Genomic DNA, 283,173 nt, shown 5'->3' with positions numbered 1-283,173 from the left:
AAGCATGATGTCCTCTTAATGAACAAACTCTCCAAAACAAATCCCACCTTAACAAGTGCTGAGTGAGGATGCACAGCAAAACAAGTCATCCCTCTACTTCACCCCACCCTTCCCCACTCGCATGGACATGAACACAGATACAGACAGGGATGCAGACCCAGTCACCCCCATGGAACTATGACACCCTTCCATGTGCCCAGTCACACGCTGCCAGGAGAGAAGAGTGAATCACTGGGGTGGGCATTAATGACAGGCAGAAAATGAAATTGAGATGTCCTCTCTCTTAGTTAAGAAACATGACTTGAGATTCTCAGACAGAAATCTAGCCTCTTACCATCACGCATAGTGGAATTAGCTTGTTCTATTTGAGTGGCATGAGTTATAGACTGTCAGTACAAACAAGCTGTTTCCTCTGGTGTTGTTTTTACTGAGCTATTTTTGTCTCTGTGTGAGATGATAGCCTGAGTCTAAACTTGATTTTCTCTCTCTGTCTCTCTCTCTCTGTCTCTCTCTCTGTCTCTCTCTCTCTGTCTCTCTCTGTCTCTGTCTCTCTCTCTGTCTCTCCTCCCATCCACCCTTGCTTTCTTGCTTTGTCTCTTTCTCTGCCACTATCTCTGTCTCTCTGTCTCTGTCTTTCTCTCTCTGTCTTTTTCTCACACACATACACACACACACACACACACACACACACACATTCCTAGTGTGTCCAACAACTCTCAACATAGACATGATTACTAAGATCTCCTCCAACTCTGAAACCTATGAACTTAGTGGACACCTCCCATGTCCAAAGCACCTGTTGCTTCCTGCTGACAAACATTCCCAGTCTTTCCTGGACTCTACTTAGCTGCCATTCCTGCTCCTGTGGGAGGAACCTCAGAAGGCATCTAGCCCGACAACCCCTCCCTGAACAAGACTCCTTTAGGATGTCTCCAGTGAGGAACCAACCAACCTTGGCTTGATGATCCCCACTGCCAATCACTTCTTATGGATGTCCATTGTACTTGGGGGCAGCTCTCACCAGTAAAAACTTTATGAGTTTTCTTAACTCCCAGCCTAAATATGCCTCTTAGTCATTCAATCAGTGCTCCTGCCCTTTGGGCCCAGACAGAACCACCGGAAGCTTCTTCTACACAAGAGTCTTCAAATACTTGAAGACAACTAGCATGTGTCCATCTCCCCTGTCTCCTCTTCTCTAGGTTGAGAAGAGAACTTGGTTCCTTCAGTTTACCCTCTGACAGAGTTGGGTGTCAAGTCACTTCATCATCAAGGTCACAACTCAACCGCTCCACATCCCTCCTAATCTCAAAGTGGCTCACATTAGCCCACACAAATGCTGTTTATTTACAAATACTGAAATTATTACTGATTTGGGATGGCTGGTAGGTTATGCATTTCCATTTTGCAATATCTGACTAGCTCAGGGATTACTTAACGCAGACAGATATGAGGCCAAACCTTTCCCCACCCCTACCCCCATTATTTGAGAATACCAGTCTGAGTGAGTGTGAAAACCCTGAAGCCACAGTGATGAAAGATCAGCAGTGGTTCTGCTGCAGTAAAAAGGATGAGTTTTTTGTAAGGGAAGGCTGCAGGGAGGAGGGCACATCTGAGTTAAGCCACTTTGTGTGAGTTTGGAGCGCCTAATCACCAGAGCCAGCTGCCAGGGCATGATGCTTTGGGGCTTAACAAACGTGATCATCTGTCATGGTGTGGAAGAGCACCCTCTCCATTCATTTACTCATTTATTCATTCCCTCAATGAATGAAGCACCTTTGATAGGCCAGGCAGAGTTTTAAGACACCACGAGGAACTGTCCCAGCCCAAAGGAACTGCACTTGATGTGTGCCCAGACAAGGCAATTCAAAGTAGGTACAGAGTGATTTCCAGAGGCCACTTGGGGATCTGAAGAAGTTTGCTGTGGGAGGCCACACTTGGTGTGAGCTCTGAATTGAGGTGGGGATTCTACAAGGTGGAGGTGAAGAAGGAGGGTATGTCAGGCAAGGAACATGGCCTGGGCAAAGCCACAAAAGCAGGAGATGGACTGTTGTGTGTGGACAGCAGCGAGTAAAGGCCCATGTGGCTGGAATGGAGTTTGCATGAAGGAGAGTAATTAATATATAAGAAGAATGGAAAGGTTGACTAGAGACAGAGTGTAAAGGGCCGAAAATGTTGTATTTTATCCAAGGGGCAACAGGGAGCTCCTGCAGATTCTTGAGCTCTAGACCAGTGAAATCAGATCTCTGAAGAGTTGGAATCAGTGAAGTGAGAGGTGCGATGATCACATCTCACAGAAGATAGTGACTCAACCTGAGTACAGAAACAGCAGCCTCTGGGGGAGTAAGGGGCCATCACATAAACTGTCAGGATCATGACCAAAAAACCCTGAGGCCCCAGGGACTGGAGGGTGGGCATTGGGAGCAGGGTTCCCATTCCAGGGCCACTGAGTTTCTTGGACAGACATTAGAGAATGTCCCATACCCTATTGAGATAAGGTTCAATACCATGTAAAGGGCCAGCACTCAGTAGACTGTCATGCATGACCCAGGGAGCTTGTAATAGTCTCCAATCTCACTTGGGCAGGGCAGGGAGGCCTTCAGCAGTATGGGACCCATAGTACAGTAGGGAGTTGGGTGGAGCACAGGGACCCAGCCCCAGACAGGGACAGAAAGAAGCTCTCCCGTGGGTGAGCCAGCCCTGAGTTTTACGGCTCTCCACCATACCAGTAGCTTAGTGTCCCTTGACACAGCCCCATAACACCTCCATGCTCTCAGTGTCACAGAAATAGAGACTTGCCAAAGCAGAAGGGACCTTGATGGCTAATGTTGTTCAGTCATTTCAGTCATGTCTGACTCTTTGTGACTCCACTTGAGGGTTTCTTGTCAGAGATCCTGGAGTGCTTTGCCATTTCCTTCTTCAGCTCATTTTACAGATGAGGAAACTGAGGCAAACAAGGTGAGGTGACTTCCCCAGGGCCACACAGCTAGTAAGTGTCTGAGGTCAAATTTGAACTCAAGACTCCAGGCTCTCTATCCACTGTGCCACCTAGCTGCCCTTGTCTAAACCATGCTCCTAAGAGAATTCCTCCTACAGTACTCCCTAAAACTGATCATGCAGACTCTGCTTGGAGACCTCCAAAGGCAGCCCATACTTTCAGTCTCTCTGTGACTTTGACCCCATCACTCCTAGTTCTGTTCTCTGGGGCCAAGCAGATCTAAACTAATCCCCCTTCCTGACTTTTCCAACATTTCCCATGAAAATTACCTATACTTCCTCACATTATAAGATGGAGCCAGCTCCCTATTTGGATTATGCATACAACCATCCTTTGGGGGTGTACCATGAAGGCACAGATGATACGCCCTGCGTGCTGGATGGGGTTTGAGAAATCCTACATATTTTTTAACCCCAGAACCAGGGCAGGAGCCTGAATCAAAAGCATGATCAGAAACATTTAAACTGGCCCCATCCAGTCTCTGCCCCCACTCCAGTCCCAACCTCCCCTTTTCCCTCTTTGGCAGAAGTGGCCTGTGGCGGGAGTGTGGGACCCATGTGGGAGAAGGTTTTCCCACAGTAGCTTATCTTATAGAATGCCTCACTTTGCAACTCTCAAGGATTTTGAAGCTAAAGAAACAGCGGCTAATGGAGAAAACGTTCTCTTTGTAACTCTCCTCTGTTACAGTCTGCTGCTGAGTTGGGTTAATTGAAGGATGTGAGATACAATGTTCCATGAGAACCAACTCTTTGCCAGATGGGAGCGGGTGAGAGAGAAGGATGGTGGAGGGATGGTTTGGGAGTAAATGGAGAAGGGAGCATCAAGGGGGGTGAGGGGAATGGGAGGTGGGAGGATGTAAGGGTCATCGGGGCTGGCTGGCCAGGGAGCTAAAGGGACCCTAGAGGAAGACCAGGCAAAACCAGGGTTATTTGTCAGCAGGAAATAAGAGTTGATGTGCATAAAGTTCAGAGGTTTTAAAGTTGGAAGAGATCAGATAGCTCATTTAAACTAATCCGTTTACAGATGAGGCCCAGACGTGCAGGCAACCTTTTAGGATCAGCCTTTTAGGGCTAAAATAGTCTTTAGAGTCCTCTGGTCCAAGCCCCTCATTCAGCAGATTGGGAAACCAAGATGGTGGCTTGCCTGAGGTCACACAAGTAGAAAATGGTAAAATCAGGATTTGAATCCAGACCCTCTGGTTCTAAGTCTAACATTTTTGTATCTTCACAAAAGTTTACTGACCTTGAAGTCAGGAAGATCAAAGTTCAAAGTCTACCCCTGATCCTGCCCTCCTGCCTTCGAACCCCTCCACTTCAGCCCTGTCTTTGCCTCTCTTTATATCCCCAGCGCCTAGCACAGCACCTGGTACATAGTGCGCCCTTAATGTGTATTGGCTGACTGACTGGCAATGAGGCTACATGGTATATTGGAAAGATCTCAGTGCTTCGAGAAGACCTGGGTTCTAATCCTGCTTCTGCCATTTCCTACCTATGTGACCTCAGACAAATCGCTTGACCTGGCAAGTTCAATGAACTCCATCATGGCCACTGCTGGACCTTGACTACTCATGTCAGCACCTTCAGGAAGTCAATCACCTGATGACACCACCCTCCCTTCCCCCCCCCCCCCCCACAAGTTCCATCCCCATACCTTTCAGCAGCAGCTGGAATTCCTTTAATAAATCCTCAGGTAGGATGAAAGACCCTGGGGGGCCCTGAGGGCCAGGGGGTCCAGGAGGCCCTGGGAGCCCAAGCTGAAAGACAAATGACAAGGAAGAAAAACATCAAGGGCCAGTGCCACCAAGACGAGTGTTTTCATAAAATCCTGCCTTTGGACTCCATTCATTTTGATCCAACAAATCCTTATGAAATATCTTAGACGTGCCAAGCCCCAGGCTGTCTATGGCTACAGATTACAGCACAATGGTCAATGTGTACTGGCAGAAGGAGCTTCCTCCTTAGGAATTCCCAGTTATAGCACCAGTGTGTACAGTCCAGACTGTGCTAGGGGATGGGGTGACAAAGACAAAAAGTGAACCAGCCTTTGCCCTCATTTGTATTCTCTTCAGAGCTAGGGTTTAGTCTCCCCTTAGCCCTTTCTATGATGCTTCATGGTGACTTTGCCTACAAAGAGTGGGATGTAGCTGGACTGTTGGGGGAAGGGAAACATTTTCATTTGGTACAGAGCCTAACACAAAGAGAAGCCACTCCTCCACCCCATGCCAAGCTTCCTAGTGATGCCTGCAAGAATGCTGGTCAGCCGAAAATAGGGTGGGCAGGGGTAGAGGGGCATCCATTACCATGGAATAATATAGTCCCCCAGGGAACATCCCCAAGAAGGCAGATTTCAGGCATCTGATCACCCAAGGTCATGCCAGGACCAGGTCCCCAGACAGTCTCTACAAAAGCTGAAATCTAGGAGGTATGTGGTTGAAGGGAAAGAATTCATAAGGAAATTCTCCCTGTGGATAAGGTTGAAGGGCTCCAACAATTTGGAAAAACCAACCAGATCTGGATGTTTTTCTTTGCTTTGTCTTTTTTATCCATGATTCCCATTCACATAAATCATTCCCTCTTGCTTTTTGGAAATCAGTTTTATGATTCATCATAGAACCTTGAAATTGAAAAGGACTTCTGGGATTATCATGTCTAACCTACCTACCCTGAGCTATAAGCCCCGTCTACAATGTCTCTAACAAGTGGTCCCCCAGCCTCCACTGGAATCCCTCCAGTGATGGGGAACTCACTATCTCACAAGACTTCATCTCATTGTTGAACAGTTCTAATTGTTAGGAACTTCTTTAAATTGAGTTGATATCTGTCTCCTGCTAACGTTTCCAAATCAGTCCTATAGATGCCTGCCCTCTGGGACCAGGATATAGGATTCTTTCCCTCACCCACATTAATGGACCCCCTGAATTTTATCTCTGAGCCCCCTACTGTAGACCTCCAGGGTTTTCAGAACAACCTTCTGTAGGGAAGGGATGGTTGTTGTCCCCATTTTACAGATAGAGCTAGTTGGCACCACTAGGCCAAAGGACTGCCCACAGTTGGCCAGCTTGGAAGCAGAAGTTTTATAATGTTAGCTACTTAAGGAGGAGGCTGTCTTTCTCTATATTCTATTTGGACTCCAGTGCCTGGCACATATTAAATACTTAATAAATTAATAAATACTTGTGGACAGACTGATGGCCAAGAGATATTAAGCAACTTCCTCTCTTGGTCCTACAGAAAGTGGTGGCTCCAGGATTCATTCATCTGAGTCCAAATTCAGCTGAAGCCCATGGGCTCTGGGAGGCCCAAGCCTCTCCATGCTCACCTTGTACTTTTTGGATTTCCCAGGGTTCCTTTTTTTGCCATTGACCCCTTTGCTGGACTGTCTGACAAAGAGCATCCAGGCATCCCTGGGATCAATGCTTCGGGGCCTCTCGGTGACAGGGGCTTCCTGCAACAGAATCCAAAAGCTGACATTGACCAAGGAGGTGACATCACATTAGAAGGTGGGAAACTGACAACAGGACTTGCTGGGCACCGGGAGCTCAGAAACAGAAAAAACTAGACTTTGCACTTTCACTTTTTTTTTTTTTTAGCACAAATGCCTATGTGTGTATGTGTACATATTTATAAATTTTGGACTAATATTAATATTTAAACATATACATGTTATAAAACGTTCACAAAAATAGAAGTTAAAAAAAGGGATCAGATAAAGGCAAAGTTATATTTGCACCAGAGGCAATAGGAATCTACTGAAATTTATTGACTAAGGGGATGGTCAGAGCTGCTCTCTAGGAAAGTCCTTTAGGAAGAGACAGGAGGCAGAAAAACAATTAGGAAGTTATTGCAATAGCTTAGTGATGAGCCCCTGGGCTACGATGTGTCACTAGAGAGAAGAACATACATATGAGAGATAGCCTGGAGGTAGAAAGAACGAGATTTGGGGATTAAGTGACTACCTAGGTTGAGGAAAAGGAAGGAGACAAGGCTGACTCGAATGTTGACAATAGGGATGATTGGGAGGATTAAGGATATCTGCCCTTGACAGAAACAGGGAAGTTCGGATGAGAGAGGATGTGTGTGTGTGTGTGTGTGTGTGTGTGTGTGTGTGGATGCTGGTGTGTGTGTGTGTGTGTGTGTGTGTGTGTGTGTGTGTGTGGATGCTGGTGTGTGTGTGTGTGTGTGTGTGTGTGTGTGTATGTGTGAAAGAGAGAGAGAGAGAGAGAGAGAGAGAGAGAGAGATAATGTGAGGAGACACAGATCAAACACATCCCTGCCTTCTCATCTATAGATGACTCATTCTGTCCCCACAATGCATGGGGTGGGGGGAGAGTGACACCCAACCTTCTTGTGGTGGTCAGCCAGGTCAGCCTCCCTTCTGCAAGGAGGAAGCATTCCTTCATGATAAGATCTGCCTATGAGCTTTCCTCTTCTCTCACCAGGAAGGAGGTGCCCATATCACCTTCCTGCCATCACACTGGGCTACATCCATGCCCCACCATCAGAGCTACCCTTTATTTAACATCTTCCTCAATTCAGATGGAATCTCTTTTAGGACTGGGGTTTTCTGACTTGCTTATGTTTGCATCTCCAGGATTTAGCACAGTGCTTGGCACACAGTAAGCACTTAATAAATGCTTCTATCTACCTGTCTGTCTATCTATCTATCTATCTATCTATCTATCTATCTATCTATCTATCTATCTATCTATCTATCATCTATCACCACACCGCTCCAGTTAATGAGTTTTCAACCACACCAGATATCTGGGATCAATCCCTCATTTTTAGAGTCAACACTAACAATTTCCTACCAAAAGAGCCTTGAACGTCAGTGTCAGAGGCCTGGTCCTGGTCCAGATGGGCCCCTAGTGTGACTGACTTGGGGCTTCTCTGACACTCTTACCAGTTTTCTGCCTCTCCCTGGATAGAGGTCACTGGAATAGAAGCCCCTGGGAAGCAGGGACTGTTCCCTTTGTCTTTGCATCCCTCCCACCTCACAGGTACCTGGCAAATATTAGGAGCCTAATAAATGATCATCGAATTAACTGTCTTGTTGTTCTCAGTTATTAGTATTGCCCCTTCACACACACACACACACACACACACACACACTCACACACACACTGAGAAGTGACTTTGCATTTACAGTTTATATATTTTCTGTTCATTTAGATGTATACATGTCCTTCCCCCCGTAGAAGGATCAGAAGTATTTTCTTTTGTTGTGTTTGTCTCTAGGATTAAGACCTGGGGAGGAGGGGGATCTTCCCTAATAGGACCACGTATTAACATAGAAGAAGCAGATATTAAATATTATGAGGGGCAGCTTGACTTGGCAAATAAGGGGGCAGGCCTGAGAGCCAAGGCAGCCAGAGTCCTGTTTCTAACGTATACTGGCTTCGAGGCTCAACCTCTTAGTGAGTTGGGGCAGCTCCTTAGACTCTAAGGGGGGGATTCATAAGTGATTGTTGCCTGGGCTAATCTATATTGTAGAAGGAGCTTCTCATACTGATGAAGTCATAGGGTGAAGGAAAAAAATGTGATTTAGTCCAACTAGACATAATCCCAAATAGTTCACATTTCTTTCATTCTTTAAGATCTTCAAAGACCTTTCCATACATTGTCTCATTTGATCCTCAGAATGACCCTGGGAAGGCAGGAGATATTCTTCTCCCCATTCCACAGATGAGAAAGCTGAGGCCCTCTGAGGATGCAACTTTCCCATGGAGAGAAGAGCCAGAGGCTCAAATTATCCTGACCCTAACTCCGGAGCTCTTCTCACTGCCAGCCTCCATCCAGTCTAACCTTTTCACTGACAGATTTGGAGCCTGATGTAGCAAGGGCTCCCACAGGGCAGCCCAGAAATCCCCCCTCCCTCCCTGCTTTCCTTCTGGAGCTTGGTTTGTAGACACTCTCTAGAAGACCCTAACAGCTGAGCTGTCCCAGGGGTAGGAAAAGAGGCAAAGCTTGAAAGCATCTCCAATCCTACTCTCCACAGGCTCCCATCGCTGATTGGCTGCAGGTCAATCCTTGCTTCCCATGAACCATTCTTAGATGCCTCTGTAGGGCTCCCTGCTCTGAACAGGAGGGAGGCACCGATGGGGATTTGGGGGGAAAATCTTGGGCTACTGAGATGGGAACAGAGTTAAGCAATCATCTTCTGGGGAAGCTGGATCTCCCATTCATTCATCCATCCCTCCATCCCTCCATCCATTCATTCATTCTTAAGGCTGGTGACCTGCACAGCCCTCCCTCACTCAAAAAAAAGTCAAATGAAAGTCATGTCATCATTTCTCTGATGGCATGGTCTTCTTCGGCAACGATGGACGAACACAATCCTATGAGTAGATGCAGCTGGCTGAATGGGATCAAGCTCCTCCTTTCCTGTCTGCCTCCCCTCCCCTTCCTTCTCCTCTCCAAAGGAAGGTAAACTTGGATGGCCAAAAGATGCCCAGTTGACTTGGGTTTTACTGGCTCCTTTCCCCTTTCCTTTCCTTTCCTTTCCTTTCCTTTCCTTTCCTTTCCTTTCCTTTCCTTTCCTTTCCTTTCCTTTCCTTTCCTTTCCTTTCCTTTCCTTTCCTTCCCTTCCCTTCCCTTCCCTTCCCTTCCTTTCCCTTCCCTTCCCTTCCCTTCCCTTCCCTTTTCTTTCCTTTCCTTTCCCCTTAAACCTACTGCACTCTGAAGCTGGGATTCCAATGGGACCCTGTCTAAAGGCTCTTCTGGACCCTCCTAGGTTTACAATGATTATCAATACTAACACTTGCTGTTTCCCTCCCAGCCCTATGTTTTTCTTTTTCTTGCTCTCATTGCATGCCCTGGCTACTTCTTAAACAGGTCTATTCAATGAATGGGCTTGCCTTACCCTAAGTGAGTACCTTCACAGACCTTGGCCTAAAGGGCCCAACGTCTCCCAGCGCATCCTGGATCATCTCCAGTCATCCTAATGAATATCTGGTCACTGGATTCAGATGGCTCAGGAGAAGAAAATGATGCTGGTGGTCTTGCACAGCCCTCCCTCACTCAAAACTAAGTCAAGTGCAAGTCACGTCATCATTTCTCTGATGGTATCGTCTTCTTCGGCAACGGAAGGACAAACACAAACAAAACATTCACTTATTTACTGTGCAGTGGGCTTAGTGCTTAGGATGAAGACAAAAAGCCTGATAGTTGTTGCCCTCAATGTGCTTAGATTCTCCTGGAGGTTGGGAGGGGGCACCACAAGTCTACTGAGAAGTAAATACAGAACATATACAAATCCCAAAACAATTCCCAAGATGGGGGAAGGGAGGGCACTGGCTCCAGGGGAAATCTGAGAGAACTTCCTCCAGGAGGCAGCATGTGAGTTAGGATTTGGGAGAAGCTAGGGATGTTTCAGTGTGGTTAGATCGCTGTGTCTAGAGTCAGGAAGCAGAGGGTTCAAATCCCACCTAAGGCCTGTACAGGGTCCTTACTAGTGACCTTGACCTCTCTCAGCTTCAGTTTCCTCATCTGTAAAATGGGTAGAATAATAGCACCTACCTCCCAGGGTTTCAGGGAGGATAGCATGAAGCAATAATTGCGAAGCACTTAACACGGTCCCTGGCATATAGTAAGCACTAGATAAACGTTAGCTATCATCTTCATCATCATTTTTTACAAATCTTCAAGCATTTTAAGGGGTGTCCCAAAAGTCTTTATTGCACTAAGATGTTTTGGGACAACTTGTATAATTGTCATCCAGGAAACAGCTAAGTGGCTCAGTAGATAGAGTTTGGGGCCTGGAACCAGGAGGAACTCGGTGCACACTCACTAGCTAGGTGACCCTGGGCCAATCCGTTAACCTCTTTTTGCTTTCAGCCACTGGAGGAGCAATTGGCAAACAAACCACTCCAATGAGAAGACCCCATGGAAAGCCTTGGCATGCCATGGTCCACAGAAGAGTCAGACATGACACTGAACAACAAAATGATGAGGGATAGGTGAAGGAGAGGAGGGGAGCATTTCAGGCATTCCAGGAGATAACCCAGGGCACAGAGTCCAGAGATGGAGTGCCATCCATGCACAGGGTAATAGCAAATGGGCCAGCTTGACTGGCCCTGCTGTATGCCATTCATTTTAAAAGAGGATCCCACTTTAAGATGTTGTTCCCTTCTCTCCTCCCCCATTCCTACTCCAAAGTGATGGAAAGAGCACAGTCTTTTAGTCAGAGGTACCAGGTTCTAAACCTGCCCCTGCTCCTTACTCCTGGAAGTCCCTGGAAGAGTGAGTGACTTCCTCTCAGTCTCCTCTATAGTCCTTGGAGGAAGAGGAAATGACACTCTCCAAGAACTCTCCCATTCCAGTTTCCCCTGAATCCACAGATTTCCCCCATCTTCCATCTGACTTTTTAAAAAACAGCCACTGTGGAGTTCATGATCATGACCCTGTAACATAACAGAGCTGCCTGCCACCTTCGAGCATTTGAACCTGGATCCAACGCAGCACACTGGATATGGAGAAGGATCAAGGGATGGCTCTGGAAGCCTGGAGGATTCCTGTACATAGGAGAGGCAGCTGGTGGGAGGCAGTGAGTCAGCCCCCTGAGCCACCCCAAACAAGGTACTTTAACTCTGCCTCAGTTTTCTCACCTGTAAACTGAGGATTCTAATGCTCAGACTACCTGAATGCTGAAAGAAAGGCCCTTTGCAAACTTTAACAGTCTCAGAGAAATGTCAGGTTTCATGCAGAAGATATGAGGGAAGTGAGGGCAGGCTGGGGTGTGTTTTCAGCTTGTGCAGTTTACTGAGCTCTTAATTACTGACTTTGCAATGGTTTGATGCAAGTAGGATGTACCTAACTAAAGCTTCTGAGTCTTGGCCCATCCTTTAAAGTAATAATAATAGTAATCCTGGCAATTATTTAAGGTTTGAAAATTACTGTACGATTGCTTTTTCACAGCAGTGATGGGAGTGAAGATATATTATTAATTCCATTTTACAGATGAAAAAACTGAGATTCCCAGAGGTCATGGGATCATGTCTAGGACTAGAAGGTCGATTAGTCAATAAACGTTTATGAAGCACTTACTGTGTGCCAAGCGCTGTGTTAAGCACAGGGGATACCAGAAGAGGCAGAAGGTGGTCTTTGCCCTAGAGGAACTCACAGTCTAATGGGGAGACAACAAACTCTAGGTGAGATAAATAGGAAATAATTAACAGGGAGAAGGCACTGGGATTGAGGGGTTGGAAAATGTCAGAGGAGAGAAGGAGGCTGCAGAGGCAAAGTGGACAGACCTGGGTGCCAGCTTGGATGGAAGAGGGGGTGAGGAGTCTAGGATGACTCCTAGGGTGTAAACCTGAGGGACTGGGAAGAGAATGCTGGGTGCCCTTGAAAGTAATGGGGAAGGTGGGAGAGGGGAGGGGACTTTAAATACCATCTAGTCCAACTCCCTCACTTCCTAGAGGAAGAAACTGTGGTTCAGGGGGGTCCTAGGATCACAAATCCAAAGCTGGGTGGAAGCTTACAGGCCACTGATCTAATCCAAACTCCTCATTTTGCAGATGGAGAAACTGAGACTCAGAGGGGAAACTGCTTTACCAGAATCACACAGGGAAACTCTATCTGAAAGCAGGATTCAAAGCCAGGTTCTCCTGGCTCCAAGCTCAGCATAAATGCACTCTATGCCTCTCAGCAGCTATGAAAAGCACACCTTTCATCAGACATTAACATTTCCCTTAGAGCTGACCATCATGTGCTTAAGGGCACATATGCACACACAGCTTTCACAGGCAAGATGTTGCTTTTAGCTTTAGAGTCACACACATGTGTGCATACATACAAGCACACACATGCACACATATGCACAGAGACACCCTACCTCCTCATTCCCTTCTCAGGCAGGGTCTCCCTAGACCCAGCAAGTCTCTCTTGTGTTTAATTTCAGGTCCTAAAATTCTTGTTCATGAGGTGCTAGTTAGAAGCCCAAAGCTGTGAGTTTTGCTTTGTCTTTTGGGGGCTGCTGTCTGCTCCACCAATCAGGGGAGTGACTCAGGAGGCTGCTGGTCATGGCTTCCTTATCTAAAGCCCTTAGAAGCACTTTCTCCCAGGACAAGCAGGGAGGGAAGTGAGCAAGTGCTGTTCAACACGTCCAGGAGCCAAATCCATTTCTGCCAGCCTAAAGACCCTCTTCCTTCTTCCCTGGATTCCCATATTAGCACCTCCACTGTGCGTGCCCTTTTTATCCAGTAAGATCAGTTGGAAAGGCAGGGTCCCTGAAAACTTAATTCAAATGATCAAGGCATTTCCCCAGATATGCTCAAATTTCTACAAAGAGCTGCCTCCATGTTCATGAGGCATGCAGTTTAGACACACTTACTTCATTTCTGCAATATGCTTCTTTTCTTCATACTGAGAAAAGGGTTTTCCTGGCTTTCCCTTACTTCTGAAAAACTTTCCGAAAGATCATTTAGGATGACAGAAAAGAGGCATGTGACATAATGCATAGGGCACTGGACTTGGAGTCAGTACAAGTTGGCAAATCCCCTACTCTTTCTGTGCCTCAGTGTCCTAACCTGTCAAATGAGGAGGTTGGGCTCCCTGATTACAGGGATGCCCTCTGCAAGTCCAGCACTTTTGTTTTATGGACCAGGAAACAGGAAGAAAGAAGCGTAGGCAGGACCTGAATCCAGATCCTCTGATAACTGATCAGTTGTTCTATCCGCTACCCCACATTGCCTCCCCTGGGCTGTCCACTTTGACCTCATTATCACAATCTGCCTCCACCACTCACTGCCCCAGCTCCCCGATTATGCTTGAGGAAGGAGATGTCTTAATGGGATCAGCGAGTCACCTGTTTTCTTCCTTTGCCTGAACCGATGGTGGGTAGCCCAAGTGATCTTACCAGATTATTAGAAGCTAGCAGAGGGCGGCTGATCACGCCTTGTTCCGTGGGAAAGTCATTCCACTGAGATTGTTTCTCCAGATCCCGTCTACTTCCGTGTCTCTCCGACACCACCGAGCCAACACAGGAGCCAGCTGCCAGCAGCCCCAGAAAGAGAAACAGGAGCCAGCAGCTGGGAAGGATAGATGTGGCCTTCCCAGAGCCCAGAGCTCTCCAGCAGGGGCCCCTCCACTTCCTCTCCAAGAACCTCAAGTCTCCACGGAGGACAAAGCATGCACCTAGGAAAAAGCCAGGAGGTTGCCCTGAGAAACAAGAGGAAAGGATCTGTGACTAGAGAAAACTGCTAGGAGGATTGAGAGGGTTGGGAGGCTGGGATGAGGATGGGGTCCTAGTTTTGGCTTCTCTGGCAACCTTCCCCCAGAGCCAGCTTGGTCATCCATCGGCTCTGTTTCCCCTGGGGGACAGTCCATTCTTACCCAGGAAAGTGGAATCCATCGGGCACTCGGCCATTGGCTCCAGATTGGGGTGGCTGCGGAGGGGCCCACCTGGCTGGTTAGGGAACATGATCCCCCTCAGGAACAGATGGACTGGACCTTCTGACCACTGGTGAGGTCCACTGGAGACCCCAATCTTTGGAGGGACAGGAGGACTGGACCCAAACCTGGCCTGCTCCACAGTGGAAGGAGGGGTTATCTCTAGGTCGAGGGGAGGGGTGGTGAAGAGAGTGTCAAGGAGGATTTGCCTTTCCTGCTTTTCTTCTCCACCTCTTTCAATGTCAGGGAAGGTTAGCTGAGTGTGGATGGCTACCAAGGGCATCTGCAGAATCCTAAGGTCTGTCCCTTCTGCCCAGTAGCATCCCTGCTGATTTTCCTCTCTCCATCCTGTCAGCAGACAGGGCTCGTGGTGAAGTATGAGGTTCCTCAGCCAAACACAAGCTTCTCCCTTTCTTCCCTCTCTCACTCATCTATTTCTCCCCTTCCTCCCTCATCTCTCTACTCTCCTGTGATCTGTCCCTCTCTGTCTCTGTCTCTGTCTCTGACTCTGTCTCTCTCTCTCTCTGTCACTGTTTCTCTGTGTGTCTCTGGTTCCCTCTTTCTCTAGGTTACTATGGCCACTGGGCTCCTACTTCAGCCAAGTCCCTATCTCTGAAGTTTGGGCTCTTATCTCCTCCTTTTAATAAGCTTGAATTCCCCGCCTCGATGCCACCCTCTTCACTGGGGGAACCACAGAGCCCCCTTCTGGCCCCGAAAGCAAGGTTCGGGAGATGGGGAGAGGGAGGGGGCAGGCTTCATCTTCAGTCTAAGAGCTCCAGAAAGCTGGCAGGGACCCAAGGCTTTCTTGCAGAAGATTCACTGGTTGTTAATACTCCTAGCCTTGTGCCAACCTAGAAACTGGTTGCTTAGAGTTCGAGGGGGCTTGTAAGGGGCTTCCCCTACAAAACCCATAAAGGGAAAAGAGCCAATGACTTCTTAGGCATCTTTGGTAGCTGGACTCTAGCTGAAGAAAGCAAACTCAGCAATGGTGAGTCAGAGCAAGAAGAGAACACAGCTCACTGGTCTTAGAATCTGAGGTCTGGAGCTGAGAGGAAGACTAGAAGCTGTCTGCTCCTACCTCTACATTTGACTGGCCCAAGGTCCCACAAGTAGTGTCCAACAGCAGCAGGACTTGAATTCAGGTCCTCTGACCTCAATCCCAGTTCCATTGTATCATGCAATGATCCAGCCCTTCTTTTGGCAGATGAGGAAACTAAAGCATGAGGAGTGACTTACCTGAGCCCACACAGTGGTTTATGAGAAAGCTGAAACTAAAAGCCCTGACTCAGTACCCATGGCTCTGTCCACCACCCAATGCTAGCTCCTTTCTTTTGGTGCCCACCCCCTAGTGCAGATTCTTCAGAAATCAGAAACATTCTGTGATATTCCAATTCACTAAGAATTTCTTCCTCTGAAAAGTCTGGGCTCAGTACAACTTCAAACAAAAGTTTGCTGAACTCATGTATTGTGCAAAGGTTGGGCTGTACAAAAGGCATAAGGGGGGAAGTGGGTGAATTCCAGGGTGAATACAATGAAGCACGCATTTATTAAGTCCCTGTTGTATGCAGAGCTCTATGTCAGACACTAAAAAAATTATAACATTAAATAATAACTTATTGATATCCTTAATTTAATTCAATTCTACAAATATATTAAGTGCTTCCAATGTGCCAAGCACTGTGCCGGGCACTAGGGATACAGTAAAAGACAGCAAGTCCCTGCCCTGAGGAAGCTTTCATTCCATAGTTGGCTATACCTTATATAATAGCAAATAAATAAAGACAGAGAGTGAGGGACGAGACAAAGTTAGAGAGAGACACAGAGACTAAAAGAGGAGAGAGACAGACAGACAGACAGACAGGCAGAGACAGAGACAGAAACACAGAGAGACAGAAAGCAGCAAAGGAGAGCCCCTCAGGAAGTGCCCCCTGAGTGATACTTTGAAGAAAGCTAGAGATTCAATGAGTCAAAGGTGGAGAGACAGCAGGAAAGAAAAGGAACTAAAAGCCATGTCTCCCTGTTCCCTATCCAGGGCTCTTTCCAGCTATGGAAGGGCATGGAGGCAAGAGATGAAATTTAGTATTCAGGGAACAACTCAAAGAGAAGCTTGTGTGAAATGGAGATTGTGTTACAGGCATAACATGAAATAAAACTGGGAAGGTAGGTGGGTCTTATTAGTTTCTTCAGGACTTTAAGTGCCAACCTCAGGAGATTGTATTTTTCCTAAAGTCAACAGAACCAATGAATCTTTATGTGAAGGTGGGGGTGATGTGCTTATGTGTGTTTTAGTAATATCGATTACTTTCTAGCACTATAATACATCTACCTCATGTGCCAGGGCCTCCACAAGACGTTAGAGTCACACAGACAAGGTCCGATTTTGGGAAGTGGTCTAGATAAGTCATTTTCTCTTTGGACTTGTTGTATCCCCACCTAATGTTTATTCCAGGAAAAGCATCCAACTATGATGCATCTAGGTTCCAACAGAGGTAGGTTAAAAGTGTCCTCTGCTCCTGTATAAGCATTCAAGGTATAAATGCATATGCATAAAGGACATCCTTTATTTCTCCTCAAAGAAAATGCAGATGACACAAAGACTTCAGAGAACACCACAAAAAGCCACAGAAAAGATGTGAGGAACCCAAAGAATACATAAGCAGTTATCAAAAACACATAAGCTCTGCTTGAGTGGGAATTGCATATTAGATTATTAAAGAAACAGCTAAAGGGTGAGAAAAAGAAAACGAAAAAGGGCTGCAAGTACTCTGTTGCTAGGTGGCATGGTAGACAGAGTGCTGGCATTGGAGTCAGGAAGACCCAAGTTCAAATCCAGCCTTGACCCTTACTGTGTCACTCTGGGCAAGTAATTTAACTTCTCAGTGCCTCAGTTTCCTCATCTGTAAAATGGAGATAATAATGGCACTTATCTCTCAGTTATTGTGAGGCTCAAATGAGGTAATACTTACAAACTACTTTGCAAACCTTAAAGTGCTATATAAACACGTTATTAGTGTTGTTATTGCTGTTAGTGGTGGTGTCCTAGCCAGAAATAGAGAGGTGACAAGAGTTCTTCCTTGGGCAGACTATAAGCCAGTCATTCTGTATCATTTTCCTCCATATTTCCCATATATATATATACATATATATATATATTTCTCCATATAGGAGCTCCCCAACATTCTAGAGTCCTTTCTCTGGCACATGCAGTATTCCATGAACACCAGTACAGAACTGTTCTCTCTCATGACAAAACCAGCCCATCCCCCTTTCCAATCATACATCCCCTGGGTAGTATCTTTTATACCGCTTCCTTCTTCCATGTTGTGAGCATTGGTAACAGGCTGCAACCAACTTATATCTACCATGCACCTCTCTGGGGGCTTTCCAGTGGTCCTTAATTTTGAACTTTCAGAGACTGTGGTGCTCCATCACTTCTAACTCCTGTAGACTTGCCAGAGTAGCAATAGATAGCGTGGACATTTGTGGCAAGAAACAGATGATTAAAAGCACCATTTCCCCAATGCAAACCGAGAGCTTCTTCTAGTAAGTCCCGGATGTGGTTTGTTGTCCATTTGCAAAGTGTGTCCTTTATCTATGTATGATGCAATAACTCAATGGGCTTTCCACTCAACTACAAGTCATAGGCTCTGCAGTAAGCATTCTTCATCCATTTGTTTTTCCAGTATGCATAATTAGGCAGATCTCTTTGTGAGTCTCTGTGGATCTCACTGCAGAAGGTCTGTAGTATTTTGGAACTTTATAAAGCACAACGTCACCTACAAAGAGAAATATGGAATGAATGGTATCACCTCCAAAAGATCCTTTCCACATTAGGTCTCTGCACAAGATACTATGACAGCTTTGGTGAGCGCGTGTCTCCCTGATTTATGCCTTGGTATTGATAATAAATTGTGATCTTATACATGTACATGGGAGACGCCTCACTGGAGGTATGCATGTATATAAATTTGGTTTTTGTTCTGCCAGACTGGTGCTTTTTATGTGTGTAGTTAATGAACCATAAGAACAGTAAACTCTTGTATTCCCAACACTTTTCAGTCTATTGTGTGGTTGTGTAAATGTGGTCTGCTGTAGAAAACCATCTGTGAAAGCTCCCTCATATTTTCATCATTGATTCTCCTCTCCCTCCCTCCCTCCCTCCCCCTCTCTCTCCTTCGATGTGTGTGTGTGCTGATAACTCTCAAAAAAGCTATTATGGAGATTAGCAAAAGGAACACAAATAATTAGTTACTAAAATTTTTGTGATTATCTTTTTTAGAGTAGCAACATTATCTGGTATTTTTGTTGTCTTTTAAATTCTTTGGCATCTCTCACTCTTTCAGACATCTTGAAAATTAATACCTTAATGCATTTAACTTTAAAACTATAAAGATGTAAATTTAATAGGGGTAAATGCACATTCTGTTACTTGTTTTCCAGAAATCAGCTGTACAAGTATATGATGAGGGAGGCACAGCTAGACAATAATTCATAACAAAAAGATCTGGAATTTTGGATAGACCACAAGCTCAATACAAGCTAACAGTGTGACACTGCTTGCCTCCATCCCAACCCAGGAAAAAAAAAAAGCTTGTATGATCCTAGGTTTCATTAAAAGGCATAGCGTCACTGTCAAGGGAGATGATAATCCCCAGACTGAGTACTGGTGAGCCACACATGGGATATTGTATTCAGCTCCAAGCAACACTTTTCAGGAAGGACACTGATAAATGGGATCATTCCAGGTGGGAGGGACTGACCTGGTAATGAAAGGACTGAAGAACATTCTATACAATAATTTATTGAAAGAGTTCTTGATGCTTAGCCAAGAAATGAGAACACTTTGGGGACACGTGATAAACATCTTCAGATATCTGAAAGAGTTGTACAGCAGCAGGAATCATTCTGTTTGATTCCCAAAAGCAGAATGATAAGCATTGGATGAAAGTTGCAGAGAAACTTAATGATGTGATTTTTTAAAAAAATGTTTTCAAGTATTTTATTTTTTCTAATTATATCTAAAAATAATTTTTAACCCTCATTTGAGTTCTTAATTCTCCCCCTTTCTCCTTCCCTCCCCTCCTCCCTCAATGAAAAGGCAACCAATTTTATATAGGTTATACATATCCAGTCACAGAAAATGTATTTCCATATTAATCACGTTGTGAAAGAAAACACAAACAAAAAAAGAAGAAAAATTTTAAAAGTCTGCTTCAATCTGCATCCAGACCCTTTTAGTCTTTCTCTGGAAATGGAAAGCATTTTTCATCAATTTTTGTCTTCGGAACTGTCTTGGATCTTTGCGTTGCTCAGAATAGCTAAGTAATGAACAACTGATCATTGTACAATGTTGCTGTTTCTATGAACAATTTTCTCCTGGTTCTGCTCTCTTCATTTTGCATCATTTTGGGTAAGTCTTTTCAGGCTTTTCTGAAAGCATCCTGATTATTGCAAAATGACCTGATTTAAGGAACCATTTCCTATACATTGGAGTGGATTACCTTGAAATGCAATGAGTTCCTTATCTATGCAAGTCCTCAAATGAATAATCACTTCTCGGGGATGCTGTAAGAACTAGATCTGTGATGAGTTTGGGGTTTTGGTTTTGTTTGCTTGTTTTGTTGGGAAATTCCCAGTGTGGAAACTCTGTAATAAATGTTTATTTACTGACTGATATGGAGGATATTTTCATATGGTTGTAGAGATTTTGCAAATCTTTTGAGAGCCATTTACTCATATTCTTTGACCACAGATCTATTGGGTAATGGGTTTTGATTTGATGTGTTCCTTTAAATTCCTTCTGTATCATGGATATTGGTCTTTAATCAGTGATTTTGTTGTTTAGTTGTTTTCAGTCATGTCCAACTCTTTGTGACCCCACTTGGGTTTTTCATGGCAAAGATACTATAATGGTTTGTCATTTCCTTCTCAAGCTCATTTTACAGATGAAAAAACTGACTACAGAAATGTGCACACCCTTTGACCCAGCAATATCGCTACTATGACTGTATCCCCAAGAGATCATAAAATGGGAAAGGGTCCCATATGTACAAAAATATTTATAGCAGCTCTCTTTGTGTTGGCCAAAAACTGGAAGTCAAAGGGATGCCCATCAATTGGGGAATGGCTGAATAAGTCGTGACATATGAATGTAATAGAGTACTACTGCGCCATAAGAAATGATGAACAAGAAGACTTCAGAGAGACCTGGAAGGACTTATATGACCTGATGCTGAGCGAAAGGAGCAGAACCAGGAGAACTTTGTGCACAGCAACGACCATAGTGTGCGAGAGTTTTTTCTGGTAGACTTGGAGCTTCATTGCAATGCAAGGACTTAAAACAAAAAATAATTCCCAATGGTTTTCTAAGGCAAAATGCCTTCCACACTCAGAGAAAGAACTATGGAATTCATTTGCAGAATGTAGCAGATCATGGTTGTGTATGTGTGTGTGTGTGTGTGTGTGTGTGTTTATTATGTTTTGATTTGTTATATGATTTCATCCATTTATTTTAGTTCATCTACACAGCATAACTATAGTGAAAATGTACTCAATAGGAAAGTATATAGATCCTATATAGAACTGTATGGCATCTTGGGGAGGGAGGGGGGTGGTGGGGGATAAGTGGGGGGGTAAAAATCTAAGTTTTTTGGTAGTGATTGTAGAACATTAAAAAATTAATTCATTAAAAAAAAAAAAGAAAACTGAGACAATCAGGGTTGAGTGACCCAATAAGGGTCATGCAGATAATAAGTGTCTGAGGTCACATTTGAACTCAGGTCTTTGCATTATGGCACCACCTAGCTGCCCTTTAATCAGTGATACTTGATCCAAACATTTGTCAGTTTGACAGTACTTCTTCTTAGTTCCTCTACAGTGATTTTTTTCTTTCAAAAATTTTAGTCTTATCTAGTCAAAATTATCTGTTTTGTAATTTAAGATCACTTACTTGTTTTAGGATCCTTCCTCTGACCATGGTTCTGAAACATATTTCCTTTTTTTTTTTTTTAAGTTGTCACCTTTTACACTTAGATCACAGTTACATTTAGCGTTTGCTGTAGTATATGGTGTAAGAAGCTGATCTAAATCTCATTTCTGCCAAATTACTTTCCAGTTTTCCCAACAGTCCCCACCCCATTCCCAACTGGAAATCTTTTCTTCAATAATTTTTGTTCCTAGTTTTCCACTGGGCTACTCTTCTGAACTGCTGTTGGTTCTTGCTTACCTAATCTGTTCCATTAATGTTCTTTCCTATTTTATTAGTGCTACACTAAGTACAAATTTCATTTAAAAAAGAGAACTTTATGATTCTGCTTTTTAATATAATTTGAGACTGGTAGTACAATATCTATTTCATCCTATGATTTTTTTCCCCATTACTTCTTTTGAGATCTCAGCTTTACATCACTTCAACTGAATTTTGTTATCTTGTCTACTTCTGAAATGTATACCATCAGTAGTTTTATGAGACTAGCATAGCACTGAATCAGTAAATTAATTTATCTTCAGATATGTGGGAGAGGTATTGAACCTGCTCATCTTAGCCCCAAAAGGCAGAACTAATAGTAATGGACGGATTAGGGTGGAGAGATGTTAAGGAGCACTTCACAAAAAACACAGATGACTGAAAGCGCAATGAGGCTGTCTTGGAAGGTAGTGAGTTTCCTGTTCTTGGAGGGCTTTAAGCGAAGGTTAAACAGACCTTTAGCTGAGAATCTGGTAAAGAAGATTCTTATGAGTTGGACTAGATATCCTCAGCACTTGCCTCCACAACACTGAAATTCTGCTGTTTCCACCAGTGGCGTAATTCCTTATTCCATGCTAATTCATTGGGCTCCATCTGCCTGCACTTTTACAGTATGGTTGTGTGTTAGTTGAAAGGGGAATGAGGGGACAACCAGTCTGGCTGAAGAGGCCTCTCAGAGCACCTGTGACATCATGAAAATCCTACCATGGAAGAGGACACTCTGTGATGTCTGAGGGACCAGTGGATGGAGATGGCAGGACCCGTTGCTGTTTTCCCAAATAGTGAACAACACAAATGATGTCATCAGAGCTGCCAGAGGGCCCACAACAAATTGGTTTGAATCCTTGGGCAAATCCACACGGAATCCCATCTGAGGGCTATGGCCAACCTGCTTGGGACTCTGGGACAAAAGAGAAGCAGGCAGGGCTGTGGCAGAGGGCTGCCCTGCAGGGGTGTCTTCCCCCTTTTAGTTCTGGGGACCTGACCTAGAACCTGCTCAGAGTCATTGATCTTACGTGGGTCAAGCATCAGCCTGAAACTGTCATCCATCTCATGCTCTATGGGGAGGGCCATGCTTATGATAGGTGAGCTCCAACATGGAAGGATAGAAGGTGCAAAGGAGGGTGGGAGGGAGAGATGGTACACGCACACACGCACACACACACACACACACACACACACGCACGCACACACGCACACACTCCTTCACGCTCTGCTGAAATGGAATCCTCATTCTTGAGTTCTCATGTCACTGCCTTGGCCTGCAGTTCCCAGTAGACTGATGTATTCAAGCTGTTCCCTCTCTCTCTCATTCTCTCATTCTGTGATTGTCTCTTTCTTCTTCCAAGGGAAAGACCCAGCTGATGAAGTCATGGGAATAAACATTCTGTCTGCTACCGAAAACAGAAGTCATCATGTGGGAAGAAAGTCTTGGTGTGGGTGGCCTTTTCCTACTCTATCCCCCACAATTTGTCAACACCTCCAGAAGCAAGTAGGAATGGGACTGTGTTTCCCCTTCCCCACCCTCCCTTGTTCCTCCATCCATCCATCCATCCATCCTTCCATCCATCCATCCATCCTTCCATCCATCCATCCGTCTATTCATCTGTCCATCAATCCCTGTGCATCCTGAGACCTCTTGCTGCCAGGTGCACCATGACCCAGTGAAAACCCAGTGAAAGCCCTCAGATTGTCCTCTCACCTGTCAGAAGACATCTTAGGAAAATGAAAGGATTTTGGGCTTAAACACAGAAGACCAAGGATCCAATATAAAATCCTCTGTTTGACCTTTAAAGCCTCCCATCACCTGGTCCTGCTTCTTCCTTGCCAGTCTTCATACACTTTACTTGTCCTCACACACCCAGTGATCCAGTGACACCTGCCTCCTGGCTGTTCTACAAACAAGACTCTCCATCTCCAGACTCTGGGCATTTGCACTGACTGTGCACCAAGCCTGGAATGCTCTTTTTCCTCATCTCTGCTTACTGACTTCCTTCAAATCCCAACTAAAATATTACCTCAATACAGGTGCCTTCCCTTTATGGATTTGCTCCCACTTACCCTGTATTTATCTTGTTGGCACGTCATTGTTTCCATGTTGTCCCACTCTCCATTAGATGGTGAACTCACCTTTCTTCATATCCCCAGTGCTTAGCACTAGTGTGCTAAGGTAGTCATGCACATAGTTGGTGTTTAAAAAATGCTTATTGACTGAGTGACAATAACTGATTGATGAAACGTGTTTTCTGCCTCCCAATGGAGAGGGAAGGGTTATAAAGAGACCCGTAGTTTGATCATAGCCACTGTGTGGATCAACGTTGCTTGACTATGATGTTTCTTATCAGGCTTCTCCCATTTTTTTTCTCCTGGAAAGGTCAAGGGGGAGGAGGAGCAATAATGATCCTACCCCCAAAATGGGTCCTTGTAATATTTGTTTAGTGTGCAGAAAAGGACCAAAAAAACTCAGCCAGAAGTACAAAGAGGACAGTCTTGAAAGTAATATGTAGAATTTATTTATTTTAAAGCAAGTCATGAAACAGAGAATCATGGATCCATCTACAATCCGCATTTTCTGTTCTGATATTTCTGTGGAATTGCTCTTTTTCTGGTGCTGAAGTTCAGAATTTAAAAAAAATAATAATAATTTAAAAATGTATTTGGAGGATAGCAACTTGCTCGAGACTTTCTGTGTGATGGCCAACCAGTGTAAAAAGAAATGAATGAAAATGGTATCGATAGCTGGCTATTCTACAGAGCTCTTAGACTGACCAAACATTTCACTTACATGATCTTATCTGAGCTACATAACAACCTTATGGGGAGACCATTATTTCATTCTCTTCATAGGTGTAGAAACTGCATCTCATGGAAAAGAAATTACTTGTGCAGGGTCACACAGCTAGTATGTGGCTCAATTCATCTAGGCCACCATCTGCTATAATGGAACTTCATAAAACCACAACCTATCTCTACTAGGTAAGCATGCTTCTTTCTTACTAAGCCTTGTCCAGTCCAATCCTAAAGCATTTATTAAGCACCTACTGTGAGCCAGGTTTTTTATGAGGCTTTAGGGAATCAACAATAATAAATAGCTACTGCTTCTCTCAATTGTAAGGAGCTGAAAACCTTTGAACCTAGAGATTATTTAGACCTGATTTGGGATGTGTCTAGACTTTTTATAAAGGGCATTACTGTAGGCAACAACCTTCTTCACTTATACTGATTCTTAGAGTTTGGGGAATCATGATCTCCAGAATCACAGAATGTTAGAGGGCAGTGGGAGAGGGAACTTAGGTAATGTGGACCAATTCCTTTTTTTACAGATGAGAACACTGAACCTTGGATACAGGAGATCACTGGCTCAATGGCCTAGAAAAAGACTCACAAGTTCTTGGATTTGGAAGAGACCTTGGAGATTGTCTTGTCCAATTTCCTTATCTGATAAGTGGGGATACTGAGCCCCAGGCTGGTAGGGTGACCATCTCATAGAATCTTGGACTGGGAAGGACATCATCTCATTTAGTCTCCTCCTGTACAGATGAGGAAACTGAGGCCCAGAGAAGTTGTAGTATTTAGGGGTGTGACTGGGCTGCAGGTGTCCTGGCCTTCTCTCTGTAGCTCCCCACCCCCATTCACTCAACGGCAAACCCAGATCTGGGGTTCTCTTTTAGCACACCATCCCCCTTTAAGGCTACCTCCTTTGTTTTGGCCCCATGACCCAATCTGCATATGTCAGAGTGGGCCTCAACAATGTAAATAGATAATATCTGCAACAACATTCAAAGCAGCCAGTGGCAGTCACATTCCATACTTCCTTGGGAGCCTTGAAGGCTTCCAGCCTTGGGAAGCAGGAAAGATCAGAAGCTTGAACACTGACAACTCAACATGGCGGCTGCTAGGAGAGCTCCCATCAAGGCCCCTGATGGCAGCTGAGCTTTAGGGAGGACAGTACAAGAAGAGGCCTGAGCCCTGAGGGCCCTTAGCTCCTCACAAAGGGCTCCGTCCACCTGGAGACATCCATGAAAATGGAGGAAGAGCTGTGATAAAGCCAGAGGCAGGGCAGGGCCCCTTCCCGTGTCCAGACATCCTTAGCACCGTCGTATACCTCCATCTCAACCCGGTAGTCTCCTTCCATCCCTTGCCAGCGGCCTCCTGTCACATAGAGCTTGTCTCCCAAGGACACCATCCCGCCATTCTCATGCAGACTGTGAAGCAGTTGAACCTGGAGCAAAGATGGTGGTGGTGAGAATGTGGCCTTTCTTTTATTCCCAGCACTTAGCCCAGTGACTGGCACACAGTGGGTGTTTAATAAATGCTTATTGACTGACCTGAGAGCTGTAACAAAGATGGGGCAGAGACAAACCATTCACTTAAAAAAGTAAAGCAGAAAAATATTTGCTCACAAAAAACTCTTGAGTGAAATTTATTTACATAAATGTCTTTCCTAGAGGCAAGGATTTAGATCCAGGAGGAATTTTAGAGATCATTTGGGTCATTTGTACAGCTGAGGAAACTGAGGTCCAGGAAGATTAGGTGCTCAAACAAAACATCTGGGATAAGGGGGTGGTGGCCTGAATTGGGGTTACACTTTGCCCTGATCTGACCACATCTAAAGACCAAGATCATAGACTTCAAACTTTAAAGGGCTTTTGAGGTCATTCATTCACTACAAAATAAGGGCATGTGAGTGTTTTGTAGGATATTTCAGAAAACTGAGGCTCAGGGAGTTAAAGAAACTTGCTCAATGTGATACAGGCAAGTGCCAGAAGCAGTATCTGAACCCATGTCCTCTGTCTCTCTAAGGTATGTCAGGTTGGGGGGGGAGGGGGTCTATCCCTGGAGTCCATGGTCCTGACCTAACCAGAAAAAACCCTCCCAGCCCAATGACATCATAAATGAAAGGGCTCCCACAGAACAAGAGAGATGGGAAGGAGCCGCCTGCCCACATTCCTGGCAGGGACAGACTAGGGGGAATCACTGCCTGACAAGCCTTGCTCTGCACCTGTCCTCCTGCCCCAGCGAGGTCAGAGTGGTCAGTTGGGTGCTGACGTCATGGGAACAGCTGCAGGGGACTTTGGGATGATCCAAGTGTAACCCTATCCCGGAACAACATTACTGGTGGACCGATGGAGCTGGCCCAAAGGTCCAGCACAGGGGCTGATGCCCTGGGAGAGGGTGGAGGGCATGTGCCCAGGCCTAGTCATCAAAGTTTCCAGGGACTGCCTTTCTACCCCACCCTCTAGGAAAGTCTGAGAGGTAGCAGGGGAGTCACGGCTGAGGATGGTCCGGGAGGAAGGATTCCTGGCTTACTCAGTTACCTGTCCCACCCTGGACAAGTCACTTCACATATTTGGGGCATATCCTCATTGATAAAAGGCAAAGGTCGAAATAGCTGGCCTCTGAGGTCCCTCCCAGCTCTATGATCTGATACCTGTGTGACTTTGGGTCAATCACATGACATCACTAGGTCTCAAAGGTTCCTTCCATATGTAGAATCCTATGGATGTGGGCTGTCACCTCATAGGAACATAGACTTAGAGTTGGAAGGGACTCATTTTATAGATGAAAAAATTGGGTCACAGAGAAGTGAGGGGATTTGCCCCATAGTCACATATCGAGTCAATGTCAGAACTGAGATTTGAACTCAGGATCTAACTTCAAATACAGCTCTCTTCCTGCTATTCTGTGTTCATCTAGTCCTCAGAGAAATTAAATAAACTTCCCAGGGCCCTGGTGGCACTAAATGACGTGTCCTTTAACTTCAGATACCACTCTTGAATCTCCATGGCCACATCTGCTAAAGGGAGCTCAGAATACTGACACAAAAGAAGGCCCTACCAGTCTCCCAGGGTTATAGGAAGAAAATGGCTTGGGAAACTTTAAAGAACTCAAAAAATGGGAGAAATATTAATCACTCTCACTTCTCTATCCCTTTACCATTTGCAACTCACTTCCTGCACATTGTCTTGTTAGACCCTCACAAACTCTCCAGTGAGGAAGGTGGTACAGGCATGATTGACCCCATCCTGCAGATGAGGAAACTGAGTCTGGGAGAGGTTCAGTAAGATTTAGTGTCAGAGGTGGGATCTGAAGAGGCATTCCTGAATTCGCCTCAGCCCTCAGCCATGCTGTGTCTCTGCAAGCAATGACTGCCCATGGACCCTGGCATCCGGTCATTTATGAAATACGGAGGCCCAGGAACTTCTTACAAGATGACCACAGGGTTGAAAAATTGAGATGAAGCCATGTACAAAGGAATCCCTCCTCTCTCATCCCTGAGAAGCAGTCATGTAACCTGTTCTTGAGACCCTCCAAGGAGGGAAACCCGTCCTGCTCTGGGACAGCACTCATCAGAAGGAAGTTTCTCTACCCAAATTTACCACCTTGCAATTTCCATCGTTTGCTCCTGTGGGACCAAACAGAACAAGCTTCATCTGACTCACAGAAGCCTTTCAGATACATGAACATGGCTCTCACGTCCTCCATAAGTCTTCTCCAAAAGACATCCTCAGGTCCTTCGGCTGATACTCATGTAATGTGACCCCAAGGCCCTTCCCCGTCCTGGTCGTCTTCCTCTGGACACTCTCCAGAGTGATCAGTGTCATTCTTAAACTGTGTTGCCTAGAGCTGAGCCCAGCTCTCAATACGTAGTCTGACCAGGGCAGAAGACAGTGTATGCCTCCCTGTTCCTTCAAGTCCTGCTCCCCTAAGGCAGCCCAATATCACTCTGGCTTTTATCTCCATGGGAACATGGAAGAGCCAAGCTCCTCTGGCCTCGTGACAATCAGTGGAGTCTGTCCACAATGTGTTCCCACCATACTGACCCCAAGGTGAAAAAAAAAAGACCAGAACAGCTCCCAGGAAAGATAAGCTTACCTTCTGCCACACATTGGCTTCAGGGTCATACATGTAAACTTTCTTGGTGTTGTCCCCAATGAGGTAGATGGCCCCATTCAGAGACGCACAACGAGGGGAGGAGAGGTACTTTGGGATGAAAGGTGAGGCAATCACACTCCAGACTTCTACAAGAAAGACATGGTGGCATTGACATAGAGACTAAAGATTCCATCTTCATCCAACCAAGGCCAGTTGCTGTGGCATACTGAATAAGGTGCTAGACGTGGAGTCAGGAAGACCCAAGTTCAAATCTGGCCTCAGATACTTACTAGCTGTATGACCCGGGGCAAGTCACTTAACCCTGTTTGCCTCAGTTTGCTCATATGTAAAATTAGACTCTATGGCCTCTATGATCCCTTCTTGCTTCCAAATCTTTGATCTTTTGACAGGAGAGACTTGAGCTGTTAGCCCGAATGGTTGATGGGGGTTGATGAAGGTCATTGATTAACCTCTGTCCTGTCCAGTTAGTATCATCCAGTGAGAAGCACCTGACTCACGGTCAAAGATTGCACTCCTAAACTTAATTGACCATCCAAAAAATGATAGGGCATGCTCATAAAAACAAGCTACATTTCAGTGAGATCACAGACTTAGGGTTGGAAGGAACCCCTTCATTTCCCACAGGAGAAGCTGATGCCCACAGTTCTGGGTAGTAATTTGCTCCATGTTTACTGGTTACTAAGTGAAAGAGTTGGGATCTGAACCCATTCATCCACTTAAGGTTTACCAAGCACCTTCCTCATGGTCAAGTCTGAATGGCCAGCAGTGCAAATATTGCTGTTCCCACTTTATGGATGAGGACGCTAAGGCTGAGAGTCCACCTAGGATGGTGACACAAGTAGTATCAGGAGCCAGACCTGTGTTTCTCCAGACCCTTATTCCAACAGTCGTTACTACAATTTTGCACTGCTGTGTTTCTAGGCATGAAAAGGCACCACATGAGTGTGGGAACTTATTCCAAGTCCCCACATTGGATCTCATCACACAGGGCAGGAGTTAATTGGAGGAACTGCGGAAATCTAAACTGGAGGAGAGCCAGGGGCATCAGCACTTTCTCCAAGGATTAACTTTATTCATCTCAACTTCAGGGTCATAGCTAGGAGCAAATAGCAAGTTGGAATGAGATTGATTCAGGCTGAATGTGAGGAAACACTTTCTAACAATCAGAGGTGATTGTTTATCACCTGCAGTGAATGAGTGAGTGGGCAACTTTCAGAGGTGGTAGGTTTCACCTCCAGCTGGAGGACTTGCCAGGTAGATTACTGTGGGGATTCTCTACCATTTTGAGCAGGTCAAGATGGCTGGTGAGGTCCTGGCTGAGTCTCAGACTCCATGCAAGACTGGAAGCTCCCATGAAGTGGGAGCTTGGCTCTCATTTCCACACACCCCCAATCTCCTCCCACCCTCAGCTTTGTGAAGGATCCCATCTCAGGTCTGGCACCACCCAACCCTCTGGTCACTGTCCCCCACAGCGACCGCTCACCTGTGAGGGGGTTATAGCACTGCAGGGTGAGCGCGTTGTACTTGCAGGCACAGGAGCCCACGAGGTAGAGCCTCCCGTGGCAGCCGATGGCAGAGAAGTTACTCACATACTTCAGTGCTGGACTGATGACCGACCAGCTGTTATTGTAGGGGTTGTAGCTTTCTACCTCCACTACGTCCATGGTAGTACCTAGGAAGCAGCCAGACATGGATGAGGCAGGTCAGCACATGACACACTCATGGGGGAAAGACCAAGAATAGGAAGGGACTGTAGAAACTATCTGACACACCCCCCCCCCTCATTTTACAGATGAGGAAACTGAGGCCCAGGCCATACAAGTAGGAAGTAGTTGAGCTGGGATTTGAACTTGAGGCCTATGACTTTTAGTTCATCACTCTTTCCAGTGAGCCTCCCTGTACCAGGCACTGGACCAGGTGCTGATGGACCTCATAGGCATGTCCTCAAGGAGCTTCCAGTCTCCACATTCTTCAACTTCTGCTCTCCTAAAGGTAGGCTAAATCAGAAGTCAGCAGCCTCTGTAAACCTGAGGATCCCCAGTGGGGCTTAGTCATTATCACAATGCCCCCAGAGCAGGCCTAAAGCACAAGAGGGAATAGCAACAGCTCGTGTTTCTATGAGACTTTAAAACTGGCCGAATCAATCAGTCAGTCAACAAGTTTGGTTCCTTTTACCAGTGAGAAAACTGAGGATCAGAGCAGGCTCTTCCACAGTGAAACAGTCAACGAAAGTCAGGACCAAGATTGGAACCTAGCTCTCTCCACGGCAAAATTCAGTTCTTTCTACTTTGCTAGGAACAGAGAAAGGTGTGGCAGAAAAAGTAAGAAGAGACAGGTGGCCATGGTGGGAAAATGTTGGTAGCCCTAGCCTCAGGGAACTCCCCATTTGGCCAAGGCCAAAGGTCCATCAAAATATCAGCTGAATGATGTATGGATTACTCTAGAGAATGACTTGATGTGTGAGACCAAATCACCTGACATCTAGAAGCTATGGATTCTTCATCTGTGAAATGAGGGAGCTGTACTCAGTGATCTCTATGGTCCCTTCCAGCCTAGACTCATGATCCTTGGAAGCTATGAGCCCATCTCTACTCATATGGCACCAGGCCATTTCAGACGAGGCAGCAGTGGGAGGCTGGTTAGACTTCCTTGGCCTTGGCTGGCTCATGCGCTGAGCTGGCTAAGTTTAGAAGAATCCTTTGAATGCTGTATGGGCTTCACTCCTCTGTCAGAAGGGCCTGTCAGAGGGCCTGAACTTGGATGGTGGGCAACATATTGGAAACATGGTGTCTGAAAGTCAACTGACATGACTTGATGGATCTCGAGGAGACAAGTCAAAGTCCACTCACTAAAACTATAGAAAGTATGGCAAAATAATGTGGAAGCAGTCTCAAAGGCCATGGCCCCAAATTCAGCCCCAAATAAACAAGGAATCCAGGTGTCCTAAGCCTGAATGAAATTGGGGTGAACCAAACTCTGTGGATAGAGTGCTGGGTCTGGATTCAGGATAACTCATCCTCCTGAGTTTATATCCAATCTCAGACACTTCCTAACTGTGTGACCCTGAGCAAGTCCCTTAACACTGTTTGCCTCAGTTTCCTCATCTGTAAAATGAACTGGAGAAGGAAATGGCAAACCACTCCAGCATCTGTGCCAAAAACAACAAAACAAAACAATCCTCCAAAAGGGGTCATAAGAGTCAGAAATGACTGAATCGACTGAACAACAAATGGAAATCAGCCAGTGGATCTGAAGGATGTCTTCTCCCTCTTGTGTCTCTTCCTTTGGACCTTGGGTTTCACTAGACTCTGCATCTTTGGGAAATTCAGAAAGCAGAAGCATTAATTTACTTATTCAAAAGACTTTTACCAAGTCCCTATTATCTGCAAAGAATATGGTATATTAGGCATCATAGGAGACACTGAGATCAATGTATCACTACCTATGCTTTTGTGTAGCTTATAGCCTCATTGGGAGTGTTCTATAAAGTGGGAATGAGAGAGGTCCAAAAGGCTCTGAGAATTCAGAGGATGTTTTGATCTCTCCCAATAGGACAAAGCTGGATGGACTTCAGTGAGCAGGTAGTATTGGGAATGGTCCCGAAAGATGTGCTCTAACCCTAGTGACGTGAGGCTTGGCAGAAGGATAAAGGGTGGGAAGAGGTAAACTTTGAAAATTTGGTCAGGACTCCCTGCAAACAGCATGGTCCACAGATAATCTTTGCAGACAAAATAATATTTGGAATCTCTGCCAAGGTGGATGTACTCAGAAGCTCTGCCCACTGTTCCCTAAATGGGGATGTTTACTAGATTAAATAGACAGAAAGGAGGAAGCCATAAAGCCAGCTGGCCCTCACCCCCAATGGCGTAGACTTCTCCGTTGAGTGCAGCGCTGGCATGGTTGGTGCGGGCTTTCAACATCGGTGCAATAAGTTTCCAGATGCCCTCTTTCTGTGAAAAGCACCAGGCCTGGGTCGTGGACCAGGTGTCTATCTTGCTACCGCGGGAACCACCTGCCAAGAAACACCTCAGTCAGGGAGAGCTGAAAGTGTAGGCAGTTGGCCTCCTGCCTTTCTCCAGCAAGGGGACGCTCCAGGGTCACCACCAGGCCTCTACCTTCATCAGTGGATATGCTCAGGACCCCATGTACAGGATGCCCTTCTCAGCAGCCTCCCTCAGCTTCCTTCAAAGAACCCCAGCAGCTCAGAGCTGGAAACAGAGTCACCTGGTTCACCCCATACCAGGACAAGATTCTTCTCACCAGCAAGCCAAGATCTCCTCTCCCTGGCAAGACCTCATCCAGTCACAGCTTCAAAGCCTCTGGGGAAAGGGAACCTACTATGTCTCAGGGTGCCCTGTTTCACCTTGAGGTGACTCCAATCACTGGCAAGTTCTTTGTAACATCTAATTCAAATGGTCCCAGGCAACTTCCACCTATGGGATGCCTGCCTGGAAAAATGAGAAGGGGCCAGAGATGGGCAAAGGGGAGCTGGAGGGGCCTCCCCCAGTTTAATCCCAGCTTCATACACAAGGTGTCCCCAAGTCAGCGGACTTCTAAGTTTCATAGCCTTGAAGCTTCAATAATTAAGTTTAGTGGCCTTGAATCTATTAAGGCTTAAATCCGTTCTAAGATTTTGGGGACCCCTGTTTTGCTGGTATCACCTCCCTGATGTCATGGTTTATAAAGCACCTTGTGTCTGTTAGCTCATCTGAATTCTGTGACAATCCTATGAGGTGAGCACTAGTGCCATCCCTGCTGTACAGATGAAGAAATGAAGCTTCAGATAGTGGGGGGACTTGCCTATGGTCATGCGGGTAAAGTGACAACGACCAGGCTTGACACTGGGGCTTTCCAACTCCATCCATTCCACCCAGAATCATCCAGACACATTCCCTGTCCTACCACTAACTAGGGACCTCCTTTTCCTCACCTGTAAAATGGGGATAACAATGTCACCAAGATCAAATGAGTGGTTTGCCCACTCATTTAGACCAACAACTGAGAAATTCCAGGAAAAGGAAATTCAATTTTTAATAAACATGGACAGTCTAGCAGCATCTTTAGCTTTCCTGTTGAAGAGCTGGAGCTGGTAGAGGATGGAAGGCCACAGACAGGGGTTAGTCATGCAAAACTGAGGCAAGGAGGCCCAGGGGCACCGAGGCAAAGGTCCAGATTCCGCTCAGTTGCAAAAGCAAGGCTCTCAGAAGACTCAAGAGTATAAGCAACCAGTTGCTGAGATGGGAGAACCACACCCAGACCCCGATGGCCTAGGTCAAGAATTCATGGCCAGGCCCCTCCTATGACAGTCAGGACCCCAAATAAACCTAGAGAGGCATCGAATTAGACAGAAGAATGTGGCATGGAATACATGATCCCCCGAGGGACTCCAGAGAGCAAGAAATAGAACTCAGAAATGAGACCTAAAGGCAAAGCCCTCATGGAGGGCCCTGAGCTGGAATGCATGGTTTCCGTCCTCCTACATACCTGTGACATAAATATCATTGTTCAGCGCCACGAGAGAAAAGCCCCATTTGTGGTAGTCAGGGAAATCAGGAAGGGCCGTCCAGCATTCTGACAAGGAAGGAGAAAAGGGGTGAGTGAATGTCAGAAGATGGAATGGGAACTAAAGGCTGAGCCATCTGATCAGGAACATCAAGTCCAAACAATGAGATATCGACCTCTGTACCATCCCACTAGGTGCCCATCTAGTCTCGTGGTTAAATTATTAATCATCTAGTTCACTTAAACTCAGATCTTCTTGACTTTAGGAATAGCACTCTACCTGCTGCACCACCTCGCTGCCATTTCCATCTTCAGCTTGTTTTACAGATGAGGAAATTGAGGCAAACAGGGTGAAGTGACTTGCCCAGGGTCATACAGCTAGTAAGCGTCTGAGGCTGGATTTGAACCTAGAAAGATTAGTCGTCCTGACTCCAGGTTCAGCGCTGTGGGTACTATGGTGCCCCCTAGCTGCCCCCAAAGGAGAACTTATTAGCCCGTAAACTTCCAGGCGACAAGGAACTCCCCTATATCTTTCCCCCTACCTACCCCTTCTCCTAAATCTAACCAGTTCCTATTAGGAAGCTGTGTGGAAGGTTAAGAATGAACTCAAAAGTTTCCGACTTAGAATGGGAAACAGGTTCATGCAGTTACGGTCATCTCCTCCCTCCACTCTTGGCCGGAGTGAATGGTTTGGGAAATGTCTCCCACAATTTAACTGATGCTCCATTTATTGAAAGAAGCTGTTCACGAAACGGATCCCTCAGCTGTGGACCCCTGCTCAGACTTGAGCATGAAACTCTCTTTGTGCAAAAAGCATATAGACTGCAGTCGCAAAGTGCCTCGTCTCAGAGTGACGCCTGAGGCATGGGGGCACTGTCAGTTTGGACATTTCTCGCTCTAAGCTGAAAAAAAATGTTTCATTGGAATAATTGCAAGTAAGAAATTGTTTCCAACAGACTTGAGCTCAGAGTACAGAGGATGGTCTTGTTCTTCCTCACTCATCCTACAGGGAGGTGCCAACAAGAGGATAGCATCCCTGTGGAGAGTTCCGCAGGAAGTTCCCCAGGTAATTTTCAGTCCTTTTCAGTGGCATAACTAGAAACGCTATCGCACTTCATGACGAATCTCTTCATAGGCTCACAGAATTAGAACTGTTCTCCTCCCTCAGAATTGTAAAATTAGAACGGCCTTGGAAGGCGTCTGGATTTACATATAAAGAACCAGAGGACCAAGCAGGGAAATAGATTTCCCAAGATTGCACTGGCAGTAAGTGCTAGACCCAGGATTCAACCCAGACGTTCCCACTGCAGACAACATGCCTGTTCTACTACATAATGCTGCCTTTCCCATCATAAGACATTTTTTGCCTCTTTTCCAAATGTAACCACAGCTCAGAAACCCAAACTCTGGGTTTTCACGGTCCAAGTCCAGTCTTGGGGGCTCCCCCTCACCTCCAGTCATATTTCTTCCTCTGAGAACCTAAGAATGTAGCTCGTGCTTAGGTTTCCAAAAATACAAATTATAGGGATGTAGGCCTGTGAAAGTACTCAAGGTAACAGAAAGCCTCAGATGTAGGACAAGCTGTTCTATACCCCACAGAAAGATTAAAAAACAACTCAGAAGACTCACTTTGGACCATAAATAATCAGGATGCACTCCTTCTTTCCAGTGAGTTCAACTTTCACTTCAGGGTTCTCTACAGACCTCCAACCTCACAGTACTACCCCCACATTTGTACTTGATGTAGGAGGGAGATTGGGAATTGATAGAGAGGAGAACTTCACTTTCAGTCCCACCTTTACCCCCAGGGATCTTTATAGATCTACATTCCTATAGTTTTACCCTAAAGGCTTGGACTATCCTTCACTTCCTTTAACTTCCTTAAAGTTTGGGTTGATAGAGATGCAATTCCATTTCCCATCAGAACTCTACCAGGTAAATAGCAGAAGAGGACACGTTCTAGGTTTTTGCTGCTGTCATACTTTTAGTCTCTTGCTGCTTCTCTATCTTGAGGATCAAGTATTCAATCCTCTCCTTCCTCAGAAACCAGCACTGTCCAGGTACTGCCCTCTCCTACATCTAAGTCCAGGAAAAACCTGTGATTCAGCACAGCCTTGCCCACCCCGTCCCCCACCCCTGCCACCACCTGGCCACCATCGGGTCTGCTCTCTCTGCTATGGTTCTTCTTTCAGACTGAATCTGGGGCCTAAGCCCCTACCTGCCCAAATTACTAATAGTAATTACAAATTACTCTAGGATGATTGAGACTTCATCTAATAGAATAATCATTTATCTTCAGTGAGATGTAAAGAGGTCAAGTACCCAAGTCTAGAAAATGTCCTGAATCCTGTCAGTGAGGGGTTAATAAGGAGATGCAGTCAAAGTCCCAGACAGTAGACTCATCCTGAGTGGAAAAGACACTGTCTCTGGAGTCAGAGGTCCTGGGTTCACATCCTGCCTGTGACAACTTACTGCCTGCTGACTTTGGGTAGAGCACTTAAATCTCTCCGGACCTCAATTTCCCTATCTGTAAAATTGGTTGGACCTCGGAGGTCCTTTCCAGAGCTATCTATGACCTATGATCCTAATAATGATGGGTAAGTTGGTCAGCTTTCCTCATATGCAAAGTAAGCCAATTTCCCAACAATTCTGAGAGCTAGACACTACCTACCCCTGCAGAAGATTAAGTTTTATTCTTTCATCTTGCTTCATTTTATCTCAACTCCCAGGGATGGGGCAAGGATCAAGTGAACAGAGGTAGCCGGGATGAATCCCATGGCCACATGGTGCCACAGGGGAGGCCTAGGTGGAAGAGGAGGAACAAGAACCCGGGTCCTCGTAGGCAGTGTCAGGATGCTCATCCATAAAAGGGAGGTAATGACTCTTGCAGTATGTAACAAAGAGGTATTAATTGTTTGGTTAAGATGAGACCATTGACCACACAGGTCCTAGGTCCTCTTCTCCAGTACATGCCCCACTGACTGCCCATTGCCTCCCAGATAAATGATAAACTCTTTAGCTTGGGCTTCAATGCTCTCCACAGAATGGCTTCCAAACATCTTTCCAGTCTCACTTCACTGGATTTTCCTTCACAGACATTATGCTTCAGTCAAACTGGTCTATGTGCTGATTTCCAAAGTCAGCATTTTATGTCCACCTCCACTCCTCTATCTTCTGGGCCCAAAGCCTGAAGTGTACTCCTTCCTTGCTCTGTTTCTTAGAATTGCTAGTCTACTTAAGAGCTATAGGAAGCCCTTCCCCACTCTCTTGGTCGCTAGAGCTGCCTATCCTCCAGTGGTCTTATCTGTAGAAGTCAAGGGAAAGGATTTCTGGTCTTTGCATGCCAGTGCTTAGCACGGGGTATTATCCCTCATAAGTTAATTAATAAGTGCTGCTTGGCTTAAATTGGTGAATAGAAATGCTCTGGATAATGTAGCTTGCCTGCTGAGTAAGGGTAGGCTATAGAGCTCTCCTAGGGTTCTTTGTTGTTCTCCCCCCCAACCCCGCCTCACCGCCTGAGGGGCTAACCAGGAGACATTTCTGACTTCTGGTGCTTTGAGATAAATTGGCTAGCTCCATGTACTGAGTTTACGCCCCCCACTTGCGTCATCTTGCCCAGATCATGTCCCCTCTGATTCATGTTTGGGTCACCCTGGGAGAGCAGAGGAAAAGGCCAGACCATTGTCTCACTGAGCTGCCTGGTGGCATGCCAGGCAGGCTCTGATCCGGGCAGGCCACAGCTGCTGGGCCCAGTGGGCCAAGAGAGCTCATCCCATTATCTCAGTCTGCAATCTCTCATGCTCCCAGAGCTCCCTTCCTCAGCCAGAACCCTAATGGGGACCAGTTTTGACAGTGCCCATGTGTGGTGTCAGGGGCTGTTGACCAAAGGAGGGCCTGCTGGCCCATTCCAGTGAGGTCCTGAAGGCAGCATCCAGATTCCAAACTGACAGTGCCAAGGGGCTTTGCTCTCTTTGTCCAGGGAGCACATGGCCTGATCACTCCCCACTCCCACCTCCCTGGGCTCCTAGAAATCCAGCCAAGTTCTCATGGAGAGAGACGTCAATGTCTGTCCAGCTGCAGATTGTTCTGGGGGACACAGGCACAGTGGTTTTGCCCCCATGGAGACGCCTTCCAGGCGCAGGATCTGTGTCCAAGTATAGCATCCTCAGCCTATGTGTCTGTACTGTTGTTGGGCTTCATCACCAAGGAACCAAAACACGTCAGCTTGGCTCCAGGCTGCCAAAGGATGGGCAAATGGGTAATAAAAGGGGCCTCAGCAAAATTACGCATTGTCTGTCAACAGAGCTTCAAGGCTCATGAGAGAATCTACATCGGCAATCTCATCAAAGCCTCCCAGCAGTCCAGTGCACCCAGCAGTACAGGCACCACCAGCCCCATTTTCCAGAAGCTCAGTCAGCAGGTCTCACAGGCAGGAGTTAAACTCAGGCATCTTGACTCACTTAACCTCTCAGTCCTCTAAGGCTAAAGGTTGCAGAGCAGGTGGAAATCTGCATGAATAAAGGGAGTTTTCTCTCCAGGAACTACACCAATGATATCATAAGTGAATGAACAAATGAATGAATCAATCAATCAATGAAAAATCTTAGGTCTGAACATGAAGGAAGGAAACAATATTTTTTTAAACAAAGTTTCCTATGTGCCAAGCGCTGTGCTATGTGCTGGGGATACGAGCACAAAAGGGACAACAGACCCTGTCTTTTAGGATCTTGCATCCTAACGATGGCAGAACCAGCATCAGGAGACGTGGTTCTCACATTTGGGTCTGGAAAGTCCCAGGGATGCTAGTGAGCAGCACCATGGGGCAGTAGATCGATAAACCCCCTCCAGCAGGAATGGCAAGGTCAATTTGAGGATGTTTCCAGAACTGGAAAGGGGAGGTGGTGGAGTGGGGGGAGGAGGGCAACTAAGGGGTGCCTGAGTGAGGCAGCTGGGAAAAAGATGGTGGTGAATGTGATGTGATGAGCCACACATAACCTTCACTGATCTCGAGATCAGGGATCTGGGGAAGAAGCTCTGGAGATGAAAACTCAAAAAAAATGCCAGGTTTGAAGCCTCATCTTCCATACCAGGAGGAATTCTAGTTACATGGTATTGAAATGGCATCTTGGAAGAGGAGGGGAAGATACGGTGTAAATCTGATGTTCGGCAGACTTAGAATCTGGTACCTCTGGGTTCAAGTCTTCCCTGACTTACAAGCCTTGTGATCATAAAGAGGTTAGTCCACCTTTCTGAGTCTCAGTTCCCGCATCTGTAAAATGGGGGTAACCATGCCTGCTGCCCGTATGTCACAGGGCTGTTGTGATTCTCCGTGACTGTCGAAGACTTCATGAGCATCAGAGAGACAAAGAAATGTCACCTATCACCATGATCATGATGTCACGTTCGAAGGAGCTGGGGTACAAAGTGTCCTCTGTTATTCTCGTTGTCATCGTCATTATAGTTACTGGATAGAGGAGGAAAAGGAGGCAGGGCTAAGTAAGAACCCTGTCCTGCTCCAAGCTCAGCAGAACTTGGTTCAAGTTGATTTGGGGCCAGGCCTTTCTCTGGAACTTAGCAGAAGAGCTGTGTCAAGCCTTGGACTTGGAGGTGGAGGCCCTGCATCCAAGGTCTGGCTTGTCCACTGACTGAGCTGTGTGACTTTGATCAAGTTGCATGACTCCCTCTAGCCTCAGTCTTCTCATCGGCAAAATGGGAGCATCAGTGATGCTTGTACTAAAGAGCAAGTGTTGAGAATCAGATGAGATCAAGCATGTGGAATAGTCCATTGTCATAAAGGCAGACTTCAACATAAGCTAACCGTGTCTCAAACCACAGGATGTGCCAGGGACAAATACACAGGAGCCATCATGAGCATCTAGGTGGTGTGATTTAAAGGGGACCCTGTCCCAAAAGGTCCCCCTTACTGACCTACGTGTTGTTTACTAAACTCCTACATTAGAGTTAGGAAATTATATATGTGAAGTGTTTTGTGAGCCTTAGAATGCTTCAGAAATGTTAGTTATCATACGCATGTTGCCATTGTAAATGTTTTTGGAGTTAAAGCACTGAGCCTCCCATAGCTGTGTGGAGCAGTGGATAGAGTGCTGGATTCAAATCCAGATTCAGACACTTGGTAGCTAAGCAAGCCTGGACAAGTCATTTAACTTCCATCTGCCTCAGTTTCTTCAGCTGTAAAATGGGGATAATAGAAGTGATTCCCCTCCCAGGGTTGTTATAAGGACAAAGGGAGTTAATATTTGTAAAGAGCTATAAGATTATTTAGCATTATTATTACTATTCTATAAGGGAGTTAGCTACCCCACCAATCATGGCAAGACAAGAGGCCAAAGGGAGCACCATCAGCTGCGTAGACCTTAATGGGCGGAGGGGGCCTTTCAGTTTTTTGTTTCTCTCTGGGATTTGGCCTAGCATGGTGTATCAAACAATAGTCAGTCAGTCTGATGAATGAGTGAATAAAAGGGTGAATGAATGAGTTTACCTGGCCAGTTACCTGCAAAATTATTGGGGGCTCAGACAACTATGAGGGGGAAGTAAGAGAGGAGGTAGAAGGCGGCAGTGATCCAGGCTAGAGGGAGAAAGTGGGGACTGGCCCTGGAGGACAGGCTCAGCTTAGGGATCACATTGGACTTTTTGTGTTAGTGTTAGACTTTTGGCAGTCTTTCTCAGGATAATGCCTTTTAAGTGTATAAAATAAAATGCATTGCATTGCACAGGAAAGATGAGTAAAAAAGGACATAATTTTTCCCACCCACGTTCATGGACTCCCTGAATCTCTTTTCAGAGTCCCTGGGGGCATGAGGAGCCCAAGCTAAACATTCCTGACATTGAGGTTGGTAATGGAGGGATGGAGGGACGAAAAGAGAGGTCTTGTCCTTCCCAACCTATGACTGCTCCTCACATACATGACCTGCTACTGCTCTTGAGAAGGAGAAAACACACGGGAGGACCCTTGACTTGTCACTACCCATGGATAGGCTTGTTTAGAGCCCCCAGCTTCTCCTCCAATGTCCTGGACAACTGGCCCCCAGAACTCTCTGAGAGCCTTGACTGCCGCCTGGTCATAGAAGGGGAAAAGAAGCCGCTCAGATTGGAGGGAGGGCGCTGAGGGCCAGCCTTCCTGGCTGCTGGACAGAGCTCGGAGGAAGGGAGAAGATCACGGGAGCCTGGAGTTTGTCAGGCCCTTCCTGGAGTCATACGTCCTTCAAGGCCTCATGTAATTACCGCTCCCATTTCACAGATGAGACAGGTAAGACCCAAAGAATGTAAATGACTTGTACAGGCCACATATCCAGTACAGGACACATTGGGGACCAGAAGCCTCAGAGGAATTTCTGTTCTCTGGGATTCGGCTCTTGCCCCAGGACAAAGCAAAAGATATCGGTCCCTATCAAAGCATATTGGGTCTAAGAAGCAATGTACAGTTTGCCAGCTGCCTCTTCAGTGGAGTTTCAAGTCTATCTTCTCATAAAATCTATAATGAAATGAGTTAGGTTATCTGTTGAGAATGCAAGAATATAAAAATAAAAATAAAAGTTCAAGGGGTTCTGTATGAGGAAGGAAAGGGAAGAGGAAGGGGAAGGAGAGAAAAGGAAAAAGAGAAGAAAGGAAATAGAAAGAAAGGAAGGAAGGAAGGAAGAAAAAGAAAGAAAGAAAAAGAAAGAAAGGAAGGAAGGAAGGAAGGAAGGAAGGAAGGAAGGAAGGAAGGAAGGAAGGAAGGAAGGAATCAAGGAATCAAGGAATCAAGGAATCAAGGAAGGAAAGGGAAAAAGAAAAAGAAAGAGAAGAAAGGAGAAAGTAAAGAAAAAAGAAAAGGAGGAAGAAAGAGAATGCATGACTCCTGGAGACCTATTTTCTAAACTCCACTCTGTCACTTATTACCCATATAACACTGGACAAGTCATTTTCCCTTTCTGTGCCTCAGTTTCCTCATCTGTAAAATGCAGAGGTTGGCCTAGATGGGTCCCTTCTTGCTCCAGAGGTCCTCCCAGCATCCTTTCTTCTCCTCAGGTACTTACTGGACTTTGTGTTATAGAAGGCACAGTTCCTGGAGATGGGTGGAGGCTCCTCATGACTTTCCTCATCTTCTGAATCTTCCAGGGCTCGCCCCCCTACTATCACCAGAACTTCCTCCAGCTTCTGCGGAACCATCATCGAAGACTGTCAGGCCAAGAGGATGAAAGATGTAGATTAGAAGAAGGAGAACAGCTGGAAGTCTTTCAACCCTGACTCTAGAACACAATCACAAAATGCTTTTCACACAAATAAAGACAAATCTAAACAACCGAAGAAATATTAATTGCTCATGGGTAGGTCAAGTCAATATAACAAAAATGACAATTCTACCTAAGTTAATATACTTATTCAGTGCTAGAACCAATTAAACTAACACAGAATTATTTTATAGAGCTAGAAAAACTGATAACAAAACTCATCTGGAAGAGCAAAAATTAAGAATATCAAGGAAATCAATGGGGAAAAAATGTTAAGTAAGACAGCCTAATAGCACCAGATTCCAAGCTATGTTACAAAGCAGTAATCATAAAAAAGAAAGAAAGAAAGAAAAAGCTAAGAGAGTGATATATCATTGGAATGGATTGGGTACACAATACACAGTAGTAAGTGACCATAATAACTTAGTGTTTAATAAACCCAAAGATCCAAACTTGGGGGGCAAGAGCTCACTATCTGACAAAAATTGTTTGGAAAACTAGAAAGCAATTTGGCAGAAACTAGGTATAGACAAATGTTTCACACAATATACCAAATGGGTAAATGTTTTAGACATAAAGGGTGATATAAACACATTAGGGGAGCATGGAAAATTTTTCCTGTTGGATGCATGGATAAAGGAAGTTTGCGAAACAAGACATAGAAAGGATCACAGGAAGTAAAATGAATAATTTCAATTGCATGAAATTAAAAGGTTTTGCACAAACAAAACCAATGAAGCCAAAATTAGAAGGAAAACAGGAAACTGGGGGGAGGGGAGGTTTCTCACAAATTTTTCTGGTAAAAGTCTCATTCCTTAAATATACAGGTAGCTGAGCCAAATTTACGAAAAGAAGAACCATTCCCCAATTGAAAAATGGTCAAAGGCTATGAATAGGTAGTTTTCAGAAGAAGAAATCAAAGCTACCAACAGTCTACATGAAAAAGTACTCTAAAGAACTATTGATTAGAAAAATGCAAATTTAAATAATTCTGGCCTATCAGATAGGCTAACATGACAGAAAAAAGGAAAATGACAAATACTAAAGAGGATGTGGAAAAATAAGGATACTAATGCACTGTTTGTGTAACTGTTGACCAGTCCAACCATTCTGGAGAACAATTTGGAACTACACCCAAAGGGGCATAAAGCTGTTACTACCCTTTGACCCAGAGATACTTCTGTGAGATCTGTATCCCAAAGAGATAGAAGAAACAGAAAAATGACCCATGTATACAAAAATATTTATAGCTTCTCTTTTTGTGGTGGCAAAGAACTGGAAATTTAGGGAATGCCCATCAATTAGGCAATTGATAAACAAGTTGTGGCATATGGTTGTGATGAAATACTATTGTGCTATAAGAAATGATGAGCAGGATGATTTCAGAAAAATCTGGGAAGACTTATATGAACTGATGCAGAGAGAAGTGAGCAGAACAAGGAGAACATTGTACACAGTAACAGCAACATTGTAACAATGATCCACTGTGAAAGACTTAGCTGCTCTGACCATAGCAATGATCCAAGACAATTCCAAAGGACCCATGATGAAAATTGCCCTCCACCTCCAGAGAGAGGACTGAGAAATCTGAGTGCAGATTGAAGCATATCGTTTTTCACTTTCTTTGTTTTTTGCTTTTTGTTTTTTTGCAACATGGCTAACTTGGAAATCTGTTTTGCATGACCTCACATGGATAATTGATATTTTGCTTGCTTTCTTAGTAGATGAGAGATGGGAGGAAAGAAGAGGGAGAATTTGAAACTCAAAATTTTTAATAAAACGAATATTCAAAATAAATAAATGGAGCACCTGATTCTAAACATCCTTACCTCCCACCACTCTTGTTCACATACTCTACGTTCCAACCTATCGGTCTCGTTCACTGCCCTCACTCTCTTTCTGCTCTCTGGTCTGGGGTCTTTGTTCATTTCTTGCTTTTCCTTGCACTCATCATTCCATCTCCTGACTCTCTGTCCCTCTTCTCTCTCTGTCCCTATGCCTGTCTCTGTTTCTCTGTCTCTGTCTCTCTCTATGTACACACACATACATGCATATATACATACAAACACACACACAACCTCCATGACTAGTTTTTCAAATGATTGAGGACCCCAGGGTGGAACAGATACAGGTAACTGGCTACCAGCCATTTGACACGGGGTTGACGGTCAGGAAGCTCCTCTGGCCCTTTTCCTCCTTAGCCCCACTCACAGTCAGGGTCCCTCTGGGTCAGGGACCCAAGCACCCACCCATACCCATCACTGACCGGGCTCTGGTGCTGGGAGATCACCGCCTTGCAGGCCTCAGAAGCCCGAGTCAGAGGTTCCGTGAAGAGTAGGTGCTGCCGGAATTGATCTGGGAGAGAAACCAGGTGCACCAAGTCCAGCAGCTCAGGCAGATAGCAGGCTCGGGCTGCCTCCTCGTACCTCACCCACCTGAGCAGGGCCTCCACTCGGCTCTTCTCCTCCCGCACCTGGAGCAGTTCATTGGCCAGGTAGGCAGCCAGCCTGTCCTTGGGCAACTGCAGGAACTCCTCTTCCTGAGATACAGCCTCAAAGTTCTCCTGCAAGAAGGACCAGGCCTTGGAGGACACTTCTGGGCAGCCGTGGCGCTCCCCAAAGTCGCAGATGCCCAGGCAGTTGGTGGCATCTATCTGTTGCTGCAGGTAGCGGCTGCACACTTTCTGCACAGCAGGGAAATGGAGCCGGTTGGACATCTGGGTCAGAGCCTCCACATTGTTCTGGTTGATGGTGAGCCTGCCAGTGTATACAAAGTCCAGCAGCATGCCCATGGTGCTGGGGTCCACATCCGGGAGCTCCACCTGGGCAGCGATGCTCTCAGCAAAGTCCCCTGCAAACATGGCATGGAAGTAGGGGCTACAGAGGGCCAGGAGACTGCGGTGGCACGGGAATGCCTGGCTGCCAACCAGCAGGGTGATATCTGACAACTTGGGGTGGGTGCGGAAGGCCTGTAGCCCTTCCAGGATGTCCTGGGGATGCGACTGCAGGCAGAAGTCCAGGTCGTCCATGTTCCTCACCATGGCTTTGGTACAAACACGTCCTCTCTGCACCCCAACCTGCCTCAAAGGGGAGAGCAGAGGGATCAATATGGTGGACCTGTGGAGGGAAAGCCATTGTCTCTGTCTCCCTGCCCCATCTAGCCTCCTTCTCAATGCATCATTTCAGGCTCTTGTGAGCAGACTCCTCTAGGTAATGAGGATGATCAAGAATTATAAATATGGTGAATGTGGAAAATGATTCCACTCCCTCGTTTTACAGATGTGGAAGCTACAGTCCAGAGAGGGGTCATAGGCCAGAGACCTAGAGCTCAGAAAGACCAGAAGGACCCCAGGAACCATCTAGTCTAACCCTCTCATTTTATAAAAGGGGAAGCTGAGGCCCAGAGAGGTTGAGTGCCAAGCCCAAGGTCACACACGTGGTCAGAGAATCATTGATGTAGTTGGAAATAACCTTTACTCGAATGAGTCCCAGACCTTAGAATAATAGATCTGAGGCTGGTAGCAGCAGTCTCTGTGGTCACAAAACCAGGGAACAAGAGGCTATTATTCCCATTTTCAAATGAGGAGCCTGAGACTTGGTAAAGTTCAATGACTCACCCTGGGTCACACAACTAATTTTGCTGTGGTGCAATTTGAACTCAGGTCATCTTGACTCCAGGTGCAACCTTTTAGCCATGACCACACCCTGGATTCACAAGTCACTCTGGCTATTTCTGTCTACATGATGTGTCCTCCTTCTGGGGGAAAGAGGACTCATCTGACCAGTCTGATTCTTTCCCGATTGATTACTTTTTCCAAGAAGACCGATGACTGGTTCTCATGAAAGATGACTCACCTGGGTTCTCCAGAGACTTTTCCAGTCCCAGCCAATAGCCCAGAGAGTTGAGGCATTATCTGTCTTCGTAGTCCAACTCACCATCAGTCCTGACCTCCCAGACCACCCTCCCCTCTCCATTGGCCCTTGGCAGCTGGAAAGAATTCCCACAGTATGGATGACATGGCTGAGACAGCCACGAGCCTCAGTTTCTCCTGACACTTGTTTGTGCTCCCAGGGAGGAAAGAGCCTAGGACTAGGACTAGGATCCAAGATTCTTGTCTCATTGTTGGCCTCCAAAGGTGTCTAGTCCAGAGCAAGCTTCGACTACACTCATCCTCAAATCCAGACCCATGTTTAGCCCATCCCTCCATCTGTATGTCTCCCACATGCTGATTCTCTCTCCTGAATCAAATCCCCTTTTATGCAGTGAGAACTCAGGACACTGAAGTTTTTTCTGTAGAGCCATACCTGACTGAAACTAGTCAGAGGGGGCCCTCCCACTTAAGATTTAGGGGGCAGAACATAGCCCTGGGAGTGAGGCACTGGGATCCTGGGGATGATAGCCACTGACAGACAGCAGAGAAAAGTGGGGAGGAAGGACCTGCCCTTCTGGGCTAGAACCCTGAGCACGTCAGCAGCCCTGATAAAGCCCAGTTCTCCCCAGGCTAGTCATGGGCTCTGGTCTTATCTTCCAATGGCAGCCCTGAACAGAAGGGGAGAAGGCTGGCCAACAAGAACCTTTGTCTGTCTTCTTCCTTTCGCCACGTGCCAACCCCACTCCACCTCTGAATTCCAGGCTTGTTTTTCATACCATCCTCCCAAGTTGCCATTAGCATCTCTGTCTGATAAACATAGGGAAAGTCTGTCTGATAAAACTGAGGGGACAAGGGGCAGAGCTAGGCCAGGACCAGACTCTCAAATGGGCCAAGGGCTGGTGGGGGTGGGAGGCTACATTTCCATGGCCCTGCTCTCTTGTCCTTGGGGGCTTTTCTGTGGGAAAACGGAGGAACAGTGGGCCAGAATGGAGTGACTTTTCTGGCCTGGGTTGTTAAGAGCAAGACATTGTCCCCTTCTCTAGCCAGAGACAAAAACTGTCCTTGGAATTCCAAGGCAGAGAGGGGGTTGATGGCCAGACACACACACACACACACACACACACACACACACACACACACACACACACACACACACACACATCCCCTTGTGTTCCAAGCAATGAACAGGTTTGAGTGGAAAACAGACAGGCCTGAGTTCTCAGCAGGCTCGTGGAAACAGTCCGTCTCTCCCTGCTCTTCCCTTTGATACTGAGCCACAGATCTCTTGCCTGAGCCCCCCAGGGTGCAGGAGCCCCTTGAAGGCTCAGTCAGCCTGATTCCCTCCTCCTTTTCTCTGGAGCTGGCTAGGCTGGCTTCCCCATGAAGTCTGACCCTGCCCAGGCCTCCCTGCTTCCAGGCCTTACCTATGAGCTTCTGGCCTTGCCTCGAAGCTTGCCCTTCTCTGCCTGGGCTCACCCAAGGAACAGGTGCTGGGCACAGTTCAGTGGGAACGACAAAGAAGAAAGGACACGAAGAAGTTTCCTCCACGGATTACCAGCCCAAGGAAGCTCAGCCCTGAGAAAACCCTGGGCAGGCAGGCCCTGGCCACAGACCAACAGGAGAGGCGTGCTGGGGCAGGCGGAGAAGGGGTATTTTTAGACCTCTGTCTGCCCCAGTGATGGGGGTGGGAGGTGGCCTGGGGAGAGAAGTGGGGGTGGGGGATATTGGACAGTGAGGGATTCTGGCTGGGCTGCTTGCTCTTAAAGTCACACACCAGTGTCACACAGAAAAACTGTGGGGGAAATGGAGCAAACACGAGCACCTACTCTGTGTGTGTGTGTGTGTGTGTGTGTGTGTGTGTGTGTGTGTGTGTGTGTGTGTGTGCAAGACACCATGTGGGACACTGCAGGTACTAAAGCATAGTCCCTGCTCTGAAAGAATTTAGGACACCTGACAAACACAGAGGGCAGTAGGTGGCAGAAATCAGAAAGACCTGAGTTCAAATCCTGCCCTTGACACTTATTAGCTATGTCACTTAATCACTCTAGGTCTGTTTCATCACCTGAGAAATGAAGGCATTCAACTCAATAGTTTCTGAAGGCCCTTCCAATCCTCTACAATCCAGTTAAGATCCATTAGAGACACCGTGAAAAAGATTCTTAGATTTGGAGTCACAAGTCCTGAGTTCAAATCTTCCAATGCTTATTACTTGTGTGACCCTGGGCAAATCATTTAACCTCCCTGAGTCTCAGTTTCCTCTTCTGTAAAATGAGATGAGATTGGGCCTCTGAGAGGGCCTCTAAGATATCTTCTCGGTCTAAATCTATGATCCATACATTCTTCTGATTTCTCTGCACCTCAGTTTCCGCATCTGTAAAATGAGAGGCTTGCACTAGGTGGCCTTAGGAGGTCCCTTCCAACTCTAAGGTACATGATCCCAAGTCACTTCGCTCCCTGTGCCTCAATTTCCTTATCTGCAAAATGCAGGAGGGGTGGATGAAAGGGACCCTGACCTCCCTTCTAGTTTCAGCTTTAGGATTATAGAATTATGACGTTGGAGGAGAACAAACATAAGTCAGTGACACCAGCAGGGAAGGTCTCAAAAAAAGGAAATGGCCCTTGATCTTAGCCTTGAAGAAGGAGAAGGATTGGGAGAGGGGCATTGAAGGGGCTGCTATGAGCAAGGCGTGGAGGTGGGGAACAAGAGAAGAAGACGGGGAAGGACAATGAGTCCAGCTGAGATGGGATGACATGGAGGTTGGGAAATGAGAGAAATGAAGGATGTAAAGGAAAGGGAAGATTTCGAGGAATTGATGCAAAGAGAAGAAAGAAGCATCAGATGGATCATATACATTGAATACTAAGCAGTCAGACAGACAGATTTGGGCTTGACATTGGGAATGTTTTCCCAATTGGAGTTATCCCAACGTGAAATGGACTGCATGTCCACTCCTCCCTACAGCCCCTTCCTCATATTGGCCACTTTCTCCTGGATCTTTCGTTTTAAGGATGATGCCCAGGCCAGGCATGTCTTTATTCCTTTCCAGACTGTTGATTCCCCAGACTATCTTGCCCTGTCAAGGGCACCTTCTCCTGCTTCCTCTTTTCAGTAATTTTCTTTGGGGAACTGAATTATATTGGATTAAATTGAAATCAATGAAATGGAATCAAAGGGAATTGAAGTAAAGTGAATTTAATCAAATGGAAACAAAATTGGGTTGGGCTCAATCAAGAAAGTCAGAAAGAGGCAAAAGATGGAAGTCTGGCCCTTTAGAGCGAAGTTTGGTTTTCTCCAAATCCTGAGCCTCCCTAACTCCCGTCCTCTTCAGTTGACCTAACATCTAATGGACTTTTTTACCAGAAAGACGCCAGCATGAAATTTATCTGCCCCTTTTGCCCTACGGGGCTACAGAGATAGAACATTATATAAATAACCTGGCTATTATAGTGATGCCTCAGTCACCTGACCTCTCTCATTCACCCTCCAGAGAAGGCTCGGTTTCAGGTGTCACCCATCGATGCAGGACCCTCTGGATTTCAGTCTTTAAAAGGAAATAGAGTCACTCTTTCTTCCATTCTCTGGGAGGAGCTGGCTTTTTTGGAGGCCCCAGGAGCATTTTCTGGGAAGATCTTACCAGCAATGTCTAGGCATTTTGCTGCTACTCACAGAACCTGAGAGGCGGGAGCAAACTCAGAGAGCGCCTGAGCAGGAATCCTTTCCAGCTTTGCCACGGAGGGGTCATCCAGCCCTCTCCAAGGAGGGCCAGCTTATAATGAAGGTCAACACTAAGGCTGGCAAAGTGCTTTGCATAGGTTAGAATGCCACTCTCTCCAGAGGCAACCCATCACACTTTGGGACAGAAGCGTCGTCTTATGGCTCCCCCTGCCTGAGACTGGCACTTTTGCAAGAGGGTTGAGGAGAAATTGGATGGAGCCAGAGACTTGTGCCCTCCGTCCCAACCCAACAAGGGCTGAAGCCCCTAAAATGTGAAAGGATGGATCAAAGTGCAGTGTGAGAGGGTTAGAGAGAAGCAGGGACTGAGGGATTCCCGGACTGGTTGATATTCAAGATAAAGCACGGCATTTTTCCTTTGTGATTTTCATCAATGGAAAAAAAAAAATCCAGGTGTGGGAATTCTCTCCACAGACACAGATCTGCAAACTTGTTGTGTGTGAGAGTTGTAGAGGGGAGGACTGAGGGGACCGCTAATCATGCAATTAGGAAATGTCTTGAACTTTAGACACCAAGACCAGTGGCTAAATGAATGTTATGGGTCAGAGACAGAGAGAGAGAGAGAGGGAGGAGAGAGAGAGAGAGAGAGAGAGAGAGAGAGAGAGAGAGAGAGAGAGAGAGAGAGAGAGAGAGAGAGAGAGATCCCATTGCTAGACACAGATCAGAGACCATATGGTTCTGATTTTATAGATGAGGAAACTGTCAAAGATAGAAAGAAAGGGCCCAAAGGTACCCAAATAATCCTTGAGACATTTGTTTTTGTGGCAGCAAAAAACTAGAAACAAAGTCGAGGTTCACTAACTGGGAAACAGCTGAGTGAGTTGTGGCATGTGAAGAGAATGGAATATGACTGCACTGTAACAAATAACATATATGAGGAATTTAGAGAAAGAAAACGCAGATGGTACAAGCGGGTAAGACTGGACCTGAGTCACAAAGACCTGAGTTCAAATCCACCCTCAGACACTAGGTGTATGACCCTGTGCAAGTCATTGAAGCTTGGTCTGTTTACTTCAGTTTCCTCATCTGTAAAACAGGTAGAATAATAGCACTTAGTATTGTAGTAAGAACTAAATGAAATAAGATGTAACGTGCTTGGCAAACTGTCAAGAGCTCTGTCAATGTCAATAATTGCTATTACTATTTAGAGTTATAGCTGAGAAATGCATCCCTCTAATGTCAAACTGGTGTTGGGTCTTCTAGTACTTGGTCTGACTGGTTCCTGGACAGTGTCACCCTGAGCTCATCCATGAAGCCTCAGGGGAGGTAAATCCAGATTAAAATGAACATCAAAAGCCAACCTGGAAGAGGAAAAGGCATCATAGAAAACCGGTGATCCATTCAGCCTCTCGGCTCCCAGATGAGGTGGAGGTCTCTGGATGCAGAATAGACAAACACTGTCAGACATGACCAGTGAATATATTGATTTGTTTCTTTAGCTAGGTTGGGATCTTGGTTAGGATTAAGAGTCTGTTGAGAGAGGGGTCAATGGGAAAGAATAACAATGCAAAGAAAAATAAACATCAATGTTTAATGTCACAGAAAAGGGACCTGAGTTCAAATCCTCCCTTTCACGCTTCCTAGTGGTGTGATTCTGGGCAAGTCTCTTCACCACGCACTATGATAGTCTCAACAATCGCAGCTACCTCACACAGTGTCTTTGTCAAGTTTGCAGGGACATCATGTGTGTAAGAAAACCCAACGGACTATAGCCATGAGCCCTCCAGTGGCTCATAGGAAGTAATACAGCTCACTCAGTGACAGAGGGACTCTGGACACTAGAATATTAAAGGGTTAACATCCAGGGAAGGAGAGAGTTAAATCTTTGCTTCTTGTTTTCCTCTCCTTTTCAATTTCAATTTCATTTCCAATGAACAAGCTTTGGAATTTGTGGTTGGTCATTAGATTGATCAGGGCTAGTGAGTTTCTGGCTGCTGGGCACTACCACAGGGCAGAGAGCACAGGACCTAGAGTCAGGAAGACAAATTCAAATTCAGTCTCAGACACTCACTAGCTGTGTGACCCTGAGCAAATCATTTATCTTCTGTCTGCCTCAGTTTTTTCATCCCTACAATGGAGGCGATAATAGTACCTACTTCCTAGGGTCATTGTGAGGATCAAATGAGATAATATATGCAAACCCTAAAGTATTTTGTAATGTTCACTACCGTTTTGTTGTTCAGTAGTTTTCAGGCAAGCCTGACTCTTCATGACCCCATTTAGGGTTTTCTTGGCAAAGATACTAGAGTGGTTGGCCGTTTTCTTCTCCAAATTGAAACCCACAGGGTTGAGTGATTTGTCCAGGGTCACACCGCCAGTAAGTGCCTGAGGCCAGATTTTAACTCAAGTCTACTTTGGCTTGGGGCCCAGCACGATATCCGCTGTACTATCTGGCTGCCATCACTATTGCTACCAGCCAACGTTTCTATAGTTTAAGGTTTTCAATGCTTTACAAATATTTCTTGATATTCAAGATGCTTCTTTTTGTGATGTTATTGTATAAATTGTTCTCTGAATTTTGCTTGCTAGTCTTCTTTCCACTGTACCACAAGCAGATAACAACATTCCAATGAGACAGATGGTCTGACCACTAACCACCCATCCCCTCCCAGGTTCCAGACACGTAGAGAAGAATCCAGATTGTCTTCTCACTACTAAACATCAAATTCTTATCCTCCACCCCTCCTCCTTCTCCTCCCCTCTCTGGCCACCAACGCATGTCCAGGACCCAGATTTAAGGATGGAGAAACTACAGGTACCACAAGGACCTCTCCTGATCTGCAGGGGCTAGGGACCCTAGCGAGGGGAAACCAAGGAGAGAAATGCCCCAGAGTTGTGGTGCAGGAAGGTGACCGATGCAGCTGGGAGGATTCAGAGAGATGCTCTGAGTCTTCCAACTACTTTTTTACATTTACAGCTGGAAAAAGCCCTGAAAGGCATCAACTCTAAATGCCCCTCCCACTGCCTCTTCCCAGGATTTTGAAGTCACACTTAAGCTACTTGGCATCCAATCTTAGATTTGAATTCGGGTCTACTTGACCCCCAGGCCCTTGCTCAATCCACTGCACCACCTATAGCTGCCTAAAATATTTCCCTAAATGCCGAAACCCGGGATTGAACCAGGGACCGTCAGATCTTCAGTCTGACGCTCTCCCAACTGAGCTATTTCGGCTTCTAGTATCTCACATGCAGGAGACCTAGAAATGAAAGCTGTTGCCCCAAAGTCTTTCTTACCGTCCGGTGATTCGACACCAGAAACTGATAGAGTTTAATTAAATGGACATGAAATTATACAAGATGCTTTACTATCTGCCTTTCTGTTGCATCCTAAGGACCCCTGGACCTTCCCCTCTAAAAGCCACTAAAGCCTCCTACATAGGGCATATTAATAATTAAAAATTATGATAACTAATGTTTCTACAACACCTTAAGGTTTCTGAAGCCAGATAGAATGTCTACACACACATATGTATATATATGTTATATATTTATACAGAAATACACACATCTAGATATTCAGATTCTCATTTAAGCTTTACAGTGCCTGTGATTGAGAAGTTGCTATTAGAAGCCATTTTACAGACAAGAAAACTGAGGCTGGAAATCATTAAGGGTGTTCCCAAGAGCACATAGCTACTAAGTGCCTGAATGTCAGTGGCCCCTCCTCCCAGTCCAGAGATCTATCCACTGTAGTGTCTAAAATAGCTCCCAAATGCCGAAACCCGGGATTGAACCGGGGACCTTCAAGATCTTCAATCTAACGCTCTTCCGACTGAGCTATTTCGGCTTCTTATGGCAGCTCTCTGGCATAAGAAGACAAGGCTGGTGATTGCCATTTTATGTGTCTCAGAGTCAGAATTTTCCCAGTGGGAAGGTTGCTCATAGCCCAATGAATCCAGCCTGTCTCTAAACTGGAATCCCCTTTGGAGTGTCTATGCCAAGTGGACATCCACCCTTGGCTTAGAGAGCTCAGGAGACAGGAAGCTCACTACCCCCAAGGCTGCTCATTCCACTTTAGAATAGCTCTCAATGTTAGGATGTATTTCCTGATTCAAAGCCTCAATTGGTCACTCTGTGACTTCCCCTCATTGCTGTTGGTTCAGCCCTCAGGGGTCAAGTGAGCAAGGCTCATCCCTCTTCCGTAAGACAGTCTGTCAAATACTTGAACATGGTAACCATGACCTAACCCTTCCCCCATTCTCTTCTTTGATATCCCTGCACAAGTGTTTTTTAACAGAAAAGGCTGACCCTTGTCCCTCCCTTTTTCTTTTACCAATATTGTTCCTTTTGAATAAGGTATCACCTTCAGAGTAAAATTTCACACATAGATCCCCATCCCAGCAAGTTCCAGTGACTGACATATTCTGTCTATATTTTATATTTACTTATCTATGCTCATGTTCTTCCTCTCCCCTTCCCCCTCCCCAGTAGGATGCAAACTCCTTGAGTGTTGAGTGATTCATTTTGGGTCTGTGCACCCCCAACCCCCAACATACTGTCCATGCATAGTAAGCGCTTAGTAAATCGAACTAAATTATATTGTTAGATCATAGACCTAGAAGGGACCACAGATATCATCTAGACAACCTATCATTTTACATAGGGAGAAACTGAGACCAACCAAAGTTAAGTGACTTACTCAGTGTCACACTACTAGAAGCTTCAGAGCCAGGATTTGAAGTTCTTCGACTTGTCAACCCTCTTTCCACTTCACCAATTGAATTAAATGCGTAAAAGCAAATATGCTTTGAAACAAGAGTACATGAGAGACAAGGAAGTCAGTAAGGAAAATGAATTGTGATGGGCCCACTGTACAGTTGGAACAAGGCAATGTTTGATCTGGCCTGTGATTTAGATCTCAATCAGACCCATGGTCTCCTAGAATCATTGAATTTGAAGATGAAAAGGGACTTCAGCAGGCATCTGGTCTAGCCTACACAGGAGGAATTCCCACTGAACCATGGCCAAGGGGTTGTCCATTGTGGATCCCAACCCTGCCCTTCCTGCCTGTCCAGTTCTGTCCTTGAGAGCCTTCTCAGCCTCCTTCATTGACTTTTCTTCAATGTCCTGCTACCACCATAGGTGCCCCCATGTTTCTGTCCTAGGCCCAACCTTTTCTCTCTCTGTTCTCACATCTTGTGACCTCTTCATCCCCCATGGGCTTCATTGTCATCTCTTTCCAAATGATTCTCACATCTGTGTATCCAGCTCTAGGCGCTCTGCTGAGTCACAGTCCCCATCAAACCCACTGCCTTTGGGATACCTTGGACTGCTTGTCCCATAGGCATCAGACTCAACAAGTCCCAAACAGAACTCAAGGCCTTTTCCACTTTCGAACTTGTGCATTTACAGCTAGCCACAGAATGGAGAGAATAGAATGTTTAGCCTAGAAAAAGAAAGGGCTGAGCTGCTAGTGTTTTTCCCTCCCCTATTTCCTGCCCTCTACTCTGTAGGTAGGTTTTATGCACCTAGTTGTTTGCATGGGGTCTCCCTCATTTGAAGGGAGGGATGGCTTTTGCTTTCTCTGTTCTTGGCAAAGTGCCTGACATGCAGTAAATGCTTGATAAATGCTTGCTGGCTAGACTGACTTAGTGGGTATGGTGCAGAAAGTGAGATCTGGGAGTAGTCAAAGAATCTGAGGGGTGTCACATAGAAGAGGCTTTAAGCTTGTGCAGAAAGCTGGGTTTCAATTCATTGTCTTCATTGGAATACCCTCATATTTACAAAGAGCTTTGAAATTTACAAAGTCCTTTCCTTATAAAAACTGCACACAAGTTTTCCCATTTTACTGATAAGGCAACTGAGGCAATGAGAGATTAGGAGATTGGTCCATGATCTCCCAGCAAGGGAGCATCTGTGGTAAGATTCAAATTCAGGTCTTCTTAGTACAAGCTCTTTCCACACTGCCTAAAGAAGATCTTGAGATGACCATTCAAGTGGACCAGAAGTGGGGCCTCTGGACATATAGGGACCCCTCCTTGCCACCCCCTTTCAAGAAGATCATTAAATGAAAGATTGAAGAAGGAATTCTTGGCCAGGAATAAGTGGGCTATATGATCTTTGTGGACTTTTCAACTCTGAGATTTTATGACTATGAAAATCATAGAGGGAGTGTATCCCTAGCAGGTAGGGAGCCATCCTGGGAGTCAGGAAGAGGAAGGGTGGAGCCCTGACTGATATGTACCAGCTATGTGACTCTGCACGAGTCCGTAGCCTCCCAACAGCCGGGCTACTGTCTGAGCCTGGGCTGGAACCGATTTGAATCCATGGAGCGAGTTCCCATGCCAGGAACTGCCCCCGACGCATGAAAACCAAAGGGGCGGAGAGGTCACAGAACGTACTCATTCATCTTCCCAATTGAGTAAATATATTTGCAAATTTGGGAGCAAATTCAACAAATGTCCGTAGGCTCTCTGTCCACAGATCCTGAAATGGACAAAGCGGTACAGGGACAGACAGACTAAGGTCGGCTGCTTCCCCATCCGCTGGTTTTTAAACACACACCCACACACACACACGCACACACAAAGCCCACTCAGGGGCACGGCCTGCCCCATTGACCTCAGTCTCCAAAGTTGAAAATCTCCGCTTCTTTCTCCTTCCAGAAGGCAAAGCTACGGTCGATGTAGCCACAGATATCTTCACTATTAAAGCTCCCGAGTTCGGGGCAGCTGCCCGGCCTTCGGCCCTTCGGCTCCAGGTGGCCAGGCGGGCCCGAGGCTCTGGGAGGCGGCTTGATGGAGGTCAGCCCTGACTTTCGCACGGGCTCCACCTCCCACACCGGCTTCTTGCTGCTGCCGAAGAAGCGGGCCTTGATGTCTTCGAAGCCGTCCTTCCAGCCCCGCCGTCCGGCTTCTATCTCGTCCGTCACGGCTTTGTGAAAGCTCCTCACCGTCTCCCAGCTGTGACCGCCCAGGTGGTCGAAGACCTCGAAGCAGAGCAGATGTCTCATTTTGCGCTCTTCGGGGGGCAGGTCCAGCTCCAGGATCTGGAAGTAGCCTAGCATGAAGAGGTCCAAGGTGAGGCTGTGGTAGTCCACAGGGGCCCCGTTGACGTGGGGCAGGAACATCTCGGGGGAGTAGGTGACCGGCTGGCGGCTCAGGCGTCGAATCTGCCGCGGGGGCACGTGAGCAATGACATCCTTCCAGTTGCCCAACAGGTGGGAGATGATGCTTCTCTGCTGGAGCAGGTGGCCAAATTTGCTGGGCCCGCGAAGAGGAAATTCTTTGGGAAGTGGGGGCGGCTCCATTCGGACCGCCACGGTGGGCTCCTGGTCAAGGCCAGCCTTGGAGGACTCCAGGGTCCTCCTGGCTGCCGTCTTCAGGGCAGGGGTGTAGGCTGACTTCTTCCAGTGACTCAGAAAGAGCATGACGATCCGTTCTTTCCTCAGGGTGGAGGAATCAGGCACAGCGACCGGGTTGGTGCCCGCCTCAGAGGAAGCCTCCTCGCAGCTGATGCCCGAGTCACTAGCCTCTTCGGGGTCACCGGACGCTTGCCTCTCATTGGCCTGAGCGTTCCTCTGCACCCTGGGGAAAGTGACAGCAGCACCAGCTTCCCAGGAGGGGACCCTCTTCTGTGAGGGGACCCTCCCTCCACAGGGCAGCCCTGGGTTCGCTTGTTTCTCAAAGTTATCCCTGAGGCTTCTCACCGACACCCCACACTCCAGGATCTCTTTCTCCGCTACGCTCCCGGAGGGGCCCACGACACCCCCTCTGACCTTGAATGAGGTTTTGGGGACGGGATTCTCCTTCAGCCTGGCCAAGCCGTTCATGTTCTTCAACAGCACAGACATGCTCTTCACCATCCCCGAGATGTGACTGCACCAATAAGGCAGCGTCTGGCCTCCCTCCCCAGCCACCAGAGGAGAAGACTCTTCCTTTTCTGGATCGCGGTTCAAGAAGCGGCTGTTGACTGTGATGTTGACAATGGGAGCCGGGAGGAGACTCTGGAGCTCCTCGGCCAGGCGCCCCAGCTCGCTCTCGTACTCCTGGTACCTCTTCCTCATCTGCAGGTTCTCGATCTGCTTCTCCAAGTACACCAGGTCGTCCTCTGTCAGCAGCTCCCCATAGGGGCCCAGGATGGCGTTGTGGGTCTGAGAGTATCTCCAGTCCCCCATGTCTATGGAGTCACCGCCGCTGCTCTGTCAGGGAAGAAAGAGGGAAGAGATGGTGGGACGGGCTTGCCATCCTACTTCTATCTCTGAGGGACTAATAACGAACAACTAACTGATAATACCTTCCAGGTCCCCCCAGGGATTCTCCCTAATTTAGAATCCAAGGGTTTCTACCAACTCCCCACCCCTGGCTCTGTTTGAGGGAATGTACTGTAACTGTCCTTCACCAAAGAAAGATGACAATTATTCTTAGGGGTTGAGAAGAATGGGGGAGGAGATATTCCTTGGGCAGGCATATGCTAACCCGGGATAGATTTCCAGTCAAAATTTCAATGGATTTGTCCTCTCAAGGTCACAGGGCCCCCTCCAGTAGGACAGAATCTACCCATTCCCACTTTCCCATTCTGGGGTCTCCTGGAACCTGCTTTGTTCCTATCCCTAGCCCTACCCTTTGGTTGCCAGCCTGGTCTTGCCTTTTCCAGTCTTGTCTTTATTCCATTGATTGTTCCAGCATGACATAGACCATCCACCCAGCCATCCCCTGTCCCCTCCTGACGGACACTGTGCAGGAGAACAGGACCTCTGTTAGCTGAAGTTTCATTCTCCCACTAAAGCTGCCTCAGGACCTGGGACACCCTCACCCTGGAACATTCATCCACCCTTGCAGCCTTCTCATCCTGAAACTTCAATTCCTCTGCCATAACTGGCCCCTTCTCCCATTAATGAGTTCCTCCTGGGATCTCCATTTTGGGGAGGAGACCAGGCCATTCAACCTTCATGACCCTCCCACCTCCACCACCTTTTCATCTACCTTTGTGTGCTGACTTTTTCCAGGCCCTCGTGGGCAGGGATGGCTCCTCTTTTGGCTTGTCTGGCTCACAGTGAGCACTAAACAAATGCCTGCCTCCATCAAACATTGACTAGCTTCTCCCAGAAGAGACCATACCTTCCATTCCATCAGCTCCTCTGACCAAAGGCGGGCCTGCAGCTTTCGCACCATAACCTGCCGCTTCCATTCTGGGATAGGGTGGCCGTTCTCATCCTCGGTGGGTACCAGAGCATCGATGTCTGATGGGTTCAGTTCATCCATCGGAAGTAAGATGAGGCCATCCTTGGTGTCCTCCTCTGCTTCCATCTTCTTCCCCTGCTCAGGGGCTTTATCCTCATTGCATATCGTGGCAACCTTGAAGGGAAACAGATTGTAATAAATGGGGAACCTGGAAAGGTTTGGGTCGACCCCCATGAACCTAAGGACCTTGGGGATTATCACAGTCTGAGGGTCAGTCCTGTGTAGATGCCTCCAAGCAGCTCCAGGATACGCTCCTGGGTGTAGAGGTGATGTTCTGGTGATATTCTACAGTGAAGGCTGAGAATATCTTGAGGGGAAGGGAGAGATATGGGAGAAGGAGAAGGTTGGCAGAGATCAGCAAAGGATCCTGGAACCAGAGCCAGCAATGGGGTAGGGATTGGAAGTAGCTCCTGGACTTCCAGCCTTCGATGGATAGGGAGACCCAGTCTGCACTGACAGATTTCATCTTTTTATTTACGTCTGGCACAGGGAACTTCTGTAAATGAAAGCGTAATTAATAAGCGAGATCCTTCATTCAGATGGAACTTAAGATCATGGAGCTTGGAGCTTGTGATTTCACAGAATCGCTCCATTTTACAGATGAGGAAATGGAAGCCTAGAAAGTTGAGTGATGTGCCCAGGATTACACACCTAGGAAGAATCTGAGGCAGGATTAGAACCCAGGTCTTCCTTCCTCCCAGCCCAACATCACTAAGTTACAAAGTGAAGGAGTGGAGGGAATCCTGGAGGAGATGGAGCTGAGACCCCTTTTCCAGATTCTGAAGGATGCTGGCATCTTTAGCAGCCCCATGAAGCCCCCAAAATAGCCCCAATTCCAGCCTCTCTGGTGACAGATGCTTTCCAATCCATGTGATGATGATGGTTCAGTGATACTCCCAGAAGCACCTGATGGCACTTAATGAAATAAAAGAGCAGTAAATTTAGAAGCAATTAAAAGGCAATCTGTTTCCATCAGCTACAGTCACCTGTGTCCTTTGATGCCCCTCAAAGCATGTCATTAAGCCAAGTAGTTTGGCTGGAGAGCAGGGTGTTCACTACACAAGTCAAAAAGCATGGATTAAGCTTTTAAGATGCAGGGTCACTAGGGAGGCTCTCTCTGGAGACACAAGGAGAGGAATGGGCATCCCAGAGGAGGAGGCAAGGGATCACCAGGGAATATGAACTCAATTCAACAAGAATTTACAAAGCATCCCGCTTATGCAGGGCACTGTGGTGGAGAAAAAAAGTGAAACAATGCCTGACCTCATTCTTGTTGATGTCTAGAACTACAGATGTGGTGCAGATGCCATATTCTAGAACTGTGCCCCTCCTTGCAGCCCTGAACCTCTCAGACCAGGAGAGGGTCAGATCCATGAGACTGGGGTCATGTCATAATATCATAGATCTAGAAGGCACCATAAATGAGGAAATCCTGGCCCTGGGAAGTTAACTGACATGTCCAGGATTTCATAGTCAGTAAGTCATAGACAAGAATTGAACTAAATTGAATTGAATTGCACTGAAGGAGTTTACATTCCACATGGGAAAACAACATAGACACAGATGAATAAATGCACAACATTTTCTTGCTCAAGCCTGTAGCTTCATCAGTCTAGGAAACTCCTTCTACCAACAAAGATGGATATCTCCCCTATAACTTATACGTAAGTGCGCTAATGCATTGGTGGTAGAGCAGTGAATTAATCGTTCCAACTATTTATGAAATGGGTTGGGAAGAACTCAAGGAAAGTGACAAAATTTCTGTAACTTTGACCCAGAGGTCCCACTGCTAGTGACCCACATCCCCCAAGGAGGTCACTGATAAAAACTATATATACATATATATATATATACACCAAAATAATCTTGATATACCAAAATATTCTCATTATGCCAAAATAGTTATTCGTGATGACAAAGAACTGAAAACAAAATAGATCTCCCCATGGACTGGGAAATGGCTAAACAAACTGTGATATCTGAACGTAATGAAATATTTTCTGTAAGAAATGAGGAACATGAGCAATATACAGAAGCATAGAAAGACCTAATATGACCTGATTCAGAGTGAAGTAAACAGAGCTAGCACCCGACATGTACGGTGACTACCACCATGGACATGGGAAGAACGATGACCGTAATACAATAAAAGCTGAGTGTTGCCACATCATAAAGAATAAGCCTGGTGTTAATGAAGAGAGAAGAGAAGACACCTCCAACCTCTCTTTGCAGGGATCATAGTCCAGGGGTCTTATTTTTTAAGACCTTTAAGAGATAGCCTGGCACAGGGTTTAACACACACACACACACACACACACACACACACACACACACACACAACTATAATACCTGAATACAAAAGAGAGGTATAAGGAAGGACCTGTGTGAAGTCCCAGGGAAAGCTTTAGGCCACATTCACTCTTAGAGCTGCCTCATCCACCTGTGTCCAAGGAAAGGGTTCCAGTTGCGAGGAGGAACCACCAAGGAAGGGGAATGCTGGAGAAAAGTGCAGAAGAAAGGCCCCCCTGGGATGGCGGTGGCAGAAGTTTGCCTGTTAATGAGAAGCATATAGTGGATAAAGGGCCGAACCTAGATTCAGGAACATACCTGTCAATTCTACTTTAGATCCCTGCATCCATGAGCAAGTCATTTAATCTCCCTGAGGCTTGACTTTTTCATCCATAAAATGGAGATCATAACACCTACCTCATGGAGTTAGGTATATATAAATGGGTTTTGTAAACTTCAAAGTCCAGGATAAATGTCAGGTTTTTTTCCACACCTGCCACTTCTTCTGTGCTGATTTCCTGCATCGTTTCAGCCCAGTAAAGGTTCACCAGCCTGTGTCAGAGCTCCTTCCCTTAGGGGCTCCTGGTTCCCGAGGGGATGTGGTACCTTGTAAAGCTCTCTGGATCTAAATTCTGAGGCCTCAGGGTCAAACCCACACCTACTTGCTACCTGTGTAACCACTGACAAGTCATCTCTCCTTCCTCATCTATAAAATGGACAGCCCTGTCCAGCTCTATAATCTGTGGTCCCCTAAAACACCAAGTGGCCTCATGTTTCCTTGTCCTCTACTTTGGACTCAGAGGCAACACAGAGACATTGAACTCATTCACATTAGGGTGGAAAAATCATGGCCAAATACAGGCTGACTATAACGTCCTCCAACGTCTGACTTTTTGAAAAGGACCCATGTTCCCGCTGACTTTTCACCACCCTGCCTCTGGGCTCCCCCGATAAGAGGGAGGAGGGAAGAAAAATATTCTTAGAACTTCAGGGCCCAACTCCCTAAGCACAAACAGCCTCTTTCCCCAACTGCAGTGGCCACTCAAATTGGCAATGGTGCCCACTTGTCCCTCTCTGCCACCATTGGTCCAAGTTGAAGTCTCTGGTGCCCCTCTTGACTATCTAACTCACCTGGTCCATCATTTTAGTGATATGCCCTATTTCTGAACCAACACTGTGGCTGTAGTTCGGTGGCTGTTAACAAACATTTTGTGAGTCAGTAGCAGGTTCAAATATCCAGAAGTGATGGAGATGATTCCGTATCTGAGGAGTGATCGAAACTGAGCTCACCCTGGAGGGTGCAGTCCCCAAAGTGGATTGCATGCTCAGGGACCCTGAAATTTAACTCCAAAGAACCTCAGGGGAGAGAGTCTGGAACTTCCACTGGTTACCAGAGCCATGAGTGGGAATTCTGATAACCAAGACAAATTCATTCAGGACTTAGGGGGAGGGGAGCCAGACCAAAAAGGGGTGGGGAGAGTGTCATTGGACTGCTCACAATTCAGAGAAGTATATCTTCTGCCCCAGACCCACCTGGCCTCTCACCCAGAGGGGTGAGAACCCTGAAGTGCCCCTTGTCCTACAGCTGAAAGTCCTGAGAGGTTCTGGAAGGGACCCCCTCACCCAGGGGTTTCCTGTATCAAACAGAGCATTGCTCCATTCCAGGAGTAGCCTCAGCCCTATGCCCAGAAGGCCAGGGGTTCCCATAGGTGGGGCCACTTCCAAGACTGATATTTTCCAATGGCCTTCCTCAGAGGTGCTCAGTGTCTCTGCCTTGGGCCCCCTGGGACTAGAACAGCATTGGAGACTGTCTTCACCCTCTCCTTAGGACTGATCCACTGAGGAAGTGGAGCCTCTCTTCCCTTTCCCAGAATGAACAACCTCTTTGGGGAGGAACACGCCCCCAACAATACTCTGAGACACACCCCCCATTGCCCCAGCCTAGTCACAACTTCATTGGAAACCCAGATGCCCAATATCCTTGTAACTCTTCACTCACAAACGCCAGAGCAGTGAGCATGCCCAGAGAAGGTCTCTGCGTATAGAGCTAGGACCTGACTCGCTCTAGGGTGCTGGTCCCAGGCTTGCCTGGGCCTCCTCCCCCAGGCCGAGCCACCCACTTTCACAAGGGCCCCTTTTCATCCCCCAGGTCTCCATGAGTTCCCTGGCTCTAAGTCTGTGGAAGATTCTTCCTACAAGAATTGTAGGCTGTTGATGCCCCGAAGCAGCGAGTGGTCTGGGGCTGAATGCTGCCTTTTCCTAGTGCAAGGATGTGATCAGGAGCCAGCAGAGTGGGGCCGGAGTCCGAGCCTCCGGAAGCATTAACTGGGCGATTACCACTGGTCTCTAGTGGTTGACATCATGTCTATTGTCCAGTCTGTTGACTGGACCCACGTCAGACTTGGGATTGTTGGTTTGAGATCTGGAAGGGACCAGAGGGTCCCTCCATCTAGTGTCATCATTTTACAGATGAGGAAACTGAAACCCAGATGAAGAAAGTGACTTGCCCAATGTCACAAAAAACCCACCTCGGAACCCTGGTCTTCTGACTCCACATATGGACAGACTGCTGCCCATGTTACATATGAGGGAACCGAGGGTGAGAGAAGTTAGCTGACTTACCCTGGGTCACACAGCCAGTATTTAAATCCAAGTATGTCCCAGTTGTGGCCCAGGGGTCTTTCCACTAGACCAGTCTTTCAGAGCCTGCTGTAAATGCAAAAGTGCTGCATCTCAACTACCTCTTCATCCCGACCTTCCAGGAGGGGAGAGAGCAGCCAATGAAACCTAACCCTCTGTGCTTCTTGGCCTCCCAAGGGACCAGAGTTAGTAGAATTCTTCCCAGGGAAGATGAGCCCTCCCCAAACCCCTAGAAGACCACCCAAGTGTGAAGCACAACAAAGGGACTGGGAGGAGGGGGGGGGGGAAGGAAAGAAGAGCCCCAGGGCAGCAGAGGAAGCCCATTTAAAGGGCCAGCCAAGATGCTGGGCATTCCAGGAAGCCACCTGACCAGGTAGCCTGGGGGGAAAGGAGCCATCCCTGGACTCTGGGTCAGAAGGTCAGGCCCCCAGCGGCTACACCCTGGGAAAGGGTCAGCCCTGGACAACTCACCATGAGGAGCAGAAGCTGGACCTCCCAGCCCACCCGCCTGGACACACCTGGACAGTCCATCACGCCGTGCAGCACCCTCCTCCGGAGAGGATGGGGGTCAGGGAGTCAGGCTTAGCAAGCATCAATATTTTAAGGCCTGTATCGGGTGACTGGCTCGCTGTGGGATAGGGCACTGGATCTCTTACTCGAAGTTGTCAGGCCTCCCTTGGGAGAAAACTGCCAATCCTGGAAGCCTGGAAGGTTTCCCAAGAGAATCTCAAAGGGAAGTGGGTGGGACCCAAGAGGTCCCGCTGAGATCGGGGACCTGAATTCCTGGGGGCTGCAGCACTGTCACTAAATCACAGGCTGGACAGGATGAACCCTCATGGTAAGAATGACGGCTCTAGACAAGGCCTGGCTTCACAGACTCCTTCTGAGACTATACTAGCCTCCTGGCTGCTCCTTCGATCTCTTGCCTCCACGTCTTTGCCCTGGCTGTGCCACATGCCCAGAAGGCTCTTCCTCCTTACCTCCACTTTCTGCCTCCTTCAGGACTCAGCTCCAAACCCACCTTATCCCACTTAATACTGGTGTCTTCCCCCTGAGGCCATCTCCTTCCCTGAAGGTAGAGACTCTTCATGTCAGCTGACTGAATGAAGTGCCCAGTAAGAGAGAGGCTTTGACATCTACAGCCTGCCCACCATCCTCCAGGTTCAAGGTCCTCCTAATTCCAAGGTCAAGTTCAGCAGCAGAGCCACCATCTCACAAGGGCCAGGGAACGGGGTGTCTGCTTAAGGGCACATTCTCATTGCTGAAGATATATTGCCAGCTGTAATCCATGCCCATGCTTTCGAAGAATTTGGGTACAAGATATGCTTTACAGGGAGTGAAACAAACATCTCTTGGCTCACTCAGAAGGTGCTTCAGTATCCCACATATCCTGTACCCCCCAGCATCCACATCATTCAGCTATTTTGTCCAAGCCTGTCACTTCATCAAATGGGGAAGATCAGGTGAAGAAACCCTTCCCTGTGTCTTCCGGCAGTGGTTCCTGACCTGGCAGCTGTGAATGTCTTTTTAAAAATAGATTTAATTACTCATCTCAATAAAATCTGTTTCCTTCAGAATCCCATGCATTTAAATCATGATTCTGCCTAGGGCCCCCTGGGTCTGCACAGACTGACAGAAAGGGAAGAACCCTTGACTGAGGGAGGAGCCCAGAGCAGTGCTGGGTCAGTGGGCTTGATCAGGGTCACACCATCAGTGTGTATCAGGAGAAGGGCTTGAACCCAGGCTACCCTGACTGGTATTGCAGTCAATCTTAGGAGCATTAAGTATCACTTTGCAGGATTTCTGTTGGAAAATCTGGTTATGAGAGCATCATGATTGTCTGCACTCTGCGTAAATGGTAGATTAGGATGCTGGATGTCCAAGATGTGGGCAGGCTGGCATCCTGTTCCTGGACAGAGGGTGTTTTCTGGCTCACTGAGAGTTTGGCCCTTCCTTCTCACTGGCCTTTTTTTCCTCTCTTCTTTCCAGTGACATTGGCACCTTGACTAGGTCTTGGCATACATTATGCAGGGGCTACCTCAGCAGTAACATAACCCGATGGCCAAAGAAAATCATGCCACACTCTATGAAAACCCTGAAATCAAACCTGGCAGCTGAGATTCCATTACAAGCCCTGAGTGACCAGACTCTTCTAGCCCTCTCCTGAGGATTCTGAGGGAGGGGATACCAGAGGCCCAGCCTAGAGACAGCAGGCCTGGGGCTGCCCCTTGTCAGTCTGCTGGCCTTGGGCTGGGCTGCAGCTTCCTTCTGAGTCAGATGAGGGGACCAGCCTAAATGAATGGAATTCTAGTACTTCTATGATACTTAGAATTTGAAGAATAAGCCTCTTGCTAACTGTCCTGCTCCCTTGGAAAGTTTCCCAGCATAGAGGGGAGTCATGGGAAAGAAGTCTGGAAATATAGGCAGGAGCCAAGCTGAATGGTTTGCATTTTACCCTAGAATCTACAAGGAGCCATCGAGAACTTTTGAGCAGCATGGTCAGATCTGCACTGTATTTAGAAAGATTCCTTTCTTTTTTTTTTTTTTTTGCCAGTTCCATAGAGGATATTTTAGAATGGAGGGAGGAATGGGGAGGAGTGGAACCAGGGAGATCAATTAGAGGGCTATTGCAATAGTCCAGGCCAGAGGTGATATTTCAGTTATAATTACTATTATCTTTCTGGGATGGTTTCCTGTTCCTCTTCCTCCTCCTCAGGCACTCTGCATTCCAGCCAAAACAGCCCACCGGCTATAGCCCATACACAATGTCACATCTCCCCATTTGAACAGATTTGCCCACCTGCCAGTATCCCTGGCCTCTCACCTTGGCTTCTCATTAGTGGTCTTTAAAGCTAAGCCCAGGTGGGGCCTACTGGAGGCCTTTCTTTCCTGATTCCTTAATTCCTCTCTTGACAAAAAAGAAGAAAATAGACCACTTTATTTGTATTTGCTCTGTATCCATTTACCTGTGTATCTATTGTTCTCCCCTCCCCTCAGTAGTCCTTGTTCCTTGGAAGCAGGGACTGCTTCATTTCTGCTTGACTGGCACATAGTAGGTACTTAAGAAATGCTGACTGAATGGAACTGGATCATTATTACCTACACATCATGTGATTGCAGACTGTTCTGGGCAGCCTTTTTTGAGTTCACACTTGGAGTACCCAAGGCCCTTCTCACTCACTTCCTTTCATTCCAAAGATGCCAATATTGGGGCCTAAAACTTCATAAAAAGTGTATTTATCCTAGCCAGGCACTGAGGAGATTGCCCCAGACACGTGTGCCAAGAGGACACAGAACAGAACAGCAAACTGGGCAGATGTTGGTCCTTCTTGGAGAAGAGACAGAAATGATATTGTTGGGGTTGGAGTTTGGGGGCTTGACATTCTAGGCAAGGTGTGCCCACCTAGGAGGAGACGTTGCCCTAAGTGGACTTTTAAAAGAGGGTAAGAATAGAAAATGGTGCCTATGAGGAAGCCTGGCATTCATCCTTTCCAGCTGCCTGGGCAGGGTACTACCACCCCCACCACCACCCCTGCCATTTACCTGATGTGAAAGGGACACCATGGTCAGCAGGAATCAGAGCTATGGTGGCCATTATTCACAGAAAAGGACTTGCAGCTCTAAAATCCCTGAGTCACCTAGATAGACTGGACACTGACCTCTGCGGTGGTTTAGCCATTGGGGGAAATCTTTGGTCATTTATCCTTTACCGGCTCTTCCTGTGAAGTTGGGAGATGACCACATCATGTGGGTAGGGTCATGTGGGCTTGTTGACCTGTTTACCTCAGTTTTCTCATTGGTGAAATGGGAATATCTTCCCGAGTTGTGAAAATGAAATAATATTTGTAAAAGGCATCGAGCCCGGTGTCTACATGTAGTAGGTACCATATAAATGCTACTATGATGATGATGAGAAGGAGGAGGAGGAAGCTTACTTGTTTTGAACTATTTCTAATATTCTCGTTGACATTTTATGACCATGAATGGACACACAGCAGAACAAGGGGTAGGGCACAAGGAAAGATGTTTTCCTGGTAGGAGGGGGGTTATGAGACAAGGTCTTATTGGCTATTCCACACCAAACTCCAGAAGGAGATGAGAATCTGGGGCACCAGGTAACAAAGGCTGGGGCCCAGGGAAGAGAGGCAGCCAGCTCCCAGAGAGCTAGCTGATGACCCGGGCACCCTCTAAGGTTGGAGGGTGTACAGAGGAGGTGGGAGGCAATGATTCTGGCCAGCACTTGGCCAGCACCTCAAGATTTGCAGAGAGAGGGAGGGAATATGCATTTGTAGAGCACCTACTACGTGTCTGATGCTGTGCTCAGCACTCATCCCATGCCATGGGCTTTGCCCACAGTATTTCATTTGAGCCTTAAAATCATATAGCTATTGTTAACCCTGTTTTGCATGTGACAAAGGTGAGGGGCAGAAAAGTTAAGTGACTTGTCCAGGGTCACCCAGCTAGTAGGTATCAGAGGCAGGATCTGAACCTGTCAAATAGCAAGGGGGCAGTACAGTGCCCAGAGTGCCAGGCCTGGAGTCAGGAGGACCTGAGTTCAAACCCAGCCTCAGATACTTCCTGTATAACCTAGGATAAGTCACATACTTTCTCTCTGCCTCAGTTTCCCCATCTTTAAGATGAGGACAGTAATGGCACCTACCTTCTAGGGTGATTGTGAGGATCAAATGAGATAAAGTTTACAAAGCACTTGGCAAAGTACAGCACTACAGAAATGCCAGTTATAGTGTAATTGTTATTCCAGTTCCAAACCCGGAACCTTGGTTTCAACCTCTTGGATGTTTTCTGAATGGACAGATGGATGCAAAAATGAATGAATGAGTCAGTGCTTTGGCACTTTCAGCACCTGTCAGTTCACCGACCAACACAAATTCAAGCCCCTCTAGAACTTAGTGGGTGGTATTCAAGAAATGCTAGGCCAGACCAGTGACAAGACTCTGAACGCAGCCAGGTGAGTCCTCAGTCAGACAGGCAGGCAGACAGACAGGTAGACAGACAGACAGACGGACAGACAGGCAGACAGACAGGAAGAAATAAAAGTGTGAACAGCAGGAGGGCATCTAGCACAAAGTCACTGGCCATGCAGTCTGCACCCCTGGATTCTGCTCTGGCTTTGCCCCCTGGCTTGCTGGAGGGACTGTGAGTTCACGCCATACCAGTCACTCTGAGCCTCAGTTTCCTCCTTGGTAAAATAAAGGGATCAGACTAAGAGCTCTCTGGTGGGAAGAGCTTCTCTCTCCCCGGCTCTAATCTCCGAGTCAGCAGGTGTGTGGGCTGGCATCCATCTGCACAGGAGGCTGCCCACCACTCCCACACCAGAGCTCAGGAGGAGATGTACAGGAGGGAAGGTAAGGACCCTGGTCTGAAATCACAGGTGACAACTGCAGGTCATTTGTCATGAGGAAAATGATCACCTCCAACACCTTCTGCCCAAGTCTGTGATGGAAGATACCCAAGCCTAGCCAAGAGGAGGCCCAATGATACTTAATCTGCCATCAATATTGCAGCAGACTTCGTCAGCACCTGTGCTTGGGGGTGGGGTGATGTGGGTCCAGCTGAGGCTGGGAAGGGGCCAGGGAGAGGGGTATGGAGAGCAAGGGATACAGCCAGGTGGAAGCCAGCAGTGGAAGGGGTTGGGAAGTTTGGGGGTGGGAGAATGGTGAATGGACCTCTCCTCCAACCAGTGGCCAGTGATTGGGGCCCCCTACTGGATCTTGTCTGATACACTAATAGCTGCTGCCTCTGGCATTTATTACAATATAACATGGACAGAGGGGTCACTCAGTAGTACAGTAGATAAGAGTGCCAACTATGGAGTCAGGAGGACCTGAGTTTAAATCCGACTTTAGCACTTATGAGCTGTGTGGCCCTGGGCAAATCACTTCACCCTGTTTGCCTCAGTTTCCTCATCTGTAAAAAGAGCTGCAGGAGGAAATAGCAAACTGTTCCATTATCTTTGCTGGGAAAACTCTAAGTGGGGTCATGGAGAGTCAGAACACAGCTGAACATCCACAACAAAATGATTCTCGATCCCACTCTCCACAGATGTTGTCCCCCCCCCCACACACACACCTTCACTTCTGACAACCTTCTTACTTTGCAGAGAAATGGAGGCCTGAGTTGTCTCTTTTTCCTTCCTCCCCAACTCTCCAAGGCCCCCTTTTCTTACTATCATCATCTCATTCCTTTCTTTATTGCAGTGTCCTCCCCTCTCTGAGCATTCTTGATCCTGTCCTCTTCCACCTTCTCCAGCAGATCCCCCCACAATTATCCCCCTTCTCCTTTATTAGCAACCTCTCCCCACCCAGTTGTCCTTTCCATACTGCATATAAATGTGCCTTCTCCTATTCTTTCAAAAATCAGCCCTCCCAGGCCATGCTATCCCCTCAAGAGATTGTCCTATATTTCTTCTCTCATCCCCTGTCAAACTCTTAGAGTTTGTTACACACACTGCCTCCACTTTCCTTTTGGATCTTTTCTGAACCCTTTGCTTGGCTTCTGGCCTCCTTACCCAACCAAATTTACCAATGACCTCACAGGGCCAAATCAAAATGGTCTTTTCTCCATTCTCACCCTTGACCCCTGCAACCTTTGACACTGCCCATCACTGTTTCTTAGAGGCTCTCTTCTCTCTGGGTTTCCATGACACTCACCTTTCTTGGCTGTCTTCCTACTTCTCATTGATTGATCCATGGTCAAAGAGGCAGCAAGTCAGTGACCCTGGATCAAAGATCAAGTCAATTCCTGCTCTGTCATGAAGCTCTACTTGATCCCCTTAGCTGCTACTGCCCCCTACTATTGTCTTCTATATATTTTCCCCATGTTTTCACATGTGCATGTGTTTTTAAAGGGAAGATATTATTAAATATGAACATGAAGGTGACTTTACTAAGTCTTTTAAATGTCCCTCCCTGAGGGAAGGACCTGTTTCATCTTTGTATTTCCAGAGCTGAGGACAAGGCCTGGCCTCTAGGAGACATTTGGTTAATGCTTGTGGATGGACTGACCCTGGTTTCAGATTCAACACTCAATTCTGATGTTCTATTACACCCAAGAATCCTCTTCAGTTCAATCTAACAAGCATTTTTGAACACTCATTGTATTTCAGGCCCTGTGTTCAGTGCTAGGAATATGCAAAGAAAAACCAACCAGTTCCTGCCTTCAGGAAGCTTACGTCCTGTTAGGGACAGACAGCGAATAGAGAGATGCTTTAGTACACAAAATGTACAAAGTAATTTTGACAAGGAGGGAAAAATGTTGACAATTAATGGATCATGAAAGGCCTGGTGAAGGAGGGGCACTGGAGCTGGAAGCCAAGGATTCTACAAGGGAGAGATGAGGATGGTGACCCAAGAACCATGAGTATCCAAAATGGCGCCGTGTCCCTTGTGGCCCTTTGTGCTTCTGAAGGGCTTGTAGCAGAATTACAGAAAATGGGGTGAGTGCTAAGACTCCTTCAGTCCTTGGACCAGCAATAAATGCTTGCAGACAAGACCAAGGTGGTGTAGTAACTTGGGTCCTGCATTGACCAAGGGATTGGCCACATGGCTAAAGTTACATGGCCACCAAAGGCTCACTGGAAGAATTTTGTCCAGATTCAAACTGAACTATGAAGTAAACACCAACAATCACTTGATAAAATCAAAACCCAAACCAATTACCAAGTTTTTTTCTCCTTGAGAGATAAATCAACCAAAGGTGGGGGGAAGGGGGAAGAAAATCACGATAACAATTCAGAATGGAGCCAAACTTGCAGCTTTTCTAAGTCTTTGAAGCAGGACATAACTCTAAGGACACCTAAATGGCATAGTGGATAGAATACCGGGCCTAGAGTCAGGAGAACCTGAGTTCAAATCTGGCCTCAGACACTTATGAGCTGTGTGATCCTGGGCAAGTCGCTTAATCCTGTTTGCCTCAGTTTACTCTTCTCTAAAATGAACTGGAGAAGGAAATGGCAAACCTCTCCAGTATCTTTGCCAAGAAAACCCCAAATGGGGTTATGGAGAGTTGGACATGATCGAAATCAGTGAGCAATAACCATTTAGTTATTTGTCAGTCCTGCTGAGGATGAGAGGTGGGCACTCCAATTCAGGCAGCCATGTAGGACACAAAGGGTAAGGCTGCCAGGTAGGTGCCTTCTCACTTCGGTGGGGATGAGGGTGGGGAGGCCAGACCGCTGATTTAATTGATACAAGGAACTTCTGGTGTGGAAACTCCCTCTACATCACAGAACAGCCCCTGCCCTGCAGCTGAGAGTGTCCAAGTGCCTGGGGTGTTGAGAAGTTAAGTGGGCCACACTGCCAGGATGTGTATGTCCAAAGCAATGTTTGCACCCGGGTCTTTCTGACTTGAAGGCTCCTGGTCTGTTCTGCGCGCTGGCCCCCACCTCCTCTCATGCCACCCTCCTGGAGCCAGTTCCAGGGAGATGCACCAATTGTGCCATCTGCAGTTGGCCTGGAGGCATTTTTATAACTTGGACAAGGTTCGAATATTGTGCCCCTGGGGGTGATCACTCCGGTGGTTTGAGGGTTCATCATAACCCACGCTATGAGACTGGCCCTAATTTTCATACTGACAGGATTGGATTTGCAGGTATCAAAGCTAAGACAATTTATAAAAATGAAGGTTACAAAGCGACCCTCATGACAAAGCCATTACTAAGAGTACCTGGGCCTTTGCTCATTCCCCTGTCCCTGTCCCTACTATCAGCCCTGTGGTTGTGCCTCAAACCTTGACTTCTTCAAAGGCCTGTCCTGGGCTTCCCTCAGTGATGCCTCAGTGATCCTGGGGCTCCTTGGGGGGGTCAGCTGGCCTCTGGGGGGACAGGAAGAGCTACCCCCTTCAAAGTCAGCTCGGCTGTGCTCTGGGATGCCACCTTCTCCCTTTCCTGATTCTTAGCTCCACTTCACTACTTCTTCCTCATACCTATGCTTCTTCTGCTCCTCTGTCTACTGTGCTCTCAAGAGCTGGTTCCTTAGCCTAAGCCTGCTCCTGCTAGCCTGCTACAGAAGGGGTGAGGGTCATTTTCTCTTTCCCTGTAAAAGCTGGTGTACTTTTTGCTCCTGAGCTACACCAAGATGAGTTTCCTCCCTTCCTCTTCAAGACTTCTTCCCTACCCTTGATTAGGAACCCTAGAAAAATGCATTAGAAACCATGCCTCAGGGAGACTCTTTCCAGCTGGGCTCAGAAAGGGATAGGGACAGGAAGCATTCACACCCACATTCCTTACCAGCTTCTGCACCTCCAGCAGGTACCGAGAACAATCATGGTGTCCATTATAGATGGCCAAGTCTAGTGCAGTGTAGCCATCACCATCCTGAAGGGCAGGATCCACCCGGTGGGAAATTAAGGTCTGACAACACTGAAATGAGACCATTGGGCAGAATGAGAAGGGTGAGGGCCTTGCCTACATCTGCATCCTTGCCCCACACCCATCTCTCTAGCCATTTTTAAGTCTGCAAGGTGATTTTTCCATAACTCTCCCATGAAGCAGATGGAATATATATTTTTGTTGTTCAGTCATCTTTCAGTCCAGTTTGACTCTTCATGACCCCATTTGCAGTTTTCTTGGCAGAGATATTAGGGTGATTTACCATTTCTTTCTTCAGCTCATTTTGTAAATGAGGAAACCAAGGCAAACAGGGTTAAGTGACTTGCCCAGGGTCACACAGCTGTAAGTCTCTGAGGTCCCATTTGAACTCAGGTCTTCCTGACTCCACATCTGAGGCTCTGTCCACTGCACCACCTAGCAGCCCAGTATATGTGTTACTGTCACCATCTAACAAGTAAATATTGGCTCTGCCAGGATCACCGAGCTAGTAATTGTGGTTATTTGGAATTCAAACCCAGGCCTCCTGACTCCAAGTATGCTTTCTGCTTTACCATCCCACATCCTAGAGACACATAGGGAAGGAATATGACTTCTTCTCTCACCCTAGCTTACCATGCATTGCTCATCCCCCTGAGGGCTGAATGTCTTGTTTCATAGAATCCTAAAATATCAGATTAGGGAATGCTGAGAAGCATCTAGTCTGACTTGGACCTGAAGGAGAATTCCTGCTCCATCCTCCCTAAATATCACCTGCTCTCACCCTCAACCCCTCCAGTAATGAGGAACTCACCACTCAACGCAGCCCCTCTAGCCTGGGAATAGATATAACTGTGGAAGCTTTTCCCCTGACATCAAACCAAAATCTGCCTCTGCCAAGAGGATGATCCAGGTCCTCACAGTGCCTGGTTCTGACTTTGGGAGACACACAAGAATCCCTGGTCCACTGACAGTGCCTGAGCACCTCCAGTTCCTCCAACAAGTTCCATTTTGTCATCTCCTGTGCCCACATCATCCTGTTCATCCTCCTCTGGATACATTCCAGTCCATCAACATCCTTGCACCAGCATCAGGTTCCCAATGCTGAAAGCTGCCATGGACATGCAAGGGCAGAGGCCAGCAGGACCAAGGACAGAGGGCAGCAGAACCATCCCCCTCCTTGTCATGGACCCTCAGCTGCTCTTCCTGCTGCCTAAGATGCCATGGGCTTTGGGGGTCACTGGGGCATACTGCCAACTCATAGAAAACCACCAGACTTTGTGCACAAGCACAATTGTCGACTCAGTCTGCCCCATCTTGTACAGAGGGAATTATTTTTTAACCCAAGTGTAAGGTTGGCCTTTTTCCTGTTAAATGTTCTTTAGTCATCCTTTTCTCATCAGCAGCAATAATAGTTGCATGTAGACAGAGAGCTTCAAGATTTGCAGAACACTTTACATCTATCCTCACAACAGCTCTGGAAGGTAGATGAGGAAATTGGGCCCTCTGCCTGGATTGAAACTAACTGCCTCTGTATCCTTGCTGCGTTGTGCAAAGCCATCCTCCCTTTGTCGTCTGTTCCATGACTCATGATCGTTTTTAAGCAAAGCCTGGACTTTGGAGGATGATGGAGAGGGGATCTTGACATTTCCTTGGTTTTTGAAGTCTCTTTAGGACTCATTGAAACTTTGCAACTCTGCTGTTCTGAGACTCCTGGGTCACCCCCAGACCAGATGGGAATTTCAACTTTGTTAAAAGCTGTTCTTCCTCAGAATGCTTACCTATGACAGAGGAAACCCTAAGCACCCTCTCCAGTTCCCAAGCTCTTAGCATGGTCTCAGCCCTTATTCACCAAAGGACACCAGGTTCATTGTTCTATTTAGGCTACCTCTAGAACTCAAGGGAAGGAGAAAAAAAATCAAGTCTTGAAGTGTCCCTGTCCTGTTGACCACCCTATTCTGCTGGTCTCCTGAAGTTACAGAGTCAAGGGAATGTATCTTCTGAAACCCTCAGTTCTAACCATTTGCTTTTCCACATGGCATCTTTGGCCAGTGGTTTCTGAGTGAGCAGGGATGTACTAGAGCCAACTCACACTGTCCTGAGAGAGAGCCAAATATTACGTGTTCAGCGGGAGCATTCACACCTTGGGAATGACCGAAGCTTGATTTGTTGTTGTGTTGCTATTCACTCTTGAGAAAATGATACAGAAAATATTAATAGATTGATCTCAAAAGTGTTGTGCATGCTCTTTCTGGTTCAACATTTACCAGCATATCACAGGCATGTGTACCTAGAGGTGTGCAAGACATTCTACTGGGACACTTGAAGAGAACATTAGACTGGGGGTGACATGTTGGCCAGCCTCCCTATTGCCATGCCCTTCTCCCCACACCCCCTGGGTTGGGAGTCTCACCCTTCAGAGCCTGTGCCCACCATTCTGACATCAGACAAATGTCAAGAAACGTGGAATTAAGGGAGAAACATGAAACAAGTCTGGAAAAGGAGGCTGGAGGCAGAATGAAGTGGCTTCACAGCCAGACTGAGTTTGGAATTTTATCCTTTGGGAAAATTATAAAGGGAAGGGAAAAAGTCCAACCTGTGCTTTATAAAGATTTTGATAGCTCTGCAGAGAGTGGATTGAAGAAGGGAGACCAGTTAGGAGACTGTTGTAACCATCCAAGTGAGAGGGGATGGAGGCCTGAGTTAAGGCAGTGCCTGCGTGGGAATGTACTCTAGAAATGTTGAGAGAACTGTCAAGACTGGGAATCTGGTTATGGAGGGGAAGAGAAAGAGATTGGCTAACTGGTTTCTATTTGGGGCATGTTAAGTTTGAGATGTCCATGGCCAATCCTGGTGAAGTTGCTCAGCAGCTATTGGTCACTTGGGACTGGATTTCAGGAAAGACATTGGCTATATTCTCCTGGATATATGGCTATACCTTCCTCACCTGTAGACACTAGATTTGGGGGATGTGTTAAAGAGGAAAGGAGCGGGAAGAAAACATCCCCTTCATAAGTTTTCTTATGAAGGACAAATATTCTAATTTCTTTCAACTTGCTTTCATATAACATGGACCCAGGCCCTTCACCATCCTAGTTATCCCATTTCAACCTGTCCAATGACTTTCCTAAAATGGGATGCCCAAAATTGTGACTCTAGGCAGGACAGAGCAAAGCAGAACAACTGCCACCCCACCCTTATTCATGGATGCTCTGAATGCCTCAATGTTCCTTAATTCATCTTAGTTTTCTTGGCTAAAATATCATACTCTTGACTCTCAGTGAGCCTAAAGCCCTCTAAAATCTACAGTTTTTTTAAAAAATAAACTGCTCTCTCTATAGCAAGTCTTCCTCCTTCTTACTCTTGTGAGGTTGACATTTTGAGCTTGTGTATAAAACATTGTATTTCTTCCTCTTCAATTTCAGCCTTTTAGATTTAGCCTATGTTCCTTCTTAAGCCTATGATGATCTTTTGGGATGAGAACTCCTTCATTTGGTGAGCCAGCTCTCCCTCCCACCTTCATGACATTGGTAGCTTTGCCAACAGCCTGATCTCACATCCTTTCCTTTTTCCAATGCAGTGTCTGACTAATCACCATGGCTACCTGGGCAATGCTCAGATCGGGACTGGAGTGGGAGAGGTTGTAAGTCTGTGCCTTACCTCCAGGTGCCCATTTTCTGCTGCGTCATGGAGAGGGGTCCCTCCCCAGTGATCTCGGATTATCTGGGTCCCCATCAGGAGAAGCCGGTCCAGAATGGGAGCATGACCACCTCTTGCTGCAAAGTGGAGCACCGAAGCTCCCTCATCATCTCGAGCCATCAGGCCAATGTCTGTGAATGTGACCTAAGAGGAAGGAGGAATGGGCATGAGCAGAAGGAATCCCTCCTCTCCTAAAGCCTACCTTGAATCCTTGGCCATGCAGCCCTTCAGCACCCCAGAGGCCCAGCCATCCAGCCCATCTAGTGACACTGAAGCCAAGGGAAGGCTTCTGTCTCGACCCACTGGATTTCACCATCAGGTCATCATTAGGGAATAACCTTCTGGGCAGCTCATATGCCCAACCCCATTACTCATGCTCGAAAATGGACTTTCTTGCAGGTCAGCCTGGAAACCTGGGCCCAGAGCTCCATCGTGCATGTAGCTCATCTGATCGCACATGACCCTTGTCATGGTGTTCCATACACAGCTTCACAGCAAACCCAGGGGCTAAAAAAGAAGGGTAATTGAGCTATGAGATTCATCCCTAGCAATGCAGGAGAGAGAGAGGATGATCTGGATTCTCTGACGCATCCTGTGATCCTGGGCTAGGCACATCCCCTGTGAGGGTCCCAGGCAGTTCCCTAAGATTATCACATAAAGGACACAAGGAGAGAGACTTTTCTCCCCAGGGAGCTCCCCATCCTGACAATATCACAGGCTGGGACCAATTTCAGATTTCCCCCAGCACCACCAGAACCTAAGTGGCCCAATCATAAGTACAGAGCATTTGAGAATATGCGCTCCTAGCGAGCCTGGACTTATGATCTTTCTTTGAATCTCCAGGGCTTAGCACAGTGCTGAACCTCCAGTAAGTGGATCCAAGTTTCGGGGAGGCAGATCCCTCTGCAAACACAGAGAGGAGACCCTCAGAGACCAAATTGGGAATTGGAGAACCAAAGAGAGAGGGATTTTTCTTCCTGACCTGGACATCAAGAGATCCTCGATGACATTTGGCATGGACACAAAGGTTTCAAGGAGAGGCTGGGAGTGCATGTCCAGAGAAAGAGACAGAGAGACAGAGACAGAGAGAGAACAGTGGAGATTTGTGTTGAATGCAGCCGGACTCCCTCTGAACACTGGTGCCTTCCTGCATGTAGGCAGGCACCGGCATACAGAAGTGTGGGCATATCTAAGTGGTGGCGAACCTCCTGCTGCCTAGAAATTCATGTAGATGAGAAAATGCCACTTATGCCCTTCCCTTTCTGTCCACTAAACACTGGACTCTAATCCAAAGTGTTTTCTGTTCTTAAAAAGTTACTCACAACTTTTGGTTTAATTGTACTTTAAGACCAGCTTGTTCTGGACCTCCCCCCAAAATGAATAAGTTCTGTCTGTTCCTGATAGTCTGATTAGTTACTGAAGCTACTAGTTAATAAATGAGAGGCCGCGAGAAAGGAGGCAGTGAATGACTTGGAGATTTTTTTTTTAAGGATCGGGCTGGATTTTCTCTTATAACACCTGAACGAGAACATCAATGATTTTTTGTTTATTAATATCTAATAAACTTTCTAAAGCAGAATGAAACAGTATCTGGGTGTCTTTCCCATCCCCTCCCTCTAGACAAAATGAGTGTGAGTGCATTTTAGGGTCAGTTTGAAGCGGAGGAAGGGAGGCTGGGTGAGTAAAAACTCCCTCTGTGTCTCAGGGAACTGACTCACTCAGTTGTTCTTTAGGAAAGCTGATCTGCTCCTGAGTGGGAGAAGAAGGGGGAGCAGAGATTTTCACTGAGGAAAAATGAACCCCAAGAATAGGGCTGGGAGGGAGGAGCTCTGACGACATTCACACTGGGGAAAGAGAGAGCAGCTAGTTTGCCTGTGATGTGAACCACCTCCAAATCCAACACCTCCTTCAAAGGCTACATAAGCAGTTGAATGTTGTTAACTGATTGGATAATTTATTTTCATTCTGGGACTCTAATATAAGTGCCATCCATAGATGGGAAAGGTAACACTGGGTTCACTCCTGGACTCTTTCCACCAGTGCAAATGGCAACCCATCCATGCCTTGTCATCCTGTGGGACTCTTCTCCCGGTAATTCTCCAGAAATGATTTCCCAGAAGCCTTAGCTCTTCCTCTGGATTTTTGCACTTGGCTTGGGAACCAGTGCAGGCTTCAGACTGTCCACTTGTTTGTTACCTGTCCACCTCTCCTCCTCCCTCCTTCTTGTCCTTCTTGGCCCCTTCTTTAACAAGCACCAAGCTGGGCTGTACAGTAGCCTGCTGGGCCCCACCCAAGAACCAATATTCAAAACTAGACAGCCTGGCCCCTGCTATGTTAACTTCCTGGGTGGGTATCTGATAGGACCTTGCTCGTTTCAGGATTATACCTCTTAAAAGTTCATGGGGAGGTTCTGTCACACACAGTGGAGAAGTGTGTTTTTGTGCACTGTTTCCCAGCAAGGAACTATAATTAATCTCCTCAAGATAAGTGGCCAAATTTATACAAGACAGAAATTCACTGACATAGAATCTTTAACTCTGGGACATCTTAGAGCTGTCCAAAAAATGGTGTGGCCTGCTTCAAGAGATGGGGGGAAGGATCCCCCTTTTTGGAGGTCTTTAAGCAGAGGCTGCTGGGCAACATGTCCTGTGAGGATGCCTTTGTATCTGTGATGGAGTAGACAACTGCCAAGGTCCCTTATAACTTGTATTCAGTGATTCTGGGTGTTGCAGGCTCTACTATAGTCTTCCTCCTCCTCCTCCTTCTCCTTCTCCTCCTCCTCCTCCTTCTTCCTCTTCTTCCTTTCTTTTCCCTCTAGCCATGCAGAGCCCACTACTTCCCAAGGCAGCCCATTCCATTGGTAGGTGGCTGTACTTATCAGTACAGTTTGTTCTCCTGACATTGAGCTGAAATCTCTCCTGCCCCCTCTACCCCACCCTTGGCACTGAGCAGAGCAGGATCTAATCCCTCTTCCACAGTTTCCCAATGTTTTCTTAACTACCAGCATATCTTTATCATAATTCTCTTTTTAAAACCTACGTCAGAGGACTTAGAGCTGGAAATGACCTTAGAAATAATTCACTCATAGATCTACTCCAATCCCTTGTTTTACAGAGGGAGAAAATGAGACCTAGCGAGGGGAAGAGACTCACCCAAGGTCTCATACTTGGTAAACAAACCGAGGGCCCCTGATTCGAATTTGAGCTCTTTTCCCACTGAGCCACTCTGCCTCTCAGATCACCCTTCTTACTTTATCTCACATGGGGATCCAGAGCTTCCCTGTCACCCTCTCCCTCCTTTCCTCAGTATCCCAAGCTGACCATTTCCTTACCAACCAGACCACAAGAGAATAGTGGCCACTTCGGGCAGCTGCATGCAGCACAGTCATGCCATCATGGGCCCACAAGTGTACATCAGCCCCACAGTCCTTCACTAGGAACTGGACAATGTGTAAGTGGCCTTCCTGGCAGGCCAGGTAGAGAGGGGAGGCTCCACTTTGAGTTTGCCTGTTTATACACCTGCATAGAGAGATGGGAGAGAGAAGGGAGAGTCATCCAAACATGTAATCCTTCCATTAGGGTTTTAGCACTCCATGAAAATAAGCCTGGTGGAGGAGTCAGTTAAAGCCAGGAATTGGCTTAGCTAGGTTTGTTTTTCCATACGAGTTGGGAACCTTGCCAATTTTCCTTTCTGTTCGATGCCTCTAAAAGGCTTAGCTGAGTGGAACCCACCCTACTATATAAATGTCATGGATATTATTGTATTATATAAAACGAAAAGTGAAGAATTCAGAGAGCCCGGGAAAACTTATATGAACTGATACAGGGTAAAGTAAGTAGAAGCAGGAAACAAAATCTATACAATGAATTCAACAATGTTTATGGTAGGAACAAAATACCAAAACTGAACCTTGTACCATTACAATGACTAAACTTGGCCCTGAAGGAAAAGATTAAAGACTCAACCTCTGTCCTTTTGCTGGAGAGATGGTGGAGTCTGAGTGTGGACAACGTCCTATACTGTCAGCCTGGGATGAGGGATGTACTGGTTAGTTTTGCTGAACTGTTCTTTTTCTTTGTCTTTCATTCTTTATTATAAGATCTGATTCTCTGGGTAGGGGTGGGAGATGGAATATACATGGAGGTGTAAATGTCATAAAAATAAAATATATCAATAAAAATTTTAAAAAGAAAAAGATGGATTTCCCCTCTCTACCCCTCCGCCCCATCAAATTAGTAAAAATGGAGATATTCAATGTTGGAGACACTAGAGAAGTTGTGAATTGGTCCAAACATTCTGGAAAACAGTTGAGGATTATCCAATCCAGTCCAAGTGTTTATTTATGTCTACTATATATATGAAGCAAGGGGCAATGTTAGTGGAGAAAAAGGCAACCAAGAAGCAGGATGATCTGTATTCAAGTCCCATTTCTGACACATACTAGCCATGTCATCATAGGCAAGTCACTTAACCTTCCAATACCCAGGGTGATTCTCTGGGAGTATAAGTTTACAGAAGAGTACAGATCTGCAGCCAAGGTGTGAGTTTGCACACCAAGAGTTTCCCTCAGGGAACTTACAGTCTGCTGGGGATGGGATGGAGTTTGTTTTATGTGGAAAAGAGTCACAAAATTGCTTACATCCTTTGACCTAGAGCTCCCATTTCTAGGACCATACTCCAAGGTCGCTAATGGCAAGAAGACTTATGTACAAAAAAAATATTTATAGCAGCAACATTTGTGATCAAAAGCAGGAAACTGAGGCTCAGAGACTGCTATTGTGGAACAAAGTGGGGTGTGGCTATAGGCTACTGAAAGTGAAGGCAGTGCCCTTGGGTTCAAGTCTTAACTCAGTCATTGATTCCCTATGGTGACCTTGGACAAGTATCTCCATTTTTCTGAACCTCAGCTCCCTCATCCGTAAAATGGGAGTGATGTTTGTTCAACCACCTTCCAAGACTTTTGTGAGGATCAAATAAGATTGTGTGTGGGAGAATTTCATGAGCTTTAAAGAGCTGCAGAAATATCGGCTGTAATTATATTTCAGAAGCCGGTACGAATGTGCACTTATGTTAATTTTCACTGCTAACTGCATTCTTCATCCTCCCTCCCTCCCTCCCTACCTTCTTCCCTCCTTCCCTCTTTTCTCTCTCCCTCTCTCCTTCCCTTTCTGCCTGCTTCCTTTCCTTCCTTCCTTCCTTCCTCCTTTCTTCCTTCCTCCCTCCCTTCCTTCCTTCCTTCCTTCCTTCCTTCCTTCCTTCCTTCCTTCCTTCCTTCCTTTCTTCCTTCCTTCCTTCCTTCCTTCCTTCCTTCCTTCCTTCCTTCCTTCCTTCCTTCCTTCCTTTCTTCCTTCCTTCCTTCCTTCCTTCCTCCCTTCCTTCCTTCCTTTCTTTCTCTTTCTTTCTTCCTTCCTTCCTTCCTTCCTTCCTTCCTTCCTTCCTTCCTTCCTTCCTCCTTTCTTCCTTCCTCCCTCCCTCCCTCCCTTCCTTCCTCCCTCCCTTCCTTCCTCCTTTCTTCCTTCCTTCCTTCCTTCCTTTCTTTCTCTTCCTTCCTTCCTTCCTTCCTTCCTTCCTTCCTTCCTTCCTTCCTTCAGACAACAGATACCCAGGACACTCTCAGGTCTACACTCAAAGCCTTTCCTTCTTGGAAAGATCCCCCAGCTTGAGTCCCATTGTCAGCCTTGGAGAATCCAATGGAGAAATAGCTTAAGATCTGTATGTCACTGGCGTACAAAGGTATGCACCATCAGCACATTGATGAACTGAAGGCGGGACATTGTAGCTCTTGGGAATGTGTACGCATGTATGTGCATATTTTACTTTTACATAATACTTTACGACAATAATGAATCATAGGAAGCATTTTATGGCGCAGAGAAAGTTGGGTTTGGAGCCAGAAGACCCAGTTTCAAAACCTGGCTCCACTATCCACACCCCGTAGTAATGGGAGCACTCATGGTCCCTCTCTGGACCTCAGTTAAAACGAAATGAGGTGATCACACTAGACGGTCTTCGAGGTCCTTCCCAACTTTAAATCTGCTGCAATGAACTTTCCATCTTCTCCTTCCTTTCAGAAAGTTGTGAAGAAGAGGGAGAGAGGGAGAAAGGGAAGGAGAGCACCGGAGAGCTATCCCCAGAGAGCTGGTGGTGGGAAGCAGAGGGGAGGAGGCATGGGAGACAAACTTCTTTCACAGCCTGGTCGCTGGATGTGGAGACTGATTCTGAGTCTTCAATCTGTTCACTTGAAAGCATTTTCCAGCGTCCCTTACTGTATGTGATGTGTGATGTGTGCATGTACGCATGTGTGCGTGTGTAATTGTGTGTGTGTGTGTTCGACCCTGTGCTGGGATGAGGTACTAGGAATGGGAAAAGCTAAGTGTAGAAGGGAGACCTGGAGGACTGGAAGCCAGGCTTCTAGGAGAGTCACTTTGGTAAAGGGGAAGGAGACCTGGGTTCAAATTACCTATGTGACCTTGAGCAAGTCACTTCCTGGCCTCAGTTTCCCCAGCTGTAAAGACAGCCTCAGAGGTCCCTTTCAGGCTTACACTTTGGATCTTATGATCAAACACCTCTAAGTAGCCAAAAAGGTTAGAATTGAGCAGGTCTAAATTTCACAATCATCTGAGAAGGTAATTTTTTTCACCTTTTATTTATTTTATTCTTCTAGAAATTGTGAATGTCAAATATAATCATTTCTAAGATAAAAGAAACATTCTAGGTACCTTTGTTGCTTGCGGGTTTGTACAGCAGCTCATTTCAGAAGTTTGGAGTTAAATGTGATGGGGCACATCCACTCTGCTCAGTACTATCAGCATCTAATGGTGTTGTCAAAAAACTAACATAGAATTTCTAAAGACTACTCCTAAAGCCCCGCAAGATGGTGGCCAGGCTTCATTTGGATAAATTCTAGGTCACTCAACTCTAGAGAAAACAGACCCGCCTGCTACTTCTTCTGTAATAATTCAGTGGCTCTGTTCTAAATACTGAAAGCCTGGAGGGAAGGAAGATATATGTCTTTTTCAGAAAGCTATTAAAGGGGAAAAACTCTTATTTTTAAAATTATATCATAGAACAAACAGCCCAAACCATGAAACCTTTCTTTTTTTGCCCATTGAAACAAGCTGATATTCTGAGAAATTAGTGGGCAGAATACAGGAATGTTACTGGGAGAAATAAGGTAATATTGGAGTGCACCAATATTCATTGACAGAGAAAGAGAAATCTACTTGAATAATTAGATGGTCATTTATTTAGAGGAAACATGGCATAGAGATGGACTGATGAACCTGAAGGTAAGAAATCTGTATTCAAAACCCAACACTAGGACTTACTGGTTGTTTGTCCTTAGGCAAGTCTTTGATTTTATTCTTTCGATTTCTGCATCTGTATAATAGGTATGATAATACCTACCTTACAGAATAGACATGAAGAAGGTGATTTTTTTTTAAGGAATCTTATTATGTCCTGAAATTTTCCTAGGAAGTTTTTCATTCTGTCAGATGCCCTCCCAAATCTCCATCCTATCCCTCCAAAGCTGCTTAAATCCTGCTCTTCCCCTCCCAGAGGATATGGGGGTCATCCATTCAAAGGAACCATCTCTCTGCTCATTTTGGATGTGCCAATCTTCAGCTAATGAAGGGTCCAATTTCTTGAAGGCCTGCCTGCTTCCCAAGTCACTCATTTTCCCACCTTGATAATATTCATCAAGAATCCCATATCTCTGGCACCTTTACATCTGATCCAGTTCTAAATCTATGACTCTGCTATGAGTCACAGTGTCTAACCTCCGGGCCATTCCAAGAAGATGAGCACAGTGATCTTGCTCTGTTTGCCCAAGAAGCATTGCATTTCTTCTGAGGCATTGAATCCCACACAGGGATTGGAGGAGGGGTTGCCTGGCAACCACTGAGGAAAGATGCTGCCTTACACCAAAGTCATAAGCCTTGCTAGGGCTTCTTCTGATCTGGTAAAGCTATACTGAAGTAGCCCAGCTTCTTTGCAGAGCCACATAGTACAGAGGATAAAAAGTCTTGGACTTTGACTTCCTTGGAGTCAGAAAGACCTGAGTTAAAATCTGTCCTTAGATATTTACTAGCTACGTGACTCTGAGCAAGTTACCTTATCTGTCTGCATCTCAAATTCCTCATCTGTAAAATGAGGGTGAGAGGATATGATTTAATGGCCTCTAAAATTCCTGTGATCCTATAAAACTAGTTTACATTGTTTTCCCTAATTCCAGGGCCCCTGGGATTCTCTCACTCCTCCCAGCTCTCCAACAAATGATGCGTACCCTTGTTAATCCTTTTACCCATCAGGTATGATCTGGCTCCCCCTTTCTGCTACTCTCCCATCCAGGGCAAGATAAAGGATCTCTCTACATAGATCTTTAGGACACAGTCCTGAGCCAAGTGGTCACCCTTCCTATGGTCCTTTGGAGTTGCTCACCTATTGTCTGCAGCGACCAGCAGCTTCAGGCAGGTCAGATTCCCCTTGACTGCAGCATAGTGTATAGGAAGTGCTCCCTCCAAGGTCTCCAGGGAGACATCACAGCCCTCCTGGACCAGCCACTCTACCAAAACGGGGTGCCCAAAGCGAGCTGCAAGGTGCAGTGGGGAGACTCCTGACACATCTTGATCCTGGAGAGAAAGAGAGAGCAAGGTGGATATCCCATATCAACACCAACTAACTTGGGTTGAGTAGCTAATATCCTCTGGACAAGTCTGGTCTTAATTTTAGTTTGTGAGTTACCTAGACAGTGTAGAAGTGATTATGAATCAGTACTGCACAGATTCCTGTGCTAATAAAAGAGCTACTCTCCATCTATCTGATCTTGATTCCCACCATTAGGAGATTCATTTGTTTGGTTTAATTCCCCTATAAATATACAAATCCTTTTGAGAGAGATTAACATTTTAAACCTTGATATTAACTAGCACTCTAGGGGCAATTTTGACTGTTGGTTGAGAGTGAAGCCCTATGTGAATAGGTCAAGGAACTGCATTTGAGAAGAGGTGAGACTCTCAGGAGAGGGAAAGGGGCTGACAAGGGATATAGGAAGGAATAGAAACCAACCTTCACCTCCTTCCCAGTTTTGTGGAGACTGGCTGGATTTTAGATGATAAAGCAATGGTTAATTTAGGCTAAGGAGACCCAGAAGAAGCATCATATGGATAATCCAAAGAAACAGAAGAAAAGTTCAACCGTCCATGAAAGACTCCTGACTCCCTGGGATGCCATCTTCCTGTCTTCCAGTCTCCTTATTGGACCTCCATTTGCACAGAGCCCATTGATTCCTAATTGCAAAGGATCACAAGATTTTAGAGTGGGAAGAGATCTTTCTTAGTCTCTCTCCAATGTGAGCAAGGATTTTCTCAGCTATATTCCCAAAAAGTGGTCTCCCAACATCTATGTGATGACCTTCAGGGATGGGAAAACTGCTAACTCTTGTGTGTGAGGCATCACACTCAACTTGAATTAGTAAACTGTCTTTCCTTTCATGAATCTCTCTCTCTGCAACTATTCCCTTCCCCTAATCCCTAATATGATTCCAAGGTCTGTCCTCTTGGGCCAAGCAGAAAAGGGCTAATCCTTCCACCTGCTGGCCATTCAAATATTTGAAGGCAGCTCTCATATCATTCATTATTCTTCTTGTCAAACTCAACATCACAACTTTCTCCAATTGATCTTTATGAGGCGTTCTGTTTGGGCCTCTCACTGTCCCAGCTTCTCTTCTCTGGGTGCTCCCCCTATCCCCAGCTCACCAATAGCTTTCCTAAAATCAGGCCTACACAACTGAACACACTACAACAATGTGGTGCACTTGGCCGCACCTGGAGAATAACGTGAAAATGCGTGAAGCCAGCCCTTCCTGATTCTGCCAGGTTTCAGGGGCCTCTCTCTTTCCTGAAACTGCTTTGTGTTCATCTATCCATTTACCTTCTGCATTCCTTCAGCAGAATGTAAGCTTCCTGAGGCCAGGGACCATTTTTCACATCTGCCTTTGTTTCCCAAGTGTATCACATGGCATGCTACACCTTTTTGGATTTTGTTGTTTTCAAGAGAAAAAACATAATTTGTTCTGAAACTTTGATTTCAATGACAGAGTTAGTTGGTCAGTAAGTATTTATTAATTACCTACTATGTGCTAGGCACCTGAATAAGTGTCAGGAAAACCAATAAATTAAAAAACAATCCCTGGTCTTAAGGAGCTTACATTTTTAATGGGCAAGAGAATGCATATATGTTATGTACACGCAAGATATATCATATACGTACAAGGCACATGCAAGATGTATCACATACGTACATGGTATGAACAAGATGTGTCACGTATATACAAGGTACATACAAGATGTATCACATACATTCTAAGTACATATAGGGTGTATTGCATTCATACTAGGTACATACAAAATGTATAGAGGAGACAGAAAGTCATCTCAGATGGGAAGGTATTAGCCAGAGAGAAAGGTGAAGCAGAGAAAAGGTGTCCTGCAGAAGGTGAGATTTGGGTTGAGTCTTGAAGAAGTAGTGGAAGATGAAGGGTGGGGGTAAGGAAGGAGAGCCTTCCAAGCATGGAAGGCAGCCAGTGTAAAGGCCCAGAGATAGGAGATGTTCTGTCTGAAGCACTACAAGTAGGCCAGTGTCTCTAGACAGCAGAGTCTCAGATAAAGTGTAAGAATACTGGAAAGGTAGGAAGGTGGTGAGTCATGAAGAGCTCAATGTCAAATAGGAGTTTGTCATTGATCCTGGAAAAAATAGAAAGCCCCTGAAGGTCCCTGAGCAGGAGGGATGACATGGCCAGACCCAGACTCTAGAAAAATCCCCTCAGTGGCTGAGCAGAGACTGAGTTGGCAGGGAGAGGGCCAGGGGCTGGGAGACTAGTTAAAAGGCTATTGCTTTAGTCCAGGGATGAAGTGATAAGGGCCTGACCTGGGGTCATGGCTGGGGAGTTGAGAAAATGGGATGTGCACAAGAAATACTGTGAAGGTAGAAATGATAAGCCTTGGTGTTGAATTAGCCTGGATTGGGTTGAACATGTGAGGTGAATGAAAGTGAAGAGTAAAGAATTAGCCCCAGGCTGTGAGCCTGGGTAGCTGAAAGAATGTAAGGCCTCAGTGGTCATAGGGAAGTTTAGAAGAGGGAAGGTTTGGATAGAAAGAGAGGGTTCTGTTTTGGACATGGTGAGACTGAGATGTCTATGGGACATCCCGTTCAAACTATCCAAGAGACAAAGGGTGATGATACTGGTAGCTCATCGGGTGAGAGACTAGAGCTGGATGTATAAATCAGTGAGTCAAGGGTATGGAAAGCATCATCGGGCCTTTTATTAGGTTATGAGATCACTAAGTGAACAAGTCAGTCACCAAGCCTTCATTTGTTAGGCATCTACTATATGTCAGGCATCATGCTAAGCACTGGAAATAGAAAGACAATCAAAAAGCAGTCCCTTCTCTCAAAAAGCTCCCGATCTAATGAGGGAGAGGCTACTGAGTCATAAGATGAGGCCCCAGGACAGAGCCTTAGGGGACATGGGAGCAGACACACCATGGGCTCAGGACCACAGGGGAGATGGAGTAGTCGGACATGCAGAAGGAGCAGCCAGCCAGAGTAGTGTATCAAGACGCAGAGAAGTGAGGGGGAGATTCCCAGAGAAAGTGGTTAGCAGACTCAAATGCTACAGAGAGAGGTCTAGAAAGGCTGAGGGAAAGGATTCAATTGAACAATGAAGAGTCACTGAGAAATTGGGAGACCGCTGTTTCAATTAAATGATGAGAGGAAGCCAGATTGGGGGCATGGGAGATTAGAAAATGGTAAGAAGAGAAAAAGGACAGTCAGAGAGCATCGGTTTTCTAAAAGAACTTAGCCAGGAATGAGAAGACAGGTCCGAGCTGATCGCTGATGGGGAGGGTTAGAACTGGAGAACTCTTGCTGTAGAAATCCCTCCATTAACCTCATCTCTAAGTCTTAGACATTTACCAAGGGCACTGAGCGGTTAAGAAGCTCTCACTTGAACATAGTCAGCTTGTGTCATAGGTGGGACTCGAACCCAAGGCCTCAGACTTCTGTAGCCCACTGTTGCACATGGTATTTTATTATTCAGTCATTTCTGCCTCTCTGTGATCTTATTTGGGATTTTCTTGACAGAATTACTGGAGTGGTTTGCCTTCTTCTCCAGCTCATTTTACAGATGAGGAAACTGAGGCAGAGTGAAGTGACTAGCCCAGGGTCCCACAGCCAGTAAGTATCAGACTAAATTTGAACTCAAGTCTTCCTGACTCCAAGTCCAGCTCTATTCAGTGTGGCACCTAGTGGCCCATAGTAAGCATAGCAAACATATAGTAGCATGTGTGCTAAATTGATTTCTTAACCAGGATGAAAGTATCTTTTCCTTCCAGGCCAAGCTTAGTCATTGTAATGATGCAAGGTTAGTTTTGGTATCTTGTTCTACCACAAACATTATTGAATTCCTTGTGTAGTGATTCTCTTGTCCTGAACACTAGGTTACATTGCCCTCAGATTTCTTTAGTTTTTTTGGCTGTCATGTCCACTAAATCCTCCCAGTTCTTTTTCCTTTTGTAGGTTTGATTGGGACTGGTACCAGTCTCCCAATTTTCCATCTAAGACAACGTTGTCAATTATCATCTGTGCCTTTGAAGGTTGGCCTCTGGAAACTAAAGTCAGGGTAGTTAGTTGGAGCTAGGAAAGTTTACTGTCCCCAAACCTGAACCCTCCTCGCCCCAGCATTCAATCCCTTTTCACCATCAGAAGGGCCTCTTGAGAACTGAGTGTTATCCCTCTCTGAACTGTCTAGGGAACCAGATCTGATCTCACCAGTATCTTGGCTTTGGAATCAAGATACACCCCGTTCTGCCAATGTCCTCTCACAGAGGCTAGAGTCTCTACTGAAAATCAATATTGCACTCTGGCTGATGCTTTCCTGGTACCCTCTCAGGGCAGAGCAGGAAGTGTATTAATCTCTACCATGAACATCCCGAAAACATGAGGTACTAGATAAATATTTCATGATTGGAGTTATCAAAATAAATTCTGAATTCCCTTCATAGAACCAAGGAACACTTCGAATGAGTAACACCAACTCCGAAAGCAGGAGGATTTCGTTCTAAACTAGAAAGTTTAGAGCATGATCCCCTTGTCTTCAGATTACCTATTTAGCCATGCATAGATAAGTTAACTAAACTCCCTCAAATGAAGGGTTACCACAATGTCATCCCACAACCACTGAGGTCCTCAGTGACCTTGGACAAATCACTTCTCTGGGATTATCACCTCCCTTTATTCCATCTACAACGTATTCATCTATTTCCCAAGAAATCTTCCCCAAAAGATTTTAAAATGATCGTAAAACTTTTTGTTTTAGGATTCTTTAGGACTCTAGTCACATAAAATGAGCCGCACACATGGCCAGTGGGATGAAGATGGAGACTAGATCAGTGCTTCTGCACCAGAAAAAGCCCTGGGCTCATTAAGCATTTAAAATCCCTTTTCTTTAGGCACCACTTTAATGGAGATATTACTTGCAGTTAATATTGACAGTATTTTAGTTTGCTCACCCTTTAAAGGGTTTCCCTTCTCGGAAGTCACTGAGACTAGGTCTGTCTTGCCATAATCATGGGATCAGAATATGAGGAGGTTACATCTTGGGTATTCTGTGGTTAAGAAATTAGGTTTTATATAGCACTTATTGTAGCATGCATAAAAACACTTAGGGAAACTGGCGCATCTTAAAATATATGTATTAGAGTCTTGACTGACTTCATTCTGTATCACTTTGTCCTAGTTTTCACAGATCTTTACAAAACCATCCCTTTCATCATTTCTTATGACATTATGTTTGCAGGCCAGAATTTGCTCAGCCAAGTGAGGCATACTCTCTTTCCTATTCCAGTTCTTTGTTCCCCTACACACACAGACACACACAGACACACACACACACACACACACACACACACACAGACAGACAGACAGACACACACACACACACACACACACACACACACACACACACCCCAGAAATAAAATGAACTAAATGGGAATTTGTTTTGCTTGACAAGGATTTTTCCCCAAAAAAACAAATGTTTATTAACTGAAAAAAAAATTAAAAATACTATAGGAAATAAGTACTCTAAAACATTAGAGACTGAACAACAGATTTTAAGTACACCTTGATCCCAAAATCTAAAGTACTATCATGAGAATTAGATCTGGAAAGGATCTTAGAATCTAACACTCCTATGAGAAGATTGAGACCTAGAGCCTTGACGGGAGTTGCTCAAGGTCACACACAGCCACTAAGTGATAGAGCTGGGATTTGTGTCTGGGTCTCTTGGATCTATATCAACACCATTTCAGATGGCTGAAGCATCCTAGATATATTTCCCATTTACTCAGATTTTTTTCTGAAATTTCAGCTAATATATTTTTGAAAGGGAAATGAGTAGGAACATCAGCCACATCCAAATGCCACCCATACCCCTCTGCCTGCTTGCCCTCTGGCCAACTGCCCCTGCCCTCTCATCTCATTCTCTCAGGTACCTGAGCACGGTAGCCCCCTTCTTGGACCAGCCAGTGCAGCTCAGTCAGGTGGCCCATGGCGGCTGCGTCATGTACTGGAGTCGCTCCGTTGTTAGCTCTCTGATTCCCTGGAACCTTGACCCGCTCTACCAGGAACTTCAGGCACTCTAGCTGGCCTGCTCTAGAGGCATGGTGCACCAACCCAGCTCCCAGAGAGTCTGTAACAGTCTGGTCCAGGACGCCATCCTCAAAGAGCTGTTTTAAAGTGGGCAAATCCCCATACTTGGCTGCCAAAAGTGCCCTTTGATCGCCCATCCTAAGATACTCGCTCACTTTCCTGCAGATACCAGTGTTCCTCTAGGGAACTACTCATGCTCACAGTCACAGGGTCCTGTTTCCTGTGTGGACAGGAGCTACCGTCTCTGGTTACCTGATAAGGCTCAGTGGAGGGCAGGCAGATGGGAGACAGCAGGCAAAGATAGGGAGGCTGCCACTGCTGGAGACTGCTGGAGTAGGGCTCCAAGAAACACCTAGGGGTATGACAGAGAGGTAATGACAAACCAAGATATCCTGAAGCTAGAAAGCTTAGTGTTTACTTGGCTCAGTGCCTGGCTGGGCTGTTCTCTTAAGATGTGGGGTCAGCCTGGAACCAGGATTGCCAGCCTCCAATAGGCAGGGAAGAATCCTTCCCTCACCTAGCACCTATGAAGCCCCTACTATGTACCAGGCACTGTGCTAAATTCTGGGCACACTCAGTCCTTACCTGAGTGGCTCCTGCACCGTTTAGCATGTCTCACACCCTGTATGGTGTCCCTCAGCTTTGCACATGGAGAAAACCTAGGGAAACTGAGACTATGCCTCATTCGCAGTAGATTTACTGCACAGGAGACTTGACATGAAATCAGAAAGATCCATGTTCAAATCCTGTGAGCTATAGATCTGTGTTCCCATGAGTCTTCAAGTCAGCTGTACAATGTGCGGCAGTTCACTTATGGATGACTCTCAAGTACAATTTTCCATCTTTGTCTCTCTCAACAATGTGTGACCCTGAGCAGGCTGTAACCCATTACCTATGAGGTATTTCAAGAGAGAAGCACCATGAAAAATGGCACCAGAGATGATTGCTCCCCAAAGATGACCCAGTCATGGAGAGAATGGGAGAGCCAAGGGACAGCTTATATGCTTCTTCCCTTGATATCCATGCAGTGGTTCCAGCACTTTGGGAGGTACTCCTGTGTAAGGAGTGTGGCAGGACTCAAATAAGACTCTCATGAGGAGGAGGAAGGGTGGCAATCTGAGCCTTTGGAAAAAGTAGTCACATCAGGGAGATCCCATATTCACACACTCAGGTGAGGACATCTAGTTGGGGAGCACATAAAGATGAGTGAAAAGAGACTCAGAAGTTTCAGCTTGTGAATTCTGAATCTGACACTGAGATCACCTGTGTGACCTTGGGAAGGCTGCCTAACCTCTCTGGGCCTTGGTTTCTTCATCTGCAAATTAGGGGTAATATGTAGTATGTACCTGGTGTGGGTTGTTTTATAAACTGAGTTCATAAAACACTTTGTAAACCACTGAGCCTTAAAGCACAGTCTAAATACCATCTTTCATCACATTAGTGATTTACAAGCCTGTGTGACATTTAAAAAGGTTTGAGAGACATAGTTTCTGGGCAATTCAATCATTTTATTAATAAAACTAGAAGATTATTAATAAAAAGATGGTCATTTGGCCCTCTCTCTTAGACCAGACAAGCATGGCTCACAGTTTATATACCCTATGCCCTTAGAGAAAATTGTCTCTACTCAGATCACCCTCACTCTGGGACTATCTAGATAAAAGGATGTCTCCACCCAAATTTGAGAACACAATGGACTTCCCCACTTGAAGATTAAATTCCTTTCTAGACTTTGTGGGGTTTAATCAAAATGGAGGACGGTTAACATAATCTCATTAACAGTAATGTTCTTCAAAAAAAAACAAAACTGCACTTAAAGTCTGGGCTTTGGAAGGGATGGAGAGCTCTGAATCTCCCCAAGATAATGGTTTTTAAGAATCTTTACTCTCACCCTGCTAATTTATCTACATTGGCTCTGATAATGTTTAATATAAAATTTTGGAATAATCTCTTTGTTCTCTCTGAAGTAAACTCAGAGAGTGCCTCTTCCTATGTCAGCAAAAGCCAGCCAAGGCCGACTCTACACTCCTTAAGGAGACCTTTAACCTAAGACACTATATCTTGAATAATGAGACTTTCCTTTGATGAATCTTCTTATCTATAGACACATACTATGTTATGAATAATGGGACTTTCCTTTGATCTATAGACATATACTATGTTATGGCGTATTAATGATAAAGAAAATATAGACATCTTAGATCGTAATTTCTATTGAACATTGTTTACCCTTTCCTATGTCAATTATCTGTTTAAGGGAGGAAGCCTCCCACTTACTAGTGGTGGGGTTTCTTTCCTTATCACCGAGACATATGCTTACCCAGCTTGGAATCTCAAGGCCTGACTAACATTGCTTTGTTAATTGTCCTGTCTTACTGAATTTATGATTTGCTTAATTAGGAGAGTTTCTTTCTCATGGCAAAATGTACTTAAGACAGATGATTTCTGTACTAGATAGTCAGAGTCACCTCTGACTCCATAGCGCTATGTAACTGTTTTCTTTATAGGGAATTGATCAATTAATTAATTAAATCATAAAATGTATGCATTTAGCCATGTTGCCTTTTCTCTAACCAAGTTTTCAGGTCAACAGCTCCCAGGTAGATGACCATCTTCCAAGTGAAGGATCAGCCTGTTGAGGAAGACTCTGGCAACCATCTTGCCAGCAATAACTAAGAGAGAAACCCACTGTGATTGTCACAGGACAGTCTATTTCCTTTTTCTTTATTTTTGTTGCATTTGTCCTTCATTCTTGAAGAGGACCATGACATCAAGACGATGACATGGCATTCACTTGCCTTGGATTTGAGTGAGGAAGGGCTGTGCAAGGTCACCAGCCTCACTATCTCCTCCAGAGCCATCTGGGTCCAGAGGCCTGATATTCATGAGGATGACTGGAAACGCGGAGACCAATCAGTATGCAAATTGAGACCTTGGCTGTTTTATGCTAAGGTCTTTTCAGATTCTCACTTTAAGTGAGATATACCCATTCAATGAATAGGCCTCTTTAAGTAGTTACTCAAGGGATGGCCCCTTTAAATAAAAGGAAAAAAAGGTAAACATCTTTATAAAGATGGACAAGGAGGTATCCTATCCTTGAACTTCTGGGGGATAACCTCCTCTTACCATAAAACCCAGAAAATTTCAGTCTTTGTATGAGCAGTGGAATCCCTGCCTTGTAAATCTCAGCTAGAATAGAACCAGCACCAGGTGGTTTGCCACATGAAAGGAGCCTAATGGCAATCAAAACCTCTTCCTCAGTTGGAAATCTGACTAGAAGGATTGACTTCAACTTGAGGTATATGGTCAATGGCTTCAGCAACGATTGACTATGGTCTGCTGAGAACGCTATTGAAGTATACAGTCCATCTCTCCAGGACCATGCCCTTATTACTAATCAATGAGGTTCTATCAGCATTGCAGTAATTGAGATGCACTATAGGTCTTTGGACCACATATCACCCTCAGGGCATCATCAAAGCAGCAAAAAACTGAATTTCATCTGCCTTCTTATTGAGCCAAGAATTCTCCATCTCTTTAAGCTTTGCTTGCACTTTATTTTCGATGGAGTTATACAGTGCCTTCTTTGGGATGGATGAAACATCCTGCTGGTAAACCTTGTGGAGTTCTTGTTTTTCACATCTTCTGAATTTCCCCATCATTTTCATCAAACCAACCTTGATGTTTGTGAGCGTTCTGGCCCAGATGAGTAAATATGATGCTGTATGCCATCTCTGAAAGACATCATCCATACCATTTAACCATTTTTACCTACCTTGAAGTCCTCTAGCAACAGGTAAATGATGAAGCAGCAGGTCTGGATACGATGGGAGCTGTAGTTACAACCCTGCACACAGGCAGTCCTGACCACAGGGTCATCTTCTCACTGGACTGAAGCAGAAGTAGGATTTGGCAGTGCCATGGGTGTCATAGCAGTGTTTTCTGCTCCACTCTTGCCAACTATGTGTTGGCTTAGCCTTCTCTCCAAGTTAGCAGCAAACTCTTCTTCTGGGAGAAGCACTCTAACAGGTTAACATTAAATCTTGCCTTGGGGTCACCACTTTTATTGAATGTGAATTTGAATGTTTAGCATAGGAAAGGATAAGTCTGTGATCAGTCCAGCACTCTGCGTGACACATTGCTTTCGTCACTCTCACATCCTACTTCTCTTTACGATGACAGTCTACTAAATACCAATGTTTGCTGTGAAGGTGTATCCATGAAGTTCGATTAAGTTTAGGTAAATGGAAGATGGTATTAGTGATGAAGTCACGAAACACACAAGTCTTTGGTAGTGACATTGCTGTTTTTATTTCCACATCCATTCCTTCCAAGGACTCCCTGCCATGTCTCATAGTCTGTGCCTACTCCAGCATTAAAGTCACTCAGAATTATAAGCTTGTCCTCTTTTAGCACATTGATGATGAGGGTCTCCAGGTCTTCATAAAATTTGTCTTTGACCTTGTCAGAATTTGTCATAGTGGGAGAAGGCGCACTGATGACGGCAGCATGGTGCTTTTCTGCAAGTGGCAATTGCATTATCCTGAGCCTGTCATTCTCTCCTTTCGGGAGGCATACAAGCTTGTTGACTAGATTAGTTCTGATTTTGAAACCTACACCAGCTTCATGGCCCTCTCCTTCACTGAACTTCACTCCACTCCAGAAAAACATGTATCCAGCTCCAACTTCAGTAAGCTAGCCTTCATTTGCTAGCCTTGTTTCACTCAGGGCTGTTATTTGGATGTGATACCTGCTGAGTTCTCTCACAAGAGCTGTTCATCTTTCAGGCTACTGAGTTTCTTGTCCATAAGTGTGAGCACATCCCATGTGGCAATGGTGAACGGAATCATTTTCACAAAAGTTTCTGTACATTTTTTGTGTGTTTTGACTGTGGGGTGGGATCCCTAGCTGCCGTGATAAGTAGGCCAGGGTAAGATACAGCAGATACTTTCTAAGGCACCTTTTCTAGCCCCTTCCTTACAGCAGAAGTTGAGCAGTGCCATCCTTTAAATAGGCTGCTCAGTCACCTGGGTGACTGCCAAATTTCACTGCCGCTTCAGTCCAGTGAGATGACCCTAAGGCCTGGGTTGCCTGTGTGCAGGGCTGTAACCACAGCTCCCAGTGTATCCAGACCTGCTGATTCATCATTTGTCTGTCACTACTGGAATTTAGGTAGGTAAAAATGCAAAATGGTAAGGGTGATGGCTTTTAATTCACACATAAATTGTACTTAAATGAGGCAGAATTCCATAAAGTTGTCAGCCTCAATCTCTCTTCCAGAGTCACTCAAGTCCAGTAGCAAGACAAAAGTCAGGAAGGTTGGTAATGGCTTGGGATGTAGTGGACGATCATGCTTTCCATGTCTGATCAAGCTCTAAGTGCTCCACAGTGCCTGCTTCGGTCACCTTCAAGACCACTGGTACAAATTGTTCTCTTCTGTCCTTTCCCCCAGGAAGTCTTCACATACTCACTGTAGACACTCCACGATGCACTGATGGATTTAAGACACCTTGGCTACCCTCAATCTGGTTTAGCCCATCTGCTGAAATGGTTTACTAGGGTGTGACCACTGCACGTGCTATAGTCTCACCCACAGGTGAGAGTTGGGTGAATCAGGTGAACACCAAAGGTGGAAAGCAACCCTGAAAATGGCTTGGAAGCCCTCACCCTGAACACCCTCTACCCCATGCTGTAGCTCCACTGGGGAATTGCATCCTGTCCAGAATCCCTACAATTGAAGCAACAGTGGGACTAAGTTGGGCATTTTCCCAAAAAACTACAAATATGGGACTCCATGTATTTTCATGGACTGTCTCCCATGCCTGGAATTTTCTCCCTCCTCCCCTCAGCCTCCTGGTTTCCCAGCCTTCCTTCAAATCTTAGCTAAAATCCTACTTCTGCAAGAAGTCCTCTGCCCTAATACTGTTAGTTTCTTCCTTCTGTGATCACCTCCAACTTACCTTGTTTATATCTTGAACATACCTAGTTGCCTTTACATTGTCTCTCCCATTAGACTGGGTTTCTTGAGGGCAGGGACCCTGGTTTTGCCTTTCGTTGTATCCCCAGTGGTTAGCCTAGCCCTGGCATACAGTGGGTACTTTTGAATGCTGGTTAACTTAGAGTCCTCTACATAAATTCCAAAAACTTGACACATCAAAGTAAAGCAGACTCTACCTAACAAAGTGTCATAGATATGCAACATTTCAGTTCTTCAAGAGGGACAATGGTAAGTGGATCAAGCACTAGAACCAGGAAACCTGCGCTCTGATCTCCTACTGGCCAGGAGTCAGCTTCTCAGAAATTGTGCCCTCTTCTGCCTTTCATCTCACAGGGCTGGGGGTGAGGACAGGTTTAAGAACTTTACAATGTTGTACAAATCTGAGTCATTCAAATAGTAATGATCTCATTGACATGGGTTCTCCTTCTGCTAACATCAACGAAAACCCTTCTCTATCCTCAGGAGGAAAAGCTGCTGAAAATTCACCCCTTCCTCTGCATCCACATGATGAGCACTCAGCTAGGCTGGGGACCAGGTGACAAACAGACCAGTCACTACTATATAATATCAGCATAAAAATATTTTATTAACTAGAAAAATCACCTAGCAATGTTTTCATCAGTATTAAGCAAAGATAGCACATTTAAAATATTAATTAACAATCTATTAGAAATGATTTCTATTTAGATGTCTCTCCCATAACACGTTAAAATGGCATCCCCAGACCTTTAGACAAATTCTTTCTTTGGCATGCAAACCAAAATCTTGCAGAAGAGACCAAGACCAAAGGCACATTTGAGAGCTGAGGTCAAGCATGAGCAAGGACAGTAGAATTAGCTCTGACATACCCTAGGGCAGAGCACCTGTTCCTTCCCCAGAAATGATGAGGAAAGACCCGATGGGGAAAGAAAGAAGAGTCTGTGTCATCTCCTTTGAAGACGACCATTACTGCCATTGGTCGTTAGTGTAGGTGATGGGTGGTGCCTTGAAACAAGTCAAGATGACACTGTAGAAGTGTCAAGTCTGGTGCAACTCAGGATTTCACAGATTTCAAGGAAAATGATTGCTTTTCTTTTTCTGGGTTCACAGACAATTCTCCTGGAGTTCACTTAGACCAAAAGTTGCCTAGAGCCTGGGCATACCAACTGAAGAATCTGGTAAGGTATCAAGTGGACCTTGAAACTCTCCAAGAGGAAAGTCAGCAAGAATACCTTCCCAAGTGCATATCACCCCACAGGACTTCCTTCCCTGTCCTAAAACAGGTATTGAGAGTGGAGGATAAAACAGATAGTTCACAAAAGCTTGCTGGAGAAAGGAAATGTGACTGAGCTTCCCTCATTGGTTCTGGTTCTTGAGAATTAACAGATATGAAGGCAAGCTTCCTAACAAGGAGTCAGATCTGGCCTCTAGACTCTGCTCTATTGGTTCAGTGTGGGGTTCTCTCTGGCCTCTGTTTTCTTGTCTATAAAATGAGGATGGATTCCAAGATTCCTTCCGGAGGTAAAAAACACTGTTTGTGACTTTGATTCAGAAACTGTTCATCATGTGTTTGGGCTGGGCCAGGCACTGGGGGAGATGAGACCAAATAGAAGATTCTCCTTTGTCCCCAAGGAATTTACAATCTGGTTGAGACATACCCATGGAATAGACCAACCATGCAAAGAAGCATGAGTTTTTGGCTTTGCTGAGTGAGGGGGGAGATTTAATGAAGAATGAATGAATGAATGATTTCATTCTTTGATCATTCAACTCGTTGATGAGCACACATTTGAGCGGTACAGACAATAAATAATGCTGACCAGGAACTGAACAGTCAGGAAGGGAAGAACAGTCTTTAGGGAAGAAAGGGAACGTGAGCAGAGCCTTTAAAGATACTGTGATTGGTTGGTCCTTGGAAGGGAAAAAGGCATTCTGAGCAGGGGTGAAAATGTAAGCTAATCCCCAGAGAGGGAATAAGCCTGTATACTGAGAAGCATCTCTTCCCCTGGGTTTAAAGCTATTTTTTTTTTAGTGAAAATTTACAAAGCCTTAAACATTGAGTTCCTGAAAATTAAGACCTTCCTACAAAAAATTACATTTGTAACTGAACATATAGAGAAATAAAACAGATAATACTCAGTTCAGAAATTAGATTTTACCATAACTAAGCATCTCTTGTTAAACTTAAGTTTTGAGTTTCATTCCAAGCTAAGATGGAAAAAAAAAGCAAGCATCTAAGTCTTCTTACTCAAACTAATGGTTTGACAATAGGTTGCAAAAGCCTTGGTTTTCTCTTTTTAATAAATGGCTGCCTCCTGTACTCCAGACAGCATGGCCTGTGAAGGACAGGGAGGCTGAGGCCACCCATCCCCACCTAAGTGATCCAGGTGGAATTTCCTTATCTGGGTGTGTTAGTTACACCTCCCTCTTTAGAAAAGCCGCCCAGGGCTTCTCTCCGTCTGAGTATCTAGACAGGGGCTGCTATGTCTCTGGTGAGATCCCACACAACAGCGACCCTTCTTGGACAACTTCAAAGAGTGGTCTCAATTACCACACCATCCTATGTCAGCGATGCAAAAATAAAAAACATACGCTGTAAAATATACATTCAGAGATACTGTTATCCTATATTTCTTCCTCCATGTTAAATAAAAGATTTCCTAAAGTCTTCCATGTTTCACTAGACCAGGACTGGCCCCCAAGGTTTCCTATGAGTCAGGGCAAGCTTTTCTTCACTGCAGTTGGACCCCCACCCTTATCCAAAGGAAAGATGGCTTCCTTCTCCATGGCTTTCCCCATGGGGAAGGCGGCTCCATAGTCTATGAGGCTGAGCTCTTTTCAAGTTGAGTGACCACCTGTCTCAGGTCCTCCACTGCAAGATCCACCTCTTCTTTGGTGGTACTCCGGCCAACACTGAGCCGGAGAGCATTTCGAGCCACCTCAGGGGGGATGCCACAACTCAGTAAGATAGGGGATGGTCTGGAAAGAAAAGAGGACAATGAACCACTTCTGAGGAAGCATTGACCCTAGGGCAGAAAGGGCATTTTTGCACATTGCCCTCAGAGGCTGGATGCTCATGAAACTCCTCAAATCATTAACTCTATTACCTTCCAGAAGGTCACCACCCCCAACCGTGGCCACAGGACCAGCCAAATGACTGGACTGAAAGATTCACTCTCTCTACCCCAGCTTGGGGAAGGGCTGGGAATTTCCAACACCACCAGCCTGAATGTGATCATCTCCTACAGCCTCAGCCCTCATAGACCTGAAGTGAAAGGGCCACTAGGTCACCTATCCTCTTCCTTTGGGATGGGATTATTTAATATATTGCACTCACCTGAATCACAGAGAAAATCAGCTAAACCCAAGAGCCCTCATGGCCTTGGTCTGGGTGAGCAGAGGGGAAAGCCCCCGAAGACAAGTTTTGTGCTTTATTAGAGGACTAGAACACAAGGCCCAACTCGCAGTATTCCATGATCCTCATTATAGTGACCCTGGAGGGGCCGTGGAGCACAGTCAGCTTCAAAATGAGGAAGTTCTGGATTCAAGTCCTTCCACTGACAGACACACACAGGTTGGGTGACCTTGGGCCAGTACTCCCAAAGGCCATTCTCTAAGGCTTTGAAGTACAGGCAATGTGCCCACACGCACCGACATAAGAGGACTTCCAGACTGGGACCAATGAAATCACAAGAAGCCCCCTCAAAAAGCCCTTTTCCAGATCAAGAAAAGCTTTCCCGATCTCAATCCTTCCTCCTCTGTGTTTCTTTATTTCTCCCACAAACTTGTCGAGAAAGAAGAATACTCACAGATCTCCGTGGTCTGAGTGACAAGCGGCCCCCACGCTGGCCAGGAGCGTCCTGCAGTGAGCCAGCACCACTCGGCCTACACAAGACAGAGCACACACACACACGCACACACACACGCACACACACACACACACACACACACAGAGTGCACCAATTTATGACTGAAAGGTAGATTTCTGGGGATTCTCTGTGCTGTGGAAAAAAGCCCTTCTTTCCACCCCAAAAACTCTTTGAGAAGCAAGAAAACTATGTCCCATTTCTCCTGTAGTGTGCATGCAGCACCCCCACACCCACAAGCTTGGCTGCCCTCAACTTTCCTATCAGGACCTCACATGCCCAAGCCTGACCACTAGGCTTCTTTCCTCTTTGGAGAGGTAGTTTCCTCTGAGGGAGGCCAAAAGCATGTCAGCCATGACATGAAGCCACAAGGGCTTTTCAGGCATAATTCACTTTAAAGTCACAAGAGCACAGAGCTTTTGAGTCTAACTAAAATGTGATTTTTGCTGTGCCCTGTAAGACCAGCTGGGGAGTAGGGTGGGGAGGAGGAAGAGGAGGATTCTCTGTGTCTGGGAGAGAATTTATTTCAAACTGTTCACAGCAGCGGAGGAAAGGGATGACAAGACCAAAAGAACTCTTTAAACTTCATTTTAACCAAGAGTTTTCATCTTTTACAGGTCCTGCTTCCATCAAGCATTTCCTAACAGTTGCTAATCTTCTGGATTTCAGGCCACTTTATTTCCTTTCCCAACTTCCGAAGCAATGCTAATGGGCCACAGGTAGGAGAACACCAGGTAAAAGCAGAATGCCCCTTCAAGACTGACAACAAAAGGCAACAACAGACAGGTAGCAGAAAAGAGAAACATGCTTTCACTGAGCCATACCACAGAGAAGCAGATAGAATGGTGTCCTCGTGGTGTCCAGGGAGAAGCAGAATATGGATTCAGGGGAGGCCTGCCTATACCCCAGCGTACTGCCAAAGCAGTAACCTGGCCAAGGGTAAGTGTGCCAGGAGAGGTCGTGACTGAGAGATGAAGGGATAGGGGTGGGAGTACCCCAAAGTCACCTTGCAGATGTGGTCCACTGATGGAAAAGTTACAGGTATTAGGGAGCCGATCAGAGCCTGGGAACAAACTGTTCAGGTGGATTCTCTTCTTTTCAAACACAGCCTAGAAAGACAGGATATATTCAGGAAATTCAGGTTCCAAGGGAACCAACCTCTCTTGGCTTAAACACAAAACACCTACGATAGGAAGTTTGCCTCAACAGCAGACATCCACTCATAAAGCAAAAGGGCCTCTTTATGGAGGCAGATCGAGTGGGAAGGAACTCACTGGCACTGGGGGGGGGGGGGGAGCGGGGGCTCTGGCCTGAGCACACACCACCCACTCCTCCAGGGCCTCTAGCTTTACCTTCCTCATTGTCTCTGTCTCTCCCTTCATTACTCTAATGGCTTCCTTAATGAGTTTCTCAGGCTGTATTTCCAATCAGGACAAGCTCTTGAGCCCAGCACAGCCCTTCCTCTCTCCTGCTCCCTCTTGGGGGCCACCCTCCTCACCCGCTCCCAGGCCAGGACTCACTTGTAACCTTTCCTCCAGGTAGTCTCGGATTTTTTTCATGTGGGCCTCATAAATGTCGCAGTTCTTATTCACCAGCTCTGCTGCCTACAAACAGAGAATACAGTGGCCAACGCTGCTCACGGAACCAAGGACCTGGTTGGTACTATGGCATATAGTCCATCAGTTTGAAATTATACGCTATTTTTTTTTTAATGAAGACGCATTAGTAATTTTTCTTTAACATGACAGCCAGCCAAGTCAGGTTTAAAGAGTAGAGGGTAAAATACATATGAATTTAAAAGTTTAAATTTATAAAGGAGAAAAAGGAAGAAAGGAAAAGAAAGAAAAGAAGAAAAAAAGGAAGGAGCGACCTTCCCTGTGGCCGTTAGATTCCAGTCCCTTCTCGGATCTTGCTTAAGCCACAGCCAGGTAAACTGAGCACCTGTCAGTCCATCCACTCCCTCCCTCACATCACATTAGCTGAGCATTTAGGAAAGTCATAGGCAAACACTCCAACAATACAGTTTCTACACTGGACACCTTAATGTTTCCCCTGCACTGAGGGCTCACACCATTGTCACTAGCCAGGGATACACATTTGCTGAATGCCCAAGGGCCTATGTGCAAAGTCATTTTTACTCAAGTGGTGATGGAGGCATGAACACTAGAGAATTAAAGGATAAGATACAAGAAGTGATTTTAAACAAGAACCACACTGTTAGTTTATAAAAAGCAACTTCACAGTCCACAAGTTTTCAAAGTGACCACTAAGTCCTTCTCAAGAATTTCTAAACAAAGTGAACATTGTTCCAAGTCACCTTGTACCTAATAGGTGCTTAATAAATGTTGGCTGAATTTTGCCAGGTTATACCTTCTGCTCTCCCAGGGCCTACAGCACCATTACATGTACTAACTGGAAATTTTCCTTCCAGAGAAGGCAAACAGAAAAGTTGCAAGTGAACAGCCAGCCCATTCTGGAGGACTCTCGAGAATCGAAACCCAGGATTTCTTCCTCATATTTGTATTTCTTATCATGATGTAGCAGCTGATAGTAGCACAAGTCATGGCAAAAACCTTAGCATTAAAAATGATGACCACAGGCAATGCCCACTGTCCCAGCAATGCACTGTGGGCTCCCGACCTTCCACTGAAATCTTTGACCATTTCCACTCTCAAGGTTACCTTGGCCACTGAGAAACGAAATTCGCTTAAATATAGGCACTTTTGGACGCAACTCTTCACTTGAAGGACTGCACACACTCTATGAAAGTGGTCTTTCTGCATCTCTAAACTGTACCTTTAGGGCAGGTATAGCCCTAAATGTACTCTGGGGAAACTGAAGAAGAGACAAATTACATAACACGCCCAGTGAAACCAAAGAAGTCAGCAACAATTCAAATCAACTTAACAAGTATTTATGAAATCACCTGGATTCCAGTAAAACTCATTTGCCATTCCCCAGACTACCCTAACTGCCCTCTTGTACTCAGGCTGTCAATCAAGAGGGGTTTTCTAGGGCCAATACACATGGTGATAGACTTCTGAAGAATCAGGGCCCTTCTTTCTCACCTTTCCAAGCCCAGCAATCATGGGAGTATTCTCAGTCCTGAAAAAAAGGATACATTCAGCATCAAGTCCCTGGTGAGAACACAAAGCAGCATTCCGGACACAGCATTTAATTCTAGGAGCAAGGCACCTTTAGATGAAGTTTACATTAAAATCAATTAATTTCATCAACAAAAGAACATTAATCACACACCACACAAAGCCGAGATTCTCCATGTGCACTGACAGAGCAAACCTGGGGCCATGCACGGTTTCCATCTGTCCCTGACAAGCCCGTCCTTGGCAGGGCTGGTCCACCTCCCCAACCTTCTTTGGCTGCTAAGTGAATCCACCTCCCTTCTCCCTCCCAGGAAGGAACACAGCAGACTGTGGCCCTCGTAAATCTGTCTGAAATTTGTTCACACTAAAACTGAATCTCAGGAAAGTTTTTCTCTCTAGTTCTAGAAGGATAGTAGCTTCCCATATGAAAGGATCTCTGGGTAGCAAGATGCAGGTGGGAAGGTGGAAGGGCTGGTGAAAGACAAACAAAACAAAAGGGAGAAGCTAGAAATCTTTCCTGGCCTTGAAGCAAAACCTGATTTAGTCTTTTTATGGACACTTGGGGGAGGAGGGGCAGGGAGAGGGTGTGGATGAACGAGCTGGGCCCACAAGTGAGTATGGGAAAGAAATGGGGTCCAAACCAAATCTGGGAAAATGAACAGTTCTTTTTTTAAATTAATTTTCAAAACATTAACAGGCATTTATTTTCTGTTCCTCCCACCTTCCCTTAACCTCACTGAAAAATAAAGGAAAAAAACCCTCTTGAAACAAATCTGCTTTGTCAAGAAAAGTCTGCTCCCCCTTGGCCATGCCATGCTCCACCCTTATCCCTCAGGAGGGGGGCAGCGGCTTCCTTCCACCTTTCTCAGTAGTCAGCTCTGTCCCAGCGTGGGAAAGAGGTCTTCAGTCTATTCAAGCTTCTTGTCTCGACGTGTTTGCTGCCCAGTGCTTCCAATGAGCCCTGATGTGTCCTTCCTGCGTATTGTGCACCAAGGGTCGGGTTATTCGACTGGAGGTCTTGGAACACAACTATGCTGAACAATTAAAATCCCCAGTCACCCAAAGGGCCAAAGAAAGGCATGCAGTGGGTGTAGGAGAACTGCAACAACCTGTGTTGTGGAAAGATGTCGAGAAGGGGCATGAACAAAAGATTCCATGGTCCAGATGTGGACCAGAGAAGGAGAGGAAGCCCCACCTACAGCCCTTAGATGACCTTAAGAGGCACAAGAGAGAGGATAGCACCATCTGGGGAGTTACTGAGAGGAGAACTGAACCTGAAGCTCAACCTCAGAGGGTGGGGGTCCAGGGACTGCCCCTGCCCATGGGCAGAAACATCAACCAGGGAGGTGGAGAGTGGGAGATGTGGTTCTACCTCACCCTCCACCTGCAGCCCAGGCGAGGTCCATCTGACAAGACCCAGAAAAGAGAGAAGGGAGCCTGAGTCTCCCTCCCCTAAAGGTGAGAAGTTCAATTCCAAAGGGACTACGGAGCTGTGAGACTGAATTCAGAGCTCTATCCAGGACCTGGCCCAGGTGGGAGCAGGGCAGCCGTGAAGGTTGGCCCTGAGCTGCCTCAGGACTGCCCTGACCAGCTGAGCACCTCCCCTCTCATCCTCAGAGAAATGAGTTCCAAGGTCCCTGGCTCTGACCTTTCACAGTCTGTAACCCAGTCTGATGGGATAAGGAACCCCCTTTCCTTCTCTCCAGGCCTCCAATTGTGCCTGGTACCAGGCTTCTCATTTCTTGGAGGCAGAATAAGGGGCTCTGCTGCCAACATTCCACAAGGACCTGCTTTGTACGCAGGCTCTTAGGAGCTAAGCCGTACACAGAGTAGCAAATAGGAAATACAAGTAAAGTGGGTTCAAGGAAGCCAGAGCAAGAGCAGTTTGAGGATGGAAACGCCTGCCCCTCCGAGTCTCCACACTCGCTTCGGACAAGAACCATCTTACTTTTTCACTCAATTAATTACCTGCCGTGAACAATCCCTGTGGCAGCTCATCATTCAGTAAACATTTACTCACTAAAAGAATACCTTTGGCATATGTTGGTAAAAAGACCCAGGTCGGTGATCAGGGCAGAAGAAAAGGCGGGACACCTGGAGAACTGGGATGAAGGCGGGGTGTTGGGGGGAAAGAGGGGCCACAGCGGGGAGGGGCGGCAGGTGGTCTGGAGGGCCCCACCCGCGGTGGAGGGCGGGGTGGCTTTGCTACCTGGTTAGAGGGAAGGGTCTCCGTTGGGGGAAGGCCGAGCTGGAGCCTGGAAGACTCGTGTTCTAACTCTAAAAGACACAAAGGCCAGCAGAGAGCCCTAGAGACGCCGAGGGGCAGCGCTGGACCGGACCTGACAGGGCTGAGCCGAGCTCGCAGCTTCCCCGGAGCCCAGGCCCGTGCTCCGGACTCGTCGGACTCGCTCGGGGTAGTGTCCGGCTGGGCACCACCATTCCCTCCGGGAGCTCCTTCCCCAAACAAAGCTCCGTGCCCAGCTTCCCCAGGAAGCAGAAACGTCCGACGAAGTTTGCTAAGGCCCCTCGCCCCAGACGGAGCGATCCCGGCCCGCCCCGTCTTCCCGTCTCACCCTGGTCGGAAGTTCCACTCCTGGCCGCCTCCAAACAGCATGGGGCGCAGCGGGGTGCAGGTGCCCAGGCCGCGCACGTACAGGGCTCCGATCCGGGGACCGTAGAACTAGGAGGAAAAGGCATCGCAAGCAGGTTAGGGGAGCGCATCCCTGCGTCCCGACGCTGGGGAAGTACAGAGGGACCCGAGCCCGGCAGACGCGCCCCTGCCCTCCAGGAGCCCACTCTCTGGCCTCACGAGGCATGTGCGGGCCCCAGAGGTCACCCCGCTCCCCATTTCCCGTGGCCCTGCCGGACCGGCGATGGAGCGATCATGCTCTCCGTCTCTGCCCAAAGCGGAGCTGTCACGAACTTCCTGCCTTGTCTTCGTGGCAAATTGTCTTGAGGATCTCAGTCTCCCTAACAAGGATACCTTGGTCACTCGAGTGGACATGATGGGAAGGGGGAATGGGGCTTCTGGGAGAGGAGGGGAGGGCTGGGTGTGCTCAGACGTGCCCCACCTCCGGCATCGTGGAAAAGTGGGTGCCAAGGGCCTCACAGGGGCCCCAAGGAGTATCCCATAGACCAAAATCACACAGGAAGGTTGTCCCCAAAGACAAAAAATGGTAAAGAACAAAATCCTATAGATACAAAGGGAACCCATTTCAATGGGAACAAAAAAAGTCCAATGATTTTGCTTCTTGTTTTTCTGCTGAAGAGAATGATCTTTGGCTTGGAAAGGAGAGAACTGATATGGCCAGCAAGGAACGGATGCCTGATAGAAATAGGAAGGTACCCAGCTGGGTCAAGTCCAAAGAGCTGGAGGAGGCAGGGCTGGCGGGGGAGCACACTAAGCCATTGTCCGTTGCTAGGGTTGGAAGCTCAATTCCATGTGGACAGTCTCGGGCGGGTAAAGGTGGGAACTTCTAAATCTTAGAGTTCTCACGAGACCCCCCCCAGGAAACGGCTGGGAATCGAGGTGAACCGAGCTATCTCGTGTATTTCCGCCTCTTCCCGTGAGAAACGTGATGGGAGAGAGCTCTCCCCGCCCTCGAGATAGTCCCGGATCTGGGCACACCTATTGTTATCTAACAGCACGGTATTCAGATGCAAACTATGTTGCTGAAGAGTTTAAGTAGGATCAGGAAAGCCTGAAAGCTCTCTTGGACGGGAGGGGCGCAGAGCGGACAGGACAACAAGGCTCCGCTTTTCCTCTCTCTTCTCTCCCCTCCCCCTCTCTCCCCGCTTATACTTCTGCTTCCAATCTCTTATTGTAAGATCTTTGCCTCCTTGGGAGATTCTCTTTCCCTCCTAAGGAAGAATTCCCCTGCACTTGTAACTAGACCCTGAAATAAAGCTCAACCCTTGTTCGACTCTGGAACGTCCTTTCTCTCATACGAGCATCCGGTTTGGCCAACCAAAGACCTCGGGATAAAGGTAAGAAGACTCGGGTAGCCCTCAGGCCTCTAGGCCTGGCAGTCCGTGGTCTAGGGAAGCCCATGAAGAATGCCGGGGAGGGTACAGGGCTGGAGGACAGGGAGGTTCCCCATTAAAAATCAGGGAAGAGAAAGTCTGCAAACCACAGGCCAGGGAAAATTCTGAATCCGGTTACTGAAGGGATGGTTAGTGGGCAGATAGGGAGGAAGGTTTAACTCATTTCCTCTTTGCAAGTCCAGATGGCAGAGAGTGTAAGTGAACCAGGGCTGGTCTTGAAGTCAGGAAGACCTGGGTGCAAATATGCCTCCAGGTGGTGCCCATCTGTGTGACACTGGACAAGCCCCAGTTTCTTCATCTGTGAAATGGGGATCATAACAGCACCTGTGGCCCCCGCCTACCGTGGAGAAAGAATGACCTTAAGGGTTTGGCATCAGTTATCATACACCTGGAGGAGCTGGACCATTGGGTCAGATCGAATGAGGGGAAGGTTGGTTATCTGGCAATTACGTCTCCCTCATCAGACTATTTCATCAGCAGAGTAAGCTTATGGTTCGACATCATTCTGCCCAGGCCCATTCACCCCCTCTGCCCACGCAGATGAGCACCATCTCTGGAGCCTCGAAAGGCCGGGCAACTTGCCCAGACTCCCACTGCAGTACAGGTCAGAGGGAGGACTAGAACCCAGAATTCCAAAGTCAGTTGGTCCATCAGTCACTTATTAAGCGCCTACTATGTGGCAAGTAAGGTTCAAGAAACTGAAGAAAAAAGAGAACTCCTTCCCCTTCTCCCAAGGAGCTCCCATTCGAATGAGGAAGAAAACAGAAAAAAAATGTACAAAACCTCTCTTCAAATGACATGAAATTTAAAAGTGAAAAATACAAATTTTTTCCCTCAGAATAAAAACCAAACCAAACCTGGGGGAGGCAATTCACCCAAAAAGGGTCTGGGGGCTTCGTCAGGCAGCAACTCAAGTCTGAGTCACTGAGTCACCAGAGGGACATGGCAGTCCAGAAAGCTGAGGAAGTTGGAAGGCAGCGGGGGGGGGGGGGGGGGGGGGGGCCCTGGCCTGGCCTAGGCAGCCTCCCTTGGAGGATTATGCGGGGTTTGAGGAAAGACAAGAAAAGCTGGATTGTTTCCAGAGAAGGCAGTGAGGCTGGACCTACCCAACCATAGAATGGGCCGCCTCCTGAGGAGGCTGTGATGGGAGCTGGGGACTCTTCCAGGGAATGGGAGGAAACAAGTTCACCTTAGCAGATTCTGTGGAGCACAGACTGTGGCTAGCTTTCAGTGGGGGCTGAGAAGGCTGGCGTTTTTCCTATTGGCAATGAGAAGTCTTGACTCAAGCTTTGACTAGAAAGTGACAGGAGAAATGTAACCCTCAAAGCAGATCAACTGGAGATGGTTCCTAGGACAGACTGGAGGCAGAGAAACAAGGTAGGAAGTAGCCCAAATCATTGTTGATTCAGTCACTATAGGTCCAAGTGGGAAAGCCAGAGGGAAATAACCAGTGTCCCAGACATGATCCATTACCAATCTCCTCCTTAAGTTACTGCTATTAGAAAACAATATACCTTTAAACCACAGTCCTAAAACAAAGTCAATTTTTTCTATGTCTAGGAATATGTTGGACACAAGAAGATGAGCAAGGAAATCACAATTTACTGATTTAACAAAATCAAACAGGTCACTGCCATGACCTGATCATCCTCAAGGGACAACTGAGCAGAGGCCCTCGCCTCTGCCTCTGTTGTGTCTCTCTCCCTCTCCCTTCTCTGTCTCTGTCTCTGCCCTCACTCCAAGTGGTGGCTGGATAACCAGGGTTTCAATAGCAGAGACCTCACCGAGACCCAGACAATGACTTGCCCAAGGTTCCTTGGTGGGCTGGGACCTGACTCTCTGTTTTGTGCCTCTCAAAGGATTCTGGCTCAGTTCAGGATTCGGCTGGGGGCCTCAGAGTCAACACTAGGATGCTGTGATTCTATGATCGTTACCCACAGGGGAAACAAAAACAAAAACACATTTTTCCATACATTAGGAACACACCACTAGCTCCCAGTCTCCTCCTCTCCTGGAAGCACCAGGCTGACCTCCATGCTTGTGGTCTTCACAATGGATACTAGAGGTCACTGGGAATAAATATCACCATTGCCTCCACATTCAGTGAGACATGGAAGGGCTTAAAAAGATATTGTAAAGGATGTTAATGTAAAATGTTCCCAAACAGGATGGAGGATCACCTTCTGAGTGCTAGACTTGGACTCACTAAAAACTGGGTTCTAATTCTTCCAGATATTCTTGGATTCTCTATTTCCTATTCTGTAGAATGGAAAGTCACAACTGTTGTACTTACCACCCCACAGCTGCTGTGAGACTCAGATGAGGATTCATGTACAAATTGTTTTAAAAAATCTTCCAGGGTTCTACAAATGTCGGTCGTACTCACCTCCCACCCTGGGGTCTGAGACTTTCAAGTTTCTTTCCACCCTAAGTCCATGCTCCCAAGACCATGACCTGTCCTGGTGCCCCTGGGACATGGGCAGGCCCAGATTCTCTCTCCTTTTTGGTGTGACCTTTGGGTTCTGCCACAAAATCTCTTACTGAGAAACAGCTTGGAGCTGTTTAGTGGCCCAATCAGCTACTAAAACAGTCAACCAAAGGTTATCACAGGCAAAAAAGCAGAAAACAAAATTGTCAGTATGGGTTTTCCCTTCCCAATCACCACATACAAAAAAGGGATAAAAAGCTGAGTGTTCTGTCAGCTCCACTTCTTTTCAAATAAGAGGGTGGAGAATGACTCTACATCTATACAATGTGTGTGATGTGGCAAAGGGTCTCAAGTTCATGAATAGCTGGCCTTACCTTGTGGCCAACAATGGTTAAATAATCCACCTCGAGCTCCTGCACATCCACACGCCTCTTCCCCAATGCCTGAGCTGCATCCGTGTGCACAAGAATGCCTGGCAGCCCAGAGGCTGCTCGTTTATGGTTCAGGGCTTTGATTCGACGACTGATCTCAGAGACAGGCTGGAATAGGAAACAAAAAGGGACTGAACTTGACATAGCTATAATCCCATCAGGACCGGATGAAAGCAATCAAAAGCAGGCTACTGGACTCATCATGTGACAAAAACTACAGGGAAAACCAGAAAGAAGACTGGCAGCAATTAGGATGAGGCACCAACTCACACCATGTAGTAAGATACATTTCAAATGTATACGTGAATTGAATCAAAAGAAGCAAACTGAAGCAAAAAAGAAAACAACTTGTGGAACTATTTACTGAGGAGGAATTCATAACCAAGCAAGTCACAGAGTACCTTGGAATTATGGTTAAAATAAGATGAAATGGAAAAGTAAAAAGGTTTTGTACAAACAAAATCAATGCAGCTAAAATTAGAAGGGAAAAAATTACCTGAGGAAAAAAGTCTTTCCAATAAATCTCTCTGATAAAGATCTTTCTAAGACTGAGGCAGCAAGGTGGCTCAGTGGATAGAGCACTGGGCCTACAGTCAGGAAGACCTGGGCTCAAATTTGACCTCAGACTCTGGGCAAGTCACTTAACCTGTTTATCTCAGTTTCCTTGTGTATAAAATGGGGAGACTAACAGCACCTACTTCACAGGGTTATGCAGAACAAACGAGGTCATCATTGTAAAGCACTTAGCACAGTACCTGGCCCACATTTATAAGAATAAGAGTCATTACCCAATAGATAAATGGTACAAGGACACAAACAGGGCCAAATCACTATTAATTAGAGAAATACAAACAATAGCAACTGTGAAGTTCCGCCTCACATCCATCAGACTGGCAAAGATCTGATTGAACAAAGGAAAATGGCCAATGTTAGAGAAATCAGGCACCTGAATTCACAACTGGTGAAGCTGTGGAAGGTTCCGTCAATAAATCGGTCATTCAACATGTATCAGGCACCTACTATGTGCCACGCACTATAAAGCAATTTGGAACTCTACCCAAAATGTTACTGACCCACACACACCCTTGTGGATAGATACCAATCCTAGGCTTATTCTCCAAAAGACAGAAGAAATAAGAAGAGGACCCAGAGATATGAAAACTACAGCAGCTCTGTCCATGGTGCCAAAGAACTGGAAACAGGGGAATGCCCATCCACTGGGGAAGAGCTGATCAAGGATGACATGCGATTGTGTTGGAAAATTGATGACAGCGGTGATTTCAGAAAAGCCTAGGAAGACTCTCTAAGCTGATGCAGAGTGAAGTGAGCCGACCCAAGAGAAGACTCACACGATAACATTGTAGAGGACAACAACTTTGAAAGAATTCAAATCTACTCAGCACGATGATGAATGAAGCATGGCATCGTCTGCCTCCTGCCGGAGAGGTGATGGACTCAAAGTGCAGAATAAGACACAGTCAGAGTCCCTTTCCCCAAATCACTCACTTCTTCTCAAATACTGTCTTACCATGATAACACCGGTCTCATTATTGGCCAGCATGATGGTCACAAGACAGGTGGTGGGTCGGACAGCTGCAAGGACATCATCAGCTTCTGCCTGACCATTCAGCTTAGACACAGGGACAAAGGTGACTTCTGTAATGAATGACACAAGGGTCAAGGTTAATGTCCTGATCATCTGGACATTCTCCTTCTCCTTCTCCATAACCCATCAGGGACAGTCTATCAGTTCTTCCTCTGAGATGTCTTTGGTGGTCATCTGCTCTCTCCAGTGCAGGCCTTCTGGCACTACATACCTCAGAGCTTTCTGCATCGTGACATCAGCCAAGCCTTCCTGGCCTCCCATGCTTCCCATGTTGGCCATTAGGGCCAGAATGACCTTTCAGTTTCATTTAATCTCTCCCTTCCCCCAAAGCTCCAAGGGTTCCCAATTTCAAAAGCACTTTAAGAAGCAAAAGCTGGATGGAACACTGAAGCTGACCTATTCTCAACCTTTATTTTACAGACAAGGATATTGAGGGCTGAGAAGGGAAGGGCCATGCCAAGCTCTAGAGCCAGCCTCCCTGGCCTAAGGGCCCATCACCTTTTCACCCTAAGATGTGCTTCTTCCTACTCCTGCCTCCCCTGCCCTCAGTGATTCCCAGCCCAAGTTCATTTCCCTCCTCCCTGACCCCCTAGGAGGGCTGTAGACTGCCATGATGGACTTGCTTTGCCTTCTCTCCAGCCTAGACCGGAAGTTCGTTGAAGGGAAGAACAAGTAGGCATGCCCTCACCTGAAGGTTGGGGCTGGGGAAAAACACCAAGGTTGTCTAGGGCCAGACTGAGGGCCAGAGGCCTCAATCCCAGGCCAGGATTTCTCCTCTCCTGCTCAGTGCACCTCAGGTAACGTGTGGTGCCAATCAACCTATCCATTAAAAACCCTTTAAAAAGTGCCTTCGATGAGCCAAGCACAGCGCCTAGCACTGGGGACTCAAAGACAATATAAAACCAGGCCCTGCTCTCCAGGGCTGACAATGTGCCAAAACATGCCATGGACACATGTAGATATAACCCAAGTAAATACAAAGTAATTTAGAGGAGAGAGAGAATCAGGGTGCATGTGCCTGAGGGGGAGTGGGGCTCAGAAGGGAACAAGGAATCCCAGCAGGAGGGGGAGGAAGGAGAGCCTATTCAAAGGCACGGACAGAAGAAAAGCCAGAAGGTCAGGGTGACTGCTGAAAAGGTTGGTTGCACCAGGCCAGGAAGGCCACGCAGTGCCAAGAGAGGAGGGCGTCCTTGGTCCTGGGGGCAACAGGGGCCGCTGAAGCTTCTGGAAGAAGAGCGGGCTTAGGAAGGTCCCTCTGGGCACCATGGAGGGCCAGACTGCAGTGCAGAGGAATGAAGCTTCAGCCTCTGTTCCAGCTCACCTGCCATGCCCTCTTTCACAAGGTGTTCCAGGGGCAGACGGACTGAATCGTGCTCCACCGTACATGTGATGAAATGAGGCTTGGCCCCACTGACCAGGCTGGGCTGCCGCTCGGCTGGCCGATCCCCTTCAGACTGCTGGCTTTCTTGAAACAGTTTCAGGATAGAATGGATCACCAAGTTGTTTGACTGCCAAAAGGTCAGAGGGCAAGAGGAGAACAAATCACAAAATGCTCCCAAGGGAAGTTTATTTGCTGTTTAAAATACCTAGGACCTTGGGCTTAGACCTCCAAGGGGCCCTGGAGGCATCTAGTCCCATTTTACAGAGGAGGAAACTGAGTCCAGGCAGAGGAGGTGACTTCAAGCCCCAGAAGGTCATCTGGTCTATGGCCCCCTTTTCCTCTTGACAGAAGAGGAAACTGAGGCACGGGCCCCCTGGCCAGTCTTCTCTCTGAACACTCAGCTCTCACCACACGACTGCTCTGTTTACTTAGCCCCGTCCCATCCTAGTGGTTTTCTTCACATTATTTCCTCACTCTCAAACAACCTCCCACATCCCCTGCCTGTTGAATTTCTCACCCTCCGGTAAAGCCCACACCTATCATAGGAAATGGTGTGGGATGGTTTCTTTTTTGTGTCTTAACTTGTTATTAGATTGTAAGTTCCATGTAGTCAGGAATTCTCTCTTTTCTAGAGCTACCTCAGCCCTAGCCCAGTGCTTGGCACACACTAGGGATTTAATAGTTATTATCTAACTCTGAACAGCACTTATTACTCGAAGAAGCAAGGCTACTTCTAAAGCTCTTACCTCTGTTCCCCCTGAAGTAAAGATTATATCCTGGGGCTTTCCATTGACCATCTTTGCCAGGTTTTCTCGGGCTGCATTGATTATATCCTTGGCCTTTCTGCCTTCAAAAAAAAAATCAATAAAAAGTCAACAATAATTGCCACAAGAAGCCAAGTCAAATGCATTTAAAGGCATCCTCAGAGGCAGAACCAGTGGGCACAACCCTCTCTACCCTCAGCGTCAATGGTGGCCTGCCCTGGCACAGGGGCACTTCACGCCAAAATGAGGTGCCAGAGGGTCCCGAGCAGATCCCATCAAATGGATGGAAAGCGAGGGGATGGCAGGCACATTTAAGGCTGCTGTCCATCCAGTGGCCTCAATGCTCCTCTGCTCACAGTGAGTGCAGAACAGCTCCAGGTGAATTACTAACAATGAAGTTATTTCATTTAGTCAAGAGTAACAAGATATATCTCAGGAGAAGAGGCTGGAACCCCCACAATCCCTTTGAGTTTGCCCTCCCCCTGCCCAGCCAAGGCTCCGGCCTGATAGAAGTTGATGCTTTACTGGTCACCCACTGGACAAATATCTGATCCTAAGTGCTGCCTCTATAGCAGGGCTGGCTTTTGGGGAATTCCCAGGTGCTGCAAGTGTAGACCCAAAGGGCCCTTTCCAAGGGAACTTCAGCCAGCACCCGCTAGTGAAGCTCAGCTGATGACAGTAATTAACAAAGAAACTAAAGCTCAGTCCGTGGAGGGAACTTCATCCTGACTCCTGCTTTAGGTGGTGAGGTGCGTAGAGCACTGACCTTAGACTCTGAGGACCTGAGTTCAAATCCTGCCTCAGATACTTGCTGGCTGTGTGACCCTGGGCCTCAGCAGCACCCCCACAGGGCCGGTAGGAGGATCAAATGAGATGACACGTGTACATCATTTTGCAAACCTTGAAAACTATATAAATGCTTGCTCCAGTCTTTTACTTTGAAGAGTGAGACTCAGGAGGTTGAGTTATAACAGTGAGGAGCCAGTGGACTCAAGAGCCAGCTCCATTAGTTATCGCCTGGGTGTAATCCATGGACATTCATATGACTTGCCAAAGTCTCAGTTTCCCTGTTTGTAAAACAGCAATAACACTTGTCTGGCTTCCCCCATCAGGAAGCACAGAAATAGAAACAGGTCATCAGGCCTCCCCTAGAGCAGCCAGTCCTGGGTTCCTAGTCCCACAGTGAAAACCCCTTTCACCAGCATTCAATTCTCTGGCTTATAAATCTGGTTACACAAAGTTCAAGGCAGTGGTGAGCCTGACTAGGTAAAATGGTGATGCGGGGGGAGGTCCAGGACTGCAGCTGGGGAAAGCTGCCGGACAGACTGAGAAGGACATTAGTGAATGACCAGCACCTGCAGACTCATGTACTTTAGGTGTTAAATCTCTAACTTTGGAAAACTTATCTTTGTTGTTCCTAACTGAAAACATTGAAATAAAGCAAGTGAATCAGGCTGATCTCTCGAACTGGGATCCAGAGGACCTTGAATTAAGTCAGCTGGCCTGATCACAGTTTCCCAAAGTCTTTCATTTTACTTAAGTTTCTATAACAACCAGATGTCTTAGAGTAAGAGTGAAATTCAACAAATAACCAGAGAGGTGATGGATCAACTATTCCCAAATGCAGAAACCGATTCAGTAATGGTGCATGTAGCTGTAACTGTGCAGTGAAAAGAACCCTGACTCTGGAGTCACAGGACCTGGGCTCAAATCCTGCCTCTGGCCCCTTTTAGCTATGTGGGCTCAGGCATGTCAGGTAAGCACCTCAGGTCTCCTTCTCCTCAGCTGTAACGTGAAGGCATTAAACTAGATACTCTGGGGCCCCTTCTGAGTCTACATATATGATTCTAGGATCCTACACTTTCCTTCCTGATACAGAGATCAAAAATGGAAATAAAACACTAACAATGACAACCAAAGGATGGGGGTGGGGTGGGGCAGAGAGAGTAGCCAAGCAGGGCCATCACGTATTCATCCCAAGATCAGGACTTTATGAGACAGGGAATGTGAGAAGTACCAAATGGTCCAAGCAGCCTTCAACAAGACCAAGGCCATCTCAGGCTGGACAGAGGCTGTAGAGCATGGGCCCAACAGGCCCTAAACAGGCTGACATCACGCCTAGGACTTGGGAGACCATCAGCTACACTAACACGAAACTAAGAGGCTGAAAACCATGAATGAGCAGTTCTAAACGAAAAAGGGACCGAAGGCATTTCACACACTGGCTTGTCTCCAGAACCGCAGTTATGGCCATGCACGGTCCTTGAGTGTTGTGCCTCACCTGCCAGGTACGGGCTGCTGGGGTTCCCCCAGGCCTCCTGCATGGCCTCAGTCACAGCCTGGATGACCTCTGGCTCCAGAGGAGTAGTCGCATTATAATCCATGTAAACTTTTCTAGAAAACAAAAGGACAAAGTGTTTAGGAGGACAAATACATTTGCCAGTCATCAATGACACCTAATTTTGGGGCACATTATGTCACAATGAAATAACCCTAAAGTTAGCAGGTGACTCCACCAAACTTGATCATCTCAGTTCCGTAGGCATACTTGCAAACTTGCCCCACCCCCCAGCCCCGGGGGGTTTTCACAAGGCAGTTTCCTTCTAAATTAAGGCCATGAATCTGGGTGGAAGGACTGGGTCCCACCTAGGCTGTGTACTGACCATGGTCCTGGACCAGGCCCCACATCGCAGGGTCTGAGCACGTCTCTCAGACTTAGGAAGTTAGAGAGGTGAAGATTTTATAGATGAGGAAACAGGGTCAGAGAAGTTCAATGGTCACCCAGCTACGAAGGGTCGGGGGCCGAATTTGAACTCAGATCTCTCCTGACTCTCGATTCGCTGTGAAATCCACAAGGGTCCATACCCCAGGCCACAGCAGGGGATCAGAGCTGCTTCCCCAAGTACTGGGGAAGGAAGCTTTGTTGCACGATGCGAGGGGCACAGGGAGAAGACCCCGGTTCCCGGCCCATGTCTGGTGACCCTCGGGCCCCGGGACCACGGAGCCACGCCAGCCCCAGCGTCTCCTAATGACGGCACCGAGAGGGAGCCTGGGCGGGGAGTTCCAAATAAGCCTGCTTCCTAAACTCGGTCCAGGGGCACGGAGCCCGGGAGCCCCAGACCGCCGGCTCCCCTAGAGAAGACCCCGCCTCACCCCGCCCCCACCGGGGCTTTTCGGGGAAGAGGCGTCCCCAGCACCGGACAGAGAGCTTGGTCCTGGTCCCGGCCCCGGGTCCGACCACAGCCTCCCCGGGCCAGGAGCCTTCAGCCCAGGCTCTCGCCTCCCTGCTCCCCCACGCGGGCGGGCAGCCCTGACCGGGCACGTGCTGCGATGCCCAGAGGGGACAGAGCGGTGCCACCGGACCCCGGCGCTGCCCATCCCCTCCGGCGGGGGGCAGGGAGGGGACCCCGGGGCGCGGTCAGCGGCGTGGCCCGAGGCAGAGGCGCCAGGCGGACATCGGACCCCCGCGGCCCGCATCTCTGCGCCCGGGCCTCCCGCCAAGGGGAGCCTGGCGTCCTCCAGGGCGCCGTGCCCCCCGTGCCCCCCCGCCCCCCCAGGTCCCGGGCTTCTCGGCTCAAAGTCCCGCTTCCCTTCTGGCCCGGTCCCAAGGCTCCTCCGCGGCCTCCGGAAACGGGCGCCAGACGGAGGGCGCCAGACGGAGGGCGCCAGACGGGTCCGGGGCCCTGGGAGCCCGCATCCCTAGGCCCGTTTCCCTCTCCCCCACCCCCAGGCCTCAGTTTCCCCGGCCGCCCCACGCACCTCTCCCTGGGGCGGGTCTCTCCGCCGCCGTTCTCCCCGGTGACAGGCAGGGTCCCCGCGCCCGTCCTCATCGCGGGGGCCGCCGCCGCTCCCTCCATGCTGGGCCCCGAAGACGCTCGGGCCGAGGCGGGAGGAAGCCCCTCAGCGCGGACCCACCAGACCTTTCCAGAGCCGGGGCTGACAGTTGGCGAGGAGGGGAGCGCTGATTGGCGGAGGATCACCGTTCCAGCCAATCATCAGGCGGCTTTCCTGCCTTCCTCCCCATCCCCCTTCTCCGGGACCGACCGCCGGCAGCCCGGCTAAGGAGGTGGGGACGGGCGGGCCTCGGTAAGAAAGATGATTGGCTGATGATCTCTCCTCCAGCCAATCATAGTTCCGCTATTGATTTTTTTTCACCCCGCCTCCCTCCGGATCTCGCCTGGCTGACGTGCAAACCTACGGTCGGAACTAGGATTGGCTGGTGACCGCCACTCTAGCCAATCACTGCCGTGCGCCTCTTGCATTGAGACAGTTAGACTGAAACTAGCAAGGGAAGAGGGAGAAGGGCGAGCATCCTCGATCCTAGAGCTGACTGGCTAGTCTCTCTACCACATTAGCCAATCACGAGCTTCTCCCCACTCTCGGGCGGAGGCAGAGGAGGGAGCTAGGGCAACAGCAGAATGATTGGTTGGCATTTAGAGCTCCACCAATCAGAACTCGCACCGAGGATTCGCCTGGCCGCCCTTCTACGCTCGCTCTAAAGAGCCCTGGAAATTCACCCGCGGCCTCGGAGTGAGCATCTGCGCAGCGCCCTGCGGCCATTGGAGGTGCGCAAGGCGCCCCCCCTCACTCACCTGGCCCTTGCGACCACCCGAGGGTGGGGGAAACTGAGATAGAAGGCAGGAACTCGGCCAGGGCCGCGCGGCTCGCTCTCCAGCCTGCCTCCAGCCTGCCTCCAGCCTCTCCGACGTCTCACACCGGGCTGCCCCTTACCCTGAGGCTGAATCCGTCCAAAGTCGCCCTGGTGCGGAGGGCATCGCTGTCCTCCCACGCCCAGCTGGCACCCCGCCTGGCATCCAGGTCCTCCACCTTCCCACCCACCTGCCTCCCTAACTCTCGGATTAAGGAGGAATATGATTTCAGACTTCTCCCTTAAGGACAACGGACGGAACGAAGGCCGAGGTCTTTTCAGGGGAATAGATGGATGATCCTCTGCTCTGGATAATGGCTGTTCTGCCCTCCCTAGGACTGGCTCACTGACAGGGGGCCCCACGTTTCATCTTTAAAGAGACTAAGAGTCACCGATCCTCTCCAATGAAAAGGATTAAGATACTGAGACTGGTTTAGCCTCGCCTGCGTGCCAGGACAGCCCAGGGAGGAGCTGTGGAGCTGTCCTTGGTATGGAAGGTTACCTCCCCACCATGCTGCAAAACTGCGGGACCTTGTCCTGATTCCAGGTTCCCATGATTCTCTTGGAAGAGACTGGCATGTCCTGAGGCCGCAGCATGTCAGTTTGTACAACAGTACAAGATCCAGTCCAAGTGGACTGCAAGTCACCTCCTCATCTCCTGAAGGTCATGGTCCTCTTCCAGGAGGAAGGACAAGCCACACATCTCCAAGACAGAAATGCTGGATGTTAGATTCATGTTAAATGAAATAAAGATTGTCTCTGGAAGATTTATGCATACAACATAGACTTCAGTATTAACTGGCTTTTACTTTTTTCTGAAAGGAAGCCATCCTCAATAAGTAATTGGTTCCCGGGGACTGGTGGCTCTAGCTGCTGAGAGAGCTTAGTGCAAAAGCCAAGGTCTGGCACCTCCCTCAGGCTGCTGATCACCATGACGAGGGGCCAGGCCAAGGAAGTTGCTGGAACTGAGTATAAGCCAGCCAGTACCATGGCCACAGCCTGCATCACCGAATGCCCCTCTAATGCCCAAGGGTTATAGGGCTTTGGGACCATGATGGGCCCCAGCCAGAAGACATACTGTGTGCAGCAGAGGCAGAAAGAGGAAGTTGAGGCCAAATGGGGTTGGGAAGCATTGGAGGAGAATCATTCACAGGATGCCAACAGGGCAAAAACATGGCCACCGCTCCTCTCTGACACTGGCAGAATGTTACTCTCCACGGAAGGAGTGCCCTGTAATTATTAACCTCAACATCTCTTATCTCCTGCTCTAGAGATCAAAGGTCTCAAGATGCCAGGTCCATCAAGAATTGTGTGTGGCACATATGGGGTGGAAATAACAGAGAACTGACTGGCTAGTCAGGGCCCAGTGGCTGTCCCAGGATTGCTGGCCACCAAAAGTTGAGTTTGGCCCCACCAGCACTGGGCAAAGTCAAACAATGATCCGGTGGGAAGCAGAGGATTTTCTTTTTGCCTAGAGCTGTTTGAGGTGCTGTCCTTGAGGGGCTTACAGAGCTTACAGTCTAGTCTGGGAGATGTATAGACACTAAAAAACTTGAGGATGAGATCTAGAGCTGCCAAAGTGTATGTTATGTACATTCTAAGAGCTGTGGGAATTGAGAGCGAGATCAGCTGGGACCAGAAGGAGGGGGTCCTAGAGGAAGTGGGGTTGGTAAATAGAGCTTTGAGTGCTGGGAAGTGTTAGGGAGAAAGAGAAAAGCCACTATCTGGATGAGAGGTCTACCATTTCCAAAAAGCAATTATCCCCCCACCCTGCAAAACAAAAAACACAACAATTATGTGTTGGAAAAAGCTAGAGATCCATCACCCCTCAAAGTGACTGCTATCAAATAACAAGCTGACACTTCAACAATATATCACAGTTCAAGGCATTTTATGTATATGCTCTCATTGGATTGAGATGGAGGGACTACAAGTACAAGATGTCCCAAAACTCTGGGTGCAGTTGTAAGCCCATGACTTCAGAAGTAGAAATTCCTCAAACTGACAAAAATAACATTTGAAAGCTGAGTTATTTAAATTTTCACATTTATTCAGTTTTGTGAATTTTGAATGATAAATTTAGGGTTAGGATTACAACCATAATGAGGTGTGGAAGATGGGGTGTCTTGTTTGGGGGAACAGCCAGGAGGCTGGTGCCACTGGATCAGAGTCAATTGCAGAGAGGAAGCTGTAAGAAGACTGGAAAGGTAGGAGGGGGCCGGGTTATGAAAGGCTCTGAGTGCCAAACAAAGGATTTTCTATTAGATACTGGAGTTTATTGAGTAAATGATTAGACACACTCATACCTATGTGTTAGGAAGAACACTGGCGGCTGGATGGAGGATGGACAGGAGTCGCGAGAGACTTGAGGCAGGCCAATCACCCAGCAGGATATTGTAATAGTGAGTTTCTGGGTGATGAGGGGCTGCACCAAGGTGAGAGCAATGTCAGAGGAGAGAAGGGGGTGTATTCAGAAGATGGTGTAAAGGTGAAATGGGAGGCATCTCCTAGGTTTTGAGCCTGAGGACCTGGGAGGATGGTAGTGCCCTTTATGATCATAGAGAAGGTCAGAGAGGGAGATGGTGTAAGGGGAAAGATAATGAATTCTGTTCTGGCCCCATTAAGTTTAAGATGTCCATTGGACATTTAGTTAGAGATATGTGGAAAGCAACTGCAAATGTGAGATTGAGGTCAATAGAGAGTTTGGGGAAGGATAGGTAGATTCGAGAACTCTAAATTCATGGGATCTAATGAGGTCACCAAGATCAGCAGTATAGAGGAAGAAGAGAAGAGTTTCCAGAACAGAAACTAGAGGGACTCCTGTGGTTAGAGGGTTTGATCTGGAGGAGGATCCAGCAAGGGAGACAGAGGAGGAACAGTCAGAGAGGGGGAGGAAAGCCAGGAGGGGGGGAGGTCCTGAAAACCCAGAGAGAGGAGAGAATTGAGGAGGACAGAGGGATCCTGTTGTCCTGAATCCAATTTGACCTGTCATCGTGAGTTGCCATATTTTCTAGACATTGAACCCAGAGTATGCACGGAACTCTGAATGTGCCAAGAACGAAGCCCCCCCAAACTGACATAATATGCTGTTGCACCCCATGCTGGATATCTTGTGTGTCCTTGGGAGGCAAGACAAGCACTAATCAGGCAGTGCCAGGCTGGGAAAATGCTTGTGTGACTGGGGTCCTTTGCAGATAAGCGGATCCTCCTATCTTCATAGGTTACCAGTTCCCAAGGCAAAAGAATGAGGCTTTCATCTAATGGGGGAAAAGGGGGACTTATCCTTTTCCCATCTTTACTGCACCTTTCTCCTCCCCTGCCACCCCCTTCCTGGTATTCCCTCCTCCCTTTGTCTCATCGCCATAAAATCAGTAAATTTCTGTAAGGACCGGGAACTCTGTTGGCTCCTGCTTTGATTTTCCATGGGTATGCTTATTCCTGTTGTAATAAACCTAGTTTTGTGAAGTGTGTGATTTCCTATGACCAGTTCACAGTGTCAATGTCAAGGAGAATAAGGCCCGAGAAAAGATTTGGCAACTAAGAGATGACTGGTAACTTTGGAGAGAGCACGTCGGTGGAATTTGGAAGCCGGACTGGAGGTGTGATGAAACTATTTTGCTATGGCCCCCACGACAAGTTAGCGTAGGAAGTATGAAAGTAGCCAGTGTAAGGTAAATAGGAAATAAGAGCCAGGAGTGTAGGGGGAACGTAGACACAACTCTCCAAAACTACCTCCTAAATTAACAGAAACCACACAGGGAGACCAGGTGCTAAATTAGGAGATGCCAATGAACAACCCTGGGTCTGCAAGTGGCAGATAAATACCAGTCATATTCAGTAAAACCAGATAAACGTGGTGCTAATAAGGCATTCTGAAGATGGGATTGATAACTTTGAGATGACATTGATATGCTAATGAGTGAACTCAAAGACCATAAGGATAAGACTTAGGCCATCCTCCCCTATCAGGATCCTACAGGAATGGTGTCCCAAACCCTGCCCCTGGAGCACTGCTACAAACCAGGTCACCTAAGTTACTCTATGTGCCTTTCTCCCTCTCCCATCTCCTCCCTGGACCATCTGCCTCCCAGGAGATTCTCCCAGCTGTCCTTACACTATCTGCCTCTGTACTCTCTGTGGGTGACTACAGAGTCTGGGTCATTGAGGGGAATCAGGTTTCAGTAAGAGTTAATAGATGGAAGAAGCAGAAGAGGAAATCATTTAAGATGAAGGGAAGCTTGTTACCTATGAAATGTGCATTTCAGAGGACACAGTGGAAGGACTGGATTTGACTGAAATGGGGGGAGGGTGTTGAGAAGGATGGTAATAAAGAAGTGGGTAATGGAAGGGTGGAGATGCTCTGTAGGAGTTGAAAGTCAGTGGGATGTGAAGGGTATGACCAGGGAGGAGAATGTTCATCAATGAATAGAGGGTGCCACTCCTTTTCCCATGGTCAAACAGCTAATAAGTGTCAGTGGTGAGATTCAAACCCAGGTCCCCTCTAACCCAAAGTCCACCATAATACAATAGTTGATTGAAACTGCTGCTTTACTCTGAAATCTTATCACACCTGAACAACAACTTTAAAATTGTTTTACTACTTGTATCTAAGAGGATAGTTTCCTTTATTCAATAATTCAATTCTCAAATACATAAATCAATCAATAAAATTAAATAAATAAATGATGAGACAAAATAAATAAATTAAATAAAGCCCTTTGCTAGGTGACCCTGAGTAAATCACTTCCCCTCTCTAGAGCCTCAGTTTCCTCATTTGAAAAAGTGCGATAATAATAACATCTACCTCACAGAGCTGGTAGGAGAATCAAGAGATAACGCACACATAGGACTTTGGAAACCTTAAAGTGCCATATAATGTTACCTATTTGTAGAGTTATCATTATTCTGCATCCAAAGAAACTTTCCACCAACAAACTGGCCTTTCTTCAGTCAACTGGCCAAGGAGCTAGTGATAAGAAGTCTAAGTAAGGTGAGAGCTGGAGATCATTCACTAATTTCATCTATTCCCAATTATCATTCCCCCCACTCCCACCCATGTTGGTTTGCAAATAAAGCCAAAGAGAAAACATCAAGCCATTTCTGGAATAAAATAAGATGAGAGACTCTAATCCCCCACCATGGTCCATGTGGACACTTAGGTCATATCTGGGCACGATTTCCTTGGCGAAAGCTACGATATCAGCGGGAGCTGTGGCTTTAGAGATAGGGGATGATTCCACCTTGATTAAGGACTAACCTGGGCACATTAATCATCTTTTTCCGTAAGTGCCCAAATCAGGGAGCAACCTGAAATACAAGATGATTAAAAGCTGCACAAGTTGGACCAAGAGTTGTCATGCAAGTTGCCACTGGGGTGGTGTCTAGAATAACCCACCCTTGCTTTGTTGAATTTATTATCCCTTGTGTGTCTCCCTTATGAACTAAGAAGGTCTACCTGGGGAGGAGTGGCTTCCCTCCTCAGTCACCCAGACCCAAGAGACCTGTTCAGCCCTGTACTGCTGTTTCCACTTCACCACAAGTTCACATACAATTTAAAAGAGTAGCATTAAAGAATACAATTACATGAGCTTCCAAATGATCTCAAATGACACCCACTGATTATTCAAAAGTGTCCTTTCTGCACTTTGGGCGGAAGAGGCCCTGCTTCCTCACAGGGCAGTGCTGCTGAATTTCACAATACCTGTCAGTGGGGCTCATCCCAAGGAATTTCCTAGACAAAGATCTCAGAGGACTTCACTATGCTTTTCTTCCAATGGTAAGTCATTTACTATTATTATTATTTTCTAGTTTTTTTTAAACACAATATACTTTAATAATCATCTAACATATATTTGTAATGTAACAGTATTCAAATTGAAAAGATGAAGAAACTTGCTTCAACAGCTTCTCTTAGCCTATACTTAAGACAGCACCAATCAGGTGATAATGATTGAGTTAAATACCTTTCGTACTTAGGAATTCATTGAAAGCTATTTCCCTTACAGCCCCTGACATTTTTAAGCTGGTCATAGTAACTTATTCATGTAGAACCTATCTCATGCCAGGCTTTTTCTATGTCTTGAAAGTTGCTTAAGGCTGTTTTTAGTGATACTTTAAAATGTTTGGTCCAGGGGTGGGCCACATGTGGCCCTCTCGGTCCTCGGGTGCAGCCTTTTGACTGAGTCCAAGTTTTATAGAACAAATTCTTTTATGAACAGGATGTGTTCTGTGAAATTTGGATTCAGTCAAAGGACTGCACTTGAGGACCTAGAAGGCCACATGTGGACTCAAGACCGAAGGTTCCTCATCCCTGGCTTAGTCTATCTTTTCTCAATTTTGTTAACATTCCTTGCCTATTAGAAAAAGCACCTGTAAATGGCATCCCTTTTTGTTCAGTTGTATACCTACAAGGTCTGAATATGACAGTGCTCATCCTTTCTATAAGCCAGCCCCTGTATTAAACAGCTCCTGGCCATGAGTTTATCCCAACAATCCTGGAAGACAGGTATAAACATTGATTATCCCCTTTGTACATACAGAGACTGATTAGATTCTTATTTACAACAAAATTTTCAACCCAATCAACTGCTGATTTATAATTATTACAGTACTTAAATCTCATTTTTTTTTTTAAAACAAGGGTCCATTGGTTTTCATTAGCTTACATTCAAAAAGTCTTGGTGACACTTTCAACTTCCCATTACTGCTTTTTATTCTTTTGCATTAACCAAAGTCCCAAACCAAGTCCTTTAAATTTTCTAAGTTACTACTCCCTTAGCAAAACTATTTATGAGCAGAGATAAGCCTTTCTCTAGCAATCAGTTAATAGTATTTGTTAATTTCTACATGTTTTATGATGTTACAGTGACTGGGGAAAGGATACATGTAGCCACTGTCAGAAGGACCCTGCTTTAAAAAAAATCCTAAATCTCTTCTGTTTAAGTGGGATTACAGCCCTCTCTGAAATCTCCTCAAAACTCCAAAACCCTTTCCTTTCAAACCCTGAATTTACACTCATGACTCCAACTTTCTTTAACTTTCTTCTCATTCTTAACTTTTCTTATGCAACACAACTCTTCCTTTTTTCTACTTGCTTCATTCCTCTGGTAAACCCCTTTTCAGTTCTTTAACAATTACAAATGCACAGCTCATACCAATTTCTTTAAGAGCTTTTGAGCCATTAGAATTAGTGACAATCGCATAGTTTTTGCAAGTGATGGGTAAATAAATTCCAAAAATGACTCACTTAGCACAAAAAGTTCCTAGAAAGAACTGGTTATTCCTCTAGACCTTTTGCCAAAGTAAATCACAGGAAGAAAAACTGAGACATCAAGAGTTCCTTTGTTCTAAGATGATTTGGGAGATTGCTCAATAAAATTTCATAACTTTCTAAGTAACCAAAAGTTCCATGCTTTGGTCAAAATGATCCCTTAAGGAAATCTTTTATATTCTCAAACCAAACTTTATCCAGTTTAATAGTTCTTTGTTTAGTCATTCTCAACAGGGAAGCCACCCTTGTCCCTATGGGGGACTTACCTCAGACACAGGGAATTTGGGTACAGACAGTAAGGAGAGTGAGTAAAGGGGATGGAAATGTCTTTGTCAGCATTCTTGTGACTTTGTAAGTTGAGCTTCAAAACTGGTAAACAAGTAGTGAACATTGTATTAAAGTTTGAGGCCCAATATAAAGGCCTATTATAAGAGCCTATTTTATCTAATTATCCCTATATAACCTATGTAAAATATCAAACTAATACGGATTGGAATAAACTAGGGGACCTAATGAATCATTTCTCACACTGGAAGTATCAGAATCTGACCTGTGTCAAAGGACCCTGAGTTCCCCTGCAAGCACTCAGGGTAACAAAAGCATTATTAAACATAGAATAAGTTTATTTAAGGCAACGATGAACACAGAAAAAACTCACATCTATGCTTCTGGAAAGCCACAATAAGCTCCATTTTTCTTGTCTAGAGGTTTTGCTCTCATGCCCCATAAACTCCCAATATCTACACAATGAAGTCCCTGCTTCCTCAGTCCATGATTCCTGAGGCCATGATGACTGGTATGTTTCTGCATGGCCCAAGTGCAGGCACATGCTTCTCAGATCTATGCATGGACCTCTATGCAGCCTTCCCAGTCCCTCTACACAATTCACACTGGACATCTGTGTGGTCCTGATCCACCCTGAATCCAAGATGTTCTCTCAGGACGATTTTGTCTCTGCTGCAAGGATGTCCTTCCTTCTCACATGAGGGCCACGATGTACCCTCTTTCATGGTCACTGACCTGGAATCTTTCTTGGTACTGGGGCCTCCAAGCTTCCTTTCAGTCCTATGCAGACCAAAGGGCCTTGGTGCCTAAACTCCTATGGATATAGGCCATGCAGCTACAAATGGTGGAAAACATCCACCAGGAGAATAATTAGAGGGGGAGAAGCCATTGAGAATCAGAAGGGTCTAGGAGCTACTGCTGAAGGGAGGATGGAAAGGGTTAAACTAAGATAAAAATTAAGAAAATAGCTGCTTGTGAGGGCACAAGATTGGGAGGAAACAGACAGGAAATGTGTGATGCTAACACACACCAAGGCTGGCAGAAAATATTTAAAGGCCATTGATAAAAAGGTAGAGAATGAGGATGCTAGCTGCTGCTGGCTTCTTCCCAGACTGGAGAAAGGAAAGCAAATTATTCTGATCCCTGGGGTCTCTGGAGGCACAGGACACGCTTTAAAGAAATGCTGGATTTTTATAACAATGACTTATCAGATTTCAGGAAAAAGAACATGAGGGGCTTCCCTCCTCTTTTCATTTCTTCTGATCCACTTTCCTAATACAATGCAGGGGGCCTCTCCTCTCTCAACATTTGGAATCTCTGTCAGGAGATGCTCCACTAATTGTCTTCATATCCGCCCCCCACCTCTCCCCACCCTACCATCCATTCCTGGTTTCCTCCCTTTCTGTGGTATTGTCCTATTAACTCTCCTCCCCCATCATTAGGTTCTGGGTGGTGTTTCTTTAAATAGCCCCCTCCTTCCCCTCCCCGGCAGTGGGGCCCTGCCAGGTTTTCTCTGTGCTAGGTAACATCCATTAGAATGCTGCAGTGCGGGGCGATGGCCATGCCCTTCCCTCTTGCTCAGCTCTGCTATAAAGCTCTCCCATTCACCTGCAGATGCTTCTCCTCGGCGGGTGAGTGGGGCGCTATCTCCAGGGTGATGGGCTTGCATTTTCACAGGCAGTGTTGGGGGAAGGGCCGAAAGGAGAGACATGCTGGGGGGAAATAAGTTTTTTTCTTTTATTTGATTTTGTCAGCAGGGGCCCTACTAGGGAACCAATGGGATGGAGCTGCTCTCACTGAAAATTCCAGCTGAGGACCTTAAGCCCAGAGCTCGAGTCAAACTGAGCAGGGCTGAAGAAAGATCAATTTTAAAAAAAAAGGCAAACTGACTCACCAAAGAAGTGACTATCACCTGAAGAGGTAGGTTGTTCCATTTTAAATAAATTTTAAATAAATCTTTGCTCCTGATGAAAACAGGCAAGTTCCAAGAAAGCTTTTTAACTGGCTTTTCATTCACTGTGCTACTGACTAAGTTTTCCTTGGGCCTCCTGGACCTGGGTTCTAATCCTCATTTGCTTTGTATTGCTGTATGACCTTGAGTGAGTCATGAAACCCTCTGGGCCTCAGTTCCATATCTGTTAAAAAACAGTCCCCTGCAACTCAAAATCCTGTGAGCCTGTCAGAATTCTGGATTTCTTATAGTCCCAGGAATCATATTATTAAAAGTTAAGCCTCGCAGAGCAGGTATTATGTTAGATAGAAAAACCTTGAGGGGCAGCAAAGTCAGATATGTTCTCTGTGCAGCAGAGAAAGGCCCCTGTCTCACCCGTATGTTAACACAATGTCTACATCTGCTGAAGTCCCAGGAGACTTGGTCTTGGAAGCCAAGGGAGGAGCAGACTCTGGGCCCACAAGAAGGGGCTTGAACTTCATGACCTCTACAGTCCCTCCCAGCTCTAAATCTTGATTCTGTGAAACTTCCAACAACTACTCATCATACCTCGCACATGCGACTGGTCAACAAATCAAGAGATCTCCCTCCTCTTCCCTCCTTCATGCTACATCCAAGGGGATCGCGGTTCTTTAAATAAAAATGGCATTTTGCCCTTCTCTCGTTCACTTTTCACACCCTAGTCTGTCACACCCACTTGCACCCATTTCATCTCAGGCCAACACCAGATGCTCTTAGTGGGGGGGTCCAATGCATATTTATTTGTGAGGGCACATGAAAGTGTGAGGGTGTAGCCTCATTCCTTTTCCTCTTGAGTCAGGGGCAGGTGATTTCAAGCAGACAGAATCAGTGAATTCAGGAATGGTTTCTGGGTTGTCTTTGATCACTAGCATAGGAGATGCTAAAAAATGTCTGTCTACATTTGGATACCAAGAATAGACATCTACTTTATGCTGCCCTTTTATGGCCTCCCTGTATGTGGCTATGAAAGAAGGACCCTCAGGAGTGGTACCAAACCACAGGGGCAGGTCTCTCCTTCTCACCCAATCAACCAGCCTCAAAGTACCCAACTGCTTTATTGTCTAGAATATATTTTCATTCTCTTGGTTTAAAAATCCAAGTGGAATAGTTTCTAAAGTCCTTCCCAGTTCCAAATTCTGTACTCTTGGTCTTTAGCTCTAGGTAATAAATGGCTAAATGGCATATGAAAACAGACTGAATATCCCCAAAGCATCGTTGGCCTTGGAAGACCTTGAATGCCATTATCAAGGCAACCCAAATGTCTCCTCATTGAGGCAGAGGAATTTATAAGGCTGGTGCAATGCTCTTGAGTTGAAATTTCTTCATTTCCCCACGGGTCTGGAGAAAACCCTGGGCCTACTTGACTAGTGAGAGCCAGGAGCTGTTGACATCAGTCAGGGCTCAATTTAGTGCCCTGTTTTTATCACGCAGCCCTGTTCTAAGACAAGCATTTTCAGCTGACTCAGCAATCATGTGTAGGCAGAGCAGACACAGGAATGAGTGTGAGTCCAGTATGTATGTGTCTCTGAAACAGGGGAAGGGATTTTGCTGTTCCCCTAAATAATGATATATTATATGAACATTGATATAACATTATACTTATAAATTATATGTAATTACAAATGCATAATAAATCATTATATATAATCATATGATCCATGACATAATTTACATTATGATAAATAATAATATCCAGCATTAGAACAGACTAGAGAAAAGCAGTTGTACTTAAAAGTAACTTTTCCATCTATTATCTAATTTGGACTGATTGCTTTTTAGAGGCAGGTCTCTAGGAGGCCTGAGCAGTCCCCTGCCTTGCCCCCCTCCTAGCCCCAGCAGTCAACAGCCAAGTCGGGGTTCCAATCCAGCTGATTCCAAATCTCGTCCTCTTGCACATTCCCACCATGGCCACGTCTATCCGCATTCCCAGGTCATGGCTTTCCCTCCCTCCAGCAGCTCTTTCTAGGACAGTGTGCAGAGTTCATGCCCATTTCTGCCATGCTGGAAGGTTTACAGAGCACTTTCCTCCCAATAGCCCTCAGAGGCAGATCGTAGAAGAATTATCCTCATTTTGGAGGATAGGAAACCCAGGCCCCCTGATGAGAGGAGACTTCATCAGGGTCATAGCTAGAAAGGCTCTCAGATTAATCAACCAACAAGTATTTGTAAAATGCTTACTATGTGCTAATATGCTTTTTATCAAATGCTTCCTCTGTGTTGAGGACTGATGTACAAGGCAGGAAATAATCCTTATGGGTAAGGATCATAGGCAAATGGGGAAATAGCATGCTCAAAACCTGTTCATTATAAATAAGAAGTACATGTAGACAAAGTAGTTACAAACAATGCTGTTTGGGGGTGGGCTCTGGAAAGACTTCTGGCAGAAGATAGTGCCTAGCTATAGCTTAAGGGAAGAAGGACCTTACCAGGGGCAGCTGAGGAGGGAGGATTATTCCAGGCATGGGAATGGCCAGGACAGAGGCCAGGAGATGGGAGATGGAAGAACAGAGAAGGTCAGCGGGCTGAATAACAGGACTCAGAGGGGCAGCTGTGCCTTTAGAGGCTTGGAAGGTAGAGTGCAGCCAGGCAGAGACGGGCTTTAAAAGCTCACCAGAGCAGCTGATACTTGATCCTAGAGCTAACAGGGACCTGCCTGATCAGAGTGTGCTTGAGGAACATGACTTTAGCACAGAGGAGAGACCTGAAATGGGAGGCCAATGCGGAGGCTACTGCAATAATGCAGGCAAGAGGGGATGAGGCCCCACCTAAGGTAGTTGCTGGATGAGTAGAAAGGAGGGATGTGGTCCACGTTGTCCTGGTAGAAATGGGAGTATGTGAGAAGTGATCAGATGTGTGGGGTGGGGTAGAGGGAAGACCCTGGGAGAACCCTGAGGTTACAGAGCTCAGAGATGGGAAGGACCATGGTGCCTTAAGCAGAAACAGGGACATGTGAAAGAGGGAGGGATTTGGGGGAAAAGATGAGTCCATTTTGGACATGCAGAGTTTAAAGCTGTCTCCAGGACATTCAGTTTGAGATGTCCAGTAGGTAGTTGATGATGTCGGGCTGAAGCTCAGGGGAGAGCTTGGGGCTGGATCTATAGATCTGGGAGTCACCTGCACAGACATGATGCCTAAACCCATGGGAGCTGAGGAGATCAGCAGGTGAGAAGAGGGACTCTGCCAGACACTTGGGGGAAACCCAGTTAGGGGCTGTGATCCGGATGATAAGCTTGCAAAGGAGAGTGAGAAGTGGTCAACGTCCCCAGGACCACAGGGTCATGCAGACCTTGTAGAGTGGGTCTGGGGGGAGGGGGGAAAAGTGTCAAATACAGCAGAGGCTGGGAAGGATGAAGACTGAGAAGTCTATCCAATTGGCAATTCAGAGAACACTGATGATTTTGGAGGGTGCAGTTTCAGTTGAAGGGCTAGGTCAGAAGAAGGCAGGCAGTAGAATCAGATTTTTCAAAGACTGTGGCTTCAAAAGGAGACATATAGGGTGATAGCTTGAGGAGATGGGTCTATCGAATATGGTTTTTTTTTAAGGTTGGGGGAGACTCGAGCCTGTTTGAAGGCAGCGGGGAATCAGGAAATTGGAAAAAGGCGGAGAACGGATGACGGAGGGGGCCCTCCGATGGAGGGGGCTGGAGGGCTGGCCCGCGCAAGGGGCAGAGGCGGTGACAGGAGAGCACAGCAGGGGGTCTGAGATGGAGGCGCTCCCGTGGCAGGGTCTTCAGGGAGCACCCAGCCTGACCCTTTCATCTCACAGATGGACATGCTGCATGGCCTGTCTGAGGTTCCGTCCAGCACGCGTGCAGACCCGCTCCAAGCGACCTTTCCCGTTTCCCTCAGGGTTCCAGCAGAGGCGGCACGGACTCCTAGGCCAAGCCTGGCCCCCGCACCCTGCTGCCACTGAGCTGACCAGGGACCCTGGGGCGTCGCCTGGGCTCGGTCCTCCGGACTCACCCGCAGAGGATGGGGACCCCGGAGATCGTCCAAGCCGACCCCCTCGTTTTATAGGTAAGTGCTCTGGCTTCCCGGTCACCTTCCCCCAGCCCTCCCCGGCCTCTCCATCACCCCGCACCTTCCGGCTGCCCGCACAGCTCTCCCCGCTGACGGGGAAACTGAGGCCCGGAGGCGTGCGCGAGGTCACAGAGCCTGCATCCTTGGGCTCTTACTGCGTGGCCCGCTTCAGTGTCCCCCCACTCTGGGAGGGCGGGCAGGGTCTGCAGGCACGAGCTCCCCGGGATGCTCGGCTCCGCCGGAGGATGCTCGGGACGCACTGCGCAGCCTCCGACGTCGGGCTCCTCTCCCTCCATCTGCCCCCACCCCGACCCTCGCGTGCACGTGCGCGCTCAGGGCTCGGGCGCTGGCGGTTTCCATGGTTACCTGCCACCCCTCCCCACAACGAGAACCGACACGTTTTCTTAACGGCCCCCTCCGCTCCTGCCCACGAGGCACCGTCGACGTGGTGGGGGCCGGGAGCTCGCAGAAGGAGGGCCGCCACCCCGCAACCTCATATTTCTGTGCAGTGGGCGGGGCAGCTCCACAGGAGGGCTGTGATTGGGCAACGGTGAGTGGTCGCCACGCCCCTCAGACCGGGCCCGCCCCTCCTCCCCTTCCTGGCGGGAGGGGCCAGGAGCCAGAAGTCGCACGAGCCTAGAACCGCCCCCGATCTGTGAGTTGGACTGGAAGCGCCCCGAAGGCCGGCCGCTGTCCGAGCAGTCCCCGGCCTAGGCCTCAACAAATGCACACGTATTGTGTGGAACCCCCAAGGAGCCGCCGCCCCCATCCCTTCCTCTTACACATGGGGAAACTGAGGCCCGGAGGGAGGGCACGCCGACCCCTGACCCTAAATGCTAGGCTTCGTCTCCGGGGAGACACCCTGCCCTGGGCGACGTCCGGGATTCCACACCAGCCCCTCGGGTGGGCGTGTCAGCGCTGGCCCCAACCCCCTCCCAACCCGCCCCGACCGGCAGAAAATGGAAGGTCTGGACCTCCCCCTCCCCCCCACTCCAGGGACCTCGACGTCAGCACGCTTCCGCTGACTGACTACTGGCTGGGGCGGAGATGGCCGCGGTGCATGATGGGAGATGACGGGAAGAGGGTGGGGCGGGGCGGCCTGACCCCCCCCAGATCACGCCGTCAGCACGCTTCCGCTGACTGACCACTGGCTGGGGCGGAGATGGCCGCGGTGCATGATGGGAGATGACGGGAAGAGGGTCGGGCGGGGCGGCCTGACCCCCAGGCCTCGCCGTGGGCACGCTTCTGCTGACTGACTACTGGCTGGGGCGGAGATGGCCGCGGTGCATGATGGGAGATGACGGGAAGAGGGTGGGGCGGGGCGGCCTGACCCCCAGGCCTCGCCGTGGGCACGCTTCCGCTGACTGACTACTGGCTGGGGCGGAGATGGCCGCGGTGCATGATGGGAGATGACGGGAGGCGAGAGGAAGGGGATGGGACAGAAGTGGGGGCGCCCTGGAGGACCCAAGGCTGTGAACTCTCGGCCTTCTCGGAGGAAGACATCGAGGCAGACAGGGCCACGTGGCTCGGCGGGCGCCCCCTAGCGGCCGGTCTCACAGTTCACCCTGGAGAGCCAGGGTGAAGCCGCTGGTTTCCCAATCCCCCAAGAGGGCCAGGGAGCCGCCAGGACCCGCGGGCTCCAGAGCCCACCTCCGAGCCGGCCCTGAGCCCGTGCGGGCGGGGCCTGCCGCCCCGAGGCCGCGTGCCTTTGGGGAAGGCTCCTGAGGCCCGGGCCTTCGTCCCCTGAGCCCGCTTCCCTCTGCAGCGAGGCCCCAGTCAGGCCCCGGCCTGACCTTGGGGTCTTCGGGAGGTGCCTCCCCGGACCCTGCCTGGGCCCCCACAGGGTGAGCCATCCCCTCCCCCAAAGGGCCCCCAGAGTTGGCCCTGGCTTCGTCTCCCAGTACGCTGCATCCAACTCCGCTGGACCGCCGCTGCTCTTGCCCCTCCTCCATGCCTTTGCCCAGGCCGTCCTTGACGCCTGACATGTCATCACTTCAGCGCCTCCCTCCCTCGGAAGCTTTCTTTTCTTTTACGGCTCAGCTCGGTAGCCACTCCCTCAGAGAAGCCCTTTCCCCTGACTCCCAGGGCTTTCTTCCTTCCCGTGGTCTGACCTCTGCCCCGCTACCTAGGACTCCACTCCTCTCTCTACACGTCCGTAGCCCAGCCCCGGTCACGGCCCTCTCCCGGATCCCTGTAGCAGGAGTTGAAGGGGTTGGGCTGGGTCTAGATCGTCACACGTGAGACACGGGGGTTCCCAAGTCGTGCCCCCCTGGGGTGTGAGCTCCAGGGTGCCCCACCCGGCTGCCATGCACGAGCGTCCGCGTTGCAAAGGGGCTGTCCTAGAGCCCTAACGACGGAAAGCTGCCCCGGGGCTTGGACGGATGCAGAGCGTGTGCGCCGGGGCAGGCTCCCTGGGAGAGGAGACGATGCGGGGTCCAGACGGGGTGCGGGGTTAACGTGTGACCGGAGGTGGGGTCTACAGGGGGGCGGCTGGGTCTGGACACGCTCTGCTATGCAGAGTCCTTCGGGTGCCATTGGCAGCGCGCAGACCCGGGGCCGAGCCCGTCCTCCTTCGGCACTGAGGGAGCCTTCTCCCCCACGGCGGACACGCGCGTGAGTCACGCAGTGAGGGCGCAGAGGGCAGCCCCCGAGGGTCAGAGGACAGCCGAGCTGTGGGGACTACGCCTCGCTCTCCTCCACCACTCGTTCTGATGCGGCTGGCAGAGGACGCGCTCTTCTTCATGGTTTAATTCTCCCTCCATCCGATCCCCAGACCCAGAGCCGGCCCGGCCTCACCTGGCCCTGCCTCACCTGGCCCTGCCTCACCTGGCCCTGCCTCACCTGGTCCTGCCTCACCTGGCTCTGCCTCACCTGGCTCTGCCTCACCCGGTCCTGCCTCACCTGGCCCGGCCTCACCTGGTCCTGCCTCACCTGGCCCGGCCTCACCTGGCCCGGCCTCACCTGGCCCTGCCTCACCTGGTCCTGCCTCACCTGGCCCTGCCTCACCTGGCCCTGCCTCACCTGGCCCGGCCTCACCTGGCCCGGCCTCACCTGGTCCTGCCTCACCTGGCCCTGCCTCACCTGGCCCGGCCTCACCTGGTCCTGCCTCACCTGGCCCTGCCTCACCTGGCCCGGCCTCACCTGGCCCTGCCTCACCTGGTCCTGCCTCACCTGGCCCGGCCTCACCTGGCCCGGCCTCACCTGGCCCTGCCTCACCTGGCCCGGCCTCACCTGGTCCTGCCTCACCTGGCCCGGCCTCACCTGGCCCGGCCTCACCTGGCCCTGCCTCACCTGGCTCTGCCTCACCTGGCTCTGCCTCACCTGGCCCTGCCCCGCACGCCCCGAGGTCCCGGAGATGGGGGCCGCCCAGGTGCTCTGGGGAAGCCTCGGCCTCCTGCGCATCGCCTGGTGCCTTCTCCCGCAGGCGGGCTACCTGCACCCGGATGAGTTCTTCCAGTCCCCTGAGGTCATGGCAGGTAAAATCCTTGTGGTAAAGTGGCTGACCATTTACTTTCTCTCTTAAAAAAAAACAAAACAGTTTTATTGATGTGTTAAAAAAAAAAAGTGATCAAGGAAGCGCACAAGGGGCATCTGTTAAGTGCTGAAGAAATTCCAGGTCCAGGACCCTCCGAGAGCCCACATTCACTCGAAACCCTCCCACTGGGGTTTCTTTGACCAGTCAGCTGGAAGGCACATGTAATCCAGAGCAAAGGAATCCACTCTCACATAGTCCCCTGCCCCCTACACCCCAGGCACACTTTGCCATAAACTCAACCACCCTCCGTGGGGAAAGCAGATGCAGATGAGGATCCTGTGTGGGAACCACACATCAGTCCGTCAGCAATCGTTTTTAAAGTGTCTGTTAGGTGCTGTGCACGCAAAGACAAAAACCAACCAAAAATCCGGTCTCTGCCCTTGGAGAGTTACAGATACGTAGATACAGGGTACATCCCAAATTACAGAGCCATTTGTAAGAGAGGAGGTGCCTTTGAACTGCGCTCTGAAGGGGGGAAGGGTGGTACTCCATGTGGTCCCATGCACAGGGCACACACATGTGGGCATGCAGGACCAGGGCTCAGACAGCCCAGCCTCTGAGCCACTTTTCAAACAGCATCCAGACAGGGTCCTGACAGTGAGGGAAGACAAGGTTGGGGTCCTCTCCTAGGCTCTCATTGGCCTGAGGAGGCCTGAGTTTGAGTCACTGACCCTTAGGCATGTCTCCTTTCCCCTGCCTGGTCCTCAGCTTTCTCATCTGTTAAATGAGATTAGACCAAGTGACCTCAAAGAACCCATCAGTCACTCAGTCAGCAAACATTTATTAGGTGTTTCACTGTATGCCAGGTACCATGTGAAGCGCTGCTACAAAGCTCCTCAGGAGCTCCCTGTCTGTGTCTGTAAGGAAAGATCAGGCCCCAGGGCAGCACCGAGCACGAGACCCTGGGCCCACAGATCACATGATCTCTGGGATAGACTTCACAGGGAAAAAGAAAGGCCGTCTTTGTCTTCACTTGCCTGTAACTGAAACGGAGCGTTTCTTTCCATTCTGAATGTAGCTGATAAAACATGATTCTGAGAAAGGTCCCAGTCTTCATCAAACTGTGGAACCAAAGGGGCCCATGGCCCAAACAACATTCAGAAAGAACCCCTGCATTCTGAACTTTGGTAATGAGGGGTCCCACCTTCAGAACACAGGGTTTAAGCTGGGTCTGGATGTAGGTGGGAGAGCCTGGGGGATTGCCAGGGCAAATGCCTGGAGACGGGAGATGATGCAGTGGTAGGTACCAATGGGGCTAATTCAGGCCCTCTGAAACCTCTGGTCTCTTTTTACAAATAAGGAAATTGCAGGCTATGGGAGGGAAAGAGTCTTATGTACACACTTTTCCAGAGTTTGGGGCCTTTGCGGCACTCTGGATATGGAAACTAACCTATTAACCCACCCATGAGAGGAAACCTCAATCCTTGGGCCTTAGCTGAGGCAGAGCTATCCAGGCACCCAAACAGACCTCCAAGCTCCCACCACTGGGGTCTGCCAGGAAGGAAGAAAACTGGTTTGTAATGAATCGTAGACATCCTTAATGAAGTCACATGGCTGTGTCCTCTGTCCTTCTGGGTGCATGGCATCCAGGATTCTTCCAGCTCTTGGTTACTAGGGAAAAAACCCCGACTCTCCAACTGATCTGAGAGCAGGGCCCCACACCCACTTGCCCAGATTGAAGGGCTGAACCTGGGTGAAGGCCAGCTGCACCCCCTGCTTTTCCCCCGAAGATTATCTCATGCTCATCTTGTCTTCCTTCTAGACACTCATGGATTGCCCTGTTTGAATGGGAGCCCCTCCGGGCAGGGGCCCAATGTGCTCCAGAGTTAGTAATATTGGTTATTATGTGTATATGCTGTTATACTAATATTTACTGTTATTCAGTTTTTATTGCCAATGGTGTGCACCAGACACCTTACCAGCTACTGGGGACCCAGGGCAGAAGTGAAAGTCTCTGCCCTGGACAAGCTTACATTCTCTCCAGGGAGGGAAAGGGGGAAGGGAACATCCATTGGTTAAGCACCTGCTGTGTGCCAGACTATGCTAAGCGTTTTACAAGTCCTGGCTCACTTGATTGAGGAAAACAACAGGTAAATGAACTAGTTTATAAAAAATCTATACCCCAGGTTATTGACATGTTCTCTGAGGTTAACTGAGGGCCTGAACAGGAGCCTGTATGCTTTGGTGGAGTGAGTTTGCTCCCTGTGAGTGCCTAAAACCAATGCCTCCCCAGGGATTGTCCCCCAGGGTCCATGAGAAGAGCTCTCCCCTCCAAGGAGGGGCTTGACAGCCTTGGCTACTGGACCCAGGATTGACTGTCTTCTGTATTTGCTCTGAGTTTCGTTTTTAGGAAACTCCTTAAAGAATACTTTATAGGGGCTTTTGTTTCCTGACTCCCTGCCCCTTCCAGTGAAACCCTCCTTATAGCAAGGAAAAAAATGAGCCAGCAAGAGTCCACCCCAGGGAGGAGGGATCTTCTAGGACCAAATTAGTCATTGAATGGGGTTTCTGAAGGCCTGGTTTGCAAGACTTAGCTGCCGTCTTAAGTGACCTGAGGGAAAGGCAGGGTTTTGTCCCCAGCCGAGCCAGCAGCCCACCAGGTCGAGGTGAAGGAGAGTCTGGAGAGGAAGGCAGGCCTCGGGGAAGGGGGTCTGGGATCACCTGGGAGTCTCCTGTCTGGGCTATTTATTACAACCCCCTCTCTTCCCCAGATCAGAGCTGGGTCTCTTGAACCCAGGTCTCCCAGGGCTTCCTCTGACTCTCCTTTGCTCCAATCACCTCTTGCCTCTCTTTCCTTTGCCAGAAGATGTCCTGGGCCTGGAGGCCTACCGTCCGTGGGAATTCCTCCCCAGCTCAGCCTGTCGGACTGTGGTGTTCCCGCTCTTGACCACCGGCTCTGTGTTCTGGCTGATGGAGCTACTGGACAAGCTGGGCCTGTGGCCGGGGGCGGTCAGCAGCTACACTCTCCTGGTGGGGCCCCGCCTGGTCTTCACGGCCCTGTCCTTTGCGCTGGACTGGGGCGTGTACCGGGTGGCCCCGCTCTGGGGAGCGGAGCCCTGGCACGCCATGGTCCTGCTGGCCGGCTCCTACGTCACCCTGGTCTTCTACACGAGGACCTTGGCCAACGCCATCGAGGGGGTCCTGTTCATGTGGCTGCTGGTGCTGGTGTCCCCGTGCCCGGGCGGGAAGCCGAGGCAGCGGCGCGGGGCTCCCGGCTGGCTCGTGGGCGCGGTGGTGGCTGCCGGCTTCTTCAACCGGCCCACGTTCCTGGGCTTCGCCCTCCTGCCCCTGCTGTTCTGGGCCAGCGGCGGCGTGGCCGTGGGGCCTCGCAGCGCCCGGGCCCTGGTGCGGAGCGCGCTGCGGCTGCTCCCCGGGGCCTCGCTGGCCGCTGCCCTCTTCGTGGCTGCCGATACGTGGTACTACTCCTCCGGGCCGGGGCCGGGCCCCCGCCTCGTGCTCACTCCCGCCCGCTTCCTCCGCTACAACCTGGACCCCCGGAACCTGGCCCAGCACGGCGTGCACCCCCGCCTCACCCACCTGGCGGTCAACGGGCCGCTGCTCTTCGGGGCTCTGCACACCTCGGCGGTGGCGGCCGCCGGCCGAGCGCTCCGGGACGGCGTGGCCTCCCTGGCCCGCCTCGGGGCCCCCCGGAGCCCGCCGGACGGCAGGACCGTGCTCCTCCTCTTCTACTTCGCGCCCCTGGCCCTGCTGTCCCTCTTCAGCCACCAGGAGCCCCGGTTCTTGGTGCCCCTGCTGGGACCCCTGACTCTGCTGAGCTGCCCCAAGGGCCGGGGGATGGCTCCGCGGACAGCCGCCTTGGCCGTGGTCTTCAACGTCGCCGGGGCGCTGTTCTTCGGCTGCCTTCACCAGGGCGGCCTGGTCCCCTGCCTGGCCCGGCTGGAGCAAAGCATCCACGCGCCGGCCCCCGAGGGGCAGCCCACCCACTACACTCTGCTGTTCACCCACACCTACATGCCGCCGCGCTACCTCCTCCACCTGCGAGGGCCGGAGCCGCCCGCGGAGGTCATCGACCTGGGCGGGGCCGAGAGCTGGGCGCTGTGCCGGACGCTGGACCGGCTGCTCCGCCGGCCCGGCTGCGACGTGGCCGGGGGCGGCCGGCTCTGCCGGACTTTTGTCGTGATCCCTGGGACAGCCAGGGAGGCTGCGGCTGCCTGCCCCTTCTCCCTGAGGAACGAGACCAGGGTGTTTCCCCACTTGACTCTGGAGGACCCGCCTGGGCTCTCTTCCCTGCTGAGCGGCCGCTGGAGGGACTCCCTTGGCCTCTACATCCTGGAAGTGGGCGATCGCAGGGAGCAGAGAACCTCCTGAAAAGGAGGCGGTGTGCCGCCCCCCCCACCCCGTGCCTCCCCGCTCTCCCCACATCTCCTGGACAAGACCCTGGAAACTGGCAGGCAGAGAAACCGCCTAGGAGACGTGGGGGACCAGTGCAGTCATAGGCCAAACCAAGCCAAAGATAACTGTTGGTCAAACTTTACCCCCAGGCCATAGACTGCACCCTGAGCCCTCTGCAGATGGCATTTTATTCTGGACACCATCATCAGGAGAGGCGTGGACCATCTGAAGTTTGATGTAAGGGGAGTGCCCAGGGTGGTGATTTGAAGCCATGAGGATAAATTGAAGAAACTTAGAATGTTAAGCCTGATAAAAGGTGGGCGCGGGGGGAGGCGAGTAGAAGGGTAAGGGAGGGCAAATGGGGGGGAGGGAAACTGAGACTTGGCTATGATTACTGTCTGGATATATTTTTAGGGCTTTCTTCATTTGGGGAAAGGAGGGAGTCAGCAGGAAGAACAAAGATCAAATAGTGGAAATTTCATGGAGGGAGATTTTACCTCAACAGAATCCCTGGATGGAAGAGGGGAAAGGGGGGCCTCAGTCCAACTAGTCCTCATTTTGCAGATGAGGAATCTGATGCCAAAGGGGTTAAGTGAACTGCCCAATAAGACCTTTCTCTTAATTAGAGGGTAGTGCCAAGTACATAGTAGTGCTTAATAAATGCTTTGTCACCTTCCTTCCTTTCTTCCTATCTGTTTATTTATCTGTGCGTCCATCCATCCATTCATCCATCCATCTATCCATTTGTCTATATGTGCAAAAATGGGGTTAGCAGCCTTGTGAGACATTTACTTTCTTGCCCCTGATGGTGAATTATATATAATCCCCAGACTCAGAGTCACTGAGAGGTCATCTAAGCCCTGCTGGATTCACAATCCCCTTTACAACATCCTAAACAAAGGGTCAGCCAAGCTCTTGTTGAACGCCTCCTTGATGGGGACTTCACTGCTTTACATGGAAGGAAGCTCACTTTGCTGTTGGACAGCCTCACTGCTGGAAAGTCCTTTCTTATACTGAGCTAAGACCTGCCTTCCTGTGACTTCCATCCTCCTTCTACCTCCTGGGGCTGAGCAGAACAAGTACAGTGCCTTTTCCATATGAAGCCCCTTCAAACATTGTAAGAATGATGGATATCTCCTATAAATCTTATGTTCTTCAGACCAGACATGCCCAGTTCTTTCAAACTTTGCTCGTGCAACATGATTTCTGGAACGCTCCCCCTCCTCAGGATGTCTGTCATTTGTAAGTGATCCTCTTAGAGAAGAGAGGTGGCCCAAATAAACTCCAAAGGAGATCCAACCATAGCACAGGAGAAGGCCTTATCTCTGTCAGACAGAGGCTGGGTAGTCTTTCGTGGGAGATGGCCCTTACAGTCTTCTCCTCTTTGCCTCCCTATGTGGAGGTGGTGTCTCTCTTGCTTCTGCCAGGCCTGCCTTTGCTTATTCCCTGGTTGGGATGGGATTGGCCTCTCAACCAAAGTCCATGGTCTGTCAACCAAAGTCAATGGCCTTTCCATTCCCTCCCCAAAGTCCCATGGCCAGCTCTCTCCCTGACCCATAGTCCAAATGCCTCTACAAAGGCTGCCCAGCTCAGAGAGGCTGATGAAGAGCTGTCCAAATGCCAAACTCCTCTGCAGACCTAAGATACATTAAGTTATCACTGGAGATGGCCTCAGAGAAGAAATGGAATGGGCCCATCTGGTTTATGGAGGGACTGCTGTGGCTCCCCAGAACTGCCACAGGAACGTCCCTCCAGGGGCAGACTTTCCATTTCCTCAGCATCTCTAGACCATGTGGCTGCTCGCTGAGCATGAGCTGGTCTGAGCTGGTTGAACTGGGAACCCAGGCTCTTCCCAGTGCTGTGTAAATGGGGCCATCCACTGGTGCTTATGTCCCAGTCTGTCACACAGCTGCCAAAATCGCCTTCCCAAGACTGCTTACTGTAGCCCTTCTCTGCTCAAACAGCTCTGGTCCCTCCTGAGACTGACTCCTGAGGCCTCTCCTGATCTGGCTTGAGCCTGTCCTTGGAGAGGTCTCAGTTCTCTTTTTCCTGCTCTCCCCATTCTAGGTGATGTGGATGCCAGCCTAGACCCTGCTTCCCCCCCAATCTTGACAAGCCATCTCCTGCTTCTATGAATGTGCCTTCCTCTCTCCCTCCCCTCCCCCCATGCCTAGCACTCCCTCCCTCTTCCAGGATGTTTCCCTTTCTTCTCTAGGGTTAGGTCTGCTGCCCCTTCTTCCATTAAACCTCCCATGCTCTGCTTTTCCTTCTTGGCAGAAATGTTCTCTTCCTCTTCCAGTTATCCAAAGCACTTTGGATTTGTCCATGTATTATAAATCCTTACTACACCCTTCCCTGTATAATGCTTCTCTTTCCCGAGGTAAGACTGAAAGTCCATGGTCCCTGTTCATTAAATGTGAACTGAATTTCTTTGGGTTATAATGAAGTCTTGTGTCACTGAAATGTAGAAGAAAATCATAATGCCCTCTCCTGTAGCTTCTCTTCAACCCAGCTTACACACCCTGGGTACCTAAACAAGACCCCAAACTCCAGGCTTTCCAGGACATGGTTGTCTGGAAATTGAAGGCAGGAGGGAATGCCAGCTCTTTGCTCTACTTGACTGGGCTGGTGAGTTTCATGGAACCGAGTGAAAGTCAAGGTTGCCAGAGCCAGCCAGGTGATGAGTGAGCTGTGTCTCCTCCCCCCAAGAGCCCCTTCTGGGGGTCTTAGGGTTTGGTTCAGGAGGAAAATGGCCACTCTCCTGGATGCCAAGTTGGGATCACATGTTCCTGGAGAGGATCCATAGATGACCAGAAGGGGTGGGAGAGGGAATTCCTCTTGTTCATCATGCTCCCTGTGCCCCACCCCTTGCCCTGGGGCTCCCAAGCCTCTTCAGGCTTTCTCAAACTTCTCTTGCCTCAAGCAGACCCCCTGAGTAGACTGCCAAGGCAAAGATTGTCAGGATCAAAGATGCAGAGCTGGAAAAAACTTAGAGTCCCACCCTATTCATTTTACAGAGCAGGAAGCTGAGGCCCCCCCAGGCTAAGTGGTCCCAGCTTTCATGGCCTCAGGGGATTCAGTTCCAGGTCCCCTGACTCCCCTCTTTCTAGTCCTCTTGGGGGAGTTTGCCTTTATATTCAAGTCTTTGTGTGACTGCCATGTGACAAGAGGTGGCCAGCCAGTCTCTGCCCCAACTTTCTTCAGTTGCTTGTTTCAGCAGGAGCTGACCTGAAAAACTTGGAAGACACAGGAGAAAAGTTGTGGCAGTGTAACCTTGGGCCAAGGCCAGAGCTTCCTCCTGGCTGCAGCCCCGTGTGACCCTCATGCCCTGCTCTGCCCAGGTGGGCCAAGTCACAGAGAGTAATCCAAGTCCTGGGACACTCATGCACTGCCATCACCACTGCTGATCTTGGGTGGGAGTCCTGCCTCAGATGGGCTCATGGGAAAGTCATGCATGGGCAGGCAGTCCTTCAGCACCACAGAGAGCAGAAGGTGGGCCTCTAGAGAGAGGTATGAAGACAGTGGGACCCTATGCAAAGGACAGCCTAGGACTGGGGAATAGTTCATGTGCCTGTGTACACACACCCATGCGTGCAAGTGCTGTGCACTCATGTGTCGTCCTGGAAGATCCTTTGGGAGTAAGAGCTGCCTCAGGGCCCCAAAGGCAGAGCCCGGTAGCCACATGCTGATTAGAGCCCAGAGGCTTCTCCTGTTGGTGCCTCAGACCCTGCCACCTGCCCAGGTTGGAGAACTAGCTTTGGCTGGTGAGCCCTAGAGCGCAATGGGGCCACAGAAATAGAGACCAGGATGGTGGTGGTGGCAGGAAGGGACAGCATTTGGGGCAGAGCACTGTCCTTCTCCTTGTGTCTGCTCTTCCACCAAGGCAGTGGGTGGGACAGCAAGCAGAGTCCTGGACTCAGAAGTCAGAGGGGAAGACCAGGGTTCAGACCCTGCAGGGACCCCCTTATTAGCAAGCCTCCTAACCTCAATTTCCTTGCTTGTAAAGCAGAAACAGTAACATCTGCCGCCCAGAGTTGTTATGAGGACCAACTGTTGTAGCACATGTCATGGCTTAGCAAACCTCAAAGCGCTATATAAATGATGGCCACGATTTTTCATTTTTACTACTTCACATTTATTGTGTTTAACTTGAGGCAGAACAGAAATCAAGGTGATTGCTGAGTATGTTTATGTGTGTGTCTTGTGTATGTATGTACTGTGTATTTCTTCACATGTGTACATGTTGGGGTGAACTGTGCACGTGTGTACATACATGTAGGTGTACTGTTTGTATGAATTGTGCAAGTGTGCACATATATCTGCGTGTGGGAGATTTCTAATGCATGGGGCTGGCCAGTCCCCTGCTCGAAGGCCTTCACCTTTCTGGACTGAACCCACATTCCTTTTCCTCACACATTCCTCATTTGAGTCTGGTTGGCCTTACTTGCTGTCTTGTACATGACAAGACGTCCTCCCACCTCCTGCCTTGGCTTACATTGTCCCAAACGTTTGCAGTGCTCCCTCACCCCCCCCCACCCCCCCAGAGCATCCATTCTCGAAAAGGAGTCTGTGCTTACACACACAAGCACCTACTCAATAAATATGGGGAACGGGGGTAGGGGAGAGGACAGGCATCATTGGTCAAGGGGGACATTAGGAAGGTGGCTCTTGAACTGTGCTTTGGAGAAATCTAGGGGCTCCAAGGGGCAAAAGGGAGGAAGGAGGGCAATCCAGCCATGGGGTAGCCTGAACAAAGGCTGACAGACTGGAGGACTGTTGTGTAACTGCCACAAGGCCCATCTGGCTGGCCCTTAGAGCCAAGGCAGAGTAGTCACACCCACAAGCCAAACAGCAGAAGTTGTGTTTGTCATTGACTGGAGGTGACAGGAAGGCCAATTGAGTTGGGGAGTGATGATGGCGGAACCTTGCTGAAGTCATAGAAACTTTCCTTAGAAGATGGCACAAATAAGTCTGAGGCCATCACTGAGTGGCTCCCATTGTTGAGACTGGTTTTTTCCAGTTGAGGCACAGTCTCTTGGGTGCTACTTGGGTAGCACAATGCAACGGCCCTCTTTGCCCAAGCCAATCCACGATCAGTCCACAAGGATTACCATCATTCAGTCGATCTGCTCCTTGGACCCAGGTGTCCACCCTGTTCTCCTGCTCTGGGTTTCATGACCCTGCTCTCCACTCAGTCTCGTTTGCTGGCCTCTCCCGTAGATCACCCTCTAACTCCAGTTCAGTTATAGGTCTTTTCTCCTCTCCTCTGTAACCTCATGAGCTCTTATGCATCTCCCAAACAGCAGGTGTCCTGTTGAGCCAGATGTACAATGCATGATGGAGATGACCTATTAAGGTCAGTTGTGAGTCTGTAGCAAGACATGAAAAACTTTTAATGCCAACCCAAGTTCGCTTTTCATCCTAAGGGAAAGGGGGAATCATGGGAGATTAATGAGGAACGATCTGGTAAAACCTGAGGTATGGGGGATTATTTTGGCAGCTGTATAGAGGAAAGAGTGAAAGGAGGCAGGCCCATAAGTGGCTGGTGCAACGTAATATGAGGAGTGATATAGGCCTGAAGTAGGGTGGTGGCCATATGAATGGAAGCAAGGGGAAAGGATGTCTGATGAGTTATGGAAAAGGCAGAATCTACAAGACCTAGCAACTGATTAGATATTGAGGGTACAGAGAAGGAGGAGCTATGACCCAACATGTATGACTCGGCAAAGGTAGCTCAGGAGTGGTCATTCATGACGACAGGACAGGGGCAGGGGCAGTGAGAGTGGGTGAGGTTCTTGGGCTCTCCTGGTCTTTTGGGAATGGTCTCAGTAGTGCAGGCAAGTGTTAAGGATGAGTGGGAGACCCAACAGATGGGAGAGAGAATGGAAAGCCTGGGATCCCTGGTCAGGGCACTAGGAAAACTGATTTCTATGACAAAGACAACGTGTGGGAATGTGAATGGGAGGTGGCGGTGGCTGCAGAAGTTCTGGCCCTTTTGTTAATATCATTTGCCTAAATTTTGAGCAATCTCCCTTGTAGGTCTGCTTTGGAAAGGCCATAAGGAGGCAGGTGCTGGGGGACCTGGGGCTGAGAAAACATTAGTATGGAGGAGACTGCAAGTCCTACTTTGGTGGGAAGTAATAAGATGAAGTTGGAAACGAAGATCCCCGATCATGAGTTTCGATCTCAGAGGGACTTTAGAAACCATCTGATTCAATTTTTTAAAATTTAATCTTTTTTCAATTATTTTTTAAAAAATATATATTTTAAAAAATTTTATATTTCTGAGACCCAGAAAATGTGATTTTCCCAAGGTCACAGAGATAGACAGACTGAATCCTGGTCATGATTCCAAATCTAGTGCTTTCCATTAGGTAAGTCTCAAATGTCAGGGTCAGATGATTTGGCTGGCAGTGAGAATATGATTTTGAGCAGTGTCACACAGTAACATAAAGACTTTCCAGTCCTTTGCTTACTCATCATCCATATCAGGCCCCTTATTCACACAAAGTATGGAAGATGGATTGCAATGGGAATAGCTGAGACAGGAAGTTGTTAGGAGGCAAGGCAGAGGATGGCTGCAACCTGACTAAGGGCGGTGGGCTGCAGAGCTGGGGGGATGTCAGAGATTTCAGAGCTGATTGGATTCATAGAGCAAGGGGAGAGGCAGCTCACAATGAATGCCAAGGTTACAAGCCTTGGATATTGGGTGATGCCTAGGATGGAATTAAGTTGGGAAGCAGGTTTCAAGGTATGAGCTCCATTTTGAGATTCTAGCAGACTATCTAAGGAAAACTATGCAGCAGATAGGTAGGAAGACACTAAAGTTCTGGTTAACTTGTGCCTGCTCATAAAGAGATTACCAAAGGTGGTAGTCTTACATGATTTAGTGTGAAGGTCGAGAGTGACACTGGCTGAGAAAGCATGTTAAGATCACACCACACTTATCCAGAGGCTAACTACAACTGGCTTCACCAGGCTGCACTGAAGAAAAACCACTCAAATCGCAAGAACCAGGGTGAGCGAGATGGCCAAAGACCATCTTGAGCTTCCCGTCCTCAGAAATCCATCAGGGTGACACAGAAGGACGAGCAAGCACCCAGAAGGGGCTTATTTCCATGTGCAGGCCAGCTTCACTTGACAGCTAAGCCAGGGAAAAATCGTGGACCCTTCAGCAGAAATAGGGCCACCTGCCGGGCGTTGACACAGGCAGCAGCCTTTACGGAGTGCTCTGCTTTTCAAAGCACTCTTCTGACACCAACCTGGGGAGGTTGAGGGTAATATGACTGTTTCCTTCATTTTACACATAAGGACACAGACTCAAAGAGAGGAAGCTTCACCCAAGGTCTTCGCCTTCCTAGCTGTGGAATTCTACAATCACGCTTTGTTGTCTGGTTGCTTTGAACACCACACCAAACCCTGGTCCCAATTCATAATTTATTGCTTATACAACCCGGGTCATTCGCTCACAAGTTGAAAAAGCGAACAGAGGGAACTCAGGTGTAAAGCCTCAAAGGAATTCCCACACGAATCCAGCAATCCACATTTTAACGCATACATGTGAGCCTCAGCCCAGCCCCTGAGCACCCTAAGCAGGCAAGGAAAGAGGCACTTTGTTCCAAGGTGAACTCACACCACACTGCAAACCCCACAGCCCGGGCAGGCAGACAGAAGGACGGATGAACAGACGGACACAATCCTCTCCTGCGCAGAACCGAGGGTCTTCCCAGCAGGCTAAAGCGCTTGGGTGGCCTTCGCCCCCAAACCCGTCCAAGGTCACGACAGCCTGCGGGGCACTTTTAAGGGGATGAGATTGACAGTTGACTTTTGTCCAGCTAAAAGAAAAAGTCTTCTGGGGTGAAAGGTGATGATGCCACAGGGAGCCCCGACCCCCTTAAGGTCAGCATGGTGTTCCTCCGTCCATCTGTGTGTCCGGGATAGGGCTGAAGGTCAGTCGTCCAGCAGAGACTCAGGCCCGAGACTCAAAGGCTATGGTGGTGATGGGGGAGGGGAGATCAGATGGTGACAGAGAGGCAGATGACGTGGGGGAGGGGAGCCCCCTCCTCTGCTCGGCAGGGGGTCAGATGACAGCGGGGGAGGGGAGACCCTCCTCTGCTCGGCGGGGGGTCAGATGACAGCGGGGGAGGGGAGACCCTCCTCTGCTCGGCGGGGGGTCAGATGACAGCGGCGGAGGGGAGCCCCCTCCTCTGCTCGGCGGGGGGTCAGGTGACGGCGGCGGAGGGGAGCCCCCTCCTCTGCTCGGCGGGGGGTCAGATGACGGCAGGGGAGGGGAGACCCTCCTCTGCTCGGCGGGGGGTCAGATGACAGCGGGGGAGGGGAGCCCCCTCCTCTGCTCGGCGGGGGGGTCAGATGATGGGGGGGAGGGGAGCCCCCTCCTCTGCTCGGCGGGGGGTCAGATGACAGCGGGGGAGGGGAGCCCCCTCCTCTGCTCGGCAGGGGGGGTCGGATGACGGGGGGGAGGGGAGACCCTCCTCTGCTCGGCGGGGGGTCAGATGACAGCGGCGGAGGGGAGCCCCCTCCTCTGCTCGGCGGGGGGTCAGATGACGGCAGGGGAGGGGAGACCCTCCTCTGCTCGGCGGGGGGTCAGATGACGTGGGGGAGGGGAGCCCCCTCCTCTGCTCGGCGGGGGGGTCGGATGACGGGGGGGAGGGGAGACCCTCCTCTGCTCGGCGGGGGGTCAGATGACAGCGGCGGAGGGGAGACCCTCCTCTGCTCGGCGGGGGGTCAGATGACGGCAGGGGAGGGGAGACCCTCCTCTGCTCGGCGGGGGGGTCGGATGACGGGGGGTCGGGGACCTCCCCGCGCCTCACCCTCGCGGCCCCCGGCCCGGGCCGTCCTTGCCCCTGGGCGGCTGCGGCCGCTCCCGGAGGCCTCGGCGGAGCTCCCGGGCGAGGGTGGCCCCGAAGCGCGCGGCGCGTGCCGCGGGCCCCCGCAGGCTCCGCGTCGCCTCCCGGGCCCCGAGCTGCGCCCGCAGCACCGCGAAGGCCGTGAGCTGCGCCGCGCGGCGGATGGGCCGTGACTCGGCCAGGCGCTCCACGAGCTGCTGCGTGTTGATGAGGGACAGCAGGAGACGCCGCAGCACCATCTTCCCTTCCCAGCCCGGCCCCGGCGCGGAGGGAGGGAGCACCGGCGCGTGCGCGGCGACGTCGTGCCGGCGCGGCCCGGTGACGTCAAGAACCGCGCGCCCCCTGATTGGCCGCGGCTGCCTCCGCTTCCGTCCTTCCCCGGAAGTCCGGCCGCCCGGCCGCCCCCAGCTACCCGGCCTCTCTTCTGGGGTTCGCCGCCGCCTCGGGCCGGCGCCCCCGCCATGTCGGGCGGGCTCCTGAGCGCGCTGGACAGCGACTCCTACGTGCAGCTGGGCCAGTACCGCGACCAGCACTTCCGGGTAGGCCGGGAGCGGGGGGCGGATGGTGATGGCCAGGGCGCAATCCCGCCCCCTCGCCGAGAGCCTCGCCCTGGCCCCCCCGTGGGGAAACTGAGGCACCAGGCCTTCTCGGCCGCAGGCGGGATCACTACTCAGGTTCCCCTTTCTTCCGCTCCCTGCTCTCCCTCCGGCCTCTGTAAAGGCTCGGAGACAGGAAATGGCGCGGCCCGAGGAACAGCCGGGAAGCTCCTAGGTGGGCCTGCAGCGGGAGAGGGTCTGGGACATTTAAAGGGATGGTGAGGTCGCCTTCCCCCACCCCCAGTGAACACTTGTTACTGATGTCCGCCAAAAGGAGCACCAGACTGAGAGTCGGAAGTCTTGGGTTTGAGTCCTGACATTGCATTCCCACTCGTGGTGACATGGTAAAGAAGCCCCCTTCCCCTTTAGGCTTTAAGAGCACCTCTTGATCAGCCCAGTACCTTTGGGGGTCCCTCAGGGCTTACACCGCCTCATTGGGGACCTCCTCGTCCCCCGTAGATTTAATGACTGGCTCAGCACCGAGGATTCCCACGTCTGCCCATCCTGCCCCAGCCTTTCTGCTGACCTCCAGTCAGGCCTCCAACAGGCTCCAGACATCTCTTGTAGCAGTCTGAAGCTACAGATGCCCGAAGCTGACCTTCCCCTTCCTCCCAGCTTCCTTGTTACTCTAAAGGGCAACCCCCTCCCCTCAGTCTCGCACAGCGAACCCCTCACTCACCCAGCCACCCCCCACCCCAGCTGTTGGCAGGGCCCAGCAGGTTCTGCAGCATCTCCTCTTGATTCTGCCCCTGAAGCTTCTCCTATCGATTTCACCTCTGCAACATCTCTGTCGATTTCACCTCTGCAACATCTCTGTCCATTTCACCTCTGCAACATCTCTGTCCATTTCACCTCTGCAACATCTCTGTCCATTTCACCTCTGCAACATCTCTGTCGATTTCACCTCTGCAGCACGTGACCTTGATTCCGTCTCTGAAACATCTCTTGATTGTCTCCTTCCTCTCCTCAGACCCTGCTGCCACTCTGGTTCATTCCCTCATCATCTCACACCTGGACTATTGCAATGACTGGGGGTGGATCAGCCTGCCTAAAGTCTCTCCTCATGGCAGTCCATCCTCCATTCAGCCACTAAAATGATTTCCTAAAATATAGGTCTGATCATATTACCACCACCCCCCTTCTCAGTAAACTCCAGGAGCTCTCCATCACCTCCAGGAAGCACATACAAAAAGTCTGTTTGACATTCAAAGCCCTTCATAACCTGGCCCCCTCTTACTTTTCCAGTCTTTCATCTCACTCCCCAACACTCACTCTTCAATCCAGTGACACTGGCCTCTTGGCTGTTTCACAAGTAAAACCGTCCCTCTCCATTCTGAGAATTCTCTCTGGCCATCCCTCATACCTTGAATGTTCTTCCTCATCTCTGCTTTCTGCTTCCCTGGCTTCCTTCCAGTCTCAGTCCTCCTAATGCCTGTTCCTTTCTTCTGTGATTATCTCCAGTTTATCCTGTATACATCTTTATTTTACAGTTTTTTGTATGCTGCCTTCTCATTAGGTTGTGAACTCCTTGAGGGCAGGGACTATTTTCAGCCTCTCTTTACATGCCCATGGCTCAGCCCAGAGCCTAGCACGTGGCATGTGCTAAGTAACCGCTGGATGATTGGACTGATTTCTGTGGGCTTTGGTGCTGATGTGTGTGAAGAGGGTCCTGGGTCCTGGAACAGTGATTCTGGTGGCCCAGGCCAGGCGTGGGATGTAGCCATGATTTCTCTGAAATTCCAGGGTGACAAGAAGGACCAAGAGAAGTTATTGAAGAAAAGCTGTACCCTGTACGTTGGGAACCTGTCTTTTTATACCACTGAGGAGCAGATCTATGAGCTCTTTGGGAAAAGTGGTGACATCAAGAAAATTATCATGGGCCTAGATAAAGTGAAGAAAACAGCATGTGGGTTCTGCTTTGTGGAGTATCCTTGAGTGGGCCCTCAAGGCTTTGGGTGCTGGATGGAGGGAGAGAGCTACTGGCGTGCCTGCATGTGTGTGCGCGTGCGTGTGTTTGTGTACGTGTGTGTGTGGGGGAACAGAGAACCCCTTCAGAGCCCCCGGTTTGGGGGGTAAAAGCCCTCCCCTCCTTTAGAGTCATGGGGTATCTTCATGGGCATGGACCTTGGATGTGATCTAGGCCAAACTCCCTAATTAGTGATTGCCAAGTTTAGAGTCCATTTTAGTGAATGGTTCTAGACTCTCTTTTGGGCCAAGCACATTTAATTTTGAAAGCTTTTCCTTCTGCCATGCCTACATTTTCCTTTCTGCAGCCAGGATTGTTTCTCATTCTGTCCCCTGGGACCAAGTCCCAGCATCTCCCTTGCCCATGATGGCTCCTGTCTTTACCCTCATCTTTAGAGCACCAACTCAAGAGTGTATGCTGTACACTCTAAGTGGAAGCCAGTCCTAAGTAACTGAAGAAGCCCATGCATGGTCCTGAACTGGTTTTCTCTGTGTTCATGCCTCTGTGCTGCTCAGCTAACTCTGGAGTGCCCAAGAAGCAGCTTAGTGTTGCTCACTCTGCAGGGTAGTGTGGTGGCTGCTGCTGAACTTGGTATCACAAGTCTGAGTTCCATTTTTTCCATAGGCAAGTCACATAACCTATCTCTGCTTGTTTCCTCATCAGAAAAGTGGGAGTTAGACTTGACTGCTAAAGCCCCTTCCAGTTTTAAATCTGTGACCCTGTTTTCAACAGAAGGCAGAAGTGGGAATAGGAGGTAGAAGGGGCAAAGCAGCAGGTTTTGATTTGGGCTCAGGAAAATACTTCCTTCCCGTTAAGGTGTCACTCAAGTAGAATGGGCCACCACAGGGGAGGAGCAAGAGAGGGGTATGCTTTGGAGGTCTTCAGGCAGAAGTGGACTAACCACTGATTGGTCACAGGAGGCGCAGAGTGCGAAGGCCCGATGACAGCTGGGCATACAGGGTGCGGTCTGAACAAGATGGGGCAGAAGGGGAAGACATGAGGGGGCGCCTGAATCCCAAGGAAGGCAGAAAGGTGGATATCCCCAACATGCAGTAGCCTTGATAGCCAGGCACAGCTGATGAGTAATGGGGAGCCATCAGGCCTTTGGAGTGAAGAGCTACATGTCGAGATTGCTGCTAGAGGAGGATTCTGACTGAGGCCTATCAGACCAGGCTGCTCCTAGTAAAGGCCTGAACTTGTGGCGAATGCCTGTTGACAGCTGGGCATGCAGCTGAAGTACTGACCAAGAGCAAGTCCTTAATTTTAGGCTATTTGACATCTCTAGTTCCTTTGGCATTTTCCACCTCAGTTTCCTGAACTGCAAAGTGGAGATACAGTACTTCCCGCACAGAATTGTGAGGATCAAATGAGATCATATTGGTAAAGCTGTTAGCCCATGGCGTGGCACATAGTAGATGCTAAAAATACGTTCCTTTCCTCGCCCTCGAGCCCTCTTTCTGTTGTCCCTTTTAGGCTAGCAAACTTCCATCAGACCTTTGTCTTAACTCACTTGGTATCTATCTGTTTGTTCTTAAGTCACTTTTAAACTCAGACCTTCCTTTTTGTGTGTTCAGCTACATTTTAAAAAGGGGTTGCTTTGGACATCCTTATAGATGTTTAGAAAAGTACAGCCTTCCTTTCCTTAACGCTTAGTGCAAGATACTACTCCAGAGCAGATGCTGAAAATGCCATGCGCTACATTAATGGGACCCGCCTGGATGATCGCATTATCCGAACAGACTGGGACGCAGGCTTCAAAGAGGGCCGACAGTATGGACGAGGACGATCTGGGGGCCAGGTAAGGTCCCTTAAGTCCAACCTCATTCTGGTATTCCCATCCGATTTTAGCTGCTTTTTCTCATTCTGAAAATAAATACACTTTCTGGGATTTGGGTTTCCGTAGAACTTTGGAACCAATGAATAACATTTGTGTCAGTGTTTTCAGTAGTTAGTACACTACCATTGGATTGTGATGATGGGAGCTCCTTGTAAATTAGTGCTTGACACAAACCAGAGCACCTGTTTTCCTGATATTGATAGATGTGTGTTACTTGAAAAGAAGTGCACACAATTTGAGTTTTGTCCCAAGGCTCTTATTTATCAAGAGGATCAGGGACCTCTGGGCTGAGAGGCAATTGCCTTAACCGTGTTGGCTGCACCACATTTGTCTGGGGTGATGCTAAATGAACCACATATTCCACAGGGGCACTTGTTAAGCACCCTTTTCCCCCTGGCCCCCATCGTTATCTAGGGGCTTCTGGGCGTGACAGCATCTTTGCTTTTTCCCTTTGAGGTACGAGATGAGTATCGAAAGGACTACGATGCTGGCAGAGGAGGCTATGGGAAAATGTGCAAAATCAACGAGTGATGGAAGCCCTCGTGTACAAACAGCAGACGTTGGCTGCTTGATGGATCAAGTCCTGAAAACAGCTGATGTAGAACAGGCTGTCTCTGGTTTCTGTGCCTCCACACAACAATTAAGCCCCAAGCCTCAACTTGGCTTTTCCACTCTGAAAATCATTAAATGCTCAAAACTAAGCAAGTGACCATGTTGGAGCCTTGAGAGGCTCTGTTCATAGATCTTAACCCAGTATAGCACAGGATTAGAAAAGTCTCATTATATGACTGTGTTACTTACTGTTCACCACTTGGGGTGGTCATTTAGGGAAAAGATCCTCATGAAATTGGTATGAAATGAATGTAATGATCTGTGCTATACTGGCAATAGCCTATAAGTGAGGAGACTAATTTCTCAGCTTTTTGAAGATATCCCTTGTTCCCAAGGTGATTTCTAGCTCATAAAGATACACAGGTTTGTAGGGAATTCCAAAAACAGTTCTGCCTCTGCATTAACAATCCAACACCTAGGAAGAGGGCTGTGCACTAGTGCTCAGAATGGATGATCTAGAAAGAAATGTGCATTTACAATGTTAAGCATATCCTTGAGTTTTCAATGGGATGCTGGTCCAAAGAATGCAGAAGGAAACAGGATTTTCTATGGGACGTACCTCCTATAGACTAGGGAAGAAATGTCAGCTGAATTCCCCAGAAGTTCATTTTAACTTGGAAACTGGCACAAGTTGATGCTGGCCCTGTTGTATTTATTTATCCTTTTTATTTTACCAGAATGGTAAGGGAATTGGCAGGGTTGAGAGGAGAGCCTGAAAATCAAGGGAACAAAAACTTTCTAATAGGAAAGATCTGATAAGCTTCACTTAGAACTGATTTCCTGGTCAGTGATTAGGGTCCTTCTATCAGCATCTGCATTGCTGATAAAATAATTGAATTCTTGTTGAATTGTGTACCTGAGATGATGACTCAGCTGGGACAGAGTAGGAGTATATTCACTCCAACCAGGCAGAGCAGTTTACCTATTGAAGAATCTTTTCCTGATAAGTCTGTTGGCTCATCTGCATCTATTGGGGAGGACAGAGTGGAGCCTCACTGCAGAAACCTCTTGTAATTCATTTAAAGAATTTTTATCAAAAGGGAAAAATCAAGAAGGGCTGAAGTCAACCAGTAACTTGCCATCTTTTCAGTGCTGTGTGGCTCAGGACATCAGGGAGGAAATCTCTTAGGGATAAACTTCCTTTATCACATTAGACTATGACCAAGTGATCAGTTGCAGAATTTACACGTTGTCTTATTTCAAGTGACCCTGACTTGTACATTTTGATGTGGGTTGAACCATATCCATGTCTTAACTATGAGCAGGGCTTTGGGTTTGCAGATGCCCTCCCAGCCTAGCAAGGACAAGTCATGTGCTGTCTAGAGATGAGGGTGCTTTTCTCACACCCAGACAAAGCTTGGCCTTTTTTCCCCCATGGTTTTCTTTACAGAATAGTTTTAGTTGTATATTTTGTTCTGTAATAAATAGAAAGGTTGCATTTCATTTCGTTTTTAAGAAGAATTTTAGAAGGGACTGTACTTTCTCTCACGAGTTACCTGGCCAGGTCCCCTTCCAATAAAGCTGTAACCATCCCTCCATCCTTTGTTGTCTCATGTGCTACTGTTCCTCTATTTCAAAACAGGTGGAAAGGAAATGGCCAAAGTGGAATGAGGAAGGGCATATTCTTCAGTTTCCAAAGTGTTTTTAGGCCTTGCTGAAGAGCTCCCTGAACCCCACTGGATGTCTGCTGCGACGATGGCTCACTCATCCACCCCAGGGAGCCTTCAGTCCCCAGATGACCAGGACCACAGCCTGGGGTGGGCGGAGCCGTTGGCCACAATGAAGAAGGAAAGAACCTTTCGTTTCTCTTTGATGCCTTAAGAAACCTCAGAAGGGCTTTGTACTTAGGAATGAGTCTAGAAAGAGAAAGTGGGTTGGACTAGGTAATGATCCCAGAGAATCAGTTTCTTTTAGGGTCCTGGGCAGACAAGGTAGCAGTAAAGAAAGTCCTGTCCTATGCCTGCAGTAAAAAGGGCTGATCAGGGTGCCAAGAGAGAAAGGTCCTTATTCTCTATGTAGCAACAAGAGCTCTACTCCCTGTCCCAATCATCTGCAGACCCCAGTGGGGAGAGTCTGTTTTCGTCCTCAGCTGTGGGAGGTGGGAGACTGGGGGAGGGGCTGGGGAAGGGTGCTTGCCAGAAATAGGGACATTTCCCCTAGAAGCATTGTTCGAAATATGTAAGTTCTGCAGTTCAGCCAGGTGGAGATGGCCTGGGAATATAACAATCATTGAAACTTCTTATGGGAAACTCTGGAGTTCCTTCTGACCAACTAGTCTGCAGACCTCAGGAATGGCAACCTGAATAAAACCTCTGGTTTATAAATGAAATCTTTGCTAAGGGTTGAAAGCTAAAGATTGAAGTGAGGGCCTCAAGTCCATAACAAGCTTCCTCCCTCTACTAATTAAGAGGGGAGTAGCTTTGGCCGCCATCCCCTGGTACTTCCCATGCTTGTTAGGTAGAGAAAATAAATGTTAGGTTATGGCTTGGTGAGATGGAGCAGCTACAATAGCCCAGATTTGTGGTTGGGAGGAGGGTCTTCCTCCATCTCCGCATTTTCTTCATGGTGTTGGGCTCTCCCTCATTTTCTTAAGACACTTTGGATTTCTCTGTGGTTCCCAACGTGTTACACCGTAAGGGTGGAAACTTGTCACTTTCCCTCTTGGAACTCAACGCTCACTGACTTGGAAATAGTAGGCACTTAATATTTTCCGAACTGAATTAATGCTTTCCCAAATCATGAAACAAACTTAGGCCAACAAGCCCCCTTATTTTACAGGTGAGGCTCAGAGAGAAGAAATTTGCCCAAGTTCACATAGATGGCTTTGCATTTCTCACATACTCTTGTGGTAGGACTGTTTAACACATCCAGGGTGGTTTCTACATGTTCCACATCTGATTTCATTAAGGATATTTGGTTTTCAGCTAGTTTTTGCCCAAACAGATTTTCTGAAGTCACTGTTAAAAATCCAAGATAGACACTCTGTCAGTCAGGAGTTCATCTAGCTGAGACTGCCAGGGTCCACTAATGTTTACGAAGTATTCATCAGTGACCCTCTTATTAAAGTGCCATTGCAAAGTTATCCCTGGACAGTGCTACTCAACACAAAAAGGACACATGTTTATAAAGTCAGTTTATTTCTCAAAAAATATTTTACTAAGTTCTCCCCCCAACATTTCACTTTTTACTACATGTTTGATAATAGAATTTTACATCATCACAGCCTTTATCTACAGTATGTATAGTTTTGTCTGATTCACTGGGTAAAATCCTTTTCTCTGAAAACCTTTCCAACGCTCCAGTCTGGGAAGCAGTTTCTTCCCGAGGGCCTTCTTTGCCTCTTCCTCTATTTATCCCCTAGGGATACTAGTGCCCATCTCACTTTGATGAAGAAGGAAGCATTTGGGAAGTTGCGTTTTTGTCCCCTCCCTGTACAAGCAGTCCAGCAGGACAAGTGCCATTCTCCTCCAGTTCAGTGAACGCCTGAACTGCCGTTCTGAAAGGACAGCCAAGCTTTCTGCTGCTGCTAGTCTAGCAATGGAGAGCAAGTCAAATACCTGGCTCCCCCTGAATCAGGTCTCCACATATGGCTTTTATCATCTTGATTCTACAGTGGCGATTCAAGGACCCCAGACTCCCCAATTTAAAATAAGGAGAAGAAACATGACAAAGTCAACAAGAAAATGTTAGGGGGATTCTTTTTACCAATGCACCCTCTCCATGGGGTTAAACAAGAATTGATTGCACAGTTTTTGTGAGCAAAACACTGAACTAGGATTGGTTGAGTTTCATATTCGGTCCTGTAGATTTATCAGAAGGCAAATTCTGGGAAAAAAAATCACTGCAGCAGAGGAGCAGCTAAGGGTAAGCTGAGGGTTAGCCTGGTTGTTCAGAACACATCTGCTTTCTCAGTCTGCACTCCAAGCAAGAAAGCACTGGAAGGCATTTCAAGGCCAGGCTCACAGTGATCCGACAGCTCTCCTACCCTTCAGAGTTGGGAGTCTATTTCAGAATGTTTTCAGAATGTTCTTGCCGGGAGGGAACAAGGATTGCTAACGCATCAGGAGGATGAAGGACACTGTTCTATTCTAGGTCGCTGACCTAGTGAGTCAATACCCACGAGGAAGCTGACAGAAAAGTGAAGGCAGAGGATCTAAGTGATGGCAAGGGCTGAACAACTAACCAAAGCCCAGCTGGACAGCCATCTGAGTACCTAACACTCTGTCCACACGTCCTTGCTCTACTTAACATTGCTCTACTTAACACTGGAATCCAAAATCTTTGGTGGCATGTGTGCTAGTTAGTCAATAGGAAAAAGTAATCTGTCAAGGTAGATTCCATTGTCAGTGGGGTCTTCAAGTTTGTCTTCTCTAGATGCGCACCTCATGAACAGTTGTGTTGGGCATTTCTCATGTAAGGGGCCAAGAACTGTTTGGCATCTGCTCCAATCATGCCAAAATGGCTCTTTGTGTTGCCCTTCTCAAGGCTGGAGCTGTGGAGAAGGCTTTTGGAGGGCTCTGGGTTGGAGGGCAAAAAAGGCCTTCTGGACTGTCCCAATGGTCATGCTTTGGTTTAGCCAACAAAGAGGCTTGGGGTACAAGAGCAAAACCTCTCACATAGAAACTCTTGAGTCCTGGAAAGCTACATGGCGGAGCTGGGGGCGGGGCAAACACAGGGGGGAAGGCTAGGGAAGGCAAACCAAGTACTCAACACAAATTGTTACACTGATTGATAAAATTTCCTTTTTTTCCCTGGTGCTGACATCACCCTCTTCGAAGTCCAGCAGCATCCATGAGGCTCTATCTGGCCTATGCCCCACACTCTGGACATGGGAACTCTCCTGGGATAAGACCTGATTGGGGACGGAACAGTTTCCAGTGTAAAACACTGGGAAGACAGTGCTTGGGACAAATGTCCCTGGTCCATGGCAGCCCTGGGTCTAAGTTGTTAGGAAAGACCTGTTCTGGCTTCCCCTTATCCCCTCTGTTGCTGGCAGACCCCTTCAGGTGCACCTTGTAGGGATGTTAAACTGCATTATTTTGTTCATTTTCAACACCCAACAAACACCTGGGGTATGAATTCAAGTATAATCTGGAATTTACTTAGCACTTCTCTATACAAGCTTCTAGGTATCTATGTACACACTGGATTTGTTTTAACCTTTCAAAACAGGCAGACAACTCAATAGGTTTAACATGCATCTAATTATTTTCCCTTTTCATGTAAAGACACATGTTACAAGAGCCAGATTAAAGATGCAAGATTTGCTTTTGTCCACATCCAAAGATGGGTTCATTCCTCTTTGTACCTGCCACCCCCAAGAATGCTAAGGTGGAGCGGGGGAGGGAAGGGATAGGGGGAGATGAGGGAGAGAGCCTGGAAATGGAGCTGCCTGCCTCAGAAGGCCCGTGCAACTTGGTGTGTCTGACAGGACCACAAACAAAAAGGAAAAGCCAAATGAAGTGCTCCAAGCCCCTCCCCCTCAGGCCAGGTCCATCCAAGGCCATCATGCTGTTTTAACATGAAAAGCAAAAATACTGCAGGTCAATTACAAGACACTTACCAGGAGATCCTTTCGTTAAAAAAAAAAAGAATGAATTTACGCTGAAGCATAAAAAAGTCTTGTGATGCTTCTGAATTTCAAAGATCTACAATAGTCTTCATTCACTATCTCCATGGAGACATGCCAGGCAATGAAGGTAAGGCAAAGGCCACCCAGAAAGGACTGACTGGCAAAGAATTCCCAACTTTCTGGGCTTATCACAAACGGTTCTGTTTTTCAAATGTAAAAAGGAGATACAAAAACAGGGACAGAGAAAAGAATGAGCAGGGAATTCATTCAGTTGATACAAGAGACCCCAGCCCAACAGAAGTCTTGGCTATTTAAGCACAAAAGGTGTCTGATCGCAACGTTTCTTGATTTCTCACTGCCTCCCCCTAAAGTGCGTCTTTGGGCATTGGTTGGCAATGACGCCCACTGCCAGGGCAGCATTCAAAAGCAGAGCTGGCCAGCATCACCCCCATCCCGCCTGTCACTCCACTGTCTGAAGCCTGGTTTTTATCACCAGGTGGATGATGCATACATACATACAGTAAGTAACAAACTCTGGAAAAAAGCTCCCCACATCCGGCTCTCAGCCACACTCAGGAAGCCTCAGGGGGGGCTTATTTCCAGCTCCTTCCTAGGGTTTCCATCCCATCTGAATGGCCTTGACTAGACTGAATTTGAAAACAGATCCTGCATCTTTAGGTTCTGAGCCTACCTATTAAATCTGTTCATTTCATTCTAGCTACGTTTAAAAGGTGCACCCAATCTACGAGTTTGTTTGTTTTTGTTTTTAATATTCTGTACTGCATGCTTGGTCTATGTGCATGCGCTCGTATAATAAATATTAAATACAAGAAAGAAATCCACAAAATTAGAAAGGAACAAAACTGGACATTAAGAAATATTACATGGTAGCTGAAGAAACAAGTCAGGGAGAAAAACCAAGCTGAGGTAAGCGGAGTGGTGGGATGCCACCATCTGAGACATCTGGGAGGAGGAGGAAGCAGTCAAGAGGTCCAGGACACGGCGGCCTCCTTCAGTTGGGCCTGGCTGGCCATGGCGGCTGCCCCGAGTCAGTCTAAGAGCCGGCGCTCGCACAGCTCCTTGTAAATCCTTCTCCTAACTCGAGGCATGTCTTCTTGGGAGAACTGGAAGGGCCGCTCAAAGGCCAGGCACTTGCAGTACTGAAAAAGTCAGCCCCACAAATGCTGAGTGAGTTCACCACCCTCCCAAGCAACCCCCAGTAGTATCTCTGCTGTGCAAAGGTCTGGACAGAGTTCTGTCTACAGCTTCCCTTGAAACATGGCTGATTTCATACCAACCGCACCAACTGCACAGCTGTCTGTCTGTATCCTGGCGTCAGGGACCACAAAGACGTTTCCTCGTGACCCCTGAGCACAAGCCTGAGCGGGGGGGACATTCACCCCTTCAGAGCTGCCCAAAGGCTGACTTGTAACCAATGATGTCTGGCAAGAAACGAACAAGCCCACTTTTTTATCCTTGTTTATGGCTAAAGGTGAAAAGTAGAAATGGAACAATTCTAGCCTGTTCAGAAATTAAATAACCCAAAGCACCAAACACCCACATCTAGAAAGGCATCTCCCACTACAGATCCTCAAACAGCCCGAAAGCCGTGGCTACGTTCTTGAAGGAAAGACCTGCTTACCTGGAGCACAAAGACTCCACAGTCACTGTCGTTCTTCTGTTGTGGAATGCACTGACAAGGGAGAAGAAAGGCCAATGTGATTTAAGCAGAACTGGCCTCCAGGGCCCCTGAGCATCCCAGGAGGACGAGAGCTGGATGCTTTTTGGGGACCCCCTCCCTGGGATGCCTGTGACTAGCTCTTTCCCAGTTCAGGTGGAGGCCACCGGACACATTGCCCGCCGAGCCTCCTTGATGGACACCTGATTAGGTCAAAACTGAAGCCCTCTGAAAATTAACCTCATTGTCAGTTCAAAGCTGCGGCCACATGCAAGTCCTTCTCAACCAAGTTCCCTGTTCTAGGGCTACTGACCTTCAACAGATAGCGTGCTTAGCAAATAAAAAAGAAAGACAAAGGCCCAGGGTGATGAGTCCACCTGTTATGCTTTAACAATCTATGGGTAGTGTGGGGATCCCCACTGGAAAGACTCCTCTTGTGCCAAGCTGCAGCCCCCTGAACCTTCTAACTCCTACAGGAACTGCTTCGAATCTGGCATGTGGGGGCTCACCTTTCCCCCCTCAGCCACAGTGAGCTAGGACTAGGCAAGTGCACAGGATCAACCATCTCCCAACGCCTGCAAAACTAAGTCAAAACTGACAGGAATCACCCTCCCCCCCTGCCACACACATACATTCTTGTTTTTTTAAACTAGCAGCTTCTTTTTGCTGACTATAAAAAATTAACTATATATGTCTATAAACGTGTGTGTGTGTGTGTGTGTGTGTGTGTGTGTCTGTGTGTGTGTGGTAACTACAAAGAACTAACAATAAAAACTGAAAATAAAGAAACACTACTTTGCCCTCCTAGGAAGGCCAAGCTATATTTCCATGTAGCCTCATCTGTTCCAGGGTCTAGAATTAGCTAGCTAATGGGTGGGGGGCCTTGGAGGTGCAGTACGGTCTGATCCCTTCTTTTCCTGCCCTGGGCCTCCCATATTTCCAGCCAAGGGGCAAAGGTGCCTTCCTGACTCAGGTAGGAGAGTCTGATCAGTCAGACTGGGTTTGATTCTACTAGAAGAAAGGCCATGCCCCACTCCTTTTAGTGCTTGGGTACTTCCCTATTTTAGGGCACCCCAAAATAGGGGCAAGTCCACCAGGGGCATAGACAAGATCCTGACCCACTCTCTGGAGAGCAGCTTGGGCCTTGAGGTATTATCTCCCTCTCTCTTCAATGCACCACATCCCCAAATCCATGATTCTGTTACAAAAATAATATTAACCTATTAATGTTATTATGTCATATTATACATTAATTACATTCTATTAATATTAGACATAAATAATATTATATGAATATGTTAAACAGTATCGGGTTCTGCATGGGGGGAATTTGGCTTTTGGTCCACCTTCCGAGTCTCTCCCCTTCCACTTTAACAACAGCTAGCTGTAGGAGTAAGACTGACCTTGTGCCATCCTGCTTGCTAATCTAGGAGGACCCGAGGCCCAGTCACTGACCATCGGGCCTTCTTGTTCCTCCTATACCCTTGCCTCACCAAGGGGGCTCCAAGCCAGAGTCTGGGGGGTGACTGAGATCCGTAAGACAAGGGAGCCATAAGGCAGGAGAGAGGCCTGACAGGGTCTGCCAAAGGAAGGACCATGCTTGAAGCCCAAGGGTGGGACCAGGGGCCAAGGGAGGGGTGGAGAGCCCCAAGGCTTCATGCACCCCACTTCCTCTATTGCTCACAGCCTATGGCACTCTCCTGTGGCTGACTGTACCCCCACTCACCTTCGTAACAGCCGTCTGCCAACCCTGAAGAAACTCAGGTCGATTTTTTTCTCTTGCTTCAGTCAACAAATACTTTCTTATATTCTGATGAAAAACAAATCAAGACACACACTGTTTGCTGACCACCAGGAGAAAACAGCGTCCGTGGGCACAAGAAGAACGGGACTCTTCCTTGGCCACAACATTCAATCCAACTCAATAAGGAAGCATTTGTTGAGGCTTCAGAACAAGGCACTCGTGTGGGCCCCATCTGTAAGAATGACACTGTGCCCGGCCTAGGAGGCGCTTACATCCTGGGCAGACTACCTTCCAAAGTCAGGAGTGAGTGAGCCACTGCACTAAGGAGCTTCCCAGGGGATTAAGAAAAAAAGGCACTGGAATCAGGGCATTAAAATAGCTTCTCTATTGTTAAGGCTTAATCACTTCTTCTAATGGAATGAGAGGAAGGAAGGCAGAAGTAAGTCAAATCTAAAAGACAAAAATATGCTCTCAAAAAAATGCTCCGACAGGTATGCTTCCTAAAGGCCTCTCTTAACCCTAGGGGCCAAGAACCAACACTGAGCAATGGCAGAGATCACTGGGAGAATCACAGAATGTGGGGATAGGACAGGGGGATGGCACAGCAGGGGGAGGCCAGGAGCCTGTCTGACACAAATATCCCATAGAAGCCCCTATGTCCCAATGCAGAGTGGGCAGCAGCTCTCCACTGGAGCAGGCCCTTCTGCCTTGAGATGGCCCCGACTACATTACTGTCTATGAGGCTCCCGAGTGGGACAAAACCCTGGCCATCATCTCCGAGGTCAATGATCTCATTTAACAAATGAAGTTACAACCCTGTCTGCCCCCCTCCCACTGTCCTCACAGTTTGACTTCTCAGAGCAGAGGTCCAACTCAGGCTGTCATGCTCAGTGGAGCAAACTGAGGCAAGAACCTCCCACAGTGATTGCCTCCAAAGGACTCCTCAACACAGTGGTAGGAGACATTGGAGAAAATGGAGAAAGCCACAAAACCGTGGTGAGCCATGGCTGGGCCTATGATGCCGTTCACGAAATTCCAAAGCCTCCTTTTTGGTAATATGGTCTAAAAATCTTGTTAATGGAACTACCTCTGGCTGAAAATGGCCAGGTGGTTCAGTGCAGAGAAGTTTACAGGTAAACGAGCCACAGATTCTCCTCAACTATCTGGAGTTAACAGGCCGACAACAAAGCCCTGGTCTCAAATATTGTCATGACTTCACTGGGAGCATGTGATCACAAAACAGACAGACTTTAGGAAGTGTGCCTTCACTTACCTCTACACAAAACTTAAAATGAATGCCTTGGGAGTCATAAAAGGAAATAATTCGATTTGAGAGGGTCACAGTAATGAGAGACCAATGGACCTCCAGGTGAATAGGAATCAAGAGAAGGCTCTTTTTGAACAAATCCACCTGACCAGGAAAGAGAAACAACGCTCATCACCACAGGATATGGGCAATCATTAATGATGCCAACTACCACAAGACACCCCTACCCCCTCCGCTGCCATATGTGTATATATGTGCACCTCAAGGCCCCCCTACATCACAGATGAAGGTGCTGCTGTGGGGAGAACACTAGCATGTGCTTGGGGGCCACTCACTGACTCTCCCTCTCAGCTGATGTCTGACTTCTGCACATGCTCCATGGTTCCAGACACCACAACCCACCAGCATCCTCCCCAGCACAGACCAAGGCTGGCCTCCGACAGTAAAGCACAGGCTGAGCTTGACTCTAAGGAAGAACTCAGTGACCAATGGAGCCTCAGGTGGTGACCAGCCAAGCCCCCAAAAGGGCTGGCCCCTGGAAGAGGAGTCTTGAGACACTACTTAGGAAGACTACCTGTCTCTCCTATGCAGTCACAGGGGGTGAGCTGCCTGCCTGTGGAAAGAGGGCCCACAGGGTTGAAAACCCAGGCCTTAAGAAGTCCTGAAAGGACTCATCCATATGCCCATGTGCCACAGTGAAGATCTCTGAGGGGGCTTCTCTTCAGCAGGTTAAGGGATGTTTTGCTGGGGGAGGAGGCATGGTTAACTGAGGGACCCCATTTTCTAAGCTGTCTTTGTTTCCATCAATCTTTTTTGACCAGACTGCTGTTAACAGGATGGGCTAAGAGCCTGCATGGAAGGGATACTGTCAGGCCTTGCATAACATGGCCTCCAGCCAAAATTACATTATTGAGTCACCTAAGAGCTATCTTCTGGTCCTCCCTCCCTGCCCCTCCCCCCAATATCTGACTATTGCTCAGTCTCCTCACTGGATCTTCATCCAGGCAGCACCTAATAACTGTGGGTGACCCCCAGGAACGATCCTAGGCACTCTTGTCTTCTCCCTCTAAGCTACTTTGTTTGGTGACCTCACCCACTCTCCAGGATCCAATTACCATCTCTGCAGAGTTCTCAGGTCTGTTTAATCAGCCTAGATCAAGTGACCCTGGTTTCTTTGCTGTTCCTGGAACAAGATGCTCTATCTCTCAGCATGGGCATTGGCCCCAGCTGGGCCCCAGGTCTGAGGTGTTCTCCCTCCTCATCTGTACCTCCTGGCTAGTCTCTGATCCTACCTTCTACAAGAAGTCTTTCCCCATCCCCCTTAATGCCGGCACCTTCCCTGTGGGGAATCTCACCAATGCACCCTGCATCAGGCTTCTTTGTATGGTTATTTGCCTATTGTCTCTCCATTAGACCAGGAGCTCCTGGCAGCAGAAAGTATCTCTGGCTTTCCTCTTTATGTCCAGTCCTTAGCACAAAGCCTGGCATACAGCAAGTGCTTAATCAATGCTTGTGGTCTGACTGTTGACCCTCTCTATCTCTTCCACCTGCTCCAACCCACCCTGCACATGATCTGATGTCCCCTGACATCCTGCTTCACAGAATGTCTTCATTGCAGGGAACCTGAATGACTTGTCTCTTGATAAGCCTCATGTTCTCCAGGGGCTTGCCCTGAAGCTGGCCTTGCTGCACTGACTCAGTCCTATGAGGAGAAGGGCTGAGCAGCCCAACAGCCCCCAGAAGTGCTCCCGCCCCGAACCCAAGTCCTTGGGAACAAAAAGGATCCTGCCTCTTACCTTTTTAGTCCATCTTTTTACTCCATTGTATCCTTTGGTTACCAGCTGTCTATGGAAAAAGCTGTTGAAGAAGTGGACCTAGAAAGACCAAAGGCGAGGGGCAGACACGTTGAAGGGGCACCCCCAGCCTCGAGCTCTCAACCAGGGATGAGCATTCCTGGCTCTTTCTCCTGTGCACCTAAGGTGCTACAGAAGGGCTTCCATCTATCCCTCACACACCAGGGCACTATCACGCTGTACAACCCCTCCAGAAGTGTTTCAGCTGTGCCTAACTCTCTAGGATCCCCTTTGGGGTTTTCTTGGCAGTTGATGAACTATTTGCCATTTCCTCCTCCAGCTCATTTGACAGATGGGGAAACTGAGGCAAACTGGGTGAAGCGACTTGCCCAGGGTTACACAGACAGTGAGTGTCTTGAAGTTGAATCTGAACTCACTGGTGCTCTATCCGCTGTATAAGCTTCCCGCCTTCCAGATGCCAGCTTGGCCCCAAACCCTGCCCTGGGTCTCTTTCTCTTGGTCAGTTCCTTCCTGTGTCTTAGGGACTTCACAGACCTCAGGTCTCTGCCAAAGACCCCCAAATCCACACTGATAAGCCCAGCCTTTCCCCAGCTCCAGGCTCCCTTTTCTAAAGGCTGCTGGATATCTCTACTTGGACCCACCCGCAGTTGGATTCATCTGCTTCCCTCTCTTCTCTTGTTTTCCTCAGGGGCTGCTGCCAACATGAGGCCCTCCCTCTACTGTGTCCATGCAGGCCTCGGGGAGGCTGCCTCGGCCTGGGCTCCACAACTTCCCCCCAGAGCAGCTTCCGCTGCCCCAGTTCTTCCCTAACTTCAATCCACCCTTTATTTACGCTTAACACAAGAGAGAATGTCTGGAAAAGCACTTTCCAATGTCAGCTGGTCTAGTCATCAGGGTCATACCTCAGAAGCACAAGCTGACATGTCCAGGCCTTTCCCAGCTGGCTGACCCTCTTGCTCCTTGCATACTGCAGCCACCTGGGGCCAGACTCCTACTCAAACAGGCCTGTGCTCCCTGCTTTTTGGCCTCAAATGACATTCTCACTACTCCTTCCTTCCTCTAGGTTCTACAGCACACCCATACCCGCTGACCCTGCTGTCTGTGTCCACCTTCTGACCAGCAGGGATCCTTCTGTCCCTGTTCATCTCCAGAAAGCTAACTTTGGGCAGCCCCTCCATGTACAGGGCAGGGGCCTTCATCTACCAAAGGCCTTCACTTACCTTGTCTGGAACAGCGTCCATTATCAGTTCACCATACATATTGATTACCTGAAAAAACCAAACAAATGTTAAATGCTACTAAACTCAGCAGATTCAGAATTCCGTTGAGCTGAGGCCTCTTCTGATGAATGACTTAGACCAGAAGAGAAGACAGCAACACTAACAAGTCTGACAGAGAGGGCTTGTACAAAGGGGCTCAGGACCACCACATGAGCTCTATCACCATTTTATAGAGGGGGAGACAGATGCAATGAGAGATGAAGCCACTGCCCCAAGGTCCCAGGGCCACCGGCATCAGAGCCGGGCCTGGAGGCACAGACACAATCTACCTAAGGAGCCACCTGAGATGGCCTGATCTACAGAACAGACTCAATATCATGTGGTCCACAGTGGCTGCACAGTGAAAGGTTATGGCCTGCAACAAAGATGGGCAGTGCCAGAGTGCAAGCTGGCTGGCCTGGAGGGCAGCCTCCCCGTCTACAGTAGGCAACCTGCTCAGACAGTCACCTCCCCTCCTCCCTACTGCCTTTTCCCTGCAGTAAAACAAAGGGGCTGGAGCAGCCATCTCAGAGGTCCCTTGAAGCTCTTGCCAGAGGACCGAGGTCTGGAAGCCACCCCAAAGTCCTCAATCACTCTCAGACCCGATAGCTGGCCCCACCCTGCAAAAGCCATCTTCTCTAACCTGGTCATTCAGCCAGTTCTGACCGTCCAGTGTCGCCAGGTCGTCCATGTCCAGCATGTGCCTGTTATAGAACACCCGAAAGTTGCAACTAGAAGATTTGGGATGCCTGGCCCGGTAGTTTGTAATTTCCCGATTGATAAATGGCTTTCTGAAACAGAGGGTGATTGAGGAAGAAACAGTAAGATGGCAGAGTTATTTATCCCTTGTCTTTCCCCATGAAGGACATTATTCTAGAACCCTGGGTTAGACAGACAAACAAGCGCACTTGATTTCCAGACACTCCAATTGATCACTCTCTACAAACCTATTGGAAAAGTCTTCATTAAAGACCTCTTTCAGTTTTCCGAGAACATCTTTTTCACAAAGGGGGACCAAGCTGCCATATTTCTTCATCACCTCATCCAGGAATCCTAAAAACAGATAAGAAAGACTTTCAAAGCCAAAAGAAAGCAACACCTTCATTGAAGTTGACCAAAGAATGTGACACTGATGTCATCCTGGACCAATGTTCTCTGACCCGTGAAAAAGGGCTTTATGAAAGCTAGTCTCTTACCTTTGCTAGAAAAGAAAAGCCAGTCACAGAACCTCAGCACCCAATTTGTGGGGAACACCCCTCAAGGCTACACCACCAGAGACCCATCAGCAGATGTGAGAGGAAGGTGGATTCCCCAGGGTCTGCACCCCAACTCTGCCACAGTTTTCACACTAGAGAGGATTCCTGCACCAAAGTCTAAAATGATTTCAAGTAATTTGCAATTAGTGTCATCTGAATGATTGTCAGAGAAAAAACTCAACCGAAACCAAGCACCGAGGAATGGAATTTCCTGCCGTGCCGTGCCCATGAAGACAAGGCTGCCAGTCACGGGAAATGCTTGAGAGCAGTGGAGGCCGGTTCACTGGAAGGCAGACTAGGGCACTCTGCTTCCCTGATCCCTTCTCTTCTCAGAGAGGCAGAGGCCTCTGCACTCCCTTCCACTGCAGGCATATGATCCTATGTTCCCAAACCCTCGGCCCTTTTCATTACCTAATGTTGCCTCAGTGACAACAAGCTAAAGTTAAAAACAAAAACAAGCCACAAGTCCCATCCACTGCATTTCATTTCCTAACCATGAGCAGTTCTGTGCTCTGCCCCTTTGGGGAAAGAGTCCTGTGTTCTTAAAAATGACTCATGTCAAATTGTGAATTTATAAGGTTCTGTGACTAGGATATAAAAATGGGAAGGGCAGCTGCCCCGAAGACATTCGGGGCTTACCCACCCTCCCAGATGAGGAGAACCTTTGCTCTCTGCCTGATTCATCGTGGAAGGACACAGGAAGCTCCCAAGGTCTTTGGCCAACACCTGAGTGGGAGAGCATGACGAAGGGGTCCAGCAATGTCAACCAATCCAAATAAAGGTTGACCCCTTAAAGAAACTCAGTCCCTTGGTCCTTGATCTTGACATTGGGACACATTCCCCAATAAGGGGGACCATCAAGGGAATCAAATGTTCTCAAAGAGCCTGTGTCCCACAAGGCATTAGGAGCCAGGAGGGATCAAGAGAAGCTGTCACTGAGGCAGAGCCATGAAGGAAGAAGGGGTTCTAATACTGTCTGGCAGCTGTGGACACAAGCTAGGCCAAGGAATGTATCCTTTTCATGGTGTCTCAGTCCCAGAACCTGGGTTACCTAGTGGGCTGGAATGAGCACTGTGGGTAGAGGCAGAGCTCCCCAAGCCTCAGGTCAGCTGCTCCTTCTGGGCACTCTGTCTGCATCTGTAAACTGGAGGTAATTTCTGCAGTATCCACCACACTGCGCTGCTGGAAGGACTCCCTAAATGCTCACTATGAACTCCACAGAGTGCCTGCCCTACTATTAGAAAGTTACTCCTTCTATTAAACCCAGCTCTCTCCCTGCTCTGGCCACAGCACCAATCCCAGCCCTGCCTTCTATTGCTCCTAAATTATGTGACTGAAAAAACAAGCTTTGCTAGACCCAGAGAAATAACCCAGGATGTTCAAGGCCTAACATCCTAATGATAACCTTACAAAGCGGCAAAAGATCCTCTCCCCGGGGGGCCATCTACCTCCTCATGACAGGGAGCTGCCCAGCTTGCCCCCCTCAAACATCCAGGGATTTGGGGTTTTGGGGACAGAAGCCTTTGGTGTCTCTTTTCAAGAAGTTACTAGAGGGGAGAGAAAATGGGGGCATCCATGACAGAGAGATGTGACCCCTAGGAAATACCTTAAGAACCCTGACTGACTACCTGGAGGGCCCTGTATCCTTGGTATGGGGGTGGATGGGTGCTGGCCAGGCAGTGCACCTACCACAGAGGCAGGAGGAGAGCTCTTCATCCTTCACAGACGATGCTTTCTGACCACTCTTTCCACCTCCCACTTGCCGGCCCCCTTTGAGTCCGATTGGTTGTGAGGGGGCCTCCAGGGGGCTTTTACAATACGGATGGTCCAGTAACTTGGCACTAAAGATGTTTCGGGGCCGTGGAGCCTTAGCCTCCATGTGGCACAGGCTCCCCACGTTCTCCACAGTCTTTGTGGATGCAGGTTCCTCCCCCGGGGCCACTTTACCACTGGCCGCCTGCTCAGGCAGGGGCAGCTTGAGCTTGTCATCCCCAACGTCCCTTGCCTGATCATCCTGCCCCACAGTTATGGTTTCTGGTTCAGTTTCGGATATGAAAAGGTCCCTGGAGTGTTGTTCCGGTGAGAGGACCTCACTGGTCAGGCCGGTGAAGTGGGATGGATCCCAACCATGGGTGACATTGCCGTTCTGCTGGCTGGGGAGGGCCTCCCCAACACATGGCTCTGGGCCTGACCCAGGGTTTTCTCTGGCCTGGCTGCCGGGTGTGCTCGAGTTCTTCCCCTTTGCTGTGGGCCCTGAGGCGCTGCAGTCCATATCTGGGAAGGGAGCCTGAGGGAGGGGAGAGGGGCTATTAGGTCCTGAGTGAGGGAATGAGCTACAAGTACCCCCCTCACAGCCTTCCTGGCGCTTCTCCCGATGGTCCCTGGCGACCTTCTGCACCCAGCTCCGCTGCTGGCCTTTCCGAAGCTTACATGTTCTGCTTCTCAATTTAAACCGGGGGGATCTCAGGATCCGGTACCGAAACCTAATCATGGACAGTTTCTTATACACCCGAAGCAATGATATCCTTTTCCCCCTACGCTGGCTGAGCTGGGGCCTTCCCGGAATTAGGGACGGCTGCTCCGGCTCCATTATGTTTGGGTCCAGCCCTTGGTAGCAGCTACAGTAACAACCATTTCCCTTATGGTTCCTCAAGGTGGCTAAGGTGGGGCTGCTCTCCACCTGGCCCTCCCTGCTGGCTGTCCTGAGCCTGCCAGGATCCTGGTGGTCAGTCCTCTGCCTGCAACCATTGGCCTGACCTAACACACTGCCCACTGGCAAGCCAGCTGCTGCCTTCCGGGGCTCTTCCTCTGGCTGGCATTCCTGGGTGGAGTTCTCAACAGATGCTGGCAGGCTTCCAACGAGGTGCCCCCGGATGTGGGGGCTCACAGTGCCAGGGACTGGGTGGCTATAGGGAGCAGCCAGGGCGGCACGGGCTTTTGCAGCCAGGACCGTTTTCTGGGCCCGCTTCCTCTGGAGCCGAAGAGCCTTCCTCCGACGCTGGAGGGATCGGCACAGCCTGTGCCAGGTGCTCCGGGTCTCCTGCCTGGCGTGTAAAAGGCAGAACTTTTTAAGGCCCTCAAACCTGGCCCCCCACTTCTCTGAAAGGGCTGGCAAGTGGCTGCTTTTGCTGAGCAGAGATCTTTGCTGGCCTTTCATTGTTCTGTGGCATTATGGGACCTGGACACAAAGCTGGGAAGAGAAAGAAAGTTACATTTTAGAACAGTCATCAGGTCAAGGTCTTGAAGAGAAGGGAGAATGAGAACAAATGAACACTGCCCAGCCCTTCCTCTGGCCTCTCTTCAAAGATGATCGAATAGTCCCACTTTCTTGAGCCTTGCCCAAGGAGAAGAAAGGCACCAGGGCACCATGACACCTGAGTCCTGGCACACACGCACCAGGCAATCAGACAAGAAATGCATCAGCCTGTGCTGTGCAGGTTATTACAGAAACACCCCAAACAGCTATGTGAAATGATCAGACTCAGACTTACTGACTGGATGTCAGGATGGAGGGAGATCTGCAGTGGAGGTTCAGGGTTAGGCTTTAGTTCACAGTTCACCACTGTGTCTGGGACTCAGACGAGGGAGGTTTGGCCTGGGGTCTGCGCAGGTGTGTTCTACGTATATGTGTATGCATGTGTACCTATGTAGGTATATGCATGTGTGCACACACACAAACTGACAACTTAATTTCAGTACGATGGGTTTCCTTTGTAAATTCCATGTATTCTCTTTTATGAATTTAACATATTATTCTGGAAGGTGTCCAGAGGCTTAATCAGTCTGTCAAAGGGTCATGCCACTAGAGAGGATGGGAACCCCAGTTTAGACTGAATTAAGTACATTCCATCCACATTTAGTAAGCACTTACTGTGTGCAGGCATTGTGCTAAGGAGTAGGGATACAAAAAGAGGCAAGAGGCAGCCCTGCCTTTAAAGAGCTCCTCTTCTAACAAGGGAGACAATATGCAAGCAAGAAACTGAGCTGTGTGCAGGAGGGCAGGTCCTGGAAGGCATCCTGGAGAAGCTGGCATTTTAGCTGGGACACAGCAGAAGACAGAGAGTTCTGGGCATGGGGGAGCTCAGAGAAAATACTCAGAGCTGGAGGGTTTTGAACAGCCAGGAGCTCAGGGTCATTGGGTCAAAGGAGAATGGAAAGGTACAAGAGGGCAGGTTATGAAGGGCTCGGAATGCCAAACAGAGCATCTTCTATTTGTGCCTGGAAGTGACAGAGAAGCATTGAGTTGAGTGAGTGTGGGTGGGTGGGTGACATGATCAGACCAGCATTTTGGGAAAATCACTCTGGTGGCTGGAGGGAGGAGGGATTGGATTAGGGAAGGACTCAGGAAAGCAGATCCACCAGCAGCTACTGCGATGGTCCGGGCATGAAGTGATGAGTCTGGACCAGGATGGAGGCAGCAGAAGAGGAGAGGAGGGAGTGTATTTGAGAGATGCTGCAAAAATGAAATCTTAGGCCATGGCACCATAGCGGATATGGGGAAGGTGAGAGATAGTGACCAGTGCAGAATGACTCTTAGTTTGTGAGCCTGAGGGACGGGGAAGATGGTGTTGCCCCCTACAGTAATAGAAACGGTGGGGTGGGGGTGGGGTACGTGTTAGGGGAAAGATAATGAGTTCTGTTTGAGATACGTTGAGTTTAAGATATCTACTGGACATCCAGTTAGAGATATCCGAAAGGCAGCTGGAGATACAAGACGGGAAGTCAGCAGACAGACTGAGGTAAGATGGGTAAATTCAGGAATAATACAAGGGAGCTGATGAGATCCTCAAGTGAAGAGGGACAATCCATGATGAGGATCCAGCAAAGGAAACAGAAGAGGAAGAAGAGGAGAAGAAGGGGAACCAGAAGTGGATCCTGAAAGTCTGGAGAGAAGACTCTCTAAGGAGAAGAGAGTGACAAAGAGTGTCCGAGGCCACAGAGAGGACTGAGAAGAAGCCACTAGAATTAGCAAGGAGAAGAATGATGGCAGAGGACAAGCTCACCAACACATCAAGAGGCATGAAATGTGATGGGAGTTTTAATAACTTACTGAATGACAGACCGACTCTAAGAGTTAATATTTAAGAGAGGTCGATATACTCAGTTTACAAAACACCTTTCCAAGTTCAGGACAGAGGTGTCATGGCTTGGTGTTGCTGTGAGCTCAGCATGAATCCTGACATGCTGCAGCAGACAACAAAAGGATGTGCTCAAGCAATGGTCAGTGGCATGGTACCCAAGATGAGGCGGCTGCCCTGTGTCTTGTCTGGTCCACAGGTCAGTGAAATACATTTTGCTTCAGGAGTCACTTCTTAAGGGCACTGACAGACTGGAGGGGGACCAGTGTGGTGAGGGAATGGACACTTGACCCATCAGGCAAGAGATGAAGGAAGTGGGATGTTTGGCATGGGGGGTATGGGAGTTGGGCTCTGGGGTGAAGGCCTGACTGTCCTTGGAAGCCAGATCAGAATTTATGCCAGCAGGCAAGGGGATAGGCAAAATTAAGAAAATCAGTTCCATAACAGTCAGAGCTGGCCCAAAATGAGCTAGGGAAATCTTCCTTCCCCTCAGGCCAAGGTGAGCCCAGCAGCGGCTGTGCTGCCTGGAGTAGATCAAGCCCAGGAGCAATATCAAGTAGTTTCAGGCAGAGGCAGAGTGTTTCCATCACTAAACCAAGCCATTTAATCCCGAGAGTCCTCATTTGTAAAATGAAGGCCCCAGACTGGCATCCCAACGTCTCTTTAGCTCTCATAATTATTCACCTCAAGGCAAATGCTTCAGCCTGAAAATTCTGAATCAGACTACATGGAAAGTCCGCCAGAGAGGTATGTGGGTCCTCCACCAACAGGGCTTGATTTATCTAAGTCAGTAGTTCTGGACCTTGTTTGTATCATGGACCCTATGGGCAGTTAAGACCACAGGTACAGAACACGAGTCTAAACCAGATTAAAATATAATTGGGAAAGATTTAACAAAGTAAAAAAAAAATGCAACAGAATATAGAGAATGTGAATATATAGTTTTCTAAGTCAATATTCCCTCCCCCCATCATCCTTGTAGATGGTTCAAAGGCTCTTGTTTCTGAGTTTGACAGTCCTAGTCTAGACCCCTTAAATATATAACATAAAACATAGGAGATTACAAAGGAAACCAATCACACTCAAATGGCTGTCAGAATGTCTTTATATTCAGGTTACCAAAGCCAGGATTACAGAGCCTCCCCTCCTGTCAATCAAGAATGGAGTGAATGCCCCCAAGGGGTCAGTAAGGTACTGGGACAGGCTGGAGCAGATGAAGCCCAGAAGCAGCCACATGTGGAGGGGGAGGGGGAGTTATTGCAGACACTAGACATCAGAACAAAGCTAGGCCAGGAGGCCTCCCAGCAGGAGCTCTTCAGGAAAGGTCACAGGCTCATACAATCAGAACTCTTCGTCTCCTACCTTTGTGTCCCCTGGGGAGGAAACTGAGACCCTCGGGTCACCCACAAGGAGAGAGACTGGAAAGAATCCAAGTCCCCCAAGTTAAATCCATTAGAATATGAGCAGAGCTGAGCACAGTGCCCTGAACAGAGTAGGTGCTTAACAAAGGTTTACGAACCGATTCTCTCTTGTGGGTGGCACTGAGGGTTCAGAGCACCTCTGCCCATCATGGGGTTCAGGCCACAGCAGTACCTTAGGGAGGATCTCAGGCCAACATCATTTTTTAGCAGCTTTCCACATTTCACTAAAAACTGGAGGGTAAAGGTATGGAGCAGATAGGGTCTGCAGATTCAAATGTGTTGAGGAGGTTTGAATAATTAAGCACTTTACCAAAAACCTTTGCTCATCGGAAAAGCTAGGCAAGTAAGGGGTTCATGAGCCAAGATCTCCACGCTGGATCTAATGGGGCTGAATGAGATACTTGAAATCCATCCTGTCCAATACTGTGTAAGAAGATTAATATAATTGCTAATCCCTCTGATGTACTAAAGAGGATTCTATCTTAAAAAGACCAATTAACATCCCACACAGCGATACTGTAAGAAGCCCCACATCATGTCAACTTCACACCTGAATTTAACAGACTAGCGGTAACAATTCTAAAAAACCAATCCCTAAATTAGAAAAAATCCTGTCCTTCATTACTTTTGGAAAGGGGTTACTATATCATGATGTAGCCCTGATAACAAGCCAGCTAGCATCAGACACAGATACTTCAATCTTCACTGAGACCTGTGTTCTAGGCCCTCTACTGACACTGGCTTGTGTGACCTTGGCCTGCCTAGAACAAGGGGTTCTGACTAGATGCTTCTCTGAGTCTCTTTCAGACCTAAAATTCAATGAAATGCTCAAATTTGCTCAGAAACGCCTGAAGCCAAACATTTCAACATTTAAAAACCATCAGATAAACACACACCCTGAGCGAAGGCTTCTTATAAGGGTACTTAATGCTCTCTGAAATGCTAAGTTACAGAGGAGTTACTGACCTGCACCAGTGAAGGGATTCTCCATACCCAGAGTACCCCCACATGAGACACTGAGGCCCTGCTGGAGGGCAGCAAACTGACCACCTCCCCTGGGGTGTGTGCTGGGGACCTGAGGAAAATCCTTGAGTTTCTTCTGGAAAGGCCCCAGGCTGATCCCATAGGCTCTGTGGGGACAGTCAGAGCGCACTCCCCTCTAACCTAACACCCTGCCTGGAGAAGGCTCCTGGTCACCCCAGAGGGTGCTGCCCATGCCTGGGTGGCCTGTCTCTGCTCTGCTGCCCCATGGCCAACATGATGTGGGGCTTCAGGTTCTGAATGCCAGGTTTCCATTCCTCCCCAAAGTCGGAATTAAGCAATTTAAATAAGCTCAGTTTAGAGACCCCCAGAGAGTGACGGACTCCAGTGGACACCAAGGAGGCTGGTGCCATTTCTGGTTCGACCACTAAACACACAGTAAGGGCTCCTTGGGGTCTTTGTACTTACTTAGCTACCTCCTGCTTCTAAGGGAAGCCTACCACGCCAGGGTGTGGAAAATAAACCAGTAAAATTCCATTACAAAACCAAAAAAAAAAAAAAAGCCTATGGCCAAAATAAGTACTGACTAAAGCCTCCCCTAATTTAAAGAACATGTGAGACTGAAATAAGTCAACAGAATCACTAGTTCCCTGCAACAGAACGCTGGGAGAACAATCATTAGTTAGGCGCTTACTGTGTGGAGATATCATGTGAATTCTTAAAAAAAAGAACAGAAAGTTCTTTTCCAAAAACCCAAACGTGACCAGAGCCCAGACCCCACCACGCTCCAGTCTGCGGACGTGCTGAAGAGAAGGAGCCTCAGAAGGTCAGGGCTGCTGGCCAGGGAGGGGGCCTTCCATGGGAGTGAGCAGATAAGGCAAAGAACAGCGGGTTCTTTCACCGTGACACAGGAGAAATGCCCCTCCTTCCTGGACTTTCTGCAAGGCGTGGGAGAGGACATTGGTAGAATATAAATACAAAGCCCACTGGAATTGCCTCTTCTCCCTACCTTGCCACATGCTGCCCCACGGTCCAGACTTGAGCCATTTGCTCCCCGGGGCCCACCAGAACCCCAGGGACCCATCAACTTTACCGTCCCCCAGCAGCAGGGATTTCACTTGGCCTGTCAAATGGGCCTTCTGAAGACTGGCACAATACTGTGGTACACTATGGCAACCCCCCAAAAAGGATTTCTGGTGACACACGAGGAAATGTCGCTGAAAGCCCACTTGAGAGTCAGCTGCTCCTCCATCCTCACAAGTCATTAGCTAAACTCAGCTACAGGAGGATCCGAACGAGGCCCGGGGCCCTCTCTCTGCCACTCTCCGCCAGCTCTGAGCCCGGGGCACCTGCCCAAGCGCACGCTCACACCTGGGTCCAGGGCTGGCTTGGAGCAGGGCTCTCCGCTGACTGCCTCACGTGGCTGCTACACTTCCCAATGGCAAGGAATCTGCTGCTTCTGAAGGAAGTCTCCCTCTAAATGATCAGGGCCGAAGGGGCAGTGCCAGGCAAGGCGGGGGCACAGGGAGGAGACAGCGCGGTCCTGCCCTCCGGGAGCCCCCGATCCACAGGTGGCAGACGCCACGGCGCACCGAGGTCAGGGGGCTGTCGGAGGGCACCGGGCGGAGCTGGGCACTGGACCCTCGGGCAGGCCAGCTAACCCCTCAGCAGCAGAGCTCCCGCGCTTCGGAAGCCGGAGCCGTGGCCCCCCGGCGCCAGGGCCGTCCGCCCACCGGGCTGGGCTGCACGCCGTGCGCCTCTCCGCCTGCACCCACCCAGCTCCCTCCGTCCGTCCGTCCGTCGGCGGCCTGGGGCAGGCTTAGCAACGCCAGCCACACAGGGGCAGCCGCCGGGCCTGGACCCCGAGGTCACGCGTCCTGGGGGGCCCCGGCCGAGATCGCCGAGCGCTCTAAAGGGCCGAAGGAGGCTCCGCGCTCAGCGCAGGCAAACCCGGGGGGCGGGGCCGCTTCTGCCCCCCCGCCCCCCCCGGGGCAGCGTCCACGGAGGCCCCGCCGCCCCTCACCGCTGACCACAGGAGGGAACCGAGGCCCGGCCTAGGGCTGGAAGGGAACCCGCCCCCTCTCGACCTCGGCCTGCCTCAGTTTCCCCCAGGGGCTCGCTCTCGGAAGAACGGAGTGAGGGGGGCCCGATCGGCGTTCCCACGCTGGAGGTCCCCGCCCGCCGGCGGGCGCTCGGGGCGGAAGCGGGGCAGGCCCCTCCGCCGCACGCTGCCGCTCGCGGGGGGCCCCCCGATGGGCCGTCCCCTCACCTACCTGCGGGCGCCGCTCGCGAGGCGCCCCGATGCTCGGCCCAGGGCCCGGCTCCGTCACCGGCCGCGGCGGCCCCAAGAGCATCCCGGCGCCGGGGTCACGTGGGCTCGCCCCACCCCGCCCCCGCCCCAGGCCCCAGGCCCCGGCCGGCCAGGAGAGCTCCCCCCAGGCGCCGCCGCCGCCGCCGCCGGCGCGCTCTGACTGCGTCACGGCCGTGAGGCCCCGCCCCGTCCGGCGCGGCCGCCTCAGCTCCCGCATCGCCGCCGGCGCGCTCTGACTACGTCACAACGGTGCGACCCCCCCCCCCCCCCCCCCGCCCTGCCAGGCAAGTTGGCTCCTACGGCCATGCCGGCGGCACGCTCCGCCTGCGTCACAGCCGCGCGACCCCCGCCTCGGCCAGCCAGGCAAGCCACCTCCCCAGGCTCCGCCCTCTGCGCGCTCTGAATGCGTCACAGCCCCGAGCCCCGCCCCCATGCCACCCCCTTCTCCCCCCGCCTTCCCTTTCCCTCGCCCCGCCCCTCGACGGGCGGGCTGAAGAGGAAGCCCCGCCCTCCGCTGGCTGGCTGCCCTCCCCCCATCCACCACCCCTCGGGGGCTCCACGAGAAGCACGCTAGGATGTTAGTTCAAGTCCCGCTTCCGGCATTTACCTCTGTGACCCTGGAACTCTGAGCCATCCCCGGCTCTCTCCAGTCATCCTGATGAATATGTGGTTACTGATCCCGACGGCTCAGGAGCAGAAAGGGAGGCGGGTGACCTCCAACAGCTCTCCTTCACTCAAATCCGAGTCCCCTCTAGGTCATGTCGTCATTTCTCTGACGTCACGGTCCTCTTAGAAAACGAAGGGCTAACACAGCCGGACCCTCCCACGAGCCCAGAACGCTGTAAAACGAGGGGCTTGCAGCAGAGGGCCCCCAGCCTGGGAGGGGCAGGCCCTGGCCACTCCACCCTCTGGGCCTCGGGGTCCTCATCTGTAAAACGGCAGGGGTGGCCTCGACCCCTCCCCACGGTGCTTCCGGAGGGGCCCCGAGACCTGCCCCCAAAGTCCCCCCAACGTGCCCCGGGGCCTCCCTGGAACCCCCTCCCCCAGAGCCCACCTCCCCTCATCAGCATAGACACGCCCCTCATTAGACTAGCCATTCTTCTCGCTGAGTGTTGACCAGCGGGAGGTGCTCGCCCCCCCCCCCCCCCCCCGCAGCGATCCTCTTTAACTTAATGGGACAACCCCAAATGACCATCCTTTTAAAAGTTATTCACTGGGCATAATTAATCCAATGATTAGCTGCTCAGAAATTCTGTTACCTTATCATTCATTCATTCATTCTCCCTTGCTGGATAATCAGCCCTCCAAGCCATGCCCTCCTGTGGCTGGGGCCAAGGGTCTGCCCTCTTGGACGACTGCCCACTCCATCTTACTGGGTGAGCTTATCAGCTGGCAGGGGCTCTCGATGGCCCTCTCTGCAGATGGCTCCTGGTTCTCTCTAAGGAACTCTCCTCTTCCCTTTGTGATCTCTGGTCCCGCATCCCCAGCCTTCTAGTGGAGACGTCCCATAGGCATCTCGAATGCATCATGTCCAAATCAGGAATGATGACCATGCCCCAACACCCCCCCTTGACTGAACTTTGGTGGTCAGGGTACCTGCCTTCTCCCAGTCACCCAGGCTCAAAACCTGGGATTGTAGAGCCAAGGTAGACTTGATGTCAGAGAAAACCTTGCAACAATTCCAGCTATGCAGCCCGTACCGTTGGACACAGGGTTCAGTGACCAAGGAGATAAAAGACAGTCAGAAAGTCCCCGTATAAACCAAAAATATTTATGGCAGCATTTTTTTTAATGAATAAAATATTGTAAAACAACTAGTTGCCCATCTATTGAACAATGGCTAAACCAAGTGTAGTATGTGACTGCAATGGAATGTTCCTGAAACGTGATGCCCAGGAAGAATTCAGAAAAGCATGAAAAGATTTATAAGAACAGATGCAGAACCAAGTCAGCAGAGCCAGGGAAACAACAACTATGATGTTGTAAATGGGAAGACCAACAAAAGAAATTGTGCACCACGTACTAATGAAGCTTTGCCCCAAGAGAGAAATGAGAAAATGTCCTTTCCTTTGAGGCAGGGGACTAGAGGCATGGATGGAGCATCACGTGTATGGTGTCTGACTCAGTTAATATGTTGCTGACTTTTGCTCAACACATTTTTTTCATCTCTTTTCTTTTGATTTTTTCTTGTTCTTGTTATAAGAGAAGGTAAAGTGAAAACCAGAAAGCAATTAAAAACAACAGCCACCTAGAGCTATTCCAAAGTGGCCTGGGCTACCTCTATAGATAGTGGGATTGTCTTCATTGGTAGTCTTCAAGCACAGGCTGGATGACTACCTGCCATAAACCCCAGCAGAAGAAAACCAGAAGAGACTTTAGAAATCATTTGCTTCCATTCTTTTGATCCCTGGGAGAGAAAGTAGGTCACTCAAGTTCACACAGAAGGAACAAACCAGAGTTCAGGACCCCTGTCCCATGGCTGCAGATCCAGTGTTCCTTCCATAGTCTATTCTTCAGGCTACCAAGGGAATGCTTGATCAGGGATTGGCTGCTCCAACAGGGAGTATGTGACATTTCCCGAGGGGTCATCCATCACCCACAGGAATAGGAAAGTTCAGGTAAGAGAGGAAGCCTGATGGTCAGGTAGCAAGGCTGAATGGTGCCTCAGTGGCTCACCATCCTCTATAGATCTCTGTGGCCCCTTTTATGGAAAGATCTACAGGCATTTTGTCAACGGTATTCTCAGAGAGCAGGCATGAAGCATTAGCAAGATGTTAAGTCTATTGAAGGGAACATGGACCTTGAGGCAACCTCTGCCACAGGGGCTCCCAAGCTGTAGGGTAGAAGGCAGATGCATCCTGGGACAGACATCCTTTATCTTCCTCTGGCCAATAGGAAAGCCCGTCCTCTAGGAGGGATTTGTCCCAGGCCTTCTGGGAAGTCAGGCTAGAAGCAGGAAACAAGGGGCAGGTCCTCAAGCTGTTGGTCTAGAAAACAGACCACAGTCCCAAAAGGAATGACAGTATTGTTTCGTAATATTTCCAGTTGAGCTAAGGAGGTTTTTGACATGTGTTTCAGGACTCAGCTTTTTCTCACTTCTGCAATAAAACGTGAAGACAAAGAGTCTTATATTCTTCCCTTTGGTCCAAGAACAGACGTGTGGATGGCAGGGTTGGTAGTGAGCAAAGGGGACTTGCAGCCATAACGCTTGAAGTTAGAGATGGGCAAGGCAGTCACTTCATATGTGATCCTGGGAAAGTCTCTTGATGAAATAAAGATTAGAGGAAGAAAACCTACCCTCTCCAAAAGCCAACCAACACTGCTTTCCACCCTCCAGGTCAAGACTAACTTGGTAAGTAGATCCCTCCCAAGAGAGATTAATTCAACAAGCATTTATTAATCACCTAATATATGCCGGGTACTGAGCTAGGATTGGGAATAAACACACACACACACACACACACACACACACACACACACACACACACACACACACACACACACACACACATGCACGCACGTACGCACGCACACACACTTCTTTGCCCTCATGGAGTTTATGTTCTATCTACCTTCTTTGAAGTTCTGATATTTTATTATTTACATGAGTTGGGGAGTGGAAATTATCTACATCCTTTTTAGATCTAGTTTTGAAAGGGGAAATTTTGGAAAAGAAGGGATCATTGAGGCTTAAAGAGAAAAGAGGGAGTACCCCCAGGAAACAAAAAGGCCAAGTTGAGAATACCCAAAGTCAAGCAATTTCCACAGATGACAGTGGAACTTAGCTCCGGTTTGGGAGTCAGAGGGGTTTAATCCTACCACTACCACCAAGCTCCTGTGTGACCTTGACTGAGTTATTTTTCTTATGTGGCTCTCATCTATAAAATGGGTTGGGTGAGCCAGGCGAACTACACATTTTTCCTAGAGTTTGCTCTGTGCATTCTTGAATTGATAAACTGGAGGGTGGCCATGCCATACTGCTGTTTGTCCTTCGTTCCCAAAGAGGACCATATCATATTAGGATCAACAGAAGAAATGAGGCATGGCTACCTTGGCTAGAGAAGACTCAGGCAGAACATGTCAGCAGCAAAGAAGCAGGGTGGTTCAGCAAAAAGAATGATGGATTCAGTCAGAGGACCTGGGCTGGAATTCTGGATCTACAATGTTATGACCATGTAGGCCCTTTTTTCCTCAAGTGTAAAACTAAGAGGTTGGCCTGGATGTCTTCTGAATTTCTTGAAGCTCCACATCATCATCTTAGGATTCTAAATATTTAATGTGCTATCCCATGGAAGGTTAGCCTGGTTCTCCTTGGCTTCTTAAGGGGAGGGAGTTGCTAGATGGGGCCTTGAAACAGAGCAGTCCACATCTAAGGGGCTGGCTCTGGAAGTGGTTGGACCTTGCTGAACCGCTGTCTTCAGACAGAGACTGGCTGCCCACTTGTCAGGTGTGGTCTAGGAGTCTTCACCATGTAGAAGGTTAGGCTGGATGGTCATCGAGTCTCCTTCCAACTCTGGGGTTCAGTGACTTGGTGAAATTGAGCAGTGACCTGCACCAAAGCTTGTCTGGCTGATGCCATGGGGTTGGTGTCACACAAGCTTGGGTCCCAGGTTCATAGGTAAGCATTAAATCCTCTTGGGCTACCTAGAAAGAGAACACAAAAACTCACGTTTCTTCTTGTAACTCTAATTCAGAGTGCCTAGCATCTCATCCATAGCAGGGCTCAAAATTCATTGAATGAATAATGGATGGATGGATGGACGGATGGACAGATGGATGGACGAATGGACAGATGGATGGATGGATGGATAGACAGATGGATGGATGGATGGATGGATGATTGTCTAAAGCTTGAGGGCAGGGACTGTTTTTATCTCTTTTTGTATCCCCAGCACTTAGCACAGTGCCTGGCACATAGTAGGTGCATAGGAAAGGCTTATTGACAGATGACTTTCTGTCTTCATCCCCTGTGCTTTTAGGAATTTGTAATTTGAAATAGACTATGGAGTTCCTGAGATGAAAGAAGGTACCCCCAGGGACCAACCTGCTGCTAGTGAGCCCCCTCCCTCAAAAAGCAGGAACAGGAAGTCACTGTGACTGGGATCACACTTGAAGTCTCACCAGCTCAAGAGAAGCACAAAGAACTTGCTCCCTACGGTGGTCTCCTTGACACATTGGGGTAGCACAGGGAGTGAGTCGAGTTCCCAGATAAACATATGGGAAGATCAGAGGATCATCGGAATAAAGCTGAGGGACCCCCTAAGTCCAACCTCCTCATTTTACAAGTGAGGAAACTGAGGTCAAATGACTTAGAATTGTAGATTTGGAGCTGAAAGGTATTTCACAGGCAAGGTACTTCAACCCTCATTGTATAGAAGAGGAAACTAAGGATGGGAGGGGGTTGTGTCTTGCTCAAAGATCACACAGGTTGTCTCATAGGTGGGATTTGAACCCATGGCTTCTGACTGCAGAGCCAGCAGACCCTGTGCATTACACTCCCCTCAAAGATAAGGGGTGCAGGCTGGGCAGGCATGGATAGGTTGGAGGAAGCCTTCTCATAGATGAGATCACAGGTCCCATCACAGCCTGGCGCTCTCCCAAGAGCCAAGCTGCTGAGAGGAATGTGGGCTAGTGGAGAGAGAGCTAGCCTTGAAATCAGGAGACCTGGCTTCAGATCCTTCCTCCCACACAGCCTGACCCTGCAATCCCAGGCAAACTGGTTAATCTCTTTGTGCCCAGGATACCCTCAAAGAAAGGTAAGGTTTAGGATAGGTGCTGACCTTCCACCAGTGAAATTCCTAGTTCTAGTGAGCTCTGTGTTGGAGGAATAAAGCTACCAAAGTCCCTCTCTTAAGGATGTTACAATTTTCAAAAAATAACCTGGGACAGAAAGATCTCAAAGCACTTTTTCAGCATTATAGAGAGAAAAATGTGGTTGGGTCTATTGGACAAGCTGAGGTAATGGAGTGTGGTCTGTCTAACAGCAAACCAATGAAGAGATCTCCTGTCTCTCGATACTGAGTCACCTTTCACACGGACTATCTGTGCCCAACCTGTGGTAGAGCATTCTGAACACGTATTGGTCTGATCAGCCACAGTCAGACACGCTGAAACTTCACGTTATCATGGTGATGTCATTTTGTTCCTCTTGGAGAACAAAGGACGACAGCCACAACTGAGTCACCTTGTATATGGCTTCCCCAGGCGAGAGTCTGACCTGGGCGCCCCCAGGTCTCAGCTTTATGGCAACCTGCCTGACTTACCTTCCACTCCCCTCCAGGGTACCTTTACTGGTGGGTCACTCTGTAGATGATACAGGCAATTCATTTGACACCTCTGGAAAAGGAAGAAATTGAATATGCAGTCTGCCCTAGAACCAGAGTCCAGAGCCCAGTTCCCTTCTGCTTCAAGTGAGCTCCCTGTCAAGAGTGAGTGGGAGAGAGCCTGGGTGTAAATGAGTAAAAGCTCACACTGAAAATTTAACAATTGGCTCTGGTCAGAGCTGGCTCGACCCTGGTTGGCCTTCCAGGTCTCTCCAGTCCAGAGATGCCAACACATGTTGGCTACCTCCTACCTTCCCAGAATTGTGCTTGGCACAACAGGGAAGGCCACAGTGTCTGAACTAGAAAGTCACATGGCTGGGGAGATGTGTGTGAAGCAGAGAACAACCGGGAGCAGGGTTGTGTGTGTCCTGTTGAGTGTCTGTTTCTCTGGGCATCTCCATGACCTGCCCTCTCGCCTGAGACTAAGTGAGATGGCCCCTGCTCTGAGGGCCTTCGGGCCTCACTGGTGGGAGCTCTCTGTAGCTAGCCAGACCCAGACCCACCACAAAGGCCATCTTCAAGCCAGGCACATTCTCCCACCCCTTTCTACCACCAACTCTGGGAACAGTAATCAAATTGACACCACCGGTCCTGCAAAGGAGGCATCCGTGGATCAGCTTATGGTTCCGTCTCTGTGGCCTCCTAGTCTGTGATGCCCTTCGCTGGCCACCACTGTCCTATGTGTGTTCTCATCTCCCACTTGAGGGCAGAGGCTGTATTTGTACCCTCAAGGCTTGGTAAAGCCTGCCACACGTAGAGTGCTAGATGGGTTTTTCATTCCTTCATTCACTCATTCCTTTGTTCATTCACACTTCATGAAAGGATCATAGGGTATTAATACTGGAAATTTTTCCTTTTCCTCCTTAATTCTGGTGCCCTCTTCTATTGATTATTGCAAATTTATCCTGGGTAGGGCTTGATTTTACAGAATTGTTTGCGTGTTGTCTCCCTGCCAAATAAACCACGTGCTCCTTGAGGGCAGGGACTGTCTTCTACCTTGCTTTGAATCTGCAGCTCTTGGCACAAGGCTTGGCACAGAGAAGGCGGTTCATAAATGTTTATTGATTGACTGATGAAGTGACTAAAACCTTATCATTGATGACCTCATCCTGTGACAACATTCATTGATGTAGGAGGAATATGTCCTTCTTTTACACTGCGAAGATGGTATGGGGGAAGGGACCTTAGGACCTAGAACACAGCCCAGACCCCTATGACATGAGCACACATGTGCTTGTGTGTACATGCCCACATGCACACACACACACACACACACACACACACACACACACACACACTCCAAGTCACACCACATTCTGGCTGATCTCAGCTCTAACTCGTCCTGAATCCCTTTCTCTGACTCACCATCTCAACCACTCCCTCTCTCCTCTTTCACTTACAGCTTCACTGTTCCTATCTTGGCACTCAAACCCCTACCCACTGTTCCTACCAAGGCCCCAGTCCTCCAGACAACCTCCTCACACACTGAGACACCTTCAAACTCCTCTCTCTTTTCTTCTCTCTCCTGGTCTTCCCGAGGATTCTGAGATTCTGACCTCAAAGCTGGCTCAGGCCATGCTTCCTCCTTGACCACACTTGGACTGGTCTCTCAGAGCAGTCAAGGCCCCTCCTCAATAGGCCCAGTCTGGTTCACAGCTGTATTCCCTTGGCTGGCTACCCTAGACTCTCAGCCTACCTCTTGGTGGCTCAACCAGGAGCATCTGGGACTTGGTGCTCTTGAGACGTTTCTGGCCCCAGAAGGTGATGGTCTGTACTCGTACTTGGTAGATGGTGCTAGCCTCAAGCCCATCCAGTCGAACTTCAGGTTTTGCCTATAAGAGACATATCAGGACATCTTCAAAATAATCTTCCTGACCCACAGGGCTGACCATGATGTTTCCCTGGGACATCTTGGATAGGTGAGGACATGTTATGAATAGTGAGCCAGCTGCAGAGCCCTGAAGACCTGGGTTCCAGACCTCCCTCTGACATATCATATAATCTCTCAGAGTCCCAGACCATGTAAGTCACAGAGTAGGTGTTTATCTGCACTTCATCACTGGGAGTTCCCTATATCAGAAATCCCAGTAACAAGCAAACACATTCCTGAGCAAACACAGTGCCTGGTGTGTAGTAGGCGATGATTTGTTGATTGTTACTAATATCTCCCTGAACCTGAGTTGCTTCATCTACAAATGGCTGAAGCCAGCCTTGCAAGGGGCTTCACAAACTTTTAAGCAGGTATAGAACTGCCCGACATTTTGTTGTTGTTCAATCGCTTTTCAGTCCTGGCCAAGCCTTGTGATCCCATTTGGGGTTTTCTTTGGAAAGATACTAGAGTGGCTTGCCATTTCCTTCTCCAGCTCATTTTATGGATGAGGAAACCAAGGGAAACAGGGTGAAATGACTTGCCCAGGGTCACACAGCTAAGTGTCTGAGACTAGATCTGAACAAAAGTTCTCCTGATTCTAGGCTCAACACTTTATCCACTGTACCACCTAGCTGCCCCTAAGAAAGCCAGTCATTCTCACATATAATTAAAGATTCTATACCCCTTCCCCCCCCCCCAGACACACACACACACACACACACACACACACACACACGCACACACACACACACATCCTCCCTAGTAGCCTGGAGCCAGACAGACCCAAACCTTGGCACTCAAACCCTTACCCCTGTGATTTTTAGGCTCCTCATCTTAGGAGAAGTCAAGTGTGCTCCTGGTGTCCAGGGCCTCCAGAGGACCCTGTAGCGGTGGACAGCTAGAGCCCCTTCAGGAGGAGGGTCCCAGGAAATGATGATGCTGTGAGTTCCATCATGGTTGGTGGTGACATTGCCTTTTCTGAGGTTCTGGGGGGATCCTGGAGGCAAAGGAGCTGTGGGGATGGTGGGGGTAGGGTGGAAGGGCAACAGGAGAGTAGGAATCAACACACAATTCCTTTCAGTCAGTCAGTCAGTCAGTCAATCAACAAGCATTTTAATTAAGTGCGTACTATGTGCCAGGTACTGTGCTGAACCATTTATTACAAGTGTGAATCCTTTAGGAGGATTCAAAAGACTCAGAGGATGAACAAATCTGGTTCTGACTCTAGCTCCAGACCCTGACGGAAGGATGAGGGTGAGGGGCCAGGATTTAGGGTGATGTAAGAATAGGTAACATGGGTAGAAGGTGTTGAGGTAATGCCAGCTCCCCTTGCAGTGTGTGATGGGAAGGTTGTCTAGTCTGATGTTGACTCTCTGAACTTGCTCTCCATCTCTGATCACCTCCCTCCCCCTCAACACTACCTGCTGCCAAGTCAGGGAAGGTCTAAAGCTGAAACAATTACTACCCTTCTAGCACCATGGTTCTCAAAGGGAGTACCTAGAACATCAACCGGCTCACTGTGAAAGTGTGCCTTGCCCAAACTTCTTTAAAACTTCACAAATAACAAGTAGCCTTGACCTCTTCCATACATTTAGCTCTTTCTGGCTTTGCAGTAAATGTGAGAAACTACCAGATCTCAACAAAACAATATGTCCTTGGGAACTTCAAGAGACTGGAAACTTTTATCTATTTGCAATTGTCACTTTTTCCTTAGCTCCCTTGAAGCCTGGGTTCTGACCTCGACATTCCACTGAAACTGCTCTCCCCTGTGTTACCCAGGATCTGGGAATGGCTAGTCAGTGATCATTTCTCAGTCCTCATCCCTCTGGCCCTTTCTGCAGTCCAGGACACCCTTGATCACCCTCTTTTTCTTGATACTTTTGGGTGACATTACCTTGTAAGGTTCAACTCCTATTTGTCTGACTGCTCCTCCATCTTCTTGGCTGCATCTTGATTAGGTCACACCTGCTCACCTTGGGTATCTCCTCGGGCTCTGTCCTGAGTCTTCTTCTCCTTCTATACTATTTTACTTGGTGGGTTTAATGACCATCTTTGTGTTAATGATTCTCAGATCTACCTCTCCTGCCCCAAACTCTCTCCTGACCTCTAATCTTGCATCTCCAACTGACTTTCAGACATCTTGAATGGATGTCCAGTAGACATCCGAAACTCAGCATGTCCAGAAAAGGAACTCATAATCTCTACCCCTACTCTGTTACTGTAGAGGTGCCACCATCCTCCCAGCACCTAGACTCATAACCTAGGTGTCATCCTGGATTCTTCTGTATTTCTCCTCCCCCATCCTCATGTCCAATATGGTTCCAAGGTCTGTCATTTCCACCTCTGCAGCATCTTTCAAATACACTCCATCCTCTCCTCTCACACTGTTCCCACCCCATCCAAGGCTTCATCTACTCACTCCTTGTTAACCTGCCACCATAACTTTACCTTTGTGGAATCCTGGGTTGTCATTCTATCAAACTCTGCTGCCATTTAAATATTTGCCTTCCTCAGTCAATCAGCTGGAAGTACCCACTTCACCTGTTTGCCTCCATTACACTGAAAACAGGAGAAAGTTTTGCCGCCTTTGGGACAAACAAAAATTCAAATCTTAAACTGGGGGCATTAAGTTAATAAAGGAATTTCAGGCACCACTGGGCAGCGGTGGTGGTGGTGGTGGTTGGCTCCCTCTCCTGGAGCAGGCTGGATCTGGCCTGGCCTTTGCTTACCTCTGGAAGACTGAAAGAGTCTGCTTGGAGGAGTGAAGCCCCGGGTGCCATGGGCATTAACTGCAGCCACTCTGAACTGGTACCATTTATTTGGCCCGAGGTTCTCCAGTTGGGTGCTTTCCTCCATGGTCTGCAATTCGTGGTTAACAAAGCAAAGTGAAGAAAAGTTGCAACTTTTGTAGCCCCCACTAAATCAGACCGACTGATGGTGTTTTTGACCAGACTGGAAACTAAGGTTTTGTTTTCTTAGGAGGAGGTTAATGAGGATGCCAATTAGAGAACTTGATAAGGAAATTATAAGATTTAGACCTGAAAAGGACTTTGAGCATCATCCAGTTCAACCATTTTATGTTACAGATGAGCAAACAGAGACTCTGTAGGGCACTGGAAAGGACACTATCTGGAGTTAGAAGAACATGTCTGGAATCCTGAATCTGCCACTTCTTGCCCATCTTACCCAGAGCAAATAATTTCTCTGGGCCTCAATTTCCTCATCTATAAAATGGGGCATGGACTATTTGACCAGAGAATCCTTTTCAGCCTTAATTTTATGATTTACCTCAATGCTTGGCACAAAATAAGATCTTAATAATCCTTCCTTCCCTCCTCTTTCTCTTTCTCTTTCTTTCCTCTCCTTCCTTCTATAAAATTGAAAATTGACTTTAATTCTATTTTGTTAAGATTTAATCAAGTCAGATTTAATATTCTCTTTTTGGTTTCTCTCTTTGTAAACTTCACCCTCCACCCACATATCACAGAAACTTGCCCAAAGGTCAAGCTTTTATCTTGTTATTCAGTCATGTCTGACTCTTCTGGACCCCATTTGGGGTTTTCTTGGCAGAGATGCTGGAGTGGTTTGCCATTTCCTTCTCCAGTTCATTTTACAGAGGAGGAAACTGAGGCAAACAGATGAAGTGACTTGCCCAGGGTCACACAGATATGTCTCTGAGGCCAAATTTTAACTGACATCTTCCTGACTCCAGGCCTGGTGCTCTACCCACTGGGTCATTCAGGAGCTCACCTTTACCTAATTACCTCCACCTTTGTAATCCGGCCCATCACTCACTTTCCTAGAGAGACTTGATTAACCTAAAAGGTCAGATATTAACAATTTAAACTACTGTAGCCACTCCCAGCACCTGGAGACTAACCTCTTTGTCTATGATCCTTTATCTTGTCGTCTGGAATCACTGGTCTGGACTATGGCTGAAGGGTTTCAGAAGTGGAGGTCCAAGTGATGTAACCTCAATTCTGACTATATCATTGATAGCTAAACAGAAGAAGAGCTGGCGGCCCCAGCTGCACCTCTGCTGCTGAAGAGATAGCTCTGCTCCCTTGTTAATCTCCATAAAAAGAAAAGACCCTAGGCCCTCACGAGAGGCCATTGACCCATTTATTGGTAATCGCTCAGAACTTTGTCTCTCACAATTTCTCATGTGCTCCTTCCTTCCTTCCTTCCTTCTTTCCTCCTTCCTTCCTTCCTTCCTTCCTTCCTTCCTTCCTTCCTTCCTTCCTTCCTTCCTTCCTTCCTTCCTTCCTTTCTTCCTTCCTTCCTTCCCTCATTCTTCCTGCTCTTCCTTCCTTCCCATCCTGGGAGGGTCAGGGTGACTCAGCTGGTCAATGGCATGTCATAGAATGTCATAAGCCAACAAAGCAGACATTTATCCTGTTCCTTTAGACTCCTCATGTCCAACTTTCCTCTAATTTCCCACACTAACAAATTTAGGCAGGTGCTATTCCTGTCCAGCCCTTCCTCCCTGGAGGCATCACAAGTGTGGGTGTTTGCCTTACAAGTGAAGGTGTGGAAATTCCCACCTGGGACCGTATCAGCAGGTTTTTGTTAGGCCCTTTGGAGAGAGTGCAGGACTTTGGATTTAGTCACCTGCTCCAAGCTGTGGCTACTGAGGCCCCTCAAGGAAAAAAAACCTTTTTGAGTTTTCTTTCTTTTAAAAGAAAAGCTCCCATCAAATTTCTCTGGACTACAAACTGAGCAAATGACTTTCCATTCTGTGCAGAAATCCAGAGCTTTTCATACTATCTTAACTTTAGAGCTACGAGAGAATTCAGAGGTCGTCCAGTCCATTTATGGATGAGGAAACAGGCCAGACTACTTCAATGACTTGCCCAGGGTCTTACAACTACTGTCTGAGTCTGGATTTGATTTCTGCTCTTCCAGACTTCAGGTCAAAAACTCTTTCCACATGGTCCCATCTCCTCTCTTTCCTATAGAGCTGCCCTCTCTGTGTTTCCTCTACTAAACCAGTCCGGTCTGCTTTCTCTGGGACATCAGCTACAAACTAGGTGTGTGTTAGGGTTGGAGAGGGCTAACAAAACTCTCTTTGCAATGCAGATTGTGGCCCCTCTACAACTTGGTAACTGGTGTCAGAAAGTGACTGAGGTGCCCAAAGTCACCGCCTTGCCTTCAGCCTAGGGAGAAGAAGGTCTGAGCCCAGCCAGGTTGGTCTTCTGATGACAAACACACAACCACATGCAGAATCAAAGCCTTTCCCCTTTGGCACAACCATGGTTTGTCCAGTGAAATAAAATCAGCTCCAGGGAAGAGCCTGGTGTCCATTTTTGTCCTCTTATCCACCACCAGAGAGGCAGCCCCAGGGCAAGGGAAGGGCCCTAGATTTGGAGCCAGAGGATGCGAGTCACATGTTTGAACTGTGCCACTTGTTCTGTGACCCTGGGCCAGTCATTTCTCTCCCACGGGCCTCAGTTCCCTCATCTGCCAAATGAGAGGTTGGACTATTGCCCCAGGGACCTGTCTAAGATACAGAGTGGGGGTGAATCTGCTTTGAGTGTGGGAGTTTCATCCCTGGTAGTCCCATAGACCGGTGAAGTCCCTGGCCCAGTCCCAAAAACTCAGTGCCCTGTATTTAGCAGGCCCTTAATAAATGTTCACTGGCATGGCCTCTGAGAAGTCTGACTGCTTCCATGCCAGTACGAGGCAATAAGGGAGGACTTTAGTCAAGGCCTGCTACACCTTTATCTCCCTGAATTTATCCCTGGCTCTCACTGTCTGTCTGTCTCTCTGCAGTGCTCTCCTCTCAGAAAGGAGTCAGAGGAATATGGGGTAATCAACTAATTCAGGCTAAAGTGGAAAAGACTCATAATAACTTGATCTGTTAATATCCCAAGATTCTTTGCATTTTAAAATAGGATGGTTCTTAATGTGAAGGAATGAATCTTAGATTGTTGCTTCAGCCCTTATGGTTGGAGGAGAGGAGAGGGGAGTAGGGGGCGGGAGAGAGAGAGAGAGAGAGAGAGAGAGAGAGAGAGAGAGAGAGAGAGAGAGAGAAAGAGAGAGAGATGGAGAGATGGAGAGATGGAGAGACAGAGACAGAGACAGAGAGGGACAGAGAGACAGAGACAGACAGAGACAGAGAGACGGAGACAGATTGGGGAGGGATCTTCCCTGACTTTCAGGGTAGAAGTCCTATCCTGTAGGCACGGGCCTTGCTCTAGGAGGCATTTAGGACATGAAGAGGGAAGGGGCCTTCCAGGGGTGGTCAGAAAGATTAGGGACAAGGTATAAACAATAGATGGGGACTCCGAAGACCTTCGTTCACTTTCTACTGCCTTGGGCCATGGTCAGGGTGTGACTGGGAAAGCCCCATTAGTTGTCCTCTGTGCCCTCAAGGAGTTTTCTAAGAGGAGAAAGTTGCTGACTAGGTGCTGAAAGCTTTGGTTTGGGCTTGTCTTCACTGGGAGTTTCCTGCCATTGAAATTCAACATGACCAGTACGTAAAGTGATGCTGAAGCTCCCAAGCCTCCCGGGGAGACATTGTTTTCTTCAGTTTTCCTCAATCTGGATAAGGAGGTGGAGAGAAAGCTGGCCTATGGGGATATTGACCTTGCTTTGGACATAGGCAAGTCTAGGAAAGAGGATGGGACACCCAAGTCAGAGCCAATGGGAGACCTACCACAGCCACCGCCTTCCATTCATTAGCTTCATCCTCACTGGGGTGAAGCCCCCAGTGCCACCTGCTCTGTAGGATGTAGAGCACGGGTTCCATGGAAACGCTGGACTTAGGTTTCCAAGAAACTTGGACTGCTCCCCTAGATCTCTCCAGAATGATGAGGCCTTTTCTAGGCTTCAGTGGGACACCTGAAAAGGAACTGACATAAGTTAGAGAAATACAGGCAAAAAGGGAAGAAAGGAAGGAAGGAAAGAGAGGAGGGAGGAAGGAAGAGAGGAAAAGGAGGAAGACAAAAGAGAGGGAGAGAGGAAAGAAAGAATGAAGTAGGTAAGAAGGAAGAAAGTAGAGAAGGAAAAAAGGAATGAAGGAAGGTGGAAGGAAAGAAGGAAACAAAAAGGAAATAAGGAAGGAAATAAGGAAGTAAGGGACAGAGGGAGAGAAGAAGGAAAGAATGGAGGAAGAAGGAGAGGGATGGAAGAAGTAAAGAAAGAAGGAAGGATGAACTGAAGGAAAGGAGGAAGAAAGGGATAAAAAAGGAATGAAGAAAAAGAGGGAGGGAGGAAGAGGGAGAGACAGGGAGAAAGGGAGGTATGTAAGAGAAAGCACAAAAGTGAAAGACAAAGGATGGAAGAAAGAGAAAGTGAAGAAAGAGAAAGGAAGGAAGGATAGAAAGAAGGAAGGGAGGGAGGACAAAGCAGTAGAAGGAAGAGAGAAGAAAACAAAGATGTGCCGACTTCATTGATATGTGGCAGGTCCCTGAGCCATTTGTGCAGAGATTCATATGGTAGCTTCTCCACGCCCCTGGGCCTCATTTCTGTGCACACATTCGAAGCAGAAAGAAAAAGAAGCCTAGGTATTTATCAGGATGTGTTCAAAGTCTCCCCAGGCTCATGACTCCCACTTTGAAGAAAGACAAAGCAGCTGCTGGAAGCTCTTCTCTTTCAGGGAATGAATTGGGAGAATCCCAGGAACAGACCAGTGCAAGAGAAAATTAAGCAAAGAAGGTGGCAGGGGCAGGGGCCGGGGCAGGGGCAGGGGCAGGGCTAGACTGGCAGGGGCAGGGGCAGGGCTAGACTGGCAGGGGCAGGAGCAGGGCAGGGGAGGCTGGTAGGGGCAGGGGCCGGGGCAGGGGTAGGCTGGCTTCCATCCTTGCAGAAGTGGGGAGGGGCTGTAGTGCTCTTCCCCGTCCATAAGACCCATGTCATTAGGGTGCACATCCAGGAATTTCACTTATTTTACCAAAATAATCATTTATTTAAAATCACGGGGGACATTATTTATATTCATTGAGTTAAAGAAACAAAAATGTAACTAATTTACTATAAAAAAAATTAACAAACTTTTCTTCAAAATGAAAGAAGAAATATCAGATTGGTTTTGAGTATAGGTGGGTTGTCCTGGGACATACTGGCAGACCCTGTAGGGAAACATGATCCCAGCCCCTCCTCACTCTGCTCTCCTGGCAACCCATCTTCCCTAGTCAGACCCCATCCTCCTTTGCCCACAAGCCCTGCCTCCAGCATGGTATCCTTGGCCATTATCCACCCAGCTCTCCCCTGGGCATCCATGCTTGACTCAGGACATGCTTCAGGGCGTCAGCTTTTTACCTCTGTTCATGTGGTCTGGGGTCTGGCAGGTGTGCCCACAAGCATTGGAGCAGCATTTCCTGTTCCCTGGGCATTCAGGGTCCCCCCTGCAGCTCTGCACACAGGCAGCAGCAAAGCCAGATGCCCTTGCTGAGGGCGGGCAATCTCCTTGTTTGACTGTCTGCAGGGTCCTCAGGAACTCACAGCTGGTCAAGCACTCGTGTTGAGTCTGGGAAGAAGACACCAGCTTAAACTAGGGTCAAAGGGTGAAATCTATTCACCTGCATGAAGATTTCTTAAGGCCTTTACATGTGAAAGACACTGCTTGATGCCAGCCAGCCAAGGAGAAAGATGAATCTCTCTGGGAGGGAGGGCCTGGAGCAGGGTGGACTGGTAGACTGGACCACAATCTTCTAGTGGTGAGACCCAGGCTGAGTGACCCAGGGTCTTCAAAACATTGACAGTTGGAAGAGGCCTTGGCAGTCATTCATCCTGCCTTCCACCCCTCCCCGCCAAAGTCCAAGCCCTCCTCTGATGTCCTGCTTGAGTAGTCACAAGAGGAATGAATGGCTGGGAAGCAACCAGGGCCAATCAGATAGTGAGAGGAAGGGTTAACTGGTGAACAGTCTTTCTATTCCTTGGGTAGCTATCCTAAGGCAAGAGGTCCTGAGGAGGGCCCAAAATGCATGGTGGACCCCCTTGGGGAAGATTTATGGAAAAGACACTGGCTGGAGCCACATGGGCTGGGGATGGAGTGATCTGTATCTTTGTAGGGAGGGTCATAATCATCTTCTTCTTCATCATCATCATCATCATCATCATTTTCATAATCTCATCACCTAGAAGCAATAGGGCCTAGTGCTTAGAGAGTTCAAAGTCAGGAAGAACTGAATTCAAATCTTCCCCCTCTGACCTCAACCAGCTACATGACCCTCAGCAAATCAATTGAACTTTCCTTGCTCTGGGCAGCTCTCTAAGAAGGTGCCAGTCTCCATTGGCAGAGAAGTTCCCTAAGCTTATGAAATCATAACAATTCCCCTTATCATAATAATCACAGATGCTTATAGGGCCTGGGAAACACTCACAACAACTTGGTGCCATGGTAGGTGCTACTGTTACCCCACTTGATAGATACTGGAAGGATTCTAGTACTGGATAGAATGAGTGGGAGGCCCTGTGCTTGGTGCCATTGGGGAATAGAAGGACTGATTTAACAGGCCTTGTCCTCCAGGGGCTGATCATCTAGCTCAGAAAAAGACTTTCCCATAAATCAGTGTAATCTAAGTCTGAAGGGAATAAGGGCATGGAGAGGCTAAAAGAGGAATCCCTCCACCTCTCTCTTGGAAGAGGAGAGGGTTTCACTGAGCATAACACAGTTCCTGGCATGCATTTGGTGCTTAATAAATGATTGTTGACTTAACTCTACTGGTAGGATTTAAAAATTTTTCATTTCTTGATCTAAGGTGACAGATCTGGAAAGAGAAGCCGTAAACCTAAGACTACGATAAGGTTTTTCTTTTAAGTCTGTGGCTCAATGTGACTCCCCATTTCTAGTACTTAGTCTCTTTATTAGTGTCTAGGAGATTTTAAATTATTTTTACTTAAGTAGTTGAGGGCTCAGAAGAAATCTGTGCACATATTTGGCATGTTCATCCATGATTAGAAAACTGAAGTGTGAGACATTAAAAAAAAATTCTCTCCCAAATTCCCCCTTACCTTAGGTCAGTGACCTACCTAGCCCCAGTTTTGACTGAGCCTGAAATAAATTTTCCATGATAAGAGTCCTCTCCCTTCTCCTCCTGCCACTCTTAAATAATCACAAAACATCAAGATATTTCTATTGATTCAATTCATTAACCAAAAGTGTAAATTTAGGCACAAATGCATCTTACTTCAAATTAAGATTATAAGACTTGACCCATTGAATGAAAGCAAATGGCAGAATCGAGGAGACATTTTGTGATTGTCTGACATGGACACATATCTGAACCTTTGTCTGAGAATTTTATTTGTCCAATGGTGAGCTCAGCTAAGTGCTGAACACGTCTACTGGTGAAAAGTAGAACTTTGGTGCTTTCCAGTCAAGTTTCCAGTTGTGGAATGTATTTTGGGGAGAAATCTCAGTGTCTGTCTCTTCCCCCCACCTCTTTGTCTGTCTGTCTATCTCTCCCTCTCTTCTCCAATGTCAATTTCTCTCAGTCTTTCTGAGGATCTCCTCTCTCCTTTTTCTCTGCAGCACTGCACAACCTTCCCTCTCCCTGTCTCCCCGCCCCCCCCCCCCCCCCACCATTGACCTTGTCATTGTAGAGAGTGAACACAGACAAAGAGGACACAGACTTATTTCAGGCATAAATAAGAAAAAAAAACTGGTGCTGGTACTCCCCAGCAGCTGGAGCTTCCAAGTACAGGGACACTCTTGGTCCAGAGGGCAGTGTCAAGGAGAAAAGATAGAATTACCGCACAAAGCTCCCAGCACTGATCTTTCAGGGTATCCATCAGGGCTCTGCATGGCTTCAAACACTGCAAAAGTCAAATGGAAGTATTATCATCAACAGCCCATCCTTCCCCCTTCCTCTTCCTATCCCTCCAATCTACCTCTGTCCCTGGACTTCAGTCTGGGGCCTGACTATCCCTTTGGTCTGTAGGCCATTGCTCAAATCCAACATACATGGGGAACCTGGTAGGATGCAGTCTGGACAGTGCCACAACTCAGAGGAGGAATTGTGCTGCAGGGGCAACCACAGCGAGTGCTTGTGTGTGTGTGTGTGTGTGTGTGTGTGTGTGTGTGTGTGTGTGTGTGTGAGAGAGAGAGAGAGAGAGAGAGAGAGAGAGAGAGAGAGAGAGAGAGAGAGAGAGAGAGAAAGACACACACACAGAGATAGAGATAGAGAAAAAGCAGATATTCAACAGCTCTGTAGGTGTAGCTGAAAGGGATGTTTAGGCAGGGTTTGAAAGTGGACAATTATATTCTTTCCCAGAATTGTATATATGCACAAATGGACTCCATCTCTGGCTCCATCTCTGTCTTTCTCTCTGTGGTCATTTCTGTCCCTTACACACAGTCATACACAATAGTAATGATTTTCATTTATATAGGTCTTGCAAAGTGCTTTTATATTCTTCATTCCATGTGATCCTCACCAGAAAAAAAACCCAAAAACCAATAACTGCCAAACTGAAGCAAATGCTATGGTTATTTTCACCCAAATTTTGTAGATGAGGAAATGGAAACTCAGAAATTAAATGACTTGTCCATCTAGTAAGTATCTTGATATTTGAGCCCAGGTCATCCTGACTCCTGTTCTAGCATACTATCCTATGCTACCTTATCTCATGTATACCTTATACATATATGTACTATTCCTCCAAATTATGTGCTTGGGTTGGGTCCTCAGAGGGCTGACTGCTACTTCATGCTTTAGAGGTAAACCTGTGGGTCTCTACTCCTCAAATGAGAGCTCATGAACCCCCACTAGCATGCTTTCCATGAACAATCAGCTAGCGGATGCAGTTCTCAACAAAGGCATTCGCTGAGATGGACTAGTAGAAGCAGTGGTTACAAAACATTCTCCCCATGAACCTGGGGAGCACTTTTCCACAAATACACACAGCTCTAAAGGAAGGGTAGACTCAAACTCAGAGCACAATAGTAGTGAAGTATACGTATGTCGTGTGTAGCAAAAGCAAACTCACAATTTCTGGTAGTGTAGGGCCTGACAATCCTTTGTCTTTTTGTAGGGTTCTCTCTGCTGTGTGGATTACTTAGTTGGGTTCCCATGGTCTGTTCCTCTCCACAACTCAACTCTTGATTGCCAGGGATGGCTCTCTCTTGAGTCCACAAATGGCTCCTTTCTCTACTGTCAGAGGTCCCATTTCTGGCAGTGCTCCCTACATTGAGTAACTACTTCTCTGTGTCCATGTCTGCCTAGAAAGGGTTTCTACTACCTGCTGGATACAGTGTCTCCTAATGGTCCAGTACCTTTGCTTCACAATGACATGGCCAATGTGAGGAAGGAGGAGAGAGAAATCTCCTTCCTCTAAGGGTAATTTCCTTCCACAGTTTGGATTCTTTTTCTTCCACTTCTGATTCAAATGGATGAATTATCCAACAACTAGATGGTTAATTTTTTTTTTTTATTTAGGCCTAAGGGGCACAATTGATTTTCTAAGCCAATCACTAGATGTTTCCTGTGTGATGATGAGAGGTTAGAAAGTGGTTTTATGATGTCAAAACTTAAAATCCATTTGTCAGTGACTTCTATTTGTTACCCCTAGCTCTTTCTGGGTCTAAGAACAACATACCAGGGTAGAGCAAACAAGAGAATATGTAGGTTGGTGTAATGGGATGGTGGACAGATCCCTCTCTCCCACACTACGAAGGGTTGGCATGTGAATGGCAAATTATATTGAGCCTGTATGTGCCCTGAAGGAAGAGCTATAAGTGATGGGAAGATGTTGCCAATAAGTAGATTTCAGCTAAGCAGGTGTGAGGAAGAATCTTCCTAAACACCCCACTATCTCCAAAAAAGGATAAAAGTCTTTCATCAACTGAGGCCTCTTTAATTACTCCAGTACCCATTTATTCAGAGTTTTGTAGAGTTGATGTCAGAATGATAAAGCTCATCAAAGGGACAGACTTCAGCTCCATTCTCTTAAGTATACAATATCTGGCATGGAAAAAAATACATTAGGATAAAAGAAGGACTGGATATGAGACTTCCTTAGTACAGGGAATTCCTAGATAGAAAATCTCCCCCTACTAATGCAGATTACTTCCTTCTCTGAAACTTAGAGTCTTGGTTGCTTAGAGTTTTGAGAGCTTAAGTGATTTGCCCAGTATATGTTAGAAGAAGGAGCAGAGATTTGGCCTGAATAAAGTACAAATGCCTCCAAGCCAACTCTTCAGAATCAATAAACAACAAGCCCTAGGGGGCAGCTGGGGTGGGAAGTAGCCTTAGCCTTAGGAACTTTCATCTCATGGACAGTGTGGGGGTCTGACAGTTGAGTAGGAGAAGATTGAAGGACTTTCCACTGTTGAGGGACACCAAGCACCATTGGGCTGACCAGACATGTCCCAAAACAAAATTAAACAAAAAATAAATAAAAATGAGAGAGGAAAGGAGAAAAAAATCCAACCATAGACAGCTACTATGGGGATAAAGATCTGGGTTCATAGTCAGAGGAAGATAATGGAGCTAAAAAAGCCACTTCCTTTTTAATGAAAAATGTCGAATGGTCCCAAGCACAGAGTTCTTGGAAGAACTTAAAAAGGACTTTAAAGATTAAAAAAAAGAAGGGGGAAAGACCAAAGAAAAATTAGAAAAAAAGAACAAAGAAAATTATGAAAAGAAAATCAACCAACTTGAAATAGAGAATCAAAAACTTAAAGAAGAAAACAATTCCTTGAAAGCTGGAATTGGGCAAAGGGACGTTAATGACATTCTAAGACATCAAGAAATAACACCAAAAATAAAATCAGAAGTATGAAAAGATAGAAGAAAATGTGAAATACCAGAAAAGTACCTGATCTGGAGAACAGGTCAAGGAGAATACTATAACAATAGTCAAAGTACCTGAAAATTATAATAAGAAAAAAACTTGATACAATATTATAAGAAATTATCAAGGAAAATTGTTCTGAAGTTCTAGAACAAGAAAGCAAAGCAAAAATGGAAAAAAAAATCCACTGATCACCACCTGAAAGAGATCTCAGGAGTAGAACTTACAGGAATATCATAGCCAGGTCTCAAAGGTTAAGGAGAAAAAAAGGGGAAAAAGTAATTTAAATATCATGGAACTCCAATGAGGATTACCCAAGATCTAGCAGCTGTTACATTGAAGGACATAAGTCTTGGAATACTATATTTCACAGAACAAAAAAACTGGGATTATGACCAAGGGTAACTTACCCAGCAAAGTTAAGTATAATCCTAAATGAAAAAGAAATGGATATTTAATGAATTGAAAGGCTTTCAGGTATTTGTGACAAACCCAGCAGAAGTTAATGGAAAATCCAACATGTAACATTCAGGAAAAATATAAAGTGAATATTAAAGACTAGTTACAAGGGACTAAATAAGATCAAATTCTTTGCTTCTTATACATGAAAATATTATCAGAGCTTTTATGACTGTCATCATTATTGGGGTAGTTTGAAAGAAAGACTTGGGCTCAGCTGAGCATGAAGAGGTGATTCTAAAAAAACAACTGTGAAGGGCAAGATAAAAAGGAGTAATTATCTCCTACAAATGAGGCACAAAAGGAAAAAAATGATACAGAAGAAGCTAGTTGCGGGGTGGGCAGGTGGTGCTAGAACCATTCTCTCCTCAGGAATGGGTTAAAGGGAACAACATACATATCTAGAAGGATATAAAAGTCTTCTAAATTCAGAAAGAAATAAGAGGACAAAGGGATAAGGTGGAGGAGAGAGGATAAGGGAGGGACTATTGGAGAGATGGGTAGATTAAGGATTAGGTGGGCAAAATATTGGGTAGAAGTAAAGCAGAGGAGTGGCGGGGCGGATAGAAGCAGGGTGAGAAGGATAGTGAGGAAAAATAGGAAGGAGGAAAATACACAATAAGTAATTATTGCTTAGAATGTGAATGGGATGAATTTAAGCAGAATAAAAATTTGAAATCAACAATATGTTGCTTTCAGAAAATGTTATAAAAATGAGAGATGCACATAAAGATAAAATAAAGGTCAGGAGTAGAGTTTATTATGTATAAAAAGCAGGGGGTAGTAATCATGATCTCAGACAAAGTTAAAGTTGATTTAATCAAAAGAGAAAAATAGGGAAACTACTATGCATCAGCAATATTATTCAGTATTGTTTTAAACCATTTAAAATATCTAGACTATAAAATCCCCGAGAGTTTACCTGCTAAAACAGACATAGGTACTATATGAACAAAAACACAAAACACTTTTTAAGCAAATAAAATCAGATCTAAATAATTAAAGTAATATTTATTGTTCATGGGTATGTAAAGCCAATATTAAAAATTACAGTTTTACCTAACTAATCTATTTATTTAACATCATCTCAATCCTATTACTACAAAATTATCTTTCTGAGTTAGAAAAAATAATAATGAAGTTCACTTGGAAGAACAAAATGTCAAAAATTTCAAGGAAATCGGGAAAAAAAGATGTAAAGGAAGCAGATTCAGTAGTAGCCTTCAATACATGAAAAGGTGGGAGCATCGTTGAAGTATAAAATGGAGAATTTTGACTACTTTAAATGAAAAATTCTTGTATAAATAAAACGTATGCAGCCAAGAATAGAAGAAATACAGAAAAGTGGGGAAAACTTTCACAGACAATCTCTCAGATAAGATATGATTAGGTTGGAATATTGCTTTGCTGTAGGAAATGATGAGCTGGTTGCTTTGGAAAGACCTGGACTTATGAAGAAAGATGCTATCTGTCTTCAGAGAAAACAAATGACAAGTGGAAATAAACATAGTACAGTCTTACATAAAAATGTGTATATTTATAGATATACATGCATTTGAAAATGTGTCTGTATATACACACATATATGTATATAGATATGTGTGTATCTCTCTCTGTCTCTGTCTCTGTCTCATTAATTGTAGCCTTCTTTCAGGCAGGGGTGAGGGGAAAAGAGGGGAAAAAATAAAGTAAAAAGTGCACAGCAGAGAACAAAAGAAAATCTACAAGGAAACAAAGAAAAGCAAAGAAAAGGACAGCTTTGAAAACAATGGATAGTATTTATTAGGTAGGCTTTCTGGAAATGAAAATTTATTGTTTTATATTCCATCTTCACTTATGTTTTGCTGTTTACACGGCGATTTCTTTTTCTTTTCTCATTTTCTATTTAAATTTAAAATAAATAAATAAAAATTTGCCAAAGAAAAATAAAGAAAATAGGAAACTGTGTCTCTCCCCAGAGGATGTCTAGGCTTGGAGGTAACCTGTGAGTCCTTATGTTAGAGCTGAATGGTGCCAAAGTAGGAGTCCCTGGTAAGTGCTTCAGTTTTCTGGGAGAAGATACCTACTACCACGAGGATTGGCCCAAGCTTGGGCCACTTTACCAAAGGACATGTGCTAGGAGTTATTTGCATGGTGCAGAGCCAGGGGAAAATATGAAATGTCTAATAGGGAATCCCAGAAATTGCTTTACCTTTGGCTGGTCTTTAGTAGCAACCTTCTAGCTAGGTAAAACAGAAGTTAGCACTACTGCTTGTTTAGCTTATCTCTCTGTCAAGGCACTTTTGTGAATGTCTTTTATGTTCTGTTTACATGTTTTGTGTGTAGGAAACAAATAGCTGTCCCATATTTGATTCCTATCATTCAGTGGATATCCTTTTATTCCCAGCTTTGGGGGAAACCACTGGATGTGACTCCAAACCTAAGCTATAACTAAGTCATCTCTGACTTAGAAGTTTAATGAACTGAAGAGTTAGAGAAAAGGAAGTCTGTTAGAGGTTCTGTAAGAGGCCAGGTTCCCCAAGGACTGAACCCAGTTGGAGAACATGTGTGGGTCCAGATCAGAGAGGCCCCTTAGAGAAAGAGTGTGTAAGACCAAAGCTCATGTGGGCCTCCAAATGGTTTCATTAATGTTAGAAGTTATTGCATAGAGTTTTATGTGCTTTGTTCTTAATTTTAAAAGCAGATGAGTAGAATGTTTCACATTATCCCCCTTTCCTAGCAAACTGTAAGCCTTAACTCTTTAGTTGCTATTTTATGGATCGTATTTTCATTTATTTATTTATTTTATTTTCATTTTTTTTTTTCATTTCCTTATTGCTTTTGTATGTTGGACAAAGAATCTTCTTTTCCCCTCTCCTCCCTCTTTGGCATCCACAGCTATGTAACACTGGAGACTAATATTCAGAGGACTGACTTTCTTAATTGAAATGTTTTCAATAATCGAATTATAATATATAATATAAATCAAACATATAATAATACCAATAATCAAAGAATAATAGTCATCATAACTAACATTTCCATAGCACATCAAGAGCCTTCTCCCTGTCTCATCTCATTGGATCCTCTCATCAGCCCTGGGAGGGAGATGCTTCTTCTACCACTGAGGCACAGAGGATTAAGTGACTTGCCTAGAGTGATCCAGAATCCAAACTCAGGTCTTCCTTGTTCCAAGCCCAGGGTTCTCAATACTGTTCCAACTGGAAGTATTGACTGCAGTGTTCTTACTACTGTTATTTTACCATGACAACATCTTCACATTTTCTGTGGTAATTTAGTATTTAGTGTGTTTTTCATCATGATCTTACAAAGAAGGGCGACGGCTGTTACTGTCCTTAACTTTGCAGAGGAGAAAGGAAAACTTAGAGAGGCTTTGTGGTTAGCCTAGGATCACATTGCTAGTGATACAGCATGATTTGATCCAGGTCTCCTGACTCTATCCACAATGCCATGATCAAGGCAAGAAAGTGGACTAACACACTTTTGAAAATATCTGTCACTGTTGTGTAGACTGACTCAGAACACCCATAAAGTCATAGACTAAGCACAAGAAGGAATTTCAGAGGTCATGGAGTCCAACCCTCTCATTTTACAAATAGGGAAACTGAGTCCTAGAGAGGCTAAGTGACTTCCCCAGGGTCATAGAGCTAACGAATGTCTGGGTCAGGATTTGAACCCACGTCTTCTTGACTTCAAGTCCAGTGCTCTTATCTACTACACACCAGGCTACATTCCACTTGTAGCCCCTTGCTAGAGAGGCAGCTGAATCCTGCCACATTTCCTGCCCATCACATGGCAATGGGATGAGAAGTTGTAAGGCTGGTCCCACTGGTATTTGGCTGAGGAAGTGGTTTACAATTTTTTTTAGTTTCTCTCATGCTCTCCCTTGGTTTTGAAAGACATAATTAGATGGTGTAGATTAATCCTGACTCCCTAAATTTCTCTATGAAAACAAAACAATAACAAAGGCCCAAACCATCTAGAATGGTTCGCATTTCTGCTACAGGAATTGCAGGAAGACTTTATTTGAAAAGTGCACACAAAGCTAGAAATGAGATCTGAGGTTGGGAATAGGGGATCATGCTGCAGTCCCCATCAGGACAGGAATGAAATGCTACTATCCAAGACTTCCTTGACACGTCCCATCAATGGTACACAACAGAAACTCACTTATTTCCATCTCCCAAAGATAGAAGGGGATTTTATGTTCATATTTGGGGACAAAAGGAAGAACCTATAGGGAGGGAGAGGAGAGGCAGGGAAGTATAGTTCAGTTTCCTGAACATGTGGGCACAAGATGCTCTGTTGTGATGAAAGAGACCTCCCTTTCTACTTAGCTCCCACATTCTGATCTACTTCAATGTGGTTCTCAAGCCCACATTCTGGGAAGGGTGGGGATCTCATCTACTCCTATTCACTCTCATGATTCATGCAATGATCCAGTCCATGGATTCTTCTGGCCTTTGGCTTCCCTTCCTCCATCTTTCTGACCCTGTCTCACTACCAAAGGGTTGGCCATAATCTTTTACCATGCATTCCGGAATCTGGGAGCTTACGTCAGTGGTCCTCACACTTTTTTGATCTTGCATCCCTAGTAGTAAGCAGCTTTGGAACACTCACTCCCAATGTGTATGTGTTTACTTATCTATAAATAACATCCATGGGGTACTGTACTAATATATACTAATAATTATGTACATATTGAAAGCACCAGATCAAGAGTGAAGAACTTCAAGGCCACATGTGGCCCTCTAAATCCTCAGATGTTGGCCTTGAGGCCACAGGTTCACCATCTCTGCACTAGATCAATGCCAGTATCATAAACCTTAATACAAAAATAGAAATGAAAAAGGATAAGATGAAGATAAGATCACCTTTGATCCCAGAATCACTAGGGAGACACTGGAATTGACTGAGCTGCTTATTATTAGTTGGCTTATCTTCTCTTGACTCACTGGGCTCATCTAGCTGTACTCCAGCTGCAGGCTAAGGCTGGAGATGCCTCTGGCCCTGTTGCCCCTCCTCTGAAGAGTGAGCCCCTGCCCAGAGCTGCCATTGAGGGTGTAGCCAGGTCAACCACACTCACATCTAACCTGACTCAACCCTTGATTGGCCAGACTTCTATCCCTTCCCTTACCTGGTCCCCTCCTCGCTTTTCTATTCTCTTTTAGTGTTGCCTTGATTGTGGGGACCGGCAGACAGATAGGTAACAGGTATTTATTATGCACTTGCCATGTGCCAGGCCTTGAGCTAAGCATTGAGGGGACAAATCCAAGCCAGTGAGACAGAGAGGGCCATATCCTAATGCAGGAAGACAGCACTCAAAATGGAGCTAAAAATCAGGCAGGAAACTTCCCTGTGTGGGGGCTGGTGTAGAAGTTCAGAAAGTCTGAAATGTAGTGGGGTGGAGAAAGAAGGTTGGTGGGCTTAGACTCCTCCTCAAAAGGTAGGAATCAGGAGAACCTCACCCAAGAGAGGAGAGGACTGGCAGGGTGGAGGGATGCTGCAGGAGGAGGAGTCCCTAGGTGCTGAGCAAAGCAAAGGTCCACAGTGAAATTGCCACTGAGGCCTGTGGAGTTGGAGTCCAGAAAGTCTCTGGAATCCTTTATTTTTTCTTATATTTGTATTTCTAGCACGGCACAGTGCTGGGCATACAGTAATTGCTTAATAAATACTCTCTCTGCCTTTTTATGTATCTATGTATCCATCTGCCATCGATGTATGTGTAAATGTATTTGTCATCTATGTAGCATCTATGTATCTGTGTGTCCATGTATCTATATATTTCCTATGTAATATCTATGTATCTATCATCTATCTCTCTATGAACCATCTATCATCCATCCAGGTATCTTTCTATGTATCCATGTATCTACCTTTATATTTGTCATCTATCTCTCATGTGTATATGTACCTATTATCTATCTATATAATATCTATGTAGCTATCATCTATCTATTCGTGTGTCTATGTATTTGTGACTTATGTGTCATCTATGTATTATATACCTCTCATGTATGCATGCATGTTATATCATCTGTGTATGATTATCTACGTATCTATGATTTACGTATCTATCCATGTATTAATCCTTCCTCTCTGTCTGTCTGTCTTTCTCTTTTTCTGTCATAGGGGAGTGACATGGTCAGCCTTGAACTTTAGGAAAGTCACTTTGGTAGCTGTGGAGGAGGGGATTGAGGTAAGGAGGGCAGTTAGCTGGCTATTGTAATAGAACAGATAAGATATGATGAGGGCCTGACCAAGGTGGTGACCATATGAGTAGAGAGGAGAGGACACACACAAGAGATGTTGTGGAGACAGCAAAGACATTTGGCAACTGATTCAATTTGTGAGATGAGAGAGTGAAGAACTCGAGATGACACTGAGGTTATGACTGGAAGGCCTGTGGTGCCCTTGATAACAATAAGCAAGTTTGGTTGGGGGTGGGTATTGGGAGTAAGACTTTATCAGGAGATCTCTTATGCATATAGCAAGCCAGCCTAGCTGGCCATGTCAGTTTATCCTGTGGGATTGCCTCTGTTTTGCCTAAAATGAAAAGGAGGAGGTGGGTTTCCTCCTCTGAGCCACAGCTTGCCCTCCAAAGGAAGCTGGTGAACAAGGGCATGGGTGTGTTGGTGGGCAGGGTTAGGTGGGGGGATGGCTTCCTGTGAAGCTACTGTTGCTGGTTCCTCTAGGTTGTAACTGTTCAAAGGGTGCTGAAAAGGGAGGGTGGGAACTTGCACCAGAAATAGAGGCTGTGGAATGGGAGAGAATAGGGGTCTAAGGAGGGTGTGGCTGAGCTGAAGGCAAGCCCCATGATTTGCCATCATAGGAAGGGCAGTATGCTACCCGTCTTTCCACCTTTGCTTCCTACAAGGGAAACCTGTGTTGATTTTTCAGTTCAATTTAATTCAACAAGCGTTTATTAAGTGACCATTATTCTAGGCATGGCATCAAACACTAGAGATTCAAAGAAGAAAAGGAAATAGTCCCTGCCCTGAAGAAGCTTCCATTCTGCTGCAGGATACAACTCATATAAAGCTAAGTTAATAAAGTAATTTGGGGATCAGAAAAGGCCTTGTAGAAAAAGGCAGCATCTGAATGGAGCTTTGGCAGCAGCTAGTTTCCAAGATGCAAAGGTAAGGAGAGAGAGCAGTCCAGGCAGGGGGGACAGATTGTGCAAAAGAATGGAGGTGAGAGAAGCTGTCATGTAAAGGGAGCAGAATGGATATTACTTTGCCTGAACATATGAGGGAGGCTGGCTCCCATGACTGAATACCATGTGCCAGGCATTCGTAAATGGGGGAGAGATGACATCAGTGAAGAGGTTACATATGACAGAATAGCTCCCAGTTCTGAAAGATGTGGCCAGGATGTTCACAGGAACAGCGGCTGCACATGATGCATTGTAATGGGTGTGAACTCTGTTGAAGGATAGACCTCTTCTCTCTGCTCCCATGGCCATGACCATAACTCAGATCCTCACCACTTTTTACCTGGATTATTGTGATAGCCTTCTAAGTGGGCTCCCTGCCTCTCCCTTCCTTCCCAATCTATCCTTTACTCAGATGCCAAAAACAATCTTCCTTTTGTACAAGTTTGACCAGGTCACTGCCCTCCTCATAAGCCTTCAATGGTGCCTTATTGTTTCTAGGAGAAAAGACAAAGCCAATGGGGCAGCCATGATCTGAGAGCAAGAGAGAAGAGCTTCGAGTGTGATCTCTGGTGACTGGGTCCCTGAGGGAAGGGGGGCTTGTTTTCTTCACAACATCCTTCTCATAGCTGACTGTGTTTTAAATCATTCCTTCAGGCTGACTCTGTTTCTTCATTCCACATAAAATTATGGTCACTCAAGAATGTTTGTATCTTGCTGGTATATACTGTGGCTGCCTCCAGAGAATGTAAATGGAAGTCTTTGGATGGTTGGCTGTGCAGAATTTCATTGGCTGGGGAGTTTCCTTTCCTGCTTGGTGCCTAGAGGCCTCCTGGGGGCATGATAAGCTCTAATGAGTAATTTGTGCAGTTGGATGAACCTCTTCACAGGCAGAGCTTTAAAAATGGAACTTTAGGCTTTTTAGGTGGGGAGGGGGGAGGTTTCTATTTCTAAGTGAATGTGTTTATTGCTGTGTGAGCCAGTGGGACATGGTTTGACTGGGGCTGCTCGAGCACCTGACCCTCCCCCCCGGCCCAGTTTTCAGTTTCTTGATGGATTGGCACCACTAGAGTTGACTTCTCTATTTTCCTAATCTTCACTCCTACTTCCCAGCTCTACATTCTAACTTCCTTATTAGCTAATTTAGAAAATATATTCATTTTCCTGGTCCTATGGATAATAAGGCAGTCTCCCAGGGGTATCAGACTGGCTCTTTGTCTAAAATGACATTTTCTCTGAAATAACGAGGATCATTGTCAGTTTCATTTGTGATATGATTGGTACTTGTTATTTCCAGAACCTTCCAATTCCCATTTTCAACAAAATGTTAATGATATGGAGGTTCACATATTTTCTGTATTATCCGTAAGGCATTCCACCATGAGAGTCAGACAGAGCAGTGTAGAACAGAGAGGTTCAGAAGTTTTCCTTTCAAAGTCTTATTCCAGTCCAACTTTATGGACTTTAAGTCCTGGAACTTTATATGTATTAAGGATGAGAGAGCAAAGCTCTGGGGTTTCTTCTCCATTCCTGGTGGTCTCCAGTTGTGAAAGAGGCTTCCCAACCATCAGCAGTTTCCTCACTGATCTGGGGAGAGGCAGCCTTCCCGTTTCTCAAAAGCTGGGACTGGATTTATATTTGCCTTCTTTTCCGAAAGGCAGAAAGTACGCTCCAATTTTCTAATGCAAAGGAAATCAGCCTTGATGAGTGAGTCCAATGGAAAATCCCCATCCCCGTCTTGTCTCTTCTCTTTCAAACATACTCCTCCTCAAAGGAACCACAGAACCACAGCGGGACAGAGATGGAAGGGACTGTCCATGTAGTCGAATTCATTTGACAGGGGATGAAGCTTGGGACTGGGGAAGTTATGGAACTTGTAGAAATGAGATGAGAACCCAAGTCTCCTGACTGATGCTTATTGCTTGTGTGGCCATGGACAAGTCCCTTTACCACCCTGTGCCTCAGTTGCTTCTTCTGTAAAATGAGGGTGTTGGGCTGCTTGAACCCTGAAGTCCCTTCTTGCTGTAAATCTAAGTTGTTATGTGTGGCTATGGGTGAGTCCTTGGAATTAGGGTTAGAGAGTTAGAATGAGGGAGTTGGACTGCAGCTGATGGACTTACATTACCTGTTTCAAAGTGGTAGCCAAATTCTATGAAGTAATTTATGAGCTTCTACAAATCAAATCAGTATTCACTCTGATGCTTGGTGACTTCAATGGAAAGAAAGGAAAAAGTGAGGATGGGGAAAAATATATGGGAAAGAAGGTTCAGGAGAAAGAAATAAGCAAACCCAAAGGCTTATAGATAATAAGAAACCTTACACCTTTAGAACATGAACACTTGAATAGCAGTAATAGCATGGGTTCTTGGACTGGTGAGTACAAAATACCATCACAAAGAAGGAAAATGACTACAGTTTAACCGATTATTAAAAAAAAACTTCTTACACCTACACAGTCAGCCCATTCAAGCATCAGAGCTAAGATCTGAATTTATAATAAACAAGTAGAAACTTAATAAGAAAAAAGATTTGTTATTCAGTCTTGTTTGACTCTTTGCGACCTCATTTGGGGTTTTCTTGACAAAGATATGGAAGTGGTTTGCATTTCCTTCTCCAGCTCATTTTATGGATGGGAAAACTGAGGCAAACAAGATGAAGTGACTTGCCCAAGGTCATCCCGCTAATAACTGTCTGAGGCCAGATTTGAAGTCATAGACCATGCCAGTACTCTTTCCATTTCACCACCTAGGTCCCCAACATTTACTAGTCACTGTGTGAGGAGAGGAAAGTGATTTGTCCTCCCTGAGCTCGTTTTCTCATCCAGTCAGTCAATGAGCATTTTTAAAATGTTGACTACGTGTCACACTTTAAAGTATTGATTGTACTGAGTGCTGGAGATACAAAGAAAGGCAAAAAACTGTCCCTGATTGCAAGGGACTAGCAGTCTAATGCAGCAGATAACAATGAAGTCATCAGTGTCTAACCCTTGTGTCTAAAGAGCTGTTCTTTGAAGGTAACTCATGACACAGCTCCTTCTCACTCACACCAGCATTTGCAGATGAGGGACTTTGTGACCGCTGATGAGAGCAATCCACGTGCAGGGCTGCAGGAACATTTGAACTCGGGCTTTGCCTGGATCCTCTTCTCTTCTCTCTCTGCACTCTCATCAGGTAACTTCAGGCTCTCCCATGAGTAGCTATTACCTCCAGGCAGATAACTCCCAGGTCTCTTTCTTGAGCTCCAGTCCCACATCATGAAGTCTTTTCAGCATCTTGAACTGAACATCCCATAGGCATCTCAAGCTCAATGTGTCCACAACCAAACTTTCATCTTTCCTCCCAAAGTCATCCAGGGCAAAGCCATTCTCCCAGTCACCAAACTCCAAACTTCAGTATCATCCTTAGCCCTCCCTTCCCCCTAAATATTATCAGTTACCAGGTCTTGCCATTTCTGCTCCCAGATATCTCTCCTATCTGTCCCCTTCTCTTGCTCACATGGCCACCACCCCAATTCACACCTTCATCATCTTTCACCAGGACCTAATACGCTCTACATGAGTCTTTCTGCCTCAAGTCTTTCTCCTCTCCTGTCTGTCCACTACAGAGTAGCCAAAGTGGTATTGATCTGGCCACCCTTATTCAATAAACCCCAATGGCTCCCTATGACCTCCTGGGTCCCAGTCTCACACATTTCCTGTCTTTCCTCCAGCTATACTGACTTACTTGATGATTCACACTCAGAACACTCAGCCTTCTGTCTCCAGGCCTTTTTGTCACTATCACCCTTACCTGGGTTTTTGCTCCTCAATTTTGCCTCATAAGGTTTCTTATGTTCAGCTGGTGTACTCCCTTCCAAAATGTATATTCATTTTCTATAGCCTTCTATATGGATGGAGCATCTACTCACTCCTGGTTCCAAATTGGGTCTCCAAAGGGTAGTCAGTATTCCCAGGTCTTGGAGCATCTCATGGGGTTGTTCTAAGACCATAAGCAAAAGCCCCCTTGGAGTCTCTATTGTAGTGGGTAGAGTGCTGGACTTGGAATCAGGAAGAGTTGAGTTCAAATCTGGCCCCCATCTCTTTCTTTCTATTTTGATCCTGGGCAATTTACTTAACTGATGCCTGCCTCAGTTTCCTCATCTGAGCTCACAAGATTGTTATGAGGATCATATGAGATAACAGATTTAAAATGCTTTGCCAACCTCGAGGCCCTACAGAAATACAAACTCATCATCATTAGTACTGTCCTAGGTGTAGCAATCAAATTCCATGAGTTTAATTCAGTATGACAGTATAATTAGCGCCCTTGTCATTTGGTTGTCCAGTTCCCATCTTTTTTTATTTGCAATAAGTTGTTTAAATAATGAAGTAGAGAAGGAAATGGCAAACCCCTCCAGTATCTTTGCCTTGCCCCCCAAAGTGGTCCCCAAAATTTGGACACCAGCGAAACAACAGAAGCACAACAGGTGTTGGAGTTAGCTCTCAAATCTAGTTTTTCTGCTTCCCGGATCAGAGAGCTTCCCCTAAAACTGGGCTGGTCATTGAACTTCTTTGTGGATGAGCTGAGTGCCAGAGTCTTTGCCAGCTTGAAAGGTTCTGGTATTTTTGGCAGGGAGAATAGGTGGGGGGTAGGGGAAAGGAGACTTCTCCAAGAAAGATGGCAGCTCCAAGAGCCAGCCAGGAAGCTCTGAGTCTGCCTTAAGTTAAAATCAGATCTACACCAAACTTGATTTAATAAGAAGGCTGGGGCTCTTGAAACTCTCAGCTTTGAAATGTCAACAACATATTTGAGGGTCTTTGCTTTCCTTGATGTGTGTGCTTGCCTCTTGCAAATGTTCCAGCAAGACACATGGGTGCCGAGAAGGGCTGCTGTCTTCCCACGCTATTAATCAAAGCGGCGACATGAACACAGAATCCTCATTATTAAGAACATTCCTTGTTGTTAAAAAAAGATGCAATTCAGCATTCTGAAGAAACCAATGTGGTCCTAAAACCCATGAATCACATTTAAGAGGATGAGATTCTCTCAGGATTCAGAGTGGGCCCCACAGAAGACACAGGCACATCTTTGGGGGAAATACTGTTGATGGCTGATTGGCCAGCTGGCTAAATTCGAGGGCCCCTGAATTCTAGGGTACTCTTTTGTTCCTTTGAACTGTCAGATCTAAAGGGAACTTGTCTTAGAGCCAGAGCACCTGGCAGTCTGGAAAAACCACTTCTCCGAGAAATATTTATAAATGCACTAACTAAAATACATAGGATTACAAAGGAAACCAATTCTATTGAAGTAAAGCTACCAAGATATTGAAAAAATAAATCTGTAGACCCCAAGGTAAGAAGCTTGGCCTAAATGATCTCTTTGGTCATTTTCAGTTTCAAATCTAATGATCCCATGATTAACCAGATTGATTAAAGTACATGGAGATGTACCAGGGCAGAGTCTTAGCATTTTTTCCCTATCATGGTCTCCTTGGGCAATCAGTCTGGTGAAGGCCGTGAATGCCTCCTCAGAATGATGTTTTTAAATGCATAAATAAGATACAAAATAAGGAAGTCCAGTGATAAAATCATCAAAATGTAGCATAAAAAAGTTAATGGACCTCAGGTTAAGAACTCCAGTAGGAGGTGCTTAATAATGCGTCTTGATTGGCTGGTTGATTTCTACTACCCCAGCACAGGGCATACTTCTAACTTAATAGAGGATGTTGAGGGCAAAATGTCCACTGAAGATAAAACAGATTTTTAGACCTTCGGATATCACCCTTCCCAATCTCTCCCTGACCTACATACAAGAGACGAAAGATGAAGAATGAGTGACCACCCATGCCCCCTGATCTCAGAATACTCTCTTCTTCTTAGAGAATTAAGCTGGAACTAGGAAACAGTTGAGTAACGTGAATGTGGAAGGTGACGGTGCAAAGGAGCAGCCGACTCTGGAGAAGGGAGCAGTCTAGCCCTCATCTTCTTGGAGGGAAGAAGGCAAGCCTGGGAAAGGGGAGCCTCCCAGGGATGGGACCCCATGAGGTATAGGCTAATGGGAGCCCAGGAAGCCTGGTTCAGGGACAGGAGTCACCCCTGATGGGTAGCATACCCTTCTGTGGAGGAAACCCTTCCCTTCGTCAATATCTGTACCCCATTTGCCCCTGCTAGTTACATTTCCTAAAGAATCCCTCCCAGGTCATTGTGTCTCTGGATCCCTGAAAGGCCAGACTTCCCTGAAGGGGAAAAGCAATGGAAGGCAAGAAACCAAACCCCAGTGGTGGGAGAAGAGATGTGAAGCTGGTGCACAGAGAAGCATAGAGCTGCTCACCTGAGAACATCTTCGGCTGTTACTGCACCAGGTCAGAATCTCATTGTTCTAGATGGAAAAGAGAACAAGAGATGAGTCAGCATTAGCCCCAAGGTACTCATTGCTGGAGTCGAGGGCATTATGTCCCAGGAGACTTGAGGATTGAGCATGATCTGCATTCCTGGACTGGCCATCGCCATCCTTCATGTTGAAGAGGATTGACTAAGTGCGCAGCAGAAGACAACGGTGACACACAGAAGTCAGCACATGGAGAAGATGAGGAAGGCAGAGGAGGGAGGGAAATGGACCTAGGCCTGGCTTTGAATTTGAGGTCTGATGCTCACTAGCTATGTGATTTTGGATAAGTTACAGCCTCTCTGGGCTGTAAAAGAAGGGGAATGGACCAGAAGGTCTCTGACATCCCGCTTAGCTCTCTATCTATGGTTCCTGTGATTCACTCCCTGAGACTCAGTTTTCTCATCCATAAGATGGATTAACAGCACCTCACAGTGCTGTTAATTTAGCCTTGATATAAGGCTTTAAGGTTTGCAAAGCACTCTACAAATATCTCATTTAATCTTTAAGACAACCCTGGGAGGGGCTTTTTATTATATGAGGCACTAGGTGGCATCACAGTTAGAGATCTGGAACTGGAGTCAGGAAGACCCAAGTTCAAATCTCACCTCAGACCCTTACTAGTCTGTGTGACTCTGGGCCAGTCACTTAACCTCTGCTTGCTTCAGTTACCTCAACTGTAAATGGGGATCATAATAGCACCTACCTCCCAGGGTTTATGTAAGGACTAAATGAGGTAATATTTGTAAGCACTTAGCCCAGTGCTACATGTTTTGTATTATTAATTTCCCAGAGTTGTGGTGAAAACCAAATGAGGTAATATTTATAAAGCACTTAACTCAGTGCCTGGCACATAGTAGGTACTACTTAAATGCTAGTTATTATTATCCTCACTTTATAGATGAGGAGACTGAGGCAGACAGCAGTGAATTGACTTGCCCAGGGTCACACAGCTAGGAAGTATCTGAGGTTGGATTTGAACTCAGGTCTTCTTGATTCCAAGTCCAGTACTCTATCCACTGTGCTACCCACGTGCTAAGCATGGTGAGGAAAAGCACTTTGCGAAACCTTCAGGCATTACATGAATGTGTTATCATTATTATATCATTAACATTATGTATTGCTCATGATTGGGGTAGCTAGGTGGTCAGAAAGACTCATCTCTCTGAATTCAAATCTAGCCTCAGACACTTAGCACCTGCATGACCCTGGGCAAGTCACTTTACCTTATTTGCCTCAGTTCCTTCATCTGTAAAATGAGATGGAGAAAGAAATGGCAAACTACTTCAGTATCTTTTCCAAGAAAACTCCAAGAAGAGTTGCGACATGACTAAAAAATGACTCAACAATAAAACTGATCATGCTTATTACCAATCATCCCTATTATTGCCATTACTAAATGGCAGTTTAAATGGTCATTATCAATAACCATTATCATCCTCATTGTTATCAATCATTCTAAGAACCCTAACCAGCATTTCTGTAGCACTTTATAATTATTATCTCGTTTGATAACTGTGGGAGGTAAGTGCTATTATTAACTCCATTTTAGAGATGAGGAAACTGAGGGAGAGAGAGGCTAGGTGACTTGACCAGGGTCACACAGCTAGTGTGTGTCTTAGGTAAGTTTTGAACTCGGATCCCCCTGACACAATTTCTCTGTCTCTATGCCAGCTGGCTTCCTCCTTAGTATAAATCATCCTTATAGTTACTAATCCATGTTTATTATCATAACTCACATTTTGTGGGAGTGGAAGGCGGGTCACTGAGGCTCAGAGGAGCACTGTCACTGGACTGCTATCACAAAGTTGTGTAACTGTGATTTGATCTCAGGTTTCTCCCGACTCCAGATTGTTCATTTCCTATGAAAGGTTTTTTTTTTTTTTTTAATAACACCTCTTTTAATTCCTATAAAAATGTTTTATCCAGTTTTCATCATTATTCTCTTCACCTTCCTGATGTTTGTGGTTGGTCCTGTACTATTCTCAGATTTTGTACAGTCCAGGCTGGGGTAAAGAGTAGCCGTTAATCAGAGGGCAAGCCTCACATCCAACCTCCCACCGTAGGTCAGGTGTACAGAGAAAAGAATGTTCTAGAGACACTTTTTGTTGCAGCCCCTTTTTAAGCCAAACACAAAATAGAATCAGACTGTGGATGGTGAAGTTGTACCTGATTCCCATCAAAATAGGCCTAGGACTGGCAGCAAAATGGCCCCGTGGGGCAACACCACTCATGGCCTCCTATCCTGGTCCCACAAGCAGCTGAGGAAGCTCCTCAAAAGGGGAAACTCAGTTTAGAGTAACACACCTGACATCCTGGGGACAAGGTTGGCTCCATGGAGCCCTGGATGCTTCATTGCTGAGTCACTGGCACTTTCTGTCATGGTGCAAGAGGCTGCCTTGGGCCAAAGAAAGAACCTTTTGAACCTGGCTTGAAGAAGTCCCGGGGTCACCTCCCACTCCTGGGGCTTCCTAGAGACGTCACCCCAGACTAATCCCTTTAATCCTTCTGAGCTGTGATTCCTTCACTTAAAATGGGAATGATCACATCTGCGGTCTCTACCTTACAGGTCTGATGTGAAGCTCCAGTAAAATCAAGCACATAAAAACCTTTGCAAACTTCCCAGGGCCATGAAATGGCACTTCTGATTATTTAAATGAGGATCATTGATTATTTCCCACTAAAGCATGTAACCACAGGCAGATCGGTCTGTCTCCCAATCTCAGCTCCTCATCTATAAAATAAGAGGGTTTGATTCCCTGACTTCTCAGATTCCTTCTAGCTTTAGATGGATGATATTAGAAGTATAAGTCACTTCCCTTTCCTGACATCAGTTTCCTTATCTGTAAATGAAGAAATGATACCAGATTGCCTCTGAATCTCTTCTCCTAAGTCAGACATCCTTTACCTCCAGGGCTCCCCCTTTCTTTCCTTCTCCATATTCACAGGGTCATGTGAGCCTTGCTGATGAGAGAATGTGTGTAATGGACTCAATAGATAGATGAAAGATACATCAATAATCCACCCAGTGGGAGGGCCATAAGTACTCATTTTGTTTCCAAACCTGGAAATCATAACATTGTCCACACAAGTCACGTGGACTTGAGCTAACACTCCCATTCCCCTCCCAACAATCTGTAACTGGGGCAGGAGACTGCAATTCTGTCTTCTGTAAGGCATATACCATCCATCTGCTCCCCATTATCTGCCTTCGCTCAGCCTTTCTGGAATCAGTACATGCAAATGTCCCATGTATTAAGGGAAGATCCAGCCCCATGGCTGCTCATATGTGCTCTGGAGAATGCTTCATTTAGGATGGCTGAGTGCATGAGGGACAGTGCTACCAGCATTGTCCTCATATTCCTCAGGGACAGAAGCAAACCACCCCATTCCACAAAATGACTGGTCATAGAACTTGGAGAGCAACTGAGGAAGTGTGAATTCCTGTTTGCATATCTTTGGACCACACAGTGATATTCAGGGGCCATCCTGAGATATAGCTGTCTTAAAGCATTGGGCTTTCTAGCAAATGGGCCAGTGGCTTTGCTATAAGATATAAATCAGATAGGGAGGAGACAGAAATCCTCTCCCTTCCAGTAAGACTTGAGGGGTGACTGTCTCAAGAACTGGACTCTTCTGGAGTTGGCTCTTTTCTCAACTCCCAGAGTTTATACTCCTGGAAGCTATTTCTTGTTTTGACTCAGTCCCTAAAGAATGTATCTGGCTTGTTGAAGGGTCCCTAGACTTGTCTTCAGGGCAGCTAGGTGGTTCAGTGGATAGAGTGGTTAGCCTTTGGTCAGGAACATTCACCTTTAGGAGTTCAAATATGACCTCAGACACGAGCTGTATATCTCTTAACACTGATTACCTCAGTTTCCTCATCTGTAAAATGAGTTAGAGAAGGAAATGACAAATACTCCAGTTTCTCTGCCAAGAAAACCCCCAATAGGGTCATCTAGAGTTGAACTAAAACAACTGAACTATGACAGAGTTAGTCACTGCTAGTAAGCGTCCGAGGCAAGATTTAAACTTTGTCTTTCTGCCTGCCAAGGCGTGCCCCTTCCCCCTTTCACATATTCCCTTTTCTGTCCTTTCATATCACCACCTCACCCCTGGAATATTGCAATAGCCACTGGGGACCTACCTGCCCTAGGTCTCTCCCCACTCTAATCTTCACTCAGTTACTCAAGGGATTTTCCCAGAGCAACTTTTCTCTCCTCCATCCAAGTGGCTTCTGGTAACTTCTAGGATCCAATGTAAAATCCTCTGCCTTCAAAAATTCTTTGTAACCTGTTCTCCTTCTTCCTTTCCAGTCTTTTTGCACCTTCCTCCCTACCACACACTCTTTGATTCAGTGGTACTGGCTCCTGGATATTTCACTAATAAGCCCCTTCATCTCTCAGCTCCGGACATTCTCTCTGGCTGTCCCCCTTGCCTGGAATGCTCTCCCCTCCTCCACTCTGACCGCTGACCTCCCAGGCTTTGGTTAAGTTCCAGCTAAAATCCCACTACTACAGGAAGCTTTGACCTACTCATCTTAATTCTAGAGTCTCCTATCTCTTAAAAATGTCCTGTTTAGCCTGTCTATAGCTTGCTTTGTATATGTTTAGCTGAGTGGCCCCTGGTTGGCAGACAGAAAGTTGTTTCTGCAGGCCTGTCCCTGAGGCCAGCACAGATCAGAAGGATCTCCCAGAGCCTGGGCACTCAAGGGTCTCAAAGTCCCTTCCTCATGATCATGGAGCCATTTTGTGTCTTTTTAAGGGCAGAATTGGCGCATAAATGGGTGGCAGTTGCAGAGGTGGATTTCAGCTTAATGTAAAGAAAGTCTTGCTGACAGAGAGATCCGTTCCAAAGTGGAGGGGGTCAGCTGAGGAGGAGGGAGGCTTCCATCAGGCTTGTTTGGGATGTTGTGACAGGGTTTCTTGTTCACGTATGAGATGGATTACGTGGGCCAGGAGGATCCTCCTACGTTGGAGATCCTGTGAATTCAAGGAGGATGCTAAGCACAGAGAAGGGAATTTTTGCTGTGGAAGCTGGAAATGCCCATCAATTGGAGAATGGTCTAGGAATGCAAAAGAACATTACTGGGCCACAGGAGTGATGAAAGGGAAAATTTCAGAGAATCCTGGGAAGACTTGCATGAACTGATACAGAGTGAAGGGTTCAGGACAGACAATCTGGACTGTAGCAACAGCATTGTAGAAATAAACCAACTTGAAAAGATTCAGGGACTTTGATCAATGCAATGACTGAGCATGACTCCAGGGGACAGAAGATGAAGTTCCTGACACCTCTTGACAGAGAAGAGATGGATCCAAGATGCAGAATGAGACAGACATTTGGAGTCATGGCCAATGTGGTCATTTGTTTGGCATGACTGTGAATGTTTGTGACAAGTGTTTTCTTTTTCTTTCGGGGGGTGGGGGATAAAGTTGGAGGGAGAGAAAACAAATGATTACAAATTAAAATAAAATAAAGGTTCTAAAAAAACAGAACCTTAGAATTCTTCACCTTTCATTTGACTCTGAGCCCTCCTGTCCTTGGCTTTGCTGGGCCCTCTCTTGTCTGCTTGCCCCAGACCATTCTCCTATCCATCAGTCTTCTCAGGGCTTCTTCCTTTGGCACACCCTGCCCACAGCCCTGTTCTCTTTAGGTGTCCTCTTCCTGTGAAGAGCTCCAGCCTGGTGAAGCCACTCAGCAAAAGAAGAAATAGTAAGAGACCACTATTTCTGTTCTAAATGAGAAAAAATGGTGTCTGTAGAGGCAGGAGAGACAAATAATTCTGTTCATTATTAATAAAATAAGAGCCATATGGAGGTGGTGGAGGTGGAGATGGGATGGGGAAAATGTTACTATCTTTATTGCTAGTGGGAGTTTAAGGAAAAGGTTACAGTTTACTAGGGACAGCAAGATACGCCCTCCCGTATTGTTTAATTTCTCTCTGTATTCCCAAGTGATCATACTTCTAGGTAGCACAAAATATTCTTCCATTCCTTCAACAAGTACTTATTAAGCATTTCCCACGTGCAGGTTAAATACAATGCCTAGGATATAGTAAGCATATACTCTACATACACACATACAGACACATACATATATGTGCGTGTTTGTTATTTTTTAGTTGTTTTCAGTCATGCCCAACTCGTGGTGATTCCCATTTGGGATTTTCTTGGCAAAGATCTTGGAGTGGTTTGCTATTGCTTCTCCAGCTCATTTTACAGATGAGGAAACTGAGGCAGACAGGGTAAAGTGACTTGCCCAGTACGTGTCTGAGGCCAGATTTGAACCCAGGTCTTCCTAATTCTAGACCCAGAATTCTTGCTCCACCTTCCTATCCTGCCCCCTAGGCTGAGCACTTTTGTGCTACTTAGGGCAGTTAGAACCAAACAGTTATACCACCTATGCACCTGCCACAGCAGCTGAACAGATGCCATTGGGAACATTTCCCCTGCCTCCAGTATAAGTCGCTGCTTCCATTTCAGCGGGAACTCTTTGGACAGCAGTCTCTGCACTTAAAGACAGAGTCCAGCGAAATAAGTTTGTCCCAAGCGTTCTTTTTTTTTCTTTTTCTTTTTTTTGATGGGCTGGATTCACAGAAGAGAAGCAGACATTGATGAGGTGGGATTTGCACCCTCCTTACTGATGTCTTTCCCCCTAAACCATAGAGTCTTTCAAACCTCCCGTTTGCTGAGGAAGACACCGTCATTCTTCCAGTCACCCAGGTTTGCAACCCTAACGCCTCACTCTTCTCCACCCCACATAACCAATCAGTTGACAAATCTGGTCATTTCCATTTCTACATCTTTTGCTTTGTCCCTTTTCTACTCATGCTAGTTCAGTCTTTCACACTTTTTCCTTAGGTAATTGCCAGTCTCCTAACTGAGCCTCCTTCCTCAAGATTTTCCCCACTTTAATCCATCCTCCCAAAGATGGCCAAGTGATTTCCCTAAAGTTCAGGTCTGACTACCTCACTCCCCTATTCAACAGACTCTGAGGGTTCCCTCTTTACTCTAGAATCAAATAGTATTTCATCTGTTAAAAATTCACATTTTTATGGAAGTTTTATAATGTACATAATTTTTAGAGTAATATGTGTACATATCATATGTTTTATATGTTCACGCACATATTTACATATAATATACATTTACGTGTACATACTATACACATTATATTTATATATACTGAACACATAAATCATATGTATACATACATATATACACATACACACATACATATACATACACACATACATATACATACACATACATACATATATGTATATATATACACATATATGTATGTGTGTGTGTATATATATATATAAAACTGATAGGAGCAGGGAAACCAATTTGTTCCTGAGGAATTGTAGGAAGATTAGAGGCTGTTTGTGGAAAGAAAGAGAGGAGAAGTCCTGAGACAGAAGATCCAATAGGCTGGAGAAGGGTGGGGTATAGAAGGTGCTGAGGTCAGAGGTAGGGGACTAGGAGGGATGCTAGAATCTGATAAGAGCATGTCCAGCTCAATCTGAAGAAGACAGACCCACTCCAGCCTGAAGCCCACTTACCTGTAGGCTCCCGAAAATCAATTTTAACTGGGTGATGTGCAGGGCAAGGCATCGGGAGGAGCACCTGGCCATGAGCAGCTCCTGATCTCCGATGACCCGGGAAGCAGCTGAACCAGCAGCTCCCACCTCTGCTGCCCCGGCCATCAGCACCCCTAAGACTAGCAACCCTGGGATACAGCGCCCTTGCTCTCCCACCATCGCGCCCCAGTGCCGTCCTGTTCCTCACTGCAGACGGAGAAATGCTTTGCCTGTGACTTTGTTGGGGGTAAAAGGGGGGAAGAAAAGGAAGAGGAGGGGGGGTAAGGAAGCGAGGAGGGGGAGGAGCAGAAGAAGAGGGGAAAGAGGAGGAGGATGAGATGGGAAGGAAGAGAAGATAGACAAGAAGGGAGGAGGGAGGGAAAGAGGGAGAAGAGGAGAGGGGGAGGGGAAAACCAAAGAGGGATAGGAGGGAAGGATAGAAAGAGAGAAGAGGGTAGGAATAAGAAGAGAAGGGGACAAGGTCTCCCTTTCGTGGAGGTCTGTAAGCCTAGGCACTAGATGACATCTCAATGGGTGGCTATGTGGTGGGGGGGCGGCTTGGGCTGGGTGGTCTCTGGGCCCCTCTGACTCCCAAACTCGGGGATTCTGACAGGAGGAGAAGGAAGAAAGGGGGAGGAAAGACAAGAGAGGGGAGAAGGGGAGCAGGAAGAGGAGTTAGGGGCTCAGCTGGAAACCTGGAGGGGCTTTCTAGATACCAGTGAGGGGAAGTGAGAGTGGGGCAGGCAGCTGGCTGCGGTGGCCAGATCCCAACTCTGTCTCTGTCTGACAAGCACTTCACTCCCCTAGGCCCAAGTTTCATCATCTGTAAAAGGACAGGGTTGTCCAAGATGACGTCCAAGGTTGTTTCTTACTCCAATTCCTATGATCCCATAACTGATTACATGACCATGAACATACCTCCAGTACTTGAATGTTCATGAAACGTTTTCCATGGAGTGTCTTCTTGGGACCTCTCAGCACCCTTGGGGGGAAGAGGTCACCATAGGTGGTGACTCCACCTTACAAATGAGGAACTGTAGATTCAGGAAGGGCAGAGGCAGGATTTCAAACCCCCTCTTGTTTTCTCCTCTGCCAGGATGCTTGCTATAGACAAAACCCTAAGATGGGGTGTGGGATGAGAATGGAGGGAGGAAAAAGGATCTCCACCTGGGAGCAAGGCTTCCTGGAAGGGGGAATATTTGAGTGATGGGCAAGACTGCACAAAAGTGGGAAGTTCTTCCTCTCCTAGGAAGCGGCATGAGCCAACTTGCAGAAGTGAAAAAAGCTTCTGGGGATGCCCAAGAGGCAGGGAGTGGTCTGGTTGGAATTGACTATGGCACAGGAGAGGCCTCTGAGCCAACCCTTCATTTTCAGGGGAGAAATGATACCCAGAGAGGGCACACAGTCCTTGTGGAGCTGGGCCTCACACCCAGGGCTCCTGATGCTCCAGGTCAGTGGTCTTCCCTTTGTGTATACCCTGAGAAGAAATGCTGTTCCACTCCAGGGTCCTTCAAAACTACCCTTTCTCACTCGCTTACTTTTTCTTCTTAAATGCAACTCCACAGCCCTTTGGAATCCCTTAGTGCAGGGAAATGAAGCCTAAGAAGGATTCTAGCCCAATAGTAAGAAGAGCACGTTCACTTTTAAAGACTCTACTTGTCATCAGCCTGAAGAAAGCCCCCATGGGAGCGCAGGGTCCTTTCCTTGGTTCAGAATAAATAGAACTGTGGCAGCTGAAGCATAATTGTTTCCTGAATAGTTTCAAGTCCTCCTGCAGACTGATGTGCCAGTGTTGCCAATGAGGCTCAAATGTGGCCTGTTTTTACTTAGCATTTCAGAGTATTTGCCGCTGATATAAAACTGGAGGAGGCCGCAGGGGAGGAAAGTGAGATCATTTCTAGTCCTTGAAAAAATGTTCTTGTGAAGTGGATATACAAATAAATAATTACACGAGGAACATTGGAGACAGGTCTACCTACCTCAGGAAGGCCAAATATTAAACTTTCAGTGTGAGCATGTATCCCTCAGAAGGCAACAAACACTGATGTCAGGACACGATTTATTGCTTTGTTGGTTGTCTAGACTGAAGAAAGCAATGCAGAATATATCAATGATGTATTGTAGCCTAAACCAAAAATATTTTGTAAGTACAGTTGATCTTCAACATTTTCCTGCTTAACTTTTTGAGACTTCAAGCATTCGCTTCACTTTATTAGTAACTTCATTTTCATTTTGGTGTTGGCAAGTGGTCACATTTGTGGCACACATTGCATTCGGGAGTCTCCTCAATGTGCTAAATGCATATGCTTATCTCTCCTCAGAGGGGAACTGAGTCATTGGCCCAAAGCTTCTTTGATTTCCTTTAGGGAATTTGAATATCAGCTAGCCACCATTTTCCCCTGCCTTTCTCCCTGTGGCAATAGCACCAGACCCCAGATTCAGGCTTCTATCTCCCTTCCCTTCATGTCTGGCCCTTCACACTCAGATAAGAACCCTCCAAAACCCACCAGACTTTAATGTTTCCAAGAAGGTACCCCATTTCCCTTGAGACTCAATGGACCCATTTCCATCCTTCTTTCTGATTGCCATCATTTTTCCTCTCAGCAAAGCTGGCTTGCTTTGCTAACTTGTTGTGAGCTCCATGTTTCCTCATACTGAGATTTTGGCACTCTGAACCTCTCTGGATCTATATTAAGACTCACAGATAACAAGCATCAGAGTCTGGACTTGAACTCAGATCCTCTCATTGCCTGAAGAGTTCCTCTTTCCACTCTATGGTGCTGACACACTTCCTCCTCATGTCCAATTCCTGTCCAAGGGAGTAGGCTGACTGCCATCCTGTCTTTATGAGCTAGGGCAGCATGCTCCAAGGACACAATTCCATTTAGACTTCAGAGCATAGGAAGTACTATGGATGCTTTTCCAGGAGTGCTTCCCAAGAGGTATACTCAGTCGGACAGAGAGCTTCCTCTAGTTTTCAAAAAATATTCACATGGTCACAAAACAAAACAAAACAAAACACATGATTTAATTTCTCCTGATGTTTGGGACTTAGATAGTATTGGTCATGAGGAGAAATTAATTACCTGTAATGCTTTTCTTTTTCAAAATTATATTTTAATATGAAAAAATCTATTTTCCCCTTATGCCTCATCTTTTGATTTAAAACAAAACCAAACCAAACCATGCAATAGACATGCATAGTCAAGGAAAAAGAAATTCCTAAATTGGTCCCATTCACAAAGGTCTCAAGATGAACCCTGAGCCTGGACTACATTTCCCAAAAGACTGTAGATCTAGATGCAAAGTGGAGATATCACCAGGTGAGGACTTTGATGGGGGAATTTTCCAGAAGAAGGAAAGTTTACAAATCACAGAATTTGACTAGGAACCATATACAAGGCGTCATACGTGTATGGTCAAAATAGTGCTCATAGATTCATAGATATTGAATCAGAAGAGATGTTAGAAATCACCTGATCCAATCTTTTCATTTTACAGATGAGGAAACTGAGGTCCTGAGAAGTTAGCTTAATTGTAGGGTTCAGTGCTGTCCATCTTCAGAAGGTCTTCAGAAGTCTTTTCCCTTAGGCTGCTCATCTGATGAAGCTTCTTGGCTCAGTTCCATTGTCATCAGAATCCTGCTGGGTCTCGGTAACACTATATCTGTACCATTTCACATAATTCTTTAGAGTCTCTCTTTCCAATGAGAGTCAACGTTTTAATTCTTCTGTTTTTCTCTTATCTTATATTCCCACCAAGTTATAGCCCTTGATGACCCAGCTTTCTAAACTTTCTGCCTTCCAGAAGACTCTTCATTAAGCAGTGGCCAATGGTGACAGTACCATTCAGCGTCCAGGTCTACAGCCTTGTGTGGAATGTCATCCAGGGAGTGGCTTTCAGTGAATGATGTTCTCAAGGTCCCAAGCATAATGAGAAATGATATCCTGGGGACATTCCTTCTTGGTCATGCCTACAATGAAAACTCTGTGAAAATCACTACAGCCTTTTGGCTATGTATCTGCTTTCTCTTACTCTCGCTATATGACCTGTTTCTGGTCATATACATCTTTGATGATGACTTATAGTCCATTCAGAGAACTCTACCACCTTGTGTGTGCCCAGTTTCCTCTAATTGTAAGGTCAAGACTCATTAGGACTTGGATAGGAGACACCTGTGTGTATCAAACATTATAAACTATTTTTTTCTTAGAAGGTAGAATAGTAATGTGCTGAAGTCAACTCTAAGCAGTTTGTATCAGTTTGTTAAATTTTCATTATGAGCATTTACACCTCAAAAATCAACAATCAGGGCTTTATTGACTGTTTTTTTTGATTGTCCAAACTTCAAAATCTGTTAATTCAGATTACACCTAAAAGTTAGTTCCTTCCTCCCTCCCTCCTTCCCTCCTTCCCTCCCTCCCTTTCTCCCCTCCTTCCTTCCCTCCTTCCTTCCTTCCTTCCATCCTCCCTCCCTCCCTTCCTTCCTTCCTTCCTTCCTTCCTTCCTTCCTCCCTCCCTCCCTCCCTTCCTTCCTTCCTTCCTTCCTCCCTCCCTTCCTTCCTTCCTTCCCTCCTTCCATCCTTCCTTCCTTCCTTCCTTCCTTCCTTCCTTCCTTCCTTCCTTCCTTCCTTCCTTCCTTCCTTCCTTCCTTCCTTCCTTCCTTCCTCCCTTCCTCCCTCCCTCCCTTCCTTCCTTCCTCCCTTCCTTTCTCTTTCATTCTTTCCTTCTTTTCTTCCCTAAGAAAGCCGCATCATCAGACACTTGCCAGGACAACCCAGCGCTGCTCTGCATAAACACTGCTTGAGCTTAGCAGGAATGTCATAGAAGGATCTGGGAATGAAATCAGCGTCAGACTGGAGACTTGGTGACTGGTGCCTAATAATCACTGACATTCACATAGTACTTGAAGGTTTGCAGAGGGCTTTAGATCCATGATCTCCTTTAAATCTCCCAGCATCCCTGAGGTAAGGGCTAACCCTCGCTAGAAGTCTTCAGGCAAAGACTGGAAGACCGTTTCTCTGAGATGCTGCTGAGATGATTCCTGTCCATATGTGAATTGGACCAGGTGGTTTCTGAGATCCCTACCACCTGTATTCTTCTGTAACATCCCTTTACTCATTTCTGACCTTTCTCTCAAACAACAGCTTCTCATTTCCAGTTCCCTCTGGGCTATGTACACCTCCATGTTCTGTAATCATTTCACATTCAATGTCATACCAAATGACACCAAATGGAGAGGTCGCTGGGGGTGGTGGATAAGATACTATCCTTGCAGTCAGAAAGAAATAGGTTCAAATACAACTTCTTAATACAAGCTGGCTGTGAAACCTTGGGCAAGTATCTTAACTTCTCAGTGCCCCTAGACAAATTTTTATGAGTAAAAGTTGCAGATCAGGTGTTGACTTCCATCAGAAGAAAGCATTTCCTCCCTAGGAGTTACTGATATCAATCAAATCAGTAGTCTCCATAAAAAAATGTCAAACATTTAAAAAATTCTTTCTTTTATGGCACCTAGTAGGTACTGTATAAATGCTTTCCCCTTCCCCTTCCCCTTTCTACCCACATCCAGCCAAGCATCATAGGATCATTTGATTTTGGAAGGATTGTTTGATTTTTGTTTTTTGGGTTTTTTTTTTGCAAACCTTAATATAATGTTCTGAAAAATCATGTGTTCCCAATAACTCTTGAGATTGTGTTTAAGGGTAGTTGTCAAATTCTCTTAGTTTTATTAGTTTCAAGATGAGAGGAAACTCAGTTCATACAGATAGTAAGCAGCAGAGCCATTTTTATACATTAATTGATCAATTAGTAGAATTTTTTTTTTTGCCAAAGTGGGGTGACCAAGCATGGCATAGTGGGCAGATCACTGGACTTAGAGTCAGGAAGATGGGTTCAAATCCCACCTCAAACATTTATTAACTGTGTGACCCTGGGTTTAACCCTCCCTTAACCACTCTAGGCTTGGTTTCAATTGGAAAATGAAAAGGTTGGATTCAATAGCCTCTCAGATTCCATCTAGCTCCAAATCTATGACCCTGACTCATTATGTTTGATGAAGAATTGGAAGGCCAATGTAAATGATCACAGAGGTCATTGCTTTGAGTAGCATTTTTTTTTTCACCATTTCTTTCTGTTCTCAGAGTGGTCTTATTGGAGCCCCCAGAAAATCATGCCAACTCTATCTCCCCCTTCTTAGACCAGAGTCCATTGTCAGCCTATAATTTGGCCCTCTCATTATGGGGCATCCATCATGTTCAATGTTCTTTATTCCTACAGCAAACAATGTGTGGTCAGACGGCTTCCTGTTGGCAAGACATTCACCAGGATCTCTCCAAATAGATAAAATGGAGGGATAATGAAACACATAGGGTTCATGAAAATAAACATACAGACATGAACATAGATGCTTGTGGAATTCAGGTAGAACTGAGGCAGACATTGTTGCTGTTGGTCAAGGGTGGTCTTACTGATGATCATCACCCCTAGGATAAGTTATGGGGGAAAGTCCCAAGCCCTTGTTGGTGGAAGCCAAGCTAAGAATATCGTTATATTGGGGAGATTTTTCCTAGAGCTGTACTGGATATAAGAATAGAGATTTTAAGATTTTTGTGCCTGAATGCGGCTATGAAAAACATACCAGGAATTTTTATGATTTCATGAAAAAAAGCTAAAGAAGGGCCCATATTTATGGCCTCTAGTCTTTCATCTTGGTCAGGGGGTGACCCTGGGGGCTCAAAAGGGCTGATCTGATGGTTCTTACCATTTTTGGAAAGATTTAAAGTATGTGGTCAATGATGGTCTTTATACAGAAAAATGGAGCCAGTGGTGGGATATTTGCCTCTTCCTCATCCCTCTCTGAACTGAGTAACTGGGGAGGTAGAGTATCAGTTCCTTAATTAGATAATCTCTGCAACTATTTTCACTTAAATAAATTAATTTCAATTCAGCCTAGTCGACAGAGAACTAGGCTTGAAGCCAGGAGGATCTAGGTTCCAGTCCAACATCTGACATATCTTGGCTGTGTGATCCTGGTTGAGTCCTTTAGCTTCTCCAGGAAAGTCTTCAAACCCAAACTTTGCAGCAAAGGTGTTGACCTGCATTGGGGGAGGGAGTCTTTTCATCTGGAAGTTCCTCCTACTGAAGGATCATAGGTAGAGGTCCTATCCTTCATTTCAACTCATGAAGAAAGCATCACAGCCACCTCTGCCTCTCTCTAGGTTTCAATTAAGATTCTTGCTCTATTGGTTCTCCTTTACTTTTCCTCTTATAAGGTTGGAATTTACTATCACCACCACCACCACCATCATCACCACCAATATTACTACTATTACTACTACCACCGTCACGACCACTACTACCACTACCACCACTATCAATACTACTATCTCCAACATCACCATTACTAGTATTAATAGTTCTACTACTAGTATTCAGTTGAGTACTACTACTAGTTGGTTGATGATTACTACTACCACAACAACTATCATCACCACTATCATTACTACTACTACCAGTAATGTCAGCTGACTCTGGCTATATTTCTATAATTACTATTATAATTGTTATTATTACTACCATTATTAGTTGATTATATATCTCACATTTCCTTAAGGCTTGCAAAATACTTTGCTAGCATTATCCCACCTTAATCCAATTGTACCTTGCTTAAGGGTGCCCAGTGCCTGTATTCCTGACCTTTCCCTTCAACCAATCCAAAGCTAACTTTTCTATCTTCCTTACTTTAAGGTTCCAAGAAATGAATCAGGAAATCTAATAAAGTAATTCAGAGGAACTGTATTAGTGACTGATCATGGTACTTTTCCATGATCATATGTGTATTTTAACAGTTGCCTTTGATCTTTTAAACCAAGGGTTCTTAACCTTTTATTTGATGGTTCAGACCTTGTGGGCAGCCTGTGGAAACCTTTGGACTCATCAGAATCAAAGGTTAGTGAAAATAAAGCTGTAAGGATTTTTCTGCCTGAATTTCACAGATTCCCTTGAAATCTGTCCATAGATCCTCTGTGGATTTGGAACCCTGGGTTAAGAAGACTTTCTTTAAACTGAGTTAGCAATTGTAGTAGGGCCAGTGGGAGAGACATTTTGGGGCTGGGGTGCTTTTCCAGTATTCCTCTTGATACTACTCAAGGGACAACTCTAAGGCCAGCTGTGTTGGGTAGCTACCATTAGGTGGGGGTGAGGCTTTTTTAGGTTCATACTTGCTATTAATGACAAGCTGTGGATCCCATGACTGGTGCCAGATGGGAATATTTGAACCTCTGAAGGAAATGATGGGAGAGTTTCTGCTCTCTCTACCCAGCCTCAGCCTTCAAATGGTCACTTCTAAGATCAGAAACTTGGGTCTGGAACCAGAAGTTTCCTCTAGTTGAAGCCCCTCATTTTACAGAGGAGGAAACAGGAATTTGCTTACATAGAATACCACTGAGTGATGGTTAGGCTTTAAATGATGGAGAATTCATGTTCAGACCCATTAGGGCAGTCTAGGGTAATGCCAGGATAGGCTAGTAGTGATTATTTTTTTCACATTGGTATCTAATATCTGACCACCTTTAAGTGCATACTACTTACATTTATGAACGCAGAACGCAAGCTTTTCCTTGAGAAAAGATTTGATATTCTTGACTCCTGAGGTTTCTGGACAGCTGGTCCTAGCTAAGTTAAGAAATTAAAGAAAACTTGAAAAAAGAAAAGGTTGACAGGAATGTCCCAGGGGTTGCCACTCCTTTCAAAGTCTGTCAGTTGAGTCAGCAAAGCATGGGAAAACCATGTCTATTCTAGTGATCACTGGAGGATGTATTGTCCATGAATATATGATAAGGGGTCACCAGGCTGTTTCTTTCACAGGTGATTTTCTGTGGTAAATCACAGAGAATCAGAATCATAAGATTTCTAAATCAGAAGAGCCCCCAGAGGCCATCCAGGCTGATGGGAATAGGAATCACAGCCACTATGTCCCTGAGGCAGATGGTCACTTAGCTCTTGTTGAAGATACCCAATGAAGGGCAACTTCCTTCCTCCCTAGGCAGCCCTTATGACCAACTCTGATGGTAAGGAAATTTTTTTCTGTACATAGAAGCAAAATTTGCATCTGAACCATTGTTTTTAGTTCCATCCTTTGGGTCAAAACAGTCACACACTTGATTGAGGAATGTAGATCCTGCCATGTCTCTTAAATTTGTGACTCCAAGAAAGTATTTGACCGAGGCAGAGCACGTATCATTTTTCTCATGTAAGATGAGAGCAAACACTCCAGAGGCTTTCTTATTTTGGTTACTAATTCTGTCATTACTCAGGGCCACTTTCTCCTTCTCGTCTTCCTTCTCATCTACTTGTCTCACTCATCACCGCGCACACCTTCAGTCCTCACGACTTCTCAGATTTCTCTAAAATAGAACTTATGGAGTTAAAACAAGTTCAATTCTCTTTATAGTTTAAGAGGGAAATTTCAAGCTCACAGCCCTCAGCTGTGTGCAGCTTACAAAACTCCCAAGTTATGTGTGAAACAGATTTAAGAGAAATATATAACATAACAAAATTAATAAAAAACAAAGCAAACAATCCGTATAATATTAATTTGTGGTTTTTCTAAGTCAGCATGTGACCTACAGCGGATCTATTTCTATTTGAGTTGGACACCACTGGTCTTGGATACTAGTAGCCCAAACTGAGGTAAAAACTGGGTGCACTAGCAACAGAGAAGACCAATAATCCCTAATGCCCCTACTCAAAATCTTCTTCCCTACCTCTTACCATACCCCAACAATAAAGTTCCACAATGTGACCCATGGATTTGTAATGGAATCCAACTCTACCCCTCCTACAAACCCTTACTCCACACCTATAGCCCTGGAAATCCAAATGGCCAAAGCTTGCTCAGGGTGCGACAATGGTACATTAGTGCCCTGTGCCAAAGCAAAGCTCAGCTAGAACTGGGGAACACAGAGGACTGGACATGTTGGACAGTATGAAAATTCCACTAAGCCTAAGAAAAAGAGCCCAGTATCCAACCATAGGCAGTTGTGTCACCCCAGAAGTCACTTGAGGGCAGAAATGGAGGTTGGTCAACTGTGAATTGCCCACTGTGGGAGAAGGCTGAGATGACTTTGAGATCAAGTTATCAGAGAACTCACCATCACAGCAAAGGAAGGATAATTAAAGAAAAATAAGAATAATTAGAGAAAAAGACTGAAATTATCAAAGATCTCTAGAAGACCAAAAAAGTCAATTAAAAATCTTGAGCATAAGCAGATAAACCAACAGGGAAGATTTTAATAGCAGCAGGAAATATGGTCTCTAGATCAGATAAAAGAGTCCAAGCATCTATGAATTAATACTGTAAGAGAAAGAAAAATTTTGAATAAATACTTGATGAGGCAGATGGCCCTATGAATTTCCAAGCATGGAGTCATAGTAGAATGCCCCTGAATGGCTGAAAAATTGTGATAACTAACATTTATATAGTGTTTACTATGTGCCAGGTACTGTGCTAAACCCTTTGCAATTATTACCTCATTTGATCTTCACAACACCTCTGTGAGGTAGGTGCTACTATTTCCATTTTACACTTGAGGAAACTGAGGCAAATAGAGGTTAGGTAACTTTTATCCAGGGTCACACAGGTGGTAAGTGTCTGAGGCTGGATTTTCACTCAGATCTTCCTGTTTCCAGGTCTGTTACTCTATCTACTGCACCATCTACATGCCTAATAAGAACTGCAAAAGTAGAATTAATGCCAGTCCAACAGAATAACTGCAAAATAGACAAGCTTGCTTCTCTAGTGACAAGACTCACTAAAGAAATAAAAGAGAAGATGATGGATTGGATACACAAACATGGGACTGGACTAAAATCTGGAAAGAGAAGAGAAAAAAATAATAGCATTGAAAGCAAGCATGACCTCTATACCAGCAAAGTACATTCATTGTAAAGATAAGATACACAGAGACAACTGAAAGATGATAGATCTTCCATAAGAACACAAGTAATTGTGTGCCTTAATCCACAAGGCAAGAAAACAAGACAAGAAAACTACACAACTTCTGCCCATAAAAAACCAAAGTATCAATCAAAAGACTCTAAAGATAGCTTCCAGGAAAAACAACAACTCTGACTCAAACTCCAAGACAAGGTTAAATCGAACTATTACACTGACAAACAACAGATTTTGTGATTGACTAGTCAGTCAGTAAAGCAGTAAACAATTATTAAGCACCTACTATGTGTTAGGTACTGCGCTAAGTGCTGGAGATACAAAAAGAGGCAAAAGACAGTCCCTACCCTCAAGGAGCTCACAATCTAATCATGTGTGTGTGTGCACGCACATGTGTGTGGAGAGAAACAACATGCAAACAAAAATGCACAAACAAGACATATACCAGATAAATAACCAGTAGAGCAGGGGCACTAGGATTAAGGAGGATCAGGAAAGTTTTCTATAGAAGGTGGGATTTTAGTTGGAACTAAAAGGAAGGCAGAGACTTCAGTAGTTGGAGCAGAGGAGGAGAATGTTCTAGGTAAGGGGGACAGTCAGCCAAAAAAATACTAGAGAAAATGGAGGGTCTTGTTGGAGAAATAGCCAGGAGACCAGTGTCCCTCAATTGAAGAGTACATGGTGGGGAGTAAGGTGCAAGAAGACCAGAAAGAGGGAGGGGGCTAGGTTACGAAGGGCTTAGATGCCAAACAGAAGATTTTGAATTTGCTCCTGGCTTCAACAGATAGCTATTGAGTGTGAGAGGGGCTGACATAGTCTGAACTGCACTTTAGGAAAATCACTTTAGTGGCTGACTGAGAATGGACTGGAGTAGGGAGAGATACAAAGCAGGCAGACCCATCAACAGCTATTGCAATAGCCCAGGTGTGAGGTGATGAAGGTCTGCACCAGGGTGGTGGTAGTGTCAGAGGACAGAAGAACATGTGTTTGAGAGATGCTGCAAAGGTGAATTTAGCAGATCTTGGCAGCAATTTGGAGACAGGGGATGAAAGAAAGAGAAATCCAGACTGACTCTTAGGTTGGGAGCCTAAGCTACTAGGAAGATAATGCTGCCTTCTGTAGTAATAGGTTAGGTGAGAGGAGAGAGTGTTTTGGGGGAACAATAATGAGTTTTGTTTTGTATATGTTGAATTTAGGATGTCTGCTGGACATTCAATTTGAAGTGTCTGAAAGGCAATTGGAAATGCAAGATTAAAGGTCAACAGACAAGTCAGGACAGGAAACATAGATCTGTGAATCATCAGCATAGGGATGGTAATTAAAGGGAAAGAAAATACAGTCATTGAGGGAAACAACAAGGACACAATCACAACAAAACAACTTTGAAGAGACTTCTTTCTAAACACATACAAAGAGACAAGGGTGATAGCAGAGGTCAAAAGTAATGATGAAGAAAGGGGCCTGAAACATCATGGGTTAAACCTCACCACACCTTGCCTATAGGTGAATCAGGGTTTTTTTTTGTTTTTTTGCTTTTTGGTTTTTTTTTTGTTGTTGTTGAACTGATTACAAAAAGGGGGTACCATAGAAGAGAGGGAAGAGAAGAAAGAAGACAGATGAGGATACTGATGTGTGGTTGTTAAACTGAAGAATAACAATGAAAGGAAAATACCTCCTGTCATCCTCAGAAAGAAGACAGGAAAATGGGTGAGAAGGAAAATGTAGGGATTGAAAAGAAGGTTAAGAAATGGGGAAATGTTTTTTTCAGTGGTGAGGGTGAGGTGCCATTGATGAATGCTCCCCTAGGAAAAGAAAGATATTCCATAAAGGGAACCCTACAGTGGGTGTACCAATAGTGATGCAGTGCTCAGAGAGACCACTTACTCTCCTGGAGGAGAAGGAGAATCAGAACTCCTGGGGGAGAGAGGAAATGACATTCAGAGAGTGGAAGGTCATGGATTCTGGGAAGATATTTCAACATAAATAGGAAAAAAAACTGACCAAGGGATGGGAAACTGAAAAAATCAGGGAAATAGAAAGATCATGCCATGTGGCAATAACCTCTCTATCATCTCTAGGAACTGGTATTTTAAAGAATGAGGCAAACAGACAAAGGGGAATCAAGAGGCAAAATTTATGAGGTAATAACATAGAAACTATTTAGAAGACAGATCCCAATGTAAGTACCTTAGAAGCTTCAGTTTCATGAGGAGTTCAAAACCAAGGAAGGTCTAAATAAATATGAAGGCTATGAATATAAAAAACATCTAGAATAGACATAAAAGGGAGAAAAATAATTTTAAAAAGAAGGAAAGAAATATTTTTTAAAAAGATAAATACTAATGAATAAAACAAGTTGAAGGGGAGGAAAGGAATGGGAATTTTACTTGAGTAAACTGAAAGAAGAAAAAGAAGATAAGTAAATAATGAAATTAAATCCAGAAAAACAAAGAATTAACAAGTAAAACTTCCAAACTAGGGAAAACAGGGGGAAGTGTTTGAGGGTGAGAGGAAGAGAGATATTAGGAACAGGATTGCCTTAAAATAGATGAAGCTAAAATAAATGAAAAGATGTAGTGTTGTGATTACAGATGAAAAGGGGAAAAAAAATCCCAATTTGGAAAAAAATAGAGGTAAATGGAGAAAAATATAAACCTAATGCACTAAATTTACCTTAACTATAAATGTATTTAACAATCCAATAAAATGAAAAAGGTTGACCGATCGGATAAGAAAGCAAAACACCACAATATGTTGCTTACAAAAAGCACACTTAAAAAACAAACACATAACAGAATAAAAGTGAGGGACTGAAAAATGTTTACTGTGCATCAGGCTAATCCAAAGAAGCTGAAGTCGCAATCATGTTATCAGACAAAAGCAAACACTCACCACATAAAAAAAAGGATAAACAAGGAAACGATGTCATTCTGTCAGGAATTACGAATAACTAACTAATATCAATATTTGTCTTTTGTGCTCCAAATGTCTTAGCATTTATATTCATAGAGGAAACACTGAACTACAAGGAGACAGTCAGTAACACATTAGTGGCACGAAATTTTAATGTCCTCTTTGTTTTGGATAAGTCTAACTGAAATATAAATTAAAGGAAAAATATTGAAATCAACTGATTTTTGGAGAATAGTTGGTTGCTGTCCTTCATTCTCAAAGAGGACTAAAATGACATCACTATGCTAGAGTCCAGTTTCAGTGTGTTCGACTGTGGTTGATCAGACCAATATGAGCTCGGAAGGCTCTACCACAGGTTGGGCACAGACAGTCCGTGTGAACCTTTGGGGTGGATACTCTAAATTTGTTCTTCCTGCATTTCTTTTGAGCTATTTCAATTCTGCTTTGTTCGTAGAGCACAGCACCTTCTCTGATGTGGGCACGCTATGCTGAGCAGTCCTGTGGCAGTGTCTCCCATGTCGCACAATCAATTCCAAAGTTCTTGAGAGAGACCTTGAGAGTGTCCTTGTATTGCTTCTTCTGTTCACCATGTGAACCCTTGCCCCTTGTGAGTTTTCCATAAAATAGTCATTTTGGCAAGCATACGTTTGCATTTGAACAACATGGCCAGCCCTTCAGAGTTGTGCCCTCTGAAGCAGAGTTTAAATGCTTGACAGTTTAGTTCGAGTAAAGACCTCAGTGTCTGATACCTTATCCTGCCAGGTGATCTTCAAAATTTTCCTAAGACAATTCAAATGGAAGCGATTCAGTATCCTGGCATGACACTGGTAGACTCTCCAGGTTTCACAGGCATGTAACAATGAGGACAGCACAACGGCTCTGCAGATCTTCAGTTTGGTAGTTACTCTAATATCTCTTCTCTCCCATACTTTCCTTTTGAGACTCCCAAATACTGAGCTAGCTCTGGCAACGTGTGCTTCAACCTCATTGTCAATGTGTACATCCCTAGAAAGTACAATACCAAGGCAAGTGAACTTATCCACAGCATTCAAAACTCCATTTGCTGTAACAGATGGTTCCACATATAGATGGTGTGGTGGTGATGGAGCCTCTGTGTTTTCTTGGTGTTGATTGTTAGGCCAAAACAGTAGGTCAATATTAGACACTAAATAAATGCTTATTCCTTTTCCTTTTCCTATTTTTAACGTCTTCCTTGTTGAATTATTTGCTTGTGCTGTAGGTTTTGAGCTGTCTTTCTCTCCTGAGATCTTTGGCAGTTTTGATGTTTTTCCTTTTATTTCCCCATTACTTACTTTCTGACTTCTTTCTATGTGATAGTGGGTACCCTGGGCACTAAATTTCAAAGAGTTGTCTCAGCCTTCTGCAACATTGGAGAATTAACTTCTCACCAGCCTTTTAAAGATAACTTTGATTACATAAAAGTGAAAACTTCTGCATAGACAAAATTGATTCACCTTGGATAAGCAGGGAAGGTGTCATTTGGAAAAGAAAATCTTAGTATCAATTTCTTTCTGATAAGAGTGTGGATAATAATTAACAGATATACATACATATACATTTGTATATATGTATGTGTGTGTATATATGCCATAAACCATCCTTTAATCGTTGTGCCAAATAATATGAACAAATAGTTCTCAAAAGAAGATTCACAAATCATTAGCAACCTCGTGAGAGAATTCTCCAAATTACTAATGTAAACAATCCGGAGATTTTACCTCACATCCTACATACTGACAGACATGACAAAAATGGGAATAGTAAAGCCCGGAAGGGTTATGGGAAGAGAACATCTTAGGGCATTGTTGGTGCTGTGAGTTTTCGAATTATGCAAGTAGAATGACTAAACTGTCCATACCCTTTTATCCAGAGAGTCCGTTTCTCAGCTCATACACAATAAGGCCATTGAAAAGAAGAAAATCTCCACATATATCAAGATATTTATAGCAGCATTTGGTGTGACAGCAAAGAGCTGGAAACAAAATAGATACCCATTGATCGGAAAATGGCTAAACAAATTGTGGTTGGTTTTTGTCCTTCGTTCTGGAAGAGGACCAAAATGACATCACCATGATAAAGTCAATTTCGAGGTGTCCAACTGTGACTGATCAGACCAATATGAGCTTGGAATGCTCTACCACAGACTGGGCACAGATAGTCTGCACGAACATTTGGGGTAGATACTCCAAATCTGCGCAGCCTACATTTCCTTTGTGCTGTTTTAATTCTGCTTTGCTCATAGAGCACAGCACCCTTTCTGATATGGGCATGCCATGGTGAGTGGTCCTCTGCCAGTGTCTCCTGTGTCACACAATCAGTTCCAAATTTCTTGAGATTGTGGTACAAGAATGTAATAGAATGTTATTGTGCTATAATAAATTATGCATCTGATGAATAGAGGAATATGGAAAGTTCACCATGACTGATGCAAAGTGAAGTCAGAAGAACCAAGAAAACAATACATACAATGATTAGAACAGTGGAAATGGAAATAACAACCACTAAAAAAAAGATCAAAGTCAATGCTGCAAAATTATCAAGAACAATCATGGCCCAACAAGAAGAAATATGAGAAAACACAGAGATGGGAGGTCCCCGAGTATTGTACACTGCACATATTGTCATATTTGTTAATGTATTGATCAGTTTTGCTAGTTTTTCTCTTCTTCTTTATTAAAAAAAATCCCATTATTATTTGGGATGTTTCTCTAGCAGGAGTGGGGTGAGGAAGAGGAGTACTGGGGAATTTATGATAATGTAAATTGAAACAAAAAATCAATAAACACACATATGTACACATATGTATATATATGTGTGTATATATAATGTGTATACAGACACATAATTTAAAAGAGAGTGGAAAAGATTCCTTTGGAAATTCATCAACTTGAAAAGTAAAATAGGAACCCCCTGTGCAATTGTTGTTCCTGCCTTTTGGAGCCAGAATAACTCCAGTCTTAGCATCATAGATTTGGAACTGAAAGGTACCTTAGAGGCAGATGAATCCAACCCACTTATTCTACAGATGAAACAAGTTAAAGAATTTGCTCAGGATCAGAACAGAACTGATCGGGATCAGTCAGTTTCTGAAGTAGGATTTGAACTCAGGTCTTCTTGACCCCCAAGTGCAGTACTCTAACCAAAATGCCACCTAGTTTTCTCTTTCTTTCTTTTTTTTTTTGATTAGCTCTTCTTTTCTTGAGAAAGTGAAGCAAAGCAGGCATTGACTTTATTTAGTCTGAAGCAGCCCCTCCCTTGCCTTGAACTGCAAGGTGCACTTGACCTCTATTGCCACTTGCTGACCAGTGTCCTGATCTGCCATCTCCTTCCCAACAGACATCTCTTTCCTGGCACTGATCTATCTATCTATCTATCTATCTATCTATCTATCTATCTATCTATCTATCTATCTATCTATCTATCTATCTATCTGTCTGTCTGTCTGTCTGTCTGTCTGTCTGTCTGTCTGTCTGTCTGTCTGTCTGTCTGCCTGCCTGCCTGCCTGCCTGCCTGCCTGTCTGTCAGTCTGTCTGTCTGTCTATCTTTCTATCTAAAATGCCTACTATGTGCTAGGAACTGTGGTCAATGCTGGGTATATACAAAGAGGCAAAAGACAGTCCCTGACCTTGTAGAACTTACAATGGAACTGGAGAGACAACAAGGCAAGCTATGTACAGGATAAATAGGACATAATTAACAGAGAAAGGGCATTGGAGTAAGGAGGGGGTAAGACAGGTTTCCAATAAAAGATGGAATTTTAGTTGGGACCTAAAGGAAGCCAGAAAGTAGGTAGGCAGAGTGGTAGAGGGACAGTCTTCCAGGAATGGAGGACAGCTGGAGAAAATATTAATCCTAGCTATAATAATTGTTAGAACCTTAAATTTCCAAAGAGTTTTATGCATTATCTCTGTCTCTCACAACTCTCGGAGATAGGTGCCATGATTAGCCCCATTTTGCAGATGGGGAAACTGTGGCAAGTAGAGGTTATGCGACTTAAGGTTACACAACTAGTAAGTGTCTGAGGCAGGATATAAACTCAGGTTTTCCTAGCTCCAGGTCTGGTGAGCTTCCATTGTTCTACCCAGCTGCCTATGACACTTGAGGTCATATAGTTTTAGGGCTGAAAGGCACCCTAGAGGTTGCCTAACCCCCTCCTTTTACAGGTGATAGTGTTGAGACCCCCCAGAGGTGAACTTCCTTGCCCAAGCTCACATAGGTAAGATGTAACAAAGGAAGGATTTGAAATGAGGTCCGCTAATTCTAGAGCTATTTCCTCTTTGTTTGTGGAGTGTCTACTCTATCCAGGGCTGTGCTAACTGAATCCTCAGAAGTGGAGAATCTGGACACATTAAAGTAGGTCCCAAAGGGTGCCCTACAATCCTGGGAAGACTAGGACAGAATTCCCAAAGTGGGTGTTCTCTATGATTCTCCCCTTCCCCCACCTCCCAACAAGGCTGGTCCTAGCAGTGACTGAGTCTCCAGTGCCTGAGTAGAGAGGAAAGTGACTTTCTTCCACTGGTCAAATCGTGGTGGCCACTTGCCTCTCTTCAGGTTTGCAGCGGTCCCCTCTGGGAGAACTGAGTTCAGGGAAACAGTGATCTTATCAGGGTCAAACCTGTACCCTCTACCACCCTACCTCTTTCCCCCTCATTTGAGACCACCAAGGCTGCGTTCCTTCAAAAGACAGGATGCTTTCTTGTTTCTATAAGAATAATAAGCTGACCATGGACTTTGACTTCATTACATCAGAAAGTAAATTAAACTTGGGCTGTTGGTTTTGGAGTTTTTACAAAAAAGGTAACCTCTCATTTCCTGATTACAAATTGGCCCTGTGGGTTTAGACTCTGCTCCTGAACTTTTCCTCTCCCATTAAGCAATTCCCACATTTCACTTGGCTGTAAGTTTTGCTTTCCCCCATGTCCTTCTCCCCACCTCTAGGAATTCCATATGTTCTCAATTCACAGCAAGTAAACAAAGTTTCTGTTCAAAGTGGATAAAGCATAGGTTGGTACGCAGAGGACAAGAGGCTTGCTGGTCCTGTGCATGGTCAGGACATGCCAACCTTATCCCTGACAAACCTACAATTCATGCTTGTTTCTGCAGAGTAAGGGGTTTCACACTTTTTGAGTCCAAGGATCTACTACGGGCAAATTTTAAGAAAATCATGAACCTTGATTAAGCTTTAAAGATTTAATGAAAAATCAAACCTAGGTTCTAGCCAATGATCAATATTAGTAATAAAAATGATGACTAGTTGGAGAGTGACCAGTGAAGAAGGGCTTGAAGATCATGACATATGAGCAGCTGGGGAAATTAGCAGGGGCCTTAGAGAACATTTAGTCTACTCCTCTGTTTTATAGAGGAAGAGACTTAGAATGAGAGAGGATGTGACTTGCTCAAGATCACATAGGTAGCCAGCTGGCCCAGTGGATACAATATGGAGTTAGTGTGGTTGTTTTTCTGCTGGATCTGAGTCTTTGTGACCCCATTTTGGAGTTTTCTTGGCACAGATACTGGAGTGGTTTTCCATTTCCTTCTCCAAGTCATTTTCCAAATGAGGAAACTGAAGCAAACAGGGTTAAGTGACTTGCTCAGGATCACACAGCTGGTAAGTGTCTGAGGCTGGATTTGAATTCAGGAAGATGAGTCTTCCTGACTCCAAGTCCAGTGATCTGTCCACTGCACTACAGAAAGACCTGTGTTCAGATTCTGCCTCACTCACTAGCTATATGCCTTAGGGCAAATGACTTTACCTCTGTTTGTCATAGTTTCCTCTTCTATATAAAGGGATAATAACGGCACTTACCTTTCAAGATGCTGTGGGAATAAAATGAGATAATAATTATAAAGAATTTTGCAAACTTTAAGCTCTGTATAAATTCTAGCTCTTAGCTATTATTATTGTTAGAGATAGGGTTTAAACCCAGTTCCTCTGACTCCAGAGTAAGTGCTTGTTTGACTCTGTCAAGCTATGATGGCTGTCTCCAAGTATCCCATGATTCTTGTGTGAAAGAGGGATTAGATTTGTTCTGCTTAACCAAAGAAGGCAAAATTAGGAAGAAGGGCATTTAGGCTTGATGTATGGGGAAATTTTTTTTTCTAGCAATAGGAACTAAAAAAAAAAAAAATGGAGCTGTCCAATCAGAACTGTCCAAAGATGGAACGAGCCACTTTGAGAAGCTGGATTTTCTCTGAAAACTGGATGACCTACACCAAAATATTCTTCAAGTGTAGATTAGACTAAAGGCCCCTGGGGTTCTAACTCTAAAATTCTGCGATTTTGTCTCCCAGAGCCTCAGTTTCCTCATTTGTAAAATTTAGAGGTTGAACTAGGTGAGCTCTCAAATGTGGGATTGATCATAGCTTTAGAATTGAAAGGGCTTTGGATGCCCTCTCATCCAATCTTCTCATTTTATAGATGAAGAAACTGAGGCACTGAGTGTGATTTTCTCAAGTCTTATTAAGACTTGATCATATTAAGAGATCTAGATGGTGAAGATGTAGCAACATATCTGTCAAGGTCACTGTCCACATAGATGAGCTTCTTAAGTTTCCCCGTAACAGTTGGACAGTTCCTTTCCTTTCTCTCTCAGTTTTCTAGTTTGTATAATGAGGAGGCTGATCTGGATTGCGAAATTCTGATGGTCTACAGAAAGAAGGAAAATATTTAAAGTCCAAAGCATTTTTGCAAAATCATATAAAATATGGAATCTGTAGTGTCAAGTCTGATAGGAAAATTTATATCATGAACCAAGGATAATCATGGTATTCAACTGCCTAGGAGTCTAGCTCTCCAAACTTTTAATGGATAGGACCTTGGAGGGATGCAGGAGTGCTTGGGGTGCCCACTAATCCTCTGTTTCAGTTGTTCAAGGAGGTTACCCACTCAGTGTTGGCAGAATGGGCAGTTCTGTCTCTCGATGGTGGCATGTGAGAGGCTCCAGATGAGAACCTCCTGTCTCAAAGTCTTAAGATACAATATGGCACAGTGGAGCCACGAAAGACCTGGGTTTGCATTGGTCCTGGAATCCTGATCAGCTCTGGAATTTGGAGCAATTCACATCTGTCTCCAGTCTCACTTTCCTTTTCTGTAAAATTGGAGTAATAACACTTGTAGCTCCTTTGTCCCAGTCAGGTGTAAGGATGAAATGAAATATGTATGAGTGCACAGTGGGAGGAGTAAGTGATATTACTTGGGTTTGAGTCCTGTCTCCATCATTTGTTAGCTATGTGACCTTGGGCAAGTGACTCAGCTTCTCTGGTCCTCACCTTCTTCAAATTCAAAATGATATGACTGGACTACTACATGACCTTTGAGAGCCAATGCAGAGAGTAGGAGATCGTTGGGAGGTCCTTAGAAGTCTATTTTTATAGTCCCTATTTTCGATAACTTTAAATGTGCTACAAAATGGCAGTTATTATTGTTCTTATTGTTATTCCCTTCCTTCCTCCCTCCCTCCCTCCCTCCCTCCCTTCCTTCCTCCCTCCCTCCCTTCCTTCCTTCCTTCCTCCCTCCCTCCCTCCCTCCCTCCCTTCCTTCCTTCCTTCCTTCCTTCCTTCCTTCCTTCCTTCCTTCCTTCCTTCCTTCCTTCCTTCTCCCCAAGGGATCAGTCAAGTTGCCCAAAATGCCAGTGTCACTCACTCTCTTTAGTTAAAAGAGTTAAAGATCAGAAAGCGCAGGTTAAAATGTAACTGACATTTGGGTAGAGAAGCTCATTAAGCCTTTATCACCCAAGACTATTTTAGCCACATTTAAATTGAACTCATTAGCTAGTCAAGAGGACTCTTGAGAAGATGAGGAAGGTCAGTTTTCATGGTGGGGAGGAGCCTGGGGGATGCTGCCTCAAAAGAGGGAGGACTGGGTTCCAGTACATCTTCTACAGCAGTGCAGCAAACATAGAATTTGTAGTCATAGAACCTGGGTTCAGATCCTAGGTTGGCTGCTTGCTCTGTATGATCTTGGGCAAATCACTCAACATTGTTGTACCCTGGTTTCCCATCTGGGTAGGACTAGATAGTTTTCAAAGTTCTATCAGTTCTAGATCACAGTCCTCTGGTCCATTTACTTGTCTCTTTCCCTCAATCCTTTCTTTCACGCCTGAACTCCTCTTGTCCGGAGTGATGTTGACCTCTTTGCCAGTCAGTACCTACCCTTCTGATGCCCAATGGGACCTGAGCTCTGGGAGGTCAATTAATTGATTTCTGGGAATTGATTTGACTGTTTGTTGTAGATTGGAACAAAATGAAAAAAAAAAAGCCTGTTTTTCCATGATTTCATCCCTGTTTTCAGCAGGATATAGAAAGTCCTATACAGGGAACAGCTGGCAGGTTGGTCTGAGTGTGCCATGGAGTAGGTAACAAAGAATCTTGTGAAATCAGCCTGGAAAAGTGGGCTGGGGTCAGACTGAGGGAAGTGAAAAGCCTATCAGGGAAGTGTGTCCTGGCCCCTAAAAGCAACAGAGATTCACTAGAATGCCTTTGAGCCAAGGAGTGGAGTGGTCAGTCCCTTCAGTGAAAGCGACTAATGACTAACGTCAGGGAGACCAACTTGGAGGTTCCTCTGATAGTCCAGGAGAGGAGTGAGGATGCTGTGAGCTAGTGTGGCGGCTGATGGTGTGGCTGTAGCCACTGCAACGATTGGCAAGTGACAGGAGGGATCCGCGTGGTGAGAGTATCCAGGGAAGAGTGTCCCGAGCCCGAATGACTCACCCACCTGAAGAATGGGTGTGCTCTTTACAAAAATGGGAAATTTAAGAGGATTCATGGGTGGCTGGGAGACGGGAGTTCAATTTTAAAGGTGATTTTGAGATGCCGGGAAAATATGCAAGCGGACGTGTCCCTCCGGGCTGTGGGAGATAAATATAATCCCATGGAGTTGACAGAATCATCAAGAAATAGAATATTGAGGAGGAAAGAGCCTTGGGAGGCACCCACACATGGGAGGACAGGGGACAAGGAGGATGATTAGGAACGAAGACTGAGTAGTGTTCAGAGAAGTTGGAAGAAAACCTAGAAGGGGCAGCGTCGGGAAAACCAAAAAAGATGGGACCATCCAGGAGGGGTGTGGGCACCAGTATCAAAAGTAGAGAAGTCAATAAGTGTGAAAACGGGACAAATGATTTAGTGATTACAAACAAGGCTGTTGCTGACCATGGAAAGAGCAATTCTTGGAGATCAGTGTAGTTGGAAGCCAGATCTCAGACACTTGGGTTTGAGCTATGTGTTGGAGGTGAGAAAGGGGAGGGAATGAGGCAATGAGCATGGACTTCCTTTTCCAGAAGCTTGGCTATATGAAGGAAGAGAGATATAGGAGAATATACAAGGAGTTAGTGGAGACAAACGAAGGTTGCTTTTTTTTTTGTTGTTGTTGTTTTTGCTTTTTACAGCCAGAGAAAACTGATCATTTTGGCAGGCAGGAGAGAAGGAACCATTTGGGAAGAGAGAGAGAGTGAGAGAGAGGGGAAAGAGAGAGAGAGAGAGAGAGAGAGAGAGAGAGAGAGAGAGAGAGAGAGAGAGAGAGAGAGAGAGAGAGAGAGAGAATGCTTGGAAGAGCAAACTCCCAGAGGAAATGAGATTGATAAGGTGATGGCACACTAGGATACATCATTTCAGGACTGAAGTATAAGAAGAAAGAATGGTAGATAATGTTGAGGGGGGTTTGAGGTATAGAATTAGGAGAAAAGGGGGAGTTCCCCACAGATAGCCTCCATTTTTTTGGGTAAAATATGTGGTGGGGTCTTCTAGTGAGAGGGAAGGGATAGTAGACAGTGCACTGGCCCTAGCTTGTCTGGTGCTCAAACTATTGATGGATCTTACCCTGGATCAGATCCAGAATCATATCTCAGAGCCATAATGATCACCAGTTAAATAGAACTTTGGTCCAGTATGGTGATATCTAGGAAAGGAGCAGGGTGGGGCAATCAAAGTCATACTTAGGGATTTTTTTGGTTCAGACAAGTGCAAGAGGTGGGGCAGTAGAAGCGATAGGGAAGAAGACTTTGGGGAGAGATTGGATCAGTCTACTGTTGTTGTCTACTCTTTGTTTTTGAAGAGGATCAATGACATCATGGGGGGGTGTCTCAGACTTGCTCATGAATGGGGTTTAAATGAGGAAGGATTGCACAGTCATCAGCCCCACTCTCTTTTCCAGAGTTATCCAAGTCCAATGGCACGACAAAAGTCAGGAAGATTGGCGATGTCTTGGGATGCCGCGAGACCTTGGAGTCTTCATTGTCCAAACTCTAAGTACTCCACAGCTCCTGCTTCAGTCGACTTATGGCCTTTGGAAAAAATTATTCTTATCTGTCCATTCCACTGGGGCAAGTCTTCACATGCTTGGGGTAGATATTCCCTTAACTCATTGATGGATCTGAGGCCCTTGCATTACCCTCAACCTCAGCCCATCTGCCAAGATAGTTTAACAGGGTGTGTCCATTGCCTATGCTACAGCTTCTTAAGGCCACGGGTAAGAGGTGGATGACAGGTGGACACTAAGGTGGATGAGCAGCCCTCACACCAGAGGTGCTCATCCTCCCTGAACACTTCATACACTCCTCCAATCTACTTTTAATCAATCAATCATTTCTTTAAGGAAACAAACATTTATTTATGTGCCCAACATTATTAAAAGGAGCTGGGGGTATAGAGACAGAAGTAAGAGGTTTACTTACCTTCTATCAGGTGAGGCAAGAACAGTTTATGGAGCCCAGGTTAAGAATTCCTGTCTCAGAGTCAGTCAAGAAGCATTGATTAAACCTCTTCTATGTATCCATTAGGGGAAGCTAGGTGGCTCCATAGTGCACAGGAAGGTTCATTGTGAATTCAAATCTAGTTTCAGATGCTTACTAGCTGGGTGATCCTGAACAAGTCACTCAACTTTTTTTGCTTCAGCTTCCTTATCTGTAAAAATGAGCTGGAGAAGGAAGTGGTTAACCATTCTAATATTTTTTTCTGAGAAAACTCCAATGGGGTCACAAAGTCTCACATGACCGAAATAACTTAACTACAATGGATGTGCCCATTATGGTATTAAGTTCTGGTAGTCTAAAGAAAAGCAAAGAATAACTCCTGCTCTTAAGGAGTTCATGGTATTCCAGTAGTCAATGACCTCTGATCCCCAAACCAGAGATGTTGGTGGCAGAAAGGAGGGCTTCAATAGAGGGAAAGGGTTGGTAATATCTCTCCCCCTTAGCCCCAAAGGGGTTGCAGCAGACCTGGTCTAGGGCAGGTCCCAAGGGAAGAAGCAGAGCTTGGGGCTAGTGCTGACCATGGCTGGGCTGCTCAGTGAGTACCCCACAGCTTCCCTTCTAGACTCCCCTCTGATATTTCATGCTCTTTTGGCCTCCCACTCTGATTTTGGTGTTAATGCCCTTCTTACTGAAACTTCCTTTTAAAAGGCAGAGCCAAGGGAAGCCTTGAGGACCTGGCTCCCCTCTCATCATGATAGGGAGTTGAGTCTTTGAACTAAAGTCCCTTTGGGGCTGTTCTTAAATATTGAGGATTTTTTCTCTTTACAAGAAAAAGCAAAGTCAGAAGGAAAGAAGCTACGAAACCGACAGTGTGCTTGTGGCTTGCTGGGAGTTGAGAGAGGGATGGATAATAATGTTTTCCACACCCCAGAAGGCTCTGTGACCCCAGAAGTTCAGAAACAGGCCGAACTGTTGTCACCTTTAGAGAAGACTCTCTAGGAAAGCTACCCCTCCATGTCGATATGGATAGTGGGTGTAACTTGAGAATGCTGAGGTTTTGCTTCCAAAGAGCCATGATCCTTTGCTGTGTAATCAGAAGTGGAGGGAAAGCAGTCCTTCCACATTTCAGCACCCTGAGAAATGACTCAGTCTCCCCACATTAGTTACAGCTCTGATCTTACTTATAGATTGATTGGTGAAATGACTGACCTACAAAGACGGTCCTACTGTTGGGAGTCTACATTCTAGGAGTTGAGTATTTTTTTTTTTTATCAGTAAAGGTGTTGAGAAAGGCAACTTTTAAATTGGAGGAGGTAAGGCAATTATTGATTCCAATGGCCTCTGTGTGCTCTGGCAGGAAATCCACCTTTGGGGAAGATCATTAACTTCTTCAGAGCAAAGGTCCTCTGAGGACAAGGACTTGGTTCCTTGACCCACCTAAGTCTGGCACTGAAGAGTCAGGTTGCAGATGATGCTGTGGCTTGGCTGTGCTTTGCATCTGACCAGTGCCAGCCCCTTGCCTCAGGAATTCTGGAGGAAGAAAAGCCTGGTCAGGGAGAAGATGGCGGTCTTTGCACTGATGGGGCTTTCTCCAGAATGAGTCTAACTAGAAATACAGTAAACATTCACTCCTTATCTATCTGTAAAGTTGGGTCCAGAGATAATATTAGCATTGACTAAGTGGGGATGAAAGTCAACAGGGGAGAGGTGGCTTTGGATGTTTGATGTGTGTGTGGGTGGTCAGGTTCACGTTTAACGTTGGAGATTTTAAAGCCAATGAAGTCCGTTCCTGAAGAGGATCAGTTGGAGGAAGTAGAGATGTTTAGCTTAGAGAAGAGCAGACATGGACAGGACAATAAAACGGTCTTCAAGTGGCTGAAGGGCTATCAGGTGGAAAAGACATTGGACTTATTCAGCTTGGCCCCAAAAACAAAACTAGGAGCAGCTGGGGATGGTTGTAGGGAGGCAGATTCTAGGTCTTTCTACACTTCCTAATAATCAAATCTGTTCCAGAGTGAGTGGAGTGGGCTGCTATGAAAAATGGTGCATTTCCCCTCACCTATATGTACATATAATACACATATACATACATTGTGTACATGCATTCCCCTCTGCTACCAAAGAGAGATTGAGGTATCACTTGTGTGCTGCCAAGAGCCGTCTTTGGCAGGTCTGAGTTGTATTAGATGGACTCTGAAGTTCTTTGAAGCTCTGAGATCATAGGACAGTTTGACCAATAACTCATCAAGCAAAAAGCATATATTAAGCACCTGTTGTATGCCAGTCACTATGCTAAGCTCTGTAGATACAAGGAAAAGCAGAAACTGTCTCAACCTTTAAGGAGCTCACTGTAAAATGGAGCAGAACGTAAAAACAACTCTGTATAAATAGATAAATACATGCATGCAACACATACACAGCACACATATACATTAAAATGCAACACATGCTTACACACATGTAACATATCACATGTATCACATCTAGACATATTATACACACATAGCACACATATACCTATATATTCATGTAACACATATTACACACATATATACATGACACAATATACATATATAACACATTACATGCACACTTTTTACAATAAACACATGCACACATACACTTATAGTACATACACATATATAACACAAAAATATATTATGTGCACATATATACACATATACAATACATATACATATATATACATACACCACACACCTATATATATTATGTACACATATATAACACACACAGACACAAAAGAGAGAGCAGAGTGAGAGGCAATCTGAAAGCAGAAGGCATTATTCGATGAGGGGCTGAGGAAAGGTCCCTGGCAAAAGGTGGGATTGGAGCTGAGTCTTAGAGGGACACAGGAAAGCTAGAAGCAGTAGAGACAAGGAAAAAAAGCTTTTGAGTCATGGAAGGGGAGATGGATGTGATGTGTGAGGAATGGCAAACAGGTAACATTATGGCTGGATCATGGCATGTGTGAAGGGAGTGAAGTGTGAGGTGACTATTTAATACTGGAGAAAGCAGGGAGTTGACTGAGTGGAAGAGGGGTGCCATGGTCAGATTTGTACTTTAAGATGATCAGTTTGGCAGCTGAGTGAAAAATGAGTTAGAGGAGAGAGAAATTTGAGACAGGGAGACCAACTGGAAGGTTATTTCAATAGTCCAGGTGAGGGATGATGAGGGCCTATAGCAAGGTAGTAGCTTTGTGGATACAGAGAAAAGAATGTCCTCAAGAGATGTTGTAGGGGCAGAAATGTCAAGATGTGGCAAATGACTGGACTGGTAAATGGAGTGAGAGGGAGGAATCAAGGAAGATGTTGTGGTTGGGAATGTAGTGACCTGGGAGCAGGATGGTATCTTGGGAAGAGGAGAGGGTTTGGAGAAAAGGCAACAAGTTTCATTTGGGACATGTTATGCTGAAGCAGTTCAGAGGATAGCCAGGTCGAGAACTCCAAGAAGCAGTTGATGATACAAGGTGAAAATGTTCAAGGCTGAGGCAAGAGTGATGCTTTTGCAGTGATCACTGGGAAAAAGGTTCAGGAAGAGCTATGTCTGTTGAGATTTTGGACTAATTGTAAAAAGGCTAACTGTTGATGTCCTCAGTTACTCATTAGTGTGAGGCAGCTATTCCTTTGATCAGGGTTAAGACCATTTGCCTTCTCTGCGGTAATTACAGGGAGTTGGTCTTTCTAGCATTGATACTTACAGAACTCTGGGACAACCAGAGCTGTCTGAGTGGGGATGGGCTACTTAGGAGGTGATAGTTTCCCCCTCCTTGGAGGAAGGACCACTTATCAGGGGGACCTTGTGGTGGGGACTCCTTTGGGATATGATTGGATGAGTCCCTGATCCTATTGTCCTAGAGGTCAGAGTTAGAAAATCCCTAAGCATCCATGTAGGGCAATCTGCTCATTTACACATGGTGAAACTGAGGCCAGGGTAAGGTAAGTGCCTGGGACTTGTTCAAGGTCCTACATATCAGAGACAGGACTGGAATCCAGGTGCTCTAATTTCAGAGTTAGGGCTCTTTCCCTTATCCTTACCACATTGCCCAGGAATATAGACTGAAGTCCTTTTCAGTGCCATGACAGTGATTCTCATGACAAGCCCAGGAAGGATGCTCTAAGGCAGAGGTGTCAGACTCCCAGCCTGCAAGCCACATGCATCCCCCAACACTCTTTGGTGTTGCTCAAATCAGATTGAAATGTCACTGGGAAATGTTTGACAAAATAAATTAAAATGTAGTGAAACAGATAAGGTTAAATTGGTTTTTAAGCCAATCCACTGAGGCAGGAATCTGTTTCTATTTGAGTTTGAACCTTATTGTCATTTTATGTCCTTATTCTCATTTTACCCAACAGGCCACCAAGGCTCAAAATGCTGAGTGACTTGTGCCCATGGACATTGACTACCAAGTGCTGGGGCAATGTCTAAACCCTGGTTCTTCCTGACTCAGCCCCAGGTCCTTACAACTACACCATACTGCCTCTCAGTGACAGAGCTATGACTGGTGACCACCAGGCAATCCCAGACCCTTTTCCATCCTTTGCTAGAACCCCCCGGCATGACTCCTTCTCTGCTACCAAATACACCGGTTGGGGCTCGGTCTCACAGGTCTGTTTGCTTAGCTCCCTGCTAGGCTGAATTTCTGCTTTGCTGAAGTCATCCCATTGGGAGCAAACTTTGGAGCACCTCTTCTTACATCCCCTGCCCCTGAGGACATTGACTTTGGCAGAATCCACTGGGCACCCGAAATATGCTGACCCTGTTTGCTTTTCCACTTCTGCTGTTTGCAGGGGTTTCTTGGAACCAGAGCAGCCAGCTTATGCAATGTCCTTAGCTCCTCCAATGTATAAATGAGCAGGAGCCTCAGAGCTCAGCCACCTTTCCAGTGTTAGACCTGAGGGGGCCAGCATCCATCCTGAACCAAGTCATGATGTCCTTGGTAGTTTTCATCTGCCTAGCTCAGCTTCTGAGCTTTGCCCAGGCTCGGAGTCCTCCTCTCCCCCCAGTGAGGGACCCAAACTGTGATGACCCAGATGTAGAACAGGCTGCTTTGGCAGCTGTGCAATATGTCAACAGCAACCACAGGCATGGATACAAGTACGCTCTGAATCAGATTGACAAAGTGAGAGTGTACCAACGGGTAAGTGACCCGTGGCTGAAGGGCCTGAGGCTTCTGGGTGGAGAACAATCAGAACTGGACTGGGAGTCAGAGGCTTGGGTTGGAAGCCTGATTGCTGTTTATGGGAGTTGGGCAGCATTGTGCCCAGGTCTGCCTTGCCATCCTTGTCCTTTTCCAGATGGGGCAAGTTTGTCCATGTCTTTCTCTTGGGCATGAGTCTCACAGAGGAAGTGATATCCTTAGAGATAGAAAGCATACTAGAGAAGAAGTCAGGGCTTAAGTACCTACCATGTGCCAAGCACTGTGCTTGCTTTGGGGTATGCAGACCTCTGTCCTCAAAGAGATTAAATTCCATCAGGGAAGTCACAAGGGACAGAAGTCTGCTTTTAAATGATTAGCTGAAGGCAATAGGCCTTGGGAAGGATTATCTATTGGAATGAGATTTGAGATGGAATTTAGGAGACCCGGTTCTTGTTTCTGGAGCATCCCTGCCTGGCAAGCCATTTCTTTTGTCTCTGCCCCAGGTTCCCAAAGAGTGCACTAGGTTGAAAATAAGACAATGTACCAAAGATGGCACTTTTTAGATGGAAGGTTGTATTCACTTGGGACTTTGGTCTTTGCATGTCTGACCTATGATGCTCAGGGACTGGTCAAATTCCAAGGGATGTTGGAGCCAGCCTTATGGGCTTTCAGGGTCTATTCTTCAATTTTTAGTGTGAGCATTGACTCTTAGGAAATCTGCTACAAATGAGGGCTTGATTTTATGATTTGGTTGATTGTCTAATCTTAAGAAAGTATTGTAGAAAATGCTAATCATGCAAGTTAAATGGAAAAATCCATCCTGTGTTTTTTATGTTTTCTCAGAGAGCTGGTTGTAAAATAATTACCAGCATGTTCCTGGTCAATTTGCTCTATTCTGAGGTATAAGAAGCTTGTACAATAAAACCGCTCTCTGAGTTGAAAGGCAAAACTGATCGCTGAATTCAGAGATGTAAGGAATCTTACAGACTCCAGAATGCAGCCCCTTCTCATTTTACCAATGGTGTCTAGAAAGACGTGAGTTACTTTTGCCACTGCAGAAATTATAGGAAGCCAAGATTCTGACTCTGTATTGAAGTTGGCTGTGTTTACCCCTCTCCGCATCCCATACTGCTTCTAAAAGATAGACACCATGATAATGAGATTTAGAGGAGGGGATTTTTTCAGGTAATCTCTCATATGTACACACAAATGCACATTATACATGAGGAAACTGAGGTCCATATGAGAAGGTGAATGACTTTTCCATGGTGACACATATCTATCTAGTAAAAGTATCTGGGTCCAGCACTATGAATTCTGCCACCACTCAGCTACAAGGACTTTGGGTAATTAATTTTCTTGTAGGCTACAAGCTACTTCTTGGAGAGGAAATTCAGAAAGGCAGGAAGTATGGGTAAATATGTGAAGACCATTAGATGCTTAGGAGGCACAGCAAGACAGCCTGTGGGATTACATTGTGGTGGGAGGGTCATGATAATAAGGCTGAAAAGAGAGATTGGGGCCAGGTTGTAAAAGTCTTGGGCAAGGTTAAAAAGTCATTTTGATTCTCACAAAAACACCCAGAATAAGAAATAGAAATTTTCCCTTTTCGAGGTTAATTTTTAGGTGCCACATTTCTCTTTCTCAGAGGCACTATTTAGTCCCTGACTAACCAGGAAGGTAAATGATGGGGCAGTGTTAACCAAGGGTGCTGGTCATGCTTATTCATCCTCACTGGTTCCTCCTGCAGAGGCCCGCGGGAGAGGTGTACCTAATGGAGATTGACTTGTTGGAAACCACCTGCCATGTGCTGGACCCAACCCCACTGGAAAACTGCACGGTCAGGCAGGTGACAGAACATGTGAGTGCCCAACTTCCATCACCCATGTCTGTGGAAGGAGGGGAGGCAGAGAGGGGCCCATTCATCGCCCCCTGGGACAATTGGACTCAGCCCAATTCTTACTTACCTGAGTGTCCTTTCTGAGACACTCACTTTCAGGAGCCCGCACCACTCCAGGGCTTGTGAGGTCACTGCCCGGAGCTCCTGGACAGCTCTTGACAGAACTGGCTTCAGGGCGAGGCAGCTTTCAGGGGTTGTCAAAGCTTCAAATCTGAATTTTCGAGGTCTGGTTACGTAGGCAGTGTTTTTCTAGGTTTTCTCATTTCAATAAGGGGTGGGCACTAGGCCGCCAGAAATAAATATTGGAGCCTATTCCTCTTATATCTCTTTTCTCTTTTTCCTTCCTCCTCCTCCTTCCCTCCTTCTCTTCCCTCCTTCTTTCTTTCCAATATAAGAGTAAGGTCCTTGGCCTCCCCTCAGCTCCTCTACTCTTCTCCTTGAGATAAGGGTCGAGTCTTCCATCATGGTGTAACTTGTCTTATCTTTCCCTAGGCTGTGGAAGGAGACTGTGACGTCAGTGTGCTGAAACTGGACAACCAGTTTATGGTATCGAATGCCAAGTGTGAGTCCAGTCCAGGTATGGTTCTGGAGACCACTGATGGAGAATGAGGCCAGAAAATATTTCTGGTAAAGTTGCTTCACTATTAATGATTAATAATTAATTATATTATTAATTAATTATGTTATTGCAATAATTAATTATTAATTAATAATATAACCCCCATCCTTTTAAACTCTATAGAAAGGGTCCTGGGATGAGGTCTCTCAATACTTAAATTTCCTGGGGTTGGAGATTTTCAAACTTTGATCAATTGGGGAAGATCCAAAGGCTGAACAACATTCATTAGAAGTAGGAGAAATAAGAAATACCAAAGTCTAACAATAATTTTTACTTTTATGCAATTGTAGTTTTCAAAGCCTTTGAAAAATCTTTATATTATGCTAGTGGCCAGAATGAAACCACCAGTTCTTCTCCAGTTAGTGAAAAGCTGCAATGACATATCAAATCACGAGCTGCAATGGGACTTTAGAATGCCCTGGTTTCAGAATCCTAGAAGGAGATCTTGGACACCATCAAGTCCCTTCCTCTCAGTTACAAAGGAGAAAACTGAGGTCCAGAGTCACACAATTTCTTGTAGAAGTCTTCAGCTGAGTCTTGAAGGGAGCTGAGGACATTAGGAGGTGGAAGGAAGGGAGGAACCCAAAGGTCTCTAAGCTATAATAAGGAGCCCTGGGGAGGTTCTTCACTATTTCAGAACTAACCAACCAGTGTAGAAGAGAGTTAAAGGAATGGTGGGTCATGAAACGCAATTTCTTCTCTTTTCTGACAGACTCAGCAGAAGATGTGCGCAAAGTCTGCCCCAACTGTCCCCTGCTGGCCCCCTTGAATGACACCAAGGTACTCCATGCGGTCGATGCTGCTCTGGCTGCCTTCAATGCCCAGAACCACACCAATTATTTCAAGCTACTGGAGATCTCCAGGGCTCAGCTTGCGGTAAGGCTGGCTGGGTTCTAGTACAGGCTTGGTTGAGGGATGTAGGGATGGGCAGGGGAGACACACAGATATTGGCCAAACCTTAGTGAACACGGACACCTTCTGGATCTAGTAATAGAGACATATTACTATATATCCATAGTAATATAGTATAACATAATGATACGCAAATGCAATATTTACATATTCTATAAATATATATGGTTATGTAAATAACTGCCATATTATAATATAACAATATTATATATGACACTGTGGTATGTACCACTGTGTATAGGACGTCACTGCATGTATGCATCTTTGTAGCCTATCTGGCGGGCTGAGGGAATGAAGGAGAGATGGGGGTGACTCAGGTGGGAGCTGGCAGGGAGGTAGGAGCTTTGGCGAGAGAGACAAAAAGACTCCTGATGGAAAGGGAGCCATAAGGATCCAGGGCATCCAATGCAATCCAATCCACTAAATATTTCTCATGTGCCTCCTTTATGCTAAGTGCTGGGAGAGGCACTTTGCTGAGCTGGGTTCTGGAAGGGACAAAAGGAGGCAACCCATTCTATGGTATGTGTGTAGGGAGGTCACATAGACTATTATCTGAGGAGGAAGGAGAGAGTCCACCAACCATGGGATCCTTCTGTTCAGGAAGGCTTAGGTTGTGAGTCAATCCAGCCAAAAATGCTTCATTAACCCCCTTACTCTACAGAGGAGGAAACTGAGACCCAGGGAGGTAAAAGTCATATGTGTAGCAAATGTCTCAAATGAGAGGTGGACCCAGGCTCTCTGACTCCAGAGCCAACACTCTTGCCATTAGACCTTCCTGCCTCCCCCATATACTTTCTTAAAGCATACTTAAAACATGGGGCTGACTTTTAAATTGTCAGTTATTAGTGATCTCTCCTAAGTATTTCTGCTAGTTTATTAATAGAATTATTATAATATCATTATAATAAATGCTTGATTATTATAGGCATTTCTTTTTAACAGATGGGCTTAGGACAGGAGCTAAGGTTTCATTGGTAAAGGAGAACTTCTGATGAGGAAACTCTTCCCCCGGTGCAGATAGGCACTCACCCACTCATTTTCAACTTCTCAGTCTTAGAGTTGCCCTTGCTATGGAGAAATTAAGTGACTTATCACAGAGCTATTTCTCTCTCTCCCCACTCCCCTCTTTCTCTCTCTCTCCCTTGCCCTCCTCTACTCCCTTCACATCTCCTCCCCTCCCCTCTTCTCCCCCTTCCCCCTCCCCTCCCCTCTCCCCTCCCCTCCCCTTTCTCTTCTCTTCCCTTTTTTCTTTCTGTCTTTCTCTCTTCTCTTTCCTCCTTCTCTCTCTATCTCTAATCTATCTCATGCACCTAGTTATTTATGTATGTTCTTTCTCATTAGACTGTGAGCTCCTCAGGGGCAGAGACTATCTCTTGCCTCTCTTTGTATCCCCAGTGCCTGGCACACAGTAGGTGCCTAATCAATGCCTGTTGTGTGTCAGAGGTTGGAGCTTGATCTGTATTTGCGTTTTTCAGACTGACTTTCTGTCCACAGTGCTGTCCGTATCGCTTCTTCATTATTTCTATCATTTAGTGTTCATAATGCATTATTCATATTAATCATTCCCGTTGCCATAATTCTTTAATTCTCTGTGAAACAACACTTGGGTCCCTATCAGTGTTCATCTTTTCTCCATCACTGTTCAACAGCTTGACTCAAGTGGGTCTTGGGAGATGTGGGCCCAAGTCAGACTAGTTGACCTTTGGCAAGTCATCATCGCCTTTTAGAAGAAGGATGTGAGATTCAGGCATCTGTTCCCTCCTTATGGGTCTGCAAAATAAGGCAATGAAATGGCTTGTTAGTCATTTGTATGGCCCAGAAAAGCCCAGAAAAAGGAGGGGGCTAGTTTCAGACCCTTTTGCCAAGAATTGGGATGCCCACCAGGATTTCCTGCCCTTTCCTTTTCTACTTTGCCCCATTGCATAGTATAAAGAGATCTGGGCTTGGAATTATTTTTCTGCATGGGGCCTCAGTTTGCTTCTCTAAGAAATGGGAAGGATAACATTCACACCCTCCAGGTCATTATAGGTAGAGCACTGTGGTTATGGAAGTTGCTATGATGGCCTCATGGGTGTTTTCTTTTCTCTCTGTCACTGTCTTTAGCCTCTCCAGTCTTCAGTCTATGTGGAGTTTGTGGTTGTACCAACTGACTGTGCACCGAAAGATGTGGCTGACCCAGCAGCCTGCAACCTGGTGGCAGACCAGGTAAAGAAAGCCCAGTGGTGCTGGACGGAGCCATGGCCATTCCTAAGCCCAGTCTGAGGTGTCATGGCACCAGTGAAGTGCCTCTGTCAGGCTCTAGTACTTCTAGGAGCTGGGATTGTGCACTGGTTACTATTGCTTCCCACCTCCCTCCTCCAATCACGCCCCTTCAGCCATGTCGCTGATGAGTCCCTTCCACTTTACCAGTCTGGTTCTTAGAAAATACCCTTAGTCACTGGATTCCAGAGTCCCAGAGTGGGAGGGAGCTCTCCAGTGCCCACTGGCAGCCCAATCTGCTTTGGTATTTTAGAGAGGATTCTTGTTCAGATAGCAGCTTTTCTACTCTTAGCATGGTAGCCTTCCCTCCTTTGAAGTCAGGAGCCTTGAGACTCTGGGACTTACTATTATATACTCAGGTTTCTCAACTCTAAAATGAGGGGGGTGGCCTGACTGAGTTCTGAGGTTCTTTCTACCCTTTGTGACCTGTGACTTGTACTTGAACCCTGGGACTTGCTCTGCCTACTCTGTTGGATGAAGAGCTCCCTTACAGCTCTAGAGCTAAAGTCCCAGGATGTTCCTGTCAAGCCAATCCAGCTGGGAGGGTCATAGCTGAGCATCTCCACCCAGAGCACCCAAAGTTCATGGAGAGAGGAAAGAACAAAAACATCTGTGATGTTGGCAAATTGGAAGAGACTGAGTCTGCACCTGAGTTTGAGACTGGGGAGGAGTCACAGGGATGCTGAAGAAGAGACCAGCTTCCTTTTGCCAATGACATTCTTTCCCTTCTTTTGGAAAACAGTATGGCTTCTGCAAGTCCACACTGACTGAGAAAGTTGGTGGTGAAGATGTTGCTGCCTCCTGTGTGGTCTTTGGAACCGTGGTATGGACTTTATCTTTATCATCACTTGTAACACATTGAGAGTCACCTTCAGACTCTCCCATGTGTCCCTAGTAATGATGAGGAGGTGGATTTTGTTAACTTCTCCCTGGGAGGATCTGGAAAATGCGCATGTGATGCAACATGTATCCATAGGCTCACCTCCAGGTTGACCTCGTGTCCTGAGTTCACTTAAGCTGCTGCTCTTCGAACTCAGACTCCAGCTGCCCCAGACACAGACCCCTTTCCATTGGCTGACTTCTTCTCTAGCCATGGGGTCACAGGTTTTCATACTTGGGAATCTTAGTGTGGGTTCTGTTGTTTTTGGAGAGAATAAGGAGAAATGATTTGCCCAGGGTCACACAGTGATTAAGTTCCCTGTGACCAGGATTCAGACTCGGGTCTTCCTGACTCCAGGTCTACCAGTTGATTCACAGAGTCATGTGGCAACCTCTCCTGGAATGTTAGTTAGTGGTGTCTAGGATACCCAGAACCTTAAGAGCTACTTGGTCATTCATTTTCTAACTACCCTCCGGGTCTATTTTAATCACTGGCATCTATGTGTGATGTGTGAGGGAGGGAAGAGTCATCCAGGGTCCTGTCCCACATATTGAATGGCCCCAACAACCAGCATGATCATTGCATGCTTTTGCTTTCCAGTCTGTGGTACCTGGACCTCAACCTGATGGAGCAGGACCCACCGTGGGACCTACAGCAGCTGGCCCCCCCGTGGCTGCTGGACCTGCTGTGGTTGTCAGACCTGCTGTAGTTCTTGCAAAACCCATTTTGACCCATTTGCCCCATCATGACCTTAGGCATTCCATTGTTGGTGTGGGTTCCATAGAATCTGCCTCTGGGGAACATGGCCCTGCACCAGGTCCTGGGCCTGTTATGACAGGTCCTGGACCTGCTGTACCAGCAATACCTCTATGTCCAGGAAGGGTCAGGTATTTCAAGGTCTAACCTTGTTCTCAGCTCTGGAGTTAAACCATTACCTGATAAAGAACTCCTATCTTTACAATCATAGCTGTGGGGAATAGGAAATAGGGCCGCCATTTTGTCAAAGCTCGGGAATGGGGTGGGAGTTCAGGGAGGAAATGCCTTACTTTGGTATTTCTCCTAGCTCAGGCTCTGGGTCAGAGAAAAGGGGAATTACTAAAATCCCTTCTGCCCCCACACCTTTCAAGATAGAAGGGGAGGAACAGTCATATTGGATGGACAAGGCTAACGACTCCCCCATTCTGATCAAAGATCCCAGTGTCTTGACCTAACAATAGACTAGAGATGGCAGTCACTGTATGCTCTGCCTTCTGGACTGACATGTCATAGCAAAAAGAAAAGTGATTTCAGAGGTGCTATTGCCAACCTTGTGGCTTCCTGTTAAGAAAACTACCTTAATAAACAAAGCTTCTGAAAGGAGGGTCCCTGTTATTCTTGCTGTACCATCTGTCAAGGGCTGTAATTGAGAGATCTCTTGCCTGGGGCAAAAATGGAAATAGATGGGGAGCTGTGTTGACAGCAAAGAGGCCTAGAGGGACAGTGGTGGAGCAGATGACAGCACAGAATGGGTGGCTTGCCCTCCAGTTATACTAGGGAAGGTGGGCCTCAGGAGAGGGGCACCACAGGGATGAAATATTGAGGAGGGGGTGGAGGTATGTGTAGTACAGCCTGGGCTGAAAGAAGGCTACAAGGGTGGGAAGGAAGCATGTATTCCCTTGCATTGTCAAAGGCCTGGGACAACTCCTTGGTCACTCCACCTTAGTTGTAGCTCTTTCTCCACTCTTTTCAGTTATAATATCCCTAAACTAGAAACAAAAAGAAATCCAGGTCTAACTTTCTAAAGAATTGGCTCCATGGGAAGGGAAAAGATGGCGGCTCCTCCCTTTAAATGGATTGGTTGATGTCCTGGTATCTATTTCTGGATCCAAAGATCCTAGATCTTAAACTATAAGAGGTCTTAGAAGTCACTGACCCCCATTCCCTCATTTTACGGAGGGGGAAACTGAGGCACAGGAAAATTAAAGTCACTTTCCCCAGATCACACGGAGTTAGAGTTCCGATAGGTGCCTTGGTATTCTAGTTCAGCCCTTCCCTCTTGTAGGCAGAATAGAAGAGCTAACTCTCAGGGATTCAGGGCAATTGGGATGAGGTTGGTAAGCGTTTTCCAAGCCTAATGAAAGAGTTTGTATTTGACGTTAGAAGTAATAGAGGGAGAGACAGCTAAGTAACTCAGTGGATAAAGTGTGGGCCCTGAAGTTACAAGGACTTGAGTTCAAATTCTGTCTCAGGCTCTTACTAGCTGTGTGATCCAGGGCAGGTCACTTAAACCTGATGCCTCAAAAAAAAAAAAAAAAAGAAAAAAGGAACAGATAGCCACTGGCTTTTATCAAGGGATGATGTCAGATTTAGGCTTTAGAAATATCAATATGGCAGCTTGGTGGTGGCTGGATTGTGGAGAAGAGACCAGAGGAGGGAAGATCAATTAGATGGCCACTCCAATAGGTAAGCAGTGATGAGGGCCTAATGTGTGAGGGTGGTGGCTACATGAGTGAAATTATGTCAAGCACAACAATCGTGGGCCTTCTACTGACCTTGTGGCCCAGGCAGGAGATCATGAAGGGAGGAAATAATGGTAGGTGGCAGAGCCAACCCAACTGGTCGCCATGCTGTGCAGAAATCCAGGGAGTTAAAATGGCTTCTTTGCCCCAGGCGCTACCTTTAATAGGCCAGAGTGGACAGGAGCCAACCATAGCTAGAGGGTGTTTAGAAGCATTGTGCTTTGCAAACAGTAAGTACTTAATAAAAGCTTATCCATTCACTGAAGGATGGCCTAGATTCTTCCTGAGTTCCCTCCAGCCTTAAACCCATGAATCTTAATACTGGGGCCAAATTGCCAGAAGCCTGAGGCTACTCAGCCTGAGGTGCTGAGCTCCCAGCTGAGGTCCAATCTACACTAGAGCACGCAGGTTGTCTCTGACTGGGATGGTGGGCAGCCCTCCCTTGTTCCCCAGGCACATCTTCTGACTCTTCCTGATTCTGCACCTCACCCTGATGGGAGCCATTTATCTAACACATTTATCAAAAAGGTTTACAAAAGCACCTAACTTCCATGATCTCATTTGAGCCCCGCAACAACCCTGGGAAGTAGGCGCTATTATTATACCCATTTCACAGATAAAGAAATTGAACCACAGGGTCCTAAGACTCCCAGCACCTTCCACTCCAAACTGCACCTTTCCACAACAGGGTTTACAAGTGGTCCTCCAGCCTGTCATGCAAGAGGCCATCCCAAGGGGACAACAATCCAACACTGCCCCAGGCAGCCATTCTATTTTTCGATGGCTCTGATAATTGAGAATTCTTTCCTGATATTGCATATGTTGTTGCAAATTCTTATTTATCAGATTGGGAAACTTAGGGGAAAGAAGCTAAGTGATTTTCCCCAGGTCACAGACAAGTAGCAGAGGCAAGCTTTGAACCCAGGTCCTCTGACTCTCATCACTCTATGTGTTGCTTCCTGCTGCTCATTCCTAGGTTTAAATTGAGTAATGTCCTGAAACTTTCAACAACTTGGCTTCTTCATTTAATAAAGAAAAGGGACAAAGAATTGGCTTCATTAATTCAGCCACTGATGGAGGATTTATTAAGTGGCTAATATGTACCAAGCATTGTACAGAATGTTGGGGATACAAGACAAAGATAAGTCATTGTTTGACTTCAAAGAGCTTGAATTCTGTGGAAGGGAAGGGGGTGGGGTCAATGTCCACACTGATACTTAATGAGCCCGTGATGCATGCCCAGATCACATGTGGGAGGTGTCAGGTCTCCTGTCTCATGGAAGCAGATCCCCAACATCTCTCCTGTGGATGTCTCCATCATGAGCAGTCTGAATAGGGCAAAACCCTGTTACACTAGTAAATACAAAATATGTGCAGATCAAAATGGAGTGGGAGAAAGTGCTAACAACTGGGGGAACAAGGAAAAGCCTCTGTAGGGGTGACACAAGTCATTTTTGGAGGGAGCTATTCTAAAAGGGAAGGGGGTAGGAGGGAGATTTTAGGCACATAAAGTACCCACATATGAGTTTAGGGTCAGAGTCAGAAGGAGAGTCAGAGATGGAATTGGAGTCAAAATTAGGGTTAGGTTTAGAGAAAGATGGAATATTATGGGGGAGATGTTTCCAGAAGACCTGGCTGGTTGGAAGAGTCCATGAAGGGGACTAAGGTGTATAAGGTATGGCAAGGTAGACTAGATTCAGTCTGTGAAGAGATTTAGTATTTGCATTTGATCCAAGAAACAACATGGAGCCACCACAGCTTCTTGAGTGAGGAAGTGCTTTAGTCTGATTTGGGCTTTAAGAATATCGCTTTATCAGCTGGTCAGGTAGGTGGAAGGTGGGATTGAGACGAGACTGGAGGACAAGGGTGAAGTGAGAGCCCACAAGGGATTGAACTTTAGCGAGCTGTCTGTGAATAGGGATAGAGTACAAGACCCTAGAATCAGAGGAGGAAAGCTGCTCACAGGTTACCTAGCTCCCCTCTCCATTTTGGAGGAGGATGCTGAGGCTTAGAAGTGAAGTGACTTGCTCAATATCACCCAAATGATCTTGGCAGAACTAAGATTTTTATAAGACTTGGGGACTGATAGTAGAGGAAAGGGGGGAGTTGGAGAGGAAGAAGGAAGAGTTGAGGATGTCCCCAAGGGACCTAGACCTCACTGGAAAGTCCCAACCTACTTAAGTGTTGAAAGTCCAGGCCATGCTTGGGTGTCCAGGACCTTTCAGCATTCATGGTGTGGACATGCCAAATCAATCAAGTTCTCTAGAAGCACATGACTGCTCTACAACCTGGCCATGCTCTTGGTCCAATTCGACTTTGGGGGCATATGTGGTCACCAATAGGGAATGGAACAACCTCCACGAATGGACCATGGACTTGCTAAATTATGCTGGAGACCCAGAGAAGCCTTCATGTTCACTAGCCTTTGGCTGTCTGAGTCCAGAAAGTCTTGCCTGGGCAGGATCAAAGCTGAGTGGGTGTCTATTGGTTTTTCTCAGAGAGTTAGTGAATAACAACTCATTTGCGTGATAACTTAGCTTGAGAACATCAAACATGCCAAATGGACTAACCAGAATCAGTGTATGGAGGAGAGTTGCCTCTGGACTGGGTGTCAGGTGGCTTGCCCATCATGACCTGTGTGACCCTGGGCAAGTCACTGCCCTTTCTGGGCTTCCTCTAAGATCCCTTCTAGAGGGTAGGTGAGGTAGGGGAGGAGGAAGGGGAGAAAAAGAACAAAGTAAAAAGCACACAGCAGAGAACAAAAGCAAACTTACAGGGAAGCAAAGATGGAAAGTGCTGAGCACAATGTGTAGTATTCATTGTATAGGCTTTCTTGAAGTGAAAATTTATTGCTGTATATTTTGAATACTCTCATGTCCTGCTGTGCACGTGGCATGATTTTTCCTTTTTCTTATTTTGTATTTAATTAAATATTTAAGTTTATAACCTGTTCCTTTTTTCTTTCTCCTTGTGTATTTGAGCTTTTGTATTTATGTTTAATGATTGAAAAAAAAGATCCCCTTCTAGGGCTATGGCTGGGTTCTGGTAACAGGGAATGTTCTGGGGCTATGGCTGGGTTCTGGTAACAGGGAATGTTCTGGGGCTATGGCTGCACCACAGTTTGATCTGATCGCTTGCTCCCATAGCAGAAACTGGCCCTCCCAATCACAACCAATGGTTTTCCCTTAAATCAGTCATGACCTCTCCCCTTGGCTACTGCATTAGCCTCCTCACTGACCTCCCTGCCTCCAGTCTCACCCTTTTCCAATCCCTCTTCCATGTGGCTGCCAAATTAATAACTAATTTCCTAAAATAAAGTTCCATCCTGTCACATTTCTGCTCAAAAAGGTCTAGGTTAAAGCAACAAGGAGTTCCCTAGCTTCCAGCCCTTTCTCGCTGGCTTTCTCTCTCCAACTCCAACACCTTCTGCCTCTGTTACCATGACAGAACAGGCCATCTCCTTCTCCAAAGACTTCCTGGCTGGTGGTATCACTGCTCTCTCCAAGATTGCAGTGGCCCCCACTGAGAGAGTTAGGCTAGTATAGCACGTGCAGCATGTAAGTAAAAAAATTGCTGCTGATTAGCAGTACAAAGGCAGCCTGAATTCCAAATGAACAAGAAGTGCTTTCCTTCTGGCAGGGTAACAGCAAATGTCATCAGACATTTCCCCACCCAAGCACTTAACTTCGCCTTTAAAGCTAAAGTAAGTATTTGGGGGAGAAGTGGACAAGCACACACAATTCAGGAGGTATTTTGCTGGCAATCTTGCCTCTGGTGGTGTGGCTGGAGCCACTTCTCTCTGAGTTGTCTACCCCTTGGATTTTTCAAGAATGTGTTTGGCCGCTGATGTTGGGAAATCTGGCACTGACAGAGAATTCAAGGCCTGGGAGATTGCCTTGTGAAAATCACCAAGTCTGATGGAATTCATGACTTGTCTCAAGGTTTCAATGTCTCATGCAGTGTATCGTTATCCATAGAGAAGCTTATTTTGGAATTTACGATACATCGAAAGGTATGCTCCCAGATCAGAAGAGCAGTCATTGTGGTAAGCCGGATGATTGTGCAAGCAGTGATCACTGAAGCAGGTGTGGTCTCCTATCCCTTTGATACAGTAAGACTTTGAATGACTGTGCAGTCTGGGCACAAAGGAGATGATATTTACACTGGGACAATTGACTGCTGGAAGAAGATTGCTAAAGATGAAGGTGGCAAAACTTTCTTCAAGGGTGCCTGGTCCAATGTTCTTAGAGGCATGGGTAGAGCTTTTGTGCTTGTCCTGTATGATGAATTAAAGAAAGTCATCTAAGTACATCCTAACTAAAAAAAGGAACCAGTGAATATAGATATTGTAGACTACTTAACCATACTTAGCATTTTGGACCATTGACCTTCAAGAAATTCCTCTTGTCTTTTTCTCCAGGTGGATCATGTTTGTCAGGGAGCCAGGAAGAGCTCTTAGAAAAGGGGGCTCATTGACTGTGATCCGTCATTCACACAGTGAAATGGATGATGGTTCAGTATACTGATTCCATTGGTTTTGGGGAAAATAGCAGTTACTGTGGGCCAAGGACACAGATCAACTTAGATCATTTAGTTTAAATGCTCTTTTGATGACCATAAATTTGTGTTCAAATATTTTAAAAAATCATGACCCTCCCCCCATTTGGATTTAAGCCTTATATACATGATCTTGCCCAGATGTGGCAGTTACCTGTGACAGTCATTCTGCTGTCAAACAATAAATACACAGAAGACTAAAAAATAAAGGTCCCTATCCCCTCCAGGATAAAAGCCAGACTCTTCCTTTAGTATTTCAAGCTCTTCTATTCTGACTTCAAGCTATTTTCAGACTGAATACACATAATCCCCTACATACAAGCTGGTTTTTAGCCAAATTGGCATTTGGCTAGGCACTGAGTATACAAAACCAAAAAGATAGTCCCTCACTTAGGTCTGTACTGTCATTGGGAAGACAAAATATATAGGGGAGTGATTGCCAGGAGGATAGGAGAGTCACAGGGCAATCTATAGGCATCATATGCCCTTTGCAGGAGTAGTAGCATGGATTTGATTACCGTACCAGGAACAAGAGGTGGAAAGTGGAAGAATGCTTGTGGAGGCATGGCAGCAAGATGGCCAGAGAACATAGTGGGCTGGAGGGCCCATCAGTGTGATGGAATGTAGTGTGGTGGACTTAGTAGGGATTCTGGGACCTGAAGGACCCAGATTAAGGGCTAGAAAGCCTGCTGGTATTCACAGGAGGGTAGAGCATGGTATCATGGCAAGGACATAGCGGGAGAGGCTTAGAATAATCCTGTTGAGTGGATGAATTAAAATGATGACGATGATGGACCAGATCTATGATTGCATTGGCATAGGAAACCTCCAACCCCCAGGGAGAAAGAAAGAAGGAAATCAGTAGATTTTGGCAGTATGGGTGAGTGGGGGCCCACTTTAATTATGGCCAGAATTTCTGCTTTACAGAATGAGTTTTCCTGTGACCTTTGAACCTGGGTGCAGTCAGGACAGTGGAGGATACAGAGTAGGGTATGACCCCTTGAATTAGGGGACAAAGTTAGAATATGTCACTCTTTGATAATAAGAAACACTAATAAAACTAAGAAGACACTAGTCAGTCAGTGAATTAATATTTATTAAACACCTACTATGTGCACTAGTAAATATAATCACATCACCCTCTTATAATAAGATGCTAATAGTTATCATTACAAGAACATATCGCCCTTTGATGATAACAGGACACGCATTAAAGGATATGGGGGGTGGGGTGGGAGATAGAGGACACCATGAGAGAGCCAGACTCTCATGAGTTCATTGCCAAGAACTTGGATCAGATGGCTTGCTTTGACTTCTTGGGTAATCATTTTGGAAATGGTTGGGAAAACAAAGCTGATTAATCAGTGATCTGGATGGGAGAATGGTCAGAAATATGAGGTACAAACACTCTGCCCTCCCCCTACCTTTTTAAGGCATGTGTCATTTATTGATTCAGTTATCACCTGTAGGTTTCAGGGTGACATGATCGTGGCAGCAGCCAGTCAGTTCAGCCTGGATTCTGGGGTATAAAAGGACTTAGAGGGAAACAGCCATCTGTCTTAGCCTCCCAGTCTGGAAGAATGATCAGATTCTCTCTCCTCCTGGGCCTCTTGGCCCTGGTGCCCAGCTGCTGGAGTACTTCAATCCCTGTTCCTCCTCTCCTCTTGTCCCCCAGCTGCAATGACTCTCAAGTCCTGTCCATGGCAGACTTGGCTCTACAAGGCATCAATGAAGACCGGAAGGAAGGTTACATGTTCAGCCTCAATCGTGTGGCTGACGTCCGTGAACATCATCAGGTAAATAACACTGTTCTTTGGTGGTGGCAGTGGTGGGGACATCCTCACACATTCTGTGTTCCAGTCACACTGACTCGCCTCTCTTCTCTGAATTGGCCATGGATCTCCCACCTCTATGATTTTGCACAGGCTGCCTCACTTGCCTGCCATGAACTCCCTCCTCAGCACAGCCTCTTGAAATCCTTGGCTTTCTTCAAGGCTCAGTTCAGCTGTCGCCTTCAGTACATAGTAATCCTTTGAGGATCCCTGAACTGATTAGTCCTGCCTCCTTTTGCTGTTGTCAGTGGTCCAGGCTTGTGATTTCATTGGTGTGAGGGATTCTCTGGGTAGGAACCTCCCTTCATGCATACAGATCAGCAAATTCTAGTCTTAGGAAGTCTCCTAGAGACACTGAGACTTGAGGTGACTTGCCCAGGATAACACAGCCAAAAGATGACTCGATCCCAGGTCATCCTGGCCATTCAGGTCATTAGTTGTCACTCCCATCCCTACACCAAGCTGCTTTGGAGCTGATGCTCATTTGTCCGCTTCCATGTTGTGTCTCAAGTAGAAGGTAAGTTTCTTAAGGGCAGAGTGTGTCACTCCTGCAATGATAATTTACAGCACCTAGTTTGATATCACTCACACAGTAGGCTTTTTAACTGAATTGGTCTGTCTGGGACTCATTGCTCCCATAGGGGAAAATGAAGAGCAGTGAGCAGAAAACTTCAAGGCAGATTTCAGCTGGCTGTGATTAGTGATCCAGAGGTGGAGTGAGATCCTGAGGAGGTAGGAAGTCCCTTTTACTGGAAGGGCTCCAGAAAGGACTGAAAGAGCAATCATTGGGATGTCCCAGAGGGCATCCTTGTTCAGGTACACAATAGAGTCAATGGCAGCTCTGAAGCGTCAGATTCCTCTGGGGCAGGGTCTGGCCCTAGCTGGGTGTTTCAACATTGCAACAGACACTCTGTGAAGTGGATTCCAGTTATTGAACCCTCCTGAAGAGAGATGGGAGAAGCCTTATAAGTGAGCTCACTTAGCTATCCAATGACCAGCATCAAATTAGCTTCCAAATTTTTGTAGCCCAGTGTAAAGGGGGGGGGGGATAAGATTTGTTTTGCCCTGTAGATTCATCTGTAAGCATTCCTTAATCACTTTCAATGAGCCAGACACTGGAAATACAAAGATAAAATTGAAACAGTGCCTGTCCTTAAAGAACTTATATTCCAATGGAAGGAAACACCACATACATACAAAAAATAGAGACAGAATGACTACAAGGTAATGGGTGGGGGAGAATTAGAGACTGGTGGAAAGGGACTGCAGAAGTGGAGGGGGGAAATCAAGAAGCCTTGGTATATAAGGTGTTGCTTGAGCTGAGTTTTGAAGAAAACTAGTTAACCTAAGAGATGAATATAGAATCACCAATTATTTGATAACATACTTCCTAAGGTAAAGGGTTGACCTTTTCCCCTCTTGCCCCATTTACCCTCTCCCCTGCTTTTCTCCTCCTCCCCTGTCCTACCCAGCCAAGCCAGAAAAGTGTCAAGGACAGAGCTGGTATAGACTCTATGTCTACCTGAGAGCCAACATAAGGAATAAATGATACGAACCAACATGTATCAGGTGCATATTATGTGCCAGGCACTGTGGAGCTTATATTCTGGGAATGAATTGGGTGATGCTCCTTCCCAGCTTGGCCCCAGGTTGATGGATATTTGGTCAGATGACTACAGCTCTCAAAGATCATCTACTAAGTTATAGAGTGGTTATGAACTATGCCAGTGGAGGGGGGAATGCCTGAAGATCAAATCAGGAATGCTTGAGGGAGATGGAGAATTAATTTTGGTCCATCTGCTCCAACTTAGACCTGTCCAGGCAGCCCTTCTGCAGTGTCCCCCACAAGTGATTCTCTGCCTGAAGAATACAAAGCAGGGAGGATGGCAGCAGAGAATAGATCCAGAGAGAGGGAGAAACCAATGCCTATGAAGAAAACTCAGTCTGCTCCTGGGAAGCTCTTATCATGAAATTTTTCCTGACACAAAGTCAAATGGAATTTTCCTCAACCTGCACCCATTGCTCTCAGTTCTGCCCTCTGAGGCCAAGCAGAATAAGTCAAATCCCTTTTTATGTGACAGATCTTCAGATACTTGGAGACTCTTATCATCATCATTCTGAGTCTTTTCTTATCTAGGATAAACATCTCCAGTTCCATTACTCAGAGAATGTTGATATCTGGCCTGCATAGGTTCTGATGAAAAATTGAGACTTTATGTGACCCCCCCAGGGAGTGCATGTATCTGAATCCAGCATAAAAGAAGGGAGATCCACACTTTGGTTATGAAGTGAAAATAAATCCCCAATTCAGTGGGATTCCTTTATAATTCTGATGCTGGAGGCTAAAGCCCAGCCATGTATCATTGGGGTCTGGTAAGGACATAGAGTATCTTTCACGGTTTCTGCTTTCATGGTCTATGGGAGCTCACCACTGCAGATGGTCAGATGGTCTGCTTTTTGCAAATTCCTTACTATTCATTCAACAAACATTTATTAAGCACCAACTCTGTGCAAAGAACCACATTAGATACAGATTAGAAACAAAAAGGCACAGTCTCTGCCCTCATGGGATTTCCAATCTAAGTTGGAGGAGGAAAATTATATGTACTCAAAGAAACAGAATACAAAGCAAAGAATAATGGGAGCCAAGAAAGATCCAGAGGGTCCTACTGGTACCTAAGGAGAGAGAGAGCATTCTCTTTTAGGAATCGTGCAAGTTTCACGGAAGATGTGGTACTTGAGTTAGGTTGTAAAACAGAATGTAAGCTCCTTGAGGGCAGAGACTGCTGTGTCCTCAGCACCCAATACATGTCTGGTCTATAGTGAGGGCTTGCTTGTTGGCTGATTGATTAGGCCGAGTATTGAAGGAAGAGGATTAAGAAACATAAGGGTAAGGAGAGAGTGCCAGGCAGAGGGAAGGGCTGTGTGAAAGCAGGACATGTCATGTCCAGTTTGGGAAACAGAGAGGTGTCCCCAGCACCAATGTTGCTAGGATTTAGATTTCACTTAAGGTTTGCTAACCTTATGTAAATTATCTCATTTACATATCATATAATAAAGATGACAATGATGATATAGTATTTTAATATTTGCATATTGCTTTACATATTTTAATCACATTTGAAAACCATGGAGGACATGAGAAAAAAATAGTGTGAGACGGGTCTGAAAAGGCACGTTAACCCTCTACCACTCCTCCTTGACTTCGTCAGGGAGGCTTAATCCCACTTGGGTGGGAAAACTTTATTCTTGGAAAATGGTGATCAATACCAGTGTTATCTCCTTACTGAATGTGACTGGAGGGAGCCATCCATTTCTTAGCTGCTCCACTGAAGGAACCCTCTAGATCCTCCCTCTTCCTTCCCAGCCCCTATCTCTTCAGGTCCTGGAACATTACCTGCCTGGGGCAGGTCATGCTGAAGTATCTTTTTTTTTGCCATCTCTCTGTACAGACAGGTTCAGCCTCCATGTACTATTTGACCCTCGATGTATTAGAGACAAACTGCCACGTGCTCAGTAAGAAAAGATGGAAGGATTGTGGCACCAGGACCCTACATACAACAGTAAGTGTTTATACTCAATGTATTGTGGGGGGGTGCTCCAAAGGGAAATGATTCTCTGAATTTTTTTAAAGCCATATGCTCTAGCACATGAAGTGGGTGAGCTCTACTAGCTGTGTGACCTTAGATAAAGCAATTTCTTTCTCTGGTTCTCAGTTTTCTCATCTCTAGGCTGATAGTTGGTGGGAAGGTAGATTGAATGGGCTCTGTAAATATGGGAGTGTTTCAATTAGTATTTCCCTTTTCACTTAGATGCATGGCAATGGAAATCCCATTGTTCCACAGTACATTCAATCCTCATTCCATATAACTGAGAAATACTCCATACTGATTTCTTTTTGGTGTGGAGAAAATCTTCTTATGGACTTTGCTTTCTCATTATATCCCCCAGTATCATGAGGGAAGCCTCTTGGGATAACATTGGGGAATGAGGCATGGTTCCATCTTGTTTTCTCTGCAGCTATAATAAGAATGTGTTTGACTCTAGGTTTATGGCCAGTGCAAAGCCATATTTTACGTTAACTTGCCAAAAAGAATTCTACACCTGCCTGCCTACAATTGCACTGTTCGTCCAGGTAAGGTCCTTTTTTGTAGATTGGTCTGTTGTATTTGTTTTCAAGTTTTATTTTTTACATTACAAATCATTTCCTGAAAAATCAAAACAAATTCCTCCTTCCTAATGCACACCCTGCTCTGCCTTCCATTTAGCTGCCTAACGGGATCTTCCTAAAGCATAGATCTGACTCCTCTATTCAACAAATTCCAGGGATTTCCTTTTACTTGCTAGATCAAACCTAAAATTCTGTTTGACTTTGAAAGACCTTCATTACCTGAAACCTTCCTACCTTTCCTGTCTTCTCATACCTCTTTGTGACACTGGCCTCGCTACTGCTCCTACTACAGGATACTTCAAACTTCATGCCCGGCTCTCTCTCTCCTTCCTTGTCTCTGGCTCCCAGCTTCCTTGGTTTGGGTTTCACCTTCTGCAAGAAAACTTTTCTGACGTCCTCCTGGATCTCAGTGCCTCCCCCGGGATTATCTCCTATTCATTCTGTATGTGTTTTATTTGCATATTGTCTCCCTTATTAGAAGGTGAGAGCCTTGAGATGAAGGACAGTACTCTTCCTTTGTGTTCCCAGGGCTTATCACAGTGCCTGGCACATAGTAGACACTTAATAAACGCGTGTTGACTTGATTTGAAGCTGGGCACTTGTCAAACTCAAGGGAGGTGCCTCAGTCTGGCAGATCAAGGTTCCAGATTCCCCCCTGTTACACTTTAAGTAACTTTCTGTGACTGCCCAAACTGGAACATTCTCTTTATTGTGGTTTCTCACCTCTGCATGAAGAGGAAAGAAGTGTGTTTTGTCATCTGCTCTCTGAGGCCCAGAGTTGCTGTGCTTATCTACTGAATCATTGTATCAAAGAAAACCCAAATGGCATCAAGGCTTGATGAAGGAAGGAGTGCTCATGTGGGACCATAATCCCAATAATCTGCATAGGTAGAGTGCTGTGCTTGTAGACCCCTCAAGGCTAGGGAGAATTCCCTTTGTTCTTAGGAGCAAAGGGTGGAGTCTTCTCCAGTGGAATATTCCCAGTTCCTTCAACTGTTCATGTTGTGACATACAGCTCCATGCCCTTTACCATGATATCTGTCCTCTTCTGAACGCTCTTCCCACTAATTGACCTCCTTTCTGAATTGTAGTGCCCAGAAATGTCCACAGTACTCCAGTTGAGGGGTGAAGAAAGTAGAATGCAGAGGGACTGTGACTGTTCTCTTCCTGGAATCCAAGCCCTCTTCGTGGGATCACAGAGGGCATTTTCCTTTTTTGTCTTGGTACTTCATACTGCTGACTATATCGAGCTCCCAGGCCATGAAATTCCTTAGATTCCTCCCCTCCCCAAATTGCTTATTAACCATGCCTTCCCATCCCCTTGTACTTGTAATCAGCTTGTAAAGTTGATTTTAAAACCCAAATGTTGAACTTTTTATTAATCTCCACTGAATTTCATCTTACTCAGTTCAGCTGAATGCTCTAGACTATTAAGTTGTTCTTGGATTCTGACTGCCATCCACTGAATTGGCCATCCCTCTAGGCTTTGGATCATCTGAAAAAATTGAATGAGCACTCCCTCTTTGCCTTTATCTACATGTCTTAACAAAAACTTATCTGTGTCTTTATTGGATCCCTCAGTAGATTACGGGGCAACTAGGTGGTGCAGTGGATAGAGCACCAGTACAGGAGTCAGGAGGACCTGAGTTCAAATCTTACCTCAGACACTTGACACCCACTAGCTGTGTGACCTTGGGCAAATCACTTAATCCCAATTGCCTCATCCTGGGTCATCTTTAGTCATCCTGATAAATATCTGGTCACTGGATTCAGATGGCTCTGGAGAAGAAGTGAGGCTGGTGACCTGCATAGCGCTCTCTCACTCAAAACAAAGTCAAGTTCAAGTCATGTCATTATTTTTCTGATGGCATGGTCTTCTTAGGCAATGAAGGACAAACACACACATAAGCTCCCTGAGGGCAAGGGTTGCCTTTGCATCCACAGTATCTGGGGAGCAAGATTGGGGGCCTTCAGTTGCAAAGTTCTGTAGAATGTAGTTTTGCACATAGTAGGAACTTCACATATTTCTTGAATTGGAAAAGAGACATTAGTGTGTTGAAAATTCCCTGCCTACAACGTGATATGTGACTCCATGATTCTGACATCACCAAGAAGCTTATCTTTCCCCTATTTTTAAAAAAATCAGTTTCTAGATGGAAGATAGTTAGAATGTGCCCCGATTGCCCCATCCCCATCAACGTATCACGTCCTGGGGTTTCTGAAGCTGTTAGTGAATCTCTGGAAAAAATCAACAAGGAGGTTGCGGTGGGGAAGAAATTTTATCTCTTCCAAGTCACACAAGCTTCTTCCCAGGTAAGTGCCCTGTTTTTTTATCTCTTACTCTAAGGTTAGAGGGAAGAGAAAAGTCTCTGTCTTTGGGCCAGGGAGTTATTTCTTATCTCTATAGTTTGTATGCATCATCTTGCTTTTTGGATTGGATTAGCTTGTGGGGGTCTACTTGATTCAATCACCCCCTACCTGCTAGCCTTTCTCTAACAGGACAGCAAAAGAGTTACACAACCACCCAATGGCAAAGCCACCCCAAGGGACCTGGGAAGCTCATCTAGGCTTGGCCTCTAGAAGGAGGAAGTCCACTTGGAGGGCTTCTAAGGGGTTTGTAGGCCTCCAATTCCATGAACACTCCAGTCATGAGTCTGAGGCCCCCAGGAGGTGTTTCAGTGTGATGGGACAGTGCTCCTCAAAGTGGGATCTTTTGAAGGGGTAACAGAGATCAGAGCTGTGAAGTCCCAGGGAGGGCAGTGAGCTCTATCTCAGAGGACCATGTATAGGTCAGAGACTGAGTAGATGGCAAAGCCAGGATTGGAACCCAGGTCTTCTGATGCTTTCCTGTCTATCACAATGCCTTTAGGTTCCACTGACTTTCTATTTTCTCCCCTTCTGTATCCTCCCCATCTTACTTGCTCTATATATATCTTCCCTTTTGCTTTCTCTCTTCCTCTTCCTCCCACAGTGGGTATATGGCCCTTCCTACTTTGTGGAATACTTAATCACTGAAGCACCTTGCATCATACCCCTGACTGACTCCAAAAAATGTTTGGAGCCACCTGCTGACTCCAAGGTAAGTTTCTTCCCAAAGATTCTAGAACATTCCCCACATGGAGTTTAATGAACAATTATCTTAGTCAAGAAAAAAATCATGCTCTCCAGGAATTTGCATTGTCTGTTGGGACGGCCTGCATGATCAAAGAGATAATGGAGTCTAGGCAACAAACTTTTGTGAAGCATTTCCTGTGTGCCAGGTTCTATGCTCTGTGCTAGAAAGACAAATATAAGCAGAATGAAAGAGTCCCTCTATGCTTACATTCTGCTTACACTCTAATGGGGAAGACAACACATAAAAGTGTCAGGTGGGAGAGAAGGAAGGTTCAGGGCATGGTAGAGAAAGTCAGGGAGGAGAGTGTGGTGTAGCCTGCAGAGTGCTGGAGTCACAGAGGGCATGGGCACCCTCCCTGAGAAGAACCAACCAATCAAAGGGTCCGAGGGCAGGTACAGTGTGGGAGCTTCAAGGATGAAGTGAGCTTCCAGGGTGGAGAGGTTTGTGGGACGTCACAGACAAAGTCCAGAAGGAGCTTCAGGAGGGTAACTTGGAGAAAAATGAGGACCATCAATCCTTCCAAGAGTGGTTGTGAAACCCCTGAGGATGTGCTACCAAGACCAGACAAGAGCCATCCCTATCCCCCCTCATTGTGGGCACAGTCCTCTGTAAAACTGACCTATTTTTTCCCTTTTCCAGCCTGTAGGGATTTGCAAAGGTTCTCTGAGTAAAATACATGAAATACAGCATGTCTCTGGGACCTGTGAATTCTTCCAAACCCAGGTATTTTTCAGTCCGGGTGTTTGTGTCTTCCCCAAACAATGAGAAGTTGGCCATCTACCCTCCCTTGTACCCTTTCTCCTCATGCCCATCTTTCCCCCCTTTCCTTCTTTGCTTAAGCTGTCACTGAGCTTAAGAGGAGACAGTTCTGACTGGGGGCCTCCAGATAGAACCCCTGCCACCCACCCAGGTGAACAGTAGATGCCCTGCTGCTACTGTTCTCAGCAGAAGGAACAATAGACTAGTCTGTTGTGCTAATCCTGGCCCTGCCATCTCTTAACTGGGTGCCCTTTTTGGACAAGTCACTTGATCTCTCAGAGTCTCAGGGTCTCTTTATTATTTCCTGGGTGATAAAGATTTAAATCCCTGCTCACCCTCCCTTCCTGCTCAGCAGTACACAGTCTGAGCAAGTGCTATGTGCCTGTTAAAATACAGCTTCTATTTGCAGGGCACTTAACCTCTAACAGTTCTGTGACGAAGGGATAAGGAGCATGTGAGTCTGGAGGGCTTCAGAACTGGGATTTTTCTCATATAAGGAATTCTGAGGGGGGAAACTCTTTCCAACAAGATGAATCAGACTGTATTTCCCCCGATTGTCTAGGAGTGTCCTTCTTGTACTAGTGACTGAGGTCACTGAGAGGCTTAGAGACTTACCCAGGGATGTGGAGCCAGTATGTGTCAGACCCAGATTATTCTAATGATGCACTTGGCTTTCTATCCATGACACCATGAATACCTTTAGGATGTTGTTGCTTCCACTTTACAGATGAGGAAACAGAGATTAAGCGAGTGACTTGACCATGGTCACATAGCTAGTAAGTATCATAGGGAACTCAGGGCTCTCTTGACTCCATGTTTAGCCCATTAGGCACTAACCACACCACTCCCTACCCTGATAGGCCACTCATTTTTATAGCACTATATTATAAGTTTGCTAGACTTTTTACAAGGACTATCTCTTTTGCTTCTCTCAAGTATCTTATCTCCTCTTGAAGACTTCCTTCAAAAGAGAGCCGAGTAGCTTAGTGGAGAGCAGTGAGTTCAGGGACGTTCAGGAGAAACCTACTAGTGAAGTAACAGCGAGCTGTGTATGTTACTCTTTTCAGCCAACATCGGCCCCTGGGAGCCATCCCTCAGAACACCAGGTTCCACAGCAGCAGGCCTTCCCCTCCACCGCTGCACCCCTGGAAGAGAGGCCTAAAGGATCTGTCCAGTTTTTGCCTGAGTTGGTTGATGAGAAAAATGAAGGCGACCAGGAAAAGGAACCCTTTATAGACTTCCCCGTGCATATGGACTTGACTACTGCACCCCTGGGAGAAGTCCTCCACCTCCCATCCTCCTTCATGTTGCAGAAAGAGGAGATGCCAGTTGTCATTCCTTTCCCAGAAAGGTCAAGATCAGATAAGTGTCCAGGACCTGCTGAGAATTCTAACTCCCTGATTCTCCCACCATGAAAGTCTCTCTCTCTCTCTCTCTCTCTCTCTCTTTCTCTCTCTCTCTTTCTCTCTCTCTCTCTCTCTTTCTCTCTCTCTCTCTCACACACACACACTCACACTCACACATACACTCACACTCACATACACACACACTCACACACATTCACACACACACACACACACACACACACACACACACACACCCCTCATGGTGGACATCTGGTGCCATGGATTGGGGTGGAGAGACATAGGAGAAGGAGTGAGAGTATCCAGCATTCCACCATTCTGTCCAGCTATAATAAAGCTTGTCTTTTTTTGCCTCTCCTTAATCTGAATTATTTTGCTAAACTTTCTGGTCATGATGGATTAACATTAAAAATACTTAATGAGTGTGTCCACTAAGTTCAGAGCATTATAGTGGAGAGTGGAGTGTGGGATACAAAGAAATATAACACATGGTTCCTGACCTCATTGAACTTACAGTCTAGTAGGAGGGAACTCTAATGCTACTTCTATGAACCAGTGACGTTTCCACTGGGGATTTTCCTTCCTGTGCATCTTTGCACAACATACCCACATCTTTTCATCTTGTATTACTCTAGTCAATACCCTCCTATCAATAGTTATAGAGGGCTTCCACGCTTGCAGGCCTTCTTCCAAGGATCTCCGCATCACCTGGGTACCATGTCGTGCCTTTTGGCTGATGCCCTTCCCTACTTCGTCGAATCTTTTCTCCTAGACCTGTGTTGTGTTGACAAAGCTCTTTGTAACACTTCCAACAGCTCCCTGTTGGTAATGCATTTCTGTTCATTTATAACTACCACAGATCTCTCCATTGTCCTTTGGTTGAGTGACAATCATAATTCTTTGGAGCAGAAGGTACAGCCATACAGTGCTGTTGGAAGAATATTGGTGTCCAAAGGAAAGGGCTTTGTTTCAGGGAGAAACAACAGGGGTCATTAAATGAGTGGAAGAATTCCCAAATGAAATCTATGTGGGAAAGAGAGGTACAGATAACAAGGAGTTCAGTCAATGAGCATTCATTAAATCCTTACTGTGCACCCAGGCACTATGCCAAATGTTTAGGGTACAAAAAAAGACAAAAGCATGGAACCCTCACTCAAAGAAGTGACAGTCAAATCGGGAATGTGACATGACAACAACTGTGTACAAATAAGCTACAAACAGGAGAAAAAGGAGATAATCAGTGGAGGGGGAGAGCTAGAATTGATAAGGATTGTGAAAAGTTTTCTGTAGAAGGTGAGATTTTAGCTAAGGAAGAAAGAGAGAAAATGAGTGCTTAAAAAAAGGAAGAAAGACATGAAGTTAGAAGGAGTATCATGTGAGAGGACTGAGGAGTTCAGCATAGCTGAAGTGAAGCGTGTGTGTGTGTGTGTGTTATGTGAGATGCAAAGATAAGAAGACTGGAAAAGTAAGAAGGGAATACATTGGGAACAGCTTTCAAAGACAAACAAGGCATCTTGTACTTGATCGTGGAAATAATAGTTGACTGAGGAGATGAGACATATGAGTGTGAAAAGTTAACTACCCATAGAGGAAATGAACAGCATGGAGTTCAGGAGGTGCCTCAAAGTGGTAGCCAACTCCTCAAATCTGCAGATAGAATGGTCAGTGACAAGAGTATCTGGAGAGGAGATGGAAGCAGCCCTGGATCAGCTACTGAAAACCTGAGGGCAGAAGAGGAATCTGAGCTGGAATTCAAGGGAGACCGTGGGCAGTACAAATTGTCACACAGTCAGGCATGATCTCAAATCCTAATTATACCCCATCTGAATCCTGTAAACAAGGGAAGAGGCCAAGAATCTACTGGCCAGTGATCTCCCTGTTAATAGCATAGGCACAAAACATAAAACACGGTCCCAGCCATGATTATTTCACAATAGTTTGGTTAATATTGTAACAAGTGCCACCTTTGACACTCCAGGGACAGGGACTACAGTCTTTTCCCCATGGTTAGTCTCCTATCACCAAACTGCCTGCTAGATGTTTCAAACTAGATGTTCCAGGGTCATCTCAAATTTGACAAGTCTAAAACAGAACTCGTGATCTTCCCCAAGCCCTCCTCCCCTCTTTCCACATTTTCCTGTTTCTGTCAAAAGCACCATGATCATTCTTGTCTCCCAAGTCCGTAACCTCAGCATTTCCTTGGATTCTCCACTCTTCTTTCAATCAGTGTCAAACTTGGCTGACTCTACCTTTTTTCTACTTATGTAACAACTCACTTTGTCCAGGCCCTTAACTGACTCTTGTCTTGATGACTGCATCAGCTTCCTATGGTCTCCCATGTCAAGTCTCTTCTCATTCCAGTCCATCTCCTGGCCAGTGGCTTCCTATGACCTCTAAGATCCAGACTCTGGTCCTCATAGATAAGACACTGTCTCCCATCTCTATGCTGTTGTATCAGCTGCCCCTATGCCTAGAACATCCTCCTTTCTTCCCTCTGCCTCACAAAGTCTCTCTCTTCTGGAGATCCAACTCAAGTACCATCTTCCACAGCCAGCCTTCTCTGATGTCTAAAACTTCCAGTGCCTTAATGACATGATATGCTAACATTTACTAACTTTATGTCTGTGCTGCATGCATTTTAAATTGCTTATTGACTCCTTCAATAACATATAACCTTCTGGTGAATAGGGATTATTTCATTCTTTGGATTTGGATCCTTGGTGGCCAATATAATGTCATGGCACCCAGAAAGCCTTTCATTAATACCTATTAATTGATGGATGATGAAGGGTATTTTGAGGTAATCATAATTAGGTAAACATGGCTTGAACCCAGGTGTCTTTGATGCTGAGGGTGACTTTCTATCTACTACTCCATAGTTTTTCTCTAAAGCTTTTAAGGCTGCTTCACACACATGCACTGCTTAGTACTTCTTTGTGTATAATTCCAAATTGCTTTCCAGAATGTTCGAACCCATTTTCAGGTTCACTAACTATGCATCACTGTTCTCGTTTCCCCACCTTTCCCCCAATCCCAACGTTTATCGTATTCTTTTTGGTTATTTGTTACCAATCTGGTAGGTGTAAGGCAGAACCTCAGAACTGTTTTAAGCTCCATTTCCCTATTATTAGCAATTTGGACCATTTTTTCTTCAAGAAACTTGGGTTTCTTCTCTTAAGAACTGACTACTCATGTCTTTAAATCAGTTATCATTTTGAGGCATGGCCCTTATTTCCTCATATATCTTAGAAATGAGACCTTGTTGGAGAAACTTGTAGAAATTTTTTCCCTTACTTGATCAATTCCCTTAAAATCTTAGCTTTATTCAATTTGGTTGTACAAAGACTATAATATTATGTAATAAAATAATGTACATTATCTTCTGTAATCCCTTCTGTCTCTCATGAAATTTTTTCTAACTAAAGATTGAATAGGTAATTTCTTCCTTGTTTCTTTCATTTCTTCATGCCTTTTATGTCTTGGTCATGTATCCATTTGGAACTTATTTTGAGATGTTGGTCTAACTCTAATTTCTTCCAAACTAGTTTTTAATTTCCCCAGCAGTAATTTTGTTTTGTCAAAGAGTGAGTCCTTATCTAAGTAGCTGAGGTCTTTGAACTTTTTAAACTCTAGGGAACTAGATTTATTTCCCTCTCTGTACTGGTTAGTTAATCTGTTCCACTGATCGATCTATTTTTGTGGTTCAGTCATGTCTGACTCTTCATGCCCCCATTTGGGGTTTTCTTGGCAAAGATACTGGAGTAGTTTGCTATTTCCTTCTCTAGTTCATTTTAGAGATGAGGAACTGAAGCAAACAGGGTTAAGTGACTTGCTCAAGGTCACATAGCTCGTAAGTGTCTGAGGCTGGATTTGAACTCAGGAAGAGGAGTCTTCCTGACTCCAGGCCTGGAGCTCTATCCATTGTGCCACTTAGCTGCCTGGTCTATTTGTTTAACCAAGTTTCAAATTATTTTGAGAATTACTGCTTTGTAGTATGGTTTAAGATCCAGCACTGTTAGGTATCTTTGTTCCACTTTTTCATTATTTCCCTTGGTATTCTTTACCGTTTTGACCTCCTTATGAATTTTGTTATTTTTTTCTAGTTCTATAAAGCAATTTGTTGGCAGTTTGATTAGCATGGTATTAAATAAGATAAGTAATTTATGTAACATTGACATTTTTATTGTGTTGACTCATTCCATCCATGAGCAGTTAATATTTTCCCCATTGTGTAGGTCTGCGTTTCTATAAACAGTGGTTTGCAGTTGTATTTATATAGTTCTTGTGGGGCTCTTGGCACGTAGATTTCCAAGTGTTTTATACCTTCAGCAGTCATTTTAAATGGAATTTCTCTATCTCTTCTTGATGGATTTTATTGGGATTGTGTAAAAATGCTGATGTTTTGGATAGGTTTATTTTATATCTTGCAAGTTTACTGAAGCTATTAATTATTTCAGTGAATTTTAATTGCCTCTTTAGGGTTCTGTTACTTCAACAGCAAAGCAACCACTAAGCACAGTACCTGGGAAACAGATGTGCCCCTACTTAGCCCCTCCACCCCCCATTCCATGCCCAGTAGCATCCAAAGGCACTTTTCCTGCTACTTCCTTGGAAACAACAATGATTATTTATGAGTCTCCTGTAAAATATAAGAAAAATGGTTAAGCAAAGCATAAGGGATAGCTGACCATTGTGCCTTACTGCCAGGGTTAGGAGGAGGAGGAGGGGTTGTGTTTGTGTTCTCACCTTAAGCCTGTTCATATAACTTTTCTCAGAGCAGTAAGAATTGTCCTTGGACAGGAAACCCAGTTCTACATCATAAGACAGGTCACTGAACACATCTACATTAAATGCCAATTGTTCAGCTTAGCATTAAAAGGCCTTCACCATCTGACTCCAGTAACTTTCCATGTTTAAGGAACATTCTAGCCAAACTTCTCTCTTTGCTACTTCCCATCTCCTCTCTCTGGATCTTTGCAGAGGCTGCACCTCAGGCCTGGAATGCCCTCTCCCTCACCTCTATCACTTAGAATCTTTAGCTTCTTTCAAGGTTTAGCTCGTGGGTCAACTTCAATGATGGGGGAGAGAACAGAGAAAGAGAATAAGCATTTATATGGTATCTACTATATGCCAAACACTGTGGTAAGTCCTTTACACATAGCTCATTTGATCATCACAACAATGCTGGGTAGGTCCTGTTATTATCCCCATTTTAGAGTTGAGGAAACTGAGGCAAACAGAGGTTAAGTAACTTTCTCAGGAATACACAGCTAGTAAGTGTCTAAGATTGGATTTGAACTGAGGTCTCTCCCTGACTCCACTTCTACCTCTCTGTGGTGCTCTCTACCCTTTGTATTTTCCTTAGCTGTTACTTCAATATGTGTGTGTGTAGAAGCACCGATCAAACCCGAGTCCTTTGAAAGTAAAG

At 46.6% G+C, this 283,173-nt stretch overlaps 11 protein-coding genes and 2 non-coding genes across 23 annotated transcripts in view; 4 read left to right on the top strand and 9 right to left on the bottom strand.

Annotated features, from left to right (window-relative positions):
- ERFE (erythroferrone) overlaps window positions 1–14,808 on the bottom strand; it is a 22,368-nt gene extending 7,560 nt beyond the window's left edge. The window contains exons 1-4 of one of the 2 annotated variants that reach the window (XM_072618738.1): window positions 14,329–14,808; window positions 13,853–14,154; window positions 6,314–6,439; window positions 4,646–4,748 (exon numbers count right to left, since the gene is read on the bottom strand). In XM_072618738.1, coding sequence (XP_072474839.1) covers window positions 4,646–4,748; window positions 6,314–6,439; window positions 13,853–14,154; window positions 14,329–14,668 — 871 coding nt within the window. In that variant the 5' untranslated portion in view covers window positions 14,669–14,808. The remainder of the gene's footprint in view (window positions 1–4,645; window positions 4,749–6,313; window positions 6,440–13,852; window positions 14,155–14,328) is intronic. The other variant, XM_072618737.1, reaches the window with a different exon arrangement.
- Window positions 14,809–24,121: 9,313 nt separating this feature from the next.
- Window positions 24,122–47,728, bottom strand: KLHL30 (kelch like family member 30). Its single transcript, XM_072618736.1, has 8 exons — window positions 47,557–47,728; window positions 44,528–45,337; window positions 42,067–42,208; window positions 34,013–34,099; window positions 32,385–32,540; window positions 30,012–30,200; window positions 28,508–28,653; window positions 24,122–25,853 (listed from the first exon to the last, which is right to left on the bottom strand). Exons 2-8 carry the CDS (start codon window positions 45,299–45,301, stop codon window positions 25,611–25,613), a joined length of 1,737 nt encoding a protein of 578 aa, XP_072474837.1. The 5' UTR covers window positions 45,302–45,337; window positions 47,557–47,728; the 3' UTR covers window positions 24,122–25,610.
- A 5,236-nt stretch (window positions 47,729–52,964) lies between these two features.
- Window positions 52,965–53,037, bottom strand: TRNAF-GAA (transfer RNA phenylalanine (anticodon GAA)). The gene has a single exon. It is a non-coding gene; the product is annotated as a tRNA-Phe (tRNA).
- A 541-nt stretch (window positions 53,038–53,578) lies between these two features.
- TRNAF-GAA (transfer RNA phenylalanine (anticodon GAA)) lies at window positions 53,579–53,652 on the bottom strand. The gene has a single exon. It is a non-coding gene; the product is annotated as a tRNA-Phe (tRNA).
- Window positions 53,653–56,232: 2,580 nt separating this feature from the next.
- ESPNL (espin like) lies at window positions 56,233–91,847 on the bottom strand. Its single transcript, XM_072621541.1, has 8 exons — window positions 91,554–91,847; window positions 85,443–85,633; window positions 80,332–80,518; window positions 76,962–77,144; window positions 73,224–73,355; window positions 62,468–62,530; window positions 58,925–59,161; window positions 56,233–58,005 (listed from the first exon to the last, which is right to left on the bottom strand). The coding sequence occupies exons 1-8, from the start codon at window positions 91,845–91,847 to the stop codon at window positions 56,428–56,430; spliced, it is 2,865 nt and encodes a 954-aa protein (XP_072477642.1). The 3' UTR covers window positions 56,233–56,427.
- A 6,423-nt stretch (window positions 91,848–98,270) lies between these two features.
- On the bottom strand, window positions 98,271–119,372 carry SCLY (selenocysteine lyase). Its single transcript, XM_072618727.1, has 12 exons — window positions 119,071–119,372; window positions 117,593–117,705; window positions 115,294–115,394; window positions 114,488–114,674; window positions 113,089–113,216; window positions 111,504–111,668; window positions 107,231–107,337; window positions 104,622–104,658; window positions 103,074–103,157; window positions 102,560–102,662; window positions 101,497–101,572; window positions 98,271–100,666 (listed from the first exon to the last, which is right to left on the bottom strand). Exons 1-12 carry the CDS (start codon window positions 119,166–119,168, stop codon window positions 100,507–100,509), a joined length of 1,359 nt encoding a protein of 452 aa, XP_072474828.1. The 5' UTR covers window positions 119,169–119,372; the 3' UTR covers window positions 98,271–100,506.
- A 17,489-nt stretch (window positions 119,373–136,861) lies between these two features.
- Window positions 136,862–142,070, top strand: PIGZ (phosphatidylinositol glycan anchor biosynthesis class Z). The gene is made up of 3 exons (XM_072618726.1): window positions 136,862–136,982; window positions 139,845–141,631; window positions 141,809–142,070. The coding sequence occupies exons 1-2, from the start codon at window positions 136,862–136,864 to the stop codon at window positions 141,368–141,370; spliced, it is 1,647 nt and encodes a 548-aa protein (XP_072474827.1). The 3' UTR covers window positions 141,371–141,631; window positions 141,809–142,070.
- Window positions 142,071–148,817: 6,747 nt separating this feature from the next.
- On the bottom strand, window positions 148,818–150,634 carry NCBP2AS2 (NCBP2 antisense 2 (head to head)). The gene has a single exon (XM_072618735.1). The coding sequence runs from the start codon at window positions 150,498–150,500 to the stop codon at window positions 150,222–150,224; it is 279 nt and encodes a 92-aa protein (XP_072474836.1). The 5' UTR covers window positions 150,501–150,634; the 3' UTR covers window positions 148,818–150,221.
- LOC140510267 (nuclear cap-binding protein subunit 2-like) lies at window positions 150,629–156,810 on the top strand. Of its 5 annotated transcripts, none has more exons than XM_072618731.1 (4): window positions 150,629–150,800; window positions 152,601–152,782; window positions 154,477–154,621; window positions 155,117–156,810. In XM_072618731.1, the coding sequence occupies exons 1-4, from the start codon at window positions 150,723–150,725 to the stop codon at window positions 155,189–155,191; spliced, it is 480 nt and encodes a 159-aa protein (XP_072474832.1). In that variant the 5' UTR covers window positions 150,629–150,722; the 3' UTR covers window positions 155,192–156,810. The 5 variants fall into 5 exon arrangements, with proteins under 5 accessions (XP_072474832.1, XP_072474833.1, XP_072474835.1 ...); XM_072618732.1 differs by having other exon boundaries at window positions 150,631–150,800; window positions 154,483–154,621; XM_072618734.1 differs by having other exon boundaries at window positions 150,664–151,201; window positions 154,483–154,621.
- Window positions 156,811–158,388: 1,578 nt separating this feature from the next.
- On the bottom strand, window positions 158,389–180,469 carry SENP5 (SUMO specific peptidase 5). Of its 6 annotated transcripts, none has more exons than XM_072618724.1 (10): window positions 180,261–180,469; window positions 171,552–173,052; window positions 169,554–169,659; window positions 169,250–169,397; window positions 168,568–168,615; window positions 167,330–167,407; window positions 165,540–165,677; window positions 164,249–164,332; window positions 162,487–162,537; window positions 158,389–162,004 (listed from the first exon to the last, which is right to left on the bottom strand). In XM_072618724.1, the coding sequence occupies exons 2-10, from the start codon at window positions 173,017–173,019 to the stop codon at window positions 161,894–161,896; spliced, it is 2,232 nt and encodes a 743-aa protein (XP_072474825.1). In that variant the 5' UTR covers window positions 173,020–173,052; window positions 180,261–180,469; the 3' UTR covers window positions 158,389–161,893. The 6 variants fall into 6 exon arrangements, 5 of the variants coding, with proteins under 5 accessions (XP_072474825.1, XP_072474824.1, XP_072474822.1 ...); XM_072618723.1 differs by lacking the exon at window positions 180,261–180,469 and adding an exon at window positions 179,616–179,815; XM_072618721.1 differs by lacking the exon at window positions 158,389–162,004 and adding an exon at window positions 162,011–162,286.
- A 939-nt stretch (window positions 180,470–181,408) lies between these two features.
- LOC140510266 (anosmin-1-like) lies at window positions 181,409–223,431 on the bottom strand. Its single transcript, XM_072618728.1, has 10 exons — window positions 223,128–223,431; window positions 215,507–215,554; window positions 198,545–198,607; window positions 196,109–196,316; window positions 194,505–194,689; window positions 190,576–190,705; window positions 188,656–188,858; window positions 187,673–187,808; window positions 185,917–185,989; window positions 181,409–184,297 (listed from the first exon to the last, which is right to left on the bottom strand). The coding sequence occupies exons 1-9, from the start codon at window positions 223,323–223,325 to the stop codon at window positions 185,952–185,954; spliced, it is 1,209 nt and encodes a 402-aa protein (XP_072474829.1). The 5' UTR covers window positions 223,326–223,431; the 3' UTR covers window positions 181,409–184,297; window positions 185,917–185,951.
- A 29,174-nt stretch (window positions 223,432–252,605) lies between these two features.
- Window positions 252,606–260,808, top strand: AHSG (alpha 2-HS glycoprotein). Its single transcript, XM_072618719.1, has 7 exons — window positions 252,606–252,879; window positions 254,630–254,740; window positions 255,272–255,356; window positions 256,111–256,274; window positions 258,414–258,515; window positions 259,312–259,392; window positions 260,050–260,808. Exons 1-7 carry the CDS (start codon window positions 252,667–252,669, stop codon window positions 260,350–260,352), a joined length of 1,059 nt encoding a protein of 352 aa, XP_072474820.1. The 5' UTR covers window positions 252,606–252,666; the 3' UTR covers window positions 260,353–260,808.
- A 7,161-nt stretch (window positions 260,809–267,969) lies between these two features.
- Window positions 267,970–278,107, top strand: FETUB (fetuin B). The gene is made up of 7 exons (XM_072618717.1): window positions 267,970–268,300; window positions 271,789–271,899; window positions 272,384–272,471; window positions 274,654–274,820; window positions 275,479–275,586; window positions 276,262–276,345; window positions 277,449–278,107. The coding sequence occupies exons 1-7, from the start codon at window positions 268,085–268,087 to the stop codon at window positions 277,794–277,796; spliced, it is 1,122 nt and encodes a 373-aa protein (XP_072474818.1). The 5' UTR covers window positions 267,970–268,084; the 3' UTR covers window positions 277,797–278,107.
- The last annotated feature ends 5,066 nt before the right edge of the window (window positions 278,108–283,173 follow it).

This window comes from Notamacropus eugenii, chromosome 6, assembly GCF_028372415.1.
Source record: "Notamacropus eugenii isolate mMacEug1 chromosome 6, mMacEug1.pri_v2, whole genome shotgun sequence".
Taxonomy (NCBI): Eukaryota; Metazoa; Chordata; class Mammalia; order Diprotodontia; family Macropodidae; genus Notamacropus; species Notamacropus eugenii.
The sequence above is the reverse complement of the archived record's forward strand: the minus strand, read 5'-3'. Positions and strand labels throughout refer to the sequence as shown.

What these genes read in the sequence shown, in the direction of transcription:
- KLHL30 (XM_072618736.1), bottom strand. Translation starts at nt 45,301, where the DNA reads ATGGTGAGGAACATGGACGACCTGGACTTCTGCCTGCAGTCGCATCCC. An exon ending in CTTCTATAACACAAAGTCCA is followed by an intron (nt 34,100 to 42,066) that starts GTAAGTACCTGA and finishes CTTCCTTGTCAG; the next exon opens with AATGCTGGACGGCCCTTCCT. An exon ending in CAATGATATTTATGTCACAG is followed by an intron (nt 32,541 to 34,012) that starts GTATGTAGGAGG and finishes GTTTCTTGGCAG; the next exon opens with GTGGTTCCCGCGGTAGCAAG.
- ESPNL (XM_072621541.1), bottom strand. Translation starts at nt 91,847, where the DNA reads ATGGGCGATCAAAGGGCACTTTTGGCAGCCAAGTATGGGGATTTGCCC. An exon ending in CTGGTCGCTGCAGACAATAG is followed by an intron (nt 80,519 to 85,442) that starts GTGAGCAACTCC and finishes CTCTCTATGCAG; the next exon opens with GTGTATAAACAGGCAAACTC. An exon ending in ATTCTCTTGTGGTCTGGTTG is followed by an intron (nt 77,145 to 80,331) that starts GTAAGGAAATGG and finishes CCTTCCTCTTAG; the next exon opens with GTCACATTCACAGACATTGG.
- SCLY (XM_072618727.1), bottom strand. Translation starts at nt 119,168, where the DNA reads ATGGAGGGAGCGGCGGCGGCCCCCGCGATGAGGACGGGCGCGGGGACC. An exon ending in ATGAGACCGGTGTTATCATG is followed by an intron (nt 111,669 to 113,088) that starts GTAAGACAGTAT and finishes TTCCTATTCCAG; the next exon opens with CCTGTCTCTGAGATCAGTCG. An exon ending in ACCTGGAGGAAAGGTTACAA is followed by an intron (nt 102,663 to 103,073) that starts GTGAGTCCTGGC and finishes CTGTCTTTCTAG; the next exon opens with GCTGTGTTTGAAAAGAAGAG.
- PIGZ (XM_072618726.1), top strand. Translation starts at nt 136,862, where the DNA reads ATGGGGGCCGCCCAGGTGCTCTGGGGAAGCCTCGGCCTCCTGCGCATC. An exon ending in GTCCCCTGAGGTCATGGCAG is followed by an intron (nt 136,983 to 139,844) that starts GTAAAATCCTTG and finishes TTCCTTTGCCAG; the next exon opens with AAGATGTCCTGGGCCTGGAG.
- NCBP2AS2 (XM_072618735.1), bottom strand. Translation starts at nt 150,500, where the DNA reads ATGGTGCTGCGGCGTCTCCTGCTGTCCCTCATCAACACGCAGCAGCTC.
- LOC140510267 (XM_072618729.1), top strand. Translation starts at nt 152,226, where the DNA reads ATGTTCTTCCTCATCTCTGCTTTCTGCTTCCCTGGCTTCCTTCCAGTC. An exon ending in TGTGGGTTCTGCTTTGTGGA is followed by an intron (nt 152,783 to 154,482) that starts GTATCCTTGAGT and finishes GCTTAGTGCAAG; the next exon opens with ATACTACTCCAGAGCAGATG. An exon ending in GAGGACGATCTGGGGGCCAG is followed by an intron (nt 154,622 to 155,116) that starts GTAAGGTCCCTT and finishes TTTCCCTTTGAG; the next exon opens with GTACGAGATGAGTATCGAAA.
- SENP5 (XM_072618721.1), bottom strand. Translation starts at nt 173,019, where the DNA reads ATGAAAGGCCAGCAAAGATCTCTGCTCAGCAAAAGCAGCCACTTGCCA. An exon ending in AGAACTGGCTGAATGACCAG is followed by an intron (nt 168,616 to 169,249) that starts GTTAGAGAAGAT and finishes TGGTTTTTTCAG; the next exon opens with GTAATCAATATGTATGGTGA. An exon ending in TGGACGCTGTTCCAGACAAG is followed by an intron (nt 167,408 to 168,567) that starts GTAAGTGAAGGC and finishes TGGTCTTTCTAG; the next exon opens with GTCCACTTCTTCAACAGCTT.
- LOC140510266 (XM_072618728.1), bottom strand. Translation starts at nt 223,325, where the DNA reads ATGGTGGGAGAGCAAGGGCGCTGTATCCCAGGGTTGCTAGTCTTAGGG. An exon ending in ACTCTTTCAGTCTTCCAGAG is followed by an intron (nt 188,859 to 190,575) that starts GTAAGCAAAGGC and finishes CCATCCCCACAG; the next exon opens with CTCCTTTGCCTCCAGGATCC. An exon ending in GGAGCCTAAAAATCACAGGG is followed by an intron (nt 187,809 to 188,655) that starts GTAAGGGTTTGA and finishes TGTCTCTTATAG; the next exon opens with GCAAAACCTGAAGTTCGACT.
- AHSG (XM_072618719.1), top strand. Translation starts at nt 252,667, where the DNA reads ATGATGTCCTTGGTAGTTTTCATCTGCCTAGCTCAGCTTCTGAGCTTT. An exon ending in AAGTGAGAGTGTACCAACGG is followed by an intron (nt 252,880 to 254,629) that starts GTAAGTGACCCG and finishes TTCCTCCTGCAG; the next exon opens with AGGCCCGCGGGAGAGGTGTA. An exon ending in TCTCCAGGGCTCAGCTTGCG is followed by an intron (nt 256,275 to 258,413) that starts GTAAGGCTGGCT and finishes CACTGTCTTTAG; the next exon opens with CCTCTCCAGTCTTCAGTCTA.
- FETUB (XM_072618717.1), top strand. Translation starts at nt 268,085, where the DNA reads ATGATCAGATTCTCTCTCCTCCTGGGCCTCTTGGCCCTGGTGCCCAGC. An exon ending in CCAGGACCCTACATACAACA is followed by an intron (nt 271,900 to 272,383) that starts GTAAGTGTTTAT and finishes GTTTGACTCTAG; the next exon opens with GTTTATGGCCAGTGCAAAGC. An exon ending in GTGAATTCTTCCAAACCCAG is followed by an intron (nt 276,346 to 277,448) that starts GTATTTTTCAGT and finishes TACTCTTTTCAG; the next exon opens with CCAACATCGGCCCCTGGGAG.